General features: G+C 52.1%; 13 protein-coding genes across 23 annotated transcripts; 8 read left to right on the forward strand and 5 right to left on the reverse strand.

Moving 5' to 3' along the window:
- Positions 1–25,664: 25,664 nt before the first annotated feature.
- On the forward strand, positions 25,665–55,955 carry ZNF385C (zinc finger protein 385C). 6 transcript variants are annotated; one of them, XM_065896704.1, is made up of 8 exons: positions 25,665–25,917; positions 46,386–46,534; positions 48,573–48,683; positions 50,001–50,166; positions 53,757–54,050; positions 54,576–54,772; positions 55,076–55,186; positions 55,719–55,955. In XM_065896704.1, exons 1-8 carry the CDS (start codon positions 25,665–25,667, stop codon positions 55,953–55,955), a joined length of 1,518 nt encoding a protein of 505 aa, XP_065752776.1. The 6 variants fall into 6 exon arrangements, with proteins under 6 accessions (XP_065752776.1, XP_065752777.1, XP_065752780.1 ...); XM_065896705.1 differs by having other exon boundaries at positions 53,760–54,050; XM_065896708.1 differs by having other exon boundaries at positions 53,760–54,050; positions 55,076–55,171.
- Positions 41,421–44,739, forward strand: C19H17orf113 (chromosome 19 C17orf113 homolog). Its single transcript, XM_065896703.1, has 2 exons — positions 41,421–42,092; positions 43,255–44,739. Exons 1-2 carry the CDS (start codon positions 41,550–41,552, stop codon positions 44,737–44,739), a joined length of 2,028 nt encoding a protein of 675 aa, XP_065752775.1. The 5' UTR covers positions 41,421–41,549.
- Positions 55,956–58,675: 2,720 nt separating the features above from the next.
- Positions 58,676–60,292, reverse strand: NKIRAS2 (NFKB inhibitor interacting Ras like 2). Of its 3 annotated transcripts, XM_065896712.1 has the most exons (4): positions 60,199–60,292; positions 59,722–59,799; positions 59,558–59,624; positions 58,861–58,915 (listed from the first exon to the last, which is right to left on the reverse strand). In XM_065896712.1, the coding sequence occupies exons 1-4, from the start codon at positions 60,290–60,292 to the stop codon at positions 58,861–58,863; spliced, it is 294 nt and encodes a 97-aa protein (XP_065752784.1). The 3 variants fall into 3 exon arrangements, with proteins under 3 accessions (XP_065752783.1, XP_065752782.1, XP_065752784.1); XM_065896711.1 differs by lacking the exon at positions 59,558–59,624 and having other exon boundaries at positions 58,676–58,915; positions 59,726–59,799; XM_065896710.1 differs by having other exon boundaries at positions 58,676–58,915; positions 59,558–59,799.
- Positions 60,293–63,253: 2,961 nt separating this feature from the next.
- DNAJC7 (DnaJ heat shock protein family (Hsp40) member C7) lies at positions 63,254–90,983 on the forward strand. The gene is made up of 14 exons (XM_065896929.1): positions 63,254–63,757; positions 74,662–74,750; positions 76,470–76,594; positions 76,974–77,087; positions 77,736–77,810; positions 81,508–81,626; positions 82,327–82,480; positions 83,013–83,177; positions 84,000–84,091; positions 87,120–87,193; positions 87,573–87,719; positions 87,952–88,104; positions 90,175–90,237; positions 90,646–90,983. The coding sequence occupies exons 1-14, from the start codon at positions 63,681–63,683 to the stop codon at positions 90,681–90,683; spliced, it is 1,485 nt and encodes a 494-aa protein (XP_065753001.1). The 5' UTR covers positions 63,254–63,680; the 3' UTR covers positions 90,684–90,983.
- Positions 90,984–92,187: 1,204 nt separating this feature from the next.
- Positions 92,188–99,294, reverse strand: CNP (2',3'-cyclic nucleotide 3' phosphodiesterase). Its single transcript, XM_065896966.1, has 4 exons — positions 99,186–99,294; positions 97,237–97,906; positions 95,123–95,262; positions 92,188–93,693 (listed from the first exon to the last, which is right to left on the reverse strand). Exons 1-4 carry the CDS (start codon positions 99,186–99,188, stop codon positions 93,244–93,246), a joined length of 1,263 nt encoding a protein of 420 aa, XP_065753038.1. The 5' UTR covers positions 99,189–99,294; the 3' UTR covers positions 92,188–93,243.
- Positions 99,295–100,706: 1,412 nt separating this feature from the next.
- On the reverse strand, positions 100,707–128,164 carry ODAD4 (outer dynein arm docking complex subunit 4). Of its 2 annotated transcripts, XM_065896978.1 has the most exons (12): positions 127,986–128,164; positions 126,017–126,148; positions 125,612–125,762; positions 124,903–124,964; positions 124,254–124,419; positions 122,721–122,945; positions 122,328–122,535; positions 116,753–116,839; positions 109,303–109,499; positions 105,744–105,844; positions 104,049–104,133; positions 100,707–101,438 (listed from the first exon to the last, which is right to left on the reverse strand). In XM_065896978.1, the coding sequence occupies exons 1-12, from the start codon at positions 128,097–128,099 to the stop codon at positions 100,891–100,893; spliced, it is 2,076 nt and encodes a 691-aa protein (XP_065753050.1). In that variant the 5' UTR covers positions 128,100–128,164; the 3' UTR covers positions 100,707–100,890. The 2 variants fall into 2 exon arrangements, with proteins under 2 accessions (XP_065753050.1, XP_065753051.1); XM_065896979.1 differs by lacking the exons at positions 100,707–101,438; positions 105,744–105,844 and having other exon boundaries at positions 104,123–104,133; positions 127,986–128,099.
- A 10,711-nt stretch (positions 128,165–138,875) lies between these two features.
- On the forward strand, positions 138,876–181,091 carry ACLY (ATP citrate lyase). 2 transcript variants are annotated; one of them, XM_065896831.1, is made up of 28 exons: positions 138,876–138,907; positions 143,861–144,042; positions 145,217–145,339; positions 147,054–147,116; positions 147,572–147,762; positions 148,228–148,307; positions 149,387–149,517; positions 150,317–150,435; positions 151,031–151,167; positions 152,001–152,062; positions 153,876–153,993; positions 155,980–156,134; positions 156,585–156,675; positions 160,938–161,079; positions 161,364–161,532; positions 163,298–163,402; positions 164,587–164,783; positions 167,243–167,324; positions 168,022–168,132; positions 171,965–172,092; positions 172,690–172,783; positions 174,786–174,940; positions 176,274–176,424; positions 176,624–176,767; positions 178,808–178,921; positions 179,271–179,353; positions 179,636–179,712; positions 180,132–181,091. In XM_065896831.1, the coding sequence occupies exons 2-28, from the start codon at positions 143,884–143,886 to the stop codon at positions 180,224–180,226; spliced, it is 3,276 nt and encodes a 1,091-aa protein (XP_065752903.1). In that variant the 5' UTR covers positions 138,876–138,907; positions 143,861–143,883; the 3' UTR covers positions 180,227–181,091. The 2 variants fall into 2 exon arrangements, with proteins under 2 accessions (XP_065752903.1, XP_065752902.1); XM_065896830.1 differs by lacking the exon at positions 138,876–138,907 and adding an exon at positions 157,725–157,754 and having other exon boundaries at positions 143,884–144,042.
- Positions 181,092–182,109: 1,018 nt separating this feature from the next.
- KLHL11 (kelch like family member 11) lies at positions 182,110–188,964 on the forward strand. Its single transcript, XM_065897810.1, has 2 exons — positions 182,110–182,654; positions 187,123–188,964. Exons 1-2 carry the CDS (start codon positions 182,110–182,112, stop codon positions 188,702–188,704), a joined length of 2,127 nt encoding a protein of 708 aa, XP_065753882.1. The 3' UTR covers positions 188,705–188,964.
- A 3,994-nt stretch (positions 188,965–192,958) lies between these two features.
- On the reverse strand, positions 192,959–198,781 carry KLHL10 (kelch like family member 10). Its single transcript, XM_065896802.1, has 5 exons — positions 198,461–198,781; positions 195,517–196,006; positions 194,032–194,649; positions 193,586–193,735; positions 192,959–193,367 (listed from the first exon to the last, which is right to left on the reverse strand). The coding sequence occupies exons 1-5, from the start codon at positions 198,652–198,654 to the stop codon at positions 192,993–192,995; spliced, it is 1,827 nt and encodes a 608-aa protein (XP_065752874.1). The 5' UTR covers positions 198,655–198,781; the 3' UTR covers positions 192,959–192,992.
- A 702-nt stretch (positions 198,782–199,483) lies between these two features.
- NT5C3B (5'-nucleotidase, cytosolic IIIB) lies at positions 199,484–207,194 on the forward strand. The gene is made up of 9 exons (XM_065896803.1): positions 199,484–199,546; positions 199,770–199,868; positions 200,449–200,518; positions 200,601–200,647; positions 202,912–202,997; positions 203,564–203,653; positions 204,627–204,789; positions 205,642–205,842; positions 206,694–207,194. Exons 1-9 carry the CDS (start codon positions 199,535–199,537, stop codon positions 206,826–206,828), a joined length of 903 nt encoding a protein of 300 aa, XP_065752875.1. The 5' UTR covers positions 199,484–199,534; the 3' UTR covers positions 206,829–207,194.
- A 1,525-nt stretch (positions 207,195–208,719) lies between these two features.
- On the reverse strand, positions 208,720–216,463 carry FKBP10 (FKBP prolyl isomerase 10). Its single transcript, XM_065896449.1, has 10 exons — positions 216,171–216,463; positions 213,521–213,666; positions 213,030–213,219; positions 212,770–212,915; positions 212,101–212,290; positions 211,844–211,989; positions 211,053–211,245; positions 210,570–210,712; positions 210,179–210,342; positions 208,720–209,806 (listed from the first exon to the last, which is right to left on the reverse strand). The coding sequence occupies exons 1-10, from the start codon at positions 216,401–216,403 to the stop codon at positions 209,621–209,623; spliced, it is 1,737 nt and encodes a 578-aa protein (XP_065752521.1). The 5' UTR covers positions 216,404–216,463; the 3' UTR covers positions 208,720–209,620.
- Positions 216,464–217,116: 653 nt separating this feature from the next.
- On the forward strand, positions 217,117–223,634 carry P3H4 (prolyl 3-hydroxylase family member 4 (inactive)). Its single transcript, XM_065897051.1, has 8 exons — positions 217,117–218,046; positions 218,159–218,311; positions 218,429–218,600; positions 219,334–219,462; positions 220,350–220,495; positions 221,159–221,242; positions 222,712–222,856; positions 223,182–223,634. The coding sequence occupies exons 1-8, from the start codon at positions 217,564–217,566 to the stop codon at positions 223,202–223,204; spliced, it is 1,335 nt and encodes a 444-aa protein (XP_065753123.1). The 5' UTR covers positions 217,117–217,563; the 3' UTR covers positions 223,205–223,634.
- Positions 223,635–235,012: 11,378 nt separating this feature from the next.
- Positions 235,013–261,973, forward strand: JUP (junction plakoglobin). Of its 2 annotated transcripts, none has more exons than XM_065897834.1 (15): positions 235,013–235,147; positions 245,851–246,066; positions 249,396–249,652; positions 249,890–250,128; positions 251,230–251,431; positions 252,227–252,371; positions 252,476–252,579; positions 254,295–254,633; positions 256,254–256,409; positions 256,619–256,738; positions 259,454–259,604; positions 259,713–259,834; positions 260,379–260,418; positions 260,694–260,859; positions 261,188–261,973. In XM_065897834.1, exons 2-14 carry the CDS (start codon positions 245,859–245,861, stop codon positions 260,843–260,845), a joined length of 2,235 nt encoding a protein of 744 aa, XP_065753906.1. In that variant the 5' UTR covers positions 235,013–235,147; positions 245,851–245,858; the 3' UTR covers positions 260,846–260,859; positions 261,188–261,973. The 2 variants fall into 2 exon arrangements, with proteins under 2 accessions (XP_065753906.1, XP_065753905.1); XM_065897833.1 differs by having other exon boundaries at positions 235,019–235,128.
- Positions 261,974–277,154: the final 15,181 nt, after the last annotated feature.

The raw sequence follows: 277,154 nt of genomic DNA on the forward strand, positions 1-277,154 counted from the left end.
AGCAGGTTACGGGTGGTGACTGCGGGGCTCCGGGTAAGGAACCTCACTGACTCAGAGTGCCCCGTGCCTCATTCAGTGCATCCTACTCCCTCCTCCCACGTAGGGGGTGATGGGGTGACCCAAACGGCCTCTGAGGGAAAATGCGGTAAGAGACACTGCATACCTGAGTTGGAGCCTGGGTTTTCTGGTGTGCCCCAGGGCACCTGCATCACTTCTTTACACCCTGGAAACAGATGTGTGGGGGTGAAGGGGAAGAGGGAGCAGGGGCTGGTCCAGATGGCCTGGGGAACCCAGAGAGCCTGGGGACTGAATAGATCTTCTCTGCGTCCATGTCCCAGAGCCAGATGGGGGAGGTGATCACAGAAGTGGGCGTTATTGTAGACGCGGGTGCATTTGCACCTTCTGTGTTGGGATTTGGGCTTTAGGGAAGGGGTCCTGCCTCCTAGGACCTCAAGGAAGGCTTCCTGGAAGGGGAGGTCCTGAGTTGACAGCTCAGATGGGATGCTTAGAGCTCTGAGCCACAAAGGAGAGTCAGACTTTGGGCCTAGCTACTGTGTTAGGGTAGAGCAGAGGACCCCAGACAGTAGAATGGAGGGAGGTCAGGATGCTTCTGTCTGGATCCAGCCAGCACCCCATGGACCTTCTAGAGATCATCACAAGCCAACAGACAGACCAAGACCCAACTCAGGTGGCGGGGCTTTCTGTGTCTGTCTAGTTTCCCCATTCCATCGTCTCCTCTCACCACATACACTGTCACTGTCAGGAAGTTCTCTCTCATATCTGACCTTCATCCCTTCTGCTTCTGTGCCAGCTTCTTGCTTCTGGGAGGCAATGTGCTATGGTGGAAAGAGTGGGGACTCTGGGGTCACTTAGACTTGGGTTCTGTCACCTCTACCTACTGTGTGACCTTAGGCGAGTTAGTTCACCTATGAGTTCGCTTCCCCACCTGTAAAATGGGGATAATAATAGAACCCACCTCACAGGGTGGCTGCAAGGGTTAAATGAGAATGTGGACATAGAGTGCTTATGCTTAGCAAAGCGCCTGGCGCCTGGTGAGGGCTCCACAAGTGCAAGTGTCCCCTCCTGCGTAGGACAGCAAAGCCGATCTGCCAGGGGTAGGGGTGGGGTTGGAAATTCTTTTTGAAACTTGGCCAGAGAGAGCCGTGCCCTTCACCCCCACCCCCACCCAGCCCCTGCTGCTCCCTGGATCTTGACCGGGTCTGTCTGGGCTGCCCAGGTCCCCTCACCACCTTCTCCTTAGTCACCCTGTTTTTTGTCCCCAGGGTGAGAAGACAGGGCAGGGACCAGCAGCAACCCACTTGGGGAGGGCTGTGCCTCAGGGGAGCAAACTGGCTTAGAGACCCAACCAAAAAAAAAAAAAGCCCCGTTGTCATCACCTCTCTGCCCTCCCCACATCCAGAAATCCGCAAGTTGGGATCAAGCTGCACTAAATTTTTCCAGGAAGATAAATAATACAAGTGACTGAAAGTCCTGTTTGGGGATTGTCCAAGCTGCCCTCCAATGGAAAGACAGCTCCCGTTCCTGGCCCGAGTTCTGGAGGCTGCCAGGGAAGTCTGGGTCTAATGAGCGCCCTTAAACCTGGGCGAGGGAGGGGTGGCCCATACCCTGGCTGGGTGCTTTCAAGGTCTCTGCTCTGGCCCTGCTCTTGCCATCCCTCTCCCTGTTGGGTGAGGAGTAGTCAGCAGGGCCAAGAGGATGAGCCTGGGTATCCCCTTCAAGACCACATGCGCCGTACCTGTGACTCCGGAGGTCCCTGCCCAGAAGGTCGCCGGCTTGCTCCCAGCACATGCAAGCCTCTTCCCTGGGCCTGTTCTCCTTAGGGCAGGTCATGCCACTAGTGTGTGCACCCCTAGACCTGAAGGACACCTGAAGATGGCTAAGGGACAGCTGTTTGCAGGGCATGAAGATGGAACCAGGATGTGAGTTGAGGCTGGGTGTCGACCTCCATGCCTATGAGTCCCTTGCAGTGTAGAAAGGAGCTGGCAGTAGGAAGGGGGGCTGCTGGCGGGGCGCAGGGTGGGAGTGGAGCTGTCTCTCCCTATACAGAGTTGTTCTGCAAAACTCCCAGGAGTCAGAGGCATCTAAATTGGAAACTGGTCTTCCAGGACATTATGAAAGTGTATTTGTCAAGGTGGGAGGTTAGAACTTATTTTTTTATTTTATTTGGTTTGATTTTGGGCCGCACCACGCAGCTTGCAGGATCTTATTTCCCCAACCAGGGATCAGACCCGGGCCCTGGCAGTGAGACCACTGAGTCCTAACCATTGGACCGCCAGGGAATTCCCTGAACATATTTTAATTAGCAGTTTACTAGCTCGATTTATAACTTTTAAATATTTAGACATGGGCAGGTGGGCCCCCATTTGTCCTCCTGCTCCAGGCCCTGCAAATGTTAGAGGTGGGCCTGGCAGCATCTGTGACCGAAACCGCTATTTGGTGAATTCCCTTCCTGCTCTCTCTGTCCCCCAATAGCACCCCTGTAAAACTGGGCTTAGGACACGCCCACCTGGACCAGGAAGGAGTTGCAAGGTGAAATGAAGACTGTCAGCTGCCACCGACAAGCAGTCCCCCCTTGGGCCTGCTGACCTCATTCTCCATGCCAAAACTGGGACATTTAAAAAATGTCCTGTGATGCTTAAGAGGGAAGGGATGAGAGGGAGAGAGGTTGCTAATCTCCTGACTGTAGGGCGGGTGTGGGCACTCACTGGACCCAAGGAGCAAGCAGGGAGTTCAGTGGGGCTGCAGCAGCAGGAGGGATGGAAGTCAGACTGGAGCAACATCAGGGCTGGACCATTTCTCCAGCTGCCCTTCTCAGAGGGCGTGGGGCCCGCAGCCAAGAAGGGGGCCGTGTGTCTGGAATGTGGGTCCTCCTCTAAGTTTGGATGAGGAAGAGTGTGGGGGCTAGCTGGCCAGGCAGTGGGGGTCATCCCCAGCCGGAAGGAAGGGCACGTTGGTCTCGACTGTAGCTGAGTGCCCTGTGGCACCCGAACACACCGTCTGTTCAGAACAAGAGGCGCGCAGCCTTCTCGTGGCCGCCTCTGACTCACTCACGGATCCTGATTGGGCTGCTTGAGGATCAAACCTGCTGCCTTGGCCTCTTAGCGCTGTGAAGCGCTTGGTCGAACCGGACACACACACACACACTCGCATTCAGACACACACCCAGGCAAGCATGCCCACCTACACTAACCCACAGACGTCACTGAACGGTGGCGCACCCCTAATCACCACTGCAAGTGCAATCCGAGACACAGGTCCCCCGCGGACCCATCCTGACACGTGCATTACACCAACTCCTTTGCCTGCATTACAATTCACATTCCCTCTCCCCTATTGGTGACTTCTCTTTCACCTTGGGTGACCCACCAGCTCCAGTGGCCAGGGCTTGGCTTACTTGAGGGTGGTTGGGGGCCAGATGCCTGCAGGGGTTCGGCGTTAGGGACAGGAGGCAGCCATGCCGCCCTCCTGGGACTCCCTGCAAACCCCGCCAGGCTCAACAATCGGCCCCTCTGTTCCCCCGCGGCTCGCAGGGAGTGTCTCCAGGTCCCTGTGTAGTTCTGGAAGCCTCTCAGCCTGTACGGGTGTCTGTCCCTGTGTCCCGTGTGCTCTCTGGGCGGCCCTCCCCCTGCTCCTGTGCCTGTCATTTTCTGTCCTTCTCTGAGTCTCTCTTTTTCTGTGTGTCTTTCTTTGTTCCTCTCCCCTTTTCTCTGTACATCTGTCTCTGTCTCTCTTAGTCTCTTTCTGTGTGTGGCTCTGCCCTTCCGTCTGTCTCTCTGGCACGGACACATGTCACCTCACTCTCAATCTCCTTCCTTGTCCCTTGGCTCTGTGTCTCTGATCGTGTGGCGTCTCACTAGTTCATCTTTCTGTGTCTGTTTGTCTTTGCCTCCCCCCATCTTTGCCGCTAAGTCTAGGTCTCTGACTCTCCGGTCTCTTTTCCTCTCATGAGGCGTCCCAGGGAACAGGACAGCCAGGTGTCTCTGAGTGCAGAAAAAGGTGATAAAGCATCCAACCCCAGGCACTGCCATCGCCTCTGGCCCCTCCAACTGCCAGGAGGGGGAGGACTATCAGGTTCTGGGGAGGACGGATGTCGGCCCACCCGCCCCAGCTCCTCTGTTGAGAACTTGAGAATTTGGGGGCTTTGGCTCCAGACAGAAATGCTCTGCATCTTCTTCTGCAACAAGGCCCTGGCTCACAGGCCTGGGAGCAGGGCTGGGGGTTCAGAGTGACGAGGGAGAGAGCCCCTTGTCTGTGGCCTTGAGCCGAGGGAAAGGTCTTGGGGGCTACGAGTCTTCCTCAGAAGCGTCACTGACCAGAAGCGTCACTGACCACTGACGCTTTTCTTTTTCCTCGAAGCAGCCCAGCTCAGCGCGCCCACCCCAGGCCCCAGTGGATCCAAACCACCACTGCGCTCCCCGCCCTGTTCCAAACATTTCTGCCAACTGCCCCAGGGCCGCGGGGCCTGTTCAAACAGCCTCCCTGCCCTCTCCTCCAGCCTCCCCACTTCAGGGGGCCTCTCCTCACTGCCACGGCTTCTTGGCTTCTCTTACAGGAGCGGCTGTGTTGGCTGTTTGTTTATTTGACTAAGGTTTCCTTGGGTGGGGTGAGGACCGACTCCATAGGTGCTTTCTTCCCCCACTTCAGATGCCCAGGCCAGAGGCCAGGCCGGGCCCTGCCACGCTCCAGCCGCCCTCACTGCCCTCCCCCAGCACCCCCATCAGCCTCTCCTACCTCCCCAGGCCCCAGACATCTCTACCCTCCTGATCTCAGGTCTGTTGGTTCCTACATCTGATGCCAGCGACCCCCTTCCCACTGGCCGGGCAGGAGAGGGAGCTATGACACAGCCCTGCAACCCCCATTCCTCACCTGGGGTTGGCGGAAATACCCTGAGAAGGTGTTGGGAACTGGATCCCTTGGGTTCTCTGGGGGTTCCCAAAGAGAAACACATGGGGTGTAGTTTTCAGAATGTGGGAGAAGTCTGCCCACCTGCCTACCCACCCTCACTGGCTGAGCTTGGAGCCAGCGGTAGAACAAGACTTCAATGGAGGAATATTTCTCTAGTGGGTTTGGGGCCCTTCCCAGGATTCATCCCAGAACGATCTCCCTCGGACCCCAAGGGTTATTCTGTCCCTGGATTTTGTATGGTACTGTATTGTGTACGGAACTGCCACATCCCACCCTATGAAACCTGGAGAGGTCATGAAGTCCCCATCCAGGCAGATGTGGACTCGACGCCAGGTCTCCTCATTCCCCACAGCTAGGCCTCCTCCCCGGGCTGAGCCAGAACTGCTCTGTGGGCAAAAAGGAGCCCAGGCTGACTTGGCACTCCCTGCATCTCACCCTCACCCACGCCTCCTCCATCTTCACGGGCTGCAATGGAGACTCCCGTGTCTCCAGCTGGGAAGGGAGTGTAGGGGCACGAGTCTTGTGACCTTGTTCTGAGATCTGCTGTCCTAGTTAGCGGCTTCCTGAGCGGAGAGGGACACGAGAAGCTTTTAGAGATGGTTGCAACCATCTGGGTGCTAATTAAGAATGCGACTGTCCCTAGGTTGAGGCCGGGGACAGCTATTCCGGGGCTGTGGGATGAGGTGTGGGAGCAGAGAGGCCAGAGGGGGGATCAGGAAGTTTCCCCAAATAGCCTGGCCAACAGCCAAATGTGGGAGCCAGGCCTGGGGGGGGGCAGGGTGCCTAGCCCAGCTGGGGTGGGGGTGGGGCAGCTGGCCAGTTGGCACATGGGCTTGGACCTTGGGAGGCTGGGCAAGGGGCAGAAATGAAGCAGAACTGGTACTGTCCCCTCCTTTCTGCTGAAATGGGCTTCTCCAGAACCTGGTGTCATGAGTAAGAGGGGGTTAGAGGTGGAAGACTGTTCCCTTGCCCTGTCTCTTTACTCTCCCGGGGCTTTTGTAAGCCCTAACCCATCCCCCCGCCCCTCACCCTGGTGCTACTGATTTATTCATTCATTCAACAAATATTTATTGGGACTCCCCTGGCGGTCCAGTGGTTAAGAATCCACACTTCCATTGCCGGGGGCACGGGTTCGATCCCTGGTTGGGGAACTGAGATCTTGTAAGCCGTGTGGCACAATCAAACAAACAACTATTTATTGAGCACCTACTATGTGTTACAATTTGGTAGGCCCTGCCCTGGGAATTCAAGGAGGAATAAGACAGGGGGAATAAGAGAGCACATGAGGAGGCAGGAACGACATCTGCCTTAAAGAGGGCAGGGAAGGAAGGCCTCTCAACGGTATTTCAGCAGCAGCCATGAGAAAGAGAGGTAGGAGCCAGGGGGAAAAGAGCGCTGCAGGCAGTAAGAACAGGTTCTGAGACCCTCCGGGGTGAGGGAGAGCTTGCTGTGCTCCGGGCAGAGAAAGAGCCCAGTGTGGCTGGAGTATCATAAGAAAGGCAGGGAGGGGTACGAAAACAGATCCGAGGGGCTCAGGATATTTTGACCTGGACATTTTGACCCAAAGGATGTTTTGAATGCAAACATTTTAAATCAAAACATACCAACACTGAAGACTTTTAGAAAGTGTTTTCCAGTTTGAACCCTATTCATCCAGCTTAACTCCTTGATCAGATTTTTCCATTTTTCCCCTACAATAAACAAATTTCCTTTTTTTTTTCCATTCTATTTTAACTTTACTGAAATTATTTTCGCTGGCATCGATTCTGCGTAGATTTTGCCACCGAGATTTGATTCACTGATCAATTTCACAACGATCAAAGACCCCTAGCCCTAGTCTCTGCCATCGCGTGAGTGACTGGGTAAACTCCAATTCTGGAAGATTCAAATGTAAAAAGAGATTTGTGGTCAAGATTAGATTCCTGTGTCCACTTTAGTCAATAACCAGTCTTCCTGTATCTGGTTCCTAGCTGTCACCAGTGTTACTTCTACCAGCTGTAGCCTTAGGTGGAGAGTTGCATTTATATCTCAGTTAATCTGTGGGCAGGATGGTGGGTTGCAGAGGAGAAGGGTTTTGGGGAGACGGGTAGGGGCCAGATCTTCCAGGTGGTAAGGATTCTCTTAAAGTGAAGGAGGGACTTCCCTGGTGGTCCAGCGGTTGGGACTCTGAGCTTTCACTGCCATGGCCCAGGTTCAATCCCTGGTGGGGGAACTGAGATCCCGCAAGCCGCAGAGTGCGGCCAAAAAAAAAAAAAAAAAAAAAAAAAATATAATAAGATAAAAATCAGGGAGTTCCCTGGTGGCACAGTGGTTGAGAATCCGCCTGCCAATGCAGGGGACACAGGTTCAAGCCCTGGTCCGGGAAGATCCCACATGCCGCGGAGCAACTCAGCCCATGTGCCACAACTACTGAGCCTGCGTTCTACAGCCCGTAAGCCACAACTGCGGGGCCCTCATGCCTAGAGCCTGTGCTCCGCAGCAAAAGTAACCCCCGCTCACCGCAACTAGAGAAGCCCACGCGCAGCAAAGAAGACCCAATGCAGCCAAATAAATAAATAAGTTTTTTAAAATAAAAATCAGATTTGATATTTAAAAAATAATAATAATAAAATAAAGTGAAGCAGAAGCCTTTGGAGGTTTTAGGCAGGAGAGTAACAAGTTCAGATCTGCCTTTTTTTTTGCGGTTCGCGGGCCTCTCACTGTTGTGGCCTCTCCCGTTGCGGAGCACAGGCTCCGGACGCGCAGGCTCAGCGGCCATGGCTCATGGGCCCAGCCGCTCCGCGGCATGTGGGATCTTCCCGGACCGGGGCACGAACCCGTGTCCCCTGCATCGGCAGGCGGACTCTCAACCACTACACCACCAGGGAAGATCTGCCTTTTAAAAAGGCTCTTCTGGCCATGTGGAGAATAGACTGGGAGTGTGGGAGGTAGAGGAGTGGAGGCAGGGAGGCTGGTGAGGAGGCTATGGTGCTAATCCAGGTGGTAAAGAGAAGTGAACAGATTGAAGACAGATTAGGGAGGTAGAAAGGGCCAGGTAATCCCATCTCACTCCCCGGATCCCACCATGGCCCTCCCCACTCCCCCAGAGTGACCTCCATGTCATTCCTCACACCCTCAGCTCCTGCCCCTCCCTTCCTCTGAAGCCCCAGACACCCCAGGGTCCGACCACTTGATGTTTGCACAGGATAGAGACCGAGAACTAGGGTGTTTTCCTCGGGGCTCCCTCCCAGTCTGTCTCCTGGCTGAATGTGGCGAGGGAGGGTGAAGGATGCCCTGCTGAGGTTGGGGTGGGGGGCTGGGAGGGGTGGGGATGGCCCTCAGGCCCACCTGTCCAGAGCACATGGCTGGAGCAGCCAGAGCGACCACAGATCTGGCCGTGAAACAGACCCAGACACAAGGCGCTTGTCTGGTCCGTGGCTCCGAGCTCTGGGTGTGACCCTGGGCAGGGGTACAAAGGGGCCTCTGTCAGTGCGGGGCACAGAGCCCACCTGGGCCAGGCCAGACGCCTGAGGAGTAAGGGAGGTGGGCCTTGGGGTGCTTGAAGGGAGAAGGCTTGAAGTAACTGACCTGATCCTCAGTCTCCTCGCCTGTAAAATGGAATCTTAATCCCAGCCTCCCAGAACTAGTGCATCGTCAAGACCCACTTTGTTGACTGACTAAAGCATCACCTTCCTGGAATCGTGTATTTTTAAAAATTAATTAATTAATTTATTTATTTTTTTGACCATGTTGGGTCTTCATTGCTCCGCGTGGGCTTTCTCTAGTTGCGGCGAGTGAGGGCTACTCTTTGTTGAGGTACGCGGGCTTTCTTGTTGCAGTGGCTTCTCTTGTTGCGGAGCACGGGCTCTAGGCTTGCGGACTTCAGTAGCTGCAGCACACAGGCTCAGTAGTTGTGGCTCACGGGCTCTAGAGCACAGGCTCAGTAGTTATGGCGCACGGACTTAGTTGCTCCACAGCATGTGGGATCCTCCTGGACCAGGGCTCGAACCTGTGTCCCCTACATTGACAGGCGGATTCTTAACCACTGCACCATCAGGGAAGCCCGTGGAATCATATATTTTTAAATATCATTTAACAAACACACATAATGTACGATGTACCTGTTTGCTAAACACTGTACAAATATTGACTCATTTAATCCCCGTAGCAACTCTCTAAGAAAGATACTATTTATCCTTGTCTTACAGATGGGGAAACTATGGCACAGAGGTGGCCAAGGTCCCACAGTTGGGAAGTGGCAGGGGCAGGATTTGAACCCAGTGTGGAGATATGGCTATACTATGCTGCTTCCCTAAAGGGTGAGCATCCCTTAGGCCAGGCAGCTAAAGCATGAGGCGGGGCGGGGACCTGATTCTTCAGCAGGGCTGTAAGGGGATTCTCTCCCATCCCAGGGCCTGGCCCTTAGGGCAGGGCTAAGAGTGTAGTGGGAGGGAGAGAAGTCAGACTCCACGGGAGGAGTCCTGGGATCAGAGACCCAGGACAGGAGAAGGGGGTGGAGCAGGGATTTCCAGGAGCAGGTCACAACCCTGCCACCTTTGGCCCAGTTGTGGGAGCAGCTATGTCCAGCAGAGGCTGGGGTAGGTTTGGTACTCCTTCAACTAGGATGCGTCATACCTGTGGGGTGCCAGACTTGGAGCCACATGGTTGGACATGAAGCATGGACATGGAACAGAATGGTGTGTGGGGGCTTCGGCCAAGAGGCTGAGGCTGCTGGGGAAACAGAGTCCAAGCCCGCAGCGGTGGGGACCTTCAGTCTTCATGGTTAAGCCTAGAAGCATGCGCAGAACTTGACTGCCTGAGAAAGGAGGCGGGGCTTCCCAGGCTGAGGTCAAACAGGTGGGTCCTTTTGATCCTAAGCAGCAGGGCGTGGCTCTGGACAGGACAGTGCTGGAGCTTGGTCTTCCAGACACATCTCTAGGCCTGTCTGCTCTTCAGAGTCACCTGGGTGCTTGTTAAAAAGGCAGACGCTGAACCTCACTCCAGCCCCTGAATCTGAACCCCTGGGATTGGGGCCCAGCCCAGGATGCCCAGCAAGCTCCCAGGTAATGTTCAAGTGGCCAGCCACTTGGGAAAACTGCAGGGTGCACATGGGAATCACCTGGGCAGAATTGAAAAGTCCTGGTGCCCAGGCTGCACCCTGGACCAAGTTCATCAGAATCCCTGGAGAGGGGCCCCAGCATCATTTTCAAAGCTGCCCAGGTGATTCCAGTGAGCAGCCACAGTTGAGGGCCCTCAAGCAGGCCCGTCCCTCATATCAGCCAGCTCTGGGCTGAACTGTCCTGTCCTCAGAGAGGCCTTTCCTGGCCTCTTGTTCTCCCTGACCTTGTGTGTTTGTCTGCGTATTGACCTGACCATCTCCCTAGATTGCAAGCCCCATGAGGGACCCTTAGGACTTTTGTTCACTGCTGGATCCCCGGGGCATAGAATGGAGGGCCTGGCCTAGAGTAGGTATTCAATGAATGTTTATTGAGTGAGTTTATCGAGCCCCTACTCGATGCCAGGCCCAAAGGGAGACACTCGCCATATATATCCCTTAATTTTCCCAACAACCCTGCAAGGTAGATTCTATTGTGCCCATTTTACAGATCAGAGGGGTGAAGCGACTTGCCCAAGGTCTGATGGCTCCAGAGCCCAGGCTCTGTCCTGGGCCCCAAGCTGCCTCCCAGCGAAGGCCTTCTGGCAGCCTCTACTGTGGGAAGCAGCCTGGCAGCCTGGAGGCTGAGCGGAGGGCCTGGGGGGCATAGGGCATGTTGACACAGCCCATCCCCAGGGCGTTTCTTGGAACCTCTCTGCTGGTTTTGAAAGGCTTCCTTCATGGCCTGCAACGGCCATGTGCTTCCACCGACCCGACTGATTTGAGAGGAGGACTCCTTGTGGTCGGCAGCTGCTCCCTGGCCAGCAAGGTGGACCGCGGCCACCCCACCATCTCCCTCAGCCGGTGGGCTTGGAGTCTCTCCCCCACCTCGTGCCCCAGGTGACCCCAGATTCTCAGGGTCATCCTCAGCCTCCCCCTGCCTCCATCCTTCTGAGGTTAGGCTGCGTTAGGTTCAGTTACTTATACTGGGGAAGAGGAGAGGACCTCAGGGTCCGGTGGGGTGGGAGCTTTCTGCTGGACAAACTAACTAAATAAAAGCATCAGGAAATGAAGGGTGGGTTGGGGAAACTCAAAGATCTTAATTTCCTCAGGGTTGATCCTGGCTGGTAGTCAGGGCCTCTCCCGGCCTCTTCTGAATACAGCTCTTTAAGTAAGAGGGAAGGTAGCCAAGGTCCCAGTGAGGACCCCTGGGCCCTCAGCCTTTCCTTCTCTTCCATGGGGCAGTATGGGGAAGTCCCCCCAGTAAGCTGACTGCCTTCTAGACTGCTGCTGTTGCAATGAATATTCTGGGGAGGGGGCTACCCCTGCTGTGGACATGTCAGTTCCCAGCCTCCTCTCCTCCAGCTTCGGCCTCTCCTACACGACACAGGCAGCTTTGCCAAGCTGAGTGAGGAGGTTGAAATAATTTCCATTGCGTTGGTAACAAAAACAAGTTGGATATAGCTCTGGGCTGGGAAAGCCTGGGGACGGGCTGATAGCCTTGTGAGGCAAGATGACAGGCAGGAGGGGAGGGGTCTAGTCTGGGTATGGGGAAGGGCACCCTGTGTTGGGAAAGGGGATCATTGGTGAGGTTTTGGGGGTTCTGCCCAGGCCCGTTTGTCTTCCCTCTCTTTTGCCCCATTAGTTTCCATTGCACAGCTGTGAGGAAGTTCTTTCTGCAGTCTTACCACTGTCCCTCCTGCTTTAACTAACAATGTCATCCCCTCACATCACAATGGCTCTTTATAGCCTGCAGGGTATTTTCTAGTTGTTATCTTATTTAATCTTCTTAGCTGCCAGCCTTGGGTTAGGGGAGTTATTATTAGTTATTATTATTGTCATCCCCATTTCACAGATCAGGAAACTGAGATGTGGGGAAAAGGGCCGTGTTCCCAGTCACAGGTCAGTAAGTGGCAGAGTTGTACTTAAATGCATGTTTCCCTGATTCCAACTTACTCCGGTTCTCATGAGACTCCCCCAAATTACTTTCACAGACACACACTTATCCCCTCCCCTGGCTCCTCCCCTTTCCATCTCACCACAACTCAGAAGCAGCCCAGGCCTGGAAAGGTCATCCTGTCCATCCTACTGCCTCTAAGCCAGTGCGATGGAGCCTCCACGTGGCCCGTATTTGGAGCTCATCTGGCCGTGGTTCCGGGAGAGGGTGATGGTGGCAAAGTCGGGGGAGTCGAAGGTGTCAGCTGCTTCTGCTTCGTTTTATTGTTTGTTTGTTTTATTTTATTTATTTTTTATACAGCAGGTTCTTATTAGTTATCTATTTTATATGTATTAGTGTATACACGTCAATCCCAATCTCCCGGTTCATCACACTACTACCACCACCGCCCGCCACGTTCCCCCCTTGGTGTCCATACGTTTGTTCTCTATACCTGTGTCTCTATTTCTGCCTTGCAAACCGGTTCATCCGTACCACTTTTCTAGATTCAACATATATGCGTTAATATGTGATATTTGTTTTTCTCTCTCTGACTTCACGCTGCTGCTTCTTTTTGAGCAAAGACTTTTAAAGTTTAATGTGAGACTCTCATCCTGATTACTGAAAACTGAGGACCTCTTGCGCGTCCAAGGATCCACTACTGACCATGCGTGAGGAGCAGGGAGACTGTGCTGGGCCCTCCCCCGCTCCCCACCCCTATCCTCATGCATGTTGAGGTGGCTGAGACTTTTGGTTTTTTGTTTTGTTTTGGTTTTGGTTTTAGTGGAAAGAGGTATTTTTAGATCATGGTAGGCATGATTTGGGCCTCCCTACTTCAAGACCTGGGCCAGGGGATCCCAGTCCTTCCCTTTTACGTCTAAGAAGTTGATGTTCTAGGAAGGAACTGCTGGCGAGTCTGGGTGTGAAGCCAGTCAGAGGGCACAGAAACTCAGGGACCCAGAAGGTCATCACGTCTCCCCACCCCATCGTCCCGGCTGGGAAACCGAGGCCTGTGGCTGTTGTCTCCACATCATGCCTGCCCAGAAGTAAACCAATTAGCACCGTGTCTGGTTCTGTGTTCCCAGCGCCTGTCTCATTATTTGGGGATTTATGTCTCGGTCACCGTGAAGGACAGCTGTCCCAGCTTCCCCTGGGGGGAGCCCGGCGGCGCCAGCAGGCGGTGCCATCCTGCTTGGGGCAGGATGGGGATTTAATTTCAGAGGGATTTGCAACAAGTGGGGAGACGCCCTGGGCACATGGTGGCTCTGGGCTATTTTAGGAGGCAAAAGGCTGGTCCCCTTGGGGGGAGGGCTCTCAGCCATTAGTGATTCTGCCCTTTCAGTGGGAACGGAAAGGACCCATGATGGACAGGGCAGGCCCACCTGAGGTTGGGGCTTCCCCCGCCTTCCTGGAACACAGGGGCCTAGAATTACTCTGCACCCCCAACCCCAGGTGGGGCCATGAGCAGAACAGGAGCTGCTGTCTGGGCAGGGGTCTTTGGCTCCTCTCCTGAGCCCCTTTGCTACAGGCTTTGCCTCAGCTGGGGCCCTTGGTGTCATTAGTAAGAACGATTAGTATAACCATCTCTGTCTTTGCGATAGGGATTATATTTATTGGGCACTCAGGGGAGGCCCTGCGGTGCAGGGAAAAGGGCACAGCGTTAAGGCCAGACATACCGGGCTCCCATTCTGTATGGGCCACTTCCAAGCTGGGCATAACAGCTTGTGTGTGTTACGTAAGTCCCTTCACCTCTCTGAGCCCCGGCGCCCCGTCTCTAAAGCAGGGACCATAACACCTCATTAATGATACCCGTTTTATTAATTGGGCACATATTATGTCAGTCATTCTGCAGGGATGATCTCACATCCCCCTCTGCCATGTTATTATGTGTTCTTTTTTCCTTTCTTTAAAACAAATTTTTTTAAAAAATAAATTTATTTTTGGCCGTGTTGGGTCTTCGTTGCTGCGCGCGGGATTTCTCTAGTTGTGGCGAGCGGGGGCTACTCTTCATCGCGGTGTGCAGGCTTCTCATTGCGGTGACTTCTCTTGTTGCAGAGCACGGGCTCTAGGCGCACGGGCTTCAGTAGTTGTGGCTCGCGGGCCCTAGAGCGCAGGCTCAGTAGTTGTGGCGCACGGGCTGAGTTGTTCCGCGGCATGTGGGATCTTCCCGGACCAGGGCTTGAACGTGTGTCCCCTGCATTGGCAGGCGGATTCTAAACCACTACACCACCAGGGAAGCCCTATTATCTGTTAATTGTCCTGTTTTACAGATAAGGAAACTGAAGCTCAGAGAGGGAAAGTAACTTGCCTCAGCCCACACAGCCAGAGCAAGGAACCCGATCCATTTTTTGTGCCCACAGTGAGAGTTGGTTCATCCCTCAAATCCAGCAATGTGTGTTGGTTGCATTTGGTGTGCCACGCACTGTTCTAGGGCTGAGGATTCATCACAGATGGAACAGAGGAAGAGGAGATAATGGGATGAGACCGAGCAGCAGGGAGAACTGAGTGGCCCAACTAGAGACTCCGTAGCCTAATTTAGACTAAGCGTCATTTTCTGGCGGCATTGGAGGGGGAGGGCAATAACTAGGGGCCTGAATCCCTCCACGGATGAGTGATGGGTGGCAAAGGGAGCACCAGCCCAACCTGGCACCTCCAGCTCTCATGACGAAGAAGAGGTTTTCTTCCTCCTCACCCACCTTTATAGGAAAAATGTCTGGGTATATTGGGATAAGGCCTTTAGAGGCACCATTACATAGAGGAAAGAGGCCCTAGAGTTTAGAGCCAACCAGATGGGGTTCAACTCCAACCCTTTCTAGTGTGTGACCTCGGGCAGGTAAACTAACCTCTCAGAGCTTCCCTTTCCTCATCTTTAAAGTGAGGAGAGGAATACTGACTTTTCAAGGCTATTTGGGAGGATAAAATGGATAGATAAAGCTGTGGGAAGGGTCTGGAAGGCAGAAGGCTCACAGCTGAGAGCAATGTTGTGTGTGTGTGCAGGGTTGGAGTTCAAGGGCATGTTATCCCTGTGTATCTAGGTGAAGCCACGTCTTTGTGGTGGCACTAAGCTGGCACTTGTGGTCCTGCTGAATGATTTCCTCAGGCTGGGCAGAACGGGAGAGCCAGCAAGCCCAAACACAAGGTCTGGTGGTCATAGTTCAAGAAATCAGGCTCTGGGCAACTAGATGGGGAGGCTGAACTTGCTAACATATCACGTGAAAGTAGACATGGGAGGTCCCCTCAGCTCTATATAGAGCTGACTCAGGAGGGCAGAAAAGTTAAGGGCTGGGCAGCATTCATAGAGGACAGGATGGAGGATGGGGGGAGGTGATCATCTCCTTTGCTGTGTTCTAAGCAGGACATTGAAAGCCTAAGTAAGTTTAAGAAGGATATGAGTGGGGTCATAAAACCTCTGGAGACAAATTTTTATTGAGTTGTACAGTTCAGGTCACTGGATCACCATGCAGGGTTTGGGGGACACAGTTCAATACAGTATGATAAGTGCAGTGTTAGGGCCCATAGGAGATGCCCTAGGAGCATGTAGGAGGGGCTTCCTGGAGGAGGTGGCCATGTAAGGGAAAGAATTGTTGAGGGAAATAGGTCTATTTTGCTGGGAGAAGAGACCCCTGAGGAAGAGGCTGCCAGCCGTCTTCGGCAGGCTGTGGAAGTCGGGGTGGGCTTTTTCTGCCTTACCAGAGAGCAGCTCTAGAACCCTTGCACGAGCATTACAGGAAAGTAACTTCCAGACCCCATATTGATGAGCTTTCTATCCTCGAGAACCATCCATCAACGGAACGGGCTGTGTTGTGAGAGAGTGAGTCATCGGTATAGTCAAGCAGAGGCCAGAGGCTAACCTGTCAGGGACAAGTTACAGAAGGGACAGGATGACCGCTAAGATCCCTTCCAAGTCTGAGCACCTGCAGTTCCCCACGGACAGAAACAGGATGTGGACTGTGACGGAGAGAGATGTGACCGGATCAAGTTCGAAGGGGGGTGTGCTGGGGGATGGCGAGGTACCCGTGGTGGACCATGACCGTCAGCCCCACCCTGCACTGATTGATTTGTGAGTAACCACTTTATTGAGATATGTCACATAGCTTACAATTCGCCCATTTTAAAATAATTTTTTTTTATTTTTGGCTGCGTTGGGTCTTCGTTGCTGGGCGCAGGCTTCCTCTAGTTGCGGTGAGCGGGGGCTACTCTTTGTTGAGGTGCGCGGGCTTCTCACTGCAGTGGCTTCTCTTGTTGCGGAGCACAGGCTCTAGGCACGCGGGCTTCAGTAGTTGTGGCACATGGGCTCAGTAGTCGTGGCTCGCGGGCTCTAGAGCGCAGGCTCAGTAGTTGTGGCGCACAGGCTTCGTTGCCCTGCGGCATGTGGATCTTCCCGGACCAGGGCTCGAACCCGTGTCCCCTGTGTTGGCAGGCGGATTCTTACCCACTGTGCCACCAGGGAAGCCCAACTGGCCCATTTAAAGTGTACACTTTAACGTGGATTGACTCTTAGCGTGGAAATGAATTCATGCATTCGTTCAACAGCTCTTTACATGGAGCGTTTATTAGGTACGCATCAAGCTTTGCGCTGGTGCTTCCGATATCTGGGAAATAAAGGCCCTGCCCCCATGAGGGAGACAGGCAAAAGCATTACATCCTGGGAGGTGTGCTAAGAGGGAAGTTAACCAGGGGCTGGGGTAAAGTATAGTGGGGCTGGGGAAATGGGGTCCTGGGGAGGTGATATTGGAGTTGAGGCCTGAGTGACGAGGAAACAGCCCTGTGAAGATCAGTTCCAGGCTGAGGCAACAGCAGAGGCCTCAAGACAGGAGTGAGTTGGTGGGTGTGAGAACCAGAAGTGCTGGGAGGGAGCGGGCACGGCATCTCCGGGGCTCCCCACAGCGGGACCTCCTCTCTGGAAGGCCTCTTTCACGTGACGCCTGCCCGGAGCATGAGGTGGGGTGAGCAGCAGTGGTACATCTTCTTTAGATACATGAGCCATTCCTATCCCCTTTTGGGGGGACTCCCCAATAATGGAATGATGGCAAGTGCTGTTAGGACGTTATGCCACTGGCCCCTGTCTCCTGCCCTCCTCTGCTTGGCTTCATACCCCGGCCTTGTGCCCCGATGCAGCCCAGACCCAGTGCACTGATTCCCTGGGAAGAATCAGAAACGTCTCCCAGCAGCACACACCGGTGATATTTCCCCAGCAGGCGCACTGGCCTGGTTTGGTGCTCTGACCTCCGGGCAACCTGGAGTCTCCTTTTCGGCGCTCACTTCCTGAGTGACTTTGGACCGGTTGCTTAACATCCCCAATCTTTCATCTCCTGGTGTGTAAAATGGGAATCAAACCAATCTGGGCTGAGTTGTTATGAGGATTGAATGCCATCCTCCTGGCACCCAGGAGGTGCTCCATGAATGTCAGCTTCCTCCTTCTCCCTGAACTTCCCCCGAGAAGAGGGGCTGGTTTACAAAGGGGTAGGGAAGGTCACAGCAGGCCACTGGGAGGTGGCCACTTTGGGGTCCCCTCCCCTAAGCTCTGGGACCCCTCGGAAAGCGAAGAGCGCTCAGGACTGGCCAGCCAGGGGTAGGGAGGATACTCACCCATGGGCCCAGCCCCGCCACCAGGAGAGCCCCTGGGTCTCCCGTCCTCTCCTTCCTGGGGAGCACCATCGAGGGGAGCAGCCCCTCTCCCAGCCTGCTCGCCTGCCCTCCGTTCGGGGCGGCGCGGCTCCTGGCACCTGCTTCCCGCGGGCCGCCCAGGGGCGGGCTCCGGAGACTCCGCGGCTGCCCCGGGGCCCCGGGACTCACCCGCCGCTCTCCTCTGGGAGCCGAGAATCCAGATCGCCCCAGGTGGCCGCGGGCGGCTGGATGCGGCCCCGCTCCGGTCGGGAGCGCCCTTCAGGTAGGGGCGGGCGCGGGCCGTGGGACCGCACTCCTGGCTCCCCAACCGGGACCTACGCGCCGCTGGGGCTGAGCGCCCGAGGGGGCCCGTGCGCGGGGTGGCGGTTTTGGTGTCTCTGTAGGGCTGGTGGCAGCGGCGAGGACCCTGCCCCGCCTTGTGTTGGGGGAAGGTGGGAGACAAAAATCACGACTTAACCGGAAACAGAGGTTGGGAGCTGGAACAAGGGTGATGGCCAGAGGACTTCCAGCTCCCAGGAGGTAGGGGAAGGGAGGCTGGGGACTACGGGGCAGAGACGGTGAGACTCTTATCCTAAAAAGGAGGGGACAATTCTCTGCAGACGGGGAGCTCCACCAAATAACCTACCTTCTTCGTCTAAGTTGTTTAGAGGCTCCAAAAATCAATCCCCCCTTATCAGTCCCTGGGATAGAATAGAATGGAAGGGGTGGGGGATGGGAGATCTGTTGTCTTTTGGGGCAGGGGTGCAAAGAGTATGCTCTCCACCCCCGGGTCCCATCCCCCTCATTCACCGTCTTTGGAGGCCTTCCTGCCCGCCCTCCCCCTTCAAGCAGAATGCTTCCTCTTCTGTCAGGGTCAGGGGCAGAGGTCGGCCCTCACGGTCCAAGGGGGAGGCAGGATTCTATCTCCCACCCACAACTCTCAAACAGTCCTAGGACGTCTTCGACCCTCCTTCCTCTGGCTCTCAGGACGCATTCACTCAGCCCCAACTTGGAAGTGCTGATAGGGAGGTGCTCCCCATTGTGGGACAATCGCGATGGGGAGCACGGATTGGGGGAGCCACTGTTCAGTCTTATGGGGAGTTGTGCTGGGCGAGCAGGCGGTGTGGAGGGCCTCCTGCACAACAAGTAAGGTTCCTAGGCCTTGCCTGGCAGCAGCGGCTAGAACAGGGGATACTGAGGCTCACACCCCCTCCCCCACCCCCACCTCAGAGGCAGCTGTTCTGTGTTGCCACTGTGGACCCTGCAGGAGGGATGCAGCTTAGATCGCAAGAAGGACTTCCTTCCTGAGGGTGGCCTGAGGGTCTTTCAGGGGAGTCTCAGTGCCTAGGAGAGGCAGCCCTTATCTCTGGGGGTGTCAGGAGGGAAGGAGGCCCTCTGGGACTCCCAGCCAATAGGGGGTGAGGACAGACTGGGGGAGGAGAGGGTCGGGGGGGGGACAGTGACCTCATCTCTGGGCCATCGCTCTCCGTCACCTCCCATGCTCCCTCTCTCCCATCCTTGGAGCTGGAGTGTTGACTTTCAGCACCTCTTATCCAGCTCACCTTTGAAATCCCCAGCACCCAGTAGTCCCCAGGGAGAGGTGACCGGCTTTCTCTGTCATCACTTCGGGTGGGAAGACAGACATGGCTGTCTTGGTTTGCCTAATGGATCCCCACCCCGCCGCATCTGACACCTGGACCAGCTGTTGCCCAGCCCCAGGGCCTCCTGTTCTGGCAAAGCAGGGACACGTGGGTTGGGGGTTGCCGTGGCTGCCCCCACTCGGGCCATCCCACTCCTCTAGGTGGGGGTCTCTGACTCCTTTGGGGAGTCTTGGGTGTGAGTCTTGAGAGACCCCAGCTCTCTGGGCCATCCCATGGTGGGTGCCGCTCTATGATGGCCACACAGCTGAAGTGAGTTATTGCCCTTCCTCACCCTGCAAAGTGCCAGCCTTGGGAGAGTAGAAGTGGCAGGAAAGAGAGACCAAAATGCTTAGTGGTGGCTCCTTGGGGACACTGAGGGGGCAGCCAGGCCCAGGAGGGCTCACACTCCACTAGGACGAGAACAGATGAGGCCTCTCTTCTTCCAGGCACGATCCCACACTCATGCTCGTGACCCTGTGAGTCACGGGGATGGGGGCCACCACGGTGTGCACCCCCTGCCCCTTCATCATAGGATGGTACAGAACTGACCCTTTTCACCTGCCTCTCTTTTCGACTGTGAGCCTCAGCTTCCTCATTTGCAAAGCCTCACAGGTTTGTTATGAGGGTTAACGGAGGTGCTGTCTATACAGTGCCCAGGAGGCAATGGACACTCGCCATGGGGCAGTTCTTTCTCTATCCCCACCTGGCCTTTCTCTGGCAGCTGAAACAGACCAATACAACTTGGCTTCCCCCCTCCCACCCCAGCCTGAGAGGCAGCTGCTCTGTGTTACCAGTGCCCACCTGCTAAGGGCCTAAGAGATCAGCCCAGCCCCACCCTCTCTCTTTAAAGAAGGGGAACTGAAGCCCAGAGGGGCAGGGACTGGCCCAAGGTTGGCCGGCCAGCCAGGCTCCCTCCTCAGAGGCAGGGCCTGGGACCTGGCTCAGGGAGGCGGGAGGGTAGATGTTGAGAGACCTGGGGAAAAACACCGGAGTGTAGTTGGGCTCATTAAGGGTTTGGTGAGGGAGCCCTTCACGCCCTGCCAAAGGCTGGAGACAGGCCTAGAACCTTCCTCTCCCCTTAACCCTTTGGCAAAAGCAGCGCTTTCCCGAGGACACCCTTCCCCAGGCTGCGGCTGAAACAACTCCCCGCTCTGCACTTACGGCCTCCAGGGTTCTTTCTATCCACCCCTCTTTGGATAGTACAGTCAGAGAATCCCACGCAGTGCCCGAGGACTCCACTGAAACCCGGGGCCCTGGGACTTCCGTGGTGGTGCAGTGGTTAAGACTCCGCGCTCCTGGTGCAAGGGGCCCAGGTTCAATCCCTGGTCAGGGAACTAGATCCCACGTGCATGCCACAACTAAGAAGCCCGCGTGCTGCAATGAAGACCCGGCGCAACCAAATAAATTAAAAAGAAAAAAAGAGAGGCTTCTCTGGTGGCGCAGTGGTTGAGAATCCGCCTGCCAGTGCAGGGGGACACGGGTTGGAGCCCTGGTCCGGGAGGATCCCACATGCCGCGGAGCAACGGTGTCCGGGCGCCACAACTACTGAGCCTGTGCTCTGGGGCCTGCGAGCCACAACTACTGAAGCCCGCGTGCCTAGAGCCCATGCTGGGCAAGAAGAGAGGCCACTGCGGTGAGAAGCCCGCATACCACAACGAAGAGTAGCCCCCCGCTCGCCACAACTAGAGAAAGCCTGAGCGCAGCAGCCAAGACCCAATGCAGCCAAAACAAGAAAAAGCAAAAAAGAAACCTGGGGCCCTGAAGCCCACTGTCGCCCAGGAAGAAGGGATGGAAATGGGCCCTGGGGCCTGCCTGAGTGCTCCTTTCTGACCCCCTCTAGCTCCATATGGATGGACACACAGACAGACAGGCAGACAGCAGCCCTGGCCTCCATCAACTCTCCAGCGCTGCTTTGAGCCTGCCTTCAAGTGGTGGCTCCCTGCCTGCTACAGCCTCAGCCCACCTCTCAGGGAAGGTGAGAACAGAGGGAGCTTTACCCGCTTCCTGTGTAAATCAGACCGACAGACACCTGGGTACACGCATGCTCTTTTCCTCTGCTTTCACCTGGTCTTTTCCCAAGTCAAGTTCGATTCTCCCCCTGTCTTCACACCCCTTACTCCCAGCCTCTCTGGCTCTGGCCCCCACTCTCCCTGCCCAGGGTGTAGCAACTCCCTGCCTGCCAGGTAGGGGCTGGGCATCCCTGAGCCTCCCCAGAAGCCCTTCTCTGTATCCATAACCCCCCTTCCCACCCAGCAGTTCAGATCAGGACTTGGCAGGCTTTAAGGAGAGGTGGGACAGGGCCATGAAACCTCTCCATGCTTGTTCTCTAATCTATGAAGTGGGATAATAGGTCAATAATGGTGCCCACCTCATGGTGGTGTGAAGTTTAAAAGAGATCATGTGTGTAAAGCACCTGGCACACGGTAAGCTCTCAGTAAACAGAGGTGTAATGATAAAGAAGGGGTGGTCTGGGCAGCTGAGTGGTAGAGAGGGAAGAAGGGAAGCTTCCAGAAGCAGTTCTTGTACTGCCTGTCCATGTACTTTGAAGCAAGTCCCTTCCCCTGCTCTGGGACTCGATTTCCTCTTTTGTTAAAGACAGTGTGTCCTATCCAAATGTGGGTCCAGCGAGGGTGAGTCATGCTGGTTCTGAATAGGGGCCAGCAAGGGGTGTACTAGCCTCTTGATGCCCACAGCAGGGGCTAGACTGACCTGTGTGTGCCCTAAAAATTGCCCAGCCCCCCACATTTTCTTGCTGGGAGGCTTAGCTGAGCTGCAGTGGTGGAGCTCCTGAGAGGACAGCTGTGAAGCCCGGGTTAGGCAGGGCAGGCTGCAGCAGCCCCAGCAGCCTGGCTGGGGGGGGCACAATTAGCCCCGGAATCCAGGAGGGCTCTGTGAGCTCAGAGGCTGTTTATCACAGGGGTTTAATCAGCCCCATGGCAGATATTTTTTGTCTGCTCTCTTGGGCTATGTCCTGGGCCTGCTTGTCATAAGTTGCACTGAGATTTCAAAATACCCCTGTCCCCTTGCTGGTAGAGCAGGCAGCTCTCCTGGGCATGGCCAGGAAAATCTCATTCCCCTGAAGCCTCTTCCCCGTGGCTGGTTGGACCCACCTCCCAATACCCATACCTGGTACTTTCTTCCTGCTCCTCTTTCCTGCTGGGAGAGTGGGGGAAGACTTATAAAGGCAGGAGAATAGCTGTGATGACCTCCATCTAGAGGTGAGAGGAGGTAGAATCTCACAAGGTGATGGAGTGACTTTGCAGTGTACCCTCCGTGGGCAGAGCTGTCCCCTGGATCCCAGACATGGTGCCCAGGAGTTTGGCATGGCTCAGAGGGGCAACCTAGTTGCCTCAAGAGTGTGGAGGCGTGGGGTCCACCACCCTGCTGGGTGGGGTACCTAGTTCCACCTCTTATCTTCCCGCTAGATGCTCTCTGCGCCACCTGGAGGCTATCTCTCATACTGCAGCCCAGCCAAACCACCAGGCACAGTGCCAGGGTCCCTCAAGTCACCAGGCACCTAGGACTGCACAAGGGTCAGATCCATGGTGTATTCGTTTTCTAGGGCTGCCATAACAAAGCACTACAAACCAGGTGGCCTAAACAATAGAAATGTCTGGTCTCGCAGTTCTGGAGGCTGGAAGTCTAAAATCAGTGTCATCAGGGTTAGTTCCTTCTGAGGGCTGTAAGGAAGTCTGTTCCATGCTGTCGAGGTCCGAACGCGGGTTGGAAAAGAATTTCCAGACACAAAGCAGAATGTAAAGAAGATAGAATTTATTAGAGGGAAGGGTCACTGCCAGAACAGCGGGCCGACTTCCTAGTAGTCTGGGAGAGTCGAGCCCAAACATGTGCTATTGATCAGTTTTTATAGCCAGAAAACAAAAGAATGGTCCGAGGTGAAAATTTCCTTTACTGATTGGTCGAGGCACATATACCTTCCTTCTGTAGGGTGGGAGTGGGACAGGGCATATGCCTTTCCTTATTTGGGACAGGTCCCGTTGCCCAGGTGGGCGTCTGCAGGGCATGCCTCTGGTGGCCGCCCCCAGGAACCAGGCAGAAGTTCCGGCCCTTCCTGTGTCTCACGCTGGGCCTGGTTCATAACCTGTTTCCCCTGCCGGCCAGCAGCCTGCTGTTCCTGGTCTCTCCCATGACTCCCATGTGCTGACGTTTATAGGGCCCTGAGAGGCGTTTTATATAGATCAGCTTGTCTAATCCTCGCAGTGCCCTTATGACTTGGGAACTGTTCCTCATCACCCCCATTTTACAGATATACAGATGAGAGAACTGAGGCTCAGGTCACACAACCAGTAAGTGACAGAGCTGAGATGTGAAACCAGGTGGGGGTCAATATAGAGCTCATGCTCTTTTAATTTAATCTTTTTACGTTTTTAAATTTTTGGCTGCATTGGGTCTTCGTTGCTGTGTGCAGGCTTCCTCTAGTTGTGGTGAGCGGGAGCTACTCTTTGTCGCGGTGCGCGGACTTCTCGTTGCAGTGGCTTCTCGTTGCAGAGCACGGGCTCTAGGCGCGTGGGCTTCAGTAGCTGTGGTGCGTGGGCTCAGTAGTTGTGGCTCGCGGGCTCAGTAGTTGTGGCGTATGGGCTTAGTTGCCCCGCGGCATGTGGGATATTCCCGGACCAGGGCTCAAACCCGTGTCCCTCGCATTGGTAGGCGGATTCTTAACCACTGTGCCACCAGGGAAGTCCCAGAGCTCGTGCTCTTCATTACTGTGCCCCTCTGTTCCATTCACTCACAGTCCCCACACACGTCATGACAGCCCATTTTGTGGGAACATTGCCTGCAAAAGTGACAAGCCGCTTACTAAGAGCAGGGGGTGGGGTCCAGGGACTGCAGGCAAGGTTCTTGGCTGTGAACTTGAGAAATTAATTTTCTTTGTTCAGATGTGGGCTCCACTACTAGACGTGTGGCCTTATGGGAACGTCGTGGCATCACTTGACTTCACTGGGTCTAATTTGCAAAATGAACACAAGTCTAAAGACACAGGAAATGTCTTTTAGGAGGATGTATTGGTTCACTTAGGCTGCCGTAACAACCACAGACTGAGTGGCTTAAATACCAAAACTTTGTTTTCTCCCAATTCTGGAGGATAGAAGTTTGATAGAAGTTTGGACTCAAGGTGTAGGCAGGTTGGTTTCTTCTAAGGCCTTGTTCTTTTGCTTGCAGATGGCCATCTTCTCCCTGTGTCTTCCCGTGGTCTTCTCTCTGTAAATGTCTGTGTCCAAATTTCCTTTTCTTTCTTTTTTTTGGGGGGGCCATGCCACACGGCTTGTGGGATCTAACCCGGGCCCTTGGCAGTGAGAGCATGGAGCCCTAACCACTGGACTGCCAGGGAATTCCCCAAATTTCCTCTTCTTATAAGGACAACAGCCATATTGGATTAGGGACCACCCTAATGACCTCATCTTAACTTAATTACCTCTTTAAAGACCCTCTCTAAATACAATCACATTGTGAGATACTAGGAGTTAGGACTTCAACATATGAATTTGTGGGGAGGGGGGCAGGGTGGGGGTCACCAGATGTAATTCAGCCCATACAAGAGAAATGGGCTCTGTCACTTCTCACTCAGGCCCTAGCCTCGGGGCTCCCCCACTCTGAGCGAGAGACACAGCCCCTGACCTCAGGCATTCTCTGTCCTGGTGAGGGGGACACCAGGCCTGCCCTCGGGAAATACCCAATCTGAAGCAGAGGCAGGAAGCATGCACACAGATTCAGGAGGAAAGTGAAAATCAACCCAGTTCAGTCTGAGGAAGGTGATGGGGCAGAATAGAGCCAGTTAGAGGCAGAAAAGTCCGGTGGGTGGGAAAGGTTCCAAGAAGTGAGTCAGAAAGGAGAAGGGGAGGGGCCTGGAGGGGTGATGCACGTGTGCGCTGTGTGTGTGTGTGTGTGTGTGTGTGTAAACACCAACTGTTGCCCTAACAGCAGGGGGCATCGGGAGCCACGTGGGGCAGGGGTGGGGATGGCTTCACACACTGTCACCGTTTGTGAATGTCACGGGCACTGGGCACGAGGTGGTTGGGTTTCTGCAGTCATCCTCTGGCGGGCAGCTCCTGCATCTCCAGCAGGCACCACAGGCCTGCCTGTCCCAGCACTGTCAGCGCCTGGCCTGCCTTGGGCCAGGCTAGTGTCTCCAGTAGCCTCTCTGCTGGCTCTCCCTCCACGTCGCCTGCTTTCTGAGAGCCCCGCTCTCCCTCTGAGCGCTTTGCTCTGAGCCCTCAGGTGTCGGCCACCCAGTGTGTGGCCATTTCTGACACTCTTGCAGATACCCCTGCATTTTACTGCTGCTTTGTTTAAAACAGCTCCCCTTCTGCTCCCTTTTGCCATCCTTGGGTTGCGGCTTTCAGAAGGCCAGGGAATTTCAGCTGGGATATGGGGCACAGGCATCTCTGGGTCCCGAAGCCCTCTTGCTCCTTCTGTGTATTCATTGCACTCGCCTTTGTTTACTTGTCTCCCGATCTGCCCAGGTATGAAGCGGCCACTGAGCCCATCTCCCCCGGGTGAGAAGGAGCCCCCCGGAGGATCTGCAGCTGCTGAGTGCCCCCCTCGGCCTCCAGAACCACCTAAACCCAAGCGGGAAAGAAAACGGCCGTCGTACACCCTCTGCGACGTCTGCAACATCCAGCTGAACTCGGCAGCCCAGGCCCAGGTGCACTGTGGGGGGCGGGCCCACCAGAGGCGCCTGCGGCAGCTCAGCTTGGGAAAGACGCCCCTGGGGCCAGGTCAGTGTGGAGGGGCGCTGCTCCCACAGATTTGGTTCTGGGCCCCTGTGAGGGGCTCTGGGTCTGTGGCGTCTCTCTGTGGGGTCTTTTGGTCTGGGGTACCCTCAATGGGGTCTTAGAGTCTGAAGTTCCCCAGATGCTGTCAAGTTTTTTTGCATCTGGACAGCCCTCTATGGGGTCTCTCAGGGCCTGAGGTCTGAGGTCTCCTCTGGATCTGGGGCTCTCCCTGTGGGGTCTTTCAGGACCAGGCCCCCTAAGCAGCATTTCTCCAGCCAGGAGCCCCCTGGCAGATAGTTTTCCAGATAAGGGCCTCACCTACAGGGCGTCCCGGCCTCCTGCTCTGGTCTCTGAAGGCCAGGGTCAGCGAAGTACACGACACTCCGGCTAAGGGCTGAGAGGTGGTCAGGGGAAGAGCGGGGAGAAGCCCCTCTCTCTTTGGCCACTGGACTCCTGGCCAGGATTTCGGCCTCTCCCTGGCTGGCATGACTCTGCAGAGGTTGGGCTGCAAGAGGGCCGCTGGCTGCAAGGCAGATTTCTGGGCGAAGTGGGTGAATGGATTCGTGAATATGATTCCAGCTGACAGGCACATGGGAGTCATGGGAGAAACCAGGAGCAGCGGGCCGCTGGCCGGCAGGGGAAACAGGTTATGAACCAGACCCAGCGTGAGAGGCAGGAAGGGCCGGAACTTCTCCCTGGTTCCTGGGGGCGGCCACCAGAAGCACGCCCTGCACACATACCCTGCGGCCCAGGTTGGTAGCTTTGCCAGAGGGCTACACTCTGACCTCCTGAGGGCTGCCTGTTGTTTGGGTGAGTGTTTATGGGATGCCCTCTGTGCTCCCCACACTGTGCTGGGGCCTGGAGACGCTCCAGTCTTACTCCTCCTGCCGCGGCCCCCAAGACTGAAACTGTCTTTTAGGCTGAGACAGACACGAAATGAGATGAATGTTGTGGGTGCTACATGGGACATGACCCCAGGGGTACAAAGGAGAAAGGGCGATTCTACCTGGGGGTACCACGAAAGGCCTCCCAAAGGAGGGGGGCTGCAGTGAGCTTCGGAACAGGGGTCAGAGGAGAAGGGACCTCGCAGGCAGAGGTCACTGCGTAAGCAAAGCAGGGAATGCTCTAATGGCTGGTACCATCTTCCCCACCTGAGCCCTCAGGGCTGGACCCCAGGATGTGACTCTGAATAAGACCATATTCAACTGTATGGATGTTTCTGGAGTGTGTGTGTGTGAGTGTGTTCAAAAGTCATTCATTAATTCACCAAATACCTACAGACAGCTTACTATGTGCAAGCTGCTGATTGGGGGTATTCATATTTTTATTTTTATTGTTTTTCTATCGAAATAGAGTTGATTTACGATGTTGTGTTAGTTTCAGGGGTACAGCACAGTGATTCAGGTATATATATACATATATATATATATATATATGTTCTTTTTCAGATTCTTTTCCCTTTTAGGTTGTTACAGAATATTGAATATTGAGTATATTTCCCTGTGATATACAGTAGGACCTTGTGGTATTTTTTCTTTCGTTGTATTTTTTCTTTATTGAGATATTACTGACATATAACAAATGTAAATGTAAGGGGTACAGTGTGATGATTTGATACATGTATATATTGCAAAATGATTACCACAGTAAGGCTAGTTAACACCTCCATCCCCTCACATAATTCTGAGTGTATGTGTACAGATAACAGTTAAGATTTACTTTCTTAACAACTTTCAAGCGTATAAGGCAGTACTGCTAATTGTAGCCACTATGCTGTGCATTAGATCCCTGGATCTTATTTATCTTACAGCTGGGACTTTGTACCCTTTGACTGACATGTCCCCATTTCCCCCACCACCAGCCCCTGGCAACCACCATTCTACTCTCTTCTACGTCTATGAGTTCAGCTTTATTTAGATTCTGCATGTAAGTGAGAACATACAGCATTTGTCTGGGAATCTGTCTTTTTAAAAGGCAACAGAGCTGCCTGTTAGGAAAGAACTGTCTAGATAACTACATGCAGACAAGTTTGTCCAAGATAACAGCAGGCTTCATAGATGTGGGGATGGGCTCCTTTGAAGAGTGGGAGGGAGAGGTGAATTGACAGAAGTCAGGGAACGCTTCAGAGAAGTGACACTGAAGGTGGATCTTGTCTCCCAGGCAGGGAGACAGCTAGAGCAGTGGTCCCCAACCTTTTTGGCACCAGGGACCGGTTTCGTGGAAGACAATTTTTCCACGGACTGGGGGGGCTGGGGGATGGTTTTGGAATGATTGAAGTGCGTTACGTCGATCGTGCACTTTATTTCTATCATTATTACATGGCGATATATAGTGAGATGATAATACAACTCACCATAATACAGAATCAGTGGGATCCCTGAGCTTGTTTTCACTTGCCACTCACTGATAGGGTTTTTTGTGTGTGTGTTTTTAAAATTTATTTATTTTGGCTGTGTTGGGTCTTTGTTGCTGTGCACGGGCTTTCTCTAGTTGCGGCGAGCAGGGGCTACTCTTCGTTGCGGCGCGTGGGCTTCTCATTGTCGTGGCTTCTTTTGTTGCGGAGCACAGGCTCTAGGCGTGCAGGCTTCAGTAGCTGTGGCACGCGGGTTAAGTAGTTGTGGCTCGCGGGCTCTAGAGCTCAGGCTCAGTAGTTGTGGCACACGGGCTTAGTTGCTCCGTGGCACGTGGGATCTTCCCAGGCCAGGGCTCGAACCTGTGTCCCTTGCATTGGCAGGCAGATTCTCAACCACTGCGCCACCAGGGAAGCCCCCCACGGATAGGGTTTTGATATGAGTCTGCAGGCAGTTGATTTATTGTGGTCTCTGTGCAGTCAGACCTCTCTGCTAATGACAATCTGTATTTGCAGCCGCTCCCCAGCGCTAGCATCACCGCCTCAGCTTCCCCCCAGATCATCAGGCATTAGATTCTCATACGGAGCCCACAGCCTAGATCCCTCGCGCGTGCACTTCACAGTAGGCTTCGTGCTCCTATGAGAATCTAATGCGCTGCCGCGGATCTGACAGGAGGCGGAGCTCAGGTGGTAATGCGAGCGATGGGGAGTGGCTGTAAATATACATGAAGCTTCGTTCACTAGCCCACCGCTCACCTCCTGCTGTGCGGCCTGGTTGCTAACAGGCCACGGACTGGGGGATTGAGGACCCCTGAGCTAGAGCAAATGCACCCAGGCCTGAGGCCATGGCTTTGCAGGAACAGCAGGTAGTGCTGGGCTAGGCAAGTGGCTGGCGCGGCAGGAGGTGAGCAGGGGCTGCCTGTAAAGTCCTCAAAGCCAGGCTGGGCATCTGGCCTTTGTCCTAAAGGTGACAGGCATCACTGAAGTGTTTTGAGCGGAGTAGTTAGTGTTTTTAGAGGTCTCTGGTGAGGGGGAAGGGTGCGTCTCGCGGGCACATGAGAAGGAAGGGGGTAGGATGGTGGAACCAGATTCCGGGGTCTTTTCTGCAGGACTTGGTGACTGACGGGATGTGGGGCCAAGGGGAAGGGAGGTGCCAAGGATGACTCTGGCTTAGGGGATGCTGTGATGGACAGTTCCGTTATCGGAAAGGGGGCACTGAGAGGGAGGCAAGGGTGGGTGGGGAAGGCCATTCCTGTGACCAGAGGACTTGGTCCCACCCCTGCTCCCCTCTAACTCTGGCTTTTCAGGCCTTCCTTCTGGGCAGTGGTCCTTCCTTCTCTCCCCGACCCACCATCCCAGTGTGGAGAGAGCAGGCGGGGTGTGAGAAAAAGGACCGCAGACACTGGTGGCCACAGACAGGCTGTCCAGAGGGATGGGGTTCCCCTTCACTTGGCTTCCCTTTTCTCACAGTCCTTATCCCCCGAGTACAGAGTAGGTTTGGGGGGGGTCACCAGGAGACACGATGCCTGGTACTCCCCCCCCGAGATTGTTAAACAACACCTCGTAAGTCATTGGCCCTCCAGTCACCTGTCCTGCATCACCAGCCTTCCAGCCCTGCGCTGGCCCCATGCAGGATGCCGGGATTCTGTACTGAGCAGTGCTGGGCATTCACGGTCTGGAGGGAAAGACAGCCACGGGGCCAGACCATCCCCCACCGCCATGCTAAGAGGAGTGAGCGGCACTGTGGGAGCATGGTGGGCCGGGGGGTGATGGCTGTGACTAGAGCGAGGATGTTGCATCCTCAGATTTCTGGGAGCCCTGGAATCCCGGGGCTCCAGCGGAGAACCTGTGTTCCATTGGCCTGGTTATCTTTTTTTTTTTTTTTGGCCACACCAAGAGGCACGTGGGATCATAGTTCCCTGACCAGGGATCAAACCCACGCCCCCTGCATTGGAAGCACGGAGTCTTAACCACTGGACTGCCAGGGAAGTCCCTTGGCCTGGTTATCTTTGACTCTACTTCAGGTCATGACCCCCCCAGCAAGCCACCCCCCTCCATGGACTCTCCTGTCCCCTTGGCCCTCTGGGAGTTGGGGGTGGGAGAGGCAGCGCAATGCTAGCAACTTTCCCCAGGGGTGAGGGGGTGGGGACCTCAGTCGTGAGGAAGTCCTCTCGAGGAGGCTGGACCAGAGCAGAGAGCCCTGAGGGCACGGCTGACTGGGGCACCCTCCGGAAATGGAGAGAGTCACGAGTCACGTCTACTTTCAGGAGGCTTGAGCCAAAGTGTGAGAAGCCCTTAACCCACGGCTTTGTTCCTGGACACCTGAGATCTCAGTCCTGTGGCAGCCAGGAGGGCCGCCCGTTCCCTGGGAGGGCGCTGAAGTGGTGGGGGTGACAGCCCAGTCATGCCCCTTCGAGGCTCCCTTTCTGGGAGGCCTCCTGGAGCTGTCACTCTGATTAGGGGTCTGGGGGGCTGGCGCCTTGCACAGTGACAGGCCGTCACGGGCAGTGAGGCGGGATCCTGTCTGGAGGATCCTGTCCCTGAGGCCGTCTGTGGGAGGGAGATATGGGGGGCGGCTGTCCCCTCTCTGAGCTTCCTCACCAATGCCTGTGTCAGAGGCTTCCTTACTCAGCCTCACCCAGCTGCCCACCATGAGTCAGCCTGGAACACCTAGGAAGGGGAAACAGCACAGGATGGGGAAACAGCAGGAACCGCACCCTTCCCCAGCCCCTCCTCCAGGTCATTCCCCCACCTGCCCTCCTCCCGATCTGTCTCCCACACAGCAGACCCTTTCATCCTTCAGGAATGAGCCATCTTTCACCCTACCTGCCCCCCATGGGAGGTGTGGGCACCAGGAACCTCCGCCTCAATGTGGCTGAACTCAATGACCCTATTGACCATCACACACACACACACACACACGCGTGCACGCGCGTACCCCTAAACAATTTTAGGTAGTTCTTGAACATCTGCAGAGAGAAAGGTTTGCTGCCTCAACCCTCCTACCTCCAACCTCTAGTGTAGATGTTGGGCCAGCACCGGGCTTGGGGGACGGACACCTGGACCTGGACCTTGGGGAAAGAGCTGTGACCTACCCCCAGGGCCAATGAGCACGTGCTTAGGAGATGAACGGTTGGCAAAGCACTTCCGCAAGGAGCACAGCATTCCCTCCTCACCCAGCCATCCCCGGGCATAGCTGACTGGCATTCAGCCCTCACTTTAGACACTGAGATACTAGAACTCAGAGAGTGTAAGCGACAGGCCTAAGGCCACAGCGAGGTTCAGATCCCAGCATCTCTGACTCTAAATCCTGCCTCTCACGTGCCTTCCCCACCTTGCTGCTGAGGAGAGCAGCACACATTAAGAGAGACAGAGCCTTAATGTTTCAGGAATGGGGAGGAAGGATGGCCCAGCGCAGGCAGACCAGCTCCCGTGACAGGCGGTTCAAGTGCTCAGAACCCACGCCTTGGTGTCCTCAAGTGAACAATGGGGAGATGCCAGCCATCTCCCGCTCTGCTTAGGCTGGCTCGGGACAGGGAGGGGAGCCTTCTAAATCCAACTGGTTCCTCCCCCTATCTCTTGGCAGGACTGACCCAGCTGCCCAATTTAGGGCGCATCCCCTGTTCCCCACCATTGCAACATGACACCAGCGGGGAGAGAAGGAGATTTCAAAAATGACTTAAGCTCTGGCTTACCGAAATGGCCAGAGGGGACTTGGATGGGGAGCACAAGGTAGACACTAACGGGGACAAGAAAGCGGAGACGGAGTCAGACTATATTGGATTTCAGGGCAAAGTCGGCTGCAGCTGTACCAGACACCCTGGTGCCTTTGGGGACGGGAAGGCATCAGAGTGGCAGATGGAGGCTGTCCCCGGCCCTGTGCCCTCAGACCTCTCCTAGATCCCGTTCTAAGCAGCCCCTCCATCTCCTCTCCTAGTCTTTGACTGCAGAAGCCTCCGGCTGCATTCTGAGCCCCAGAGATCAAAGGCCTTGAGCTTGGGTCACCCCTGAGTCACTGGCTTGATGAGCTCCTCTCCCTCCACTCCCCGCAGATGGATTAATTTCAGTCCCATCAGGAGGCCCCGGAAGCCCTCCAGCCTGTCCCCCCGTGGCTTCAGTATCTCCCTGGGTTTCCAGTTCCTCCTCAGCATCCCTCCCAACCCGTCCTGAGGCCTCTGGATGCCTGTTTCACCTTGGCTCCCACAAGGCCACTAAGAAGTTCTTGGGGTCTAACCAGTGCCTCCTGCGGCGGTGCCCTCACTCTCCCTGGACAGCACCCCCTCACAGATGTGAACCTGACCATCAGCACCTCCCCCCAGGGGCCACCAGGAAAGGCAAGGCTGTCTGGGTGGAAATTAGGGGGCTTAGCTCAGATCCCTGCCCCCGCAGCAGACAAAGGTTCCGTCTGTGTCTCTGGGTGGGTTAATTAGCTCTGGGCTTGAGTTTCCTTCCTCTCCCCACACCAGCAAGTCCTTCCCCCCAGAGAGCCTCTTCCTAACAAACCTGTTTTCAGGGGCTGCTGCCGCCACCCCCTCCCCAGACCTTCTTTGCAGCTTGAGAACCGGCTGCTCCAGAGATTACGGGTTATTGTCTGGTGGAGACAGGATGCTGAGGGGGTGGGGGGCTAGCGCTGGGACCCGGGCTTGGAATGCGAGACTGGATCCAGCTGTGGCTTGGCTGTCTCCTCTCCCGCATTCCACCCCCCTCCCGGCACCAGGTGCTCAGGTGAGTTAGGAGCCCGCAGGTTTCAGGAAGAGGAGGGGGAGGAAGAAGCCAAATCAGAAGAGAAAAGATGGGGGGGAGGGAAGGGTACGGGCAGATGAGGCGCGTCAGAAGTTCTAGGTGATCAGATGAACACCCCTTCCCTGCTTCCTGGCATTGCCCAGGTAGCAGGTCCGGCAGTCCAGGTACTGAACTGCAAGCCACGTTGCGCTCGCTTCCCGCTCTCTGAGCCTCGGTTTCCCCTGCAGCAAAAGGAGGTAAATAAAAGGGGATGGGGGCAGAGGATAAGTAAGGCTAGATAGGAGAACGGGGCCCCTGTGGCAGCAAGCCCTGAGGCAGGGCTTCAAAGTTCAGAAGAAGAATTTTCTGGCAGGCAGAGAAGGGGCTGGAAGCACCTCCTGTCCTGGAGGCCTCTGTGGGCAGGGTCAACTCTTCGCTTCAGTATAAGAGGCACTAGGTCCCCGGACACCCTCCCCCTGTCCCCATACCTTCGGGGAAGAAGCGCCCTGTTCTTTCCACCGGTGGTTGGGATGGGGAAACCAGGGAACAGGCAGCGCCTTCCTGGAGTGGGGAGACAGGGCCCGGTAACCGTGGCTTCCCAGCAGAAGCAGGAGCCCCTCCCTCGCACCCTCCCCTCCTGTCCCTCCACTCCCCCACCCCTTCCCTCTGTCACTCTCCGGCTGGGTTTCATTCGCTTCTCACTCTGCGCTCAGCGGTTCCTCCAAAGGCAGAGAATGCTCTTGGGTGAGTGCTGAGGACGCCTGAGCCGGGGGGTTGGGGCGGGGGCTTCCAGCCGAGGGTGGGCCTCTCCCCTCTCCCCTGCCCTATTCTTTTCCTCCTATTGTCGGCCCCCACAGAGTCGTCTGTTTAGAGGCTACAGTAGCCAGCTGACTCTTGGTACCTTTTCCCAAGTTCAAGGATGGGGAGGGGGAGCCCCCACTCCGGCCGGGAGCAAAGGTGGGGCCGGGGTGGCAGGAAGGGTCGGGAATCTGGAGGTCCAGCCTGCAGGAATAAGGCTGCTGCACTCCGGGGCAGGTGTGCGTCATCGGAGGAGCCCGCTACAAAGGTTCCTTGTGTCAAATCATACCTTCAGCTGCCTCCGAGGGGCTGCCTGGAGGAGCAGGGGTCGGGGGTTAGAGGCAGTTGTTAATGCAGCAGAGAAGGAGAGAGCCAGGCGCCCGCTGAGGTCCAGCCACCGCGCTGGGGTCCACATCAATGCCCCCCGTGCTTCGTTCGTGGGCTCCGGGCTCACCTCCCCACACAGGGCTTGCCTGGTCCTTTTTGAGGGAAACAGCCGTTACCCTTTAAGGATTTGGGGGATCTCCTTCCACAAGGGCAAGGGCTGGAGGCCATGGGGCTGGGAGCAGAGTTCCTCTTGTGACTGGGCCCGGGGGTCTTCCTCAGGTGCAGGGAGGGCGGGAGTCTGGAACATCAACGCCTCCACAGTGCCGGCCAGCCCAGGGTGGGTTGGGGGCGCTGGAGAATGTGGGGAGGAACCCTAATCCTAGCGGGGAGTGGGCAAGCTGGGGTCTTGGTTCAGCCTCTCATTCCCTGCCTTTGGTGCTCTCTCCCTCCTGGACTCCCTTTCTTCAGAGTTTTGGTTTTATCTGTGATAGAAATGGCAACTTTACTATTTGAGGTGTGTGTGTGTGTGTGCGCGTGTGTGTGCGTGTGTGTGTGCGTGTGTGTGTGTGTGCGTGCATGCCTGCCTTGGGGAGGACCCTACCATCTGCCCCTATGACTCGAGGCGGGGGTGGGAGGGGACTCTGGGTTTGGCTACATGAGCTTGTGTGTATGTCAGGCGCATTTAATTTTGTAAGGGGTGTGTGTGCTTCTGCATATGGATCTTTATGCACGTGAACCTCTGTGTGATGTGTGCCACTGCACGCCTGTCGTTCTGTATTGTCCGTATGTGCGTCTGTAGGGGTCTGCGTGTCCTCGTGTGTCCGTCCCTCTGGGTATATATGATCCGAGTGTGTCTGTGGCTCTCGCCTGTGTGTTCATGCATGCGCATGCGTGGCCTCTGTGCCCGCCCCTTGGCCAGCAGGGGTATCTGTCTGTCTCTGCGTGGGTACCACCTCCGTATGTACACACATCAATGTGCATAGACGGTCTCACCATAGGGAGATGTGTGTGAGTGTGTGCCTTGGTGTCTGTCCCTGTCACTATCTGTGTGGATGCCTGCGGACCTCAGGGTGTGTGTCCCTGTGCTCTTTCGTGTGTATCTTTCCCAGTGATGGCGAAACAGCAGGACGTAGTTTCCCCGGATTCTCTCCCTTGGATGGCAGGCAGGGTGATGTTATTTCATGAGACACCTGCTCTGCACCCCTGCCCTAGGCTCTGTTGGACCCCTGGGGGTGGCCTTTTCTCCGTCACTCCGTCTGGTTTATTCCTGTTTGATCAGAGTAACAACCCACCCTCTTGAGGCAGCCATCCAATGAGCCCTGGGTCCTGGCTGTGGACCTCTGGCCAGGGGTGGGGAGGGACTGCTCTGAGACACTTAGCCAGGGTGGCTGTTCTGTTCCAAGATGCTACCCGAGAACACCCCCCAACACACGCCTGACCGTTTTTGGGGTGCAGAATTCTAGACCCATCAGGCTGTGTGGTGCCATCTTGGGACAGGGGTGGGGGCTGCAGTGTCTCCCTTCATCTGAGCATACCCACAAGCCAAGTGGCCACACGTACGTGTGCATGTGCCATGACTCGTGCGTCATCCCAGCGGCCCTGGGGGCCAGGACTCACAGTGAATGTCAGAGGCAGGTGGTGGGCGGCTCAGAGCAGCGCTGCGTGAAGGGGGCTGCAGGGAGCTCCCAGCAACCACTGGAGAGGCCCTGATCTCAACGTGTGCCTTAGGCCTTGAGTGGGAGAAGAGTGTACCCAGTTGTGCAGGGGCTGGAAGGCATTTCCGGGTGACTTCGTGCTGACCAGAAGGGGAGACTGGGTCACCAAGTGCCCTGCGCCCCCTGTGCAAACAGCCTCCACACCCAGCATCTTATTTGGTCCTCAGACCCATTCCTCTCCTGCCCCTTCCTCCTTATCCAGCTGTAATTTCCACTTCACAGGTGAGGAAACCGAGGTCAAGTGCTGGGCTGCCAAGGCCTCAGAGTTTGATGTCGTTACTGGAGCTCCACTGCAGGCTTCTAGGTCTAGGAGGGTGGGGTACCACCCACATTCCTCCTGCAGGGAAACCCACACAGGGGTGAGGGTCTCCTGGGCATCTGAAAGTTCTAGGAAGAGGTCACTCCTCCCACCCACCCCATTTGTCATCCCTGTTACAAATAACTCATTAGATTAAAACACTGATTTCCTGGGAATTCCCTGGTGGTCCAGCAGTTAAGACTGCGCTCTCACTGCTGAGGGCCCAGGTTCAGTCCACCTCCAGAGGTTCCCCACAAGGCCGGAAGTTCAAAATCCCCAGCATTCACTGTAGAGCTTCCATACCTCTGTTCTACCTTGAGCTTTGAGAACCTGCACTCGACCTTGAACTTCACGACGGTTCCCAATGGCTCTGCCGTTCCCACCGCTGAAATGCCCTTTGCCTGGTAAAATCTCACTGACCCTTTTGTGAAACCTAATTGGCTCTCCAGGCCGATGACCTTCAGCTGACCGCCTGCTCCTCTGTGATCCCAAAGCATTTTGTTCGTCACTCTCGCTCGGGGCACCTGCCAGAGTGTAGCCTCCCTAGCGCTCCGCCCGTTTGGCTCTCACCAGTCGGTTCTCACCTGTGAGCTCCTCTAGGAACCCACGGATACCTGTGGTGAATGAATGACCGCTGTCCCTCCCGCTGGCGGGGAGCATCCTTCCTGCGGTCTAACCTGAGTTGCTCCTGCTGCAACGCACGCGGTGGGGAGGGTGAGAGCGACGCCGGGCTAAGGGTGCGCCGAGCCAAAGCGGCGGCAGGTGGGCGCGGCCGGCCGACCCCCGGGGGCGCCGCCGCCCTGCCCGCGACCCCGGCCCGCGCCGCCGCTGGCGCCTCTTCGCCCCGGTTACCGCTAGTGGCTGCTGTCGCTCAGTGGAGCCCAAGGAGACCGCGGCCAGAGCGTCCACCGCGCAAGATGGTGGCTCCCGAGACTCAGTGAGTGCGTGCGTGCGGGGGCCGGGGAGGGGAGGGGGCCGGGCGGGGCGCCCCCTCCAGGAACCTCCAGGCAGGGGGCGGCCACGGGGGCTGGGGTCCAGCGGGAGAGGCGGCACGGCGCGGGCGGCAGCCATCGAAGAGCTCCTGCACCACGCGCCCCCCAGAGGAAGTTCCCCAGCCCTCCGCATCCAGGCCCCGGGAGGATGGGCTGCCAGGGGACGGGGCTCCTGCCCCTAGTCTGCCGGGAGCGTGGACTCCTCTTGGTGGGGTCCCGAAAGTAGGAGACCCAAAGAAGCCTGGGGAGGGAACTGGGGACCCCCATCCTGAGGCCATATAGACACTGTTTGAGGCTTAAGTGCTGGGGTGGAGTGGGGACCACCGGCCAACACACATCGCCCCAGGGGCCCCTCAAGAGTCACGTCTTACATCCCGCCCCACCCAGCCCGGTTCCCTCAGGTTGAGGTAGGAGAATGTCAATGGCTTTTGCCTGGTCTTTTAGAGCAGCGCTGTTCAGTAGAACTTTCTGGGATGCTCTATATGTTCTCTATCTGGGCCATCTAGTACAATAGCCACTAGCCACACATGGTTATTGAGAACTTGAAGTGTGGCTCGTGTGGCCGAGGAACTGAATTTTTAAAAATTTAAAATTCTGGGGAATTCCAAGGCGGTCCAGTGGTTAGGACTCTGCGCTTCCACTGCCAAGGGCGTGGGTTCGATCCCTGGTCGGGGAACTAAGATCCCTGAAAGCCACGTGGTGCGACCATAAAAAAAAAAAAATTAAAATTCTGATTAATTTTAAACAGCCACATGTGGCTGGTGGCTACCCTATCGGACAGTACAGTTTCAGAATCTCCATCTTCCCAGGCTTCCTCCCTCCCTACTCTTTTTGTTCTTTTCTCAAAAACCCAGAAGGGTGTCACCTTGACTTTGCACCTCCTCTCCATTCTAAGACCCTTTGCGTGGCGGGCTAGACAAAGTCACAGAATCACGGGACCTTAGGAGGAAAGGACGTCAAAGGCAGCTGTTCTAGCCGCCCAAAAGGTGCCCGGGTGCCCTCTCCATTGCTGTCTCTGCCTGAGAGCTTGTGCTTCCTGACTCATTTACTGCTCAAATTTTGTGGAGCACCTGCTGGGGGCCAGCCGTGGTTCCCTTCTCTGGAGTCCAGAGAGGAACAAGTAAATTACCTTACCTGCCCTCGGGGAATTTTCCAGGGGACGGGGGCGGACAGCAAGAGCGCAAGCAATACACAGAAATAAGCATATCTGTAAACTTTGGGGAGTGCGCTGGAGGGAACAAACGGGGCAGTGACAGAAAATAAGGGGACTTGCTGGGGAAGGATAATTAGAGAAGCCTCCCCTGAAGAGGTCATTATGCTAAGACCAGAGGGAAAGTGGATTAGGCAAAGTGTTGGGAGGGAGGGTGGGAACATTCTGGAAGAAGTCGCAGCATGTGCAAAGGTTCTGGGGATGGGACTCTGGCACTCTGGAGGAACTGAGAGAAGGCCAGTGTAGCTGGAAGGGGAGGGAGGCACAAGTGGCTCCCAGAGAGGTCAGCAGTGCCTGGGCATTTGGTAGATCTTGAAAGGGATTCTGGTGCTGGCCTCAGAGCAATGGGCAGTCATGGAGGGATTTTAAGCTGTATGTTTTAAAAAGCCCCCTCTGGCTACTGAGAGTCTCTGACCCCAGACAGGGGTAAGAGTGGAGACCCAGAGTGCCATCGGGAAGCAACTGCTGTAGTCTAAGCAAGAGATGATGGTGGCCTGGACAGGGATGGTGGCAGTGGCATGGAGAGAAGGGATGAGTTAGAGGTAGATCGTAGAGGTGGAATCAACAGGACCTGTGGACAGACCAGGTCCTGATGTGGAAGAGAGTGGGGGTTGGATGGGCAGTTTTCCAGCCGGAGCAGCTGGGTGGGAGAAAGGGCCATTTTCCTGAGCGGGGCAGCCTGGGAGAGGAGCATATTTTGTAGGGACAGATACAGGAGAGATCTGTTTAGAAAAGCCAGGAAGGCAGTTGGATGGAAAGGTGTGGTGCCCAGAGGAGGGTCCTGTAGAGATGGTTCTGAGCTCTTGGGACAGCTTGAGATAGGGAAGAGGAGGATGAGATGACATCAGAGGAGTGGCTGACGGGAGCAAGGAAAACCAGGGGCTGTGGTGTCCTGGAAGGCAAGAGAAAAGTGTGTTTCAGGAGGGCGTGATGAGCAGTACCAACTGCCGCTCAGAGTCCAGGGGAAGAGGACCAGCAAGGTTCACCCACTTCTGGGAACACGGAGTGCTTCTCCTTACACTGCATGGGCTGCCCGTGGAATTCTACTCATCTGCCCTTACTCTACCTACCTACTAAGCGCCAGGTTCCACACAGGGCGCTGGGTGTAACATCAGGTGGGCAAGACAGTCACTGCTTTCTCAGAGTTTAGAATCAGCTAAACCAACAGCCTCAGAAACAGGAAGTTGTTGGGACTTCCCTGGTGGTCCAGTGGTTGGAACTTCGCCTTCCAGTTCCGGGGATGCAGGTTCGATCCCTGGTCAGGGGGGCTGGGATCCCACATGCCTCCCGGCCAAAAAACCGAAACAGAAGCAATATTGTAACAAATTCAGTAAAGACTTTGAAAATAGTCCACGTCAAAAAAAATCTTAAAAAAAAAAAGAAACAGGAAGTTGTTTCATATAGCCAAAATAATCCTTTCGTTCTTTTAAACAACCAGCTTTTGCTGAGAGCCATCTGCGTGCCCAGTCCTGTACAGGGACGTAGAGGTACAAAAATGAACAAATGTGATCTTGACCCTCCAGGAACCGAGTACAGAGATACGTAGAGCATCCCTGCATTCACCATATTGTGTTACAAAGACTCATACACGGGGAATTATGGGAGAATAGAGGACAGGTACCAGCCCAGGTTGGGGGGGGGGGGGGATTAGGGTGGCAGAGGGGATGCCTGAGCTGCTCTCCAGGAATGAATGGGAAATAGCCAGGGAAAGAGGAGGGATAGGGAGTTCCAGGTACGGGGGATGGAGGCAGGAGCAGAAATAACAGTAATGTGTGTGGGGCATGGGAAGCCTTTGGAGCTGGCTGAGTAGACAGGAGTGGGAAGGCTCTGGAGGTGTCCAGAGGCTGGGGGGGGGGGGGGGTCTCACTGGCTCATGGTGAGGTATGTAGACTTAGGCAATGGGACACCACCAAAGAGGCGGAAGCAGGGCAGTGACACAGTGGGATCTGTGTGTGGCCTTGCTCTCTGGCTGTTACGTGAGGTATGAATGTGGTGGAACAAAGGCAGAGGCGGAAGCCGCTGCGTAATCCAGGTGAGACGGTGCAGGCCAGGGTCTCAGCATGGCCTGTGGAGTCAGGGGGACTTGGGTTCTAATTCCACCTCAGCCACTTACTGCTTGGCAAACCTTGGGCAAGTCACTTAAAGCTCCCGAGCTTCAGTTTCCTCCTGTCCAAAGTGAGGATGATACCATCCTCAGAGAGTACTTGCAAGAGTAATCTTGGTCTCCTGATGGAGTCACCCCAGTCCTTAGCACAGGGCCTGAGTCAGTTCGAACTCGGTAAATGGTAGTTACCGCTGTTGTTATCAGTAACCATGGAGGGGAGGGGCAGGTGTGAGAGATAATGAGGAAGCAGAGGTGGCAGGTCTTGGCCATCAACTGGACGTGGCCGTGGGGTCCTGAACTCCTCATCCTCGCCTCGCACCTGGCGTGGTGGTGGAGTGAGGGAGGTAGAGGCAACCAGCTGGCTGCCTTTAGTCTGGAACCCAGCCCCCGCTTCTGGGCTACCCTTCCCAGAACCGCACAGCTGGTGTGTGTGTGACCGTGCCCATGCGTGTGTTTAGGGAGGGGAGCTCCAGAGGAAACAAATCCCATTCCTCAGTCCTGTGGCTCTGGGAGCTCAGCTTCGTGCTAACTTCCTTCTGTTGACACAAATGACTGTGGCCTGATGGCACCAGTTATCCTCTGGGCGAGGAGCCAGGATTCAGCCCCGAGTTATTCGTGAGCCCTGAGAACCAGCGCTGTCTCGGGATTATACAGTGTGTTTGCGTTGACGGCGCTGGTCTTTCCAGCTCTGAGTTCTGACGTGCTTCGGCAGTCAAAGCTCGATGCCTTGTCCTGGATACAGGGAGACCCTTAGAGGGGGCTGCAGCCCCCGTACCTCTACCCACTTTGGATAACGCTTTATGGCCCACTCCCAGTAGCCCTTCCCCATTGGGTCCAGTCCACCCCTCGCCCGGGGAGTCCTCTGTGGGCAGTGTGAACCCCCAGTGGACGCCTAACACCTCTCCCTTGTCTCTTTCACCTCCAGTCTCCCACCAGCGGAGTGGAAATAAACTTTCCGGGCTAAGTTAGATGGATGGTCCCCATTAGCCTGGCGGGCTGCCCCCCTCCTGCCTCCCCACCGACTCCCCTTGTCAAAGGAGGTGCTTCGGTGTGCGGGGCAGGCTGGGGGGACAAGAGCATCTGGGTGGGGGTTGGAGGCGCCCTGCCCCTCGAGCAGGAATGGTGCCCCCGGGGAAGAAACCAGCCGGAGAGGCTTCCAACTCCAATAAGAAGTGCAAGCGTTACTTCAACGAGCACTGGAAAGAGGAGTTCACCTGGCTGGACTTCGACTACGAGCGGAAGTTGATGTTTTGCCTAGAGTGCCGCCAGGCCCTGGTGCGGAACAAGCACGGCAAAGCGGAGAACGCCTTCACCGTGGGCACCGACAACTTCCAGCGCCATGCCCTGATGCGCCACGTGACCTCGGGGGCCCACCGCCAGGCTCTGGCCGTCAACCGGGGCCGGCCCACTTTTGAGGGCCAGGCTGAGGGTGGAGGGACCTGTCCGGGCCTGGCGACCACCCCCAGCTTCAGGAGTGTCAAGGTGGAAGCGAACCCGGCCAAGGTGGCCGTGCTGACCACGGTGTACTGCATGGCCAAGGAGGACGTGCCTGACGACCGCTGCTCTGCCCTGCTCGAGCTACAGAGGTTCAACCTGTGTCAGGCGCTGCTGGGCATGGAGCACGGCGATTACTACAGTCCTAGGAGGGTGAGGGACATGCAGGTGGGTGGCAGCCAGGGCTGTGGGGGAGGGAGAACATCAAGCCATCTGGGCATGGCACCAGCATGCCAGGCCCCGGGGCAGCAGCCAAAGCACTTCATTCACACCTTCGCCCATCAGAGCCTTCACTGAGGGCATACTCGGTGCCAGCTCCTGGGTGCCCAACAGTGAAGAGGCCGGGCCAGGCCCTGTCCTCAAGGGCTCAGGTCCGCTCCCCTCACTACCTAGGTCAGAGGTTGCAAACTGGTGGCCTGGGAGCTCGATTGGCCCACAGATGTGTTTTGGTGGTTTTCACAGTTTTTAAGAAAACTTAAATTAGTCTCCAAGATAAACAAAAAACAACAACAACAAAAAAAAACAAGAGATTACATATAAAAATGTGGATTTGTGACTTCTACTAAGAAGCTAGGTCCTGTGCAGTCAGGGCATGAAGTTCTGGAGTTGGAGAGCAGGGCATGGGCTTCCCCATTCCCTTTGGTTTATCCCTGGCCCACTTCAAGGTCAGTATCACCCATGTGGCCCCTGGGGGCGTGCATATTGCAGCTCTGTCCCAGGCACTGGCTGTATGAGTCCTGGGGGCTGGTAAAGGGGTGGGGGAGTCGGATCTCATCGCCCAGAGAGATGACAAACAGCACACAGTTGGGGCCCTTTGTAACTGGTAGGGAGTCAACGTGTCTATCAGTTAATCCCTGAGCCGCAGAGCAGAGGGAGACCCCAGGAATAAGGCTGACAGGGGCAATGCTGTGGAAAAACACACACACACAAAACGCTGTAGAAACTTTATGGTTCCTAAAGCATTTTTACACGTATAAGTACAACACAAAATTACATTGATGGGAATTCCCTGGCGGTCCAGTGGTTAGGACTCCGCGCTTTCACTGATGAGGGCCCGGGTTCAGTCCCTGGTCAGGGCACTAAGATAGGAGTCACAACAACCTTTTGAGGAGCTTGGGGGCAGGTATCGGCCTGGTTTTAGAGCTGAGGAAACAGAGATGAACAGCGAGGTGAAATGATTTGCGCAAGGTCACACAGTCAGTAAGTGGCAAAGCTAGGGTTAGTCTGACCCCAGGCCTGTGCTCTTTCTATCACCCCACCCTGCCTGCCTCCCCTTCCCAGGACAAGCCTAACTCTGTCCTCCCTCCCTTTCTTTCCCTGGCTGTCCCAGGTGGCCATTGCCAGTGTCTTGCACACAGAGGCCTGCCAACGCCTGAAGGCATCCCCGTATGTGGGCCTGGTGTTGGACGAGACCAGGGACTGGCCTGAGTCCCACAGTCTGGCCTTGTTTGCCACTTCGGTGTCCCCCTGCGATGGCCAGCCTGCCACCACCTTCCTGGGCAGTGTGGAGCTACGGGAAGGCGAGGCCACCGCTGGCCAACTCCTGGACATTCTGCAGGCTTTCGGCGTGTCTGCATCCAAGCTGGCCTGGCTCAGCTCAAGCCTCCCCAGTGACCGCCTGGGGAGCGTGGGCCCGCAGCTCCAGGCTGCCTGCCCACTGCTCATGGAGCTACACTGCCTCCCGGGCCGGACAGATCCCAAGCCCCCTGCCTACCTAGGTGAATATGAAAGTGTGCTGGATGCCCTATTCCGCCTCCATGGTGGCCCCAGTTCCCACGTGGTCCCTGAGCTCCGGGCGGCACTGGACCTTGCAGCTATTGACTTGGCAGGACCACGGCCAGTGCCCTGGGCCTCCCTGCTGCCTGTGGTGGAAGCAGTGGCTGAGGCTTGGCCTTGCCTGGTGCCCACGCTGGAGGCCTCTGCCCCAGCCTCACCTACAACCAGGGCACTGGCCCTCGCCCTGCGCCAGTTCACCTTTGTGGCCTTCACCCACCTCCTGCTGGATGCTCTGCCGTCCGTGCAGAAGCTCGCCCTTGTCCTGCAGCCAGAAGAGCCGGACTTGGCCTTGCTGCAACCGCTGGTGACGGCAGCTGCAGCCTCCCTCCAAGCGCAGCGCAGCTCAGGTGGGGCGCGTCTCCAGGGCTTCCTGCAGGAACTGGCAACCTCCAGCCCTGACTTGGGCCGCGGCCGCTGCACCTACCGCGGTGTGGAGCTGGTGGGCTACTCCGAGGCTGCGGTCCAGGGCTTGGAGCGGCTGCGGGGGGCTTTCCTGGACTCCATGCGGAGGGGGCTGCGGGACTCCTACCCCGGGCCCTCGCTGGACGCCGTGGCCGCCTTGGCGGCGATCTTCGACCCCCGCCGCTACCCGCAGGCACCCGAGGAGCTGGGCGCGCACGGCGAGGGGGCGCTGCGCGTCCTGTTGCGCGCCTTCGCCCCCGCCGTGGTGTGCCAGCGGGCGCTGGGCGACTTCGCGCTCTTCAAGCGCGTGGTGTGCAGCCTGGGGCGGCTGGGCCCGCGGGCCCTGTGCGCCAAGCTGGCGTGCGCTCGCTCTGAACTGCATGAGCTCTTCCCTGACTTCGCCGCCCTCGCCTCCCTGGCCTTGGCGCTGCCCGCGGGCGCCGGCCTCCTGGACAAGGTCGGCCGCAGCCGGGAGCTGCGGTGGTGGGGGCCGGGCGGGGCGGGGGAAGGCCGGGGCGGCCCCGCGGTGAAGATCGCGGTGGATGGGCCGCCGCTGCACGAGTTTGACTTTGCGCTGGCGGTGGAGTTCCTAGAGAGTGGGTGGGGTGAGGGGCTCCTGGGCTCGCAGCTCACGTGAGGGCGGCCTCCTCTCCTCTGTCCAGCCAGCCCGGGGCCCTAGGCTCTCTAAGGGCCAAGCCGGAATTGACCGTGCTGCACCCAAGCTGACCTCCTAGCTGTGGCCTCCCACCCACCTTCCCCGTGCTCCCTCTGCTCCACGCTGAGTACTAACCGAGCCCCGTGGGCTGTGGAGGAGGGGCTGGATCGGGGGCGGGGCTCGGGCCAGTGGGCAGAGGTGCTGGGGTCTGGGGCACCCTAAATATCACTCCTGACCTTTCCAGAGTTTGGTGAGAGTGGCTCACCCCTTTCCCTCTGAACTCAGCCAAAGTTTTGGTCCTAGAAAAGTTGAGGGGCTCTTGGTTGGAGGGAGGAAGACAGGGTCTGCGCAATTCAAGGGTTGAAGGAGAGGAGACTGGGTCCTTGACTGTTGGCCCCCACTTCTGACAACATCTCTTCAGATGTGACTGGAGAGCAGATGACCGCCCTTGTTTTTGACACACAGCACAGCACCCTCTCTGTGCACAAGCTAACAGTTCGAGGGAAGTGGTGGCGCCCTCCTCACCAGTAGGCTGCCTGAGGCTTTTCTCTACATGGCTGTGTATATCGACATACACATCTATAAATGTAAAATAAATCTATCCTATCTTTCACAGTGTTAATACACGAAATCTAAAAGGACTTACTTTGGTTTTGCAATGACAGGGTCCAAAAAAGTCCCAGGTGGACTAAATTTATTTCTAATTTTTTTCCTCCTCAAAATCTGGTTGCTTTCTAAGTTCCTAGCCTTCCCCTGCCCTTGCCTCAGACTTTTTTTTTTTTTTTTGCCACGCCAGGATTTTAGATTTTAGTTCCTCGACCAAAGATTGAACCCGGGCCCTCGGCGCAGAGTCCTAACCACCGGACTGCCAGGGAATTCACAACAGATTTTTTTTTTTCTTGCCCACTGCTTGGCTTGTGGGATCTCAGTTGCCCGACCAGGGATTGAACCTGGGCCCCTGCCTCAGACCTTTAAGACCAAAGACTGTAAAACCACAGTGCTGGACTGGCTGACTCTGAGATGCAGCCTCAGGCCCAACACAGGGATGTCGGAGGGCTTTTTGCCTCCTGAAGGAAGCAGCTGGGGCCTCACCAGAGCTGGGGAACACATCCTTTCAGATTCTAGTGGGTTTCCTATCCCCTCTGTCAGCCCTTGCTGTGAACCATGTGGGGATCTGGACAGGGTAGGTAGTGAGAGGGGAGGGGGCTGGCCTCTCCCCAGGCCTCCTGGGTTTGGGTTTAATTTGCAATAAAGTGGAAACCCAGTGCATCGTGCAGTCTCCGTGGTGGTGTGTGTGTCAGGGGCCTGACTCCCTTGGCCTGACTCCCCTCTGGGCTTCATTTAGGTCATTACGCTGCCCCTGTGGGTGGGGTGGTGGTCATCCTTCTGGGCTGGCAGCCTGGAACTGTGGACTCCCTGATTCTGCTTCCCCAGTTGTGGAGAGGAGAGGCACAGAAACGCGCTGTCATCGCCCTGGACTCGGCCAGTGCTACTTTGTGAACAGGGAGACAGGGGCTTCTGCTCTCTCTCTACACCCAAGAAGCCCATCAGCCTCGTGTTCTGGCTGCAGAGGGAGGAGTGAGCCCCGTGGCTCCCCGTTTCAGACCCTGCCCTTCTTCCTCCTGCAGCAGGCCCGGCCTCCAGCACCCCCAGCCCCCTGCTGGCCTCCCTGCCCCTGCCCGCCAGGCCTCTGCAGCCCCCGCTGGACTTCAAGCACTTGCTCGCCTTCCACTTCAATGGCGCCACCCCGCTCAGTCTCTTCCCCAACTTCAGCACGGTACGGGCTGGGCTGGCGGGTGGGGGGCATGCAGCCGAGTGTGGGGGTGGAGGGGAAGGGGGGCTGCAAGGGCCCAGCTCTCAGAAGCTGGTCACCAGAGTGACCAAGTGCTCCTGAAATGGGGCCCAGCTCCCACTTAGGCCAGGGATCCAGGATGGTATCACCCCCTCCCCCCAGCAACTACTGCTGGGCCCCGGGGGGGCCTGTGAACTGCAGGTTTCACTTGAGTTTCTCTACAGGGCTGTCTGTGTGCACTTGGGGTGTGCCTTTCTGTTTTAGTTTGTCTCTATAGGGCTTTGTTTTTCGTGGGTGTGAGCTTGTGCATGTGTGTTTATAAACTCTTTGTGCCTGGGTAGTTGTCTGTAATTAGTGTGTGTGCCTGTGTATCTGAGAGTTTTTGTGTGTCTTGGTGTCGACTGTGTATGTGTTTGGTGTGTGTCTGGCCTCTGAGTGTGTGTTTTTTGTGGTTTGGGTGACCATAAGTGTGTGGATGCGTGCCGTTGGTGTGCATGCCAGCGTGTATCTTTCTAGTTGTCTCTGTAATTTGCAACTGCCTGTAAGCTTGTGCGCCGTGTGTCTGTCTACTAGTCTGTATACACGGAAACATGTATTTCCATGTGTGTATGTGTGTAAATATGAAATTTACTTCACTACATGAGCTATAAGGTACGTCACCTTTTTTTTTTTTTTTTTTTTTTTTGTGGCGGTATGCGGGCCTCTCACCGCTGTGGCCTCTCCCGTTGCGGAGCACAGGCTCCGGACGCGCGGGCTCAGCGGCCATGGCTCACGGACCCAGCCGCTCCGCGGCATGTGGGATCTTCCCGGACCGGGGCACGAACCCGAATCCCCTGCATCGGCAGGCGGACTCTCAACCACTGCGCCACCGGGGAAGCCCCGTCACCTTTTTTTAAAAATTTGGAAAATCAAATATAATCATTGATGAGCCCCACCCCATCCTGCCAAGATGGTAGGAAATTCCGTCTCAGTCACCCTTGGGAGCTCCTTCCTTCCCGCCCTCCAGGGTTGTGCAAACGTCCTGTGGAGCCTGAGACATTTGGGGAGGGTCCTCTGGTCTTCGGTCCCCACTGTCACTTGCTGGATGCTCACTGTTCAGGCACATAATCCCTAAGAGGGGGTCAACCTGCTGTCGTCCTCCTACTGGGGGCCCTGCAGGCCACTCTCCTCTGAAGTCCTGTCCTCTGCACGCCCCCGCCCTGGGTGCTGTGGGAGTTAGAGCCTCTTTCTCTTGTCAGGGAAGTTTCTCTCAAAGTTTCTGTTCTCCTCTCTCAGGAAGGTTTGGAAAGTTCCTCTTGACAAGCAAGCCCAGACAGCTTCTGCTTTGGGCCCAACAACCTAGCCCCTGAGAAAAGGGAACATAAAAGCTTGGTTTGATAGAAGAAAAAAAATTTATCTAAAGTAAGGAAAAGAAATTAATATGGCAAATTAATATGCCAGAGAAACGACCCTACTACTCAGGGAACCATCCTCTGGCTTCCACTTGCTGCCCCTGCCGCCCCCGCCCAGCCCCCCACCGCCCCTGGGCCGTGGCTGTCCCTCTCCCTCTCAGACCTAGTGACAGTGGCAGAGCTGATAAGATAAGCCTTATGTCCCCCAGCCCGCAGGTCCAGCGCAAGTCTGGGTTATGGGAGAGGAAATTCCAAATTCCTTTCTCTGCTTCTGCCTGCCCCCAACTCTCTGTCCCAATAGTTGTGATTCTTGCGAATGAGAAAAAAAAAGAGACCAGAGGGGCGGCAAGAGATGCCAGTGTGATCGCCAGCACGTGGTTCTGTTTCGCAAGGTCATGGAGGTCATCCTGGCCATCCCCCTGCCTCTAAGCAGAAGCCTAGGCTGACAGAGAAGGTCGGCCAGGGAAGAGGCTGTTTCTTTTTCTCTAATATCCACAGACATGGGAAATTTCTTCCTCTGGGCTGATCACTGCCCTCCTCCATAGTCTTAGTTTTTGGCATTTTGCAGTGCCCGCCCCCTGCCCTTACTGAGCTGACCCCAAAGTTATTGTGCAGTCCCACCCCCTTCACAGATGGACCCGGTCCAGAAGGCCGTCATCAGTCACACATTTGGGGTTCCCTCCCCTCTGAAGAAGAAGCTCTTCATTTCCTGTAACATCTGTCACCTGAGATTCAACTCAGCGGTGAGGAGTAGTGGAAACAGGCTGGGGAGGGGGCTGGAGACTGGGCTTCTGGGGTCTTTCCTGGAGGAATAGGGGTGGCAAAGGGACTGGGCTCCGTATTTTCTGTCCTTCGTTGCGGAAGAGCCCCCCCTGGTCCTTTATCCATCCCATCCTCTCCTCTCTCCAGATTCCTCTGCCCCGTCCCATCCCATCCCCCTGGGATTTCATTTCCCTCCCCTATGCCTCTCTCCTGTGTCCTGGACCCTTCTGCCAGAGAGAAGGCTGCCCTTCCCTACTCCGGGTCCCAGGGGTCACCATCGGCTCTCAGTCCAGAGCTGAGTTCTTAATGCACCTGAGAGTTTCCAGAATGTGTTCATGCCTGTCCTCTTAATGAGTTCTCATGATACATCTGTGAGATGGATAGAGGTGCTATCATCAGCCCCACTTTTCAGACGAGGAAACTCAGCCTCAGAGAGGTTAAGTGACTTGCATGAGGCCACACAGCTGGTAAGTAGAGCTGGGATTTGAACCCAGGCCTGGCTGACCCCATAGTCCGCATGCTTTCTACCATGGCCCGCCCCTAGAGAGCGGACCTTCCCTGCTCTGGTGAAAGTGCCCAGGGAGGGGCCACGGGGGCCTGTCTTTCCTACTTTTGGGAGCAACAAGAAGGGACCCCTAGTGGACAGGCCAGATCTGGAGGGTCCCTCCAGGCCTTCAGGCTATGTGAGTCATGCAAGTGATGGACAGAGAGACTTCACTCTGAGGGAGGAACCGTTGTCATCTTCATACCAGGCCCAGCACATTTGCCTGGCACATGGCAAATGTTCGATAACTATTTGTTGGAAAAATGTACAAAGGGTTGAATGATCTGAGGCGCACATTCCCGAAAGTGTGGGGACTGCTCTGTTTTTCCGCTTGTGCATTTATAAACCTGTTGGTAACTGACATTCACTGAGCACCTACTGCTTGGACTAGGCCCTTATCATTCATGTTCTCATTTTAATTCTCATAACTCTGTGAAATCAGTATTATCATCACAGAGCTCATGAGCGAGGAAACCGAGGCTCAGAGAGGTGATGGGACCTGCCCAAAGATGCACAGTTAATAAGCGGCTGAGGCAGAATTTGAAGCCAGGGGCTGCTTGCCTGCGAGCTCGTGTATGAGAATGCATTCTGTAAACCTCAGGGCCACACACATGCTGTGATGGTGACAAGGATGCGCCCCCTGGGTGGCCGGAGCCGTGCCTCCCTCTGACCTACCCCCTGCCCAGCGCCAGCTCATGGATGGGGCAGGTGGACTCAGCCAATGAATGGTGACCCCATGCCCTCCCCTCCCCAGAACCAGGCCGAAGCACACTACAAAGGCCACAAACACGCCAGAAAACTCAAGGCTGTCGAAGCCGCCAAGAGCAAGCAGAGGCTGCAAACCCTGGCCCAGGATGGGACGCTGGTGTCCCCATCCCCGACTCCAGCCAGTGGAGCCCCTGAAGAGCCACAGAGCAGAGGTCAGTCCTGAACTTTTCTCCCCCCTTCCCACTCCAAATCTGGCTTCTGAAAAGGGGTTGAGCGATTCCTGCCTATTATTATTCCTGCTCCTGTGGGAGTATTCTATACATACAGGGAAAGGCACACATCACATGTGTAGAGCACCACAGATTTTCCAGTCTGGATCTGCTGAGATGAAGAAATGTGTCACAAGCACCCTAGTAGCCCCTCCTTGGGTCCCCTCCCGGTCACTACCTGTTGTTAGCTTCTTAGGGCTGTGATAACAAATGACCACAAACTGGGTGGCTGAAAATAACAGAGATGTATTTTCTCACAGTTCTGGAGGTCAGCAGTTTGAAGCAAGGTGTCAGCAGGGTTGGTTCCTTCTGGGGGCACGGTTGGGTGGGGGGAATCTGTTTCATTCCGCTCTTCTAGCTTCTGGTCGTTGCCGGCAATCCTTGGCTTGTGGATGCCTCATTCCGATCTCTGCCTCCGACTTCACATCACATTTTCCCCAGTGTCTCTGTGCTTTCACACGGTCTTCTTATAAGGACACCAGTCATTGGATTAGGGCCCACCCTAGTCCAGTATGATCTCATCTTAACTAATTACATCAGCAAAGACCCTATTTCCAAATAAGATCACATTCTGAGGTTCCAGATGGACATGAGTTTGGAGGTGATGCTATCCAACCACCCACACCCCTCCCCAAGAGTAACTATGAGCCTGACCTTTCTCACCAGAGATCAATTTCACCTGGTTTTGGTTAATGATATACAGGTGGTCCCCGACTTCATGGTGGTTTGGATTATGTTTTTTTTTTTTTTTTTTTTTTTTTTTTTTGCGGTACCCGGGCCTCTCACAGCTGTGGCCTCCCCCACCGCGGAGCACAGGCCCCAGACGCTCAGGCTCAGCGGCCATGGCCCACGGGTCCAGCCACTCCGTGGGATCCTCCTGGACCGGGGCACAAACCCGCATCCCCTGCATCGGCAGGCGGACTCCCAGCCACTGCGCCACCAGGGAAGCCCTGGATTATCATTTTTTGACTTCACAACAGTGTGAAAGCCATATGCATTCGGTAGACACTGGACTTCCAATTTCGAATTTTGATCTTTTCTGGGCTAGCAACATACGGCAGTGGTCCCCAACCTTTTTGGCACCAGGGACCAGTTTCACGGAAGACAATTTTCCCACGGACCGGGGAGGGAGGGTTGGTTTCAGGATGATTCAAGGGCATTACATTTATTGAGCACTTTATTTCCATTATTATTACATTGTAATATATAATTAAATAATTATACAGCTCACCATAATGCAGAATCAGTGAGAGCCCTGAGCTTGTTTTCCTGCAAACTAGTTGGTCCCATCTGGGGATGATGGGAGACAGTGACACCCAAAGTATGTTGCTTATGTCCAGTCTACTCCGTAAGATGCAGCTTAATTGTCACTTGCCACTCACTGATAGGACTTTTTTTTTTTTTTAAGAAATTTATTTATTTATTTATTTTTGGCTGCATTGGATCTTCGTTGCTACATATGGGCTTTCTCTAGTTGCGGCTAGCGGGGGGCTACCCTTCGTTGTGGTGCGCAGGCTTCTCATTGCAGTGGCTTCTCTTGTTGCAGAGCATGGGCTCTAGGGCACTTGGGCTTCAGTAGTTGTGGTGCATGGGCTTAGTTGCTCCACAGCATGTGGTATCTTCCTGGACCAGGGCTTGAACCCGTGTCTCCTGCATTGGCAGGTGGATTCTCAACCACTGCGCCACCAGGGAAGCCCGCTGATAGGTTTTTTTTTTTAATTAATTTGTTTTTATTTTTGACTGTGTTGGGTCTTCGTTGCTGTGCATGGGCTTTCTCTAGTTGCGGCGAGCAGGGGCTACTCTTCGTTACGGTGCGCTGGCTTCTCATTGCGGTGGCTTCTCTTGTTGCAGAGCATGGGTTCTAGGGCACTTGGGCTTCAGTAATTGTGGCACATGGGCTAAGTAGTTGTGGCTCGCGGGCTCTAGAGCTCAGGCTCAGTAGTTGTGGCACACGGGCTTAGTTGCTCCGTGGCATGTGGGATCTTCCCAGGCCAGGGCTCGAACCTGTGTCCCTTGCATTGGCAGGCAGATTCTCAACCACTGCGCCACCAGGGAAGCCCCCCACGGATAGGGTTTTGATATGAGTCTGCAGGCAGTTGATTTATTGTGGTCTCTGTGCAGTCAGACCTCTCTGCTAATGACAATCTGTATTTGCAGCCGCTCCCCAGCGCTAGCATCACCGCCTCAGCTCCCACCCCCAGATCATCAGGCATTAGATTCTCATAAGGAGCCCACAGCCTAGATCCCTCGCGCGTGCACTTCACAGTAGGCTTCGCGCTCCTGTGAGAATCTAATGCGCTGCCGCGGATCTGACAGGAGGCGGAGCTCAGGTGGTAATGCGAGCGATGGGGAGTGGCTGTAAATACAGATGAAACTTCACTCGCTCACCCGCCTTTCACCTCCTGCTGTGCAGCCCGGTTCCTAACAGGCCACAGACTGGTACCGATCCGATCCGTGCCCTGGGGGGTGGGGACCCCGATATACGGTAGGTGCATACTCTTTTGTGATGCTGGTCAGCAGCAGCCGCGTGCCCAGGAGGGTAAACAACTGACACACAACCATTCTGTGCCCATGCAATCTGTTTTTCACTTTCAGCACAGTATTCAATAAATGACATGAGATATTGAACACTTTATTATAAAACAGGCTTTGTGTTAGATGACATTGCTCAACTGTAGGCTAATGTAGGTGTTCTGAGCACATTTAAGGTAGGCTGGGTCAGGCTATGATGTTCCGTAGGTTAGGTGTATTAAATGCATTTTTAAAAAAAGTTTCCTTCCTTTTTATTGATTGATTGATTTTGGCTGTGTTGTGTCTTAGTTGCGGCACACAGGATCTTTCGTTGCGGTGGGAGGGCTCTTTGTTGCAAGGCGCAGGCTTCTCTCTAGTTGTGGCATGTGGGCTCAGTTGCCCTGCAGCATGTGGGATCTTAGTTTACTGACCAGGGATCAAACCCATGTCCCCTGCATTGGAAGGCAGATTCTTAACCACTGGACCACCAGGGAAGTACCTGCATTTTCAACTTACGGTATTTTCAACTTACGACGGGTTTATCAGGATATAACCCCATCAGAAGTTGTTGCGTGTAGCTGTATTTTGTCCTTTCTCATTGCCATGTAATATTCCATTGCGTGACCCATCAACTCTTTTCACTATTCTCCTGTTGACAAATATTTGGATAGTTTCCAGTTTTCTGCTGCTATGAATAGTGCTCCATGAATATTCTAGCACATCTTTTTGGTGACTTCCACATATTTAACAGTTCCCTAATGACTGTAGATCATCATCAGGGCTGGGTGGGCTCTCTGAGACCACTGGATCCAACTTTATCATATCAGGTGGGAAAGCTGAGGCCCAAGGAGGCCCAAGTCTGCCCAGTGATTTGGTGGGGAGTCTGGGATTCAGTGCTGGTCATATCTACACCAGGGACCCTTCCAATCTGCCATGCCACCGCCAGAATATCTGTGCTTAAAATCGTGGTCTCGAGAATCATCTTGGGCCTCACTCTTACCCCACGCCTTCCATCTCCCCAGCAGTTCCTGCAGCCCCTCCTCCTGGTCCCAAAGTCCAGCCACCCCTGAGTCCGGAACCCACGCCCAGGGAGCCGGCCCACTCAGACGTCTTGGATGCTGCCTCCTCTTCCTCCTCTTCCTCTTGCCCACCCTGCTCCCCAGAGCCTGGGAGAGAGGCGCCAGGGCCTGAACCGGCGGCGGCTGCTGTGGAAAGTGGTGTGAGTGGGGAAGGCAGGAGCGAGAAGGGGCGTCTCTACTGCCCCACGTGTAAGGTGACCGTGAACTCCGCCTCCCAGCTTCAGGCTCACAACACAGGTCAGTGCGCCCCTCACCAGCTCGAGTCCTGGGGAGGAGATGGCCCTCAGCAGATGTGGGCAGGCTAGAGCTTCTGGGCACTTTGCTCCAGGGCTAGGTGACAGAGGCGCTGTGCTCAGCTGTGGCTGGGTGGGTATTTCAGGTCCTCCCGGTAATGCCTGAGGAGGGAGAGTCGGGGAGAGAAGTCAGGCAGCAAGAACTGGAGGGTCATCACTGAAGACAGGAGACACCCCCACATCTCTCCTTGCATCAGACCCGAGGGAATTGGGTTGGAATGAGAGCCAAAGGGAAGCCGACCTGTTACTCAGCAACGAGGCCTTCCTTGGGCGATGCTGGCATGAAATGAGAACAGCCGGGAGGACCTTTGGGAGGGAAAGAGAAATCTCACATGGCTGGAGGGGCTGGCAGTGCTGAGCAGCCTGGAGGCTTCAGGGGGCAGCCAAACTGACCTGGTTTGGAGGGGGTCTCCATGGCCCCTGAAGCCCCTCTTTGGTGCTAGCAAGCTGTCTTCTTTCCTCCCTCCAGGAGCCAAGCACCGGTGGATGGTGGAAGGTCAGCGGGGCGCTCCCCGCAGGGGCAGGGGCCACGCAGTGCCCCGGGGAGGAGCTGGACACAAGGCCAAGAGAGTGACGGGGGTCCGCGGGGGCCGGCAGGGGCCCAGGCCCCCTTTCCACTGTGCTCTCTGTCAGCTCCAGGTCAATTCAGAGACCCAACTCAAGCAGGTGGGGCAAGTGCGGCTGGGATTGGGGGTGGAGCAGGGGTGAGGGGGGTGGGCCCAGTGCCAGGCCCGGAGGAGGGAGCCTGCGGGGAGGAGCTGGGTAGAGCAGAGCAGGGAGCAGTGGAGGAAGAGGTGCGAGGCTCCTGGAAGGCGAAGGCCAATTCTTAACCTCCCCTTCCCAGGGCCACTCCAGGGCCGTGTGCATTAGGTGTGTGAATTGTGGGTAGAGGAAGGGTGAGCTAGCCGTAGTTTTGGGGTCCTTGGGTCTGTTCCCATCTTGTTCCCAGTCTGTCTGTCTGTCCATTAGCACCTGAGCAGCAGGAGGCACAAGGACCGCCTGGCCGGGAAGCCCCCCAAGCCCTCCGGCCAGCACAGCAGGCTGCAGAAGCACGCAGCGCTGGCTGTGAGTATCCTCAAGGTATCTGTCTCCGGGCAACAGAGCTGGGAGCCGGGTCCAGAGGGGAGAGGGTAAGGGGAGAGGGTAGGCCGGAAGGGAGGGCCAGCTGGGGGGCTGGGAGGAGGGGCAGGAAGGAAGCCACCCCCGTTGGAGGCTGCCTGGGCAGGGAAAGAGCTGGGGTTGGGTTTTTGGCTGTCTGGGGATCTGCTCAGAAACATTTCCGGGGGGGAAGGTGGGCCCAGGTAGTAACCTCAGGGGCAACAGCGAGGCGTGGGCATGCATCTCCCGGAGACCATCTCCACCCCCGCTCCCCATAGCCTCCTCCCTCGGCCCATCCTAAGATTCTCCTCCCTCCCCGCAGGAAGGCAGGTGGTGGAGAAAGCCCTTTGGAATGAATGTTTGGGGGTGGGAAGGGAGGGGATTTAGGTTTGGAATCCTGACAGTCACGTTTCCCCCCCCCACTCCACAGCAAAAAGCCCAAGGAGGGGGCCCAGGGAGGGGACAGGATTTTCCTGGGGTCAGAGACTTGAGTCCTTTCCTCTCTTCTCTGCAGTCTAAACTGGCCTTGCAGAAGCAACTCACCAAGACGCTGGCAGCCCGCTTCCTGCCCAGCCCGATCCCCACCGCGGCGGCAACCATCTGTGCCCTCCCAGGGCCCCTGGCCCTCCGGCCTGCGCCTGCGGCAGCCACCACCCTCTTCCCGCCTCCAATCCTGGGCCCAGCTCTGTTTCGCACCCCAGCAGGAGCCGTTCGCCCTGCCACGGGACCCATCGTCTTTGCTCCCTATTAGCCCTCCTGGGGAGCCCGGGGCTGATTTCCCAGCAGTTGCCCTCCCCCTCCTCCTCTCCCCAAGATGCCTCGGTTCCCCGCATCCCACAGGAGACTGCCTTTTACAGCCTAGGGGTTCCTGCCCAATCTCGGAAGAGCTGGGCTAATGCTAAGAGCCCTTCACTCAATCTGCACTGGGGATTCAACTAATGCCCCCCGGCCCAAGGACCATCCATCTGCACCCTCCCTTCCCCAGGCTTCTAGGGCTAGCCCTGGGCTCCCCTCCATTTCCCATCCTGATTTATGGGGAACAAACTGGAAAATCCAAAGATCTATGCAAAATCCTAGCCCCAGCCCCGTGGTGCTCTCATTCTCCCACTCAAGACCTATACCCGTGTGGCCCGAGGTCCGAGGAATCTTACCTTTTCCTAGCCCGACCTCTATTCCCATGCCCTGGGAGCAGGGAGGGGAGGCCCTCCCCATTCACTGGATTCTCTAGAGAATCACTGGTGTTGAGGGGGCCGTCTCAAGGGAGAAGCTAAGGGGACAGTCACAGCCATCCCAACCACAGGGTCTCAAGATGGAGTGGGTTCAAGGTTACCTGGACGAGCTGACCATTGGGGATGTGGTGGAAGACTGTGGAGGAAGGGAGCAGTGCTAAGTGGGGCAAAGCCAAGGGGTGGCTGGAACTGCAAGCCTCTGGGGCTTTCCATCTGCTCTGACAGGGTGGGCTACGACAGGGAGGCCAGGGTAATGTGCTGGCCGGGCCCAGTTTTTAACAGAGGAAGTGCTCAGTCCCACACACGTTCTCCTCTCTTAGCCTTTCATTGATTCCTCCTGAATCCCAGCTCTCGGGGCGGGGTGGGGGGAAGGGGTGGGTGACACTGGGTCTCCCTCAGACTATGGATCCAGCTAACACCGAATCCCCCCAGGGCTCCCAAACAAAGAGCTTTCCCCTTCCAGCTCTCACCCCAAACTGGCCCCTAGCGCTCAATTCAGCTTTCCCTTCCCCCACGAGCACCCCAAGGCCCCCTCACTGTGACTCACCTGAGTATTGGGATCCACTTGGAGCCACTCTCAAGACCCGTTTTCATGCTGTCAAAATTAATGTCATAACCTCCGTCCCACCCCAGCAGCACTGCCACCCTCACCCCACAATATGGGACTTTGCCAGTATCCACCTGTATCTTTTTTAAAGCTGTTTCCAATGGGAGAACAAGAAAAAGGGGGGAGGGTGGGAAACTTTTTGATAACAGTTGTGGTTTTATTGTGTCCAACGCATCAATAAATCAATTTAAGCCCAAGCCTGTACACACCCTAACTCGCCCAGCCTGGGTCACCTGACCCTGCTCGCCTCTCCTATCTTGGGGAGAAGGGGCGTGTACTGGAGGTCACCTGGCTGTAGTGTCTTCACCTATGCTAGGTGTGTACATCAGAAGCACGAAGTGGGCACGGGAAGTTGTGGGTCAGCAGCTCACTTTACAGCGTGTTGGAAGCGTAACCACCCTTCTGAGCCCCCAGAGATCTGGCAGCTCCTGGGAAGCTGCTGTTGGCCGGCTTTACTCTGTTCAGGCATCTGAGGTAAGAAGGGAGGGCTAGACGAGCACCTTGCCCGGCCTCCACCATGGCGGCAGGCATATAAACACAGGTAATCTATAAATAGAAGTCCAGCTATCAGCTGAAAACAACCACAGGAAAGGGTGACGACCAGTCCCCAGGGCTGTGAGGTCCACGGATCGGGCACTGGGCAGCCATTCTGGCAACTAGAGTGGGTAGTGCACTCCTGCCCCCTGGTGGTTGGGGGGGTGGGGAGCAGTGTCCCAGCCTCCAGGGCCACAGGCATAGCACCTTGAAACGGGAGAAGCTAAGGGAACAGTGCAGCCAGCCCAACCATGGGCAGTATACAACCCACACAGGGCTGGAGAGGATCTAGATCATCTAAGCAACTGCCGTCACCTTACAGCTGAGAAAACCGAAGCCCCTAGGGGGGAGAGGCCTCGCAGGGCCACAAAGCCAGCTGGTGACTCCCAGCCCAGTCGGCATTCCATTCCACCTCAACCAAGAAAATGCTCCCTGAGCAGGAAGGGGAAGCAGGAAGCTGGGGGAAGAGTTGAAACAAGATTATACTCCCAGGAGGCTAGCTTCTCTCAGCCCAGGAGAGCACAGGAGAGAGGTCAGGGTGTTGGATGAGGAGGCGCCCCGAACACCAGCACACACACGTGTGCACGTCTACACACACACACACACACACAAACGAGACACCTGGATGCCCTTTCTCTAGAGCCCAGGCTGGTGCCGTAAGCGTGTGAGTGTGTGTGTGTGAGATTGGCAGGAAACCCGGAGGTGTAAGACCCCTGCGATAGGAATCAGACCCTAGACTGGGCACTTCCACACACAGCTCTGCTTCCTGTCCAGGGCCGGCAGAAGGAACAGTGATCCAAAACCACCCTAGACCTGCTTAAAAGCAAAAACTGATCATATCACTTCACTGGCATAAATCCTATCAATGGCTTTCCATTGCTGTTAGGATACAGCAGGATGGGGGCTGGGGGGCTTGGGGACCGCTAACCTAGACTATTTGCATTTCCCAGAGTTGGGAGGGAGCAAAAGTGACCTGAGCCTGGGACAGCCCAGCTGCCTGGCCTAGTGGGCAGCTCCCCCCTTGACTGGGAAGGACAGCTTGCCTAAAACCCCCCCTCCCTTTCCCCTCAACCCATCTTCCAGAGCTGGCAAGGCAGCTCTTCAGCCATCCAAGGAGCCGCTGCCCTTGTTCTTGCGGCTGAGGGGGAAGGCAGACTTGCTCTGGGGCTGGGTCATCCTGCTGGCCAGGTAGACGAAGGGCTCCAGCAGTGAGCGGCGGTCAGCCACCGACACCTCCCAAAGCTTCACCTTCTCTGACTTGGCCCAGTGCTGAGCCACATCCGGGTCTACACGCCGCTGCTCCTGCAGGTCACACTTGTTGCCGAGGACCACGATGGTGACCTGGGGAAGAGGGACAGAGTAGAGGCCCGTGGCTGTAGCATGGACCTCAGGAATGGTCGTGAGGGCCAGTGACCACCTTGGGCTTGTAATGGAACGCCTGGAGGGGGTGCCAGATAGAGGCCAGAATTTGAACAGAGGGAGGAGAGGAAAAAGCAACCATTTCCACCTCGGAGTCCTAGGAGAGGGCAAGTCTCAATGGCTGATGTCTCATCTCTTCCTGTATTAGAAACGGTGGACAGGGGCCTCCATCTGGAGGAGTTCCATTACAAGCCCTGTGTCACCAATGCCTGATCATTACTGGCAGTCAGTTAGTTGTTGGCAAAGTAACCGGTGAGGAAGCGCTCCCAGAATGCCTCCAGCTTAAAGCGGGATTTGAGAACAAAAGGGCCTTCACAGGGGAGAGCACAGAACCATTATAAAGAAAGACTAGTGGGGACGTCTTAAACTGGAGAAGCCTCTTTGGTAGAGCTGCCTCAACATGCGGCCACCTCTAGGAGTGAAGACACCCTCCAGTGGCCTCCATCTCCGCCCTCCAGCTCTAAACCCACGTCCTGGCAAATCAGTGAAAAACAGAGCCTTTCCAGGCCTCCCAAAGCCAGCCCAGGGCCCACTCTCTCTCATCACCAGGGTTCCCACACACACCTCCTTCTTGTCTTTGGATTTGTCAATCTCCTTCTTGAGCAGCTCCACGCGCTGAAAGGACTCTCGGCTGTCCGTGCTGTAGACTAGGACATAGCCATCAGTGCAGGAGAAGCAGTGCCGGGGCAACTCAGCCCCATCTCGGAGCCCCCGGGTGTCGTAGAAACGCACCTGCTCCCGCACCCCCCGGTCAGTCTCAATGGAGCCCACGTAGATGTCCTCCTGCGTCTCAATCATCTCAGAACCTGGGACAAAATGAGGAGAAAACTTGTTTCTAGGGAGAAAAGAGATTGGGAACATGAGTGACTGAATATATCCTAACAGGCCAACCAGACAGGGAGACAAAGGTACAAGGGGGCTGAGGAGAGAGGGCCAAAGACTGCGAGTCTGGCCAGACTGAAATAACTTGGGGGAACAGCTCTAATCTCACGCTGATACCTTGCTGAACACAGCGTGATGCGGAAGTTTTTCCTTCCTGTCTCGGACATTGGGTTTTCTCTTTCCAGATGTCCTCAGTGTTGTAGAGTTGGGATCTTTCGGTGTAATGACCAACAGCAGCGACCTTTAGCCTTTTCGTGCTGTGATCAAATCCTCTCCTCATTCTTCCACTTCCTCCACCATGCCTCACGCCCAGCAACACTCACCCACTACGTGGTTTCCGTACAGAAGCTGCTCCAGGATTGAAGTTTTGCCCACAGAAGCCTGGCCACACACGACCACCTTGCAGCTCTTCCCCATGCTTAGCTTTCAACCTTGAAGAACCGAAGCACACTGGGTGAGGCAGGATCAAAACCAAGGGCAAACTTCCCTTGACTGAGGACACAAGTTCTGAAGTGGATGCGTGGCCTCAGGGGTTCGGCCCTGTCTGCTACCCTAGGCAGGGTGTACTAAAGTGATGTGTCTATATCCACTACTGGACAGTTAGCTGTATATTATTCACCTTATTCCCAGTACGAGGCCAGTAACTGGCACAGAGCAGGTGCTCGGTAAGCGTTGCCATAAAGGGGGAAGAGAGTCGCTGGTTTAAAGGAACCCCTAGCCATGTTCCTTTCTGTGCATAGGATGTGGAGGACCAGTTGTTGAAGGTAGCCAGATCTGGCTCAGCTCCCTCTCTTTAACTATGACCCCATGGAGAAATAAGCAGGACTATTATTTTGTGTGGATCTGTCTTATACCACTCTTCCTGGGGAGAATGAACAATTAGGAAGAACATTTTGCTTTCCCGTATGGCTCATCCAGACAATTAGTTCCCTCGAATTCCCAGTCAAGGCCATGGCTCAGATGAAAAAGACAGAAACAAAAGAGTGAAGGAATCTAAGGAAAAAAACACTTCAGAAAAAAGAAAAATTTTGTTTCTTTTGAACTGACAAACCCAGATAAGGCCTAGACACAGAAATCCCTTCTCTGTTTGGAGGTCCCAAACAGAGATCTCCTCGAAGGCATCCCAAACACAGGCTTCCCAGAAGGAGCCCCAGACGAGGAGTCCGCCCCCGCCAGAGGAGAGATACAGAGATCCCTCCCCAAAGGGATCTTAAACAGAAACCTCTCCAAAGTAAACTCTTAGTACAGATCCCCCTCCCCGCGAGGGGCCTCATATAGTGAGCCCCGAAATTAAGGGATACCCCGACTGCTAGGCGGGCCTCCGGAACAGAATTCCCCACGAGAGGGCTCCCAGAGGGAATCGGAATCCTGCCACCTAAAGAGTCCGGAAGCAGTGGTCGATCCCGGCCTCCCAGCTCCGTACCTCCTGGGGCCCTCGCAGCAGCCCGGCCGGGCCCCTCTACGCGCGCCGGGACCAGGGGTGGGGCAGCACGGCCGCAAACACTCGGATCCTCCTCCGGGTCCTTCCGGGCTCCGTCTGGCCCCGCCCCGTAGCTTCCATCCCGCAAGACCTATTTTGGCGGCGGAGAGCCGGCACCAGCCGAACAGCGCCTCCAGAGGCCGGCGGGGAAATGACGGCCGGGACCTGGGCTGAATGGTCTCCAGAGCACAGGGTTCTAGGCTCCCTAGACCGGCCGGGTGCTGTTTTGGTGCCTCAGATGCCCATATGTTCTTTCTCTAAAGGCTACTACAGTAACACTTTGTTTACTCAGTCATTTATTCATCCAATGTCTTCTGAGCTCCTACTCTGTGCCAGATACAGGACCACGTGCTGAGAAAAAGCGGAGGAATTAGACACCGTTGCCGCCCATCAGAACGTCACCATCTAGAGGAGCTAGACATCTAAACCAATAATTACAGTACAGCATGGTAAGAACTATTACAGAGGTGCTATGGGAGCACAGCTAAGGGCATTTAACTTGGGGGCAGTGGGCATTACATTCTCCGCGGAACCTTCCTAGAGGAGGTCAGGTCCGTGTTGAAGTTTGAAGGGTGTGGGAGGAAAGGGTGGAGGAAATACGGCAAGAGTCATGGCATTTACTGGAACTACAAGTATTTGGGTTCATTACTGATGGTAGAAAGGAGCCAAATAATCAAAGGCCTGTGTGCTGGCCAAAGAGATCAAACTGTATCCTAACAGCCGTGGAAAGCCATTGATACGACTTATGTCAGCGAAGTGACATGATCAGTTTTTGCTTTTAAGTGGATCACTCTGGTAAAAGAGTGAAGGTTGGAGAGAGGTGAGACTTGGGGTTAGTTAGACTATGGTAGTATTCCAAGTTTTCCAAAAAATGATGAGAATCTGAATTGGGATGGAAAGGAGATAGATTTGGGAGACATTTGGTAAGAGAATCAACAAGACTTGGTGGTAACTTGGGAGTTTTAGATGCCGAGAACACAAAGGAGGAAGGTGGTTAAAGACGGATGGGCCTCCTGCATTAGACTGTAGACCGTGAGCCATTGGCAAGCAGGTTAGATGGTCTGAGTCTGCGCTTTCCCAACCCAGCACAAAGTAGGTACTTTGGAGAGGGCTGTTGAATGACTGGCTGGCTGAATGACTTCTCTCTTCCAAACCCCTGAGCCTCTCCCATCTTCCGCTCCCCAGTGTTAGGTGTGATCTCAGCTCCCTCAGCACTGTGATAGAACCATGCAAGCGTCCTATGGACAATGGCACAGACTGTTTTACTGGAGAAGCAAGCAAGGGCGTCAGGGGTCTGGGGGGCGGGGCAAATCCTTTTAAAATTCTCTTGACCCATTCTTATTTTAGTACCCTTTAACTTTAAAATTTTAACCTCAAACTCCCCCAGTTTAACCTCAGGAAACCCCTATTTAACTCAAGTCCACAAAAATTATTGGTTTGGGTGAAGGGAAGTACTACGAAGGGCTGTGTCCTTGCCCTCCCTGAGTTCCCAATCCAGACTGCAATCGGCAAGACAAGCGTGCTGAGCACAGAGTTTATATGAGGGTTGGGAGCGCTGAGGACACTGTAGAGCAGGGACCTCACCCCGCGAGCTACCGTATAAACTCCAGGGCAGGATCTGGGGCCCTGCGCCGCCCTCCCTAGGCTTAATGCTGAGATGGCATTCCCAGGCGGCTGACATGAAAGCAGCCTCATAAAAAGGTCAGCGTCATTAGGGTGATGAACAAGTTGGTGCTTGGAGATCCGGAGGGGATGAAAGGCGCGGTTTGAAGACGCCCTGCGTTCCCCTGGCTTGGTTGGTCAGGGCTTCCAGGGGCCGATGAACGCTGGGGAAACTGGATTCAGAGTGTCTCTTCTTGCCTTTCGCGGGAGGAAGCTGTGGACATACTCCAAGGTCGGGAAGGTGGTAGTGGGGGGCACTTTCTCTCCAGGGTACAGGGTCACCGCGTCCCTACCCAACTCAGACTCCCTGAGCCTCACAGGAGGCTCTCTAGGATTGGAAGTTGTTATGGCAACGAGGCTCTCAGAATACTGAGGAAAGCCAAAGCCTAGAGAGCCGACACCCTCCTGTATTCCCCCTTCCGACCCACGGGTAAACTGGCGCCCCCTACGCACAGAAACCGTCCTTGGGCCCCCGCTCCGGCGAGGAGACCACCCTGGACCTCCGGGGGCGGGAGGCCGCTCTGGCCCCAATCAGAGCCTCTCGCTGGTAGACGGGCCCGAGGTAGCCCCTCTGGGCGCAGCGCCGCCGAGCTGCTCGATGCTCCGACCGGAAGTGCTCTTCACCGCCGACCTCCCACCCGGCTCTCTGGTCCCGGCGGTAAGATGGCGGCTGCCGCGGAGTGCGATGTGGTAATGGCGGCGACCGAGCCAGAGCTGCTAGACGACGAGGAAGCCAAGAGGTAAGCGGGTGGCAGGGTAGGGGAAGGGGCGATCTTCAGCTCCATGGCTCCGGAAACCCCGTCCTTGCCGTGGTGCAGGCCCTACGGAGGCAATGCCCCGCCCTCCGAGAATCCCCCCTCCCCCATCTGAGATCGAGTCAGGATGGACCCCCTGAAGGGGCGCTCTCGGGGGTTTGCCCTCCTCTCCTGCTTCCGCCTGGCTGAGGAGCTGAGGCATGGCGTTGTTGCCCATCAGAGAGGAAGGCTGTCCTCATTGTAGAGGCCGGGCCTCTAAGGGGGTCTCGGAGGTCTGTTGCGGGGGGGTGTGTGGCGGCGCGGCTGTGATGACGCCTTCTTACATCGCCCCCGACCCCTTCCTTCTCTTGTTAACTTCTGTATCTTGTGTCTCAGCCCTTTGCGTCTCCGAAGCTCTTGCTGTCCTCACTTCCTTTTCTCAGTAATTATACCCCAGCGAGCGCTAGTCTGGGCCCGAGGTATTGTGTGTCTCCGTTATTGACCTGGTGGTCCCACGGTTACCCCAGAAGTCTAAGGTGATAGAGAAAGAAGGGTGAGGAGTTTTGTCTCGTGCTCCACACGTCAAACCCTCTCCTTCCACCCTTTCTAAGGTCCTCATTCTTTCAGGGCTGTTTCTTAAATTAAGCAGCAAGGAGGAGGGCAGCTGCTTGGGCGCTGTTGGCTCTGCTGGGCAGCCGCAGTGGCTCGAGATTGCCAGTCCGGACTCGGCAAGGGAGCTGCAGAGTGAGTGGTTTTCGAGAACGCTCTGGATTTTGGCTACAGCTAAGGCAGGTTATTGGAAGTGGGGTTGGAAGACAGTTGTGGGTAGTCATACTTGTCCTAATTCTGGAGCAGAATTAACGAAAAGCTTCTGGAAGTTTGGAGCCCTGTCCTCGTCAACCGCAGGTTAACTGACTACAATTCTCTCAGTCTCCTTCCCACATATTTCATGTCTTTATACCAAGCCCATTATGGTTTCAGTCTGGAGGATTCGAGGTGGTGATTAGTTCATGAGATCTGAAATCAGGATTCCGAGAATTTTTACCTTTTTTAACTGTCTAGGTTTGAAACATCAGAGGTATTCAGGGAGGCAGAATGAATAGTTATCAAGCTTAAGGGTAGTTACTACGGCCAGTGTCCCAGGTTCCTGATCTGTTGCGAGCAGGAGCTGAGAGCCTTGACAAAGTGTAGTAGGTCCCTGGGATATCAGAGAAGGCAGGAAACCAGAGCCTAGTCTCTGTCTGTTCCTGGTTTTGGGGTTTCACAAACCAGTTCTTTCCAGGTGTTTAGAATTAAGCATCATTAAGGAACTGCAAAACAGGCCGCAAAACTCCCACCAATACAGGCAGAACTTAAATTAATTGTAGGGATTTACTTTACTTGTGTTTGGAAGTTCAGTGGTTCTTTGTGCTATAAATAGGGAGTTGGGCTATATGTAATTTAAAATAAACTCAGCCTACTTAGTATAAATCTCTGACGTAGGCACTGTCCTTAATTTGAGTTTCCCTTCAAAGTTCCTATGTAAAGCAAATTTTTTTCCTTGAAACAAAATCAGCCCTTTTATGATAATCTATCATAAAAAAACATAAAACAGGTGATGCCGTAATGTGACCACATCAGACACAAAAAAACGTATGGTATTTGGTAGCAGTAAACAGAATAAGGGAGGGTGTTGACTGATGTTAACTGCCTTATTTCATGGAGTTTTAAGATGTCATTGTTTGTAAAATGCACGATTGTTTTCTCTGCCACTAAGAGAAGAAAACTATAACTGAAAAACGCATTCTTATGAAATAGACTTATATGTAAAACATACATAGATCTTTTTTAGGCATAAAATGTAAATGTTTATTGTATACCACTTATGTGAAAAAATCAAAAGGAAAATACAGTGAAATAAAAATATCACCATTTGACTTTCCGCCATATAAGGCATCCTTAGGAGGGTAAATACTGGGCTCTGTTAGTAAGAAAAAGCCTTGTTTATGTGTAGCTTTCCAAGGCTGAAAATGGAGTGGTGACTTAGAAGTTTTGGAGGAAAGATTGTGTTACATTTTTCACATATCCTGGAATCCTCCTGTGTAGCCACAGCAGAGGGCAGGGGTAGGCACATCTCTTACAAATGCCCTTTACTATCTGACTTGGTTAGTTATTAGGCCAAGTTCGTGTCTCTTGTTACAGTCCTCCTCCTAGTTCACTTGGGGACACAGGAGTTGATGGGTCTCGGGTGGTTTTTGTAAAGTCCAGCAAGAAGTCCTTTGCATCGTGGCCCAACGGCATCCTGCTGCTGCTGCTGAATTGTCACAGTCCCACGCGGGGCCGGGGGGGGGGGGCACAGTGAGAGGAACTTTCAAGAAGTTGGACCTCATGGTTGTAGCATTTTAAATGGCTACATGTTTTATTTCCTTAGCATTAGAGTCTCTACAGAAAAAGAAATGGACTCCAGTTTTTTTGCCTGTCACTCTGGACAAAGTTCGTTTTCCCTTATAGCAGCTGAGAAGCTAAAATAAAAGATGTGTTATTTGGCACTCCAAAATAGATCAGGGTTCTGGACATGAAGATTATTATTTCTCTTTGCCCACCAGAATAGATAAAGCTGCTTGGGGAGCCAGAGGACTAAATTTCAGAGGTTTTACATTTCAGCTAATTTAAAAACTTACATTTTCCTGGGAAGTTGCTGATTGTTTTACCTAATACATGAATGCCTGTCTTGAGTGAAGGCTGTCTGGTCATATTTCCTGGACTGGGGAGTAGTTTGGTCTTTGTAGGTGGTCTTTATTATGGTAAAATCGAAGGATTTCAAGTTGCTAATCAATAGAGGAAGTACTTCTGTGTCTCAGCATATATCTGGCCTGACTGGGCAGTGAGGTCCAAAAGAACCAATGGGAGCCATGGACTTAGGAGCCAAGGGCATCCTTACCTGATTCCTTGGGCTGATAATCTTAACTTCTCAGTGTCTGTTTTCCTGGTGGAGGAGAGCAAGAACAGTTATTAGTAGGCCCTTTCTTAGTACCTAGGTATTGTAAACTCTTTGGGGATTTTGCCTTTTATTTTTCTATGAATATTGTTGGTGGGAAGCACTGAACCCTGAATCCGTATCCCGGGGGCTGCTGTAGTTGCTATTAACTGCAGCTTCTTGGGGTGTTTTGGAGTTTGTGGCCTTAACTGCAGAGCTTGTGGGGTTACTTTTCCCCCTTCTTCCCCACTCTGTTTCAAATTCTTAGGTTTGTGTCCCCCTAAACTTTCTCTTGAAGTTCCAAGGCAGGCAGCTAGACAAAGCCTGCAAACTGAATGGGAATTTATCTTTGACCTGGAGCCCAAATCAGTGAGAAACACTGCTTTCAGCCTTCACTTTCATTTTGGTATGCTTTAAGTGTGGGGTCAGAGATGAAGAAGTGGGACAAATAAGTCACGGTTAAGGAAGGGATAAAGCTAGGAATACAGAATCCTGAATACCAGCAAATAATTGATTGAATTGAACCCTGGTATTAACAAGTGGCAAAACTGTTAAATAGTCTTTACTGGAGCAAAGGTAGAGCACAGAGAAAGGGTCTCTCTGTTCCTTGCTGGTTTAATTCAGATTCATGTATTAACTGAAGCCAGGTAAATTGAGCGATTTTAATAAAATGTTGGGCCAAGTGAGTGGCAGTTGCTCTAGTGTCTAGTTCATTCCCAACAACCAGAACTCTGATTGGCTCAAAGATCAGCCTTATTGTACATTCCAACCAATCAGGAATTGGTTTAGTCTTTGAAGCTAGTATTTTTTAAGTTTTTAAAAGCTGCATACTGGGCACTTGCCTTTGCTTTCTTTCTCTAGGACTTTAGAAGATTGGAGAACAATGGTCAGTGGCTGCCTAGGTGCCTTGTGGTCTGCAAAGTCTCTCTGAGAGCCCATTTCTCCCTTACTCCACTAATGTTTGGTCCCCTTTCTCCAGTGCTGAGTGATGTGGAAGTTACTTAGAGGTCGTTCCAGGTATTCTTTTAAATTGTCTGGATTTCAGCAGTAAGAACAGGATTCAGCATGCAAGTTTTTCCAGTAGTTTATTCATTTTATTGGATTAACAGTTTTTTTCTTTCCCATGCAGATCCAAACAGCAGTTTCTATGTTTATCCCACCATGGCAGGGGTATGAGTGATTGAGGCTTTTGAGAATGGTAATATGATCAGGAATATTTGACTTTCAGAGTCTGATTCTGAGACCTAATACTCTGTTGGCCTATGATTTTGTGTGGGGTGGCCAGATTGTCAGATAAGCAAAGTGTTAACTGTCTTTTCTGATTCTAATATTAGGCTTTTGGGGAGGGTGTGTGAGGCAAGCAGGGCTCTCTCTCTCTTATTAGAGTTTCTCTCCTGAGAATTCTGCCTCGGGCAGTTTGCTCTGAGACAGTCAACCACCTGATGAGCTAAAGAACCACAAAAACTTGGGAAGCAAAATAACAGTTGACAGTGTAGACTTCTGACTCTAGTTCCCATCTCCATCTCCCTCCCTCTTTCCCCACCCCCACCAAAAAAAAAAAAACAACCAAAAAAACTCAGCAACCTTTTTTTCCTAATTATAGTTCCTCAGTTCTAGTTTTTTTTTTTTTTTTTTTTTGGCCGCACCACATGGCTTGTGGGATCTTAGTTCCCTGACTAGGGATCAAACCCGGGCCCTCGGGTGTGAAAGCACAGTCCTAACGACTCTACCGCCAGGGAATTCCCCAGTTCTAGATTTTTGATGAGTGCTAGTGTCCCCGTGAGGGTAGTGGGAGATGTCACAGAATGGGAAACCAAGGGATAGAAAATGGCGGGTTTGGGGAGGTATTATGAAAACAAGTCTCTGGCTAATGCCAAAAAGCCAGTGGCCTGTGTCCTCAGAGTAGCTTCTGAGAAGCTTATTTCTCAGAAGCAACTTCTTGGTTGTGTCTCCTGTCCCCAGGGGTAAATGAAGGTTAGGTAGATGCCACAGATTTTGACACCTCCCATTTAAGGAACTAGCAGAAGTTTTTAACGCAGTTGAGGCTGCTATTTCTGTGTGAATATCCTTCTGCCTGCAATGCTGGAATTTCCGTTCGGATTGATTGCTTGCTTGCTTGCTCTTTTTCCCCACTGAATAAGACAGCCACCTCCAGTGCGTTGCCTGGTGTCCTTCCCTACTTGAGCAGTAGAGAGCGCTGCTGCCTTGTGTAGGCTGTGTCTGTGACTGCACTTGGTGCCTTTTGGTCTCTTCTGGCTCTGCCCCTGTTGAGATTCCCTGAGTGTCCAGACGGAGGACAGTTTGAAGTGGTATATTTTTTTCATCTTCATCTCCTTCTCTTTTTGGGGGGAGGGTGGGTGTTTTAACTAGGCTTTTAAGTGAAAGCAGAAGCTGCCTATTCTATAGGAAATTGGGTAAAGGAAGCTGGGTAGCCCACCCTTACCAACAGGTAGAAGTTGGATAGTCCACCCTCTATTTTCTCTGGACCTTCATGAAGCCTTTATTTGCTCTCAACATCTAGCGCCTTGCGTTTTAGCAAACACTCTATCTGTGGAATTGTTCCCGCTCATATATGGCTTCCACCTATCCATGTGAAACTTAAATTGTTAGAGGATAAAAAAGAAAGAAATCGAATAATATGCATTTGGTAAGATGGAGTAAAAGGCTTCTGGGCTCCTTTTACTTTACTCTCTCATGAAGGTCAGAGAGAGTACAACATGAAACAGGCCCTGTGACATGCCTTTGGGGACAAGAGGTCTTGTACTGTGGGAAGGAGGAAGGAATTTCTACTCTGAGACTGGCCAAGATCCCATAAATTCTGAAGGGTGGAGGGCATTCCTTCATCAAGGGGCAACTAGTAAATTTGACTGAATAAAAGAAATGGGTGCAACAATCTAGAGTAAGGGTGACATTTTGGAAGTAGTAAATATAATAGGAATGCATAAAGGATATTTGACTGGTTGGCAGTATAAAGTATATTATTATTAAAGACCTGAGGGTAAAAAAAGGAAAGATATCTTTCTTTAAAGTTCTTCCTGCCAGTAAAATAGTCTCCAGGTCAGAGCCCCTAAATGCTCCTCTGCTCTCACAAGAAATCACGTTGTCCTGAGTTGTAATTTTAGTAGATTTCTCTTCCACTTCTGGAGTAGCAGACTACATCAAGAAAATGCAAAGAAAAAGAAAAAAAAAGATCTCATTCAAGCTGCCACGTCTGTTTTGATTTAAACTGGTATTAATGGCTATTGGAAGAGCGGAACTTTATTAAAAATACATTATTCTAGCCAAATACTTGAAATAAATAAGAGTACTGTGGTTCACCCCGCTTCCCCCCCCCCCCCCCCCCGGCCCTTGGTCATTCAAAAATCTAATCAGTGTTTCCTCAGTTGCAAATGTAGAATAGTGAAGCCATGTTAGTCTTTATTTTTCATGCAGTGGGGTAGAATAAATCTAAAAATGGTACATTACACATATACATGTGAAGTAATTCCAGAGAGAACCCAGAGATGTTGAGACGTTTTAAAAAAAAAATACTTGCCAGTGAATCCTGCATTAGTGAGAGTTGAGTAAAGTTTCTAAATACCTCTTTAATTTCTAGAAGATAGACTAGTTGGCCTAAGGCAAAGATATTGCTTAAGTGTTCAGCTTGGAAGTATTTAGAGAGAAAATGGAAGTTTTTATAGAGCATCTAATTTGGGGCACATTACGATTTCAACTGTGGTGTTTTAATTTGTTTTTAATTTATCTGTAAATGTGCAAAATTGGCTGGTGATCATAAGCCCAAGTTGTCTGATTTGATCACGTGATGCTGAGCCCTGCTAAGACCTGTGTGATACCAAATGATTCCCTTGGCAGTGTTTGTTGGAGTAATTAGCATCTGTGATGAATGAGTGCTAAATTGGGAGAGAGAATGGAACTGTGTGGTCAGAGGATATACAGATTTTTCACGCACATGTAGTGTTAGAAGAGCAGGTTTTCATACTGCAGTTTTCTGATTGACAAGGTTATTTCTGAAAAATAAATACATTTTAAAATAGCAAAGCAGAGCAAGAGTAGAATGTATTCTCCTTACCTACGTCTGTCAGAGAGAAGGCCGGCCTGGCCCTCTGGCACTGATCCCGTTGTGGGACACCCTCCCATCATACATCCAAAGAGGGCAGAGTTTTTGGAAAACCTTTCATGAGCTGTTTTCACAGGAATTTGTTGCTGGCTATTCAAGTGAAAGGACTGGTCTGGTAGAGGTAGTCATTCCCAGCATCTATTGGTGAATCAGAGAAGTGAAGCTTTTTCTGCTTAGAGGTGATCCAAGGATCGGGTGGGGAACTGGATAAATTAGTTTTAATCCAAAAACCTTGTCACTCACAGGATCTAGCGGGGAAAACATGGGACTCTAAGATTTAGGAAACCTGTGCAGCCACCTTGGGTGCCTCCCTAGCTCTTTGTCTGTCGGAGGACACGTGATATTATCACCATCACCACTTCAGAAGGCCGTTGTGAAGACCCTCATTGGAAATGTTTTGAAAATTTGAAAATGCACTAGAGATACAGTCTCTGTTAATAGTGTCATCGGGTCAGTTATGGCCAAGTCTATATTTTGATGTGGTGTTATATTTCAGGGTTTAGTCTGAATTTTATTTTGTGGCCACAGAAAATAATCTGTAGTTTAATGTAGTCCCTTTTGGAATCTGTTCCTTTTTTTACCTAATCCAGGTGAACTCAGTTAATCGTAATTCTTCCTTTCTTAGTACTGATGTGTTTTAGTTAGGTACATGTTGTAACCTCACTTGGTTCTCAAATGAATTGACTGGCAGTGAGTGGAGTGACAGATGCCACCGCCAGATTGCCCTCAATTCCAGTGTTAACCAGCTCTTCTCCTTCTTTTCCAGTCCTACGCCTTTGACATCTCATCCTTCAGTCCCTTTGCTGTAAGGGCAACTTGAACAAGCTTCAGCCCTTTCTCAGACTCCCAGGCAGGACTTGAATGGATTTGACCCTGGAATTGTTCCTGATGCAGCCTTGTTCAGTTCTTGCTGCTGCCATGCTGGATTCCAAAGATCCACTCTTTCCTCGGCTGGTCTCGCAGGGTCAGGCCCATTGGTTAAAGCTTGTCGTGTATTTGGTGGGGAGGTTCAAGATGACGGAGGGACTCCACTTTGGGCGTTGGACCTGGAGGCAAAAAATAAGCATTCAGTCTAAAAGCACTAAGTGCCCATTGTTCAGGCAGCTGTTAATCAACCATGTTTCTATGAAAATAAGTCCTTTTCATGAGGCAGTTGTGTGGGAATAGCTAATTCTGGCCTGATGCTGTGCAGTGTGAGGTTAAAAACATGGTAACGTGTCACAACACAATTCTTCTTGTTCTTTTCTGCTGTGGGCTGACTCTACATTACTCGCTTTGTTTGCTCTAGAATGGAATCTACTCACCATTTACTAAAATGAAATGCATTTCTTGGGGGAGGCAAAGTCCAGTTCACTAGGTCTTGCATCTTAAAGGGAAAGGAGCCTTACTCTGTGACTGATTGTTAGGAATGTCATTTGGCTTGTTTAAATCCAGGTTGCAGTTCTGGAGTTGGGTTTTATACGCTGGGCTAGTTTGTGTTGTAGTTGAAAGAAATTCATATTCATTGTTCTTAGCAGTACAGATTAATTTTTAAAGTCTTAGGCAATAGGTAGAGGTGAGTATTAGAGAGAGAGAGCTTAGCATAGTAGATAGGGCACAGCTCTGGGATCTGCAGGTCTGGGTTGACACCCTGACCCTCTGGACAGTTTTTAATCTCTAACCCTTAATTTCCTCTGTTGAAAAATGGGAATAATGAAACTCACCTGATAAGATAATATATGGAAAGTACCTGGCCTCAGTAATAATTACTGATTTTCCACAGAAGTCATCCTTTACATTTTTGCTGGAAAGCCAATGCTGAACTCATGGCCTCCACTGGAGTGAGTGTTTCAGGAAAGAAAGGGCATCTCTCTGTATTTCTACAGATTGTTCCCCCTTTGACTCACAAGCTTTATATGCTGATACAACGTCTATCCAAGTGCTCAGATGCCTTTGGTTTTCCTCAAGGATTTGTATGGTCTTAGCCACTAGCTGACTGAATAGAAGGCTAGATCTTTTCAGGTACAGTTTGGGCCTGTTGCTTTTGAATTTACTACTCCATTTCTTCGTAGTGGTTTAATTCAACTTCCGACATCCAGTGTTGGGGAAGCCCCTTCTTCAAACCTTTTGGCATGTCTGCTCTTAAAGGATAGGTTCTTCATAGTTCTTAGAGTGCCTGGCTTAATTTAGAGTTGTTCAGCATGTGGAAAGATTGTGCTTGGTCTTATAAGTCTTGCAGTTGGGGGATCCTTCTTGAGAACTTTTAATAGCAGATGGCCTCTTTACATCATTGTGACAGTTGGTGTAATAAAATTATTCAAACCCATCACAGTTCAAATCTGTCATCATTTATAGGTCATTTCCACTTTCCTTCTCCCTTTTTTTTGGTCATGCCACACAGCTTGTGGGATCTTAGTTCCCCGACCAGGGATCGAACCCAGGCCCCCTCAGTGAAAGCGCCGAGTCCTAACCACTGGACCACTAGGGAAATCCCCCATTTTCCGTCTCCTTTCTGCTAGCAGACTTTTCTTGTTAATAGGGCTTGCCAAGACAGTGATGGAGAAGAATGGAAAGGGAGATTACCTCAATAAAAGGAGGGTGGTTTTGCCCGTTTGTAGTTTAAAATACGTGAGTAAATAAAATCACAAATCTTCCCGTTGCCGATGTCCATGGGATCAAGCTGTAAACTCCTATACCATCACCAAGGTTAAGAACTGTATTTTTGTCCCCACTTCAGGCAGCCCTTGAACTGGGCTTTTAGCATGCATGGAGGACAGAAAAAGAAACAAAGATCCTTCCTTATAACAGAAATGCCAGATGTTTAGCTATGTTGCAGTAATCATTTTGGTAAAGAATTATCTTTGTCACTCAAGTTGGTCATTAGAGTGATTTTGGGTATCTCTGATAGAGGTTACAAGTTTGTTCTTTGAGACATTGTTGGTCATGTCTGATTTGATTCTAGTTCTTCGGTCAAGAATATAATTTGCAATTATATATCATTGTTTCTTTTGGAAAGTACAGTTTGTCTCATGCACAGCTTCAAAAAAATGGATCTTGGAGTAGGGCAAAATTTTTGATATTCATAACCACGCCATTGGGTGGTTATACAAGGTACTAGAGGGATGGTTGAGGAGGCAGTTAAGTATCCACATAGATGTGATGGGCAGAGAGCATCAGTAGGTGGGTACTTGTTAGAGCATGGCACTGGCAGTCTATATTTTGTATGTCCCTGTCATCGAAGTTCTTGGTCTCTGCTGTTACTCAACTCTGTCCTCCATCTTAAACACCAATATGCTGTGCTTTTAACACCTTTGCCACCTGCTTTTGCTCTGCTTGTCCTTCCAGTGACAAATGCATGAGCCAGTTTTCAAGAGAATAAATCATTAAAACTCCAAGAATATGACCCATTTCACATTGAGAAATCAGTTGCCCCTGAACGGCATTACCTATAACTGACTTTCTGTAAGTTTGCTAAAGAGGCAGAAGTTGTGACACAGTGGAAAGGAAATAAATATAAAAATTCTGTCTCTGTGAGAGAATGTCTAAATTTGCCTGTCCTAAGGGGAATGGTTACAGGTAGGAGTAGTGAGGAAAGGTCAGGCGACATCAGAGAGGTTTCTTGATTTAGTTTGAATGTATCTAAGTGACAAAAAATAGCATCTGAAGAACTTGGATTCGTTCATTAGCACCTCCTTTTGGTCCATCAGCCCATCAAACAAATCTATAAATTCCTTCAAGTATCGCATAAACTTTCAGCTCAATGTGCTGGGGGCTCTAGACCAAAAGATTGTTCCCATGAGATTACAGGGGTTATTCCCTCGGTGTAGTAACATGATTCTCTCTATCTTTCCTTTTCAGGGAAGCAGAGTCTTTCAAGGAACAAGGAAATGCATACTATGCCAAGAAAGATTACAATGAAGCTTATAACTATTATACAAAAGCCATAGGTGAGAAGGGATACGCTGGAAAATAATTTGCCAAATATTGTTGTTGTTTTAAATTTTTATTTATTTAATTTTTTGGCTGCGTTGTGTCTTCATTGCGCACGGGCTCTCTCCAGTTGTGGCAAGTGGGGGCTGCTCTTCGCTACGGTGTGCCGGCTTCTCATTGCGGTGGCTTCTCTTGTTGCGGAGCACGGGCTCTAGGTGCCCGGGCTTCAGTAGTTGCGGCACATGGGCTCAGTAATTGTGGCTCAAGGGCTCTAGAGCACAGAGTCAGTAGTAGTGGTGCACGGGTTTAGTTGCTCCGCGGCATGTGGGATCTTCCCAGACCCTTCCCGGACCAGGGATCAAACCCGCGTCCCTTGCATTGGCAGGCAGGTCCTTAACCACTGCACCAGCAGGAAAACCCCCCGCCAAATACTGTTATAAATAGCTCCTCTCTAAGAAGTAGTCTTTCTGCGTAGTGGGTTGATAACTGTTACTGTGTGAAGTCTTTTGGGTTTAATGTCCTTAGTGGCAGTGATCCCCAACCTTTTTGGCACCAGGGACCAATTTGGTGGAAGACAGTTTTTCCACGGGGCGGGGTGGGGGGGATGGTTCGGTTCAGGCGGTAACGCGGGCAATGGGGAGCTGCAGATGAAGCTTCGCTCGCTCACCCGCCGCTCACCTCCTGCTGTGCAGCCCGGTTCCTAGCAGGCCGAGGACTGGTACCGGTTGGCGGCCCGGGGCTTGGGGCCCCCTGTTATGAGGGATAACTTTTTCTAGCTCAAGCAGGTAGTTCTTCATTTGGCAAATTAAAGGCAGTTCTAGAAATTCTAGATAATATGGCAATAAGATACCCACCTAAATGCATCTCAGCCATTGCCAATTCATTTACCATCTTAGAAAATGGCCTTTGTAGATATTAACAAGTCTTAGTTACCTCCATGCTCAATTTGCCAGTATATTTTAATCCCATGCCAGCATTTTTCTCACCTAACTTGTTTACAGGCTCCCCACCCCCAACTCAACAAATGCAAATTCATTTTCATGTCTTATTACATAAAACACAAATCATTAAGAAGACAAATATGCTAATCCCTTAACCCATAAAGGATAATCAGTGGACTTTAAAGCTAAGTATAAATTATTATTATATATATATATATATTTTTTTTTTTTTTAAGTATCCTAAGCAATTCTTTTCCCAAGCTTTTTTTTTTTTAATGTTGGGGGTAGGAATTTATTAATTAATTAATTTATTTTTGCTGTGTTGCGTCTTTCGTTTCTGTGCAAGGGCTTTTTCTAGTTGTGGCAAGCAGGGGCCACTCTTCATCGCAGTGCGCGGGCCTTTCACTATCGCGGCCTCTCTTGTTGCGGAGCAGAGGCTCCAGACGTGCAGGCTCAGTAGTTGTGGCTCACGGGCCTAGTTGCTCTGCGGCATGTGGGATCTTCCTGGACCAGGGCTTGAACCCGTGTCCCCTGCATTGGCAGGCAGATTCTCAACCACTGCGCCACCAGCGAAGCCCCATATTTTTAAATAACTTGTCTTTGTAAAGTGGTTGCACCATTGCTGCTGTCCATTTGTCCAAGTAGTCAAAAATTTGGCTGTGGCCTTTTAGAGTATGTCAGCGTTCCTGTTACAGTTTGATTGCCTTGATATAGTTCTGAGGGAGACGGCCCCTGAGGTTTTGAAGCAGTGACCCATGCTAAACTTCGTTTCACATTCTTCTGCCTTTCCTGTAGATATGTGTCCTAAAAATGCTAGCTATTACGGGAATCGAGCAGCCACCTTGATGATGCTTGGAAAGTTCCGGGAAGCCCTTGGAGATGCACAGCAGTCAGTGAGGTTGGATGACAGTTTTGTTCGGGTATGTAATGGGGCTGTTTGGGGGGGTCTGAGTTGCTGTAGTTGAATTCCTCTAGCCCAGGGTTTCTCAGTTCTGACACTGTTAACATTTGGGGTCAGATCATTCTTTATTGTGGGGAGCTATCCTGTGCATTATAGGATGTTTTCAGTAGATCCCTGGCCTTTAACCACTAGATGTGAGTAGCACTCTCCTCCCTTCCCAGTTGTAACAACCAGAAATATCTCTAACGTCACTGAATGTCCCATGGAAGGCAGAATCACCCCTGGTTGAGAACCGCGCTGCTCCATCCCTTGTTGGTTTTGTGTGCATGTTGCTGCTGTTGATTTCTTTTGGCTTGGCCAGTCACGCTCCTTTTCTTCCCTCTTTGTGTTTCTTCTAGGGACATCTACGAGAGGGCAAATGCCACCTATCTCTAGGGAATGCCATGGCGGCATGTCGTAGTTTCCAGAGAGCCCTAGAACTGGATCACAGAAATGCTCAGGCACAACAGGAGGTATGGGTCTGATGCCGTCAGTATCAGAAGAAACAGCAGGGTGCTATATTTGGGAGGAACAGTGACTTGAGAATCAGAACTGAGATCTTGTCTCACTTCTGCCATCAGCCACACCTGGGTGACTGTGTGCAAGTCTCATAGTCTCTGAGCCTCAGCTTCCTTATATGTAAAAGGAATTTTGAATATGATTTACAGCTTTGAAAATCTGTGCAATTTGGAGGGTTTCTGAGATAGCTGGGAGGATGGGCAGATGCGTCAAGGAACTGATTTGAGTGAGGTTAAAAAATTTGAATTCATATCCTGATTAAATTGGTAGCAGCTAGAAGATGTTTTAGTTGCATCTTCATATGTACCTAATTTACTCCTGGATGCATTTAGTGAGAATCTCACTGAACCTCTGACAGTGCCTTTTATTTTATGTATGTGTATCATGGCTCCTTTGTTTCTGACCTTAAGTTCAAACTGAGGGTAAAGGTTGGGCCTTAACCTTTCTGTTAAGGAGTCTCGGCTACATCTTCACCAAATTGATTTGTGAAAAGTCCGTGCTTCTGATTTTCTTGAAATAAACTCATCAAGTCCTTGTTGGTTTTTCTGGTTGTTGAATCTGCAACTTCATTAAAACTCTCTTGTATGATTTTTCTGGTATAGTTCAAGAATGCTAATGCAGTCCTAGAATATGAGAAAATAGCAGAAACGGATTTTGAGAAGCGGGATTTTCGGAAGGTAAAGTACAACTGTGAGGAAGTCTCATCTACACTTTTCTCACAAAGTTCTCTGTGTGTGTGTGTGTGTGTGTGTGTGTGTGTGTGTGTGTGTGTGTGTGGTAATTAGAGAAGTAGTATGGTACAGAAGATCTAGAATAGTAAATTATCACTTTAATTTGGCATTGACCTTTTCTTTCCCTGTTTTTTTTTTAAGACTTCTATTTATTGATTTTAGAGTATTTATTGTTTTTAGAGTTTTAGGTTCACAGCCAAATTGAGAGGGAAGTACAGAGATTTCCCATATGTCCCCTGCCCCACACATGCGTAGCCTCCCCCATTATCAGTGTTCCCCAGAGGAGAATTCCAGAGGTACATTTTGTTACAACCAAGTTTTTGGCAATTATGAATAAAGCTGCTCTGGATATCTTTGTGCAGGTTTTTTTATGGATATAAGTTTCAACTCTTTTGGGTTAATACCAAGAAGCACAGTTGCTGGATCCTATGGTAAAAGTATTACAGGATTGTTTTGCAAGAAACTACCAAACTGTCTTCAGAAGTGACTGTATCATTCTGCATTCCCACCAGCAATGAATGGGCGTTTCTGTTGCTCCACATCATCAACATTAAAAAAAATTTTTTTTGTTAAGGTTCTTATTTTCTTAATTATATTTCGCTTTATTATAAAAAGCGGTATGAGTTTGTTACTTGAGTCCGTTCCTGTTTCTGATATAAGGTATGCTGGTTAGTAGAGGAAAAGCCAGTTGGAATTAAATATTAGGTTTGGATAACCCATTTTTATTAGAATAATGAGAGCTAGCTTTAACACCTGCTTTTTGTGATCTAGATGGAGCCATAAATAAAAGATAAAGGCCCTTTTTACATTTTTGAATAGTGTATGTAACCTGTCGTCATACCTTTCTGATGTTAAGCCTTTCCACAGAAGCACACTACCGTCCTTTATGGAGCTGTGTGATAGTACATGAAAAATGTACATGCCAAAGGGATTGACCTATGTGAAGTATGGGAAAGGTATCAAAGTTCCAGGTATCTTTCTAAGTCTTATTTGTAGTGGTTATCTCTCATCTGAGTAATTCCTGATTCCCTTCTTTAGATGGAACTTGGAAGTAGCTTTCACTAGAGTTTCAGAAGGGGAGGTAAGTGGCCCCCAAAAGGGTTAAAAACCACTGATCAGGATCAGTTTTCAGGATCTCTTAAGATTGTATCATCCAAGGACTGGAGTTGTCACTTCATATGTGGGAATTTGCTCAGTGCTTTCTGTAGCAGGTACTCAAATGCTTGATAAAAGGGTACAGTTAAGAATCATTCTTAAGTCACAGACTGTGACAGTCTTTTATTTGGTAATATCTGATTAGTTTATACAGAGTCCTAGCATTAACTTATTAGCGTCCCTCTTCTGTCCATTGGTTTTAATAACCACAGTGTCTTTGTAGTGCAGTTCATACTTTGTTTTGTGTGTGTGTGTGTGTGTTTGGAAAGCAATTCTGCCTCGTGTCACATTTTTAGAGCTTTGCATAGGCAAAAGCTTTGTCTCAAAAGGCGGTCTTTTGGGTTTCTTTTCTTTCTTGCCCACCCTGGAGCCAGAATCCCTAGTCTGTGACAGAATCCTCTGTTTGTGACATCCCAGCACCCCCACTGTAGTTCATGGTGATGTCACAAATGAAGAATTATGATCCTGGCAGGGGAAACAGATGAACTTGGAAGAAACAAAGATCTTCTTTGCCTGCAGCTGTCCATAGTCATGGGGAGGTGGGGGTGGGAAGTGAGGCTCCAACTGACACTCCCCACCATGAGCTAAGCCCTGTCCGTACAGAACGTCACAAGGCAGCAGGTTGTGGCTGCTTACATTTTGACTGACTGCCCTCCTCCCAATTCTTTTTCTGTTTAAGGAGGGGAAAATTAGCACCATGACTGCCCTGCTCAGTACCTGCATTTTCATATTGTTCTTAGAACATAAGCTGTGCCATTCAAGGAAAGGTGTCCCCACCACTGCTCTGTTGACACTGCGGAAAGCCTTCCCAGTGCAACAGCTCATGGTGTTTACCTACTTCCCTTTATTTTTAAATTTAAATATTTGAGTAGGTGCTATTCTTGGTTCAAAAGCTAGAAAGTATAAACAGTTACTCAGTGATAAGTGCTCCCCCCAAACTTATCTTCCATCTGCCTATTTCTCACCCTTTAGGATAACCACTGTTCTTGTTCTGTTTACTGCCACAGTTTTGTTCTACATAAACAAATACAAATACAGCATTTTCTTTGACCGCGCCTCATGCCTTGTAGGATCTTAGTTCCCCGACCAGGGATTGAACCCTGGCCCCAGCAGTGAAAGCACCAAGTCCTAACCACAGGACCGCCAGGGAATTCCCAACAAATACAAAGATAGATTCTTAATTTTCTTTCTTTCTTTCTTTCTTTCTTTTTTGCATGAAAGGTAATAACGCTCTGCAAAGTTCTGTACCTTGCTTCCCCCCCCCCCACTTAATAGACCTTGGAAGTCTTTCCATATTAGTATATGCAGAACTTCTTCATTCTATTTTAGATCCACATAGTAGTTAATGTTCTAGTATATGAGTGTCTACATTGCCTAACCAGTCTCCTGTTGATGGAATTTGAGTTATTTCTGCTTCCAGTTTTCAGACTTCATCTCTTCCTGATCCCTATGACCAGATTCTTAGAGGGAACGGGTGTCCCTTAACTCCAGATTTCTCCATTGGGTCAGTTATTCTTGGAGGAGAATATGATTCAGGAAGGATTTCCCAGGAATAACAGATCAACCAAAGTGAAAGCTCAGAGAACAAACTCAGAAAAAATAGGAATATATGGAAGTCTTTATGAAGCTGAAAGACTGAAATAATCTCAGCTCTGTGTGTGTGTGTGTGTGTGTGAGAGAGAGAGAGAGAGACAGAGAGAGAGAGAGAACCTTTTTGGTTTGTATAGCAATGTGTTAGGTATAGTTTAGGACTATTGAAAGCAAACTAATCATTAGATATTTCTGTACTAAAGTGGAAGTGGAAGAGTGGCCACCATGTGAGGCTTATGCCACAGGAAGGAGGGAACTGTGAGCAATCTCAGTAATATAGGGAGTAATGATTCTTTATCAGGTCCTCTTTGTGGTATTCCTTGTCTTACTTAGTAGGCTAAGCATGATGAATTATGCAGAGTAGCAAATAATGGTATTTCTACTAGAAGAATGTGAGTTTTGATCCCAGTCACTATAGATATGCTTCCCTGTGGAGGCACCTTAGGGTGGTGATTAAGGTTATAGGCTCTGGAGTCTTCGTGTCTAAGAGCAAATTCTGTTCCTATTTGGTCCAAGGTCCAAGCTTTGGTGACCTTGAACAAGTTACTTAATCTCTACTTCAGTTTTTTCATCAGTAAAATAAGGGTATTAATATTACCTGCTTCAGAAAATTGTTGTGGGCATTAAATGGGTTAATATATAAAGTACTCAGTAAATGTTTGCTGTCATCATTATCATCTGGATCGGCTGCTCTCCTCATTTCAGTGGTTTAATCAAATAAATTAGCGGTGTGTTTGTGTGTGTATATATATATTTGTTTGTTTGTTTGTTTAAACAGGTATATTCTTAAACTCTGGTATTACTTCCCTTTGAATCTGTTGCCTGTGATCAAACTAAAGTCAAGACATTTTCTGGAGTCCAAGATGAAGAACCTTATTTGCTTTCTTCTTCCCCATAGGTTGTTTTTTGCATGGACCGTGCCCTAGAATATGCCCCTGCCTGCCATCGCTTCAAAATCCTCAAAGCAGAATGTTTAGCAATGCTGGGTCGTTATCCAGAAGCACAGTCTGTGGCCAGGTATGAAGTCAGGCCAGTTTTGTATTAAAATGCCAGATACCACTGGACGAATGCTGTCTGGCAGTTCCCTACAACAGGAGTTAACATATTGTCCTGTAGGTAGGCCAGCCAGGGTGATCAGACCTTCCTGGGACTTAAAGCCAAAGGTTAGACCGGGTATTATACCGAAAATCCAAAGGTATTTATGTAGGAGTTCAGTAGGTACTTGAGCTATGTGTGAAAGAAGAGATGTGTGGATTTTTTGGTGTGTTTTTGTTTTTTTAAATGTCCGGTTCTTTCTACTCAAGGGGTTTTTGAACTCTAAAGGGCTGGATAGTAAATATTTTAGTCCTTGCAGGCCGTGTTGTCTCTGTTAACAATTCAACTCAGTCACTATAGTGTAAAAGCAGCCATAGATAATAGATAAACGAATGGTGTGGCTGAGTTTCAATAAAACTTTGTTTATAAAAACCAGCAGCAGATAGGATGTGGCCTGTGGTATTTACCAACCCCTGATCTAATAAAGATTGTGAGACACAAGAAGTATATAAGGATAGATACAGGTGATTTATTTGGGGACAGGTTGGGAAGAGTGCTTGGGAATCTACTTTTGGATACTTTCCATATTAGACACATGGTCAAGAAAAAAACTGGCCAAATGATAGTAATGGTGGGGGAGATCCTAACCACAGCTGAATGTGCCCCTTTCTGGCTATTGCAGTGACATTTTACGAATGGATTCCACCAATGCCGATGCTCTATATGTACGAGGTCTTTGCCTTTATTATGAAGATTGTATTGAGAAGGCGGTTCAGTTTTTTGTCCAAGCTCTCCGGATGGCTCCTGACCATGAGAAGGCCTGCATTGCTTGCAGAGTAAGTTCTAGGCACCAGATCTGGGTAGGAAAGAAAGCTTTCTTTTTGAGCCTTTTAGAGAGTTAAGGTGGAAGGTTTTAGAATCACAGGGAATGTGATAGCACTTCTTCCCTCCTTGCCAGGATGCTTGATCCTTTCATGAGAAATTATTTCAGGGCAACTTTTATTTGCCTAAAGGTAAATGTGATCTATAGGGTCAGATCCTTTTAATATCTAAGTGTGTTTTTTCTTTTTTTCTTCCTTCAGTGAAGAAAAGATAGTAATGCTTACCCTGGGGAGTGGAGGTAAACCCTGGGTAACACAGGTCTCATTGGTATTCTTTTATAAATCTTGGTTTCCCCTGACCACTCTGTAGGAAGCACCAGTGAGCAACAAATAGCCCAGGTGGTGGGGTTGCGCAGGGTGGAGGGCCATGTGATGCTAAACCGCTGGGATCTAAGCAATTGAAAATAGACTCTGGCCTCTCTGTGCAGTGGCCTCTCAGACGAGGCTTTCTGGATGTGAACTGACCTCTCCTTGCTTTTCTCTGTAGAATGCCAAAGCACTTAAAGCAAAGAAAGAAGATGGGAATAAAGCATTTAAAGAAGGAAATTACAAGCTAGCATACGAACTGTACACAGAAGCCCTGGGGATAGACCCCAATAATAGAAAAACAAATGCTAAACTCTACTGTAATCGGGGTACGGTTAATTCCAAGGTAAGCACTTGGTCTGGGTCTTGGGGCCTATGGAGATATTTTTAAGGGCCAACAAAGCAGTCTTGGGAAATTTGCCCAATGAGGGTAAGCCAGATGAGAAAAGGTTGATATTTCAGCTTGTTAGGAACTTCCTTCTGAGAGGCAAGCTTTTATTTTTTCTGTGGAATTTAGGGGCACTCGAGGGACAGTTTGGAAGGATATTCCCACCTGTTGTTCAAGTTTCTTTCTTCCAGTAAAAGAATGGCTAGAGGCTTTGGGACAGTTTTTAAAGCAAGTATTGCTTCTTTTTGCCTAAGCAAGTGATTATTTCTTTTTTAGGAGTGATTTGGAGGAAATTCGAGTATGAGGCAGGCTTAGTTTTTTTCTCCAGTATAACTGATGGTCACCATGCTCAGTTGAAAATGTCCTAAGTTCTGTCCCACACAACTGTCAGAAAGAATAGGCTCCTTGCTCTTGCAGAGTCCTAGTGGTTTAAAAATCACAGTAATTCTGATCCCTCCAGTCGGCCTCTGGAAGAATAGGAGGCAAGAACCGCGCTTACTCTTTCCGTGTCTTGGCTGGGCACTAACCTGGGTGGCAGAGGCGGTTTGTCCTTGCAGATAAGTGTGCTTTGCTTCCATCATTTAGAAAAGAAACCAATTTTGAATTTGGTGTCCTTAGCCCTCTGAGATACTGGCTTTCCAGTGACCAAGAATGAGTGTGGCGGTTAGGGGGCCAGCATGACTGATCAATCCTCTTAGAATTTTGAAGCCATGCCCACAGCTTCTGGGCTCCCTCAGTCACCCAAGATGTGAAGTATGACTGCTCCTCTTTTTCCTGAAGCTTAGGAAACTAGATGATGCAATAGAAGACTGCACAAATGCAGTGAAGCTTGATGACACTTATATAAAAGCCTACTTGAGAAGAGCTCAGTGGTAAGTTCCTCTGGTGGGTGGGGGGAAGAGGGAGTTGCTGCTGGCCTGCCAGGGGAATTGCATTATGGATGATGAAGCAGACCCAGGGATGTTGTGAGGTCATTTGGTCCTTCCCCCTGCCTCTAGGTGGGATTGTTCCAGCCCTAGACTATCTTTATAGACCTCCAGCGAAGGAGATTGCACAAGCTCCCTCAGTCTCCCATGCCAGTGTCTTACGCCCCTCACGGTCAGTAAGTTTCCTCTGATGCCTGACCCAAACTCCTTTTGTTAAAGTTTAAATCCATTTCCTTTGGAGATTTTATTTTGTGTTGTACACTTTTGCTCTAACTTGGCATAGTGCTTGGCACACAGTAGGTGCTCACTCAATTAATGTTTTGTTGAATGAATGTATGGTGCTTGGAAGAGGAGGAAAGGTATCTCTTGTGATAGTTGAGAGTTGTGCCTATCCTGTATGTTCTGGGTTAGGGAAGACAGTCTTTTGATAGGAAGGGATTTAATCTGGCTCAGCCTCCCAGCAGTATATGGAAGCCCCTTTTGAAATATCCTTGTCTGACTAGGTGATTTATGAGGCAGGATTTTCCTGCCTAGGTCTAGTGCTCAGATTTGCCTTCAGAGTCAGGTTGCTCCCCAGCATACTTGTTCATTTTATTCTTGACCCCACTAGACTCTTTTCTCCAGACAGGAACATGAGCAGGGGCTAGGAGAGACCTCTCCCCAAAATCCATCTTTTCTTTTTTCAGGTTAATTTCCCAGCTGGAGAAGAATGTCCTGTCTTTAAAGTTTCTAAAGGAAGACCTATTTGTTGTATACCAGTCCTCCAACACCCATCCCATTCCTTGTCATGAAATGGCATAGCCAAAGAACAGGTGCTGTTACTGCTACCTGATGAGCCCATAGTTCTTCAAGCTTTCCAGTCTCACCAGTTGTGCAGAGCATGGGCTACTCCCCATTTAGTTTTCTCAAAATTATCCACGTTTGTAAAAAATAGGAAAACTCCTGTGTGTAGTGCTTTTTTTTTTAAGTGAATTTCTAAGTAGATGACTAAATCTGTCCAACAAACATACACGGAATTATATTACAGATTCTGTGAGACCAACTGTCAGTCATCTCATCTTTTCAAACCACTTGCAGACACACATGGAAGACAAAAGCGTACCCTTTGACCCAGCTAAAGACTTATTTTATCAGACACAAAATGCTATATACATGTTTACTGCAGTGTTATTGTAATAGCATAAGAGGAGAATCTCACCTAGATGTCTAGTGGGAAGGGGGTGGCTGGATACATAATACTGTATCAACTCAATGGAACACTGTAGTGTTTGAACAGGGTTGGGAAGAGAACAGAAAATTCTGGATTTGTTAGGAGGGTAATGGGATGAAGGACTTTGTTTTTCATACGTGCAATAAATAAAAATCAGGAATTGCTTTGATCAGATAGCTCCTTATCTTTGTGGTAGAAACAGAACTGTTCTCTTGAGTGGCTCTGCCGTGAGATCCTGCCACAGAGGACAGCGTGCACTGTTCGGCACAGTCGGCGGAGGGCTTGGCAGCAGTCCCCTCAGGCAGCTGGGATTGACAAGAAGTACTGGAGATTAGTTCAGGCCAGAGCCTTACGAGAGCCCTGACTACTGCCCCAATCCGCCTCAGCTCACCCCTACAGGTGGGGAGAGGCCAGATCTTTGCTACATTTCCCATGATGGGCTGGAGTTTTCCATTTGCCCTAAAGCTCTACTTTTCTTCTTTTTCTTCAACTTAAAAAAAATATTTTAATGTAAGGATGTCTTTGAATTAAAAAAAAAAAAGTGAAGTAAAAATGCAAATCACTAATATAAGCTTATTTAGTACATTATGTAGGGCCTGGTAAGTCCATCAAGGTAGCTTGTTTATCACATCATTTCTATACCCAGAGCTGTCAGTTATTAATTTTCTGTTACTTCAGTCTATATTATTATACTCCATCCTGCAGATGGGTTCTCTGTACTCCTAGTAGCATTTGTGCCTTGCATCTGTGGGGCATTGGTTTTGTCACCATTTTTTAAAAGTCATTAATCAAGATGTGGCCAGAAAATTAGATGCCTAAGATGTTGGGCTTCACTTTTGCCAGCCACATCAGTAGTGCTCCCCCTGCTCTGGCCTCTGAGCCTGGTGGGGCTCTGTGATGTTTGCAGAGATGGGCTTGTGTGGCAGCAGTGTAATAAATTGAACCTCTTTGTGCAGTGGCTAGCTGCACTGCATGGTCCCTTCCCACTCCCCAGCTGATGGTGACTGTCTGGAACTGCTACCAGAGTCTGTTTAATCGGTAGGCCAGTCTTGGAGCCAGTGATATTATCAGGAAAATGCCCTTTACTTCTGTGGAAGAGACACTTAAAAGGTCTGGCGATCAGCCTGTCAAGCTTGTTTCCTCCCATCTTGGGCCAGGGGCCCTCCATTCTTCTGTGCTACTGAAATAGAAGCAAGCCTGTGTTTACAGTCTCCTTTTCTATCTCATTAACCTACATCTCTCAGATTGATTAGTCTTAATGGAAGCATTTGCCAGCAGCCACCACCTTGAACTTGATCCTTCTAGTGGCTGACGAATCCCACATCTGGGAGAGAGAGCTGGCCCTACATGTTTATGGCACTCTCTGTTTCCAAGCTCTTCCATATCCATTGACCTCACTTGATAGTTTTTCTCCGGTGTTTCAGTCCCAAGTAGGTACCTTCACATTTGTCTCTCCTGAGGTGATCCAGATGCCTCTTGGTGGCTCTGAGTGAAATCAGAAGGAACTTTCTCCTCTTGGTTGCTGGCTGCTCAGAGCAGAATATCACTTTGCTGGTTAGGTGCAAGTGGCATGAGACCTCTCTCTCTCTTTTTCTTGAGGAATTGGTAGTTCATTTTTCACATGGCTAGCTTATGGACTCCTGTTTCATGAAGCATCTCAACCAAAAGTGTGTGTCTCTTGCTTGAGCCATGCCTCTTCCCCTAGAGTGATACTGAAGGCCATTGCTATTTATGTCGCTGTACCGCCCTGTATTTCCTTCTCAGTTACATGGACACAGAACAGTATGAAGAAGCAGTACGGGACTATGAAAAAGTATATCAGACGGAGAAAACAAAAGGTAAAGGAGTTTGGGAGCATGTTTCTCAGGGAACTATGTGGTCTGACTTGTAGGTCCTAAAGCTGGACATAGGAGTAGTTTGATTCAGGGATGAATGAACCTGGAGCTTATTTGAAGAAGTGAGCAGAGACCCCGAGAGTGGGACAAGGCACCTGTTTTCTGGTCCCCAGTCCTCCCTGTCACTTTCACTTGCTTTTCTGTGTGATGAGGCCAATGTGAAGAACATACCTAGCAGTAGATTTTTTTAATCTCCAGAAGAAAACACCGTAAAAGCCCCTGGTAAGGTTAATGAGGCTTCTGACTCCAGGGCATCTGGGCGGGGCCTGGTAAGGGAAGCCAGAATCAGGCGCGTCCGTTGACGCCAGATGTCTTCCTCCAGAACACAAACAGCTCCTAAAAAATGCACAGCTGGAACTGAAGAAGAGTAAGAGGAAAGATTACTACAAGATTCTTGGAGTAGACAAGAATGCCTCTGAGGACGAGATCAAGAAAGCTTATCGGAAACGGGCCTTGATGCACCATCCAGGTAGAGCGGGTGGGGAGGGGGCTCGGTGAGGGGAGCAGGCTAGGCCGGCCGCTGCCAAGCTCAGTCCAGCACAAAAGCCTCAGAGAAGCTGCTCAGCTGGAATAAGGTGTTGCTCAGTTGCATACCCTCCAAATTCGGGAAGTACCAGATTCTAAAATCAGGGATAATGTGGTCTTTCTGTCAGACTTTGTTTTCTTCAGGCTCTGAGTTCTTCCCATACTCCTCCCTTTAGATCGGCACAGTGGAGCCAGTGCTGAAGTTCAGAAGGAGGAGGAGAAAAAGTTCAAGGAAGTCGGAGAAGCTTTTACCATTCTCTCCGACCCCAAGAAAAAGACTCGATATGACAGTGGACAAGACCTGGATGAAGAGGGCATGAATATGGGTGGTGAGTTGGCAGTTGGTTGGGGCAGCCTAGGATGAATCTGACAGCTGTGGAACGTTACCATTTTTTCTAAAGACACTCCAGAGGGAGAGTCTTAAGTAATCAGCCAGTGATGCTCCGCGATTTGTAAAGTGCACTCTGATAAGTACCTGTAATGTGTGAGGTACTCTGATGGGTGTGGAAAATAACAAAGGTGAATCAAACATTCCCTGACATCCGGGAACCCACAGTCTCTGCAAACTCTGGCCCATAGGCCAAGTCTGACCCCTGGTCTAATAGACATGGAGTCCAACGAGGGCAATAAAATACAGCAGGTGTCAAGGGTGCAAGAGTGGGTGCCAAGGAGGTCAGCACTAGCAAGGGAAGGCTTGGATGTGCAGAAAAGCATAGCACCTTGTGGGAGCTACCAGGGGCTCGGCTAGGAGGATAGAAGGTGCTCGAGGCACAGAGCGGTGAGAACTGCACAGAAGCTGGGTCAGACCTCGGCAGGCCTTAGAGGCTACAGGAAAGAATGTGGGCTTTTCCTTTTGGCTGGAAGTTCTTTCTTCCCCCACTGCAAAGTGTTTGCTGATACTTATGTGTCTCACACATTCCTGTAAGCCCTCACAGACTTCAGTTTCCCCAGAAGACCTAGAATGAAGTAAAGTGCAGCCGTGAGCATCACTGCTGACTGTGAGCTTAGGTGGAGATAAAAGCCCCGAACAATGCACAGTTGTCAGACCACTGCCTCTGACGCCAAGCCTTTCTCTTCCACGGAGAAAATGTACTGGAATTTAAAATAAGGTTGATGCTCTACAGATAGTTCTGGCCTCACCAGTTCGTGTGTGTGTGTGTGTGTGTGTGTGTGTGTGTTACAAAACCTAGCTTTGGACTTCCCTGACGGTCCAGTGTTTGGGACTCTGCGCTTCCGCTGTAGGGGGCATGGTTTTGATGCTGCGAGGTGCAGCTCCCCCCGCCCCAAAAAATAATGAACATTGCTCTGCCCAGCAGTTGAGAAGAGTTGTAAGCAGTCGAAAGCTGTTGAAGGGATACAAGTCGGGGAGCCATGGACCTCATTTAGGCTCTGGAGATGTATTTGTGATGGCAGTGAGGCGAGCTGGTTTGGAAAGGGTGAGGAGGAGGGAAGACACAACCACTAGGAGAGAATCGGAGGGTACAATCGGGGGACAGTGCGAGAATCAACGGGAGTGGCTGCAGAACATGTTGGGAGAGGCAGAGGACTGAGTCAAGAGTGGCTTTGGCACAGCTGACCTGATGGGGCTGTTCCCTGAGCTGGGGACGCAGGAACATGAGCAGATACACAGGCAAAGAAAAATCCACTTTTGGACACGATGTGCCTGTGGGAGGGACTGGCTGGTGGAGATAAATCCTGTGCAGCCTAGGGGGTTAGGCAGACCGGGGGTGCGAGACCTGCTGTGGCCTGGTGAAGAAAGCACGGCGCTAGAGGCACACAGGAGTTGGCAGTGTTGTTCTGTTGCTTTCACTGGCCGCGTGATCTTGGGCAAGTTACTTGAGCTTCTGCTTAGGTTTTGTTGAGTATAAACTGACTCAGTGATACAATGTAAGCAAAGTATCCAGCATCCTGGTTGGCACCTGGTAGGTGCTTAGTAAACTATAGCTTTTTTTCTGGCATACAGTGTAGACAGAGTATGGCATCAAACACAGGCAGTAAATCATAGGTCTCATTCTTATATACAGTCTTGGTAGCACTTAAGTGATACATTTTAGTCTTTTCGGTAGCAGCCCCAGCATTATAGGGAGACAGTGTGGAGAAGTCTTACGTCGTAAAGCGCAAATGGCATTTCCAGTTGTTGAGAAGGCCCAGTGAAGCGGGTTGAGGCAAAGAACGCTTTCCTTTGGGACCATGCTTGGAAGAAGGGAACACATCCCAGGAGTGGGATCAAGTAGTGGGATCACCTCTCGTCGGTGAAGTTTGGGGAAAGGAGGGAAGTGATATTATCTGGGAAAGCTTTGGAGACCCATTAGAGAATGGGTCTCTCTTAAGTTCCTCTTCAGACACTTATAATATTTTCACCTTTTTGTGCCTTCTCTGCTTCTCACTTTGCTCCGCAGATTTTGATGCAAACAATATCTTCAAGGCATTCTTTGGCGGTCCTGGGGGCTTCAGCTTTGAAGGTGGGTGTGCCTGAGTTCCCAGACCACAAACCGACACAAGGACTCCCCAGTTAGGCAGCACTAGGGGCCCAACAGTGGAGGCAGTAGAATTGTCGTCCAGCAGGACATCTGCACCCTCGGGTGCTGCTGAGGATGGAGGAGGGGTTTGCGGGCACACCTGCACAGGGTCAGGGAGACGTCTCTAAGCTTCCTAGTACCGGAGCTTCTCTGCAAGAGTGAAGGTGTTAGAACTACGCACGTGCAACCTGCTTGCATGCTCCCCCCTGCACCCCAAGGCCCAGCCTGTTTGATACCCTTAGAGGTTTTTCTGTTTGAAGTAGCCCTTAAAGACTCTCCATAATCAGGGCAAACTGATCTTCCCCCAGAAAACTCACAGAGCCAGCTAACAAGCTTTTCTTTTCCCTACAGCATCTGGTCCAGGGAATTTCTTTTTTCAGTTTGGCTAATGAAAGGAAACGATCCAGAACCCAGAAAATGCAGACTTGCTCAGTTTAACCTCGAATGTGTCTGGACACAGTTCACCTCCTCCCTTCATTATGATCCACGTACTTAGAGCAGTTTCGTTTTCTCAGTTGGATACCCGGTGTCTGTGTGAGTGGGGTGAAGGAAAGGGAGCCAGCGCCGAAGACTGCGGGTAGGGGAGGGAGGTGGGGGGTGGACAGGGCAGCTTGTGAATTTTTGTTTTACTGTTTAACTTTATTAAAAAAAAAAATTAAGAGAATAAAATGTTTTGACCCTTTCTGGCATTTTGCTCTGGCAGCTGCTTTGTGTCACTCCAGAGTCAGTGGGCCAGAGCTGAGCCCCCAGCACGGAGCTGATGCCCACGTGGACTTTCGGCTCCGCAAGCCACCCCACGAGGGGTGGGGGCAGGCGGGGTGCTGGCTGCCTCCAAATCGGTTTAGCACGGGAGTGCTGAGCAGGCCCTGGGGATGCTGCCGTGCCCAGCCTGATGCCAGTCATGGGGCAGCGAGTTCAGAAAACACATTTTATGGTAGGGCCACCAGAAATCACTAGAAGCTGCACGTGTCCAAAGTGGGTGCCAGGTGTCAGGCTGGGCTAACTCAGAGGTTTACACGGGCTCTCAGAGTTCTCACTGCTTGAGGGAGATGGTGACAAGGACAAAATCCTGCCTTTTTGACCCTCAGACCCTTTCCAAGTGGGACAGGCAGCTCCTGGGTGCAGGGATCTGGGCGCTGACGTCAGCTCACTTGGCTGGAAACACCACTCTTAGCAAACGCCCCTTGCCTTCTCCACTGGTGTCCCTTCCTGTATGGGAGGCAAGCAGGGGGAGGAAGCAGTGGTATATGTCATGCTGTTCAGGTCAAGCTTTTGTGTTTGTGGTGAATAATTTCAGTTCCAGGCAGACACACTTGAAGCTTTGGCTGAAGCTCTGATTTTTGGTGCTTTGGGTAAGTAGAGATGGCTGGGTAAAGACCTTGGCCCAAATAGCTATTTCTCTTCCGTCTGAGCCTCTGCCCCTTTCTTTTCAGTCTTCCCCCTTTAGTGCCAAAGCTGCGCTGAAATGCGGACTGCGTGAGGCCTGGGAAGTTCCCATGTAGCCATCCAGGCCCCTGTTGGCTTGGAAGAGTCAGCTCTTCCCTTGTGTTTGAAGTGGCACTGATCTGAAGGTGGCCTTCCCTAGAGAACCGCAGGCACACCTGTGGGCCTGTGCCCAGTTGCTGGGGGGTGGCAGCTCTGTGCTCCACGTCCCTCACACCGGCCAACTCCCACTGCCTGTGTGCATCCAAGACCAGCCTCTCTCCCTTCTGCCTCCTCATGAAAGCCAACACTGTTCCACTGCCCAGCCTCGCCACAGCTGTGCTCAGCCCGCAGAGGGGAGACAGGACCGATGGCCCCAAGCTGGGGGACAAAGGCAGTCCTAATGCACCCTGCCCTTGCCCCAGGGAAGACTGAGCTGGGCACAGAGGGTGAGAGAGACTGCACGCAGCTAGGATTAACACGATTTATTTCATTATCAGTCTTACAAGTTGCTGAGGTTGGGCAAAGCCAGGATAGTAACTAAAATCCCGGGCACTTCTGTCAAGTGACAACCCGATTAGCAAGGCCCTGTTACTGAGCAGAGGGCAGCAGAGGGCACCCCAGGAACCACAGCACCTGCAGCGATGTTAAAAGCCCCTTCCCAGAGGCACCGGGTGGGGCTTGGCACGAAACTGCTGGGGGCCACTCCATTGGCTCTTGGTACCCACTGACCCCCTTTAGTGGAGGCACCAAGGAGGCAAGATGGGCTGGGCAGACAGCAAGATTGGAGCTTTCCCACCGAGGTGCTGTCTCTGGCCCTGATCTCCCCATCCACACGACAGAGCTACGCCCCTGGGAGGATGGCAGCCCACCCGCTTCCTGGGGTGAGACCTGTAGCCAGCCTGGGGTGCGGCTGCTGCTTATTCTGTTTTCTTCCCTAGTATCAAACTGTTACCTAGTTACAGTGTGAGGAGGAGGGGACAGGCACTTAGGACCAAAGGTGGAAGGTAAAAACCCCTTTTCTACCCCGGTAAATAGCCCCAGGCTTTCTGGGGCTACACTGATTAAGAAATGGGATCAAAGCCCAGGGGTCATCCTGTCTCAAATCCACCACCAGTCTTCTGTGGCCGTGGTGACCACCCCGTGAACACGAGCAGCGCTGGGGCGTCCCTCCCCACTAGCCGGCCCTGTGTGGGGCAGTGGGCCTAGGGGTCCAGCAACTGTAAGCGGGGCTTGGGGTCGTGGCTCCGGTCCAGGCCCAACTCGGCCCAGCCTCGTCAGCTTTGGTCCAGGTTCCTGAATGGCGCCTACCCACCCGCTTGTGTTGAGAGCTTGAGCGTTAGAGGGGAAGGGGGTGGGCAGGAAAAAAGAGCAGTTATTTTACACGTTTTTAAAAAGTTACAAGAAGGTTAACTGAGTAAAAAAAAAAAAAGAAAAAAAAATCTTAAACCAAAAATCAAGCAGAGGGATGCTTCCCTCTCCTCCCCATTCCCTTGTAAAGAGCGGGGGCCTGTGGCCCGGGAACACTCAGATGATGGTGCAGGACTGAAAGGCGCCACCCTTGCGGCCGCCCCGTGTGGGCACGGCCTTGCCCTTCCCGTAGTACCCCGTGAAGATGGCCCTGACCTCCATCTTCTTGGCCAGGTTCAGCATCCAGCGCCCACTGCCCAAGGAGTAGAGCTTGCCCCGGCTAAGCTCACCCACCTCCTCGCCGCGGTTACCCCCCTTCTCCTGCTTCACAATCTCTAGCAGGTCAATACCCGTCTGCACGGCTTCCACATCACCCGCGCAGCCCAGGGTGATGTGCGCGCGGCTGCCCCGTGACAGGCTGTCAGAGGGGGACAGCTTGTCCACGTCGTTCGGCCACAAGGCCAGCTCCTGCTCACTCAGCTCTACCCGGGCTCCCGTCGTCTTGGGTGTCACAAAGAGGGCAGAGATGGTCAGCGTGAAGGCCTTGCAGTAGGATTTCTTCACCACCTACGGAGAGAGGACAGAGGACTGAGCTGGAGGTGGCGGCATCGAGAGAGGGACAGTTGAGTGCCACCGAGCAGAGCCCGCAGACATCCACATCCATGGCCATGTGCTGGGAGGATGTCTTTCCACCGACACTGTCCAGGCTGCTTGAAAAAATGAAGGTGCCAGAGAGGCAGGAGAGAGCAGGCGTGAGACGCAAGGCTTCCTGAGCTCAGGCCGGGCTCCCCACCCACTAACTTCAGGGCTCATTCACCTGTAAGAGACAGCTGAGGCTAGAACCCTCCTCACCGTGAGGACTAAAGAGCCTGGGGCTTCCCTGGTGGCGCAGTGGTTGAGAGTCCGCCTGCCGATGCAGGGGACACAGGTTCGTGCCCGGGTCCGGGAAGACCCCACGTGCTGCGGAGCGGCTGGGCCCGTGAGCCATGGTCGCTGAGCCTGCGCGTCCGGAGCCTGTGCTCCACAACGGGAGAGGCCACAACAGCGAGAGGCTCACGTACCGCAAAAAAAAAAAAAAAAAAGAGCCTGACAAGGGCTGTTGTCGTTACTACTTGACTCACCCTGTAAAAGCACCCTGGTATCCAGGCACTATCCTGGAGGATGGGGTGGAGGATGGGGTGAAGTCAGAAATAAAGGACTTTGATCAAAATCTACTCCATACACTTTGGCTTACATTATATCTGATTCTCTGAAAAAGCCCATCTCTCCGATTTTGACCATGAAATCTTCCCTATCTTGCTCATACCCCCGGTCCTAACAGTGTCTAGTGCATAACAGGTGCTTAATAAACATTGCCCAATGAGTGAACAGAGATGGGAGTGAAAGGGCCGTGTTCATTCATGCAGCTGTGGTAGGTGCTAAGGACACGAGGCGAACCACGCTGTAAACAGTGCTGCCCTCGGAGCTTCCATTCTTGTGGGAGGAGACCAATGGATAACCTAGGCAGAGAAGGGGGGGAGCTGGCAGAGGGTCACGGACGGCCTTGCTGTGAAGGCAACCTGAAGGAGGCTGGAGTCGGCCACGCCCGGTGGTTAAGGATCCCATGTCAGAGGCTGTGGGCGGGAGACCTGGGCTGTGTGGCAGGGACGGGGCTGGTACCCCTAAGCCAATAAGCCTCCCTGTCGACACTCCCCACTTCAGAGCGCAGCCAGGCTTCAGACTGGGGGTAAGGGACTTCTGGCCTTTGGAAGGGAACACAGGCTTAGAGGCCAGAGCAGGAGCTGTTGCCAACCAGCATGCTCTGCACGTCTGCGGAAGGAGCAGGTGCTGATGGGCAGGCCCTGGGGGGCACTACACGGGCTTCGGTGAGCTGGGGATGGAGCCGCCTCTTCCTGAGAGGCTGTCTGGTTCGTGGTCCCTGCCTTGAGCCGGTACCCATCTCCAGAAGACCCTGCCCTCTCCCCACCTCAGCCAGGTGTCCCCGAGGAGCACTCACATCCTGCTGGGCGTACTCGTCTGCCCCGGCGGCCTTCCCATAGTCACAGAACTTGGTTGTGCAGTGCAGTACGCCCGGGGGTCTCTTCCCAAAGTAGGTGACCAGTTCAATCTTCTCCCTGGGCTCATCCCCAGAGACAACTGAAGGGAGAGAGAGTGGGGCAGTCAGGGCGGGAGAGCAGGGGCATTGCCACATCTATCACCAAGACCATGGGAGACCCAGAGGAAAAAAAATCAGACATTAAGTATAAATTTGCAATCCACTATGATTGAGCGATCCACTACCGTTCATTAGTTGGTCAAATTAATAGCAACTTTGGAGCTATGAAAAGGTGTTGATACAAGTTCCCTGCTTTATGTTCTGCAGATTCTTACATCTCTTACCCAGATGTGAAAACTAAGGCACTTGTAACCCAGGGGTAGGTGGCATATGCCAAGGGAATCGGAACTGCACTAGCTACACATCTGAAAAGAGGGAAGCAGGTCATGAAAAATGGGGTAGAAAGAAAAAAGAGGTTGGGAACTGTGTGGTATAATGGAAGGAGCCCGAAACAGCGTAATTAACATCCAGCCCACTTCCAAGCCTGTGGACCTGGGGCAAGTGATTGACCCTAATCTGTCAATCAAATACAACTGGGGGTGACCACACATTCCAGTTTTCCCAAGACCACCAAGACCAGGTAAGTATTAGTCGTGCCCCATTTCACTCAGGGGCCACTTGAACAAGAAGTTACGTGGTCAGCCTCGTTTGGTGAAAGAAAGCCTGCAATGGGCCTGGTGCAGGAAGGGTCTTGGGAGGTAACAGGATGACATTATGTGGCTGGTGGTTTCGATGAGACTTGGGGTAGCTGTGATTTCAATTTCCAGACTCTAAGCCTTGTGGCTAGCTTCAGAGTCACTAGGCTTTTCCTGTTTACCCCCAGGGTTGAATCCCTGTGAAGGACGTCGCTCACCCTCCACAGGGGAGGGAGACCTCTACTCTGAGGGCAGGCCTTGTTTGTGGCCCGTTACATTTCTCCTACTGTGTCCTGGGCAGAAGGATCCCAGTTTTTAATGGTAAAAGCATCTTCAAGAGGCAATCTCCAGGGCAGAACCAGCTCTAACTGGGAGCCCTGCCTTGGGAGCTTCTCTGTCATGCTCTTCACAGGTAAAGGGCTCACGCCCGGCTGGTGCAGGCACCACAGTTCCCCAGTTTCCCAGCATTCGAATTTTAGGAGCCGAGATAAGAGTTCTCTGAGAACTTATACCGGCACAAATTACCTCTGACAATGCAAAGGAACACGGGTGGGGATATTTCAAGTATGAAGATAGTCTAAAATCAGGGGGAGCTAGGAATGAGTTAAAGGAAGAACAGATGATTAGTGGGAGTGGGTGACATATTCCCCAACGGGCCACTGGAGAAGGAGGGCCACCAGGGTCCTTCCCTATCCCAAACCTCCCCTCTCGATGGAGCAAACAGCCCCTGCAGGAGCGAACCCTGGTCCAACCCAGTAAGGGGAGGCCCCTCTAGAGGCAACAGAGTCGAGCTTTCACTACAGCTTTGGGCAAACCCCGCAACCCTTCTGGGCATTTTCCCATCTGCAAAAGCGAGGGGCTAGACTAGGGAGACTCTTCTCTGGAGCTGTGGGATGCCACAGGAGGTGCGCTGGATAGCTCAAGGCCTGGGAACCATCGCCAGTGGAGTCACAATAGTCCAAGTTGTCATTTTCCTGCAGCTTAGGGCTGCATGGCATATTCTATTCTAGAAAATAGTTCTGCTGCTAAAAATGAGTTTGAGAACATCGGACCAGATTCTCCCTCCAAGGTTTTACGAAATGTTGATGTAGTAAGTAATTTGTTTTTCCCACCTCTAAGACGGGGTCAGTGGCCTCGATCCAGGCTGGGAGAGCGCAGATGGGGAGCAGAGGGCAGGAGGAAGGGTGCGGTGAGAGGGAAGGTGCCTGGCAAACGCCTCTCCCATAACCCACGGAGCGTCCACCACCCAAAGCGGCCTCTGCCGGTACCAGGTGAGCCCCCTGCCTCCCCCAGTGCTTTGAGAACAATGGTCCCGTGCCCAGCAAGAGGGGCTTACGAATAAGGCTAACTGCCCCCACCCGCCCACACCCCGCCACCTACAGTGTCGCAGCTCCTTCTTGAAGGCCTTGTGGTTGCCCAGCTCCTCGAGGAAGGCCTGGCCGGCTTTGCGGAGGCCCTCGGAACTCTTCTTGGTCAGGAACCAGCCGAAGTAGAGCGGCAGGAAGTCCTTCTCCAAACCAGGCTTCAGCTTCTTCAGATCGTCGGCTGACAGCTGCCACTGGTTCTTCTCCTTGAGCTGGGCACAGTCCAGCCGCCACGCGGTCTTGGGCTCCACCAGCACCACCTGGTACTGGTACTGGTCGGCCATCTCAAAGAGTTGTTCCAGCCGCTCCCGCTCGTGGTTGGTGTCATCCAGCACGAGGACCCGGACGTCCCGGCGGCAGTAAGCAGCCAGGTCCTCATCCAGCTGCTTGTACTCCTTGGAGAAGGCCCCCCGGGCACCGGGGTTGATCTTGTAGGTGTCGGCGGACACCATCTTGGTGCCATCCCGGTACCTGTCCACGATGACCCGGGCCAGCGTGGACTTGCCGCTCCCGGGCAGGCCGCGCAGAATGAAGAGCGTTTTGCATTCCTGCAGTGCGGCCACCGTCTCCTCGTCCTGCAGGAAGGGAAACTGCAGCTCTGGCTTGTCCTTGGCTCCTGAGGATGACATTTTGCGGAAGAAGATCTTGGGCAGGAACGTTTGGCTCTTTCGGGAGAAGCCTCTATTCTGTGTGAGGAGGGGAAGACAGACATCAGCCAGGTCACTCGGGGCCACCCCGCCAGCTTCGCCTCCTTGTCTCTGGCCTCATTCTAACCGGGAACCCCAGCTGGCTCAGGTGCTACGGCCCTGATTGACAGGCACCCCTGGTGCCTTGGGCACCCTTCCAAGCCTTGGGTTGCTGGACCCTCTCTCCTAGGTCCTTGAGACCCGATGGCTTCTGGCTTTGCAGGATGGAGAGGGATGCTTGTCTGAGCGGTCCTAAACTCTTTCCTCTAGTGAGAACCGTAGCCTCAAGGATTAGCCTCAAGGATCGCCCACTGCTGCCACCTCGAAAGGAAAACGGTGCTGGAAGTGTGTGCAGGGCAGGGCCTGAAGCCTGCGTTTCTAGGAGTGGACCCCAACTTTATATTCCTAGCACTTATTAAGGATGACCTCTTTGGAGGTGGGGGGCTCTATGTCTGGGCAAAGCCACAGCGGCCGTGGCCCTGAGGGCACAGAGCAGGGTGAGGGTGGAGAAGGGTCACCCAAAGACCGCCTCCCTTCCCCCAACAATGCCAGTGACAGATAATACTCTCTTGTCTGGGATGGGGGGACAATGGTCCCACAGAAGGGCTGGCGGGGGGCAGGGCAGGAGAGCGCTAGACAAAGGGCTTCATTCAGCACGCCCGCCACCTCCTCCTCCTCTCCCTTGGACCCCCCCAAAGTCGTGGTCTTTGTGCCTGCCCCAGGACTGGGCGGTTCAGGGCACCTGCGTCCAGGGTCTAGCTCCGCTCACCCCTTGCTGTGTGTCAGCAGCACCTCTCTGAGCCACTTGTTTTCCTGCCTGCTAAAACCCACGGGTGACAATCAATAGTTTTTACTGTACAGCGTCTTCTCCTCTAAACCGGGAGGCCCCACCTCCCGCCAGCACCCTGAGTGCTCGGCTGGCGTACATTTATCTCAGACAAGGCCCTGGGCAGGGGAGGGCGCCGAACGCCAGCCCAGCGCGGGCCCAGCGCATGCTACCCCGGCCCACCCGCCAGCCGGGTCGGCTCCGGGGCAGCACCTTCTGCAGAGCGGTTCCCTTCCTCCTCCAGCTCCGTCCGCACTCCCCACTCTCCCAGCACCACCCCTATCTCAGGCCTGTACCGGAGAGCCAAGAAAGCCCCGACTCAACTCCGGAACTTCGGGTCCTCATTTGCATGCCACTTCCTCTCCCAAATTCCCCAATACTCCCGTTTTCCCCTAAGGTGCCACCCCGGCCCGGTTTGCTTGCTCCCCTCCCGGCCTTCCCGCGCCCGCTCACCATGATGAGGAGGGGGCGCCGCCGTCACAGCACCAGCTCTCCGGGGCCGCCCGCCTGCGCGGAGGGACACGGAGTGTAGCGGTGACGCGACCCCACTGGGGGCCGCCTTACATAGCCCGGGGGCGGAGCGCGCGCGGGCTGGCCCCGGGTGGGCCAAGCCCGGCCCCCTTTGCGCAGGCGCGGCGAGTCGAAACCCGAAACTGACTCGGCGCTGGGGCGTGGCGGCAGTGCTGCCGGCCGCCCTCCCGCACGCCCGCCGCATGGGGCACCTGGGCTCCGAGGCACCTGTGCGGCGACGGACGCTGGGGGGTGGGGAGCGGAGGGCTTGTGCGGCCTCTTCTTCTTGTACAAGGTAATGATGAACTCCTTGAAGAGGCAGGCAGTCACCCCTCCCGGGTCCCGCGCCGAGATTAGGTTGAGGCGAGGGAGGCAGGGTCGTGCAAGTACAAGGTCGAATCCTGTCTTTATTTTAAATTTTGATATTTTACTCATCATCGGGTTTTGCATTAATTGTTTTTTACAGTATTGCATTAAAATACTTTCTCTTCCTTATTGAGTTTTTTGGCCTTACGTTCCTTAAAAGTTGCATCTGAAATGCCTCACTTGCCTCCCCCTAGCCCGGCAGGTCTCCCAGCCTCTGCCCCAACCAACCCCAGCCGTTTGGGACTAGGATGGCAGTGGCCAAAGGAGCAGATGAATAATGTAATGAAATCCTAACTCGCGTCCTCAGCTGCTCAGCCACCCACTCTGTGAAACCACTGAAAGCTCACTGGGTGGGTATTTAAGAGCTTCCTGTGCACCAGGGGCTGTGCTAAGCACCCGTATCATCTTTACACCAGTCACTGAGGCAGGTACTCGTTACACAGAGGAGACAAGCTGGAGGAGCCTGGTTTACTTGACTGTACCGCCCGGCCCTGGGGTGGCACAGGTGGGTCCAGCCGCAGCTCCTACTCTCAGCTGCTCCCTGTTCGTGGGCAGACACCTTCCTTCTCCCTCTGGGCTCCTAGAGCCCCACGAGTGCCAGCGTGCACTTCATTCTGTTTTCAAGGCTTAGGGGTTTACAAGTAGGTCTCCCTCACTGTGTGGTGGCTGAGGCTGTCCCATCCTTATTTCTTCCAGAAAGCCTCCCACAGTGCCCTGCACACAGTAGGTACTCAGCAAGACCAATGGCCAGCAGCTGGGCAGACATACCTCTACTCCCAGGCCTTTCTCTTTCCTCCCCCCTTTAAGCTTTTTGAGCTCCTTGGAGCTCGTCCGTTTCTTCACTCTCCTGAAACCCTTTCTTCTTAGCACCTTTCTCATTTCTTCCATGAGGTCCTTGCACAGGGCCTGGGGAGGAGGACCGCATTTCACACCTCGGTCCCATTCTGGGTCAGGCCTTGTTTGGGGGTCTCCGTGTTTCTCACCTAATCAGAACATCAGAGTTCTGCCTGGAAAGTGGTACCCCATGCCCACTCATTCATTCTCTAAGGCTCTTCTGAGAATGGGTGGGGGTAAGGAGGCAAAATGACAGACTCAGGGTTTGTAAGAGTGAAAGATGCACATTTAAAGGGAACACAGTAATAGAAAGAGACAGAGGTGACCTGTGGGACCCAGTCCACGTTTTCCTATTAGAGACAAATCTCAGCTTGAAGGTCCAGTTTAATAAGATCTCCGTGGTCCCTGTGAACGCCAGCCTCCCGATTGTAATGCCTGCTCGATGGCTTCATTCGTCTTCCTTTTCATCTTTTTCCATTTTTTCAGAATTTTCTGTTATTTCTGGTTCTCTTATTTCTCCCGATTCTGTTTTCCCCAGTACTTTGGACCCTCTTCTGCCGATTTCTGAAAGTGTCTTCTCTAGTCCTTCGGACTCCCTCGTGCTTGATTCTTCTGAGAGGTTTTGGTCCAGTTCTGAAGGCCTCCTGTAAATTTCTCTTGTTTCCCCTCTGTTCACTGCTGTTAGTTTCCTGCCTGCTTCTCCAGATTGTCCCTCGGCAACATCTCCTGGACCTCCCTCCATCGCAGCTGGTTCTTTTCTCCTTGAGGGGCTGGCTTTTTCTACTTCTCCTCTCTGGCTATGTTCTTCTGGTCCACTAGCTGTGATCCCCAGGGTTTCCTTAGACAAGTCACCTTCGGTCGCTTTCTCACTCTCCATTTGCTCCCGCTCGCACTGCTTCCTCACCTTCTCAGTGACCTTCTCGGGTTCATCTCTCATTCTCATCGTTTCCTTCTCCTTTGCCATCACTGTTATACTATCCAACGTAGTGGCATCTTCTGAAAAACAAGAGAAAGGAGGGAAGAAAGGTAGAAGTTTGTCCGTCTCCGGGCCTGGGGGAACCCCAGCCTGTGGGGACCTGTGCTTCTAAGAGACAGCACCCCTTTCCAAAATGAGAAAAGGGATCATTTACTGAGCACCAGCTCTGTTCCTGGCATCATGTGAGCGGCACAGATTATACCGTTCAGTCACCAAAAAACAACATAGAGGGCTTCCCTGGTGGCGCAGTGGTTGAGAGTCCGCCTGCCGATGCAGGGGACGCGGGTTCGTGCCCCGGTCCGGGAGGATCCCACGTGCCGCCGAGCGGCTGGGCCCGTGAGCCATGGCCGCTGAGCCTGCGCGTCCGGAGCCTGTGCTCCGCAACGGGAGAGGCCACAGCGGTGAGAGGCCCGCGTACCGCAAAGAAAAAAAAAAAAAATTTCATAGTGTTACTGATTCGAGTTTGCAGTCGAGGGACCTGAGATTGATAGAGGGGAAATCACACACGATGGTTACACTGCAAATAAATAACTGGCAGAGCCAGGATTTGAACCCAGGACAGTCTGCCCCCAGACCACATTCTTTCTTTTTCCCTACGAGAACTAGCACAGGTGCTGGGAAAGGACAGAGGCTTCTCCTCCAGCATCCCCGTTCTGCATTTCCCTTCGTCCCTGGGAAGCATATTCATCACTTGTTGGGAGGTTCCCCGTAAAAATGTGAGCAGATTGTGGTGGAAGTTCGGATGGAGAGCAATTTTACAACCCAAGGGATCTTTGCTCGTTGTTTTTACCAGCTACAGAGAAAAGTTACCAATCCCTTCCTGAGTCTCCTTCCACTTCCTGGAAGTCCTGGTTTCTAAGCCGCCTATAGGGGCTCTGGGTTCAGAGCAGGAAAATGACGTGGTTTGGCCAAGACACATGCAATGCTGCCACCTGCTGTCCGGGAAGGGAAGTGCCCAGCAGCTGCCGGCCTCAGGGCCTTCCGGAGGAGTTTTCAGGATGCCTTTCCCAGCACTCCGTCGGCCAAGGGAGGAGGATGCTTGGAGCATCTGCCACTTCCCTGCTGTACCCTTCACATTATTCCTTCTGTGGCTTCTGAGCGCAGTTCCAAGGGTGTGTGGAGGCACAGGCAGATCTCTGAGGGGATCTGGCCACCACGTGGCAGGTGCTGGATAATAAAAGGCTGTCATCTGGCTGCTCAGGTGCCCAGAAACCCCATGCCCAAATTCCCGCTGCTGTACCTGGATCAGAGAGGGCTTCAGCCTCGGTGCCTGCAAGGGGCTCTGTCCCCCGAGGAGCCCGGAGCCCCAGCCCCAGCTACCCTTTACTGCGATTTGGCTGGAGGGAGGGCCCCTCAGAGGGGCAGACAGAAACTGCACAAGCGTGGGAAAAGCATGGGTTCCAGAGGTAGGCTGCTGGAGACTGGAATCCGCTGTGGGACTTTAACCCCTCTGCCTCCATGTCCACACCCGTAAAATCAAGCACGGAATACTTATTTCTTAGTGCTCTGGGATCAGATGAGTCGGTATGTATAAAGCTCAGACGAGCGCCTGGCATGCAGGAAGCACCGAGTGGAGGTCAGCTTCTCTTATCATCCCTGCCCCTCTGGGGCCCGTCCCTGGTCCCTGTCGACGGTGGGGCCTGGAGTCCCAGCCACTTCCCCTTCCCTCACTCCTTTCATGGGAGCCAGTCAGACACCTAGAGCAAGGCGGGGGATCAAAGGCCTCTCTACTCCCTGGAGCCCTCGGGAGAAAGAATGTGATAAGGGCTAGACCCTGCCACCTGTGCACCTCGGCTGGCCCTTGGGTCCCCTGCGCTGCCCACTGCTGGCCCTGAAGAGCAGCTGCCGGCAGCAGGGGAGCGTGTGGATCCGAGTCAGACTGCTGTGTGACGTGGGCAGATCACTCAGGCTCCAGTGCCCCCAAAACAGTACCTACCTCCTAGGTGGTGAGGACCGAGTGAGATCATTCTGCCTAATGCTTAACCCAGTGTCGGGCCAGCGGTAAGAGCCCCCGCAGTGTAAGCTACTGTCATTCCACCTCTGTCTTTGCTCCTGCTGTTTCCCACCGGAAATGCCCTCAACCTTCCATCTTGTATCTGGAAAATGCTTGGGCATCTTTTGGAGCCTGAAGCAGAAGATTCTCCCTCTTGGAAGCATTCCCTACCTCCCCACAGAACTGGGAGCGCCCCTGCCCGGGACCTCACAGCAGAGCACTGTCCCCCTGCACAGCAGGCTCCAGTGCAGGAGCCCTGGTCGCCGGCAACTCTAATCGCCTGGCTCTCCCACTGGGCTGTGGGCTCCTCCAGGGCAGGGACCAAGCTTCTGTCTCCTCCCAAATCTCACACCTTCCTGGCACGTGACAAGAGCTCAACAAGTAGTTGATGAATTGATTAAAGAAATACGGGAGTACTGAAGAAATAGGGCAGACAGCATGGGTTCTGACCCCAGCCCGAGGTCTCCCTCTCCTGTCCCAAGAAAGGCTGGGGTTGGTGGCGGCACTGAAATCAGAATACTTGGTGAGCAGTGCCAAGCCCCCGACCGAAGGAATGGCAGGAAAGCATGGCGAATACTGCCAGAAGGAAAGCAGAGGGAGCGTTCTGAGGTTGCCGTCTTTGGGCCCCAGAACTCACCTTTCTCTGTCTTATCTTTGAGTATCTCCCTGTAGTTGGTTTTCTTCAGCTCTTCAATGATCCCCTTGTTGACATCATCCAGGGCCTGTGGGTGGCAGAGGAGCTGGTGAGCTCTCTTAACCCCGTGTGACCTGTCCTTTCCCCACCCAAGCCCCAGCGCCAGGAGGCAGGGCTGTGCAGAACCCTGCCCCCTCCCCTTTCCCCTGGCTCCTCTGAAGACTGCCGCCCTGAGGTTAGTGGATACTATGCACTTGGAACTCCCCACACAAAGTGGTATGAGAGATAGCACGGCTTGCAGGCAACTCAAACTCATTTCCCTCGGGCTCAGGCCTGTTCTGGGGGGTTGCGTCTGTCTACTGAGTCCCACCTTTTTACCTAAAGCTTCTCTTGGCTTCAGCCAGTGTAAAAGAGACAAGGCAAGCCCTTCAGCCCTCAGCCAGGCAGCAAGCCAGGGGACTCAGCCACACACTGTGGCTGGGGGCTGGCCTGCCTTCTGAAGGGCTCCCACGGTGTCTGCAGGACCCCCGGGGACCTGGAACTCAGCCTGTGTGCATCTTGAGGGCAACTCTGCCCTCTTCGTCGCAGCCCTCCCCCGACCCACCCGGGGCAGAACACCACTAAACACTCAGGAAACGTCTGCCGGGCCTGGACTCTCTTGTGCAGCGTTGGTCTGCACCCCCCCCCCTGTATGGTTTCCTGCCTGGAGATGCCATTCCGGGGGGTGAAAGGTCAGGGGCCTGGTCCCATGAGGAGCCACTTAGGGCCGTGGGTCCATTTGGCTTGACAGGCGCTTCTCTTTGCCTCCTACTTTCAAAACCTGCCCAGCCTCCAAGGCGACCTCAAACCCTCCTGTAGGGGAAAGGCCCAGCCCTGCCTACCCGCCGAGGCTCTCACGCTGAATCCCCTAGTCCCTGTCGCACGGGTCAGGAACGAGGGCGTTGTGTTCTAAGCTTCCTGTAGACACCACACTTCCTGAGGGCCGGGACCATGGTCGTCACCTTTGGTGCAGTGATGGGAAGACTTTAGATCTGCACCGTGTGGTACCCAGAGGCCTCACGTGGCTATTGGGCCCTTGAAACATGGCTGGTGTGACTGAGGAACTGAACCGTAACTTTTACTTACTTTTAATTCCTTTTACTCTAAATGGCTGCCTGACCAAGCAGCGCAAGAGGGTGAGGCAATCACGCTGATTTCTTATCGGCTCCTGGGGGCGGGGCGGGGGATGGGGGGGGCTGGTACTTTTCAAACTGCAAGTCCCAAAACGCGCTTAGGAGGGCTCAGCCAGCATTAAAGAAAAGGAATGAAAAGAAAATAGAATAGAGTAGGAAATATCAGTGTACATAGTAAAGGTAAATATGCTTTGTAAAACTTTCTATTTTTTGTCTGTTTTTTCAAAGAAAAATATGTGTATTGAGGTGAGTTCTCTGGCAGTCCAGTGGCTGGGACTCCGAGCGTGCACTGCCGAGTGTGCGGGTTCGACCCCTGGTCTGGGAACTAAGATCCTGCAAGCTGCATTGCAGGGCGTGGCCCAAAATAAAAAGTTCACAGTATGGGTATTGGTTGGGTTGCTATATAACCTGATGGCAGTAACAAACAGTGGAGAGCCACTGCCCTACCCAGAATGCGCCCTGCGGTTGGGGGGTGGGGGGGGGGCCCACCCAGCCCCAGAGCCGGCCCTGCGGGGAAGAGGCTTACGTTGATGATGGCCTGCTGTGCCCGGCTGTTATGGATGAGCTTCGCTCTCTCCAGGGCCTTCTCAAAGTTGTTCACTGCCGACTGGAAGTCTCTCAGCTTCACTGAAGAGCACGAGGGAGACAGGTAGATTGTGACACTGTGTGCTGCATGCTACGGCTGCCCTGCAGGTGCCAGTGGCCCTCGGGAGCAGCCCCAGGCGGGCAGCATCTGGGCCTCCCAGCACCACCCTTTCCAGACATTTCCTGGGTCCTCACCGCTAAGGACCAGAACCTGAGAAGCTGAGCCTTGGATTTCAGGTGCAAAGAGTCAGTGAGGGAAGGGGGCTGTGCCCACATCATGCGTCTCCAGGGGGACAACTCCATCTTGCCCCATCTTTAGATTGTTCCAGAAAAGATCTTTTTTTTTTTTTTAATGTTCACTCAAATTTGTTAAGAACACTGTGGAGACCAAACACATCTGGATGGGCTGGCTGTGACTCGTGGGCCAGCGGCTGGGACATCAATGCCCACTGGTACAATCCGAACCCAGAGAGGAGGCAGCTCCCCCGAGCTCACTCACCAGACAGGTTAGTGCTGGGCCAGGGATGATGGCCTATGGACTGATTGACTGCCCTTGAAAAGAGGTTAATTTCAGGAAGGAAGGAGAAAAGTGCTCACCTGCCAGGGTCTGGGAACACCACACTCCACTTTCTTTACACACCACTGCTTCCTCTTATAACTGAGGACCCCAAGATCCACCCCTCCCCATGAACTGCTTTGGGATCCCCGGGGAAAGAAGGGCCTTGTGTCCATAAGTCAAACTGCAAAAGGCATTATATCTGAAAAGCAATTCTAATATAGTTCTGAAAGTCTGTAGAGTCACAGTGAATGAGGTCACTACATATTTCTTTTTCAAATACACATTTGAAAGGAAGGAAAGTCACTGTAATCCCTCAGAGACCACCCTGAATAAATGTCAATGTCATTCGGACACCGCAGGTCGGAATAGGAGTCATAACACTTACGGGAGTGACGCAGTAAAGGCCGTTCCTTTTAACTGAATCCATAACCTGAAGTTATCTTCATTCTGGGAGCCCTTTTCCTCTTCTTTTCCCCCCTCTGTGTATCCACAAATCTACATATTTATATTTACATTTTCGTTGAGCCATAAACTGACTTTTCTAAGGATTGTAATTGTTTCTCATCTGTGTTAGAAACACTTATGGGAAGCTGACGAGAGGGCAGGAAGGAAGAAATGAGTATTTCTGGAGTGCTCGCTATATGCTAGTTCTTGTTCTAAGTGCTTACACGCTTAGGTATTACCTTATTTCTTCACACCAACCCTCTAGGTACATACTATTGATATAATTATCCCTATTTACAGAGGACGAAACTGAGACACAGAGTGGCACTTGCCAGGAGGGCCCAGAGCCCAAGATCTGCCCGCTCGGCTGTGTTGCCTCTACAACCCAGTGGCTCTCGGGCTGCTGCACTCGACTGGATTTTTCCACCCTAGAGTGGGGAAACTGAGACCGGCAGTGAGTGGCCTGTTTCTCCAAAGGCCCTCAGGGCCTAATAAGACCTCCAGTGGTTAGGACTGGGTGCTTTCACAGCTGGAGCCTGGGTTCAATCCCTGGTTGCGGAACTAGGATCGTGCAAGCCCTGCTGCACAGCCAAAGAAAGAAAAGTCCTCCAGGAACAGGAAAGAGTTCTAGGAAAAGCCACAGTAGTCATGTCTTCCCCAGTTTACAGTTTTCAAGTGGTTTTCTCTATGTTTTTAGGGAAGAATCTACAAGACGTAACGAGGCCCAGGAGTCCCTGTGGGTCTGGCCCCTCACCAGCCTCCTCTCTCCAGACTTTCCTGGCCCCCAGGAGCTTGACAATGGTCTCCTTCAGTTTCTTAAATCAGCCAAACTCCTGCCCACCTCCCTAAATGCAGTCCCTTTGGCCGAAAAGTTCTGTCTTCAGATCTTGGAACAGCTGGTGCCTTTGCATTCTTAATGTTTCTGCTTAAAAGTTACTCCTCAGGCATGCGGGCAGGAGATAGTTACCAGTTTTGCTCCCTACTGTATGCCCAGCTTTGGTGCCTAGAAGGTGCCAGGTAAGCATCTGGGATGTGAATAAGTGCTAAGGCCCCTGATCAGAGCACCTATCACGCTTCCTCCTTCTCTGGGGTCAGCTGCGTGCCCGGAGCAGGGCAGCTCAGCACAGAGATTAGGAGCCCGAGCTCCACTGCTTGCTTATTACTGTAAGCTATTTGTTTTTTAAGTTCATATTAGGAAATATTTCAAATATACAGAAAAGTCGGAGGAATAGTATCATGAGCCCCCATTACTCATCACCCAGCTTCAAATACCATATGACGTCACTTATATGTGGTAGCTTAAAAAATGATACACATAGGGCTTCCCTGGTGGCACAGTGGTTGGGAGTCTGCCTGCCGATGCAGGGAACACGGGTTCGTGCCCCGGTCCGGGAAGATCCCACGTGCCGCGGAGCGGCTGGGCCCGTGAGCCACGGCCGCTGAGCCTGCGCGTCCAGAGCCTGTGCTCCGCAGCAGGAAAGGCCGCAGCAGTGAGAGGCCCGCGTACCGCAAAAAAAAAAAAAAAACCGCAGGGAAAAAAAATGATACACATAAACTGATTTACAAAACAGAAGCTAACTCACAGACTTAGAAAACAAACTTACCAAAGGGGAAAGGTTATGGGGAGAGAGAAATTAGGATAAATTAGGAGGTTGGGATTAACATATACACACTACTACATATGAAACAGATAAGCAACAAGGATCTACTGCACAGCACAGGAGACTCTACTCAGTGCTCTGTAATAACCTATATGGGAACAGAATCTGAAAAAAGAATAGACCTATGTACATGTGTAACTAAATCACTGTGCTGTACACCTGAAACTAACACAACATTGTAAATCAACTATACTCCAATATAAAATTTAAAAAATTTAAAAAATACCAAAATATCACCAATCTTGTTTCATCTGTTCCTCCTCACCCCTGCCCCTTGCTGTTTTTTACCAACTTTATTGAGATGTAATTCACTTAGTATAAAATGCACCCGTTCGTAAGTATACAGTTCAACGATCTGGGGTAAATTTATAGGCTTGTGCAATGATCAGCACAACCCGATCTTAGAACTTTTCCATCACCCTAAAAAGTTCCCTCACGTGACCTGGGGCAATCTGCTGAACCACTCGGAGTCTCCGTTTCCCCAACTATAAGGGGGCAATAATGCCTCCATCGCTGGCTTGCACGGTGATTAGGTACAAGAAGGCACATGTAAAGGCGACCGAGGCAAGAGGAGTGGCGCTGTTTTGATGACGACATGACACTGTGCTGGTCTGCAGATGAGTTCCTCAAGGGCAGGGCGGCTCTCAGGGGCCCCCAAGCCCTAACTGAGCTTAGCTTAAAGTAGGCACTACATACGCTGGTCAAAATGCAGGGGTGTATCCCCACTCTCAGAATCGGAACTCTCAACGCAGGGATACACTGGGATGGTAAGTTCAGGCCACAGGATTCCCGGCCCTGACGTGGGAAAGATAGGGTGGTCCTCATGGGGCCCATACCTTGTGCCTGTGCCACCAGAACACTGGCGTTCAGCTGCCACTCGATGTCCCCTTCTTCCTCAGCGCACTGCTGGGACTTCTCACCATAATTCTGGGCCTGCCAGGCCTGGTCCAGCTCCAAGTAGCAGCGGCCAATCTCGTGGAACAGCCAGGTCTTCTCCAGGGTGCTTTTGGCCAGAGGGATCTTCTCCTCCCATCTGGGGACACAAGAACCAGGGTCAGCTCCTTCCGCTCAGGCCCTGCACTCAGCCGTAGGAGGCTGGGCTTCCTACTGGTGGCAGAAGAAAAACTGTTCTCCAACTACCACCCCTTTTAGGGGTGGAGCTAACAAGCATTAACATATTTTTAAACTACTAAAGTTATTTTGCTGTATCTATGGGACTGGCTTTGACGATACAAGAGTTGAAAATAATGTTTGTAAAACAGGATTTGAAATAACAATAACATTGAAGAATATCATTAAGCACATGTAAGAGAAAATCAACACAGAGAAAAGACTGGAATGAAAAACAAAATACCAATAAAAGGAAGAGCGGGATTAGAATTAGTACTTGGCTTTGGGGGGTGGGCCCGAAGACTTTCTCTTTTACTTTTCTATATTTTCCAAATTAATATTTTAACATTAAGCACACTTACTATAAAACGTTTTATTATAAAAAGATACAGGGATTGGTTCAAGAGGGTGGAGTAGAAGGACGGGCTCTCACTCCCTCTTGTGAGAACACCAGAATCACAACTAGCTGCTGGACAATCATCGACAGGAAGACACTGGAACTCACCAAGGAGGACACCCCACATCCAGAGACACAGGAGAAGCCACAGTGAGACGGCAGGAGGGGCGCAATCACAGTAAAATCAAATCTCATAACTGCCGGGTGGGTGACTCACAAACTGGAGAACGCTTATACCACAGAAGTCCACCCACTGGAGTGAAGGTGGCCCCACATCAGGCTTCCCAACCCAGGGGTACAGCAATGGGAGGAGGAATTCCTAGAGAACCAGACTTTGAACGCTAGCGGGATTTGACTGCAGGACTTCGACAGGACTGGGGGAAACAGAGACTCCACTCTTGGAGGGCACACACAAAGTAGTGTGTGCGTCGGGACCCAGCGGAAGGAGCAGTGACCCCATAGGACTGAACCAGGCCTACCTGCTGGTGTTGGAGGGTCTCCCACAGAGGCAGGGGGTGGCTGTGGCTCACCAAGAGGACAAGGACACTGGCAGCAGAAGTTCTGGGAAGTACTCCTTGGCATGAGCCCTCCCAGAGTCTGCCATTAGCCCCACCAAAGAGCCGGGTAGACTCCAGTGCTGGGTTGCCTCAGGCCAAAAAACCAACAGGGAGGGGACCCAGCCCCACCCATCAGCAGACAAGTGGATTAAAGTTTTACTGAGCTCTGCCCACCAGAGCAACAGCCAGATCTACCCACCACCAGTCCCTCCCATCAGGAAACTTGCACAAGCCTCTTAGATAGCCTCATCCACCAGAGGGCAGACAGCAGAAGCAAGAACTACAATCCTGCAGCCTGTGGAACAAAAACCACATTGACAGAAAGATAGACAAGATGAAAAGGCAGAGGGCTATGTACCAGATGAAGGAACAAGATAAAACCCCAGAAAAACAACTAAATGAAGTGGAGATAGGCAACCTTCCAGAAAAAGAATTCAGAATAATGATAGTGAAGATGATCCAGGACCTTGGAAAAAGAATGGAGGCAAATATCGAGAAGATGCAAGGAATGTTTAACAAAGACCTAGAAGAATTAAAGAACAAACAAACAGAGATGAACAACACAATAACTGAAATGAAAAATACACTAGAAGGAATCAATAGCAGAATAACTCAGGCAGAAGAACAGATAAGTGACCTGGAGGACAGAATGGTGGAATTCACTGCTGTGGAACAGAATAAAGAAAAAAGAATGAAAAGAAATGAAGACAGCCTAAGAGACCTCTGGGACAACATTAAACACAACATTCACATTATAGGGGTCCCAGAAGGAGACAAGAGAGAGAAAGGACCCGAGAAAATATTTGAAGAGATTATAGTCGAAAACTTCCTTAACATAGGAAAGGAAATAGCCACCCAAGTCCAGGAAGCACACAGAGTCCCATACAGGATAAACCCAAGGAGAAACACACTGAGACACATAGTAATCAAACTGGCAAAAATTAAAGACAAAGAAAAATTATTGAAAGCAGCAAGGGAAAAACGACAAATAACATACAAGGGAACTCCCATAAGGTTAACAGCTGATTTCTCAGCAGAAACTCTACAAAGCCAGAAGGGAGTGGCATGATATACTTAAAGTGATGAAAGGGAAGAACCTACAACCAAGATTACTCTACCCAGCAAGGATCTCATTCAGATTCAACAGAGAAATTAAAAGCTTTACAGACAAGCAAAAGCTAAGAGAATTCAGCACCACCGAACCAGCTCTACAACAAATGCTAAAGGAACTTCTCTGAGTGGGAAACACAAGAGAAGAAAAGGACCTACAAAAACAAACCCAAAACAATTAAGAAAATGGTAATAGGAACATGCATATTGATAATTACCTTAAACATGAATGCATTAAATGCTCCAACCAAAAGACACAGGCTTGCTGAATGGATACAAAAACAAGACCCATATATATGCTGTCTACGAGAGAGCCACTTCAGACCTAGGGACACATACAGACTGAAAGTGAGGGGATGGAAAAAGATATTCCATGCAAATGGAAATCAGAAGAAAGCTGGAGTAGTAATACTCATATTAGATAAAATAGACTTTAAAATAAAGAATGTTACAAGAGGCAAGGAAGGAGGACACTATTTAATGATCAAGGGATCAATCCAAAAAGAACATATAACCATTATAAATACATATGCGCCCAACATAGGAACACCACAATACATAAGGCAACTGCTAACAGCTGTAAAAGAGGAAATGGACAGTAACACAATAATAGTGGGGGACTTTAACACCTCACTTACACCAATGGACAGATCATCCAAACAGAAAAGTAATAAGGAAACACAAGCATTAAATGACACAATAGACCAGATAGATTTCATTGATATTTATAGGACATTCCATCCAAAAACAGCAGATTACACTTTCTTCTCAAGTGCGCACAGAGCATTCTCCAGGATAGATCACATCTTGGGTCACAAATCAAGCCTCAGTAAATTTAAGAAAATTGAAATCATATCAAGCATATTTTCTGACCACAACGCTATGAGATTAGAAATCAATTACAGGGAAAAAAACGTAAAAAAACACAAACACATGGAGGCTAAACAATATGTTACTAAATTACCAAGAGATCACTGAAGAAGTTAAAGAGGAAATCAAAAATACCTAGAGACAAATGACAATGAAAACACGATGATCCGAAACCTATGGGATGTGGCAAAAGCAGCTCTAAGAGGGAAGTTTATAGCTGTACAAGCCTACCTCAAGAAACAAGGAAAATCTCAAATAAACAATCTAACCTTACACCTAAAGGAACTAGAGAAAGAAGAAGAAACAAAACCCAAAGTTAGCAGAAGGAAAGAAATCATAAAGATCAGAGCAGAAATAAATGAAATAGAAACAAAGAAAACAATAGCAAAGATCAATAAAACTAAAAGCTGGTTCTTTGAGAAGATAAACAAAATTGATAAACCATTAGCTAGACTCATCAAGAAAAAGAGGGAGAGGGGCTTCCCTGGTGGCGCAGTGGTTGGGAGTCCGCCTGCCGATGCAGGGGACACGGGTTCGTGTCCCGGTCCGGGGGGATCCCACATGCCGCGGGGCGGCTGCGCCCGTGAGCCATGGCCACTGGGCCTGCGCGTCCGGAGCCTGTGCTCCGCGGTGGGAGAGGTCGCAGCGGTGAGAGGCCCGCATACCGCAAAAAAAAAAAAAAAAAAGAGGGAGAGGACTCAAATCAATAAAATTAGAATTGAAAAAGTTACAACGAACACCACAGAAATACAAAGCATCCTAAGAGACTACTACAAGCAACTCTATGCCAATAAAATGGACAACCTGGAAGAAATGGACAGATTCTTAGAAAGGTATAACCTTCCAAGACTGAACCAGGAAAAAATAGAAAATATGAACAGACCAATCACAAGTAATGAAATTGAAACTGTGATTAAAAATCTTCCAACAAACAAAAGTCCAGGACCAGATGGCTTCACAGGTGAATTCTATCAAACATTTAGAGACGAGCTAAACCCACCCTTCGCAAACTCTTCCAAAAAATTGCAGAGGAAGGAACACTCCCAAACTCATTCTATGAGGCCACCATCACCCTGATACCAAAACCAGAGATACTACAAAAAAAGAAAATTACAGACCAATATCACTGATGAATATAGATGCAAAAATCCTCAACAAAATACTAGCAAACAGAATCCAACAACACATTAAAGGGATCATACACCATGATTTATCCCAGGGATGCAAGGATTCTTCAATATACGCAAATCAATCAATGTGATACACCATATTAACAAATTGAAAAATAAAAACCATATGATCATCTCAATAGATGCAGAAAAAGCTTTTGACAAAATTCAACATCCATTTATGATAAAAAGTCTCCAGAGAGTGGGCATAGAGGGAACCTACCTCAACATAATAAAGGCCATATACAACAAACCCACAGCAAACATCATTCTCAATGGTGAAAAACGGAAAGCATTTCCTCTAAGATCAGGAACAAGACAAAGATGTCCACTCTCACCACTATTATTCAGCATAGTTTTGGAAGTCCTACCCACGGCAATCAGAGAAGAAAAAGAAATAAAATGAATACAAATTGGAAAAGAAGAAGTAAAACTGTCACTGTTTGCAGATGACACGATACTATACATAGAGAATCCTAAATATGTCACCAGAAAACTACTAGAGCTAATCAATGAGTTTGGTAAAGTAGCAGGATACAAAATTAATGCACAGAAATCTCTTGCATTCCTATACACTAATGATGAAAAATCTGAAAGAGAAATAAGGAAACACTCCCATTTACCATTACAACAAAAGGAATAAAATATCTAGGAATAAACCTACCTAGGAAGACAAAAGACCTGTATGCAGAAAACTATAAGACACTGATGAAAGAAATTAAAGATGATACCAACAGATGGAGAGATATACCATGTTCTTGGATTGGAAGAATCAATATTGTGAAAATGACTACACTACCCAAAGCAATCTACAGATTCCATGCAATCCCTATCAAATTACCAATGGCATTTTTTACAGAACTAGAACAAATAATCTTAAAATTTGTATGGAGACACAAAAGACCCCGAATAGCCAAAGCAGTCTTGAGGGAAAAAAACGGAGCTGAAGGAATCAGACTCCCTGACTTCAGACTATACTACAAAGCTACAGTAATCAAGACAATATGGTACTGGCACAAAAACAGAAATATAGATCAATGGAACAAGATAGAAAGCCCAGAGATTAAACCCACGCACCTATGGTCAACGAATCTATGACAAAGGAGGCAAGGATATACAATGGAGAAAAGACAGTCTCTTCAATAAGTGGTGCTGGGAAAACTGGACAGCTACAGGTAAAAGAATGAAATTAGAAACCTCCCTAACACCATACACAAAGATAAACTCAAAATGGATTAGAGACCTAAATGTAAGACTGGACACTATAAAACTCTTAGAGGAAAACACAGGAAGAACACTCTTTGACATAAATCACAGCAAGATCTTTTTTGATCCACCTCCTGGAGTAATGGAAATAAAAACAAAAATAAACAAATGGGACCTAATGAAACTTAAAAGCTTTTGCACAGCAAAGGAAACCATAAACAAGACGAAAAGACAACCCTCAAAATGGGAGAAAATATTTGCAAACAAATCAACGGACAAAGGATTAATCTCTAAAATATTTAAACAGCTCATGCAGCTCAATATTAAAAAAACAAACAACCCAATCCAAAAATGGGCAGAAGACCTAAATAGACATTTCTCCAAAGAAGACATACAGATGGCCAAGAAGCACATGAGAAGCTGCTCAACATCACTAATTATTAGAGAAATGCAAATCAAAACTACAATGAGGTATCACCTCACACCAGTTAGAATGGGCATCATCAGAAAATGTATAAACAACAAATGCTGGAGAGGGTGTGGAGAAAAGGGAACCCCCTTGCACTGTTGGTGGGAATGTAAATTGATACAGCCACTATGGAGAACAGTACGGAGGTTCCTTAAAAATCTAAAAATAGAACTACCACATGACCCAGCAATCCCACTACTGGGCATATACCCAGAGAAAACCATAATTCAAAAAGACACATGCACCCCAACATTCATTGCTGCACTATTTTCAATAGCCAGGTCATGGAAGCAACCTAAATGCCCACTGACAGATGAATGGATAAAGAAGATGTGGTACATATATACAATGGAATATTACTCAGCCATAAAAAGGAACGAAATTGGGTCATTTGTAGAGACATGGGTGGATCTAGAGACTGTCATACAGAGAGAAGTAAGTCAGAAAGAGAAAAACAAATATCGTATATTAATGCATATATGTGGAACCTAGAAAAATGGTACAGATGAACTAGTTTGCAGGGCAGAAATTGAGTCACAGATGTAGAGAACAAACGTATGGACACCAAGGGGGGAAAGCGGCAGGGGTGGGGGGGTGATGAATTGGGAGATTGGGATTGACATGTATTAAATTTTTATTTAAAAAGAAATATATGTATTTTAATGTAAGAAAGATACAAGTAGGTAGGTAAACACTCACAGGCCTCTGTCTTTTGGCAGCTAGACACCAGGGGCCATTTGGGAAACCATATGACGTGGAACAGAAGGCTCTGGTGATCGAGTCTATTCCAGTCAAGCCACGAAGGCCTGAAGGACAACTTCTCTCTGTGCGGTCAAGCCCGCTCCCGAGTCTCCCTGGGGCTGAGTCACCCCACTGGAGCAGGTCACCAGCCCCAGGGCTGGACATGAAAAGTCCAGCAGTTAAGCCCTCTGGAGAGCTCAGACTCCATTCCCAGTGACCCGATGTGACTGCACAGAGGGACAGAATAACCGCTGAAGGGCTCCCAGAAGTCAATGGTCCACCTGGTCCTGAACTTGCCCAAAGTAAGGGTCACCTGGAGTACTTGTTAAAGTCAGATTCCTGAGCTCTAACCCAGACCTGGAGAATGAGAATTCCCAGGGGAGAGGCCCAGTAATTCATATGCCTAACAAGTGTCCTCGGTGACTCTTGTCACTGGGAAATTTGGAGAAAATAATGATTCTATTCTATTAATTAATTTAACTGATGAGCCACAGAGTTTATGAAGTGGCTTGCCCCTGGTCGCTTAGCACAGCCAGGAGCCAAACTCGGGTCTTCCGATGCCTCTTTGCCTGACATCCTGCCCCAGTCTGGGAGTCCAGTGGGAGGGTGGGATGTCCTGGCCCCAGAGTAGGGAGGGGACAGTCCCGGGTCACTCACGTGTCAATGGCTTCCTGGAATTTCCCAACTCTGGCAAAAACCCTGCCAATGTTGTCCAGGGCCCTGGACTTGGCATCAGGAAGATCGCTGTGGGGAAGAAGCAAGACAAGGCATTCTAGGCACTACGGAAACTGAAAAGAAGGCAAAGACGGGCCAGTTGGAGGGACGATGCCCAGGCTGGCAAGCCTGCGGTACCCAGGCCCTCTTGAGCCCTGTGGCCGGGAACGGACATTATCGGGACTTTTCCGGAGGGCAAACAGGCAACAGCTTGCAAAGATATCCCTTTGGTCCAGCAACTTCCCTTCTAGGAATTCACCTCCAGAATATAACGTAACAAGGACACTCAACAGAGTGTTGTTTGTAGTAATAAACAGTGGAAACAATCTGAATTCAATCAGTGCAATTTTTTGTGTACGAAAAAAGTCCCTGATATATTAAGTTAAAAAGTCAGATTATGGGAACACATACAACGTCCGTTGCCCCATTAAGTGTTAAAAGTGAATGTGCGGGCCTGAAGCAGAAGCTGTGCTCAAAGCTCTGACGATGGAGGAAGAGGCCACGAGCCCAGGAGTGCAGTAACTGCAGCTCTAGATGCTGGAAAAGGCAAGGAAACTGATTCTCCCCAGAGCCTCTGGGAGGAGTGTGGCCCTACCAACACCTTGATTATGGCCAGGGAAACTGCCTTCAGACAGCCAACCCTCAGAACTATAAGAGAATAAATGCGTTGTTTTAAACCACCAAAAAATAAGTAAATAAATTAAAAAGCGGGCATTTTAAAAAGAAATAGAAGATGTAAATCTAACTATTAACAGTGATTACCCAAGGGAAATGAGAGTACGAAGGAAACTTTTAATTTATCCACATAATCTTTTCAGTATTCACGTGTCATCAGAAAAGCGATGAATATATTTCCATAAATGGCGGGGGGGGAGGGATGGAGGGGGAGTTTGGGGTTAACAGATGGAACTATTACGTATAGAATGGATAAACAACAAGGTCCTACTGTATAGCACAGGGAACTATATTCAATATCCTATGATAAATCAAGTGGAAAATAATATGAAAAAGAATGTATATATATTTATAACTGAATCACTTTGCTGTACAGCAGAAATTAACACAACATTGTAAATCAACTATACTTCAGTAAAAAAATTTACACCTTAAAAAAAAGATATTTCCATAAAGAAAAGGCAATTGCTCCCCACTACACTGGTTCTTTACTATTACCATATTACCATATGAACATTCTGATCTGTTAAAAAATACCTCCTTCCCAACAAATAAACCAAGAAAGCCCTCCCCCAACTGCAGTCCCCTCCCCCAGCATCCCTCCCTGACTCCCTCCCTTCTCAGGCAAGCTCCCCTTCTTCCCTTCGCCCCTCAGCCCCTGGCCCACAGTGGCAGACTTCCTCGTCTTCCAGGAAACTCTGCTCTGATTTAGTCTCCCCACCGTGGCCCCGCTGCCTTTTAAATGCAAACCTGACCAAGCCATCCGTCTACCCGCAGACATACCCACATCTGTCTGCAGTCTCAGCGAAGCTCTGTGTGTGCTGGCAAAAGGGAACAGCCTCAGTGTCTGTCCGCAGGGATGCAGTTACCTACGTGCGTACTGTGGGTGCTGAAATACCTATGAAGCTATTCGAAGAATAAGACATTCCTTTCCAAGGCACGTTCTTTTTTAAGAAACCACAGAAGTGAGTCACTTCTGTTTTAAAAATCCTATGTATGTGTACATGTGCATAAGTATGTAGGTAAATACATTGAAAAGGGGCCAAGGGGACACATCTCAACGCGGCCGCAGGGAAGCGAGGGGAGTGTGGTGTTGAGGGCTGTGGGGAGACTTAGCACCACACAGTTCTGGGTCGAGCACAAGGCCGCGGACTGGTGTGAAAACAAAGCCCTCATAGGCCCTCACTACTTCCGGCTAGGTCCTCCCTCCTCCCTCCCCACAGGTCCTGGCCCCCCTGCCCAGCACACGAGCTGCCGTTCCCCCAGCCCTCCACCCCTGCCCTAGGGAGCCACCCCTCTTGTCCTATCTTTTCCTTCCCTCCTCTCTGAGGCCCCCTCAGCTCCTCTCTCTTCGGCTTCTGGGCCACGTTTGCTGCTCTGATGTCAGCCTCCCCTTCCAGAGTGGATGCTCTTTTCCGGTGTGAAGAGACAAGTTGAAATATGTTACTTTGTTCATAACAATAATGTGTACTGTTATCTTTGACAGTAGTGGGACTGAGAAAGCCTGCCATCAAGTCATCCACAGAGTAATCAGAGAAAGGAATTGAGGGCTGGAATCACTGAAGAAGATGCTCAGACAAGTTGGGATTTGAGCTGTGCCTGGAAGGATGGTGGGCTTTGGAGGTGGGGGCAGGGCTGATTCCACTGAGGACACCCGTGGGGCACACAGGTGAGACTCATGGGTGAGACCGGCGGCCCGGGGACTTCCCTGGTGGTCCAGCGGGTAAGACTCCAGCGCTCCCAATGCAGGGGACCTGGGTTCGATCCCTGGTCGGGGAACTAGATCCCGCATGCATGCCGCAACTAAGACCCAGCGCAGCCAAGGGGAAAAAAAAAAAAAAAAGACTGGAGGCCCATTTGTGGATGTTGCAAAGGAACTAAGCTTGTTTAAGGAACACCTCTGTTTGCTTAATCAGCCACTTAGCACACATGCATCACATGCCCATTACGTGGCAGATGCTGGGAAGAGAAAGGGAGTAGAAAAGTCCGAGGTCTACAGGGCAGGCGAGAAACGTATGGCGTGTGGAGAGGGAGCACGGAGCAGGGCTGCTAAGTCACTCTGGGGCACATGGTGGGCTTTCCCCAAGAAAAAAACACTTCTTTACAATTTGAAGGATGGGGAGGAGGGAGCTGATGAAGAAAGGGCTGGCAAAAGAGAAGGCTGAACAGAAGCAGAGCCGAGAGGTGCTGGCCAGGGCTCAGGGTGCCCAAGGGCCCAGAGAGAGCCTGGTCAACCGAGGTCAGGGTAAGTCAGGTCAGGAAGGACGGTCTGACCTGAGCAGACCCGGGCGCTGGAACTGTCTCCCAACCACTGGCTTTGTTTTGCACAGAAGGGCCAGCTGGGCGGCAGGAAACCCAGGTCGGAGGAAACAGGCAAGAAGTGAGGAAGGTCTGGACTGAGCTGTGGGAGGGAATGAGAGAAGGGAATTTTTTTTAAATTTATTTTTAATTAATTAGTTTATTTATTTTGGCTGTGTTGGGTCATTGCTGTATGCGGGCTTTCTCTAGTTGCGGCGAGCGGGGGCTACTCTTCGTTGTGGTGCGCGGGCTTCTCATTGCCGTGGCTTCTCTTGTTGCGGAGCACGGGCTCTAGGCACACGGGCTTCAGTAGTTGCAGCGTGTGGGCTCAGTAGTTGTGGCTCGCAGGCTCTAGAGCGCAGGCTCAGTAGTTGTGGCGCACGGGCTTAGTTGTTCCACAGCATGTGGGATCTTCCCGGACCAGGGCATGAACCCGTGGCCCCTGCATTGGCAGGCAGACCCTTAACCACTGCACCACCAGGGAAGTCCGGGGAATGTTCTCTTGATGGCAGGAGGAGGCGTGGATGGGCCATGGCGGGCTGGCGTGAGTGGTGAGGGGAGGGAGGTGTCTGGGAAGCTACCTTGGCTCCTTCCTGGGGACTGAGTGGCCAGCAGTGCCATCTTCACGGATAGGGGGCTCTGAAGCAAGAGATTTGGCAGGAAGATGAGGGGCTCCACTTTGGGGCTCCTGTGGGACATCCAAGTGGAAATGCCTTGGACTCTGGTGCATATGCAGGTCCGGAGCTCAGAAGGGAGGCAAGAAGTAAAGATTTATGTCTTTAGGGCACGGGAGAACGTTGGATCCAAAGTACTGTATATACTTATTTAATCCTCAAAATCCCCATGAGTTGGTATTATTATGTTTTCATTAAAGATGAGGAAACTGAGAGGGTCAGCAACTGAATCAAATCCACACTGCTTCTAAGTGCCAAAGGCAGGAATCAAATTCAGGTCTGTCACCAAAGCTGGTTGTTGTTTGCTTGTTTTCTACTCCTGGAATGGCCAACATGCGAGATTCCTGCTCAGCACGGTGAGGGCAGGTGAGAAATGAGCTGGGAACGGACGGACGGCTTCTAGGACTCGGATGAGCAAGGGGGAGAACACAGGTGGCGGGCGTGTTCAGGAGATCCGGTTTGGCCCACAAGGGTGGACTGACATTGGAGGGCTGTGCAGAAGTGGGTTCAGAGAGCACCCTGAGTGCCAAGCGAAAGCATTTGCTTTTAACCTGCAGGAGGTGAGGGCCCAAGGCCTGTGTGTCAGCAGCGGAAGGACAGTCGACAGGTGAAAATCAGCATGTCTCTGGAGGTGACGTGTGGGAGCAGCTCGAGGCAGGGAGAGGTGAGGGCTGACCTGAGAGGAAGTGGGAGGATGGGAGGGACTCCCCTGGCGGTCCAGTGGCTAAGACTCCGTGCTCCCAATGCAGGAGGCCCGGGTTTGATCCCTGGTCGGGGAACTAGATCCCGCATGCCACAACTAAGAAGTCTGTGTGCCACAATAAGAGATCCCGCATGCTGCAACTAAGACCCAGTGTGGCCAAAATAAGTAAATTAAAGAAGTTTTTAAAAAGTTAAAACAGAAATGGGAGGATGGGAGACTGAGAGAGGCTCAGAACTGTGGGGTGAGTAGAACCGGGCAAGAGAAGGTCACAAATGACTCCAGAGGTTAGAACCAGGGTGCCCAGAAAGTGATGGTACCCCTGAGAGGGGCCATCAAGTCTCGGGAAGAGTTGGTTCCCGAGAACCAACACAGTAGTCATCACGGACACGCAGCGCTGTTCTGAGACCTTCATGTAAACTTCTGCATGTCGCCCTCCCTGCTACCCTATTGGGTAAGGGCTACTGTTCTGTCCATTTGACAGAGGAGACCCAGGCTGCAAGAGGTTAGTTAAGTGTCTGCCTAAGGCCCCACAGCTGGGAGGTACAACTTCGAAGCCCAAGCTCTTAGTCAGTGCCATGGTTTCCGAGGCCCTGCTTGATCCAACCCCTACCTGCTTGGTCCAGTCTCCTCTCGGCCTTAAGCTCCCTCCTGCCAACCTCTGGGCCCTCCCACAAGCCAAGTGTGTCCCCAACACCCAGTCAAGTCCTCCTGGAATACACTTTTCGTAGCACCGGGTCCTGTACTTTTTCCTTATGACACTTATCACAGCTGCAATTTATTAGCTGTGTCACTTTTTGTTTTATCTCTGCAGGGAAATGAGCCTTGTGTCTGGTCACTGCTGTGTTCGCAATGCTAGCAACATCTGGCATGTCTGGAGTTGATGAATGCTTGTGGAGATGACATAAAAATAAAAATATCCCTAAGAGCCAAACCACTGGGAGCTTTTTGGAATCTGGGGCCACTACCTTCCTTTTGTGGCAAAGAAAAGCTGACAGTCTAGGTGTGCCCTTGTCCTGGATAGGTGGCTCCTCCCTCTGGGGGAATCCACCTCAGGCACGCAGGGCAGAAAGTGGGAGCTCAGCCACCAGCAGCCCTGGCAAAAGGCCGAGACGTAGCCCCCGCCCCAGGCCTCGGCCGCTTGGCCTTCCAAGCCCTTGCAGGCACTCACTATTCCTTGGCGATCTCCAGGTCCTTCCTGTGGCTCTGCAGGGCTGCCACCATCTGCCCCAGCTCCATCTGGGCATTCCCTATGCAGCTGTGCAAGTTTCCAACCAGTTCGTCCTTGTTGGGCACCTCCTCTTTGTTCCATTCCAGAACCTTCTTCAACACTTTCTCAGCTTTCTGAAGGCTGCTTTCAGCACTGCCGCTGGTCAGCACTGGGAAGGAAGAGAGGCGGAATGGAGCGGGGAGCAGCCCCCCCCCCCCCCCCGCCCCGCCGGATGACAGGGGAGCCCACTTCCCCCTCCAGATTCCATCCACAGGCCAGCGAAGCCAGGGGCTCCGGCTGCCGTGCGGCTCTGTCCCCACCTGGCCACAGGCCCGCCCTTCTGAGAACACCCACACATGTCAATGTCCTCCAGGCTCTTGAGGATGTAGCGGGCCGTCTGTGAGGGCCGGCGCTTGCGGTCCCGCAGCCACTTCTCTTGCATCAGTTTCCGGTCCCGCTCCCTGGCGTAGATGGGCTTCTGCTGTCTCCAGAAGTCACTGCGCCTGTCCAGGTAGTTGACGCCCGTCATGATGAGGTCCTCCACGGTCAGGCCGTGCTTCATGGTGCCTCTGATCAGGTCTGTGGGCAAGGGTGTGGGGAGGCGTCTAAGGGGAGTCACCTCCTCTTGGCTAAGGGTCTCCCTGTGGGGACCTGTCCCTGGAATTGGGGGACAGTAATGAAAGCAAGAGCACATGGGTGGGAGAGTGGGTCTAACTGGGTCCAGACAAGGCCAGAGCCCCCTTCTTCAGGCACTCTCATGGCACAGGGCTTCGAGCATAGGCCCCTTACGACAAGACATGAGGAGCTAGCAGAAGCAGCAGCTGGTAGATAGCTTTCTGAAAAGCTCCCAGCCCTCGGGGCTCCCTTATTTCAAGCTGTGTCCTCAGAGAAGACAAAGTCGAAATGCACAACCTGGTCCAGATTGCCAGTGACAAGCAAGTCCCCAGGTGCCAAGTGTGCCAGTGCAAGCTGGGACCTGGAGGGGCATGCCCGAGCTCTGCCCACCTGCCTGACCAGAGGTCAGAGCTGGGAGCAAAGCTGCAAGGCCACCTGGGTAATGTTCCGGCCACCTCTTGCTTCCACGGAAGCTCCTCTGCAGGGAGGGAAGCATCCAGGCCTGTGACAGAGGAGTTGTGCCAGCAGTGAAGCTGCCCCCGAGACGCAACCTGCCAGGAATCCTACACAGGACCTTGGGAAGTCAGTTCTGGAGAAAAGGCGTTGGCTTCAAGGGTGATCCCTGCTCAGGCTCAATAGCTAATGGCAACACTCCCACCACCCGTGTTTATAGGAGACAGTCATACAATGAATGTCTAATGAGGATATAGGCTCTGTCCTACTTCCTCTCCCTGCCAGCATGGTGTGGTGGGAAGAGTGCTGCACTGGAGGTTAGGAGGCCTGGGCTCTGCTGCCAACTCCACCACTAGTTTGCTCGTCACCTTGGACAAGTTACTCCCCATTCGGGGCCTCTCTGATAAAAGGAGGGATTAGAGAAGATGAGGTTTTAGGACATTATGGTTCCACGGTCCTAGGATTTCCCTTCTAGCACCTCCAAGCTGGATTCCTTTGCCCTCTGTACAGACTGAAGGCTCAGGGGATACCCCTTTGGGGACCGCAGTGGTAAATCTTCGGCGTTCCCTCCCAGGGTACCATAGCACTTAAGAGCTCTGGTTCAGAAACTGGACTTCTTGGATTCAAATCCGAGAGCCGTGTCACTGAGTTACTTAACCTCCCTACGCCTCGGTTTCCTCATCTGTAAAATGAGAATGGTTCCAGAGGAACGTGTCGGCAAATATCCTTTGAAAGGCTCTGCCTCTGGCTTATACGTTAAGCATCCACCCCAGATTTCCTTCGCCCCGAATTCCCTGTTGCAAAAAAAGTGTCTGAAACCTTCATCCAACAGGAGCTTCTCCAGATACTCCTTGTCCACGTAGAGCTCGCCCAGGAGCTGTCGGATGGTCTTCTCGCTCTTGAGCGAGCCCTTCCGCTTGGACTCTCTCTTGGGATGGTGTACCAGCTGTCTCACGGGATGAGGCTTCTGCTGGGCTTTCACGCTCTGGGAATATGGAGCAATACCCAACAGAGCCTGAGAAAGGAGCCTGGAGCACCCAGCCAAGGTCCCCTGAGCCTGTGATCCCAGACCGCTCCCTCCAGGACCTCCGTGGGCTGAGAACCATGGAGTGTGTCTGGTCCAGGAACAGCTACACTCCCAAAACCCCTCAGGAGCTGGGGCAGAATCTCATGACTGCCCGCACTGGCCAGGAGCTCATCACTCCCAGGCACGAGGGCCATTAAGACTTGTTTTTTTTTATTGGAGTATAATTGCTTTACAGTGTTGTGTTAGTTTCTGCAGTACAGTGAAGTGAATCAGCTCTATGTATACCTATATCCCCCCCTTCTTGGGCCTCCCTCCCAGCACTGCCCCCATCCCACCCCTCTAGGTCATCACAGAGCACCAAGCTGAACTTCCTGTGCTCCTCAGGCACGTGTGGCCTCTGCCTTCCGAAGGACATGATGTCAGAGCAGCCAGGGCCCTTACCTCCGCCTGCTTGCTTAAGAAGGACAGGTCCCCTTTGTTCTCCAGCTTAATAGAAGAAGGACCTGCAAGGACAAAAGCTGGGGCTCAGGTCGGCCGGGCCCCCAGGCACAATCTATCACCTATTTTATGTGGAAATAGTTGCCTTTGGCAGGAGGATGGTGGAAGCTGGCTAGCAAGCAAATGGTTCAACAGTCTCCTAGGAGCCAGGCAGCCCCCACTAGCCTAAGGCCACAGCAGGCCCTGGGCACCAGGGGTGCTCTCCACTTCCACATTGTGCCGCCCACAGTGGCAAGCTCTCCACCCACCCCCACCCCCACTAAGCTAATGGGCAGAGCCAGCCCTTGGTGCGTATGAGGTAAGGGAGGAAGCCAGGGACCGGGGAAGGCTGGGCTCAGGACCACATTCTACCCTATGACAGGAGGCCAAAAAGAGCCCTACTCGTCTGTCTTGGGGTGAGTAAAATGGTGCTTCTCATCTGCCTTTGGAGAGAACCAGACACTGCAGTGCTCGGTACAGCGGATCGGGGGACTGGTCTTCCCAGTGGACAGTTCCTAATCCTCAAGGAAATCATGAGCGGCCAGATCCACGCTTGGGACTCCCTGTAGCCCTTCCGGTGGTGGCTGCTCACCCAGTGCACCTCGGGCCTTCCCCCAAACCTAAGGATTCCAGGATCCTCCTGGATAAGGGCATAGGCCTCACGGTCACTCACTTCCCACTGAATTGTTGATGGCTTCCTGGGCTTTCTGAATTCCGACTCTGAATTCCCGATCGGGCCTCAGCTTGTAGCCTCGATGATAGAACACCAAGGCAAATTCAAAGTCTCCCATGGTGTACAGGGTCTCCGCCTTTTGTAAAATCCCCTGAAATGAGAGCAAGTCAAATCAAGGAGGGCAGACAAGGCCTTCTAGGACTCAGGTGTGGTGGAACAGAAGGGTCCCTGGCTTGAGGATAAATGTTGGGATACAGGGGCAGAGAGCCAGGCAAATAACCTATGAAGGGAAACGGCAATCAACTCCAGGCAGTCTGGCTGGTTCTTCAACCAGTACTAATCAGAGGCTGTTGCAGCCAGTGGCAGTGATGAAGAAAGAGTGAGTCCTCCCACCCTTACGGTCACCTTGCAGAAAGTCGGGTCACCCTGGAGTGAAGCCTCAGCATCTGCCAGGGATTTCTCCAGCTCTCCCATCCTGAGGAAGCACTTGGAGCGGGCAACCAAGCAGTTCTTATCTCTGTTCTGAAGGTGAAGAGCCTGAGAAAGAAACCACTCAGGTCAACGGGCACCAGGCAGGGCGAGGTAAGAAGCCGAAATGGACACAGCAGCCCAAACCCTCCTGCCAGAGTTTCAAGGGGACTCCACAGGCCAGCAAACAGGTCTTTGGATCTTTTCAGACTAAAAGCAGCACCACACTGATCTCCGCTCACTCAACTAGGCTATCTGCATCTGGCTCATCTGGAACAAGGTAAAATCACAAGCTACTGTGGAAACCACTGGTTGAGATGTGAGAACATGCTACCCCGTGGATATTCGGAATTTCTCCTAGTGTCTGGGATGCCTCCAGTCCACTCAGAATCATAGGGTGTTTGGTGCATAAAAATTCAACCATGAACCCGTAATGGCTGCACAACACATTCAAAATACTACTCGGGAGGGGTGGGATAGGGAGGGAGACGCAACAGGGAAGACATATGGGAACATATGCATATGTATAACTGATTCACTTTGTTATAAAGCAGAAACTAACACACCATTGTAAAGCAATTCTACCCCAATAAAGATGTTTAAAAAAAAAAAAAAGAAAAGAAAAAAAAATACTACTCGGAGGCTAAGCCTTCTGGAGGCTAACAAAATGGATTTTAGACAATCTGCAACTTGGTTAGCCATTCCACGTGCCCTCTCTTTTTACATAGCTTATTTGAGAATGAATCACTATTTCAGGGGATTAAGATGAAAGTGCGGGGAAAATGGAACCTGTGATTTTGGCCCTAAAGTGGCAGCAGAATGCTTCCTCTACTCCCCATGTCCTCCCTTCTCTTAAGACCATTACCATAGTCTGCAGTGTACTGTCCTTCCTGAGGCATCAGACTGTACCCGCCCCTGTCTAAGACCTTCACACTTCTCCAGGAAGAGAAAGTAGCTACTTTCTCTTCCTAGAAAAGCCCACTTCTCACCTAAAGCTATAGGCCCTCAAGATGTTCTTTTCTCACTACCTGAGCTTCTCCAGGATGAAACAGGATCCAGAAAGAGGAGAATGCGCGGGGCAGGGCCCCTGAACTTAACTGTTGGCCCATCCGATCAATTATTTTTAGTGTTAGGATGTGGTTGGTGATCCAAAGGGCCAAAAGACTCTAGGTAGCAGTTGAGAAGCTTGACTTTAGGGGGAGCCTTCGGACTGGTTACAGGGCTATCCTACCACTCCATTTGTACCAAGCGGGCTATTTGTTATAAAAGAAACAGTCATAAAAACATACGAGAGCTTATTTGGGAGACAGTACAGTAGAGTATGGTAGTTAGCACCTCAGCACTGAAGTCTGAGTGCCTGAGTTTGAATCCTTCCTCTGCCACTCGTTAGTTCAGTGATCTTGGACGTGTTACTCGACTTCTATATCAGTTTCCTCATCTACAAAATGGCGTAATAACAGCACCTCCCCCATAAGCTTGCCACTTAACAGTACGCCTGGTATCCTAAAATAGCACTCAATCCCTTAGGGTCGAGTGGAGCTATTTATACTAGAGTTTTATGATGTTATTCACTGACCACCTTCCAGAAGCAACCGTGTGCCAGACTTCACTTCTGCAAGCAGCCTCCCAGCCAATCTCCCAACCAGTTATGGGAAACTGAGGAAGGAGGCCAATCGCGAAACATTTGAGTAAAAATGTAGGAGACGAGGTCAGTGTTAACACAGAGGTTGGTTATTAACAACCAGGCAGAAAGCAAGTGGGAATTGGTAGAAAACGGCCAAACAGGGGCTTATCTGTGACAGGTGTGCATCAATCAGTAACAGTGAAATAATGGAAACAATAGGGTGGTTCAGGAATCATCAGGACCTCAGTGATGGGTGGCTGATAGGTTCGGAGCGCGACTCACGTTGCTGAAGCTATGGGCGGCTTTAGCGAACTCCCCGCACAGATAGAGCCGCTCGCCCTCCGCCATGTAAGAGGGGAAGGTGCTTCGCAGGCCTTCAGTTTCTGGGTCCGCCATGGTGACGCAATTCGGAGACGATGAAGCAGAGAAAGGGAGGAAAAGAAGCCTGAGAACGTCTGTCTGGCTTGCGGAAGCTCCGTCTCTTACCAACAGGGAGACGTAGACTTGCTTCCGGCCCCGCCCCTCGCGCGCATGGCTGAGTCCCGGGCACAACCGCTGCCAGCGTGCGCATGCGTCCAGGCAGCCGCGCGTTGAGCGGGGCGAGAGGAGTTCGTGGCCAGCGGCTGCAAGGCGCCTGCGAGGGGGGAGCGCTCTGTAATGTTGGCCGTTGCACGCTACATCGGTTCTTCTCGGCGTTGCGTGGCGTTCAGAATTTACAGTCAGGAAAACAGGAAGAAGGTCGGGGGCAGAATTCCAAATAGGGGTAAGGCATTCGTGGCAAGGATATGTGCACGTGTACCACTATTAGAGGGAGAGAGCCCTGGACTTCGGAGCCGGAGTGCTAGGTCTGTGTACACTCACTGCGTGACCCTGGGCCAGGCACCTAAGGACACTAACCTTCAATGTGACACATTTAGTGACAACCTGGCAGGCCTTTACCCCCTCCAGGCGTTTCCTGATATCCTTCCCCATACCACCACTTCCCCCCAAAAAAGGTGGACTAGGTTCTTCTAGGTTCCAATAAACACTCTGCATTTACTACATATTTTTTTTTAAGATTTATTTATTTTTGGCTGCGGGGGGGTGCTTTCTCTAGTTGCCGTGTGTGGGCTTCTCGTTTCTGTGGCTTCTCTTGTTGCGGAGCAGGGGCTTCTGGTGCGCGGGCTTCAGTAGTTGTGGCACAAAGGCTCAGTAGTTGTGGCTCGCGGGCTTAGTTGCTCCACGGCACGTGGGATCCTCCCAGACCAGGGATTGAACCTGTGTGCCCTGCATTGGCAAGCGGATTCCTAACCATTGCGCTACCAGGGAAGTCTCTACTACATTACTCTGGAACGTCAACTTCCAACACCAACGAGATTGTGAGGGCTCAGCCTTGTATTCATAGGGGGAGCTAAAAACAAACAAACAAAAATCATTGTTAAGGTTTAAATAGCAAAAAGATACCCTTAACTACGCACAACTATACACCAATGAGTACATGTAAAGGTGGCGAAACCTGAATAAGATCTGTGTCTATTTTCCAGTTGAGTTATTGTACTAAAGTTTTTCAAAATGTTACCATTCGGGGAAACTGGGTAAAGGGTACATGGGATGTCTTTGTATTATTTCTTAAAACTGCATATGAATCTGTAATTATCTCAAAATAAGTTTAATTTTTAAAAAGAATACTGTTAGTACCAATATAAAAAAATAACGTGATTTCTTTCCTGGAAGAGTTCTGTCTAACCAGGGAGAGAGTTGCATAAAACAATAATGACGGGGCTTCACTGGTGGTGCAGTGGTTGAGAATCTGCCTGCCAGTGCGGGGGACACGGGTTCGAGCCCTAGTCTGGGAAGATCCCGTATGCCGTGGATAAACTAGGCCCGTGAGCCACAACTACTGAGCCTGCGCGTCTGGAGCCTGTGCTCCACAACAAGAGAGGCCGCGACAGTGAGAGGTCCGCGCACTGCGATGAAGAGTGGCTCCTGCTCGCCGCAACCAGAGAAAGCCCTCGCACAGAAACAAAGACCCAACACAGCCAAAAATAACTAACTAAATAAATAAATTTTAAAAAATAAAACCAAAAAAAAAAATAATGACTACACAAAGTGATATTGTTATTCAAAGTTCTGTGTGCCTGTGAGGGAGATGGGGACACACGTACTTTAGAGCTACAGTAATGGCATTAGCATAAAGATCAATATATAAATCAATGGAACAGAATAGAGTCCATAAATAGATCCACACATATATGATCAATTAATGTTGCTAAGGAAACTCACTGGGGAAAGAATAATCTTTTTGACAAATGATGCTGGAACAATTGGATGACCATATGCCAAAACAAAGCAAAATAAGCAAAAATCTGACCCTTACCTCATACTACATACAAAAATTAACTTCAAAAACTTAAATATAAGAGGTCGAATTATAAAACTATAAAAAAAAGATGAAAATAATAGAGCAAAAAAACATGAAAAAAAAAATTTGATATCATCAAAATGAAAATCCTTTGCTCTTCAAAAAGACACTGTTAAGAAAATTAAAAGGCAAGCCACAGACTGGGATAAAATATTTGCAAAACATCTATCTGACAAAGAACTTGTAAGTACAATAAGTAAAGAGCTCTTACAACTCCATAATAAGACAAATAAATTAAAAAATGACCAAAAGATTTTAATAGTTATTTCATTGAAGAAGATATGTGGAAGGTCAATTAGCACATGAAAAGATGCTCGATGTCATTAGGAAAATACAAATTAAGAACCACAGGTACGGGGCTTCCCTGGTGGCGCAGTGGTTGAGAATCCGTCTGCCAAGGCAGGGGACACGGGTTTGAGCCTTGGTCCGGGAAGATCCCACATGCTGCGTGGCGACTAAGCCCGTGCACCACAGCTACTGAGCCTGTGTGCCACAACTACTGAAGTCTGTGCGCCTAGAGCCCGTGCTCCGCAACAAAAGAAACCACCGCCCGCTCACCGCAACTAGAGAAAGACTGTGCGCAGCAGTGAAGACCCAACATAGCCAAAAATAAATAAACAAACAAATAAATTAATAAATAAAAAGAACTACAGGTAGACACCACTACACACCCGCTATAATGGTTAAAGTGAAAAAGACTGATTTTACCAGGTGTTGATGAGGTCGTTAAGCAACCAGAATTCTCACACACTGCTGGTGAGAATGTAAAATGGTTTAACCACTTTAGGAAACGGTTTGGCAGCTTCTAAAAAAGTTCAACACACTTACCATATGACCCAGCCATTCTACTCCTAGAAATCTACCCAAGAGAAATCAAAGCTCTATGGGAACATTCATAGCAGCTTTAGTTGTAATAGCCCCAAACTGGAAACATATCCATCAACCGGTCAATGGATAAACAAATTGTAGTTTATCCATGTAATTGAATACTGCTCAGCTATTAAAAGGAAAGGACTTTTTTTTTTTTAAAGAAGATGTTGGGGTAGGAGTTTATTAATTTATTTTTGCAGTGTGCGTCTTTGTTTCTGTGCGAGGGCTTTCTCTAGTTGTGGCAAGCGGGGGCCACTCTTCATCTCGGTGCGCAGGCCTCTCACTATCGCAGCCTCTCTTGTTGCAGAGCACAGGCTCCAGACGCGCAGGCTCAGTAGTTGTGGCTCACGGGCCTCGTTGCTCCGCGGCATGTGGGATCCTCCCAGACCAGGGCTTGAACCCATGTCCCCTGCATTAGCAGGCAGATTCTCAACCACTGCGCCACCAGGGAAGCCCAGGAAAGAACTATTGATACATGCATAACATGGATACATCTCAAAGTAATGATGCTGAATGAAAGAATTTGTACAAAAAAGACTATATAATTCCATTTATATAAAATTCTAGGGGCTTCCCTGGTGGCGCAGTGGTTGAGAGTCTGCCTGCCGATGCAGGGGACACGGGTTCGTGCCCCGGTCCGGGAAGATCCCACATGCCGCGGAGCGGCTGGGCCCATGAGCCATGGCCGCTGGGGCTGCGCGTCCGGAGCCTGTGCTCCGCAACCGGAGAGGCCACAACAGTGAGAGGCCCGCGTACCGCAAAAAAAAAAAAAAAAAAAAAAAAAAAAAATTCTAGAAAATGCAAACTTAATCTGTATTGCCCAAAAGTAAAACGGTGTCTCCTGGGAACTTGGAGGTATAGGGCAGGGAGGGATAGATTACAAAGGAGTAGAAGGAGACTTTTGGGGGGTAAAGGATATGTGTATTATCTTGATTGTGGTAACATTTTCGTTGTATATGCAGGTGTTAAAACTCATCAAATGGTACACTTTAAATATGTACAGTTTATTGTACTTCAATTATATATCAGTAAAGATGGTTTTTTAAATTCAATAAAACAGGCTTCCCTGGTGGCACAGTGGTTGACAGTCCGCCTGTCGATGCAGGAGACGCGGGTTTGTGCCCCGGTCCGGGAAGATCCCACATGCCATGGAGCAGCTGGGCCTGTGAGCCATGGCCGCTGAGCCTGCGCGTCCGGAGCCTGTGCTCCGCAATGGGAGAGGCCACAACAGTGAGAGGCCTGTGTACCGCAAAAAAAAAAAAAAAAAAAAAAAAATCAATAAAACAGCAACAGTAAAGTGTGCTTTTTTGGCAGTTTACAAAACACTTTGTGATATTCACAGCACCCAAGGGAGGGAGGGAGCCAGGCAGTACTTTCCTGGTTTCCCAGATGAAACACTGGGCCTGAGAGAGGTGACAGGGTTTGCCCCCAGCCACAGCACCAGGATATAGGGGAACTGAGCTGGGACGCGTGTCTTGGGTTGGATTGGTAGGGTAAAAGGCACTGGAATTGGATCCCAACCTGTCCCAGCCACTTACTAGCTTGTCTCCTTATGTTACTTCTTTATTTCCTCATTTACTGTGAATTAAAACATAGGTACAGAAACATCAATGAAACGTACAGTTTAATAGATAATTATAAAATGAACACCCATGCATTCATCACACAGGTAAGTCAAGAAACATATTACCAACAGGGGGCTCCCTGTGAGGCCCCTCCACAATCACAACCCCACTCCTGCACTGCCACCCCTACCCAGGTAACCACCACCTTTCCAGTTACAGCTCTGGTCGGAGCCCCCATGGTCTCTCTCTTGGATTAATGCAAGATCCTTCCAACTAGGTCTCCACGTTCTACCCTTGCCCCCTTCTTTCTCAACACAGGAGTCAGAATATTCCTTCTAAATTATAACTCAGATCATGGCACTCTGTTTAAAACCCTGTAATCATCCCCTATTTCACTCAGAATAAAAGCTACTCTCCCCATCACACCCTGTGCTCCAGCCGCCTGGCCTCCTTACTGTTCCTCATGCAGGAAGACACCAGCTAGACTCCTTCCTTAGGGCCTTCTCTTGGCCTGTTCTCTCAGCTCCAAAGGGCCTGGGACTGGGCTGGAATACTGCCTCCCCACCACTTAACTGACACTTTCCCCTCCTTCATGCATTTGCTCAAATCTCTCCTTTGCAATGAGGTAACCCTGCCCATCCTCTATAATACTGCAACCTACTTGCCCTCAACTTCCAATGTGGGAATTGTTTATTCATTTATTTTTTTTAACTAATTAATTTTTTTATGGAAGTATGTTGATTATAAAATTGTGTTAGTTTCAGGTGTACAGCACAGCGATTCAGTTATACATACATACATATATATATATATATATTTCAGATTCTCTTCCCTTACAGGTTATTACAAAATATTGAGTAGAGTTCCCTGTGCTATGTACAGTAGGTCCTTGTTGGTTATCTGTTCTATATATATAGTAGTGTGTATATGTTAATCTCAACCTCCTAATTTATCCCTCCCTGATTTGGGAATTCTTGAGCCTCCGTGCTTTTCTTTTTTCCATAGCACCACCTTCCAATATACTATTATAACTTCCTTATTTATTTTATGAATTGTTTATTGCTGATAAAATGTGAGCTCCACAGGGTGAGAATCTTTGCTTGTTTCATTCACTGTTGTTGCTCCCGTGCCCAGAAGAGCACGTGGCACATTGCAGGAGTTCAGTAAACACATATGAAATGAAAGAACCACTGTCCTTTTCTTTTTCCAATAATCATTTCCTTGCTTTTCTATGTGGTCTTTCCACCTATGTATCCATTCCAAATAATACAATTTAGTTTTGCTTGTTTTAACTCTATGTGAGTTGAATCGTACTATAACTGTGTGGGTTTTTTTTGTTTGTTTGTTTTGCGGTACGCGGACCTCTCACTGTTGTGGCCTCTCCCGTTGCGGAGCGCAGGCTCCGGACGCGCAGGCTCCGGACTCGCAGGCTCAGCGGCCATGGCTCACGGGCCCAGCCGCTCTGCGGCATGTGGGATCTTCCCGGACCGGGACACGAACCTATGTCCCCTGGTCTACTTTCTTTTGCTCAACACTTGTTTTTTGAGACGCATTCATGTTGCTGTGGGTAGCTGCAATTCATTCATTTTCCCCTGCTGTCTGTCAAGTTTTTCCTTGTATGAATATACCACAACCCATCCATCCATCCAACTGTTGATGGACATCTGGGCTCTGTCCAGTTTTTGGACAATCTTGCATGTGTGTCCTCGCACATATGTGTGTGAGAGTCTCCGGGGTACATACCTAGGAGTGAAGCTGCAGGGTCTTAGTGTATGTGACTCTTTAATTTTATAAGATAAATGCCAAATGATTTCCAAAGTAGTTTTTTTTGTTGTTTTTTTTTTCCGCTGCGTTGGGTCTTCGTTGCTGCGTGTGGGCTTTCTCTAGTTGTGCATAGGCTTCTCATTGCGGTGGCTTCTCTTGTTGTGGAGCATGGGCTCTAGGCATGCGGGCTTCAGTAGTGTTAGCACACGAGCTCAGTAGTTGTGGCACACGGGCTCAGTAATTGTGGCGCATGGGCTTAGTTGCTCCGCGGCATGTGGGATCTTCCTGGACCAGGGATTGAACCCGTGTCCCCTGCATTGGCAGGCGGATTCTTAACCACTGCACCACCAAGGAAGTCCCCCAAAGTAGTTGCATCAATCTGCCTTCCCATCTGCAGTAAGGTCACCTCTTTGGACCTCAGTTTCCCCTGTATTTCCTTTGTAAAATTAGAGAATTGGACTAGGGTATTTCTGAGGTCTCTTTTGGTTCTGACTTTCTATGAATCTGTCATCAAGGAGCCCTGAATAAGCAGCACTAGGGGCTGTGCATCCTTGCAACAACACCTAAGTTGTGAGGGAGAGAGGAGAATGCAACCTGTGCTTGGGACGAGGCCTCCAAACATCCCAGGATGTCTCTTAACATTGGTGTCGGGAGACTTCCCTGGTGGTCCAGCAGTTAAAACTCCTCGCTTCCAGTGCAGGGGGCCCGGGTTCGATCCCTGGTCAGGGAACTAGATCCTGCATGCCTCAACTATAAGATCCCATGTTCTGCAACTAAAAGGTCCCGTGTGCTGCAAATAAGACTAGTTGCAGCTAAATAGATAAATAAATATTAAAAAAAAAAGATTGGTGTCAGGATAGCGACTTTGGCCCTGACGGAGCCTGACAGCTCTTATCTGTACACCTTCTACCTGCCCTTGAGAGAATTCCCCAAAATGGAACGCAAAGAGAGACAAGAGGCAAAAATGACAAATTCATCAGAGATAAGGTAAAACATGGCAAGTAAAGGTCAAGGCTGAGTGATCTGTTAGGGAGGAGTCATGCGGCTCTGTCTTGGAACAGAAAGTGGTAAACTGCCTTCCTAGGGGAAAGTTTCCTGAAAGAAGGGGGAATTTCACAGGAAACTATTGCAGCAGCAATTTTTAAGACAGGGTGAGGGTAAAGTTGGAGATGACTAGAGAGAGGCCAGCCAGGAATTGGTTGGTCTGGCTGGAAGATACTTCCTGAGTACAGATGCTGGCTCTGGTGGACCCTCCCTGGGGCACTTCTCCAGGGCACACAGGCCCTTGGCTCCAATTGGTGTTGGGAAAAAATTGAGTGTTGCAGGAGTGAGAACTCCCCCTGGTTCTCCACAGGGTGGAGGACGATGGGTCTCTGCTGTAAGCCCCTATCTCTGGCTGTCACAAGCGAGAGGTGGATTTAGGACTGCATACTCCCGTAGACCCTCCTCCTGGCTGCATCTCCTCCCTCCTCCCCCTACTGTCTCCCTATGATTTCTTTCTTTCATTCACACATTCATTCCAGCGTATATTCAGTCATATATACAGTGAGTGCCTAATATGTGCCTAGCCCCATGCTAGGCACTGGGGATGCCATAAGGAACAAGGCACATTCCCGTGTCTTGAGGAGCTTATCGTCCAATGGGGAGATGCACTGGATATGATTATCTTTCCCTCCTCTTCATCTGTAGCAGGTTGTAGCGGACTAGGCAACGGACCTGGTGGCAGAGGGTCAGTTGCTTATCTGCAAAATGATGATGACACTTAGCGCAAGGGGTTGCTGTGAGGAGTATGTGCTAGCACCCATGCCTTTCACGTAGTAGGTGCTCAATGAATATTAGCCAAAATGGATTAAAATCTAGGAGGGAGTCATTAGGTAGTCTAAGGCTTCTGAAACTGAGATAGAATGCCCAAAGCCTGGGCTCAGAGGTGGTACCCAGTGACATGGACCTGTCCTCTGCCCAGTCTAAAAGAGGAGGGAGGTGATTCAAAAGGGAAAATCAAAAGAGTTTAGAGCTTTTAAGTCAGAACAGAAAGATGAGAAGATGGGGCCCAGATTGATTAATTTGAAGCAGAGGAGCCTCTGTGGGGGCATGGCGAGGTAATGAGGGAGTCTTCCTGGGCGAGGTTGGGGGTAGAGGCCCGGAATGGGACTACTGAGAGAACTGAAAAACCTCAGTGATTGGCTCATGGACACTCTGGCCAGCACCTCTCCTCCCTCACTCCTTGGACAGTTACTTTCTTGTTGTCCTACCCAGGACTAGTCAGACTTGGGTCCAGCAACATCTAGATGGGGAACGTAATCACTCAGCAAATATTTATTGAGCATTTACTATGTACTGGGCCCCACTCAAAGGGCTGGAGAGACAGCAATGAAGAAAACATGTACATCTGCAAATATATCTGAAGGATAAATTTTTAGAAGTGGAATTGCTGGGGCAAATGACATGTGCATTTAAATTTTTTCTCCACATTGTCAAGTTGATATACAAAGTTTGTTATAGTTTATGTTCTACTTGGATGCCTGTTTCTGGATGAGTGTATTTTTTTTTAATTTTGTTGAAGTATAGTTGACTTACAGTGTTGTGTTAATTTCTGCTGTACAGCAAAGTGTTTTACATATATGTATTCTTTTTTATATTCTTTTCCATATGGTTGTTGTTGTTTTTTTTTGCAGTACGCAGGCCTCTCACTGTTGTGGCCTCTCCCATTGCGGAGCACAGGCTCCGGAGGCGCAGGCTCAGCGGCCATGGCTTACGGGCCCAGCCGCTCCGTGGGATCTTCCCGGACTGGGGCACGGCAGGTGGACTCTCAACCACTGCGCCACCAGGGAAGCCCTCCATATGGTTTATCACAGGATATTAAATATAGTTCCCTGTGCTATACAGTAGGGCCTTGTTGTTTGGATGAGTGTATCTTTCTAACCAGAGGGATAATTGCTACGCAGTTGATTCCCCCTCACTGAAATCTTCCCACTAGCCCACGAAGATCCTGAGTTGCTATCCACCAAGGCCAGAAAAGGAGTACCTTCATAGGAGATGCTTTCTTTAGCTGTGATGAGGTGAGCTTTCTCCAAGATTGATGCTATTTGGGGAGATTCTTGGTAGGGGTGGAGCTCACTCCATGTAGGAGTGGAAGACTCTTTATGACCAAGAGGAGAGGGGAGTTGAGGAACTGCTATTTCAAAAAGATGCCCAAGGGAAGGGGCCAGAAAGTGACATCAACAGGGATCACTTTGTTCGGGCATGGGCAGCAAGTTTAGCTGCCCCCCTCCTGGCTATGACTGGATTGTAGGGAGAAGGGTTTGGCAGAGTTTTTGTGCACAAGAATGTCAACATCGTCACAGTGTATGACCCCAGTGCTTGGCAGGGACACGGCCATGCGGATTCTCTGCACACTGGGCTGACCCCTTCACCTGAGCTGCTCAGCACATGATTCTCCTTCCTCGAGCTAGACAGCTGTCAGGGTCAGGGAGCAGCTCGGGAGACCTAGAGGACTGGGGTGGACATAGGAAAGCTCCAGAATGTCGCAGCAGTAAATATATGTCTTGGTTTCCAGGACTGTCTGATTTCAAAAATACTGCCCCACAAGTTCACCAGCACCTGTCAGGCCGGGTGTCCCAGATTTTGACTTGGAAAATATAGTCTGTCTCACAGGTAATGGAGAAGGGGGAAGGCAGCAGTTCGTTCATTCGTGTCTAAGCGTGGGATTGTGGGGGGAGGGGCGGGAGCAGGAGACCAGCAGAGATGGGCCCAGCTCTGTGCTAGAATCTCCCGTTGAATTCTCAGCTCTGCGCTGAGGTGAGCAGGTGAGTAGGACGCAAGGTGGTGTGATTGACACCTTTCTAGCCCCACCTGCTCACCCGGTCCTCCGCCCTATCCTACCCACTTTGGGAGGTCTAATCTATAAGCCTCAGCTCTCTGCCTCGCCCCACCAGCTCAACGAAGAAGGTCCACGTGCAAATGGGAAAGCAGTCTACCACGGCTGCTTAAATACCTGGTGTAAGCACCTGGGTTCGTTGTGGCCGATTTCAGGCTGCGGGGATACGGACGTCAGTTTCTCCCCCGGGGAGACAGGAAGGAGATTCCGGGTCCCCAGAGCTGCTATACAGCCCGTTCGGTTGACACCCCAGCCCCCCTCCCCAACTCCCCCATCGCAGCGGCGGTCCGCCCACCTCCTAAGCGATCAGGCCACTGCCCCTAGCCTCCTACGTTCTCCTCCCAGTGTAGCCCGGCCTATCTCCCCACCCGAGGCCCCGCCCCCGACCCCTCCCTGTCCTGGCAGGCTCCGGAGAGGCGGTGCTGGCCAGCGGTCTGGGACAGACGCACCACCGGGACTACAAGTCCCAGCAGCCACTGGGGCCCGGCCTCGGGGGCGGGGCTATACCGGGCAGCGAATTGGAAGGAGCCCTGGAGCTCAGGCTAGGGAACGCGCATGGCCAATCGCCGGGCGGCTCGGGCAGTGTGCCGTTGGGGGCGGGGAGAAGCCCGCCAGGGCCGGGACAAAAGCCGGATTCCGGGCGGCCGCGGGAGGCTGGAACGCTCCCGGTAGCGGCGGTGTTTGGGGGCCTGTAGACCGAGCGCCGCGCACAGGCTGTCGCAGAGAGGTGAGTGGCGGGCGACTGCTTTCGCGAGATGGACCTCACCTGGTCCAGAGCTTCCTGCCTCCCTCCCCCAACCCGGAACCGCCTCCCCCGACGCCGGCTTCGGGCTCACGCGCGCTCCCTGCACCTGCTTGGAAGTTTTGAGGGTCTTAAGCTTTAGGTTAGCCTTCGCCGGGATCCCGGCTGGTTGCCTCGTGTCGCCCCCTCCCCCACTCCTCCACATTCCAGTTCCTGGGAGTTTGCACAGGGCTTGCCGCCGTCCTTGGCTGTCTTCTCTCCGCCGAATTGCATTTGCCCCTAACTGGAGCCCCTCATCCCCACCCCGGGGCCAGCCATCGAGCCTCGTCGGGCTTTATCCGGCCACCTCTTGCCCCCATCTGGGTCCCTCCCACCGGATGCCGGGGACGGGAAGTAGTGGCTAGTTTCCCCACTCCTACCCCTCATAAGCCGGGCTCAGGCCCTTCCTCTTAGTTCTGTGGAGAGTCGACTGAGCCCCGCGCCGAAGTGGAGGGAGCGAGCGGGGCACGCAGCCGCTGCGGGCCACATGGGGCTGGGCCGACCCAGGCCTCGCCACGAGGACCTAGCCTTGGATCGGCGGTGCAGGAAAGACCCTCCTAGCTCTGGAGGTGCCGTCGGGCCCAGCCGCTAAGCGACAGATGGTCGGGGTACCCGTCTCCCTCCCCACCCTTGGCGTTGCTGCCGAGCTTTGTCGAGGCAAGGTCCTCATGGGGCTGGAGGATGCTGCCGCCGCCCTCCTGTTGGGCTTGGCAGAAGGCCAGTCGCGGCGCCAGCTGCCCTCTCCAACCTTGGCGGATACTGTGAGGGGCCAAGGAGTTCTGCCATTAGGTGGTCCTCCGGAGTCTGCCTGGGAAGAGGATTTTGGGGGGGGGTGGGAGGGGAGCAGTGCATAGCACAGTTTGGTCAGCCAGCCCACAGCCCGCTTCTCTCTCCTCCCTTTAACTTTGCTCTGGGTTCCAGCCAGCTCAGATCGTTGGGTTTCTGAGATTCTGAAATGTTGGGTGAAGGACAACTGGTAGCCCCAGCTGCCCAGAGGGTTGTTTTCACCTCTGAAAGAGCTCCTGCTTCTGCTGCTGCTTCTGCTTTTTTTTTTTTTTAAGTCCTCCTTAAACAGCTTGGAGGATGGTGATGGGAACAGCCCTCAGACACTGAGCTGGGTGGTTGGTGCCTCCACCCCCATTCTCCACTATGTTTGCTGCAGTAGAGGACCCTCAGAATTCTGCCCCTCCTTTTACTCCAGGGATTGTCTGTCGTTTCAAAAAAATCCCAATCCTACGGATACTAACCTTAAAATAAGTGCTCTTTGGCCTTCCCACAGAGACCATAAGTAGCGTCCCCAGTGGTTCCTCTCCACTGGCGGTGTCCCAGGGATACAGTCCTGGGGAACAGGCTCCTTTCATTCAGCCTTCTCTGTGGGCTGCTTCTGCCCTCGGTGGCTGCTATGGGTGAACTCAGTTCTGGGCCACTTATCCTGTCTGCAGAAAAGACCCCATTCTGCTCAGAAGGTCCCTCCTTTGGATAGAGAGAGAGAGAGAGAGAGAGAGAGTGTGTGTGTGTGTGTGTGTGTGTGTGTGTGTGTGTTTTCAGGTTCCTTGGCATGATATCTGCCACATTTAGCTAAGTGACAGTTTCTGGGGCCCCAGAGTGGACCCCTGGGGTCTTCGCTCTGCCCTGACCATCTCTCACCAGTTTGATAGCACGTTCAGTTATTCAGTTCCTGTGGAGGCAGCCCAAGACTCCGTAGTGGAGGGTGTGTGTGTGTGTGTGTGTGTGTGTGTGTGTGTGTGTGTGTGTGTGTTGTGTTCCCAGCCCAGATTGGTATACACGTTAAGTCCTATTGTCACTTGAGCAGATGTTCTTAGCTATTGGTCTCTGGGCTGTCAGATCATGGTCATAGGTCACCACCTTGAAATGATACGCACAGCTGGGTATGTGCACATTTTTCTGGGCTTTTTTTCTGGTGCTCAGAAGAGTCTGAGACCTCAGATAGGTTAAGAGCCACTGCCCTAGAGAGGCCGTACTGAATGATTAAACTTGCGGATTTATCTCCACCCAGTCCACTCCCTGGTTTTGTGAGCCTTCTTACCCTGTCTTGAATATGCAGAGGCCAGATTCTTTCCCTGCTTTTTTTCTATCATGTAAATTCTGTGTCTTGGCTTTGAGAGGGCCTTCGCCATCTAAGCCACAGTGCTCTAGTGGCAAATCTGTGGGTGAACTGGCAAAACTTTTCTATCCTGTATCATCCCCTGTTGTCTTCTCTCCCATCCCCTGCCGAGGACTGGTTGAAGATGAGTTCTTGGATCTGAGACTTGAACAAGGGCTCAAGAAAATTGAGATTTTTTTTCCGCTGCAGAAGGTCTCGTTTCTCATCCGTGTTCTTTCCGAAGTTGGGTCTCTGTTTGGGGAGGTGCCAGGTTTGCGGGGTTGTTGTTCTGGGAGTGCCTTCTGCTGGAGGGGCTTCGCGAGGGGCTTCCTTTCTCCTGGAATCCGTGATCAGCCGGCGGCTGATGTTTCTGAACCGCTAAGGGTGGTCAGCAGCTGCCCCCTCCTTTCTCTGCTTGATCTGCCCTGGGTGTTTGGGAGGGGGGTAGGGGCACGTGTACCCATCTGATTTCAGGACCAGTTTTTCTGGTCTGAGTCAAGGAGGTTGGGAAATGGAGCTGGAGTGGGTGGGGGGTGGAGGGCTGTGAGGCAGTGGGGCTGGTTGAGGTACCTCCTTCGGAAACTTATGTTGAGAAGGAGCCGGAAGTCATCCCAGGGGAAGGTGAGAAAAGGGAACGTCTCCTTTGAGCCCCTTCCCAGCTACCCGACTTTGGGCCAGACACCAGACTGAATGCACCCATTGTGCCGAGCTGGAGACTAGCTGGGAGGCTGAGGGAGCCAGCCAAGCCAGGGTGAGAACCTGAAGCCCAGCCTGGCTTTTGGGAGGGAGGTGCAGAGTGGCCCCTGGAACTCTGGCCTTCCCTCAGCTGGGAATGGAGACCAGCCTTCCTGAGTGTATAAACCAGCCAGCCCTCCAGTTCCACCCTCCTTTATTTACACTTGACTTTTCTCCCCCAGCAAATTCAACAACTTCAGTTCTGGGTCTTTGTTGGAGAGGCAGGAGTGACTTTTCCTGATCTGGCCAAGCTCTTGGCATGAATGACTTGGTTTCCTTTCCCTCCCTGTCTCCCCCACCCTTTCTCTCCCCAAATCGCTCCTGGCACTACCCAAGGGAGAATGGGTGTGTCAGGACAAAGCGATGGGGAGGGAATATGAAGAAATTGTCATCAGAGACTCTTCTGTGAGGTGAAGGTAGGGGAAATGGCCTGGTTCTTGGAGAACTGCTCTTTTCTCTAGGACTGAGATGTGGGTTTTCTGGGGACCAGGAGTGAGAGGGTTTGGGTTCAATCCTTGGGTCCCAGACTTCCCTGGTTTGGAAGTGGTTAAGAATCCGCCTGCCAATGCATGGGACACAGGTTCTAGCCCTGGTCCCGGAAGATCCCGCATGCCGCGGAGCAACTAAGCCCGTGCACCACAACTACTGAAGCCCACGCGCCTAGAGCCCATGCTCTGCAACAAGAGAAGCCACCACAGTGAGAAGCCCGCGCACCACAACAAAGAGTAACTCCCGTCGGCCACAACTAGAGAAAGCCTGCGTGCAGCAACGAAGACCGAACACAGCCAAAAAAATAAAAAGCCTTAGGTCCCCTGCTTTTTTTTTTTTTTTGGCTGCATTGGGTCTTCATTGCTGCGTGTGGGCTTTCTCTAGTTGTGGCCCCCGGGCTTCTCATTGCAGTGGTTTCTCATGTTGCGGAGCACGGGCTCTAGGGCTCAGGCTCGGTAGTTGTGGCTCACGGGCTCTAGAGCACAGGCTCAGTAGTTGTGGTGCGTGGGCTTAGTTGCTCTGTGGCATGTGGGATCTTCCCGGACCAGGGCTCGAACCCTTGTCCCCTGCATTAGCGGGCGGATCCTTAACCACTGCACCACCAGGGAAGTCCTCCCCGCCCAACCCGCTTATTAATTAGGCTTCTTGGACAAGTTATCTTAACCCCTCTGAGGTTTTGTTCCTCATCTAAGAAACAAGGCCATAAATCTCCATGTCCCTCCCAGGGCTCACATACATGTGACCGAGGATGGTTTCTGCCTCTTCTCCCAACTCTGGCTCAGTTAGAAGTGACCAGTATGGGTGGTCCCCAGAGAGGCCTCTGTTTTGCTCTAAATTAGTAGCTGGATGACTCAGTGGGGTGGGTGGGATGCACTGAAAGTCACAGTTCCGCCAGCCTGTTTCTGCTCTGAACTTGGGTGGGAGTCTAGCGTCCTAGGAGAAATGGGCTTTGACGTGACTCTTCCTCTTTGCTCCTTGGGGGCTTGGTCCTGCGTGAGGCTAAGTAGACTTGCTTGCCCAGCCTTCAGGCTGGTGATGTGTATGAGTGTGAAGTGGGTGAGTCTGGGTGTGGGAAAGACCAAACGTGAAGGGGGTGTAAGGCCAGCATTGACATTTGGCCGTGTTCCCCACAGGTCACAGAACCAAAGGGTGTGTTTCAGTGTCTGTATGCCCACCTCGGCTGAGACTAGCACTCAGGTGTGGGTCACATCCCTGCTATTCCTGGTCTCCCCATCCGGCTTCCTTTGTGCCAGGATGAATGTGGTCTTGGGTGAGCTAGTTTTCCTAGAGGGAGTGGAGGCCAAGAGTCCCTGGGGGAAAAAAATGCCACCTTTGTTTTTCTCCACCATCTTTCCTCATCCATCATTTCCCGATCCTCCTTCTATGATGTTAGAAGTGCTGTTTGAGATCTCCCTTCCATCCCTCCTCCTGGGGCAGCCCTCTTCTCCCTCAGAGAAGCGCTGAGATCTGGTTTTATCGTCTGGGGGCAGCTGGGCATAGGTCTGCCCTGCTGGAGAAGATAGCCCCTCCATCTCCCCACCTCCTCTGACCAGCCCCTCTCACCCCACCAGGTAGAGCAGGGCCCTCCGCAGCCATGTCGGCCAAGGCGATCTCCGAGCAGACAGGCAAAGAACTCCTCTACAAGTACATCTGCACCACCTCGGCCATCCAGAACCGGTTCAAGTATGCCCGGGTCACCCCTGACACTGACTGGGCCCACCTGCTGCAGGACCACCCGTGGCTGCTCAGCCAGGTGAGCCCACCCTCCGGCCTGAGCCCCTCCTCCAGGCCCAGAGTCCCAGGAAGAGAAAGCAGTCGGTTTGCTGGAGATGTCCCCCCGGGGCATGTGATGGCAGACGGTCTGCATGGGTGGGCAGGGTGCAGGGGCTGAGCACGTTTTGTGTTTGGCCCCGGGCCCTGCATGCTGAGGTCCCCTGGCACGGCGTACAGAGCCTGGACTGGAACTGGACAAACCCGAGTTCAGATGGCAGCTCTCTGCATATTAACCATATGGCCTGGGGCAAGCCATTTCACCCCTCTAGAGTTTTAGATTCCCCGTCTGTCAAATGGGCATAACACTCACCCTGTGAGTTTAAGGATTAGTAACAATGTCTGGAAAGTATTCAGTGTGCTGCCTGGCACTTGGTAGTTGCTCCCTGACAAACACCCGCCCTGTCAGGAATACGTCAGGGCATGAGGAAGTGTGACCTTGTACTTTGGGTAGAATGGCTGATGGGATCCACCCTGGAGTAGAGGCTCCTCTCTGTAGATCTCTGCAGGGCTATTGTTGAGATGGTGTCTGGAAGCTTAGACTTCTTTGGCAGGCCCCAGAGGGCGGGACTGGGACCAGTAGGGGGAGGCATTCAGGGATGCAGGTTTCCTCCCACCATGAGGCAGCCCAAACCACAAAGCGAGCTGCCTCCGGAGGCGGTGAACTTCCTGGTCCTAGAGGTGTGTGAGCAGTGGCTAGGGGCTGCTTGTTGGTCTTACAGACAGGGTTCAAACCCTGGGATCGGGTTGACCAGATGTCCTCAAAGGTCCTTTGTCACCCCAAGGCTCTGTCTCCGTTCTTTCTTTTGAAACACAGGTGCTAGTCGATATTCTGAGGCATTGAATGAAGCTAAGATACCACATAGGGAGGGTAGGGAATCACTTCCTCATTCAGCGCGTATTCAGTGAGCACCTGCTCTGCCAGACCCCTTCCTGGGTGATAATGGCTTTAGATTCCTTGTTGTTAAAAGAAAGATGTTGACTGGAGTAGGTGAGGGAAGCTTCTGGGAGTTGACCTTGAAGGTTGGGTGGAATTCGCTCTGGGGGTGGGGTGGATTGGAAGCCACCAGGCTACGCTGTGCTTTGGGTCCCCAAACTGTCACCTCTTACTCTACCCTATCTTTCCTTGCTGTAAATACAAACCCCTCTTATTCCAGAGCTTGGTGGTTAAGCCAGACCAGCTGATCAAACGGCGTGGAAAGCTGGGCCTAGTTGGGGTCAACCTCACTCTGGACGGAGTCAAGTCCTGGTTGAAGCCACGGCTGGGACAGGAGGCCACAGTGAGTCTGGGTGTAGGATCGGGGTGGATGTGCTGTGGTAACAGAAGCAAATGTGGTCGCCTCCAGATCAGCACTGTGGGTCACCCCCACAGCTGGTCAGATTGCAGCCTGGGGAAGGCAGGAGCCCAGCAGAGCTGCCTTAGTGCTCGTTCCCAGCTCCCCTATCAGGGAACGGCAAGATGTGCTGTACAGGTAACCCCAGTACAATTAGAGAGCCAGGTGGAAATGGTCTGTTTCTTTAACAACAGTCGTGGAGATGGGACTCTGAGAACTATTCTGGGAACTCCTTTCTTTTTAGTTTCCAGAAAGGGTAGGGTAGCTTGTCATGACCTGCGTATATAAGCGGGTGGGTAAAAAAAAAAAAAAAACTTGAAGGGAGATGCAGAATCATTTGGGCAGAAACGTTCTTGGGCCAAGAACCTAGGAGGAGGAAACAATAATACTGAAGAGTAAACTTAATTCTTGCCTTCTTCCAGCTCATTGATCCATTTCAACTCGGTAGATGAGATAGTTACAGTGAAATATGGCTTAGGAAAGCTAAGTGATGCCCAGAAATAAAACTGCATTTCATTTTCTTTTCCCAAAAGGAGCTGGAGAACTGAAGGGAGGGAGTAAGCTGAGGCTTGGCTTACGCTGGGGAGGATGTGCTGTCCATACCTGGCTTTGTCGCATCTGGGGTGACCATGGACCAGGGTTGAGCTGTTCTCTAACTTGGTTGCCCAGGAGTAGGATGAAGATGGTGATGGAGCCATCTTCCTTTTTACTGGCCTTCCTCAAATTAAGCTCTTCACGTTAATTTCCCGGTTTCTGGCTCTCCTGGGTAAAGAGGGATCCTTGAAGTTACACACAGGCCTGGGGGCAGAGGGATCTTGACCTTTGTGCCCCCAGGCCTTTGGGGAGAGGACAGCAGGGTTGGGGGCTGAGCAGTGTCCCCAGGGAGGTCCTCATGCTTCCTTCTCCTCAGCTGTCTGTTGGGAGGGGGATGTCAGGGACCTCTGAGCTGGCAGCAGCATTGACCCCAGCGGGAGCAGCTCATTACCTCTGATGGATCACTGTCTGGTCCTGACTCAGCAATGACGCACGCATGGGTGGGCGGGGGCTTCGGGACATGCTGGGAGGGATGAGGGCTGTCTCGCCTCGGCTGCTGCCAGGGACCCACTCAAACTGATTAGCTCTGCAAGCCTGTTGTCCTCAGCCGGGAAGGTCTGTGTGGAAAAGTTTTCCCTGTCAGGCTCCCCTCTCTCCCCGCTCCGAGCCATTCCCTGCGCCCTGAGCCATTCCCTGCGCCTAGACTCATGTTCTGGGGCTGGGTCTCCCTGCCTGAGCTCTGGGATAGATAGCCTTGATTTGTCTGAGCGCTTTAATTTGTGGCACAGCAGAGGGGGAGATGCTCCTGATCTCTGCTTCTGGGGGCGGGGTGTTGCTGCAGCTCATTTATCCTCCTCCAGAGGAGGCAGGGAAGAATGTGTGAGGTCAGTGTTGAAGTGTAGCTGGCACGAGGTGGTGGATGGAAGAGGAGATCTCATGAAGACTTCTTGAGCCCATTGCCCTGGTTTCTGGAAAGATCTCTTTCTGGCAGGTGTTGTGGCAGTAGTGCTAGGGCCCCGCCTCTGATGGGAGGGCGAGGTGGAGGGACCAGAGGGCGATCCTTCCTCCTGCCCTGCGAGCAAGACATGCCTTCTGGTCTAAGCTTTACCTCCCTCAATCTCTGTAGGTTGGCAAGGCCAGAGGCTTCCTCAAGAACTTCCTGATCGAACCCTTCGTCCCCCACACTCAGGTATGTGTGAAGTAGCTCCAAGCTGGGTCTTCTCCCTCTGGGAGCTTTGTGCCTGTTGACCCTAAAATGATGAAGGAGAAATCAAGCTGCTGGAGAAAAACCAAAGGGACCAGAGTCTCTGAAGCGGTGCTAAGGGTTTGAGGGTGCTACGGAGCAGGGAGTCCAGAGATGAAGGAAAAGGCTTAGTTAGCAGCAGGAAGGAATCAAGGTTGGTAACAGAGGGGACTTCCCAGTGCTAGGATGAGAAGGACTTGAAGGCAGGACCCCTTCCCTCAGAGCAGGTCACGTTGGCTCAGTCTGGACTGTCAGCCAGCAAGGCAGTGGCCTCTTGTCTCTTGTCCTCAAGGGGAAGATGGTGACCTGCTCTTACCTTGTGAGAGGTGTCTATGGGGTTTTAGAAATGATACCACCGGGGTTGGGCCCCTCACCCACGTGGTGCTCTCTTCCCCCGTAAGGAGGAGGAGTTCTATGTCTGCATCTATGCTACCCGAGAAGGGGACTACGTCCTGTTCCACCACGAAGGTGGGGTGGATGTGGGTGACGTGGACGCCAAAGCCCAGAAACTGCTCATTGGTGTGGACGAGAAACTGAATCCTGAGGGCATCAAGAAACACCTGTTGGTCCACGCCCCCGAAGACAAGAAAGAGTTGAGTGAGAGGGATGGCAGGGAGGTGGCAGCGGAGGAACGGGGAAGGCCGACAGCTCTGGACGCAGAGTGGGGAAAGCAGAGTGGTCTATCCCTGTCTGGGCGCCCACTGCGCCGCCCCAGCATCTGGCCGGAAGGTGGGGAGCAGAAGGCAGGCACCGCCACTCCCCGTCCCCAGGAGGGATGCTGCGGGTGGAGGGGAGGCCGGCTCAGACTGAAACGTGCGTCAGTGTCCCTCACCTCCGTGCCCCTTCTGTCTGGCGCGTGTCCTCCTCCTGCTGCATGCCTGACAGCTCCCTTCTGCCTCAGCGGCTGAAGAGCGATGTCTGGGGAGCGGGGTTTGGAGCGGAAAGTGAGGGGTCAGCGGGGTGGCTGTTGGCAAGTGGAGCTGTCAGAGGCAGTGAGAGATTGCTTCTGAGCCCACTCCGCCACGGATTGACAGTCCCTCTCTGCCTCCCCCTGTAGGATTCTAGCCAGCTTTATCTCCGGCCTCTTCAATTTCTATGAGGATCTGTACTTCACCTACCTCGAGATCAACCCCCTTGGTAACTATCTCTGCTGGGGTGGGACAGGGCAGAGTCTGAGTACTTATGGTAACCCTGGCCTTGACGTTCCAAGGACCAGACCCCCACTTGCAGGGGGCAGCGCAGACAGCTGTGCGTGGGCGGAGGGATCTCCGGGCTCCTGTTCCTGAGCTCTCAGGAGGCCACAGTCATTCCTCTTTTCGCCAACTCCAGTTTCTTTCTTTCTTCTGGGATGGGGAAGTCCTGGTTGTGATCTGACTCTGCCCTGTGGCTCTTGCTGCCAGCGGGTGAGGCTGTTATACCAGGAGCTGAGCCGCCCCTGCATCCGCCTGACCGGTCAGACCCTTCCTTCCTCTTGGTGCCTCGGAGACCCCCTCCCCGCCTCCCCCTCCAGGAGTTGGTCCATCATTGACCCCCAAGGCTGTAAAGACCGCCGCGAAGCCTCTCACGCTGTGAAGGAGGCAGATGGCCTGGGCTGGCTCTGGCCAGGGTTTCATGGGGCAAAGTCCTGATTCAGATTCCAACTAGGGATGTAGCCCCTCTAATGGACCAGATGGCTCTGTGCTGACTTAATTAGCTAAATGGCCCTGGGGGAAAGGGAAATGGACTCCAGTGAGGCGGCAGTAAATGAATCCTGCTGGCTGGGGGCCCAGTGCGCCCAGGGCTTCCCACTTCTCGCTGGACCCTAGGAGACCCACTTCTCGCTGGACCCTAGGAGACTGTGCCTTAGACACTTTTTTTGTAAATAGCGGGGTTGTGGTGGATGAATAGTTAAACATTTAAGGCATGGAGTATATAGCATTTTGTAAAAATGCTTGAAAATTGCCATGGCAACTGAAACAGACGTTTCTGCCCTATTACCTACAGGTCGGGGAGCTGGGACTGGTCTTGTAGAATTTGCTTTTCCTTGAATGGGGGAAAAGCTGTGTCTCCATAAGGACCAATCTGGTTTCTTGTTGAGCTGGAGAGTTGTTAGGCCTGGGTGGTCCCCCATGGGAGTGGTGTGTGGGGAAGTCTGGAGGGGGTTGGAGGTTGATGGTCACCTCGGCTAGGGCCCATGTCTGATTGCCTCTTTTTTTTTTTTTCTTCTTTTCTTAAAGTAGTGACCAAAGATGGCGTCTACGTCCTTGACTTGGCAGCCAAGGTGGACGCCACTGCCGACTACATCTGCAAAGTGAAGTGGGGTGATATAGAGTTCCCTCCCCCCTTCGGGCGGGAGGCTTATCCAGAGGTAAGTCTGGTTTGGGGAGGAGATGGAGAGTGAGGGGGACCGGCGGGGTGGGGGAGTGACTGATCTCCTATGAGGATTTGGCAACCCTTGTGGGCTATGTATTTGGCAGGAAAGGAAGGCCAGGAGCCATTTAATTTTTTAAAAACCCTGGAGGAGAAGGGTGTGGGGGTCAGGATTCTCCTCTGAATCCCGGCTGGAGATCCTTTTAGACTCCCCTCTCAATCACCCTCCCTGGGCTCGTGACGTGATTTGTTGTTTCTCAGTAATTCTGAGTGGCTCCCCGAATCCTGCCAGGAAGGTAGTTCTCTCAGCCACTTGCTGAGAATTTTAATTGCTCCTTCCCACCCCAACCTCTGAGAGGTCCTCGCCACAGCATCAGGCATGTGTGACAGAACCCAGGTCAAGGGAAGAGGCTGGGCTGGGGGGAGGGATGGGGCCTGGGGGGCACAGCACGGGATGAGCTAGGCAGGCAGATGCTGGGAGTGGGGGCCATGCTAGAAGCAGAGTGATATAGCGAGGCCTGGGACTTGGGCAGAGAGCCAAGGACTTGAAGTCTGAGAGAAAGGACTTGGGAAGTTTGTCTCCAGGTGGTGACTGGCTGTGGGTGGTTTTGGTACTTGGAGACGGCATCATGTTTTGTCCCAGGCACATGAGGCCCTGCACAACCCCTTCTCCCTGACGCTGTGAAGGCAATGGAGGACCTCTTCATACGACTCCAGGAGAAGGGGAGGGGTCCTGGGATCTGTGACCTGGTGAAGGGTGTGCCCCCAGGGCTCACCTGTTGCTGTCTGGCCCCTAGGAAGCCTACATCGCAGATCTGGATGCCAAAAGCGGGGCAAGCTTGAAGCTGACCTTGCTGAACCCCAAGGGGAGGATCTGGACCATGGTGGCCGGAGGTGGCGCCTCTGTCGTGTACAGGTGACTGAGAGGGCTGCTGAGGGGATGGCAGCCAGGTCCACCTAGGCTTCCCACATGTGGCCTGGATCAAGTCGCTTCACCTCGGGGTCTCCAGTTTCCCCCCGCTCGGTGCAGAGCAGAACTCGTGGGGCATCCCAGAGGGGCCTACACAGCGTCTCTGCAACCTTCTTCTTTGCTTCAAAATGAAGTTATTAGTTATAATTCTTATCATTAGTCATATGTGCTCCATGCAAAAGTACAACAAATACGGAAAATGAACTGGAAAGTGAATTTTGCTTGGCTGTGTCACCACCCCTACCCCTACCAGGTCACCACGTTGGGTGTCCTTCCAGGTGTTGTAGTGCCTATATGAATAGTCACACTTCTACACTTCATAGAAGTGTTGGGTAGGGCTGGGAGGGTGCCCACCCCCAGGAGAGTATGATGCAGGACAGTTAACCTTCAAGTATGACTTGTTAGGGCCTTGAGGGTCTGAGGTCCATAGGCTGCCCGGCCTCAAGGCTTCAGGGGCGTCTGCGTGGCCTCCCAGGCACCAGGCCGCCACCCTCTGCCACTCAAGCTGGAGCCAGCACTGACTTCCTTGTTTCCCTGGCAGCGATACCATCTGCGACCTAGGGGGTGTCAACGAGCTAGCGAACTACGGGGAATACTCAGGAGCCCCCAGCGAGCAGCAGACCTATGACTACGCCAAGACGATCCTCTCCCTCATGACCCGCGAGAAGCACCCCGATGGTGAGACACGCGCTCCTTCCCCAGGACAGCCCAGCGTCCTCGGTGGGAACAGCTATGGCTGGGCTGTGAGGCACCAAGGTTTTCCTGGTCCTTTGCAACCTGGGGCTAGTTATTTAACTTCTGGACCTCAGTTTCCCTGACTGCACAATGGGCAGTGACAGGGTCTGTCAGACTGGGGGCTCCGAGGGGGCGAGGAATGGATGGATGTATACAGCCCTATGAGTAGGTGCAAGCGGGGAGGCGGTGGTGGCATGCTTTTGCTGACTGCTATAACGTGGTTTTTAGCGACTCACTTACACATTTATTGTCTGGGCTGTGTTATTCCCAGCTTTCCTATATCACCTGTCCTGTGTTTTGGGACCACACATACCAATTCCCCTTCCCTTGAGCCAGATAGAGATTCCCACCAGGGGTATCCAAAAACCAAGCTGGGTTTCTAGATGCCAGCTAGGAATGATGTAGAGATTCTGTGGGTTCGAGAATTCCCTGGCCGCCCAGTGGTTGGGACTCCGCACTCTCAATGCCAAGGGCCTGGGTTTGATCCCTGGTCAGGAAGTAGGATCCCACAAGCTGCACGACGCAGCCAGAAAAAGAAGTTGAGATTTTCTGGGCTTGGATCAGCCGCTTGCTTGGTGGCATAGGTTATGGAGAGTTGAGCTGATGACGCTGAACAGGCATCAGGAGAGACCAGCTTGCTCCTCCCGCCTCTGCACTGGTATCTCCTAACAGCTGGGGGACGCTCACTCAGGAGAGAGCACTCTCTCAGTTGGATTTCTGTGATGCCCAAGTCTACCTTTCTAACCTTTTTTTGACTTCTCTCGCTCCAAACCTAGGCAAGATCCTCATTATCGGAGGCAGCATCGCCAACTTCACCAATGTGGCCGCCACATTCAAGGTAACCAGCTGCAGGGGAATGTGGGTGGGTTGGGAGCAGGGAAGGGAAGTTTCTGTGCAAGTAGGTTTGAGACAGAAGCAGGTTCCCATGAGTTACCCAGTCCGGGGGAGGGGCTTTTGACCTAGGGATGCACAAGACACTGGGATGGATCTGGATCCGAACCTGTGTGTCTCTGGCCAAGCAGCCGACCCTCGCTGGGCCATAATTCTCCCATCTGAAGTGTGGGGAGAAGGGGAATTTCTGCCTTCCCCCCTTTCAGGACCAATTCTTCTAAAACTGGCTTGACTGATCTCATTTCCAACACTCCATTGTAAGACTCTGGGTTCTCTGCACCTCCTAGCGTTTCTGTTTCCCAATCATCTGCCCCTTCTCCAAAAGGTTGGCATGAGGAAGTGTCTGATGCCCTGGGGCTCCTGCTCTTCCAGCCAGAGGCCCGTCAGCCTGGGTCCCTGTGCACAAGTCAGGGGCGTGGGCCCCAGTTTAAGGAAAGTGTGACTGCCGGTCAAGAAGGATGACAGCTAACGTGTCTCGAGACTCCTCCCCTTCAAGGGGGCCGCCTCAGGAGGCCACTTATCTCATCCTGTCAGGTGCTCACTGAAGCCCTTCAAAAGAGTGTCTTCCATCTGGTAGTTCCACATAAGCTTTGAAAATAATGCATAGGGCTTCCCTGGTGGCGCAGTGGTTGAGAGTCCGCCTGCCGACGCAGGGGACGTGGGTTCGTGTCCCGGTCCAGGAAGATCCCACGTGCCGCGGAGCAACTAAGCCCGTGTGCTATGGCCACTGAGCTTGCGCGTCCAGAGCCTGTGCTCTGCAACGGGAGAGGCCTGTGTACCGCAAAAAAAAAAAAGAAAGAAAGAAAGAAAGAAAATAATGCATAAATAGATGTCAGTCTTGAAAGTCTGAGCTCTCGAGAAGGAGGGGACCAGGCCTCGCCAGTCCTGCCTAAAACAGGTCCCTAATTGGACCTGATTCAACAAACAAATCTGACACAGGTGAATCTCGACAGCTTTGTTTTAACTTCTGAGCAGCCTGTAATAAAGGCAGTGCTGTCGATAAGGGCGGTTATGTCTGGAGCAGGAACTGTGCGCAGAGCCTCCCGTGAAATGCCATGAGCGACAGAACTTAGACTCAGTAAACTTGCCCTCCATCTGGAGAGACAAAACTGGTCCACACCTGTACATGCTCCCACGTTTCCAAAGTTGATACCCGTTGCAATGCTTTTGCCCCAAATCACTTGAAGAAGCTTTTGTAGGACTTTGACATTTAAGTAGACAATGTCCTGATCACCCTGACAACTCTTGCATAGGACCTCGGTATAGTTTCCCCCAAAATTGCAATAAGAGAACAAGAACGACTATAGATTGGGATAAGAGAGACCAGCAAAGCCCCACTGGCGTTGGAGGCCCAGCACCCCGCGCATCGAGGGGTGTCACCGCTAGGTGCCCCATGTTCTCACCTCAGCACCATTAACAGTGGTTGCTTGTCCTAGGCCTTTGGGTCGCTTGTGTGTGCAACACGTGTAAAATTCTTGAGTGCCAGGGCCTGCCGTGCTTTGTGAGAAGCCGCCCTGTTTTTTTCGTTTTGTTTTGCTTCTGGCTGTGCCGCACGGCTTGTGGAATCTCAGTTCCTCGACCAGGGATTGAGCCTGGGCCGCGGCAGTGAAGGCACTGAATCCTAACCACTGGACCACCAGGGAACTCCCAGCAGCCCTTGTAATCTACGCCCTGGGACATTTGTTTCCCATGGTTATAAACGCTTGCTTTATGGCTGCGTTCATTCTAGTCACATGTCTGTTGTCCCTTGGTGCTTCCAGGGCATCGTGAGAGCGATTCGAGATTACCAGGGCCCCCTGAAGGAGCACGAGGTCACGATCTTTGTCCGAAGAGGTGGCCCCAACTACCAGGAGGGCTTACGGGTGATGGGAGAAGTCGGTAAGATGGGGAACCTTTTCTGTCTCTCCCACCCTGAGTGTCACGCCTCCTTGGGATTCCTGCAAGAGTCAGTCTTCCAGTGCCTCCGTGCCCTCCCCTCCGCCTCTGGAGGTGTAGCTTGCTTCTGCTGCTGTTCTGTGCCCTCCTGACACAGAGCACCTGACCGAAACCTAAACCCAGAATGGGCAGGAAGGCATTTTCATTCAGCTGTTCACTTAACAAATAATTGTGGGAGGCCTGCTGTGTGCCGGGCCCTGTGCTGAACCCTGGGGTCACAGCCACGTGCGACAGATGACAGGCAGCAAGCCCTCATGCAGTTGAGAACAGTGACTGCAGCGTCAGGCGGCATGAAGGAAGACGAGCAGGGGGAAGGGGCGGGACATCTGTGCCTCTAGCATCTGTGGGAGGGGACAGGGCGGTTTTAAATGAGGCAATCGGAGAACGCTTGACCAGAAAGGTGGCATTTGAGCAGAGACCTGGAGGAAGGAGCAGTCAGTGGTGACTGTCTGCCAAGGAAAGGGCAAGTCCCAAGGCCCTGGGGTAGGACCAGCTGGGAGGGCTGAGGGACTGGGGTCGGGAGAGCGAAGGCAGGGAGTCCGGGGATGGAGGCAGAGAGGCCGAGGGAGCAGATACGCGCGGGGCTAGAACAGGTCCCGTGGGCACTTGGCTGTGACCCTGGCAGCTGCTGGAGACTGAGCAGAGGAGTGACACCATTTGACTGAGGTTTGAGAAGGTTGTTTAGGCTGCTGGGTGGAGACAAGACCAGAGGGCAGTCAGGTCGAAGCAGGGGGACCACCTAGGAGGCTGCGGCAGCCTCTAGGGCAGAGTGGTGGCCTGGACTGGGGGGCGGAGGAGGGAGACAGTGGTAAGTGTCCAGGCCCCGACTGCTGGTGACCTGGATGGCGGGAGGGGTCTGGTAATTGATAGAACCGGAGGGAGTTGCCCCTCGCTGAGCTGAGGGCAGAGAGGATGTGGGTCCGTTTTGGTTTCCTTTCTTCCTTCTGCATTTTGGGCGTCTCCTGCAGGCTCCTGAGACCTCAGACTCAGAGCCATCAAGAACTTGGGGACCATGTGACGTCAGTGAGGACTAAGACTGGGTCTCCCTGAGTTGACCTGATAGAACCAGCAGCTTTGGTCTTGAGTGCAGTGCAGCCCCGTCGCTAAGAGCAGTTATGTGTGGGGCGGGGGAGGGGGGTGAGGATATGAGACACGCCTGCTCGGTGATCATGCCCTCTAACTGGAGAGACAGAACCTTTCCACCTTCCCATTTTCCCAAACCTGATATCCATGGCAAACACTAACCCACCTAGGTCACTTGAAGTGGTACCAAGTCCTAGTTTTCACCTGAAACTGTGGACCTGCCATGGACGTAGCCCTCGGAACAGCACAGTGAATGTTACTCAGTCATGCCTGGGACGTTCAACTCACGGGACAATGAACAAGTAAACAGCGGCTGGAACAGGAGGCTGTTCGGTGGGGATCTGCAGGCGGGGCGGTGTGGAGGGGAGCGACTGTCAAGGTCAGAGAAGGCCTTTCCCAAGAGGTGGCACTTGAGCTTGAGCTGAGCGACAGCCAGGTGACAGCTCCATGCAGAGGAAGGAACAGGGCCAGAGCCCTGGGGAAAGGAGCCCGGCTGTTGAGGAACAGAGGCCGGGCCTGGGTGGCTGCAACGTGGTGGCCACGGGTGACAGATCTGGAGGGGGTCGGAGAGCCGGGGAACGTGAGGAGCGCAGGCTCTCATGCTGCCTGTGGTCACCGGAGTGTGTCTGTAAGGCTCTTTCTTGCTCTTATTGGCAGGTAACCTTTACAGAGTTTTGTTTGATGGTGAAGATAATGACCACCAACTTCTCCTGGGATAATTGGTCTTGCACAGAAAGCGCCGGACATCGGGCGGGCTCTAAAGGGGCCTTGCCAGAGTCATGTGGCCTTCCTTGCAAGGCACTTATTAGGAGACTTGAACCATGGATGCTTTTCCGTCCCTCACAGGGAAGACCACTGGGATCCCCATCCATGTGTTTGGCACTGAGACTCACATGACGGCCATTGTGGGCATGGCCCTGGGCCATCGGCCCATCCCCAATCAGCCGCCCACAGCGGCCCACACTGCAAACTTCCTCCTCAACGCCAGCGGGAGCACGTCGGTAGGTGCCAGTCTTCCTCTGCCGTAAAGCCTGCAGGGTCATCTTTGTCGCCCCTCATATCCCATCCCATCCTGGGCACGGTCCCCAGCTTTTTGGGGGCACTGGGGAGGTATGGGGAGAAGGTAGTATGTGGTTGGTTTCTGTATCTCTGCCAGTTTTTTCTGCCCTATCAAGGTAGTGTAATGGAAAGACCAGGGATTTTTAAATCAGACCTGAGTTCAAGGAAGGGACCTTGGTGGGTATCACCAGGAACCTCAGTTTGCTCACCTGTAGCTTGGGGACAATACTAATTCCTATCTCAGAGGCTTGTTAAATAGTTCTTTCGGAAGCAGCTTGTAGAGAACAGAACTGTGCATAGTTCTTGTTACCTGAGTTCTTTGGGGCCTTAGTGACCGGTAGCTTTTTTTCCAGCTGTTCCCTGCGATTGTTTCTCTCTCCTTGTCCCCCCAGACTCCAGCCCCCAGCAGGACGGCGTCTTTTTCTGAGTCCAGGGCTGATGAAGTGGCACCTGCAAAGAAGGCCAAGCCCGCCATGCCACTAGGTAACTCCCAGCAGTTTCAGGACCCTCCTGTCCCCCTTCCCTTCCTGGGCCCCGCTGGGCCAGCAGAGGTGGATGGAAAGCGGTTTGGGCTTTGCTTTTGGGCATGGTGCATGGGATGGGAACAGACACGAGGAAGTGGTGGCTGGAGCCTTCCGCGTGGGCTCTCCTGGTGCTGAGGGCCCACGCTGCGCTTGGGTCACCCCACTCCCCATTGTCTTCCCCTCTGCCCCCTTCTGTGGGGTGTGTGAGCTGGGCAGGGAGGCTGCGGAGGAGACAGGGTTACAGAAATACCAGGTGGGGGCAGGGTCCCTCAGACTCTCCTCCTGAGTGGACGGCAGGAGCCCAAAGCTCAGAACGGCAGAGAACTCCCGCGCCCACGCCCCCAACCATCCTGGGGCTCTTACCAGGACATTCCCTTCTGGTGAGCCCACCGCAAGGGCGCACATTGTCTCCCAGGCCGTCTGTGCTTTGCCTGCTCGTCTGTCCCTCCTGTGATTCATGAGAGACATGATCCCTGCCAGCCAGCCCTTGCGACCAGCGCTAGGTAACCTGTGTTCGTTACCGCTGGGCTGACATGGCCTGTGTGGCCTCTTCTTGGGACGGACGGAGCGTGCTTAAGGCATCTTGTGAAATAGCGACACTGGCTCCAGGCACTCAAGATTGGAAGCCGCCGCCCTGCAGTCCCCAAACCGGTAGCTTTGTCCACAGCACAGAATGACAGGTCCAGTCCCTCGGCCTAATCATCTCGTTGTGCTTCATGGGGACAAAACAGGTCAAGAGGGTGGGACCGGGCCTGCTGTCCCTCAGGCCTTGGTGCTTTTGCTCCTCTCTGTGCTCTGTGGTCCTTCTCCCCTTCTTGCCTCCACTCTGCTGATCGGGGGTCTCTCTTCTGTTGGCCTTGCTCCTGTCTGTTGTGAATAGACAAGAGACGGTGAGCGCAGCAGCCCTGCAAGGCTTGTCCATGGACCCCTCCCTGTTCCCACCCGCTCCCTCCAAAGCCTCCAGCCATCAGCGGGTCACTCAGTTGCCTTGGTCATTTTCTTTGACAGATTCAGTCCCAGGTCCAAGATCCCTGCAAGGTAGGATGCCCCCAGCTCCGCGTGTGGCTTGTTAGCGGGTTACAGTCTTACGGTGTGCTTTGTCTCCCCGTCCCCGGTGGGTTGCAGTGTTGTCTGGTATACTCTGTCCCTGCCTTGGTGTGGCCTGCCCCGAGTCCTAGTCTTCGCTCTCCTTTCTTTCCCACCCCTGCTTATTTCACACCCCCGCTTTCCTTGCCGGTGGGGCTGTGAGTCCATACGTGGGAGGGGGTGGAGAGCGCAGGACGGGCGAGAGCCAGGCCCACAGCCTTGGGCAGTGGGTGGAGGCGAGGAGGGAGGGTCCTCCTGGGAAAGAGGGAGCCATGGAAACTGAAGGGGGCGTGGCAGAGCCAGCGGGCCAGGAGGGGAGCCACTGACCACCTGATTTTCATCTACATCCCATGATGTCCTCGTTTTCTTTTCCCACCTCAGCCTCACCACCGCTGACTTCAGCCCAGACTCCCAGCACCAGGGACAAGTTTAGATTTCTCTGGGATTTGGGTGGAAGACAGAATGGAGAAGGAGAGAGAGAGACCCGGAAGGGTGTGCAGTAAATCTGGAGGAGGGACTGGGCTTTGTCTGGTGTGTGAGGTCACTGTTTAGCAGGGACATTTTCTGTGTGTGTTCACACAAACTTGTACACGTTCATCTGTTGACCGAGGTGAATAGGTGAATCAGTTCAAAGCGTCAGCGCCTTCATTTACCTTTTTGACATTGACAGCTGTGAGAGATCCCCCGCTCTGGGGAAGGGGAGTTTCTGGTGAAGGGGGGTTCCGTAATGATGACCTCTGACTCCTTGCTGAGAAGAGGAAAGGGGTAACTAGGCAAGGTCAAGTAGCCCTTCCTGCCTTACCTCTGGCAGCATCCGCTGTTACCTAAAAGACCAGACCTGAGGCTGAGCCCTGCGCAGAAGGACAGAAGGAACGGGGGCAGACTCTCAGTGAGAGCTCTTGGCTGTGGAGGGTGGAGGTGGGGTTTAGTCTTACTGTCCTGGGCGGTGCTGAGACGTGGGAGAGGAAGGACGGCGGTGGATCAGGAAGGGAGGGTAGATTGGGCCAGGACAGCAGAGCCAGTGGAGGAGCCTGGTGGGGGCTTAGCCCCGGAGCACAGGTTCTCTCTGGGGCCTCCATCTGTGCTGCTGCTGGGCTGAGGATTGCCACCTTCAGCTTTGCCTTCTCTGTGCTCTGAGAGCTCCAGTTCTGCCCCCCGTTCGAGCTGGAAGTGCGGGTGGGTTCGTAGTGATTCCAGGCCTTGTCCTGATTTCTGTAGCCTCTCGGGTGGACAGATGGGTGTATGTGCTCTTGCGTGCATGCTGACTCTCGGGGATGTGGGCTCCCCGAGGATGGGGAGTGGTGGGGCCGTGCTGGCTTTGTATCCCTCCTCAGTCGCACAGTTGAGCTGCATCTCAGCTTAGGACAGAATCCTGGCTCTGATGCTAGATGACCTACAATCTTCGTCATTTGGCAACTCTGGCCTTCAGTTTTCTGGGACTGGAAAGTGAGGGAACTGGATTAGGTGGCCTCCCTTGTTCTGTGATCTCACGTCTCATTGGAACCCAGATGAGTCCAGGGCACAGTAAATCCCGGGTGTTTGCACCAGCAGGAGCCTTCTGTCATGAGAAGCTTATGGCTGTGATGGAAGAGGCAAGCCTGCGTAGGGATGAGAATCTTTTTTTTTTTTTTTGGGGGGATGAGAATCTTACATGAAACTGGTCTTACAAGACCATCTTACAAGAAACTGGTCTCTTTTAGCCAAGCCTGTGCTAGTACAGTAGGTTAATTAATACCAATGCCCCTGAGCTCTCTGCGTTATTTTCCTTGGGGGAGCTGAGAACGTCCCCTGTGGGCTACTTTTCTCCAGCAGAAAGCAGGAGCGTCAGGTGACCTGCCTGTCTGGGGCGACAGCTCAGGAGGAATGCACTTCCACCAGCTCTTGTTGTTCCCCTCACCCCTTTCCTGATGCCCCTTTCTGCCCCTTTCCTGCCGGCCTGTCCAAGAGCATTGTTCTGAGCAGGAAAGAGCCACCTGGGAGGAGGCTGTGGGGAGAAGGTCAGGTGGAAGGTCAGTTAGGATCAGGCTACAGCAGACCTCTTCATTGGACCTACGCTGACCTAGAATCAAGAGGATTCAAATCCTGTCCCGAGCTGGCTTATGTCCAAATTCACAGGTGATGAGGATTGTTGGGGAGCTGTTTGAAGTCTTGTGGTAGACAACAGGGTCCTACTGTATAGCACAGGGAACTATATTCAGTGTCCTTTTATAAACCGTAGTGGAAAAGAATATGGAAAAGAATATATAGAAGTATAACTGAGCCACTTTGCTGTACAGCAGAAATTAATACAACATTGTAAATCAACTATAATTTTAAAAAGTCCAAGGGACTTCCCTGGTGGTCCAGTGGTTAAGACTCCATGCTTCCTAAGTCAGAAAGAGAAAAACAAATATTGTATGTTAACGCATATATGTGGAACCTAGAAAAATGGTATAGATGAACCTGTTTGCAGGGCAGAAATAGAGACACAGATGTAGAGAACAAACGTATGGACACCAACGGGGGAAAGCAGCGGGGGGGTGGTGGCGGGAAGAATTGGGAGATTGGGATTGACATGTATACACTAATATGTATAAAATAGATAACTAACAAGAACCTGCTGTATAACAAATAAATAAAATTAAAAATTAAAAAAAAAACGAAAAAACAAAAAGACTCTGTGCTTCCACTGCAGGGGCTACAGGTTCAGTCAATCCCTGGTTGGGGAACCAAGATCCCGCATGCCCACGCCCCCGAAAAAAAATAGTTTAAAAACAAAAAAAACTTTCGGTCACCCAAATTGGGAGAGCTTAACATTTTTTTCTGGTGACTTTAAAAATAATTGATCAAGCCCTCATTTGCATATATATACCTTTCCTGTGAAGTTGAGCAGGTCCTGTAGGAATTCTGCTGTCTGTTCCCTGCTGAGCCCTTTGCCAGCCAGGCAGGTTCCCTCAGTTCATTTTGCGCTCTCTGCCACCTCTTTCCAGAAGAAATCTAGGCGCCTCCTCCCCCACATTCTCAGAGTTCCGTCTTCTTGACATTCCTTTGCAGTTTTGACGCCTCGCCCTCGCGGGACGTGGGGCGTGGAGGGGTCTGGCAGGCAGCCCCCGGGGGGTGTGTTCTGGGTGTACTCGCTCTGTCTCTGCCCCCCAGGAAAGAGCGCCACCCTCTTCAGCTGCCATACCAAGGCCATCGTGTGGGGCATGCAGACCCGGGCCGTGCAGGGCATGCTGGACTTTGACTACGTCTGCTCCCGCGACGAGCCCTCGGTGGCTGCCATGGTCTACCCTTTCACGTGAGTTGCGCACGGCAGGGAGGCTGGACGCGGCCACCGAGCGGGATGTCCTCATCCCATCTCCTCCAGCAGCAGCACAGAGCTGGGCGAGCCCTGGATTGTCCCCTTTGCCCGAGAAGCATCTGCCCATCCCAGACGGGGCGGTCGATGTTCCTGGGGGATCTTTTTCCCCCACAGACTGAACTCTTTGAAGGCAGACCCTGCCTTTCCGCTTTCCGGGTGAAGCCCCTCCCGAGCCCTGGCAGGTTAAGAGTGTCCTGACCCCTCCTCTGCCTTCCTCACAGCGGGGACCACAAACAGAAGTTTTACTGGGGTCACAAGGAGATCCTGATCCCCGTCTTCAAGAACATGGCTGATGCCATGAAGAAACACCCGGAGGTGGATGTGCTGATCAGCTTTGCCTCCCTGCGCTCAGCCTATGACAGCACCATCGAGACCATGAATCACGCACAGGTAGCTCACTGCCCCCTGGGACGGGAGGCAGGGGCACCCTGAATGGCGTCCACTGCGACAAAGGCCTTGGGACTCGGGACTGGCCAGTGATTTGGGGGATGGTGGTTGGAGACCTGATCTTCAGGAGGCAAGGTGGTCACCAGGGGCTGGTGGGCTGCTTACCCGGGCTGGCAGAGAATCAGTCCGGGGTCGTCTGCCTCCACCAGGTCCTTTCTGTGCTGAGACTGGCTTTCAAAACAGGATCAAAAGCACTTTTTTTACTTATTGTAAAATTGTTACGTATTTATTATAGAAAAGAATTAAATGCTGATAGTAAGAAGAAGAGGGTAAATACCTCAGGTCTCATTTCCCAGAAATATGGTTGCTGACGTTTGAGTACATCCTTATTCACACCTTTTTCTGGGTTTGAACAAATGGAATAACGCTGTATCTATTTTATAATCCTTCAGTGACTCTTTCCACATCAATACTTACCAGCAACATCATTTTTGCTTTTTCAAGTCTCATGATGAGCATATATCCTTAATTGTTTCCCCAGCGTAAATGTCTCGAGGTCAAACTGCTACATCAGAATGTGCAGATTTGAAAGCCTTTGATCCATCCTGCCCAGGGGCCCTCCAGAAAAGTCCAGAACTGGGGACGTAAACTCCCATCACTAGTTTGAGAACGCCTGTTTCTCTGTACCTTTGCCAACATTGAACGCTTGGACGTAAAGAACGTATATACTTGACAAAATGATAGGCATTCTATTTAATTTGCATATCTTTGATTATTAACTAAGATGAGCTTCGAAAATATGTATTGGCCATTTGCATTCTGTGACATGGCCTCGCCTCCTTTTTCTCTGTTGAGGTGTTTATCATTTTTGTTACTGATTTGTAAGAGCCCTTAGGGATTAAGATACTGAGTTTTCTGTTCCAAATTATTGTCTGATCCCAGACTGGCTTACTTCAGTTTATGACTGGAGTAAACTTGTTTTGATATCTCGATGAAGCAAAAAAGAAAACACACCTGCTGAAAATGAGTGGCTTTTCTAGTTTAGAACAGAGGTTGGTGAACTACAGTGCAAGGGCCAAACCCAGCCCCCTGCCTGTTGTAAATAAAGTTTTATTGGAACACAGCCATGCTCGCTCATTTACATATTGTCCGTGGCTGCTTCTGTGCTGCAGAGGCAAAATTTAGTCGTTACCACAGAGACCACATGACCAACAGACCCCAAAACACTATCTGGTCCTTTATAGAAAGAGTTTGCCTTGGATATTTCCCATCCCCCCCACCCCCACCCCCTCTGGCTTCTCCCTCAGCCCACTCTCTGGTCCAAGTGTGGAAGCAGCTTGTTTCTACCCAGGTTTTGTCCTGTGGGGATGTAGAGTCAGAGCCTCAGAGGGCACAGCAGGGATAGCCCTAGATAGCTGCTTTATGATCCGGCACCTGGACAGGTGGGAGACAGGTGGGGCTGAGTCTCATGAGTTTTTGGATAGGTGAGAATATAACAGTTTTGACTACAGCAAGTTTTCAGAAACATCTGTTCCACTTGGTTACTGACTCACTGTGGTGTTAACCAATGGAGCGCAGTTTTGGGTGCCTCTCTTTGGGGGGAGGGTTGAATGAGCAGGGTAGGAACAGAGGCCTGTGGGAAGAAGGGGGTGCATATTGTTATCATTACTCCTGGAAGGGGGCCTGGGAGATGGGTTCTGGAATGGTCACTGCCTCGACATCTCAAGTGGTGAAATGATAACGGGAAGGGACTATCCTCGTGCCCTAGATCCGGACCATTGCCATCATAGCTGAAGGCATCCCCGAGGCCCTCACGAGGAAGCTGATCAAGAAGGCAGAGCAGAAGGGAGTGACCATCATTGGACCTGCCACCGTGAGCATCCCTTCCACTTCTGGGCCCATAGGAAGCTCATTGCTGACTCTACTGTCTCCCATCTAGTTTGAAAAGACTGAGAGTACCTGTTGAAAGTCAGGCTGTCCATTTCCAGTTAAATATTTTTTTCTGGCTGCGCCATGCGGCCTACAGGATCCTAGTGCCCCAACCGGGAATCGAGCCCAGGCCCTGGCAGTGGAAGTGCTGAGTCCTAACCACTGGACCGCAAGGGAATTCCCTGTCCACTTCCAGTTAATTTTTTAAAGGGCTCTCTCCACAGACCATATCACCTTTACAGTTTCGAGGGGCTAACAAGATTTTTTTAAGTGTCCACCCTCAGACAACCATAGCATGGTCTTTGATTATTCCTTCAACTGTAAACCAAAGAAAAATCTACCTAGGGACCTTACTTTTGACCCAAAGGCCTTTACATAAGAAAAAATGGCCCCGTGAATGTTTTTTTGTTTTTGTTGTTTGTTTTTATTTAGTTGTTGCCTTAAAAATTTGGCTGAAGCTAAGAATTTTTTTTAACATCTTTATTGGAGTATACTTGCTTTACAGTGGTGTGTTTCTGCTGTTTCACAAAGTGAATCAGCTGTACCTATACATATATCCCCATAACCCCTCCCTCTTGCATCTCCCTCCCACCCTCCCTATCCCACCCCTCTAGGTGGTCACAGAACACCGAGCTGATCTCCCTGTGCTATGCGGCTGCTTCCCACTAGCTGTCTGTTTTACATTTAGTAGTGTATATATGTCCATGCCAATCTCTCACTTTCGTCCCAGCTTACCCTTCCCCCTCCCCATGTCCTCAAGTGAAAGCTTTTTGAGCTAAGCAAGGGACCTTTCATCTTGGAGACAGAGGGTGATCTTGAGCAGAGGTGCACACTTGCATCAGACACTTTTACTGGGTGCTGTTGCCCTTTTGGAGCAGAAGAGGCGACCTAACCCTGAGTGTATACCTCCAAATCTGCAGTCGTAAGCCACGTTTTAGCAATAAGGCTCCCTTTTTTCTGTGTGATATCTCTTGACGGGGAGAAGAGAGTCTTCCTCAGCAGGAACCCCGACATGCAGGTGCTGGCCAGGGTGGGCTGGGCAGGTAATCCCGGGCTCTGTGACCACCCCCCGAGCTCTATGGTCAATCAGCCCGCCCTCCTCCCTGACCGCGGTTTCCGCCCCTGCAGGTCGGTGGCATCAAGCCCGGGTGCTTTAAGATTGGGAACACGGGCGGGATGCTGGACAACATCCTGGCCTCCAAGCTGTACCGCCCCGGCAGCGTGGCCTATGTCTCGCGTTCGGGCGGCATGTCCAACGAGCTCAACAATATCATCTCTCGGACCACGGATGGCGTCTACGAGGGCGTGGCCATCGGCGGGGACAGGTGATCAGCTGAGGGACAGGGCTCTAGGTCCTCTATCTCTGCTCGCCGCCCACCGCTGAGCTCCATGCACACAGGGATGTTGCTTAAGTCCATAAAGTGGGGCATCTCTTCTCTGTCTCAGGACCAACATGAGCATAAGATCAGAAAATACAGAGGAAAAACACAGGAAGGTGTTTTAAAAGGTGTTCGGGCTTTGCGGGTAGTTCCCTTTGTTGTCTGTGGCCGGAGGGTGGCAGCGGGGTGCGGTGCTTAGCAGGGCTCATTCTGAAATCAAACCCTGGGGGTTCAAACCCCAGTTTCCCTGTTTGGGGGGGCGGGGTGGGGGCAATCCTGGGCAGGTTTCCAACCCTCCCTAGACCGCCATCAGCCTTACGTAGCAAACGGGTAAGGTCATAATCTCTACCTCCTGGGGTTGTTGGAGGATTAAATGAGACTAACACAGGGCCTGGTGCTTAGTTAGTACTCAGTGCTAGTTGTAGTTAATAAGTGAAAGGAAAAACTGTTCCTTTACTCACCACCATACTCATACTTCTGGCCACAAATGTGGCCAGATTTTCCCACACCAAGCAGTTCTCTAATTCTCTGCAGATAGCAACTGGAGGCCCTACAATTCAGTTCAGTTCTGACACTCTACTTCAAGATGGCATCATAGCGCCAGGTCCCACAGGTTCAGGGCTCAGTCCCACAGGAGTGCCCCCAACTTCATATGTCAGTCACAAGTCCAGCCCTCTGGTACTTCTGACCACCGGCTATAAATCAGAGGCTCCCATGACCCCCTCCTCGAGTTCGATAATTTGCTAGAAGGGCTCACAGAACTCAGGAAAACTTTGCTCACTAGCTTACCGGCTTATTACAAAAGGATGCAACTCAGGAACAGCCAGATGGAAGAGGTGCATAGGGCAAGGCATGCTGGGTGCGAGGAGCTTCCCCGCCTTCTCTGGTGAACACACCGCAGGAGCCCTCCAAGAGTTGCCTCATGAGAACAAAAGACACTCCTATCATCCCCATGACTAAGGAAATTACAAAGTTTTTTGGAGGGCTGTGTCAGGAACCGGTGTCAAAGACCAAATATCAGAACAAACGATGCTCCTAGCACCCCTGGTCACTCAGGAGATTACAAGGGTTTTCAGAGCTCCGTGTCAGTAACTGGGAGCAGAGACATATACATATTTCTTACTATTTCACAGATAGTGTCCTCATTATTTTTGTTAGTAGGAACAGTAATCAGTAGGTCATCAGTTGAGTAATGTCTTAGAGCAAAGCCTGGTACTTATTGCCATAATAAATGTTAGCCATTACTGTTTACTGTTATTACTGCTGTCGCTACTGCAACTGCTTGGCTCAGAAAGCAAAAGCTGTTGGGAAAGTGAGTCACTTTGTCAAGTCTTTCTGGCTCCGCCAAGTCATTTCAAATGGAACAACTGCGTGAGAAGGGACTTTCACTGAGGTCTTCAGGGAGGTGGTCTTGGGACCTCTAGTCCCCAGGTGCTCCCTGACAAAAGGCTCTGGGTCAGACGAGTCCGGGCACTGCTGCCGGTTAGTTATACTGTCCTCTTGGGATTTAAATGCCCCTGAGCGTATCAGAAGCACTCGAAGATCTACAAGGACCTTGTAGATCTGAAGCCTACTTGGCCTTAAACAACTCTGTTGCAAACTCACGTGACAGTAGAAAATTTTTAAAAATATTTTGGCTTCTACATAGACCTTCTGGCAATCGCCTAGGATATAGCTTGGTACATTGTATTAATTATCTTTTGCTTTGGATTGAAAAAGTCACCCCAAAACAAAGTGGCTACAAACAACAATAAACGTGTATCCTCCTGGTTCTTGTGCGGTAGGATTCAGGGCTCGGTTGGGTCGTTCTGGCAGGTGGGCTCTCTGTTGAGGCGGTCGGATGCGGCACGCTGGAGGTGGCCCATCCACGTGGCTGGCAGGTGGTTCTTCTCTGTGGGCTTCTGCACAGGCTGCTGAGAGTCCTCAAGACTCGCCGGCTGGCTTCCCCTAGAGCGAGCGATTCAGGGGAGAGCGCTGGCCAGAAGCAATTTTTTTATGGCCCCGCCTTGGAAGTCAATGTTACAGAACGACTTCCTCCATATTTTGTTCCTTAGAAGCTAATCATTAAACTCGACCCAAATTCAGGAGGAGAGGCGTGAGTTTCCACCTTTTTCAAAGAACTTGTGGACATATTTTAAAATCACCCCACATGTGCTCTCGAGGCATCTCTTACTGCCGTATGAACTCCTCTGGGTTCACTACTTCCTCTTGCTTCCCTTCCCTTGTGCCCCATTTACTACCTCCCCCTCCCCCGTTATTCCTAAGGCATCTCTGGCCCCTCACTGGGCATCCACACCCACAAAAAACCCCACAGTGTTCTTAGTACAGGTGTGCTTCCCACACCTGTACACACACCTCACCTCACCGAGTCTCCTGATCATGAATATCCTCCCTGCTCTCACCAGGTACCCCGGCTCAACGTTCATGGATCACGTGTTACGTTACCAGGACACTCCAGGAGTCAAAATGATTGTGGTTCTTGGAGAGGTGAGTTATTTTTAAAAAATGGTTTTACAGCGGAGATTGACACAACGTCGTAAATCAGCTATACTTCAATTAAAAAAGAAAAGGTTACTTGATTATTAAAGTAAAAAAAATTTTTTTTCTGATTATAAAAGTAACGATGATTTTAGTTTTTAAAAAATTCACGCATTTTGGTTATCTGTAACTGAAAGTGACAGTCCCTGGTAATCCTACTCCCTAGACACTGGGGCTTAGAGGCTGCCACTCTTAACACTGCCGTGTTTGTTCCTAGGAGAGAAGTTCTTGCCTCTCGGTGGCACAAGATATTTCAGTGCCAGCAGAGGAGAAGCTTTCACTGGCTGGCCCCAGTCTGTCCCTGGTGGGCAGTGGATAGCTGGAGTCAAAGAGCCTCTCTTACTTGTGCCCCTGATCAGGTCTGGTCCTAAATTATCTCATACCCTTAGATCAGGAGAGGGGAGTTCCGGGGACTCTCCGAGGATACCCACTGCCCTTTGAAAATTCCTCCTTGCATCTAATCTCAATCTTCCAGGCCAAAGCCCATGTCCCCTCATTTTCTAGCCAAGTTCTAACTTGGGACACCTGATGACCTTGGCCCCTACCTGATGTGGGACAGATTTCCTGCTGCATTGCTGCTCTAGGTGCAAGTCAGAATGGGTTCCACTGACTTGGGGGCTTTTTCTTGTTCCCTGTTCTCTGGCAGATAGGAGGCACGGAGGAATATAAGATCTGCCGGGGCATCAAGGAGGGCCGCATCACCAAGCCCGTGGTCTCCTGGTGCATCGGGACCTGTGCCACCATGTTCTCCTCCGAGGTATAGCCATGACAGATACCTGCTGGGCAGGGAGGCCGAGAGAGGGGGCGTCTGCGGGGAGCCGTGTGGTCGTCTTATGAAGCAGCTGGTTCCTTCGATAAACGTTTATTACCTGCTTGGTTCCTACAAGGTCCAGCTGGGGCCCTGCTCTCTAGAAGCTAAAATCCAGTTGGAAGAGACAAACTCATAGCCAGATTAAGGCCAGAACAAGGCTCTGAGTCCTTTCTCAGAGTAGGAGCAATTTACTGCCTGGAGGAGTTGCGGTGGCTTCCTGGAGAAGATGAACCGCTCCTTAAGGAATAAGGAGGAGTTTGCTGAGCAAGAGGGAGGCCTGGGAGGGAGAGGGCACACCCTAGGCTCAGAGCTGGGGAGGGCAGCGGTGGGAAGTTCTGCACGGGGAGAAGCTGTAGAAGAAAACCTGTATGTGTTAACGTGACTGGATGCCTGTGACAGTGCCTGTGGGCAGAAGTAAGTACAGCCTGTAGTGGATGTTAGATAGAGAAGCTCTGAGCTGTCGGACTCCTGCTGGGTGGGATCGGCCAGACCTCAGCCCCTGTGGTCCAGCTTAGACAATCCTCTATCTCGAAGATGGCCCACCCGGTGAGGATGAAACCGAGGAAACCACCACCTGTCACCCATCAGTTCATCAGTAGCTGAGCAGGCTCTGAGTGTAAGGCCTTGACCTCTGCTCTGTGTATATGAAATAAAACTTGGCCATCAAGGATTCCTGCAGCAATGATAATCCCTACGCTTAAACCCTCAATTCTTCGAGTTAGCCTGTCACCCTATCCTTTCCCCCTGGATGGCTTGCCTTTCCCCTTCAGAGTCCCGCCCACCTCCAAGTGGCAGTATTTTGTCCGGTTGTAAAATGCACCTCTCTTTTGAACCAGCAGTTCCATTCCTGCAAATATACTCTGTGGGTCTGCGTGCAAAAATATTTCAAGGTATGTGTACAAGGATGCTCACTGCAGTGTTGTGATGGCAAGAAAAGGAAACACCCTAAACGCTGGTCGGGAGGGGACTGTGTCCTCATGGCACGGCCACGTAATTGGAAACCAGGCAGGAGAAGAATGAGGTGGATTTTGAGATGTCGACATAGAGTTCAAGTTATGTTGACTCTAAGAAGGGGCAGGGTGCGATAAATGCTTATCATAGGATCCATCTGGTGTAACTATGAACTGTGTACGTGTGTGTATCTGTTTTCTAAGTAAGTGAAACGGGAGGGAGCAGGCCACGGAATCCTGCCCATCGTCCAGGGCTGAGCTCCACTCTCACAGGCTTGAGAATCAGCTCTTGGTGGATCTGTGTGACTGGGGCAAGTCGTTTAGCCTCTCCGTACCTCAGTTTCCTGAGCTGTAAAAAGGGGATGATTCGGGATTGTTGCCTGACTTACATAAGAAGGTAATTGTAAAGGTCTGCCACATACAGGTCTTAGCAAATACTCATTTCCATTCTTCAACACACCTGTTCCATGAAGCTCTTCCTGATTCTCTTTCTTCACGGCTGCTCTCCCCTCCACCACGACAGCCAAAAAGAATTCCTCCCTTCCCTCCAGGGTTTCTCTTCACCAGCTCTGCTTTACAAGAGCCCCCCACCTCCCCACTCCCATTATGCTGAGGGCACCTCCTAGAGGGCAAGGACCCTGCTCTTCTGTTTCTGACCAGGTGCTCATCATCGCCCCGTGGGTAGGGCAGGTCCTCAAGGTGTTTTACTTTTGCTTTTTGATTCGTTTTTTAAACAACTTTCTTTGTGTAGTTTCAAGGATATACAAATGTAGAATAGTACCTTGACGGGCCAGCTAATAAGTGCTTTTTGATTTCTTGAACAGGTCATATGACCTTGCAGAGCTTTCTGCCCTATAGAGGAGGTGAGATAGGTAACATCCTCAGTTCAGTGCCTCGGGGAAACTGAACTGAGAACTGGGCTATGGGAGTAGAGACAAGGGGACAGTGGTAAGGTGGCATTTTCACACAACACTGGTCCTGTAGCAGTGGTCCCCAAAACAAAAACAAACAATGGGAAGATTCTGTAAATCATGAACATGCAGTATCATCTGTCTCCCTTCTCAAAGCTTTAGTGTCAGCTTTGAGAAACCTGAGTTACACTTGCTTAACTTCCTTGGACACAGTGTTCTGTAAGTTTATGTGAGTACGGAACCTCCTTCCCACCCCATCCACCCATGCAGATTAAATCCTACAAAGAAGGCGTTGGGAACCCGCTTTGAAGCATGTGTCTTCAAGCCTCTCTAACTGGAGCAGCGGCTCCTAACCTTTTCAGCACTTCAGCCCCTTTTGTTCTATGTTGTGCTAAAGAGCACAGTGAGAGGCCACATTGCCTTGTTCAAATGCTACCACGTACTACCTGTGTGACTTTGGGCAAGTGACTCTACCCCTCTGTGCTTCCATTTCCTTGTTGACAGGAAACAGTCGTAGCTACTGAATGATGACATTTGTAAAGCTCTTAGAAAAGTGCCTGGACACAGTGTTGTTTAAACGGGGAAGGTATTGTTAGGATTACCCACCACACCTGCCCTAATCAGGGTTTTATACCACGTTTCATTAGGTTAATTCCTTTTCCTTGTTGCTTAATCAGAGACAACAGGTAACACGTAGCTCTTCTGATTGGTTTTTCTCTTCCCTCTCACTCCCCATAACCAGTTACCCCTCCACGTTCTATTGAGTTTATAGTTTAATCTCAGTTCATGCTCAGGTGGAAGGGGGCAATCGCTAATTGGCTCCCCGAGATTGTTGCTAAGTAGGAATACAGTACAGGCCAAATGGTGCAAAATCTGACTCTTTTTTTTGCGGTACGCGGGCCTCTCACTGCTGCGGCCTCTCCCGTTGCAGAGCACAGGCTCCGGACGCGCAGGCTCAGCGGCCATGGCTCACGGGCCCAGCCGCTCCACGGCACGTGGGATCCTCCCGGACCGGGGCACGAACCCGCGTCCCCTGCATCGGCAGGCAGACTCTCAACCACTGCACCACCAGGGAAGCCCAAAATCTGACTTTTTAAAAGAAGCTGGAAATTTGTTGTTGTTGTTGTTGTTAATTAATTTATTTACTTGTTTTTGGCTGCGTTGGGTACTCGTTGCTGCACACAGACTTTCTCTAGTTGCGGCGAACGGGGGCTACTCTTCGTGGCGGTGCGCGGGCTTCTCATTGTGGTGGCTTCTGCTGTTGCTGGGCATGGGCACTAGGCGCGCGGGCTTCAGTAGTTGTGGCACGCAGGCTCAGTAGCTGTGGCGCACGGGCTTAGTTGTTCTGCGGCATATGGGCTCGAACCCATGTCCCCTGCATTGGCAGGCAGATTCGTAACCACTGCGCCACCAGGGAAGTCCCATTTGTATTTTTAATGATACCTTCTGGTGTTCTGTTTTGCTTAATAAGGATACATCCTTTATACAAAGTATGCGCAGGACGTCAGATCATGCCTATAAGCTCAGCTTAGCTAAGGTTGGCAGTTTGTAACTTCTCACAGTTGCTCGAAACTAATGGCTATTCTCTGTCTCCCTACCCCCACCCCAACAAGTGCCCCACGGGAAGCCAGATGAAGGTGTTTGTGGAGTTGGGCGCCAGGCTTGGTGTCCTGGCTGTAGTGCACCAGCTGTGTGACCTTGAGTAAGCCCTTGAACTGCTTGCTGCCTCAGGTTCTCATCTGTGAATGAGAGTCAGCCATCGTGCCTATTTAGTGAGCCTTCTGGAGGCTTGAAGTGATCCACATAGAGCATTGAGTGGGGTCCGGCCTATAATCAGTGCCGATGGTCCATGGAGGCTTTGTCCTCTCTTTCGGGGGATTAACAGGCCTGGTAAAGCCGTTCTCCTTTGCCTTCCAGGTACAGTTCGGCCACGCTGGAGCTTGTGCCAACCAGGCTTCTGAAACTGCAGTGGCCAAAAACCAGGCTTTGAAGGAGGCTGGAGTGTTTGTGCCCCGGAGCTTCGATGAGCTTGGAGAGATCATCCAGTACGCGGAGCTGGTGGAGCATGCCACCTCCCTGTCCCTTTCCCATTCCCTCCCGAGGACAGCACCCTCTCCCAAATATAGGTGTCTGATATTCCTGGACCCTCTCAGGTGTCTAAGGCGGCTCTACGGATGGTGCAGAATCCTTTCTTTTTGGCTTTCATTTTGTTTTGTTTCTAGAAGCAGCAGTTACGTGCTGTTCAGACTGGTGTTAAAAACATTCGGTTTCTGAGCCTACCTAGTTGGCGGGCCATAAATGAGAGAAGGGCATAGAAACATTAGAAAATGTCATCTCAAACCAATTGATAAAGAGCTGCTAGATAAGCTATTGTCTCTTCCCGTTCCTTCCCTCTGGGCTTCCGTGGCCTCCAGATTCTCAGCCTTCTCTAAAGCCCCATTCAGAGACGGTGGGGCAGGCCTTGGCTAGAACCTGTTTCCGTTTAGTTCTCGGGAATCCACCTGGTAACTGCTGACAGGAGGGGATTCAGAGCTGGGAAACTCTGGGGTAAGACGGAGGAGCGTTCGTGGGGCAGCTTAAAGAGCCCAGAAGAATAAAATCCACATGGATGTCTTTTCTTCTCGCCTTCCCCTGCCTCCCAGGTCCGTGTACGAGGATCTCGTGGCCAGAGGGGTCATCATACCTGCTCAGGAGGTGCCGCCTCCGACGGTGCCCATGGACTACTCTTGGGCCAGGGTAGGTGCCACGTGTGTCCCTGACTGTGTGGGCAAGGTGCACTGGAGCTTGTGAGGTGGCCCCTTTTGACCAGCAGGTGAAACAAATGCAGGGCCCAGGAGGGCAAGGGGCGGCGTGTATCCCCCACAGCTGTGTGGCCTGACCTGGGAACGGGGGCTGGGGACAGACGATGTCCTCTAGAGCTGTTTGCACCTGCTAAGAGATTTCAGGCTACTTGTCTAAGGCGGGGGCATAGATAAAGAGCAAATTTTCTTATATACAAGAACTCTTAGAAATCAATTTTTTAAAAAATAATTTATAAATTATTTACTTATTGTTGGCTGCGTTGGGTCTTCGTTGCTGCACGCGGGCTTTCTCTAATTGCGGCGAGCGGGGGCTACTCTTCGTTGCAGTGCGCGAGCTTCTCATTGCGGTGGCTTCTCTTGTGGAGCACAGGCTCGGCGCACGGGCTTCAGTAGTTGTGGCACACGGGCTCAGTAGTTGTGTCTCGCGGGCTCTAGAGCACAGGCTTAGTAGTTGTGGCACACGGGCTTACTTGCTCTGCAGCATGTGGGATCTTCCTGGACCAGGGATCGAACCCGTGTCCCCTGCAGTGACAGGTGGATTCTTAACCACTGTGCCACCAGGGAAGTCCCTAGAAAATCAATTTTTAAAAGAACAGTACCCATTAGAAAAACGGATAGGAGATGTCCTTTCAACATAAAGCGATGCTCAACTTCACTCTATAAAAAAACCAAAGTAGAAGCTGTGACACCAATTTTGCTCTACAGGTCAGCAAAGAGAAAAAAAAAAGCAGTTCTCTGATACGTTGTTTGTATGGGTGTGAGGAGGCTGCTACATTCATTCACTGGTGGCGAGAGTGGAATTGACGCAGCCTTTGTGAAAGGCAGTTGGGTGATGTCAATCCAATTTAACAGCACTCCTACCTTATGGCCCGGCCGTTCCAAGTCTGGAAAGCTCCTTCAAGGAAATGCTTGCGTACACACACTTGTTCAAGAATATTTTTCTAGTTGATGGTCATCAGTGGAGGAATGGCCAACCTATAGGATTGTCATACGAGGGGATACTCTACAGTAGTTAAAAGGAATGAACTAGATCTACATATGTGCTGACATGTGCAGAGCTCAGATTCATTGAGTGACCAGCACATTATAGGACAGTATTTATATTATGATTATGAAAAATGTAGGCACGCAAAACACGGTTGTCTCTTCTCCACGTGTCTATGCGTGTAAATAAAAGTGGAGAAAGAAAGGTCCAGAAAGATGTCCACTAAACTAAGAAACACGAAGGCAGAAAACCAAGATGGGGTGGAGGTCAAAGGCAACATGATTTTAGCTGTTCTAGTGTGGCTCTTTAAAAAGGAGGATGTATTCACGTTGCTTCTATTAAAACATAACTTAAAAGCATTTCTTAAGTTCACAAGGGATAATTGAAGAAATGGGCTTGGACAGAGTTAGCTGATGCTACCCCTGTTGTGCCCCAACTCTGGAAACGGAGGATTCAGGAGCTCAGTCCCCTCCCCCAGGGAAAGGGCGTGTTGAGGGGATTCCCCATTTTCCCAGCCATGCGCCTCATTGTTTTGCTGGGGGACTGGTAGCTGTGTGTAGAGTATTTTAAAAATTGTCCCTTGGGATTCATTCTTCCATTTCTTAGCCAGGCGACCTGGGGCTGGTTATTCTGTTTGTGAGGTTAAAATGAACCCCTGGATTTCAAGAGCTTAGCGAACTGCCTGGGCCCGCAAACGCTTGGTAAAGACCAGCAACAGTGCCCAGGCTGAGTGGGTGCCATGGCGTGACTGCTCCTATTTTCTTTGCCCCACATGATCTAATAAAAGGGCTTTTGCGTTTCCTTCTTGGGAGGACTTTGAGAGCCGTTGCTTGGCCGCCAGAATTTGAGACCTGCCTGGGACACTGGTTCTGGGCACAGACAGTGGGGCTGTTGTGGGAAAATCTCTGTGGTCACCACAGCCCTGCTTGCCTCTGCCCCCATCTCTGCTCAGGAGCTGGGCTTGATCCGCAAACCTGCCTCGTTCATGACCAGCATCTGTGATGAGCGAGGACAGGAGCTCATCTACGCGGGCATGCCCATCACTGAGGTCTTCAAGGAGGAGATGGGCATCGGCGGGGTCCTCGGCCTCCTCTGGTTCCAGAAAAGGTGAGGCGTGGAGGGCAGAAGATGGCAGGGCCCTGTGATTCAGAGTTAATTTTCTTCCCCTGACAAGGGAGTGGGAGTGGGCAGCCTTGGGGACCATGTCCAGGTCCACTCTTTATGGCCACAGATCAATTGAAAGGTCAGAGAAAAGAGATAAAGGCTGTTCCTAGGTCTTCCAAGGACAGAAAGGCCAGCCTTAACCAAGAGAAGTAGAAAGCAATGACCTCATCAGGGATCTTGGATCAGCCCCTTTCCCATGGGAACTTTTAAAGAAACGGGCCAGAGTTGAATGCAGGCCTCTTTGAGAGAAAGGTAGGGGTTAGCAAAGGAGGTCTAGAGGCGTCCAGTAGCTTAAGGAGTGCAGGCCTGCTGGAGTTGCTGAACCGGCACAGTTAAAGTACCTTGTATTGTGTCCTGTGTAAATTTGTGTCTCATCAGCCTGCATGGAGAAAAAAATTGGTTTTCTCTGCAGCTCCCAAGCTTAGCCCTCCCCTGGGACTGACAGTTGGGCAAGGAGGCCGATGAGTACATGTTCACAGAGCCCTGGCTTGGAGTGGCTCTGGGCAGAAAGCCAGGTGGAAGTCTTGGTTTGTGTCCTGCCCTCACCTGAAGAGAGACGGGTCTCGGTCCTGCTTTGGACCCTTCCTGGGAAAAGTTCAAGGGTTATAACACCCGAGCAGGTTTTACTGTGTGTGCTCTTGCGTCCCCACGGCTCCAGACTTTGGTTTTTGGTTTTTTGGGATTTTTTTGGCTGCTCAGCATGTGGGATCTTGTTTTTTGGGGGGTTTTTTGACTGCGCCGCACGGCTTGCGGGATCTTAGTTCCCCAACCAGGGATGGAACCCGTGCCCTCGGCAGTGAAAGCATGGAGTCCTAACCACTGGACCGCCAGGGAGTTCCCCAGACTTTGTTCTTAATCATCAGCTGGGAGGTTGATCACTGTGCACTGTGAAAGGGACAGGGATCTCACCTCCTCTCTGTCTGGCACGTGGAGAGTAGTAACCACAAAAAAGGTCACATCCTGTCACAGCAACTCAGGCTGAAAACTGCCTAAAGACGAGATTTCAAACCCTGCTTGCTGACCTCAGTTCTAAAAGCAGTATTTGATCTGGGCAGCATCCAGAGCCACTCAGGAATCAGAGGGTGCTGCCCTGGAGTTGTAAGATAGTATTAGGCCTGGATTGGGAGGTTGCTGCCTTCCTTGAGTTTGAGTGACTTGTTCAAGGAGACGGGAGACAGGAGCACCGTGGCCTTGTCAGCGTATCTCCTGTTCAGCCTCTTGCCTTTGTTCCAGCTCTCCTGTCCTCTCCCCTTTACTCCTTTACACCCCCCTCCAGGTTGCCCAAGTACTCCTGCCAGTTCATTGAGATGTGCCTGATGGTGACGGCTGATCACGGGCCAGCCGTCTCTGGGGCTCACAACACCATCATCTGTGCTCGGGCCGGGAAGGACCTGGTTTCCAGCCTCACCTCGGGACTGCTCACCATCGTGAGTACCGTCATCCTGGGAGGTGAACAGCAGGGACACCAGGCTTTAGCATCATGCCGCTTGGCTGCAGCGGGGTCGTAGAGGGAGCCGTGGAGTGTGACACCCCGTGCTGGGGGCTGTTCGGGGCACGCCGGATTGGCCTGCGAAGCTGAAAGGGACTCCGACAGCTTGGGGCGACATGGGCTGGCTTCTCCTATAGGGCGACCGGTTTGGGGGTGCCCTGGATGCAGCAGCCAAGATGTTCAGCAAGGCCTTTGACAGTGGCATCATCCCCATGGAGTTTGTGAACAAGATGAAGAAGGAAGGAAAACTCATCATGGGCATTGGTCACCGAGTGAAATCGGTAAGTTGTCGCTCTCAAGGCCCTGGATCTACAGGGTGGATGAGGATGAGAGAGCACTGATCTAGTTGGGCACAGCCGGGCTCTCGGTTCCCAACATGAAAATCTTTGTTGACAGATGCCAGCACTGAGGCAGCTGTTATTTTTGTTTGTTTGTTTGTTTTGTGGTACGCGGGCCTCTCACTGCTGTGGCCTCTCCCGTTGCGGAGCACAGGCTCCGGACGCGCAGGCTCAGCGGCCATGGCTCACGGGCCCAGCCGCTCCGCGGCATGTGTGATCTTCCCGGACCGGGGCACGAACCCGTGTCCCCTGCAATGCGGCAGGCGGACTCTCAACCACTGCGCCACCAGGGAAGCCCGAGGCAGCTGTTTTTTCCATTATAATACAGACTGCCCTTAAACAGTTTTTATCGTGTTCAGTTGTGGTGTGAAAATACGATGAGCTGGAAACTTGGTAACTTTAGCTTCCCAGGTGAATCTTAATGGGAGAAAGGACTAAGGTCAGGGTTAAGGGGACATATTGGTCACCTTAGGCTACATAATGCTGCAGGTTGCGGTAACAGACAACTCCGGAAATCTCAGTGGCTCACAGCAGCAAAGGGTTGTTTCTTACTCATCCTCCGTCCACTGTGGGTTGGCTACGGCGACGGCTCTGTCATCTCCACTGAAGAAGCAGCCCCTATCCAGGAGGTGCTGGTCTCATGTCAGAAGGAAAACAGCTACGGCAGAACCACCAGAAAGCTCTTGAAGCTTCTGCTTGGATGTTGCACAGCCCCTTTTTTTTCACTGACATTTCATCGGCCAAAGCAAGTCAGTGTGGTTAAGCCTGACACCACTGGGGCAGGAAGAGTAATAAAATCAGGGCCAGCCCGATTGGGAGAGGCCAGCGTGACTATTCTAGGTAATTAATAGAGTCTCTCACAGGGCAGGCAGTCCTCTGTGTGTCCTGTGTGAGCTGTGTTTAGAAATCAAAGGCAACGAGAGAAGGGGAGCTGCTCGGGGTCCTTGGCTCCGTAGCTCCAGAACCCTCACTCTGCTGCTCTGAGCGGGCTGTATGACTCACATTAATACAAGAGGGTCATGCGTGTGATCCAGGCATCCCCATGCTGGGCCAGCTCAGGGTAGATCCAGAGGCAGCTGGATGGCAAAGACTGAACCAGGGACAGTGGTTCCTTCTGAGGGATGTTGCATCTGGGCTCACAGAACTTGGCTCAGCCATCGCCACCTCCCAGGCAGACGGCACACGCACAGCACAGGGCATCTTCCCCAGCTAGCGGCAGGCCTGTGCTGCCAGCGCCGTCCATCCTGACCTTGCGTGTCTTGGCCAAGGGAGGAGGTCCCTGTGGTATCGGGACTTGGCGGGCGCCTAACCTGTCTCACTAACCCCCCCCCACCCCCAACAGGTGATTGCTTAGTGTGGGTCTCTGAACAGAAGGTTCATCTCCATTCATCTCAGGTCCAGACGTTTTCCTGGAATTTCAGGGATGCTTTGCTGCTCCACTGCCAACACGTGCTTGCTTAGTTAAAAACCTAGAACTTGGTTACAGCTTGACTACGTTGCCGAGCTGGTGGGCAGTGTGGCTAGCGGCTAGAACCTCAGACTTCCCATTGAGGGTAGGCGCCCCAGCCCAGCTGCCTGACCCTATGGCTGACTTACCCAACATCGCCACATCTCAGGTGGTTTTGAGGCTCAAATAAGATATGAGAGGACGTCAGAAAACCTTAAGCCCCACAGCAGTGTCGTGATTCTGTGCTACATGGAATCATACATGTGGATCAAGTCCCTGAAACACACCTCCTGGATATGACACGTACAGTTGTGTCCACCTGCGTGAGACACAAGCATGAACATATCTTTTTTTTTTTTTCCCCCCTTCGGCCGTGCCACACAGCATGCAGAATCTTAGTTCCCCAACCAGGGATCCAGGCCCCAGCAATGAAAGCGCAGAGTCCTAACCACTGGACCACCAGGGTATTCCCAGGAACGTGTCTTTCAACAGCAGTGTTAGAGTGGGTTCCTCCGTAACTTTGGGTCACTTCCTAGATAAACAACCCAGACATGCGCGTGCAGATCCTCAAAGATTACGTCAGACAGCACTTCCCTGCCACGCCCCTGCTTGACTACGCCCTGGAAGTAGAGAAAATTACCACCTCGAAGGTAAAAAAGAAAATGTCCCTAATGCCCGAATCAGAGTTTTGGCTGAATTTCTCGGGGAAAATGAGAGCCAGGTTACATTTTGACTGTGCAGCTAAAACGGAACCTGGTTTTCTGGAAACTTCTGTTTCTGTTGCTTAACTAAGTGTCAACGAGGGGTTGGGTCCCCTGCTAGACATTGGGAATTAAGTAAGACACTGTCTCTCCTCATCAACTGGGATGTTTTGGCGGGAGCCTTTCAAATGGTGGTCAGGAATTCGTAGTAATAGTTGTCATGGTAATAGTGGAACATTACGAGGAACAAAAATGAGTAATAATGATAAATACTTGGAATTTTTTTTTGCCTTCCCAGAAACCGAACCTTATCCTGAATGTAGACGGTTTAATTGGAGTTGCATTTGTAGACATGCTCAGAAACTGTGGGTCCTTCACTCGGTGAGCTTGCGGCTATTTTCTTCTTCCTAATGCCTACTGATTTTTCTTGTTTCCTCCCAACTCTAAAAGCAATGCATGCTCATTGGAGAGGATTTAGAAAATATGGAGAGGTATAAAGAAGAAAAAAAGTGCCTCCACACCTACCATCCAGAACATCCCTTTTTTCTACTTTGAGTTCAAAGAGAGCTAGCTTCTCATTCCTGGGCAGAAACTGTACTTTCTTTGGGGAGGAGGGCAGTCACGTAAGCCATTGTAAAACTACAAGTGGATTGTGTGTTGCAGGGAGGAAGCTGATGAATATATTGACATTGGAGCCCTCAATGGCATCTTTGTGCTGGGAAGGAGTATGGGCTTCATTGGTGAGTTGGCAGTAAGAGTTCTGTGTGTTTGTTTTTGTGTTTTTTGTTTCTGTTTCTGTTTTTGTTTGTTTTACCCCATGGTTCAGGTATACCACTTAACCTATGTGGCCAGTTTCTGTGAGAGAGATGACACACTGTCTTAATCATTGTTCCTAATCCTTCCTTCCTTAAACTTCTGCCTTATCTTTACCTTTGTTCCTTTGTTCTTGGAAATGAGTTTGATTGCTAGCCCAGGAAAACAGAATGAAGTCCAATAGTTCCCTTTTACCAAGACTGGCATCTGCCTGTGGGATGGATCGGGATGTCCTTCCCCATTTTTTTGGTAATAGTTAAGATTTCCCTTCCTTATCTCCTCCCCCTCACCAAAATTTTAAAAACTCACCAACTCTTAACAAAAACATGCGTTTGCTTCCTGTTAGGACACTACCTTGATCAGAAGAGGCTGAAGCAGGGGCTGTATCGTCACCCATGGGACGATATCTCCTACGTTCTTCCGGAACACATGAGCATGTAATGGAGCCAGGAGCCCTGCCACAGTAAAGTGAAGACGAGAACGCCTCCCCCCACCCCCGGGAAATAGCCACAGACAGCTGGCACTGGAGCTTGCTTAAAGGGTGGGCCTGGAATGTAAACGGCCACCAGTGTACAGGCACCGAAGACCAACACCCACAGGCTGACACTGTTCAGTCTACACAAAGAAGCTTATTATTTTTTTTATGAGCATAGAAATAAGAACCCAGCCAATACTTGTAACATTTGCTTTGCTACCTGCTGTATTTATTATATGGAAGCATCTAAGCACTGTCAGGATAGTGTTTTTCCTCATTGTAGGGTGTTACAATGTTGCTTTCTTTTTTCCATTAGTTAAAAAAATGTTTTCCCCTTGAAGGAAGGGAATGACACTTTTAAGACCTCAAGATACTCTCCACTTAAAGGACCCCTAATATGTTGTTTTTCCTTTTCGCCCTCCTCCTATAACCTGAAGAGCATTGTATTAATCTGATTTTTTTTTTTTTTTAGGATCTTTTCGTATGTTGTGTGTTAAGAGTTTGTTTGGTATCCCCCTGAAATGTTCCGTGTTGCAGACCAGTGTCGGGGGGACAGGACCATTGCATCCTTAGCCATTGTTACAGAATATGTGGAGCAGTAATTTAAAATGTAAAGTCGTAACATACATATGTTTAAAATGGAAGCGCAAAGCAAAAAGCTGTGAAATGTCTTGTGTCTTAACATTCTCTGTATTTATGCAACTGACTTGTCTGTTATCGACTTGTCCTCAGTTTGCATCTGTAATCCACAAAGATTCTGGGCAGCTGCCACCTCAGTCTCTCTGTATTATCATAGTTTGGTTTAAATAAACTATATAGTAACAATGAAAAGATACTGCTGTCTCATGTCATCCATTTCCTTTCATCTGCACTCCTTTGAAGTGTACTTTCTAATAGTTTTACTACATGTAGTTTTAAAAATGTTCATCCATCTCTTAAAAAAAAAAAGAATCAAAATACTATCTTCAAAAAACCCCCACTATCTTCTCCTGTGAATCTGTACCTTCCATTTCTCAGTGAATGGGAACCAAAGCTTTACTTAGATACTCAAGCCAAAAGCCTGCCTTCACTTCTCTGGTTGCCAAGTCCTGTCTATTTACCCCTCTGGTCTACCCATATCTGGTCTGATAACTTAGTGCCCTTAGTTCCACTTCTGTCCCCTTACAGTCCACTCTCCACACAGCCACCAGTGACATTTTAAAACAGGCATCTGATTGAGCCACTCCCTTGCTTAAAGCCCCAAAGTGGCTTTTATTTATCTTTTTAACAAGTATGTATGGAACAGTAACTGTGGACCAAGCACTATGTAAAACACCTGACAAGCATCTCATTTAATCCTCACAGCGATCTTCCAATCTAGATAGTATCCCATTTTTTAGAAAGATAAATTAGTTCAGAGATAATAAGTAACTTGCTCACCCGCATCCACTTAACTGGGGCTCAGCCTCGAGTCTTTTTTTTCTTTTTCAATTTTTACTCCAAGGCCATTCTAAACTTTTAAATAGAAATCCAGTGTTGCCACCCAAGACAACACTGGGTGAGGGTCTAAGGGGACTTTTGTTTTACAAAACGATCACGAAGAGCACGCTGCTCTCTAAGGGGATGGAAACAGCCATCCTCCCAAGGGCGTGTGGACGGGCGGCCCCCGGGGACACAGTCATAACTGGGGAGCACTACGTTTGCACCTTACCTGAGGGGGACGCGTTAGGGCGGGTGGGGGGGCGCATGCGCAGACCCAGCGGCGGCCGGCTCCGCCCCGCGCCCACTATTTATTCCCAGAATCCCTCTGTGTCGCACCAGGACTGCCGGATCCTTCGGGGACTGCGGGGACGGGGGCGGCGGCGTCAAGATGGCGGCGGCGGCGGTGGCGGCGGCAGCAGCGGCGGCTGCGGCTGCATCTCTGCAGGTGCTAGAGATGGAGAGCATGGAGACGGCCGCCGCCGGCTCGGCAGGGCTGGCCGCCGAAGTCAGAGGCAGCGGCACGGTGGACTTCGGGCCTGGGCCTGGCTTGTCTGCAATGGAGGCGAGCGGGGGCGACCCGGGCCCGGAGGCCGAGGATTTCGAGTGCAGCTCTCACTGCTCGGAGCTGTCATGGAGGCAGAACGAGCAGCGGCGCCAGGGCCTCTTCTGCGACATTACCTTGTGCTTCGGCGGTGCGGGAGGCCGCGAGTTCCGGGCCCATCGCTCGGTGCTGGCCGCCGCCACCGAGTACTTCACGCCCCTGCTCTCGGGCCAGTTCTCCGAGTCCCGCTCGGGCCGGGTGGAGATGCGCAAGTGGAGCTCCGAGCCCGGGCCCGAACCCGACACGGTGGAAGCTGTTATCGAATACATGTACACCGGGCGCATCCGCGTCAGCACGGGCAGTGTGCACGAGGTGCTGGAGTTGGCCGACAGGTAGGTGGCGAAGGCGGGATGTGCAGGGCGGCGGTGGGGATGCTCGCCGATCGAGGGCCGCATCCAGGGAGGGCGCAGGAGAAGGCGGGGAGGGCAGTGTCCAGGGTGGGCTCGAGTGAGCCCTGACGAAGTGCATTCGTTTGATACTTATTGAGCGCCTGCTGTGTGCTGTGGGGCCGCCCCTGCGCTGGGTGCTGAGGTTGCAACCTGCCAGTCCGGCGAGGGCACCCTGTCAGACTCCAGGTGAAGGGACAAAGGCAATGAAGAAGAAGGTCCCCATGTAATAAGTACTGTGTTGACATTTTAAAAGGATGGAAGGGGGCTTCCCTGGTGGCGCAGTGGTTGAGAGTCCGCCTGCCGATGCAGGGGACACGGGTTCGTGCCCCGGTCGGGGAAGATCCCACATGCCGCGGAGCAGCTAGGCCCATGAGCCATGGCCGCTGAGCCTGCGCGTCCGGAGCCTGTGCTCCGCAACGGGAGAGGCCACAACAGTGAGAGGCCCGCGTACCGCAAAAAAAATAAATTAATTAAAAAAAAATAAAAAGGATGAAAGGATAGCGATTGCGTGGAGAAAAGACCTTTCTGAGGAGGTGACATTTAAACAGACAGACCTTTAAACGGCAACGGAGTACTGGCCATGCAAACATGGGGAATGACCATTTCTGGCAGATAGCGCAAAGGCCCTCGGGCGGGATCTCATTTGGCTTAGAGAAGAAGTAAAAAAAGGAAGACTCGGTGATCTAGTGGGTGAAGGGGAGAAGGGTGTGTGAAATGCGTTGGAAAAAGGAGTTTGGATTTTACTGGGTGATGGGAAGCTGGCTAAAGAAATGATCTGATTTAAATATTTTTAAAGATGATTCTGCTGCTGGGGAAGATGGATTGTAGGGGGCCCAGATGGATATTCCAGAGACTAGGTAGGAGGCAGGTGAATGCAGTTTGGAGATGGAGAGGAGTCTTTTGGGGCAGTATTATGTTACACATTCGTTATTTGAACAAATACCTATTGAGTACCTATTATGCATCAGTTCAGACACTGGGTTCTAAGCTGCTGGGAATTCAGCAGTGAACAAAACAGACAAAAGTCCCTTTCCACATTGCACTTACATTGGTAGATGGACAATAAATAAAACAGCATGTTAGGTGATTGCTAGAGCTGTTTTGAAAAATGAAGGATGGTGGGGCATATAGAAAGTGCTGGTGTAAAGGAGCTGTTTTTAAAATTGGATGGATAGAGAAATCCTTGTGAAGAAGACATTTTGCAAAGAACCGAAGGAAGTGAGGTTAAGGGTGTTTCAGGTTGGGGACAGAGGTGCTTGTCCTGAGATGGTGCTTGTCTGGATGTTAGAGAAGAGCAGGGGGCCAGTGTGGCTGAATCAAAGGGATGCAGAGTGAGAGGAGTAGGAGAGGCCTGAAGGTGGTAAATGGGGATGGATCCGGATCCCACAGGGCCTTGTCAGCCTGTGGAAGGACTTGGGCTCTTACTCTGAATGACATGGGAAGGTTTGGGGTAGAGGAATGATGCTCTCTGATTTGGAGAATGCTGTTGTGTTGAGAAAAAGGATGAGGTGGTGGGGAAGGGGCTGCAAGGGCAGAAGCAGAGAGACTAGTTTAGGAGGTTGTGGCAATGGTGGTGGAGGTTTAGATTGAGGAGGGAGAAGGAAGAGTGATGAGAAATGCTTTGATTCTAGACATATTTTGAAGGCAGAGGAGATGAATTTGCTGATGGATTTGATGTGGGGGGTTAGGGAAAAGACTGCTAGTTTTTTGACCCACTGGAAAGATGGAGTTCGTTCATTATTTATTAAGATGTGGAAGACTGCAGGAAAGTGTTTGGGAGGAAAATCAGGAGTTTGGTTTTTGGTCCAGGAAATGTCTAGTAGGCAGTTGTATAGAAGAGCACTGGGAGCTACAGATTGGAAGGAAATTAGCACATAGGTGGTAATTAAAGCCTCGGGACTGGATGAAATTACTTAGGAAGAGAGTCTAGATAGAAAAGAGAAACAGCGGGACTGAGCCCTGGGGTTCTCCAGAACGGTAAAGAGGAACCAGCAGAGGAGACTGAGCCCATGGAAGCCTAAAGTGTGTCAAGGAGGGAGTAGCCAATCATGTCAGCTCTGTCAACTGTAAGTGATCATTGGATTTGGTGATAATAGAGGTCCCTGATGGCACTGACAAGAGCCATTTAAGTCTGACTGTCAAGAGGATCAGAGAAATGATACACATGGACATGTGTGGAGAGGAGTCCAGGAAGGTCTTCCGCCCCACCCCCAAGATAGGAGATAGTGGAGCGTGTTTGTGTGCTGATGGAAAATGAATCTGTGGAAGGGAGAAATTGATGTTATAAGACCAAAGTCCTTGAAACCAAGAAGGGGATAGAATCCATATTAAAAGTGGAGAAGTTGGACTGGGAAAGCAGAGTATAGCGTACAGCTGTTAGGCAGACAGATTGGATAGTGGGAGAGAATTCCCCGGCAGTCCAGTGGTTAGGACTAGGTGCTCTCACTGCCGGGGTCCGGGTTCCATCCCTGGTCGGGGAACTAAGATCCCACAAGCTGCGAGGTGTGGCCAAAAAAAAAAAAAGGTAGTGGGAAAATGAAGTTTTTGCCTGGCTGCTTCTGTTTTCTCAAAGCATGAGACTGGGTCATCTATTTGAGGATGGGGTTGGGTGGGTGGATGTAGGTCTGAGAGAAGAGAGGGAGGTTTGTTGAATGCAGATGGATAGAGAAGGGTCATTGCACTCATTCAAGCCACGTTTGCTTCTGTCACGTGAGCTTGTGTTCTTTCAGATTTACTGCTGCTTTACTGGAGAATTGGGGTGAGGGGAGGAGAGAACACCCCAGACAGCTGACTTAAAACTTTAACTTCTCTCCATATGTCAGCTGCTGAGAAGCTGCCTTGTGTTTGGCACTAAGCGTCCTGCAGCCATCACATCCAATCTCACCCATCAGCTCTGAGGCAGGATTCCTTTACGACCGCCCCACCTCCCCCCATATACTCTTTCTGTTGATCATACCTACCTCGCAGGCACTTACAACCTGAAGAGATAACAGGAAGTGCCCAGCATGGTGCCTATCACATGCCCAGTATACAGTAGCTATTATTTTCCTAGAGCAGTGTTTCCAAATACCTGTCCAAGGGGATACGTGTCGGCTTACCTGGAGTGCCTGCCAAAAATCAGAAGTAGGGGGTGGGGCAGCCCAGGAGTGAGTGACCCTGGCACCGACATGTTTGAGAGCCACTAGAGCTCTTACCACTCAACCTTGTCTTTGTTTTATGTCTGAGATGGTGTGTTCTCTGGAGAGGGTGAAGGGAGCCTGTCTTGAGATTCATCTTCATATCGCAGTCAGTTATTAAGTACAATAATCACAATAGCAAATGGTTACTGAAGTGAGAGAGGCCTGGACTGATGAAGTCATTCCTTTTTTTTTTTTCTTTTTTGGCCGTGCCAAGCGGCCTGTGGGATCTTGGTTCCCCAACCAGGGATGGAACCCGCGCCCCCTGCAGTGGAAGCGCGGAGTCTCAACCACTAGACCCCAGGGAAGTCCCGATGAAGTCGTTCTTACCTTATTTAATGTTCTCAGTTCTGGGGACTTACTCTTTAGCAGTGGTCTCAAATTGGCCACCCTTGGGGCTGAATTCTGCCAGATTAATTTATGTGAGCAAACAACATCTAGTCAGCTACATGCCAAACTACTTTCTTTACTTTTGTAACGTGGACCATCCCACACAGTTTTCTGTTGTTTTATTTCCTGGCTTCTTCAGATGTTTTCGTTTGCCTTGCCTCACCTGCTTTAATGAGAACCCAGCTCAGGACAAAACCCCTGAGCACCGCCCCCGCCCCCACCCCGGGGGCTACTCAAGGAGAAAGCTCTGGTGAAGAGAAGATTAAAACCTCTGACACAAAGCCTGCACCGCCATTCCCTCTGAGAGCTGACCAAACAGCCTCCCAGGAGTCACAGTTCCTGTACCATGTAGCTGATGCTAAAGAAATCCTCTTCACTGAGACCCAGCCTCATCTAAGAAGAGGCTGGTTGCTGGCAAAGGACTAGGGCGGGATGGCAGAGACAAGTTTGGATAGGGATTTGCCTTTGCCAAGGGCAAGTTAAAGTGGAAATAAAGTATGGGACTGTTGTACTTTATTGAAGGATATGTTCTGAAACACCTTACATAATCAAAAATTCTGTGTGTGTGTGTGTATTATACATACTTTGTGTAATATATAATACGATACATATAAACTATCTAATGGAAATAATTTAAACTATATCATATAAAGATGATTTTTATATATGCTTTTAAACTACTTTTCAGCACAGTCCTTTTTAGTTCGGGAGGCGATGCTTTTTTCAGGTGTTGGGCATGAAGTGAGATGAAGCTTACATTTCAGTTTATAATTCAGATGCTCTCAAAAGTACAGCCACATAAAACATGCACATTTGAAAATTCTTTCTCTTTTTCTTGATTTTAGGTTCCTATTAATTCGTTTAAAAGAATTTTGTGGAGAATTTCTCAAGAAAAAACTTCATCTGTCTAACTGTGTGGCCATTCATAGTTTAGCTCACATGTATACTCTAAGCCAACTTGCTCTGAAAGCCGCGGATATGATACGCAGAAACTTCCACAAAGTCATTCAGGATGAGGAATTTTATACTTTACCTTTCCACCTCATTCGAGACTGGCTGTCAGACTTGGAGATTACAGTTGATTCTGAAGAGGTTCTATTTGAAACAGTTTTGAAATGGGTTCAGAGAAATGCTGAAGAGAGAGAGAGATACTTTGAAGAACTTTTTAAATTGCTCAGATTGTCCCAGATGAAACCTACTTACCTTACTCGTCATGTCAAACCAGAGAGGCTGGTGGCCAATAATGAAGTTTGTGTCAAGTTAGTGGCCGATGCAGTGGAGAGGCATGCTCTTAGAGCCGAGAATATACAGTCTGGCACGTTCCAGCATCCTGCTTCTCATGTCTCATTATTACCTCGCTATGGGCAAAACATGGACGTGATCATGGTTATTGGAGGCGTGTCAGAAGGAGGGGACTATTTAAGTGAATGTGTGGGATATTTTGTCGATGAGGACAGATGGGTAAACCTACCCCATATTCATAATCACCTTGATGGACATGCTGTTGCAGTAACAGAATCCTACGTGTATGTTGCTGGGTCGATGGAACCAGGGTTTGCTAAAACTGTGGAAAGGTATAACCCAAACTTGAATACCTGGGAACACGTTTGTAGTCTGATGACAAGGAAGCATTCTTTTGGACTAACAGAAGTCAAAGGGAAGCTATACAGCATTGGAGGACATGGCAACTTCAGTCCTGGTTTTAAAGATGTGACTGTTTATAATCCCGAGCTTGATAAATGGCACAACTTGGAATCAGCACCAAAGATTCTTCGAGATGTTAAAGCACTAGCCATTGAAGACCGGTTTGTGTACATCGCTGCCCGCACTCCTGTGGACCGGGACACTGAAGATGGATTAAAGGCTGTCATCACTTGTTATGATACGGAGACTCGACAGTGGCAAGATGTGGAATCTTTGCCACTTATTGACAATTACTGCTTTTTCCAAATGTCTGTGGTCAATTCAAACTTTTATCAGACAGCCTCATGCTGTCCCAAGAGTTATTCTTTAGAAAATGAAGAGGCAGTAAGAAAAATTGCCAGCCAGGTTTCCGATGAGATCCTTGAAAGCTTACCTCCAGAAGTCCTAAGCATCGAAGGAGCGGCCATTTGCTATTACAAAGATGACGTTTTCATTATTGGAGGCTGGAAAAACAGTGATGATATTGACAAACAGTATCGGAAAGAAGCTTACAGATATTGTGCCGAGAGAAAGAGGTGGATGCTTCTTCCTCCCATGCCACAGCCTCGTTGTAGAGCCACTGCCTGCCATGTGAGAATCCCATACCGGTACTTGCATGGCACTCAGAGATATCCTATGCCTCAGAACTTAATGTGGCAGAAGGACCGGATCAGACAGATGCAAGAAATACATCGACACGCCCTAAACATGCGACGAGTGCCAAGCTCTCAGATAGAATGCTAGGTTCTCTGATACGTACAGCTCAAAACAGTTACACCTGTTCATGAGGCTGAAGATACCCAGACTGTTACTTGAAAAGTCTGTCAATAACTTATGTTCTACACGAACTGATTATCGCCCCATATAAAGGAAATATAGTCAAAAACTGAAGAATGGGAAGATCAATTCAATACATGGTAATTTTTGTTAGTTTGCAGTCTTTATCCATCTTTGGTTTGTGTGTGTATTAGCTGAATAAGATCTTACTAAAGATAAGTGGAAAAACCAGGTGTGGTTACTTGACTGTCTGCCCGCAGGTTTTAACTCCTTTGTCTTAGGGTCTTATGTTTTGAACATGCTTTAAGCACCAGTTATATTTGCACATTTACTTTGATAATCTTTTTCATTCTTTTCCCGAATGGTTGGTTTTGACAAGATCAGAATTTATGCATTGAGCCGTCATCTACAGGAGGTATGTGCAATAGTGAGATTGAAATTTGAAGGAAAAAGCACAATATTTCAGCGAGGTGATTTCAGAATGTTTGCATTGATACTTTTTTATATTTGTTTATCTACAAATGCTGTCTTGTTTATTTCTAGAAGAGATGATTGATAAGAAATTTGTGATTGGCTCATGCATTTTTTGAGTATTTTTCATTTCTTTAGCAACTGTGTTGTAAACTTCAAGTCATCGCTCTGAGACAGTGGTAGTTGGCAAGAGTACTGATCTTTAGCTGACTGATTGAATACAGAGGAAGTTATATCTGTGAAATTTATTTCTCTAAGAAGAAAAGTATTATTAGTCTAGAGTAAGAAATCAAAGGCACCGAAAAATTTAAAAACGCTTTTTTCGGAAGTTGCAAGCTTATTTGAAGATAAATTAATGAGTGTAAATAATGCCAAGGACAGTCGACACAATGCCTCCAATTTTTAATTTTGCTGTGATGCATATTGTATGGAATCCTTACCATTCCTTTCTAAAAGAAACTTTTTTCAAAATGGGAAGGCAGTAACAATTTAGAGAAATGTTGCTAAAGAGAAGCCTTATTATTTCTCAGCCTGGATTATTACAATGTTTTATCCAGTTGCCCTAGACTTTCATTGGAACTTTGCCTGAGCCTAGAATACTACATTTGGGCGCATAATTATGGCTTTTAAAAATTTATCCCTGTGGTTATCTTTTATTTATTTTTATGCATTCTTCTGATATTCTTATCTGCGCCCAGGCTTTATGCAAATTAGCACTTAGGTTGACTTTTAGCACTCAGTTAACATAAGGGACTCCTGCTCTAACGGTTTGAAGTGTGGGTCCAGTATACTTTTCTTGTTTCTTTCAGAATGTCTCTACCTTCTTAGACATTCTGGAATACCATTCTAGAAGGTGAATTCCAAGTACAGTGATTTTTTTTTTTTCCCCTAGTCCATTATAGTTAATCTTATTAGTTGGATCAAACATCAAAAGGAAAAAAAGCACAACCAGGAATTTTGGCTCTCAAGTGTGCTGTGAGACTATTGATGTTTAGCCCTCAGACTCTATACTAAGAACTTAACTGAAATTTCTGAATTGGTATCCCTGCCTAGGACAAAGTTTTTCAATAATGTGTTGGAAATCTGCTTTAAAACCATTTAATTTAGGCTGGGGTAGGGATGGGAGACTGCAAGTCTAGCGGCCATGGCTCACGGGCACAGCCGCTCCGCGGCACGTGGGACCTTCCCGGACCGGGGCACAAACCCGTGTCCCCTGCATCGGCAGGCGGACTCTCAACCACTGCGCCACCAGGGAAGCCCTGCAAGTCTATTTCTATATGAGGATGTATTATCCTACCCCACCTCTACTGGTTTCTTAATTTCCATTTATTTGTAGTTATTTTAATAAAAGCTATTTGGATTCTGAGAAGTGCTAAGTAGTTGTGAGAGGTCTATGCAAGTAAGACAGAAAAGCTTATTGAATGAAGTTCTCATTTCTCTCTGACAGACTGTGCTAGCAAACTGCCTTTTCTTGGTGCTGTTGAAATAATTCAGTAGCTCACTAAGGTGCCGGTTTCTCTCCAGAAGGGTGTAAGGTTTTTGATTGCCTTTTTTTTTTTTTGTCTCAGAGTTGTCTTCTGAGACAGTCATTACCAAGTTATTTGTAGGGTTGTCTTTTTTTCGCATGATGTGGCGGAAGTCGTAACATAAGATTTAGGTATAATCTGGTTTTGAAAACGTGATTGAAACTGTTGTTTTTTAACTCGGCAGGCAGCCTAGGCCTTGGCTGGAAAGAGAGGGTAAGTCCTTCCTTCCTTGCATGATGATGTGTGCAGGGTTCCTGACTTCTGAATTCCTAATTTTCATATTTGAATTCACATGTGTGATTTCACATCAGTAACTTGTGTTTCTGAAATATCCTAACTAACTTGTTAATAAGGAAAGAAACCAGATTTGCTTAAATCTGTTCAAGGCTGACATTCTGAAATTCTAAACTGGAAATAACTTCCTGCAGTATTTGGAAAGGTTCTGATTATGATGACCAGCCTAAAATGGCTCTTTGGGAAAGAAATTTCCTTTTTGATGAAAACTTAAAGATTGTGTTTGATAACTTAAGAAGTTAAAAATACAGCTTTAAAAAGACAGCTTAATATGTATTCAAGCAAACCTTTTTTGCTTTTGTTTTTGTTTTGTAGAAGGAAAAGAGAGGAATTGATTATACCAAAAAGTAATAAGTCTATGAGTGAGGCTGCCTCTATCTTAGAAGGGATATCCTTTAACTATACCTACCCCACCACGGTTTAAAAAAAAAAAATCAGTGTATATATTGAGAATGTCAGTCATGAGCTTAGTGTTTAAGTAACACATCTCACTTGCAGTTGTTTGCATGATTAGTCTCTTGTATCTTGATACCCAACTTTGCTTTTGCTGTGCCAATTCAAAACTACTTTGCTAAAAAAAAAAAAAACCCTCAAAATTCATTGACATCAGTTTTGTCTTGATTACTTGATTTTGTATTGTATTTCTGGGACCAAAAAAATTTTGCAGTCTTTTTTTATGTAGGACAGAAGTTTGAAGAGATAGAAAGATAGTGTTTATGGCAGATTTCTGTTCTTCTGTATATTAAACTCCTCAGGCTGCTGGTAAGGCAGTTTCTAGGGCACACTTTTTTTCCGTCTTTATGTTTCTTGCTAGTGTAGACGTGGTATGTGTAAATACTTCATTCTCTGCTTCATAATTCTAATATGAACACTATACTATTGGTAGACACATAAGCTGAATTGTATATTTTAGTTACTTGGCCTAATCGAGCATAACCAAAGGGAGGTTTTTTTGTACTTGCCTCAAACTAAGTGTATCGGCCACATTTCACATCTTTTCCAAATATGTAGAATTGTGAAGCAAGTTCTCTGCCTACACTAGAAACATAGGGTGTGTATAGGTTGTCATTTCAGTGTAGAATATTTGGAGAAACCATTCAGTCTCTCCTTTTTTAAACTGTTAAACATTCTGTCACAGTTCATCACTCCAGTTTGTTACTTTCTTGAGACTAGTGCATTTTTGTTTTTGTTATAATGCTTACTATTATAATATGTTTTGGTCATTGGAAACAAAACAGCTCAGAGTCGTGATGTAATACAATAACATAATCGTCATTTTGCTTCAAGGAATTTAATTAGATAGCCAAATAACCACTCTTTGTTGATTACCTTTGTAGGGCTTTTGTCTTACTCTCTCTCCATGACCATTACTGGAAATGTCTGACAGTGAAGCACATACAATAGAGCACTTGTTAACTTAATCCTCCTGCATAATGCACTCCTGAAAAGTAGTGCTTGCTACATGGTTGAAGATCTTATGATCCATGTGCTGGGGCTCTTTGAGTTATTTGTAAAATAAATATTTAGTTCCAGTTGATACAGTGAGTTTTCTGGGCTGACAGTATCAAGCCCCTATCTACTGCAAGTGTAATCTTGACTGCCCCCCACCTTAAGTCAGAGGAGATGTAGAATTTAGGACACTTTGAGACATTACATTGTAAAATAGCTTGTTTTCTGTTCCTAAAGCTATCTTGTTCTGTGTTATAGCTACTAATCATCTCAATGTAAGTTTTAAATAAATGTATTTCTTTAGAGCTGATTTGCACTGTGATTTTTCCTTTTGAACTCTGCACCATTGAATGTAATTGCTTTCTTCCTCCCCTCTTATTCCCTTCAGTCATGCAACCCTTGGCTCCCTTAAGTTGAACATTTTCCAGTACTCTTACAAGTTTAAACACTGCATTTATTTAAAAGAAAGAATTCTTATTGCTTGCTTAGACTTTTTATTAGCTAAATGAAGAGGCTCATACAGGTAGGGTACTTGTCGAGGCGGAATGCCTTACTTCATCGCGCAGTGCTAACCCTGTGAAGTTACCTCGTCTAGCTGCGTATTCCTCAACGTTGGCCAGCCCTGGTACCACACAGCAGCTCAGAGCGCTGCGGTATATACTCATGTCGTGAGCATCATACCACTCTTCGCTCTTTTCATCATAGCACTCAACATTAAAGGTGGTGGTAAAGCCATTAAAGCCACCCACCACAAACAAGAGGTCGTCTACCACCCCGATACCAAAATTGCTACGAGGAGTAAACATAGTGGGGATTGTGCGCCAGATGTTAGCCGCTGGGCTGTAGACTTCTGCACTCCTAAGTCGATTAGCTCCGTCAAAGCCGCCTACCTGTGGACAGCGGAGGAAACACAGCTGGCTGTTAACCATCGCTTCTGTTTGCTGGGGATGCCCTCTTCGGGGGTTGGCGGGGGACCAGTGATTTCATACCTCCCTCTTCCACTATCTTCCATGGAAAGAAGCTTTCGGATTCTTCCCAGTGGTAGTGTAAACCTATTTGCTCATAGGAAATCTAGGGCTATAATTTTTGTTGTACAAAAGGAACTCACCGCATATACGTGTTCTCCATAAGCAATTACGCCTATTCCACTCCTCCTACTTCTCATGGGTGCTATGACTGTCCACTGATTACTCTCAGCGTTGTACACTTCTGCCGTTGACAGGCATTCGTTTCCGTTAAACCCACCACATATGTAGACCTGTGTGAAGAGAGTTCCAAGATTATTAAAACTGGGGAGTAGAAAGAAAGGGTGTGTATATGCTGGTGGCTGGGGGCAGGGGACACTTCTGATGCCAGTCTTCAGTCTGAGTTTCTTTTTTCCACGTGCGCGTGCGTCGCTTTTTAATAAGTAAAATCAGAAAAGATAGTCATTTGATGAAGGAGTTAGTGTTGCAGAGTGAATACTGCCAATACTGCCACTTCTGTTTTCCATCCATTATTTCCAGGCCTGTTTGCTTTCACATCTCCTAACCCCAGCTTCCCCCGGGGTCTTACCTTTCCATGGAGTGTCGTGGCGCTCGCATCACTCCTCTGTTCATGCATGGGGGCAATGAGTGTCCATTGGTTGGTCTCTGGCTCATAACGTTCAGCAGTGTTGAGACGCACGTAGCCATCAAATCCTCCCATGGCGTAAATAAAATTACCGAGGACTGTCACGCTGACGTAGCAACGCTTGGAGTGCATCGGGGACACCTGGTGCCATGTTTTCTTGACTGGGTTAAAACGCTTGACACTATTGAAATAGTCTATACTATCGAACCCCCCAATGATATAAACATAGCCTTTCAAATAAGCTGTCCCATGGTAGGCACGAGGACTCTCTTCCTCACAAGTGACGTTCAGCCATCTATCTGCCCGAGCATCATATGCCTCAATGGTATTGGTGGGGCTCCCACCGCTCCAGCCACCAATTGCAAATAGGATGGCGTAGGGCAGGCGGGGCCTGGTGAGTGGGTTGGTGAAGTCCGAATTAGAAGATCCGTTCATGTTTAGGTCATACATGGCCTTCAGTGCGTTAATGATGACTGGCTTGCATTCCTCGCTGTCTTTGACATAGTCGTTCATCTTAACGTTGGTCATGAAGTATTCAGCATGCATCAGACCCAGGCGAACCTAAGAAGGACATAGAGAAAGTCATTCAGATGAGGTATGGTGTCTGGAAAACCCGTGTCCTTAAGCCCGCAGTTTTACAGTCTCCTCTGAACACAGTAGGATCATGTTTTGTTTCGTTTTTGTAACTTACAGCTCACAGTTTAAATATTTGTGTTTTGGAGGTGGTATACGTTGGATGCTGAGAATGAGCGAGATAGAAGCCGCCTCAGATGGTCACAGAGCTAGTCCATTCCTTGGCCCCTGGACAGGACTATTAGACCAGAAAAAGCCGTGGTCATTGTTCAGTAATTGGATATCTATGTCTCTATATGTAAAATAACATGAATTAGCACCAAATGGCTACAACTGAGGGCAATACTCATGATCTGGTTTCTTGTCCAGCTCCTGTTTTGGTTGGGGAAACTCACAGAAGGAAAGGGGTGAGAGGAAGACCCTTTAGAATTCTTTTGAAGGCCTGCCCTCTCCTTCCCCCACTACCAGGGAGAATCTTGGTCAAAGAGAATATCACTGGAGCAGAAGGAACTAGCAATGTCAAGGGCAAAGAAAATTGCAAAATTCCAGAGAATAGCAGGGGATGCCTTCTGTAGATGTACATATGTGAGTATATGTAAGTATAACTGCAGCCTCGGAATCTGTCAAACATCTGAGTATGGCTCTTGGGACAATCCCTCTGGGATAAATGAATCAAAAGTGAGCAATTAAGGGAATTCTCTGGCAGCCCAGTGGTTAGGACTCCAAGCTTCCACTGCAGGGGCATGGGTTCGATCCCTGGTTGTGGAACTAAGATCCCACAAACCATGTGGCACAGGCAAAAAAAAAAAAAAAAAAAAAGCAATTAAGCGTCCCACAAAAGAATAACTAAACGACCTTGGGAAGCAAGACTGAAATATGCTGTTTCCTATTTTGGGGGTCATAAGAAGTCCATTTTACAATGGCCTCAAATACAGCATCTTCTTGTTTGACGTTGAGCTCATCTTTCTCAATGATATCCTTAAGTTCAGTGACTGAGAGCTCTAAAAACTCTTCTGAGACTTTCACCATCTCCTCAAAGTTGTGCAGTATGAACGTGTAGGTCTTCCGCCGCAGCTCAGGGCAGTAGATGTAGTCTGTGAACTTGCAGATGCCGATACAATTATCCAAACACAGCTCCGACTCGAGGAACTCACAGCAAGCCCTGACGATACCCATGATGTTAAACTGGTCTGCAGCAACCAGCAGGTTCTCCATGTTGTCTGGTGTGATGGGGACGGTCCGGGTGTACGCATATTCGATAATTAGCTTCATCATGTCGGGGGTAATGCCAGGGATGTTGTATACCTTCTTTTCAATGTTGTTCCAGCCACTTGTAAACAAAGCTCTGGAAGAAAGAAAGAAACTAGCAGTCACTGAAATATTTCTCTCTAGTTTGCCACGTTCCCTACCCCCGCCACCTTCTCTTGTTGTGGAAAATCTGGACATTTTCCAAATAGTGTGCACGATAAGTGAATTGGAAATAAATTGGCGTGAGGAAGCGGGGGGAGGAGGGTAGGTTTTATACAGTGGTCAAGAGAACCTTTCCAAGAACTTTGGTCACTTTTATTCCTATCTTCATGATAAGTAGGCCTTTTCCCATTTGGTGGATGGAGAAACTGGTATCTACAGCTGGGAGTAAGACCCAGGTCTTTTTTTTTTTTTTTTTTTTAAACATCTTTATTGGGGTATAATTGCTTAGACCCAGGTCTTTTTCTGTCTCAGCCCATTGCCCACCAAATTCTATCTTAATTAAGGAAATTAAACTTGAGCAAATACACTTTTAAAACAAGTATTATTGGGCTTCCCTGGTGGCTCAGTGGTTGAGAGTCCGCCTGCCGACTGGGGGGACACGGGTTCGTGCCCCGGTCTGGGAAGATCCCACATGCCGCCGAGCGGCTGGGCCTGTGAGCCATGGCCACTGAGCCTGCGCGTCCGGAGCCTGTGCTCCGCAACGGGAGAGGCCGCACCAGTGAGAGGCCCGCGTACCGCAAAAAAACAAAACAAAAAAAAGCCAAGTATTGTTCAATCAACACATATCCGCATCTGATCGCTTCTCACCTCTCTCACTGCTACCTTCTTGGTGTGAGCCACCACCAGCTCTTGCCTAGATTATTGGAAGTAAACCTCCCAACTGATCTCTCTGCTTCTGCTTTTGACACCTCCAGAGTTTATAGTCTTATCCCAGACACCAGCATGATCCTTACGAGTTTATGCTCCTCTTCCGCTCGGAACCTTCCACTGACTTCCCTTGTTACTCAGAGTAAAATACAGAGTCCTTACCAAGGACTACAAAAGACCACTGAGATCTGGACCATGAATACCTCTCTAACCATATTTCCTCTCACCTTCCTCCTCACCTTGCTCCAGCCCTGCTGGCCTTGCTTTCCTTGAATACACCAGAGATGCTTCCATCTGTGCACTTTGCTTTGTACTCTGCCTGGAAGGCTCCCCCAAGATCTCCGTTATTTCCCAAGACCGCAGCCCCTTGAAGTCTTTGCTCAAATGTCACTTTGTCAGCAAAGTGATAATCCTATTTAAAATTACCACTGACCACTCTCTATCTTCCTTTTTTTCCCTAGCACTTATGACCTAATATGTATTCTATTTATTAAATGCCTGTTCCCCCTACTGGAAGGTAAACTTTACGAGAACAGGAATGTTTATACATTGTTTTATTTCCAGTACCTGTCACAAAATAGGCACTCAATAAATACTCATTGAATGAGTAAAATGACTACTATTCCACAACAACTTATTGGGTCCCTACTATGTAGCTAGGTACTTCTCTAGGTGTTGCAGAGGACAGAAGTCCCTGCCCTAATATATTTTTCCTCCCTTTTTCTAGGAAGTTTAAGGGAATGTGGGCTCAGAGGTCAAATTCTCTAGAGAAGAGGTCTGAAAACCTACAGCCTCTCGGCCAAATTCAGGCCAACTCTTGTTTTTGTACTGCACGTGAGCTAAGAATATTTTTTACATTTTTAAATGGGGAAAAAATTCTTTTCTTTTGGGGGAAAAATATTTTGTGACACCTGGAAATTAAATTCAAATTTCGGTATTCATAAATAACTTTATTGGAACACAGCCATGCCCTTTCATTTAGTATTGTCTATGGCTGCTTTCCTACTAAAAGCAGAGTGGAGTAGTTGTGACAGAGACTGTATGGCCTGCAAAGCTTAAAATAGTCACTATTTGGTCTTTTTGTATACCCTGCTCTAGGTCTAGATGAATGAGAATTTTTAGCAACGGGTGGCACGCACTTATCATATCTTCATTGGAACCGAGTACTCAAATATTTTCAGCTCATGAACAAAATAGGTCTTTTACTTCCTGGGTTCCAATAGTTTTGGCTCAAACTCCTTTTTTCTTCTGAAAAATATTTCCTTGGTTCTTTCCCCTCATCCCCCTTCCCACCCTCTCAGTCCTTGTTAATTTGTCACCCTGTTTGAGATAGTCTCAGATAGGGGCTTAAGGGGTGGCTGAAGTGGCACTGTCGTCTAGGTTTAAGTAGGAAACCCACTACAGGTGTCCAACCTTCCCAAAGTTTGGTTTGGGTGAAAATCAAAGAAAAAAAGCATCTGGCCCACCAATAGTTGGTTGAAATCTAGTTGAAAATGAGACAGAAGAGGCTCTGGCCCTAGCTGTGCCTCTTCAGAAGACAAAGGAGCCAGTCTACAGGAGCCCAGGGCTTTGACAGTGTCCCTAAACTTAAGATAATGGGGTGGGAAATATGAAATGAACCAAAATGTCTCAGAATGAGCCCCATTCCCCCTTTTGGCTTAGTCCAGCAACGCTGTTATACCTGAAGTAGGAACTGCAGCTACAGAGGATGTTCTTGTGGGCATTGAACTCAAAACCATTGACCTTGATGACCACGTCGCAGAGCTTGCCCTCTAGCCTAAGCTCGTTGAAGATCTCACAGGTCATCGCACTCATCTTCCTCTCCATGTGAGGCTGGTGGAAACCTGTGGAGGCCGCCGTGCTCTCCATCTCCATGGCACCCTGGGACAAGTGGAGCCAGGCTGCTCTCCTAGGGTGTCGGGGAGGATTGTAGGGGCTCTTTAGCCAGCTGTCACTCCTTCTTCCTACTACACCTTTCACATAGGGCCCAGCAGGCAGCCCAAGTTCCAGAATCCTGGGCCTGCTGTGACATCACTCTCAGGACTGTGATCTCAGGTTCTAGAACCCTCTCCTGTCCCTGTCCTCATTCCTCTCCCCCCCCCCACCTCCCCCATGGCATCACTCAGGCTGAAGACCACCCCACATCTTCCTCAACCAACCAGGAGCAGGACGTGACCACTAACATCACATAAGACTAGCTCCTGCTGCCCACTTCCGGTGCTCAGTTTGGCGTCTCTGTAGCAACCATCTACCTTCTTCCGCAGCTTGGCCCTTGGCTCCCGAGACACTGAGTTCAAGGAAACCGAGTCAGAGGAGGCAGAAGGGAGAAGTAAAGCTGATGGGTTTTCATTCTGGCCCAGATGTCCAGGGCCCTCCTGCCCTCTGGACTGAGTCACTGATCTCCTGTGATGAGGAGCGAGGCCCGTGAAGGAAGCACCTTCTGGATCTTCAACAGAACTCACTTATGGCTCCTTCACACCCCCTCCCATCTGCGGCCTTTTGGTCATGCAAACCTTAAGCCTGGAAACGTCCATTCCGGTTAGGGTTTTTGTTCTAAAAAGAGTGGCACCCACCCACGTAACCCCAGCCTCTTGGGACACTCCCCGTTCCCCACCCCCCACCCCCACCCCCTCGCCCCGGACCCGTTCCCAGTCCCCGCACCTCACCCCCCACCCCGCCCCGCGGAAGCGACGCCTGCGCAGTGGGGCCGCGGGGCGGTCGTTGTGCCCACGCCGCCAACAGGCCGGCGAGCGCCATGGCGGAGGAGGTGAGGCGGGAGGAGGAGACCGGCGTGGGGCGGGCCCCGAACCCCCGGGCGCTCCGAGACCCCCACCGGGCCGCCTGGGCCTCGCCGCGCCACTGCGGCCCGTAGGCGCCCAGGCCCGGCCGGAGCCCCCGCTCGTCCCCCGCGCCCCCGGCCCGGCCTCGCCGGCCTCCCCTTGGGCGCAGCGCGGTGCCGGGGTCAGCGGTTCTCTCGGGTCTCGGGACAGGTGAGCCCCCTGATGAAGGCCACGGTTCTGATGCGGCAGCCCGGGCGGGTGCAGGAGATCGTGGGCGCCCTCCGCAAGGGCGGGGGAGACCGCTTACAGGTACCGCGGGGGGGGGCTGGGGATGTGGCCTGCCCAGTGCGCCTTCCCGCTTTGCTGCGGACGCCAGCAAGCATGCCTTCAGCCCCTAGAAATGGCCGGCTGCCCGAGGGCAAGCCTGTTTTGCCTTGGGGGAGAGCCCACCTGCCCAGAAACCTAGATTTCAAATTTCTCAGTAAGGTCGTGCTGTAGACAGAACGCACCCCACACCAGGCCTCCGGGTCTTGTCCTCGCTAGCCGAGGTTGGTGGGCTCCCCAAGAAGGCGCAGACGTGTAGATGGGCCAAAAGGTGGGGGCATCTTACGAAGGACCAGGGCATTGAGATGGGTGCTATTGACAGAGTGGAAGGGGTCCTGATTCTGCAGTCCCCACCCCCATCCTCGGAGAGGCTGGGTCTTCTCTGGGTTAGCACAGGTACTAACTAGGATTAGTTGTTCTTCCTTCGGCGCTTCCTGACTCCCCCCAGGGCTTTGCCCGCAGACCGGCACTGAGCTGTTTGGACTTCCATAATCATCCTCCCTGGCTGGCACAGGGCCACCCTGGAAGGAGCCTGTCTAGGCTTCATCTCTCTTTTGCATTTTAGGTCATTTCTGATTTTGACATGACCTTGAGCAGGTTTGCATATAATGGAAAGCAATGCCCTTCTTCTTACAGTAAGTCACATACTAGCTTCATTGGGCTGCACTGGACGATGGCTTATAAGGGGCAAGTAAAAGGAGTTCTGTGTTTTTGCAGATATTCTGGATAACAGCAAGATCATCAGTGAGGAGTGCCGGAAAGAGGTGGGTTACTCCCTTCTTTGCTCAGAAATGGCTATCATATACGACTTCCGGTGATTCTTGGTTAGGACCAAAGGTTCCAGGATTGAGACCTTAGAAGATGAATTTTTTAAAAAAATTGTTGTTATGCTCAGGTGGACCTAGTCTTAATACACTGAAACAGCTTTTCCTTATTGGCCAAGACACGTGATAATAGACGGTTGGAATATGCTTACTGCTATGTGTAGAACTGAATAGGAGACTGCGATGTTTGCTGTTTAACCCTCGCACAACTCCGAGAGGTGGCTAGAATCATTACCGTCTCCATTTAGCAGATGGGAAAACAGAGGCTTGGAGAGGTTTGAGCAACTTACCCGAGGTCATACAGCAAGATGCAGAGCTTGGTTTTCCCATAGATCTGACTCTGTTCCCGGACTCTTTCCTCTATATTATGCTCTTTCCTTGATCGTATAAATTTTCTTGGTAAGGCAGCAGGTACCAAGAAAGACTTCTGAATTAATGTCTGTGTATGAAACTCCCGTTTCCATAAGATGCATACAGATACTGTAAAGCGATCCCTGTAGCCTTGGAGTTCATTTTACTTTGCTACGCGTTCTTCCCATCAGTGTCCTCTTTGCCAGAGCAGAGCTGTGCTAGCCCCTCGTTTCTCTGCAGGTTGCTGAGCTCTTTCTGCTAAATAGCTATATCATTTAGTTCCACTTGATTATGAAGTTCACCAAATTGGTTACTAGGTGGTCTGTTGGTCTGCCGTATGGGTCGGATCTTCTAATACTCTGTCATGATTACTGGTTATTAAGATGGACAGTGAATTATAGACAGCTCTTCTGTTTCTACACCTGTCTCTCTGGTGATGCCACTTGCAGCTTAAGGTAGATTCTGGCTCCACCACTGATTACCTTTGGCAGGTCACTGTTTTTGGTTCCTCACATCCCTGATCATAGCAGCTTCCAGAGAGCTGCGTCCACAAATAAGACAATAGGTTTGGATGCCCTCTCTAGGATAAAGAAGCTAGAGAACATTAAGATTTGTGGCGTTGATGGGTTCCTGAAGAAATTAACAAAACAAAATTTATGTAAGAAATCTTTTTTCTTTTTAAAAATTTATATTCTGGGGGCTTCCCTGGTGGCGCAGTGGTTCAGAATCTGCCTGCCAATGCAGGGGACACGAGTTCGAGCCCTGGTCTGGGAGGATCCCACATGCCGCGGAGCAACTAGGCCCGTGTGCCACAGCTACTGAGCCTGCGTGTCTGGAGCCTGTGCTCCGCAACGAGAGAGGCAGCGATAGTGAGAGGCCCACGCACCGCTATGAAGAGTGGCCCCTGCTTGCCGCAACTAGAGAAAGCCCTCGCACAGAAACGAAGACCCAACACAGCCAAAAATAAAATAAATAAATTAAAAAAAAAAAAAGAAATTTATATTCTGTTGAATTCTGTTATACTTTCAGAAAAATGTTCTCACACTCAAGGAAACATTGAGAATCTTAACACATTTTAGGAGCTTTCTGTCTCTGTCACTCTTTGTATTTAACCCTCTTTTGGACTGATGGTCGGGGACTCCATTTGATCTCATAATATTCCAAGACCATGCACGGTATTAAAATTTTTTACTCAGTCAATCCTCATTTTTATTGGGCACTGTTACTGACTGAGCCCATGTGACACATGGTCCCTGAAGCAGCCTCCCTAGATTGTGGAAGGTGCTGGCATGTGGAAGGTGACCTTAGCCAGAGGAGGTGCACAGAGATGCTCCCCGTGAGGTTGTCCGTCCACCTGACGTTGGTCAGGTGGAGTTATCCCCTGACATGCTGTGTCCCAAGCTCCAGTCTTCTAGTTCACTTGAATGCTTTTTGCCAGATCTGTGTAAATTACCCTGCCTTTAAAGATCTGAATGCATCTAACTTGCAAAAGAAAGGAGCAATCTTTATGAAAGCGTGAGTGTGCTATTCTAGTTTTCTTTTTTTCCGACATACATTAAAATGAATCCCAAAGCACTAAAATGAAAAGTGTTTTTATCCATGTACGCCCCCCGCCAAAGTTATCTTGCCTACCACCTGAGAAAATGTACCACATTTTGGGAAATACAGCGTTAAATCAGTTCTTACTGATTAAGCGGGAGTGCAGGGGGATGGCCGGCTCTGCAGCTCCAGGTCACTCCCTTACCTGGAGTTGCATCTTCTAGGTGACTTTTTTCTCATGCTGGACTGTAGGACTCCGCTGGGGAAAACTTGATGTGGACTAAACGGCTTTTCTCTTCATTTCGATGTCACAGCTCAAAGCGCTCCTCCACCACTATTACCCAATTGAGATTGACCCACACCGGACCATCAAAGAGAAGTTACCTGACATGGTGGAATGGTAAGTGATGGTGGTGGTGAAACGCCCCTGGCCCTCACGATGCTTGGTCTGGACGGGGGCGTATTTTTCCTGAGCTTTGGTCAGATGCAGGCTCCTTTACCTTACTGAATGCTTAACTGAAGGCCACAAGCGCAGCTGCTAGAACAAATTGTCCAGATAAAGCCAGGCTACGTGTGGCTACTGCTAGAGTAGAGGGCTCACCAAGTATCCTTGGAATGAGTTAGAAGCCCCTTAGTTTGGGGCAATAAGTGCTTTGGGGCAATAACCCTCCTAAGGAAACCCGTATCACTGGGCAAAGCCCCAGTTCTCCATAGAGTGGGGTCACAGAGAAAGGGATTCAGAAGAGCTTTGACATCAGCAGCAACTTGTCCAGCTCTTCTGTGGCTGCTGTGTTGCTGTCTCACCCTCTTCCTTTAGGGACAAGCAGGGTCCTTCAGGAAATGGCTCTGGGGAAAAGGATGAGGCCTCCGCTGTCAGTACTTCCAGAGGAGACTCGGCCCTGAGATGGGAAAGGTCACTCTACATAGTGGTTTGAATTTGGGGTCTCGTGGGGTGTCTGTTTCCAGGTGGACCAAAGCACATGAGCTCCTGTGCCAGCAGAAGATTCGGAAGTTTCAGATAGCCCAGGTGGTGAGAGAGTCCAACGCAATGCTGAGGTGAGCTACCTGCTCTGGAAAATGTTTCTGCCGGACTGTTGGCGACGGGTTTGCTCACAAAAGAGAGGCTGGGAAGAATCGAAGAGGAGTTGGTTGCCGGGAGAGTCAGAAGCGATCTAGCACCATGAGTAGATGACGTGGAGAAGGTCTTGCTTTTCCTCTCTGGGCACGGCCAGAGAATTTTCTCTCCTTGGGTGTGTCCTAGGATGCAGTCTGCTGGTAGTGGATGTGGTGTGGATATGACCAGGGCTCCATCTCCTAGAACAAACAGCGTCTAGCTCATTCTTCCCAATGATAAAAAGACTTTTGGGGTCCCCATGGTGACTGGTGTTCTTTATCCAGACGTGGGAGTTGGCTGACCTAGGGCCCTTGATCATCCGTGGCCTTCACAGTGCAGCTGTGTGCTGGAGCGTTCTTTACTGGAGGAGGGATGAGGGCACGTAGAGGAAGGAGTCAACACGGGTGCCTTCCCTCAAGGATTGTGCGTCCTGATTGGGGAGAGAGGCTAGCTCGTGGAAAGCCAGGAGAGTAGACACGTGCAGACCCAGTAAGTGCCTGGGTGGGTTGGAGGTGTTCCCCAGGGAAGCTGCCTCAGGATAGCTGCCTGGTTGTATTTTGCTCAGGCAAAATAATACAGAAACAAACAAACAAAAAATGTGGTTATATGGTGTATATGAAGTTCAGGGGCAGGGAGAGCAAATCAATGGTGATGTGAAGTCAAAATGGGGGCGGTGGCATCGACTGGGAAGGAACATGAGGGAATCTTGACCTGATTAGTAAGTACACGTGTGTGAACATATGTAAACATTAACTGAGCTGACCACTTAAGATTAGTTCACTTTAATAATTTACTGTATATATTTTATACCACAATTTAAAATGTTTTTAAAAAATGTTAAAGATGTAACCCAAATAGAAAATAAAGAGCAGTCGCAGAGGCAGTGCCATTTCAGAACCGTTCACGTCACTTCAGGGATGGATACAAGACGTTCTTCAACACCCTCTCCCAGAACAGCATTCCCCTTTTCATCTTCTCCGCGGGCGTTGGGGATATCCTGGAAGAAATCATGCGGCAGAGGAAAGTGTTCCACCCGAACATCCACATCGTCTCTAACTACATGGAGTTTGATGAAGATGTGAGCTGGGGCTGGAAGAAGGGTGGGGACCGCCAGCCAGGGTGCTTCACCCTAAATGTTAACCCTGATGGGGGAGGGGGGAGGGAAGGCATGCCAGCTTCTTTGCCCTCAGCAGTTATTTATTTATTAGTGCCAGCTAAAGACAGTCGCTTTTGAAGGACCCACTCTTGGGTGTTTGGCTGACAGTCGACTCTGCCAGGGAGGACTGAGTTTAGGGCTCAGCCAGGCCCCGTGTCACTGTCATGGCTCGTGTGCCATCCTAGGTACTCAAGGGCTTGGACTTGGACTTGTTTTTCTTGAGCCAGAGGTGGGCTGCTCTGACTCACCCGTGTTCTGACTTCTTCCCCTTAAAACCAAGGCTGGAATTTTCATCCCTTTGACCTGTGGTTAGGGTGTGGCCCACAGCTGAGGTTAGCGCACATGTAGCCAGGCAGCGCTTGCTTGTATCACGGGCTTCATGCTTTCACCAGAGTAGGTGATCAACAATATTTGATGGTTCCTGTTAATTTAAACCAGGGGTTGTAAACTTTTTCTGTGAAAGACCAGGTAGTAAGTATCTCGGGCTTTGCGGGCAATATGATCTCTGTCACAACTACTCTGTCACACTAAAAAGCACCGGTAGACAAGATGTAAACAAATGGACCTGGCTGTGTTCCAGCAAAGCAATTTACAAAAATAGGCCAAATCTAGTCCACGGGCCCTAGCTTGCTGACCCCTAGTTGGATCACAATGAAATTTTGGCATTATCTGTGGCTTTCAGGATTCCCTTTCCTCTGTGGCAGAGACAGTGGAACACTGGTCCTGAATGGGTCTTTGTAGTCCTTCTGTCTGTCTCTTGTCTTGATTATTTAGGGCTTCCTAAAGGGATTCAAGGGCCAGCTCATACACACCTACAACAAGAACAGCTCCGTGTGCGAGAACTCTGGTTACTTCGAGCAGCTTCAGGGCAAAACCAACATCCTCCTGCTGGGAGACTCCATGGGGGACCTCACTATGGCTGATGGGGTTCCTGGCGTGGAGAACATTCTCAAGATTGGCTTCCTAAATGACAAGGTAGGTAGGAGACCCGGGTTCTTCATGGCCGGCTTCTCCTTCATTCCTGTTAACGAGTGCATATTGAACACCTTCTGTGGGCTAGACCCTGTGTGAAGTATGAGAGGCACAGAGGTCAGACACAAGCCATAGTCTCATAGGAAACAAAAGAGATACCCAGTGGTTACAGCTGTGCACGAAGCACACGGCGTGACCCAGAGGTCAGAGCACGTCATCAGAGCCCACACTTACCGAGTGCCGCGCACATTAACCCAGTTCATCCGTACAGTCACACTCTGAGGTAGTGACTGTTATACCCAGTTTACAGATGAGGAAACTGAGGCAAGGGGGTTAAGTAACTTGCCCAAGGTGACATAGTTTAGAAAGTGGCTGGGCTGATTACCAGTCCTCCTAAATCCTACCCAGCAAGGCATGATTGAGATGGGAGATGTTGGTATTCAGGATGTGGGTTTATAATTTAGAGAAGGAAAGCATAGGAACAGACCAGAGGTTGACAGGGGTGAAAACATAAGGTCACAGAGGGGCACAGTATGGCCTCAGGCTAGAAGGCCTCCAGTTCTCACCTCAGCCAGCAGGTGCTGAAGCCTCGTGAGGATTCAATCCAGAGAGATTAGAGATAACGTCTGACAGTTTTCGTTTCTAATCGTTGGGATGGTCCTTTTGGCACTGACCCAAGGGTTAATTGTGGCAGCCTGCATCCGTGGTGGCCATCTGTGTCTCCAAAGGGCAGGTCCCGGTAACCTTGAACTCCTCCCGGGGAGTCGCAGCTTGAACGCCCTCTTCCCCAGCCCCAGGTGGGCAACGTGGAGGGCAGGGCGCTGGGGGACTCTCGGTCTCTGCTCCCCCGGCAGGTGGAGGAGCGGCGCGAGCGCTACATGGACTCGTATGACATCGTGCTGGAGAAGGATGAGACGCTGGACGTGGTCAACGGGCTGCTGCAGCACGTCCTGCGGCAGAGGGACTGGACGGAGGTGCAGGGCTCCTGAGGGCGGCCGGGCTCAGGCCCCGCGGGCTGTGGTGCGGACGGGCTTCCCCGGAAGGCTACTCTGCTCTGAGCACTGCTCCTGCCTGTGCTGCAGGGAAGAGTCTGGGAGGCCGGGAGCTGCTGGCCCACGCCCCTCCCTCCCCCTTTCCCTGGCTTCGTGGTTTGTGTTCTCCAGAGCCTTGAGGGAGCCCTGCCAGCCCGGAGGGCAGCGAAAGCCATTCCAGATGAACTGTGGACCTACACAGGGTTAGCACTTTAGGAATCATTTGGTCCTGGGAATCTTTTTTCCAGTATTTTTTAACATGGGAAGCTGCTCTTCAAACAAATCTAATATGTGAAACAGATCAAAATAAAAAAAGGAAAACACAGAGCTGTTCCGATTGGGGTGGGGGTGGGGCAGAGCCTGTACCTCCTGGTTCTGGAGGCTCAGGAACCTCCGAGAAGCTGCTAGAGCTCCATGGAACACGGTTTGAAAACCCCTGAATTAGCCCAGGAGACCCTGAGCACAGCGAGCACAGCCTAGCGTGTCTGTGGGCGTCACGGTGAGCAGGCAGGGTTGGAAGGGTGTGTTTCTGACCCGGAATGGTTTGACTTGATTCTCATGCAGCCGTTAAACTTGAAATTCAGCTGAATCTGGCCGGCCCTGTATGCAGAGCCCCCTCTTGATGGGTCCCTAGAGTGATCCATATGAGTGTGGATTTTCACCGGGGCCCTTGGCTCCTGTCCTTCCTCCTCCTCCACGGCCACTGAAGTGTATGACTTAGGGCGGTTGAGTCGGGACCTGAAGGGAGCCGGTGCTCAGGGTAGTCGGATTCATTCCCTCATCCGCCTGCCTGGTGGCTGGTAAGTTGTGTTTGTCTGCAGCTCAGCGGAGAAAGTGATGGGAGTGTTGACCGAGGGCCAGCTGTGTGCACCCAGGTGCTGCAGGTGCCGTTCCATCCTCACAGGGATCCTGCAGGAGGTATGGGTCCACTTAGAAAGGACCAGTCCTTTGCCCAAAGGCCAGAGCTGGGAGCTCAAGCTGGGGTTGCAGTGTTTCCGACAGAGCCAGCCTTCTCTTCTGCATCACGCTGCCTCCACACGGACTTAGTTCAGGCTGTCCTGTTAGGCTTGGGGGAGGGTGGTTATCATCTGAGGCTGTCACCTCTGTCGACCCCGAGGTGCTCTCTGTGCTTTGGGACCAGGGAGTATCAGACGCTGGCGACCGCGGGGAGCAGCTCCGTCTCTCGGGGGATCTTGGGCAAGAGCTCGGTGCTTGTGGGGGCAGTTTGGGGTGTGAATCCAGTCACTTTCTCTCCCAAGCATCCCCCCCACCCCACCTCCTTGGATGGCTTGGGTCATCTCTGTCGCACTGGCCAGAGTCCAGCCAGGCAGGTGAGGGCAGATGGCCTGATTAGTGGCTGAAGCAACTCCTTCCTCAAGACACCAGAGGTTTGAACTCCATTACCTTTCTTTCTGGCAGGAGGGAGAAGCGCCAGGCAGGTGGTGACAGCTGGCGGCCAGGAGCAGGGAGAGGTGGGAACATCGCCGTATTAGAAACGATCTGTGTGAAAGGGGAATCTGACCTGTGTGGTTTAATTTAAGCCTTGAGCTTTGCATGTTGTGTTTGAGTTCAGGGAACTTGTTTTTCCATTCAGCTGGGACCCTTAGGAGACCAGGATCATGTCTCCAGGCCTCCCCTGCAGGCCCCTCTCTGTGGACACTTACCCCCCAGCCTCCCTCCATGGTGAGGGCCCCAGCTGGGCCTCAGGGAGGCAGGAGGCTGAGACCTAGGGACACAGGGTCTTGAGCAGAAGGGCCATGGAGATGGCCTGCTTTGCTCCCCTTCCTTAGACCCAGCACTTGGGTCTAAGCTTCCCGCCCCCAATCAAGAAAGACCGCATCCCGAGGACTTTGGTTTCGGACGTGTTTTATTTGGCACAAAGGAGAAGGGGGTCTGACACCAGTTTAGCCTTTTGAGTGTGCAGAGCTCTGCCCACCCCCCCTCACCCCCTCAATAATGAGCCCCTTTTCCACATTTATCTCAGCCCCGAACCAAGGATTTCATAGCCCTAAGATCCATCCAAGTAGGTTTCCTCATACCACCCCCCTTCATTTTTCTCTTGTTCTTTGGTCCCTAGAGAAGGCAGCCTTCTTTAGGGATAAGAGGAGACACAAAGCCCAGCCCTGAAGTGCAGCACCCCAGGGGCTCTTCAGCCACCACTGGACGGCAGCGAGGGGGCGTGGGACAGGTGAAGGGAACCGGACAGGTAAGGTAGGGCTGTCCCCCCGGAACCATCCCCTTCCCTAGGAACCAGCCGGAGCCGAGGGAGGAAAGCTGGGGGTTCATGTTCCTGGGGAGCTGCCAGGACCGAGGAATGGGGGCTGTGGGCAGGGGCGGGGGTGTGTGGGTTGAGGATGGTGAGGAAAAGTACAGGTAAAGGGGAAGTTTGGGGAGAGAAGGAAATTATGAGCTTGACCTTCCTCAGTGTCTGGTGACACGGAGGGGAGGTCTGAGCAAGGGGCCAGCAATGACCCCAGCCAACCCCCAAACTCCACCAATCCCCAGATTGGCTTTGTAATTCCAAAACTTTTAAGGAAGGGGTTTGGGGCTGGGAGAGAAAAACCAAATAGAGATCTGTGCTGTGGATTTTACTCTCGGGCAGTGGGAAAACCAGAGTTGTCCCCTCTGACCACTTTCTAGAAACTTCCAGACCTCATGCCAGCAGAGGGGAGGGTGACTGTTGGGAAGTCAGCCCCACTGCCCGCTGTCCCCCTCGACGACCTTTGCAGTTGGGCCCAGGCCTCTGCCCTTCAGAGCTCCTCGTGGACCCGCTCTTGGTCTTCATCCGACTTCAGCTTGAGTTCCTCGGCGGTGATGTTGCCATCCTGGTTGCGATCCTGATTCTGGAACATGTCTCCTATGGTTTTCTCAGGGTCCTGGCCAGGCAGGAGGCGTCCTTTGCCCTCACTGACTTGAGCCTTGATGAAGGTGGAGAACTGCAGCGAGGAGAGCCAAGGGGAGGGGGAGAGAGCATCCTGCCTGAGCAGCTGTGCTCACCTTGGGACGGGTCCCCAGGCGGAGGCCTTCCAGCGAGGACTGAGGAGAGGAGCTGGTTGGTGCTGCGTCCTGAGGGGGGCGGGGGCGGAGGGCGTGCCCAGGGTCGGGCAGCCAGGGGGCAGTGGGCTGCATGTGCCAGAGGCGAAGGCGGGATGAGGGGCTTAAGGCACACGGACCCGCAGCGGGGCAGCAACACGGGTGCAGACAGGATGGTGGACACACACTGTGTTCTCGTTAGATGCCACCGTGCAGGGTGGCTCCTGCCAGGTGACAGCGTGGGAGGGATTACTAGGAGCGAACTCCTCACCCACCTCCTCCGGGGGCACCTCGCCATCCTTGTTGAGGTCCATGTCTTCAAACAGGTTGGCAGGAGGGTCTTCGTGCCAAATAAACAGGTAGCCTGTGGGCAGCCCATCCTCCCGGGACATCAGCTCCACCTCAAACAGGAGCACAGCACTTCCAGGAACCCCCCGGGCTGGAGGGAGGGGAGGAGTAGAGAGAGGAAGGGTCTGGGCCCGGCTTCACTGCCTGCCCAGTGCGCTCCCAGCCTACAGGCCTCAGCTCCTGCCTTGGGGGCTGGAGAGTGGGGCATGGAATGGGAAGCATTGGGAAGGCCTCACTCACTCCTGCCAGCAGCCATCCAGGCTCCAGGGGGCAGGGGCAGAGGGGAGGAGGAAAGCCATCAGGCCAGTCTCTGCTCACCTCCGCTCTCCCCATGTGCCAGGTGCGGGGGGACCACCAGCTGCCGCCTCTCTCCCACACACATGCCCTGCAGGCCCGTGTCCAGGCCTTCGATCACCTTGTGGGCGCCCAGAGTCGCCTCCTGAGGGGCCCCGTAGTCGTGGCTGGGGGGAGAGCAGATTCCCGGGTCAGTGCTCATCCTGGTCCCTGGCAGGCCCAGGGCAGGGTGCGGGGACCCAGCAGTGCAGAGATAGGATCAATCCCCCTATCTCGTAACTAACTGCCCTGCCGTGTGGCCGGGGGCTCATCTCTCCCTGCTCGTTTCCCTCCACTGAGTGGAACTAGCAGCTCCCCTACTGCTTACTTCACCCTCCCTCTGCTTGTGGACTTAAGAATTTCAGCTTAGATGGGAACTTAGGGAGGCAGGGTCAGGGGTGCTGCTAGGAGGACTCCCCACGCCTGGGCCCACCCACCTGCCCAGCCCTGGCCCTGCCCCGGACCCACGAGGAGAAGAGCTTGGTGCCATCCAGCAGAGAGCAGTTGTAGTGGTAGCGAACAAAGTCCCCAAGCTTGGCCGTCTCGTTGCAGGTCTCCGGGGGCCGGGACAGTGTCTTGATTTCCACTGGATCTGCAGGGTTGTGGAAGTCGATGATGTGGACGTCGAAGATCAGCACAGCAGAGCCAGGGATCTTGTCTCCTGGGGCCAGAATGGGGGCGTGGATCAGCTGGAGTCTAGGAGGGGCTGCTCTAGGTCTCCATGGAGGCCCCAGACCTTCCCCATCCTGGGGTTTTAAACAAGGATGGGATGGGATGTTTGTCCACATAGTCAACTCTTGTAATATACTCTGTGGTGGTGAGGAGGCAGGCGAGGGGAGGGGCACGCCAGCTGGAAAGCGTTTCCCATATGTATCTTGCAACCTCCCAATAACTCACCCTGCTGATCGATGTGATTAGTTCCATTTTACAGGTGAGCACACAAAGGCTTCCAGCAAAGCTGGGACTCGAATCCAGGTCTCTTTGCTTCCCAGGGCTATGCTGTTTCTGTTCTTCCATAACCGCCCTCCCTCCCCAAGCTCAGGAGTCGGCTGCCTTTCTCCAGTGTGGAAGGGGAGAAGTGGGGGACTGCCCCCTGGAGAAAAGGATGGAGTCCTTGTGGTAGGAGTTGGGTGGGGGGCCAGTTTTTTCGATGAGAGGGGCAGAGCAATGGCTGGAATCCACCCCCTTCGCCCCTGCCCATCAGGGGGAAGGTCAGGAGGAACTGAGGTGTTGGCTTGGGGAACAGGGAGCATGCCTACCAGTCCCGTTCTCCCCATAGGCAAGGTGGGGGGGGATGGTGATTCTCCGGCGCTCCCCCATGCACGAGCCCTGCAGCCCCTGGTCCATCCCTGGGATGACATAGCCCTGCCCCACATAGGTATTGTAGGTGCTGTTTCGGGAGTAGCTGCAATACATACAAGGCGGGGAGGCGGGCAAGAGAGTCACAGCGGCCCCGCCCTTCCTGCAGCACAGAGCCGCCCCCAGCCCCCACCGTCGTCCTCAGGACCCCCCGGACCTGGAGTCAAAGAGGGTGCCATCCATCAGGGAGCCGTTGTAGTGGTAACGCATGAAGTCCCCAGCCACGGCTCTCCGGACACAGCCAGGTGGCAGCTCCAGTGTCTCCAGCTGGACCGCGTCCTTTGGGTTGTGGACGTCAATCAGTAGGACTTGGAAGACCAGGGAGGCCTGCGGGGGGATCACAGTCCCTGGGGAAGGGATAGGCTTGAACCATACACGTGGAGAGCAAAGCAGGGCTCTTCTCCACTCAGGAAGGCCTATGTGAGCATCGTGCAAAAAGGTGCTAACCCTGCTTTCCAGAGCCTTTGACGCCCATCAGTAGCCCCGGTTCTTCCTCTTTGAGGCCTGAGCTGAGCTTTCCCCAGGGCCAGCACCATCCCATATGAGCCTTTGTGTGAATCAGAATAAAGCACTTTTTTTTTTTTTTGGCTGTGCTTCGAGGCTTGCGGAATCTCAGTTCCCCAACCAGGGGTTGAACCCGGACCCCAGCAGTGACAGTGCCGAGTCCTAACCACCCAAGCACCCCTTCTTAGTGAGGTGATCACCAAGGGCTAGATTTCATCACTACTTGCCTCCCTGGCTGGGTGTCCTTGTGCAGTACTCAACCTGAACAACTATATGTGGCAGCCCACTTCTAGAGAATCCCCAAGTCCCTGCTCGCCCTCACCATAGCCTTTCTCGCCATAGGCCAGGAATGGAGGGATGACGATCTTCCTTCTCTCTCCAGGACACATGCCCAGCAGCCCCTGGTCCATGCCCTTGATCAGCCAGCCAGAGCCCACGTAGGTGTCGTAAGTGCCACCTCTACTGTAGCTGCAGAGAATGAGGGAGGGGTGAGGCTGCTGTTGGTGGGAGAGGCAGGAAGGCCCCCGACTCTCCGCTGCATGCCACAGTCCCTGGCGCCCCAGGGCTCCTTCCAGCCCTTACCTGGTGTCGAAGGCAGTGCCATCCAGCAGCGTGCCGTTGTAGTGGTAGCGGACAAAGTCGCTGTCCTGGACCATGCGGGGGCAGTGGGGCGGGCGCAGCAAGGTGCTCACCTGCACCGTGTCCGCCTTGTTCCACACATCCAGCAGGACCACATCGAAGTAGAGGGTGGCATCCGGGGGAATAAGCCCCGCTGTGTTTGGTGCAGCCCCCCGGAGTGGGGGGTGGAGTGGAGGTCTGAGCATCCTGCTTGGCCTCCCGCTCCACCATCCTTAGTTCCCCTTCTCCCAGGTCAAGCTAGGATCCTACCCAGGGCCCTATTGTTGCCCTTCCTCCCGCCCCAGGGGCAGGAGACGGAAAAGTCTAGTCCCAGACCTGCAGTGTGACCTTGGAAAGCCGCTCTCCCTCTCTGAGCTTCAGTTTTCTGGCCCTGGGCCCTTGCTCCTGCCTTCTGGTCTCCTCCACCCCCACGCCTGGGCCCCAGCTCTCCTCACCCACGCCGATGCTGCCATAGCCAAGGTGTGGAGGCACAATGAGGCGTCGCCGCTCGTTGACGCACATGCCCATGAGGCCTCGGTCCATGCCGGTGATGAGGCGCCCCACGCCCACCACGATGGCCACCAAGGTGTGGCGGTCATAGCTGGGGAGGGAGGGGACAGATGGGATACAGTGGCCTCTGCCCATGGTCACATACAGGCACAGGCGCACACAAGTGCACACACACACCACCCTCCCTACACAAAGGTGTAGATCCACAGGCTTCTCAACTCTTCAAGCCTCCCTCCTAGGTGGGCCGTGACTCCCACCTTAATAGGATGGGCTGTTACAAAAGGAAGTCCTCCAGGAGGCCAGGGGCTTTTATCTACCCTGGGGTGGGGGGATGGTGCCAGCAGTCCTATCTGCTGCTGCTATCTGCTGACAGAAAAGGAGTGGGAAGTGCAGACCCAGGGCGGGGTGGGGGGAGGGGTGTGGGTAGACCAGTTATCCAGCACTTAAATGATAAGGCTGAAGAAATGCTTGGCATTTTGCATTCATTATCTCTTTTTGGCTGCGCCGCATCTTTAGTTGTGGCACTTGGGATCTTCGATGCGGCATGCAGGATCTTTTAGTTGCGGCATGTGGGCTCTTAGCTGTGGCATGCGGAATCTAGTTCCCTGACCAGGGATCGAACCCGAGCTCCCTGCATTGGGAGCGCGGAGCCTTAACCGTTGGACCACCAGGGAAGTCCCTGCATTCATTATCTTATTTAATTCTCTCCCCTGTGAGGTGGGCATTATTATTATTATTTGCCGCACCATGCAGCTTGTGAGATCTTAGTTCCCCCACCAGGGATCAAAGCCGGGCCAAGCCGGGCCACAGCAGTGAAAGCGCCGAGTCCTAACCACTGGACCACCAGGGAATTCCCGAAACGGGCATTATTGATTTCATTTTTCTTACGAGAAAAATTGAGACTTGAGAGACCAAATGATTTGGCCAAGGTCACACAGCTAATGTGTGGTCTGTTGAACTCCAAAGCCCATGTTTGGGCCACTGCACCATCAGGTCACAGAAGAAAGGAAGGGAAAGCAGAGCTGGCTGGGGATAGGGATTGGTTTTCAATTTTGAAAAAGGCTACTCTGAAATGGCCATGGCTTTTACTTGATTTAGTTAGTTTTAAGTTTTAAGAAGTTAAGGAAAGATGGGAGATTATTATTTTGATGGAAGGTGTCATGGGTTGTGAAAGTTTTCCGAGCTCAGCACTGCTTGGATCCAACCTGGATCCAAGAGTCCCCATCAGAATCCCCGATAGGGAGGTCATTCTCCAACTCCCAACCCCTCCTCCACTCCTCGGTGGCCACAGGCTCACAGCTGTACTCCTGTCTACTGCCGATGCCGCGTTTTGCCCACTGAGCTGGTTGTACGGCCTGCTTCCTCCACAGTGCCGTTGTGAGAGCCCAAGCATGGCAAGAAGCTTCTACCAGTTAAACACTACCAAAGTTCTCCCCAGAGTCAAGGCTAATTAATGTGTACTGAACCCGCTTGCAGACCGTAAGGTACTGTGTGAAGTTCACTTTCATTCATCATCTTGAGTCCTAACATCAGCCTTAGGAAGTAGGGATGCAGTTTTCCAGACTGTTTCTTAATCTCCTTTTTTTCAGATGAGGAAAGTAAAGCTTAAAGAGGCAAAACTCCTTGTCCATGATCACAGCCTGGGTTTGAGTCCAGGGTCTTGGTCTCAGGAGTTCGTGTTCTTACCCCATAAACTTCCTGCCTCCAAAGCCACTAATTTCTATAGGCCGAGTTGTGTGTGCGACCTGGACCCAAGGTTTAACTGAGGCTGGCCTGGCATACAGCCCTGCCCCCACCGAGAAAAATGGACTTGCCAGAGCAGACGGAAAGCCTGGACACAGACCAGAAACCCATCTCTCAAACCCCAAGGCTGGCAAGATGGGCGGCAGCACTGACTTGGTCGAGCTAAGATGGAGGGAGATGAGGGTGCGGGATCACGGGGAGAGGGAGGCATGAAAACCCTCGGAGGAGCCCAGGGTGGCATGTGTGACTGTGTGACATGAAGGCAGACAGGGTCCTTACACCAAGGTATGCCCTGCACTCCCTGATCCATCCTGCTGTCTTAGAGTGCCCACCTACTTTACCCCGCTGGCTGCTAACCCCCCCTCCCCCTCCCCCCCAAACTCTACTTACTTCTTCTTCTCTAAACACAAAGGCACTGAAACCTGTGGCTGGAGCCAGAAAGGGAGTCGGGGTGGATGGAAAGGTAGAGGGGGCAGCAGGGACCATGCCCTTCCCCCTAACTCTGTGGACCAGAAAACCCCCTCTATGTCTTTAAATAGAGCACTGGTAAGTAAATAGAGCAGTTCACCTTGATTCTCAAGCACTCTGAGAGACAGAGGGAGTTTGTGTGAAAGAAACAGGCGTCTTCTGAGAGGCGAAGGTTTGAAATTGAGGGCAGGGATGTCTGGGGAGATGGACGTCTAGGAGTCCCCCCACCCAGGGTGCTGTGTTTGAGGTTAGGGGCTCACGGTGTGAGTAGGGAGCATGCAGACACAGCTTAAAAGCAGCAACGAGGGAACCCCAGGACTGAGAGAGCTTGGTCCCGGGCTCCGGGAAGGGAAATGGTGAGTCTGGGGGCACCCAAGCCATTACCTCGAGTCAAACTTCTTGCCGTCCTCGAAAGTACCGTTGTAGTGGTAGCGCACAAAATCCCCCATCTGCACTTCCCGGGGACAGGCCCTGGGGATGTGGTACCTCTCGATAACCACATCTTCCAGGGGGCTCCCGGCCGGGCTGGCGCGGCCCAGCCCCCTCCCCACGGCCTGCAGCAGTAGCAGCAGCAGCGACCGGAGGACGGTGTGGCTGGGGCGCCCCGCGCGGAACATGGTGCCTGGAGCTGGGACGGCCGGCAGTGAGGGCGAGCGAGAGAGCCGCCGCCGCCGCCAGACTCCTTGGCCCCCCTCCTCCCAGAGCTGGCTCCCCCTCTTCCTGTCCTCCATCCTCACCCCCGCCCTGGCTGGTCCACGTGGAATGGGGGCTGGGGAGGCTGAGCTGGCGGGGTGGGAGTGGGGGGAAGGGGTGTGGAATTGGAGGAGGAGGGCCTGGCTGATAGCTTTAGAGTACGAGGAAAGCACAAAGCCCTCCAGATTTTCCCCCACCCGTACCCTGGGGCTGAGAGACCTGGGAGGGGTAGGGAAGTTCCGGAAAGTTGGGAAGGTCGGAGCCGACTTAAAAAAAAAGTTCAGTCTTTTTTCTGGAGCCCCCCGGGTCCTAAAGCCGGACTGAAGCATCCCTTGTTTCTTTGGCTGGCAACCCCAAATCTAGGTCTCTCCAGGTGGCTGGTGAGGCTCCAGAATCGGAGGGGTATCTCAGTGCTCCCTCCCACCCCTTCTGCCCCAGGGACGGCCTCTCCAGGGACGGGCTGCTTTGTCCTGCAAAAGCTGGACTGCCAGAGGACTTTCTGACGTGGGGATGGAGATCGAGTGGGAGGTGGTGAGAGTGGAGGATGTGCAGGGTAAAACCGGGGGTGTGCTTCCCCGTCGCGGGCTGGGGGGACACTTGCAGGAACCTTTTCGGGGCTGGGAGTGGGGAGTGAGCAGAAGGACCGCTCTGATGGAAGAGCAGGTTCCAGGGCTTGGGTAAAGTAGAGTGAGGTGGCACTTCCCTCAATTTCTCTGTATTAAGGTCTCGGGGGCGGGGGGGGGGGGGGGGGGACTGTCTTTGTGTGGGAGGGGCTTTCTGGGCTCCGCATCCCTGCGGGAACTGTTCCTCCACCCTCTCACCATCTGCCAAGGGGAGGACCCCCAAGGGCAGGAGATCGGAGACTCAGGATAGTGTTGGCTTTCTTAAAAGAGTGGAGACACAGCCCTCGGCCCCTCGGGGGATCTGACTCAAGCCACGACCCCGCCTCGCTGCCCCTGGTACCAGGCGCTAAGACCCAGCGGGCGCGCCGGCCAGTCCCGGGCCCCTGAGCCCGCCAGCCTGCCGGGCAGCTGGGCCGGGACGCCAGCTCGCGGAGGGAAGAGACAGCGGCGCGGAGGGGGCTATGGGTCGGGCGGCGTGGGGGCTGCTGTGGCTGCTGCTGGGCAGCGCCGGGGCACAGTACGAGAAGTACAGCTTCCGGGGCTTCCCGCCCGAGGACCTGATGCCCCTGGCCGCGGCCTACGGGCACGCGCTGGAGCAGTACGAGGGCGAGAGCTGGCGCGAGAGCGCGCGCTACCTCGAGGCCGCGCTGCGGCTGCACCGGCTGCTGCGGGACAGCGAGGCCTTCTGCCACGCCAACTGCAGCGGCCCCGCGCCGCCCGCCGCCGCGCCCCCCGGGCCCGCGCCCCCCGGCCCCGACGGCGGCCGCGGCGACGAGTGGGCCCGCGAGCTGCGGCTCTTCGGCCACGTCCTGGAGCGCGCCGCCTGCTTGCGGCGCTGCAAGCGTTCGCTGCCCGCCTTCCAGGTGCCCTACCCGCCGCGCCAGCTGCTGCGCGACTTCCAGAGCCGCCTGCCCTACCAGTACCTGCACTACGCGCAGTTCAAGGTGCGCGCAGCCGGCGGCGCCTCCTAGTCGGGTCTGGGGGAGTGCGGCTCCTCGCGTGTGCTCGGGGCTGCGGGCTCTGGCCCTGCTGACCGGCCCTGTCCCCACGCCGCAGGCGAACCGGCTGGAGAAAGCGGTGGCCGCGGCCTACACCTTCCTTCAGAGGAACCCGAAGCACGAGCTCACCGCCAAGTATCTCAACTACTATCGCGGGCTGCTGGACGCCGCCGACGAGCCCCTCACGGACTTGGAGGCCCAGCCCTATGAGGTGGGGTGCCAGGGTAGGGCCAGCCCTGACGCAATTCCCTGAGTCCCCCATAGGGCCCGTGGGGGAGGGGAGGTGTGGGGGTCCCCTTCACCCCTGTGCCGCGTCCCCTGCCCCTAGGCCGTGTTCCTCCGGGCTGTGAAGCTCTACAACAGCGGAGATTTCCGTAGCAGCACCGAGGACATGGAGCGGGCCCTGGCCGAGTACATGGCCGTCTTTGCCCGGTGTCTGGCTGGCTGCGAGGGGGCCCACGAGCAGGTGGACTTCAAGGACTTCTATCCAGCCATAGCAGGTATCCACCCCGGTGGGCATCCCTTTCATCCGCAGGGCCCTGCTTCCCAGAACTTCTAAGGCACCTTAACACAAATATTCATTCCATGCATATTTATGGAGCGCCTACTAAGTGCCTGGGAGGCGGACAGGCATAAGGTGTTATCCCTACCCTCAGACCCTTCAGTCGGCGTTGGCTGAGAGGGACCAACAGAACACCTGCCACTGGGTGCAGAGGGCTGCAGTAGGGAGTGTCCAAGGTGCTGGGCATCGGTGCAGAGAGGAGGTGACATCCCAAAAGGGTCTGGGGAGGTTGGGTTCATGGGCCTTCCAGGCAGAGAGCAACGCAGGTGCAAAGTTGCTGAGGTGGGAAACGACCCAGCATGTGTGTGCAGAAAGCAGTCTGTGGCCAGAAATCACACCTAGTCTGGGGGATCCCTAAGGTCGGAGTCCCTCAGCAGGGGCAGAAGGGACTGTCCTGAGCTTCTCTCTTTGGGCTTCAGTCCCACCTCCAGGCCTCACCTGCCAACCTCCCAGTGTGCCCTGGCTTCCTCTGGCTTTGGGGTGGTGGGTGAGCTGTGGGGGAGATAAGTCAGCCCAGGCCACTGTAGGCTTCCGCAGCATCCCTTGTCCCTCGACTGTCTCGTGGGATCAGCAGGCAGAGCTGGGACTGGAAGCCATCGGCCGTCATCCCCATCAGCGGGATGGAGCTCTTCAGTACACCAGCTCCTCACCGCTGCCACCCCCACCCCCAGATCTCTTTGCAGAATCCCTGCAGTGCAAGGTGGACTGTGAGGCCAACTTGACCCCCAACGTGGGCGGCTACTTCGTGGAGAAGTTCGTGGCCACCATGTATCACTACCTGCAGTTTGCCTACTACAAGTGTGAGCCTCCTGGGGGGCTTGTGGTGGGGGAGAGCACTGCACTGGGAATGAAGCCGAGCCAGAACTGAGGACCCTTGGTGATGGGAGGGAAGGCTGGGGGTGGCAAGGCAGGTGAGAAGCTTGTGGCGGGGAACAGAGAGCAGCCTCAGGGGAGAATGCCAGGGCCTCTTGGGTAAATGACTAGATAGTCAACAACTGCACAGCACCTGATAGTTTACAAAGCCCTGCCACATCTGTTTATCTCACTTGGTCCTCTCACAAGCAACCGGTAGCTGGCGTTACTGGACCCATTTTTCAGATGAGGAAGCCGAGGCTCACAGAGGGTAAGGGGCCATTAGTTAACATGGCTAATAAAAAGTAGCACCAGCACTTAAGGCTGTCCTCACTTACGGGGGGATTCCGGCATCAGCCGGGGCTAAGATGGTCAATCTCCAGGGTTTCTGCAATGCAGAGATGCCAAGATTCAGACAGGCTGGAGTTGGAGAGGAGGAGCTGAAGACCAAGGGCCAGGAGACACATGTGTTCTAGTTGGCAAACAGGTTGAGGGCTGGGCCACCGGCTTCTGGTTCCCCAGTGCCATCGTTCTCCAGCTGTGTGAGCTCAAGCAGTTTACCTGACCTCTCTGTGCCTCAGACTTCTTATCTGTAAAATGGGGACGACAGTAACAGTGAGGCTTAAATGAGTTACATGGGGCATAAGGTAAGTGCCCAATACATTCTAGCTTGTATTATTATTGGGTGGGGTGAGGCGCCCAACAGGTATTCTGGGAGGCAGCTGGGGAACCAGGGGCACTGGACTCAATTGGGAGATAGGGGTGGGTTAGTTGAGGGTTATCCCTGAAGGTGGGGAAGTGCCAGGGCCACTACTCACTCCTGTCCTGCCTGCAGTGAACGACGTGCGCCAGGCCGCCCGCAGTGCCGCCAGCTACATGCTCTTTGACCCCGAAGACAATGTCATGCAGCAAAACCTGGTGTATTATCGCTTCCACAGGGCCCGCTGGGGCCTGGAGGAGGAGGACTTCCAGCCCAGGGAGGTGGGCATTGCTGAGGCATTCTCAGGATATGCGATTTGATTAAAACAAACAAACAAACAAACAAACAAACCTGGTTTCCTCCAGAGGCAGGGTGAGAAATAAAGAGAAAGAATTTGGGTTGTAGTTGGAGTCCTAGGTTCAAACCTAGCAGCTGTGTGGTCCTGGGAATACTACTGGCCTTTTCTGAATCTGTTGCCTCACCTGCAAAATGGGGGTGGAACAGCCTACGTCTCCAGCACAGTGCCTGGCATGTGGGAGGTAAAAAATATCTGTCCCTGCCTGCTCCCTTCCCCACTCTCACCATGCTCACTGCTGGCCTTTGCCCTCCTTCCCCAGGGACCCCGTAACCTGGACCAACTGAGGAACCCCTTGGAATTCTAGGGCAAGACTGGCAAATATGGGACACGTGGTACCACTCCCGACTTCCTTGTCAGTAGCAGACATTGCGAATCGATTTAGGCACTCATTCTCACTGAGCCCTCAGAATCCTTCTTAACCCGGCGCTTCAAGCAGCTGTGACTTTTCGACCAGCATGTGAACTGATACCTGTACCCTGCTCCTCGAGCTGTGAAAGGGTCAGAGGGCCCAGATCCTAGGAGCTCTGGCTCCTCTACCATCTGGCAGCAGGGCCTGGCTCACCTCACTTTCCTTCCCTCCTCCCAGGAGGCCAGGCTCTACCACAACCAGACAGCTGAGCTTCGGGAGCTGCTGGAGTTTGCGCACATGTACCTGCAGTCAGATGACGAGGTAAGTGGCCCCTTGTCCTCCTGGCTTGGGTGGCGATGGACACCCCTTGATCCTCTTCCTGGGGCCGCCGTGCCAAATCTCAGCCTCAGCTCGTGGCAGTCAGCCATTGTGAAGCAGAGGGATTTCACCTGTCCCTTGTTTGCACCTGCCCTCTCCCCACTCCGTGTCCTCACACCCCCCTTCTCTACATGTCTGAATCTCGCTTCTCCTGGGCCCAGCTCTGGTGGCGCCTCCTCCAGAAGCCCTTGCTGTACGTCCTGGCTCTGTCTGCTGGGCTTGCAGTGCCTACTCTGACCGTCTGTGCCTCCCTGGACCGGAGTTACTTACAGCCCTGTCTGTCTCACCCCACCCCTTTCTCCAGCTAGTCTCCTAGAGGACTGGGCTCCAGGACAGGGACCAGGTTATTCCCAGCTCTCCCATAGCACCTGGCACAGAGCTGGCCCTCAGAAACTGGGCTTGAATGAACCAGTGAGTGAATGAATGAACACAGGACGCCAGGAAGGAAGGACCACAGTGTGTTATTACATTGATTCTAAATGAGGGTTTGAGAGCCTGAATTCTCTGAGGTGTTGCCGCCCAGCGTTTATTTATCCATCCCCGCCATTGTTCATGCACCCATGCCCCCCCTCATCAAACAGGGGGCCAGGTCTGCACAGTGAGCCCCCAGGCTTTGGTGCTTACCAGACTTGGCTCCACCATTTCCCAGTTGGATAGCCTCCAGGCAAGTGTTAGGTAACCCTCTAACTTCCATTTCTTCATCCATGGAATGGAGAGAATAATGGCCATCTTACACCGCTGTGGTGGGAGTTCAACGAGATCTAGTATGTAAATCACTTATTGTAGAGCTGGCGCACGTAGGTGCTCAGGGGGTGGTAGCCATTTTGATTACTGTTATTTGTTGCTTGCTGTTTGCCAGACACCGTGCTTGGGGCTGTGGTAGATTGAGGTAAGGCACAGTCCCTCGCCCAATCAGATCACCGTTAGTTCAGTGCAGTGGGAGAAGTCAGCATGGGGCACTGGACGAGGCCTCCAGACCCAGCCAGGGTCATCGGCAAGGGCCGCATCCTGGAGCTGACGCCTGATGTTGGAGGGATAAACAAAAGCTATCCAAGCACAGGGGAGTAAAGGTGTTCCTGGCCAGGAGACAGCACGAGCAGACAGTCTTCATGGACTAGCAGTGTTGCCTGTGTATTTACGCTTAAAAGGTGGGCTGTGGAGAGGAAGAACGTTACACCAACCCTGAAGCTCTGCCGGTGGAGCCCCATGCATCAGTTCATTGAGGGGGCAGTTTGGGAACTGGACTTAGGGAGAAACCCTCCAGTTATTCCTGTGTGAGGTCTTGAGTGTGACTGGGAAGGAGGGGTTTGGGACCAAGATGGGATGGGAGGGCCCCTTGGCCAGGAAGGGAGCCGATCTGGGTTTGTGCCTGCTATGACCTGGTTTATCCTCCCATCCTGGGGCTGCTCTAGATGGAGCTGAAGGAGACAGAACCGCCCGTGGAGCCTGAGGAGCCCCCGTCTGATGCCGAGTTTGAAGGGGAGGGCGACTACGAGGAAAGCATCTATGCTGACTGGTGGCAGGAGCCAGATGCCAAGGGCGACGAGGCTGAGGCCGGTCAGCGACTTGAATCCTGGTGGAGGGGCGGGGATGCAGCCTGGGCCGGACGTTAGGGACAGGAGGATCCAAGCACTGGGCTGCAGAGGCTGTGGAGTAGCTGTGCTGGGTGCTGGCACCCCTCTTCTGGGGGCTTCCGGCCTGTTAGCAACCCCTGTCCCACCTGGTAGAGGGGTGGGGGTGACATCCTTCCTGGAGCAGGGACCAGCTGAGACCTGTTCCTGGGGACCCTCACTCCTGCCTGCGCCACCTCCCCGAGGACAGCACCCAGAAACCTGTTGGGGATGGGAGGCTAACCCCAATGCTCTCTCCTTTCATTTTTCAGAGCCGGAGCCTGAACTAGCATAAGAAGAGGGCCCCTGGCACCCCTCAAGAGCTTTGGGAAGCCCGGGCCCAGTGGCACCACCCCCACCAGCTTGGGCAGCAACAACAACTATTTATTAAACATGTAAATGGACATAGCTGGCCAGGCCCCGTCCTGTCCCAGCTGTGAGCACTGCTCCCCAGACCCCTCTTGCCTCCTCTCTGGGTCTCTGGACCACCGGAAGATGGTGCCGCAGCCGCGGCCGGCCTGTCCTCCTCCCGGTGTCCTCCCCACCCAGTGGGGCAGTCTCCTGGAGGAGAAGATGCTAGCTCTTCCTAGTCGGGGTCTCAAGCTGCATTGCAGACACAGCAGCGGGGCAGCTGGCATCGCGAAGAGCACTGGACCAGGAGTCCAGCGGTTCCTGGCACATTGGCCGTTGGTGCTCAATAAACATTTCTTGTTGAATGACTCACAGCATTGGGGTCCAGACTCCCCTGGGCAGGTCCTTCCCTCCCTCCCTCTGCACCCATCTCCCCTCATCAGTAAATGTGGAGACAGGTGAGGGGTCACAGTTTGGCCTCTGTGGATGGACCCTGGGTGTTTGCAACTACGAGGAGCATCAGCCTGCCGTTGCAATCGGCCGCTAGGGGGCGTGAGGATGCAGTTCTGCCTGAGTCCTGGCAAGATGGTGGTTTCAGATTTCTAAGGTGGTATGTCCTGTATCTTCCTAGTTCAGCATCGCTTCCCTCAGGGAATGTGGGGAGGGGGGGGCCAAGGACACTTACTTCCGGTTTTTGCTTTCCAAGCGTTTACTGAGAGCAAGCATGCCCTGCGCTGCCCTCTCTGCCCATTCTCCCATTCATTCCACGGCAGGGAACAGACCCTTAGTGGCCAGAGGAACCCTAGGGATACGGCTTGATAACATGAGACTTTGTGGTGGCAGTGGGACTGCCAGACCATCTTGCCCAATCTTGCATTGGCTCTGGGGGGGGCAGAGAATTGGGAGGTGGCTACCACCCACCCTGTGATTCCCCCCCACTTCATGTTCCCGAGCAGGGAAGTAGGGGCAAAAGGGGTCTGTCTGGGGAGGGACACCGGGCTAGGGCCAGCCAGGTGACAGTTCTGGCCCACTGCCCACATTTCTGTTCTCCCAGCGGTAGGGTGGTGGAGGACCTTTCTCCTCTTACTGGAAGGTGGAGCGAAAGCTGGTAAGCCCAGTTCTCACCGTCCACACCCCTGCCCAGATGTGCCAGCTGACGTGGCCTGGGCCCTGCCCATCACTGTGTCCAGGAGGACTCCCTGCCCCACCCCATGCCCTTCTCCTGGGCCTTTGGTGAAGATGGAGAAAGGAAGGACAGAGGCGGAGTGTGGAGCACGGGCGGGGTCAAAGCTGGGGACGCCGGTGACCTCACTGCTCCCTTCCTCCCGTAGGTGGGTCTGCAGTGGCAGCGTCTCCAAAGAGCTCCCAGGTACCAGGGCGGCCCTGCCCCACCCCACCCCTCTCAAGCTGCTGTGTTGTCAGCTTCCACCGAGGCCCCGCCCCCTGTTTCTGGGAGGGGCTGCCCTCCGGGGCTGGCCCTCCGGAGGGTGAGGAGTGGGGACGCGCTCCAGCATGCCTGCATGAGTAGGAGCTCTGGAATCTGGACCGCTGGGTTTGAGTCTGAAAGCGCCTGTGTGCGGGAGCGAGAAGGCCTGTGTGCCTGTGTGTTGGTGTAGATGTGAGCGAGTGCCTGCGTGCACGTGTCTGAGAATGTCCGTGGCAGCGTCGTGGGCGAAAGTGCGGGTTTGCGCATGCGTCCCTGAGGGTGCGCGCATTCGTGACCCTAACCCTAGAATATGTGATTGTACTCAACGCTTATGTATTGGGCACCTACGAGCCGGGTACGTCGCAGGTGTTGGGCATACAATAGTGGGCAAAGCAAGCCAAGCACCCCCTGCCTTCCTGGAGCTTGCATTCCAGCGGGGAGACAGGCAATAAACAAATGTTATAATGAATGAGTTATCTGGCTATGTTAACATAAGTGCGTTGGAAAAATAGAGCAGGGTGAGAGGATCGGGAGAACAGGGCGGGAATGGGGGTACGGTTTAAGAAGTGTGTTAGGGCTTCCCTGGTGGCACAGTGGTTGAGAGTCCGCCTGCCTGCCGATGCACGGGACACGGGTTCGTGCCCCAGTCCGGGAAGATCCCACATGCCACGGAGTGGCTGGGCCCCCGGAGCCTGTGCTCCGCAACAGGAGAGGCCACAATAGTGAGAGGCCCGCGTACCAAAAAAATAATTAAAAATTTTAAAAAGTGTGTTTAAAAAAAAAAGAAGTGTGTTGATGTGTGTGTCCAAGTGTGCATCTGAGGGTGAGGGTGTGTGTGTGTATGTGTGCGCGTGCGCGCGTGTGTCCTGGGAACAGAAGGCCGCCCCTCTCTAGGTACTCACCCCGGCGTTAACCCAGGCCCTCCCCTTCCAGTGGGCCTTACTCAGCTTCTCCATCCCTGGCAGCCACCAGCCACTCCCACCTGTCTCTGATGTCAGTGTCTCCCCATTGCCCGGCCAGCTCCCCAAACCGGTGAGATCGCGTTCTAGCGAGTCCCAGCGAGTCCCAGCGTGGGCCCTCTGGGGCCCTCCAGCCCATTCTCCCAAGCCCACCCAGCCCAGACGCCTTCACCTCCTCCACGTCTCTGTCTCACTCGGTCCTCTCCTTACCCAGCTCCCAGCTACCCACCCAGCACCTCAGCAGCCCTAGCATCTGTAGCAAAATGGCTAGAAGGTTAGAGACAGCCAAAAGGGCACTGGGGATGATGACCTCACACAACAGAGCCAGACTCAGATGTCACAGAGGTATCCTGGATCCAGAAAGACCCCGTCCCAAGCAAAGCATCACTGCTACAATGTATTGAATACCTACTGTGTGCCGGGCACTTGGCAGGTGCTTTACAGCCTTCAAAACAGTCTTCCGGTTCCTGGACTTCCCTGGCGGTCCGGTGGTTAACACTCCTTGCTTCCACTGCAGGGGGCAAGGGTTTGATCCCTGGTCCAGGAACTAAGGTCCCGCATGCCACGCGGCCAAAACAAACAAAAAACAGTCTTGCAACATAGATATCAATTCCCTTCTGCCACAGGTGAGGCTGAGGAATGAGAGCAACCTGTCCAAGGTTCCTCAAGGTGGGGGGTGCCTGAGCTGGGTTTGAAACATTTCTCCTTAAATCCATGATAGTCAGAGAAGGGAGAGAGCAGAGAACACCGTGATCTCCTCTCTCTGGTCCCCGGAGCTGGCTTTGTCCCTTTATGCTGTCAGCTGGGGCTGGGGAGAGGAAGGTGAGGACCAGATGTGGAGACAAAGCCCACACATTGCCACAGCTCACCAAGGGAGGCAGAGAGTTCCAGAAGGGAGGGAGGGAAGGAGGAAGGGTAGGGAGGAAGGGGAGGAAGGGGAGGAAGGGCAGGCAGTCAAGCCTCACTCTCAGGCCTGATTCCATAGCCCAGTCCCACTTCCTGCTGTTGGCTCCCTGGGATTGGACCAGAGGTTAGAGGGCCTGGGGACAGACTCGCTGGGGTCATTTAGACCAGCCTTTTCTTGAATCCTGAGAGGTGATGGCCAATAGAGGCAGGGGAGGGAGGGTCCTATGGGATTCCCCCAAATTCTTGTAAATTCCAGAGGAAGAAATTCCCCGCTTAGGTTTGAGAACTAGTTCTTGAAGTCTCACCCTAGTGTTCTCCTCCTCAGGGAGAGTACTGTCCCCCTGACTCGCGCTCCTGTGTCAGAAAGCTGTGTCCAGTTGGCACTGGGGCCAACCTCATAAGCTTACTGGGGGAGTCCTGGCAGCCACAGGGCCCAAGCCCTGTGCAGCTTCCCCACTCAGGGGCCTTCATCCAGGCCTCCTCTTGCAGCTTCTCTCCAAGGATGGCTCCAGCAGATGGCCCCAAATTCATGGATGGGGAAACTGAGGCCCAGAGAGACTAGATTGGGCTCCCAGGGCTGCATGATAAAACTCCAAGATGACTTGGGGATTAGATGGGAGTATGCTGAGTGCTGGGGCTGCCCACTGGAGCCAGCCCGAGCCCACACTGGGGACACATCACCCCATAATCACCACCTGCCTGGGTGCCAGCTGGCGCCGGGGTGCCTGCAGAACATCTCTTCTGACCCCCAAAAAGCCCTTGCGGTGGGAGCACCTTTCCTGCCCATAACTCAGGTGGAGAAACTGAGGTAAAAGGAGGACATGGCTGCTTGTTTACCCCCCCCCCCCCGCCCCATATACTTGATCCTCTGAATCTGTGGAAGAACTCACTAAGGTATGTCCCTTGGTAAAGAAGAGGCCAAAAAAATAAATAAATAAATAAAAGAAGAGGCCAAGAGAACTTGACATTTTCTATTTGGGGTCATCTTTTCAGCTTTCCTTTAACAAAAAGAGTGCTGTGTTATGTTCCTGGAGCAAAGTAAGTGGTGGCCATTTGAGATTCTTTCCTTTTGAGCATTTGGCTAAATCCTGGTGGCTTTCCTGGAGGAGGAGGCTAGGAAGGAGTGAGGTTCAGACAATCTAACTGGGGAGTCTGGCCTCTTTTCCTGGCCCTGGGTGGGTGTGGGAAGCCGGGGGTCTTTCTGGAGGTCTCACAGCCATGAAGGAGATAACATAAATTTTTTGTTATCTCCAAGTGAGGTTATACACACAGTTACAGAGACACAGGAATGAAGTCAGAAAATGCTTGTCATGTAACTTTAACCTTTAGCATAATTATTTTGATAACCGTTTTTTTTTGGTAATACCTTGATATCCTCAAAAATGGAAATGTCCCTGGCCTTGGAGCTCCTCCCCGGCGGCCCCCAGCACATACTTTGGATGGAGCTGGCTTCACAGCCGGGTCCAGGCTTCACCCGCCCCCACTCTCCCTGCCCCTCCCCCTCACTACTTCCAGGTTCTCTGCTGGGGCCATAAATTATCCATGAGCTGTACGTTGGCTGCTTCTTCAACTGCAGGCTGAAGTGCTGATGAAATATTCAAGGATCTCAACTCTCAAATTCCCTGGTGGCCGCAGGATGGGACTAGGGAAGCTGGGATTAATGTACAAGGCTAGGGGCCTCCAAACCTTGGCCCTAGTTCCCACCGAGGTGGAGTCCAGGTCAGGGAGACCGGGAAGGCCAGTGCGCGGGAGGAGGTGGGGGAAGGGTCTCTTTGCATAATCGATGGCAGTGGGTCTGTGTAGGGCCCTCGCCGGCTTAGAGGGTTTAGAGGAAGTGAGGGAAGGTACTGATTTAGTCCCCGAGGAGGGCCGGCCGGCCCCGGGCTGCCCCACCCCTCCCCCCTGCCTTGGCTCTCTAATCCGGAGGTTTGCCTGAAGTCACACCTCCAGCTGACTTCTCCCAAGGTTGGTTCTCATCTGCCCCCCTCCCCCCAACTGCCAGCAGTTTGCTTGTGTGACCTTGGGGAAGTTCCTCTCCTAGCTCCAAATTCAGTGTCCCCAAATATACAAGGAAGGGGGCTCTTATTAGTGAGTACTCCTCCCTCTTCCCAAGGATTCTCAACAGGTGGGAGAGAAACTCCTGCCGTGTGTGCGTGTGCGCGCGCGCTGACACGCATGTACGCATGCGGGCCGGGGAGGGGTGGCCTCTCGGTGGGAAGAGTACCTGTCGGGGCAGGCGTCGCCCCTGGCTTGTTGGGGGAGGGAGGGGCAGGCAGGCAGGCTGGCAAGGCGGGTGGGGCCCCAGCTGTGTAAGCCTGTGAGTGGAGTCGCCCAGGCCAGGAACTGGAAGCGGGGTGACTCAAGCGGCAAGGCCTCGTCCCCTCCCTTCCCCCAACCCACTCAGGACGGGGAGAAGGTTGCTCAGAGACCCAGGGAGACCCAGCTCCAGAATAGAATCCTGATGCTTGGGGCCCTGCCTTTTGGGCTCCTGAAGCCCTGAAATCGTACTTTGGGACGGTTGAGGTAGGTGAGGGGGGAGGAGGGGGCCGCTCGGAGATGGACATTCTCTGGAGAGGTCCTGACCCTCCTCCAGCCTTTCCGTCCACCACCACTGGCCCCTGGTATCTCGCCCTGGCCCGTGCTATTTCTGGCCCATCCTATCTCTGTTTTCTTGTCTCCCTGTTTTCCCTTTGACATTCCATCCCCGCCCACACACCTCGCCTCGCTGGGAAGTGTGGCTGGAGCTACCTCTGCTATTAAGAGCCCTCCCCAGGCCGGCTGGGCACACACCCACTGGGCCAGGCCGTGGGCAGCCTCTGGCCTTGAGGTTCCTCCCCTTGGACAAAGGCGAGCAAAAATGGCAGGAGCACACCCACCCTCACCTCTGGGGCCTTGCACCATCCTGCCCTGTTCCCACTCCTGGCGATGCTTGGGCCCGCTCCAGCCAGAGCATTTGGGAGACTCTTCTGTAGCCAATGTCCTCTCCCCAGGCCTGAAGGGGTCACCCTGAGCAAGTCCCCTCACCCAAACGCCAGGGGCAGTGGAAAGGGGCAGCAGTGCAAACGGAGTTGCACAGACATAGATCTACGTAAGTTACAAGTCAAGCTAACTGTTCAAAGGTACACCTTATTACTAACAAGGACCTACCGTATAGCACAGGGAGCTCTACTAATTTTGTGATAACCTATATGAGAAAAGAATCTGAAGAAGAATGAATATATGTATATGTGTAACCGAATCACTATGCTGTACACCTGAACCTAACAAAACACTGTAAATCAACTGTCATCCAAAAAAAAGAAAAAATGGATACGTGAAAATGCTTAGAGAAAATGCTGGAAATATACACAACAACATATGAACAGCGAGTATTTAACTATGATGGGAATATAGCTGATTCTTTTTCATTTTTTATACTTAACATGTTTTGTAATAAGGAAGAGAAGAATAAATGTTCTTTTGTTAAAAAAAAAAAAACATACACCTTGCCAAGTATACCTCCACCGTGACCTGAAAGCCAGGCTGGAATTCAGACCTCTGACTCCTTCTCAGAACATGGAAGCCTGCAGAAAACTTCTCCCTGACCCCCAGCCCCGGGCCATCTCCCCTCCCCTTCGCAGCCTTGGCTTCCCCCACACCACAAAGGGCCTCCAGCATGTGGGTGCAGGCACTGCAGCTTGTCCCCGCTGTGTGCATCCCTTTCCCATAACTGCCCCTTGTAGCCCCTTGGCCTACTGTGCTCACACCATGCACGGTGCTGCTATGTGAACAGGAGAAAGAACCTGAGTGCGAGACCCACAGGCCCTAGAAGCACGGTCAGAGCTGGGCACGTACCCGTAGTGTGATCTCCAAGGGCCAAGGCATCAATCTGTGTACGTTCATCCCCTTGGCTCTGTGTGGAGGGACGCGACCGCAGAAGGACCAGAGCAGGGGCCTAGGTGTACGGATGGCTCTTGCCCCTTTGCCTGGGACTCTGCCACCCGGGAATGACTTCCACTTGTCCGTGCTCCTTTCCCGCTGCTGTAACGCCAGGGGAGAGCTGCCGGGTGGTGGCAAGGGACCGTCATCAGCCTGAAGTTTAGCGTCCCGTCTGTTTACCTGGTCTTCCTTTATGGAGGAGGCCATCCCTGAGGCCAGGCAGAAGAGGAGGGAAGAAGGCCGTGTGTATTTGAGTGTACTGGGGAGAGAGTGCTGACACGGCTGGGGTTTGTGTGTATGAATCTGTGCCTGTGAGTGTATATCCCTGAGGTGTGAGCATGGAAGGGTGTGTGTAACGTGTGCAGATCTAAATGTCTACTTGCTTCTGTCTGGGGAAGGGGCCTCCACAGAGAAAGGACTGATTGTGAACAGATAACAGAGACTCATGCACCTCCTTATATGGCCCAGAGGCCTCGTGGAGGTTGAGAAGAAGGGAGAGGAGCTGAGGAGGGCGGCCGGGCTGCCTCGGTCGCCTTTCTCCAGGGAAACGCCTCCCATCCTCCACCGGCTCCCCTCATCAGACGGGCCCCTCTTTGCCAGTAACTCCTGTCTCTGGGGGGACTTGGGAGGGGCCACTTGATGACCTTTCCTCCTTTACTCTGAGGCCCCACAAATCTGCAAGGTTGAATTAACTATATGTGTTCTTGGTGGCCCAAAGACTCTGCTTCCACTGAGCTCTGGGCAAGAGAAATTAGTTTAAACTGCAGGGATATGAATTAGGGCTAGACACCAGAAGGAATTTACCAGTGTTAGAATAAGGACACAAGGGTATTCATATAAGGGAGGCTGGAGAATCTCCTTTCCTGGAGATTTGTCAAACAGAGAAGTCCCTGCCTTTAAAGGCTTGGAGGCAGGGGACTGGGTAAGATGGTCTTGTGGCCTTTCCTTCAAGTTCAAGCTACAGAGGAGACTGTGGCCACAGGGACTCTCATCCCTATCCCTAGGCACCTCCTTGCCCCATGAGACCAAATCCCCTATACAGACAGCTGATTCTAGTAAACATCATTTTCTGATTCTTTTCTGTATCCTACAGATGAATCCTCAGTGCCTAGCAGGCAACAGTAGGTGCTTAATAAACGTGCAGAAACTCCCTTGATGTGGGAGATGCAGCTCTCAGCCCAGTCTTTCCTGCTGCTGTGGTGATGCCTCCACCCAGTCTCAGGCTGAGTTTTGGGGCCAGCTTGTTGCAGCATGTTCTAGGCTGACGTGCAGGGAGAATTCTGGGGACACACACACAAACACACAGGCTTTATTCTGAAGCCTTATTTCTGTCTCTCCACCCCACCCAGGCTTCTCCACCCCTTTGCAGTCAAACAACCTACTGAAGTCAGGAGAAAGGAAGGGGTTAAGCCAGGCGTAGGTCTGGACGTGTGTGTGTCGCCTTGTGTGGGTGCGTGAAGTGGGCAGGGGAAGATGGGAGGTGGGAGAGGAATGAAGGGAAACGCTGGAGGGGGCAGCAGCCTAGGATTGGGAGCTCTTTTCCTCCCAAGCTGGGGGCTGGCTGCTGCATGGCGCGGCAGGGTGGCAAGCAGGTGGATGGGGCACAGGGAAGGTAGGGAGAAAGAAGTTGGGGAGTAGGGGAAACAAAGCACAGGGCAGTGGCCAGGGCATGTGGATGGTAACTGGCTGGGGATGTTGATGTCTCCCTGGCCCCTTCCAGGAAGACTTGGTTGGCACAAGCCTCAGAAGTGAGACTGTTTTGCCATCATTCCTTTCTCTGGTGGAGAAAGTGGTCAAGGATGGACATGCCTCCATCCAGCCCAGCCTGAGGGCTAGCTTTGGGGATGTAAAGGTTTTTTGAGCGGGGGACCCTTTCCTGAACAATCACCCCTCCAACACCGACACACGTGGAGTGGCTAAGATGACCTGTTTACACTTGGCCCTCTGGAAGCCCTTTGAGGGTTGGGGTCATTTTGATTTTCCCTGTCACCAGGGTCTAACCCAGTGTCTAGTATACAGTTGGTGCTCAATACTTGTGTGTTTTTAAAAAAAATAAATTTATTTATTTTTGGCTGTGTTGGGTCTTCGTTGCTGCTCACGGGCTTTCTCTAGTTGCAGCGAGCGGGGTCTACGCTTCATTGTGGTGCACAGGCTACTCATTTCGGTGGCTTCTTTTGTTGTGGAGCACGGGCTCTAGGAGTGAGGGCTTCAGTAGTTGCAGCATGCAGGCTCAGCAGCTGTGGCTCATGGGCTCTAGAGCGCAGGCTCAGTAGTTGTGGTGCATGGGCTTAGTTGCTCCGCAGCATGCGGGTTCCTCCAGACCAGGGCTCGAACCCATGTCCCCTGCGTTGGCAGGCGGATTCTTAACCACTGCGCCACCAGGGAAGCCCAATACTTGTGTTAATAAATGAATGTCTGTAAGACCCTTGGCACACTGTACAGCAGGCATTCACTCCATCAACCACAGAAAGACCCTTGTCTTCCCAACCCGCCTACTGGGAAGTTCTTTCTTTTTTTTTTTTTTTTTGCGGTACGCGGGCCTCTCACTGTTGTGGCCTCTCCCGTTGCAGAGCACGGGCTCCGGACGCGCAGGCTCAGCGGCCATGGCTCACGGGCCCAGCCGCTCCGCGGCATGTGGGATCTTCCCGGACCGGGGCACGAACCCTTGTCCCCTGCATCGGCAGGCGGACTCTCAACCACTGCGCCACCAGGGAAGCCCTCTTTTTTTTTTTAAATTTATTTATTTTACTTATTTATTTTTGGCTGTGTTGGGTCTTCGTTGCTGCACGCGGGCTTTCTCTAGTTGTGGCGAGTGGGAGCTACTCTTCGTTGTGGTGCGCGGGCTTCTCATTGCGGTGGCTTCCCTTGTTGCGGAGCATGGACTCTAGGCATGTGGGCTTCAGTTGTGGCTCGGGGGCTCTAGAGCGCAGGCTCAGTAGTTGTGGTGCACGGGCTTAGTTGCTCCGCGGCATGTGGGATCCTCCAGACCAGGGCTCGAACCCGTGTGCCCTGCATTGGCAGGCGGATTCTTAACCATTGCGCCACCAGAGAAGCCCTGGGAAGTTCTTTCTGATAACTAACCCAGACTTCCACTACTGAGGGGCCTGCTGCCCCATTTCTTTAATGCCAGTGTTGATGTCCTTTAGATCTGTCGGGGCAGGCGTCGCCCCTGGCTTGTTGGGGGAGGGAGGGTGCTGCCTGACTTTTTCCAAACCCACCAATACTTTCTCTTTGACACACATCGTGGCTCTTCTGCCTCTCCCCAGAATATTCATTTTTGCCTTTTCCCCAGCCCCTCCCCACTGCTTTTTTTTTTTTTTTTTTTGCTGTGCGCGGGCCTCTCACTGCTGTGGCCTCTCCCGTTGTGGAGCACAGGCTCCGGACGCACAAGCTCAGCGGCCATGGCTCACGGGCCCAGCCGCTCTGCGGCATGTGGGATCCTCTCGGACCGGGGCACGAACCCGTGTCCCCTGCATCGGCAGGCGGACTCTCAACCACTGCGCCACCAGGGAAGCCCCTCCCCCCCCCACTGCTTTGACATTTTATGTCTATGCTATTATTCCACCAGGAGAGCATGTGGTTTGGTGGACCCTGAAGTTAGAAATGGGGTCTAGTTTAGGATGTGCCATTTTCTAGTTTTGTCATCTCTCTGAAGCAGTTTCCTCATCTTTGAAATGAGGACCATTTTGTTGCCCTAACAATTTTTCAGAATTGTCATGAGAATTTTTTTAAAAAAACCCATCATTAATTTAAGTTTTAGCAGTTGTCCAAGTGACTTCACAAAACTTCCTTCACCCCCATGAGAGAGAGATGTAGCTCATAAACCCATTTTACAGGTGTGGAGAAACAGGGTGAAAGACAAGTAATTTGCCTAAGATCATATAGCTACTAAGTAGCAGAACCCGAATCCAGGACTTCTAATTGTAAAGCTCATGAGCACTCCATCTTTTGGGAAAAAAAATCCCAGCCCAGAAAAAAAAGCCTATGAAATGCTATACTAATACGTTATTACCACTTTGAGGCAAGGGTGAATAAGCCCAAAGAAGCATCATGCCTGACGCTGAGTTGACTGGCCAGTGAAGTCGTCTGTCCTTTCCCATGGCCCCTCCTGACTCACCTGTTGGACAGGTAGGGGGAAGGGGAGAGTAATCATTCTTACCTGCTCGGGGGTAGGGTGGGACAAGACACACCCCATCCCTTCCATTGGTTCCTTCCTTAGTCTTACTGACAGTTCCTTGCCCAATCAGGAGGAAGTAACCCTCAATCTGCCAATAGGTGCGGAGTTAGGATGGAACCTCAAGTTGGAAAAACGTCTCTAGGGCCGAGTGGCAGTCCCTGGGGCCAATGGCCAGAGGATAAACAGAGGCGGCGGTGAAAGGGGACTGGGCGCGAGGCTCCGCCTCTCCATAGGACAGTCAGGCCAGGCAGCCAGTAAGCCCACATCAGCGAGTGGGCGTCTCCCTCAGGGGCGGAGCTTCGAGGGGGCGAGAGGCGTGGCTTGGCTGTCAGGTCCTTTCGCCTTTTGTTCGGTTACTGAGTTGCTGCCTTGGCCAGAGTCCGGAGCAGCCACCGCCCGAGTGCGCTAAGCTCAGTTCGCAGCCCGCGCCGGCTCCCATCCCGGCCCGACCCCTACCCAGCCCGGCCAGGCTCCAAACGCAGGTGCGGACGATCGGGGCAGGTATCGCTGTGGCGAGGGAAGCGGGGCGAGCGGACGAGAGGCCGATCCCCGCCGTCCCCAGGCAGGTGAGGGCGGGAGCCAGGGAGAGCCACCTTGCACGGGCGGCAGGGGGCGCGCTGGGGTCCTGGGCGCGGTGACTAAGTGGGCGCGAGGTTCGCGCGGAGCGCGACTGGGGGCTCCGAGAGCCTGTGTCTGAGAAAGGTGGGGAGGGATCAGGGCAGGTGCCTCCGGGTCGCGCCTCCCCCGGGACCCGCGGAGCTCGCTGGGCGCCGCGTCCCTGACTCTGGCCCTGCTTCTTGCGGGGGAGACTTTAACCTGCTCGGCCTGCGTCCCAGCGCTCACTCTGTAATCAGGAATTTACTGTTTGCGAAACTTGCTGCCGCTGGTCTCTTTGGGGCCACCGTCACCCCACCCCACGCGTTATCCTCCCTTTCCCTCCCTCTCTACTCCCCCAGGCCTGGGTGGGGCCCTATTGTCTACGCCTGGCTTGCCCAACTGTGAGGGCTGAGCGCACATTTTCCTAGAGACGCGGGCCCCACCTGCCGAGCAGGTGAGCACACGGAGTCCGGAGGCCCTGCCCTCCAGCTCTGCGAGCCTGGTCGGGACTGTACCTGCGGCGCCTCTCTCCGCTCCGTTCGGGTGGGTGCCGGGCTCTGGCTCCGCCAGCGGAGGCGGGATGGGATGGCAGGGGGATTGGTGCTGGGCCCGGCTCCGCGCCCAGCCGGTGTCTGGCACCCGAGGCTCAAGATAGGGGTCTGGGCGGAGGGGTCGTGCACGGGTGGAGAATTCACCGGCCCAGTTTCCAGTAGCTGCGGCTTCCAGAGTGTTGATATGGGAACAGGACTACCCTTCCTTTCTATCCTCTTCTTGGCGGAAAAATCACCCCGAACAAACTTTCCAGGAAGGAGTATTCACGGCGGCTTTCTCTGGGGGTTTTCCTGCCTCCTTGCCCGGGGATTCCCGCAGGTTTTAGGGGTCCTTCTCGGAGCAAAGCCCCCTCCCCCAGCCGGCCAGGCTGAACCTGGGCAGTGCCTGCGCTGTGACCCCGTCCTCCCAGCCCCCACCTCCATCCTGTTTGCTGGGCCCCTTGGGGCCTGAGGGGGGGCCGGGGTGGGGGGCCGGGCCAAAGGGGAAGCAGCTTCTTCCTTGTCTTCCTGTCTCCGGGGACCACCACACCCCCTCGCAGGAGGTCTGCCCTACAGGCTCTCTCCCGAGCTCTGCCCCCCTCCCCAGGAATGGGGGTGGGGCCGGGCCGGGCCAAACTGACTGAGGGTGGGGGGAGCGATTGTTCTGGTGTTTTTTTTCCTTCTATCCCATCCCCCACGTTATTTAGCTGGCTGGGGATTGAGTCCGAAGAGCGCGGAGCAATGGGGCTGGATTTCCATTTGATTTCTGGGTTTTGAAGGCGCATTCCTTCTGGAGGCTTTTGAAGTCCTTTTCCCACCCACCCCCTTTCCGGAGAGACTTCGATGGGGAAGGTGGGACTGGAGGAAGGCTTCAGTGGGGAAGGTTTCGGGCAGAGCTGCGTTAGCTGCTGCCCTCCCTACTCCCCCCCAACAATTTCCTGAGAGCCCCTTCCCTGGCCTCCTTGGGGAACAGAAAGGGGGGATGTAACAGCCAGGTTCTCCATTCCTGAGATGAAGGGAAGGTTGGGGGGATCAGGGTTGCTTGCCCTGACTCACTTGGGAAGACCCTTACCACCCTACAACTCCACCGTGGGGGGTAGATGGGAGAGTGAGGGCGGAGGTCAGACCCACCCCATGGAGTGCCCTGGGTCAGGGGGAGTCCCATACCTCTTCTGCTCCAGTGGGTGTCACAAGGGCAAGGAGTTTGGGCAAAATAACCAGTTTTCCCTCTTCTCTGTGCCAAAGTGGAGGAGGGGAAGGCATTGTTAATTACACTGGTTAAATGATTAGGTTAGCTAATCTGGTTCCTGGCTTCCATGAAAAGATAATACTGCGGAAGTATTGTTAGGAGGTGCAAACTGGCTACTTACTGGACTGGAGGGAGAGGGGAAAAAAAGGTAGGATCCAAGTGGTCATTTCTTGCTAGATCAAGCCTCAGCTTGGGTGACATGAGCCCTCTCCATGCCTCCACCCGGTCCCACCCCACACCAGTTACAACCCCATTTCCTCTGGAATCTCTGTTTGGGCTGCCAGGGATGAGGCTTTGAGAGTGCATTGCATGGGAAGGAAGGGGTACTGACTGGGCAGGTACAGGTGACGGGGGTCTCTCCCTGGCCTGGGAGGGCTTGTGGAAAAGAGCCACCTTAGAATGAGATGGGGCAGTTGACTTCTCTACAGAAGGGCTATTATTTGGACAGATGTTATAGTGGGGCAGTTCTGAGCATAGGGATTTAGGCTTGGACTGAGCTAGGTTTGATTCCCAGCTCTGTCGCTCGTTACCTGCGTGGCCTTGGTCAAGTCACTTCACCTCTCTGAGCTTCAGTGACCTCCTGGGCAAAATGGAAATAATAGTACCAACTACCGAATAAGTACTTGATAAATGGTCACTTAAAAGGTAAGGGGCTACTTACAGATTCCAAGCACTTTCATTAACTGTTCTCACTTAATCTTTATGACCATCCCTCTAGGCAAGTATCATTACTCCATTCTACAGGTGAGGAAGGGGAGTTAAGTAACTTGCCCAAGGTTGCACAGTGAGACCCAAGCAGGGCCAAGGCTGGCATTTGGGTCCTTTGGCGCCAAGCCCAGGGCCCATCTTGCTGTATCACCCCACCATGGCTCTGGGAAGAATTTTTCTGCCATCCCTTTTTTGAGAGTCTCTGCTTAGGAGTTTGGGGAGAAGAGAATTCCAAAGGGTCCAGGGTGGTGTGTGTGGTTGGTGAAGGCGGGGGCAGGTTTGCCAGCTAGGGGTGACTCACGTCCCAGCCTCCTGCCCTCTGAAACCCCTGACCCTCCCGTGGGTTGGTTTTTGGTTCCTGGTGGAGGGGGCTATCTCCCCAAGGCCAGGGGCTGTGGCGGATGTGTGGAGGAGGTTTCGGCAGGGAGAGGAGGGCAGGGGTCAAAGCTGCTGCCGCCTCCTGGCTTGAGCTGGGCCGAGCCATGGACTGTTCTGGACTTCTCCCTGTATAGGAAGTGGGAGTTGTCTGCTTTGCTGGGGGCTGGAGCTGGGCCAGGATAAAGGGGGGGCCTATTCCCTGGGGAGTGGAGAGAAACGAGAGTCAGATTTAGGACCGGACCAGTGTCCTGCTGGACTCTACCAGTCAGCACTGCCAGGCTGGTCTTGGGTGGGGAACTGGTTGTCCTCTGGAGCTGGGAGCCCTGGGGGCTGGGAGTAGGTTTTCTGCTGCTGTGGAGGCCTTTCTGGTGATTGGGGTGGAGTCAGCAGGGCCTGGGTCCTGGAGGGAGGGGCTGGTGTCACTGTCCTCAGACCTGCTGGCACGTCTGCCTACTAGGCACCTGACACCGGAACGGGCCTGGGAAATGGGGCCTCTATATGTGTCAGTACAGCCTGGGTACTGAGCCTATCGACATGGGGCTTCCAGATCCCTTGAGGTCAGGAGGGGACCCTAGGCATGGGGAGTTACTGATCCTGGAGAAGAGAAGGCTGAGGGGACTTGATGTGACAAAGAAAGAAAGAGAATGAACTCAGTCCCGGGTGATTGCTGTGAAAAGGGTGACAGGCTTGCAGTTTTCCAACAGCCCTGAGGACACAAGAGCGATTGGGACTCTTATGAAAGGAATGGAGGCTAGACAGGAGGAAGGACTCCCTGCCTGTTAGAGGTGAGATCTTGAGTTGATGAGTAAGAGGGAGATCCTGGTGGAGGCTCAGGGTTGACTCTTCTCGGAAGAGGATGAAGCAGGGTTCCATCCGTGTGAGCTGGGGGAGAGCCAGGCTGCCCCAGGAGAGAGGGCAGGTAGGAATCTACCCTTTGGGGCGAGTCTGAGGTCTGTTGGGGTCCCTGGGGAAACTCTTAGTCTTGTGTCTTTTGGGAGGAGAGACCTGGCCGTGTGAGAGGCAGGTAGCCATGAGCCGCTGGCCCAGTGACCCCTATGAAGAGAAGCAGCAGTGTGACTGGGGCAGGTCATCAGGGTTTGTGTCTCTGCAAGCGACACCTTGAGGCCTGCCTCCTGGGACGTGGTTGAATCTGGGGGAGGTCTGGGGGGCGTGGACTGTCCTGATTTCCAGCAGCTTCCTTGGCTAGGCTGAAGAGAAAGCTCACCGACCACTCCCCCTTTGCTCAGCCTTCTGGCCCCTCAGGCTTTGGGGGCCCTCAGGGCAGGAAGCTCAGCTTTCTATGACCTGCAGAGTGTGGGTTACAGGTCGACTGTCTTTCCTCCCTGCGGGGACAGAGGATTCTTGTCTCTGGTGAGTGGCAGGGACAGGGGAGAACTGGGACGGGGCTGGGCAATCAATACACTGCTTATTCTGGGGTGAGTGGAGGTTGCACTCACTACACGACTCCCGCTCCCACTTGATTGAAAAAGTAATATCTGATCATTTTACAAAACAGTTGGAAAGTTTAGGAAAGTTTCCAAGAGAAGAAAAAAAGTCACCCGTAATCCTGTTGAAGCATCTAACCATGAACATTTCTTTCCCTTCTCTTTTCTTAGCATCCTCCTATTATCTCAGCCTCGCTCTTGGCTGATCTTATGCTCTGTATACAATAACAAATTTTAACCAAATCTTTATCTGAACCCTAGTTTTCTCCAGCAAATGCTGAACAGGGAAGTAAGAGTTGGGTCTTCCCTGCTTTTCCAGGAGAGGGCCAGGCAGCGATCCTTACAGAATGAAACCCTGGGGAATCACACCCTGAGGAGTGGACATGAGCTGGGGACGGACTCCCCAAGCCCCCCTGGGTGGGGGTGGCCAGGTGGGGACACCAGGCACTTGGGTATTGAGATACGTCACCGACCCAAGTGAGTCCTTAGCTGTTGTTTCCTGAGGCTGGTAAAGTGTTTTTCCATTCCCAGGAGTCCCGGTTTAGGGTCATCTGCCGGTTTGGGATTTTTGCCCACCCAGGGTCCCCAGCAGGGAATGGCGCTCCAGTTGGAGCCCTCTCCAGGGGAGCCCGGAGTTTCCCAGGGTCCAGCCACCTGGCTAGGCATTTCCCTCTCCTCCAAGTCCCCTTCATTTTCCCACCCTGGTTTGTTTGCTTTGGGCAGGAGCCCAGAAGGAAGAAAATAAACAGCAGCTGGGTCGGCCTGACCTGAACCTCCACCCGCAGCCAGTGCTGGGCCACAGCTCAGGCTGTCCTCCAGCCTGGAAGTGAGGGGTTTCCTCCGGAAGCTCAGGATGGGCTTCTGTATCTTCTCCCGTCCCCAGGACCCTGGCCACACATGGTACCTGCTTCAGTCCCTGCCCGTTTGGAATGACCAGTCTGATGGGGGAGACCACAGTCTGCCAAGGAACATCTAGTGTGCGGGTGGTGGACATTTCTCCTGGAGCCACCCGTCTGAGGGGAGAGGCCTAGATGGGAAGCCCCAGCCTGATGGGGGAGACAGGGCTCTCAAGGGATGCAGTCCTGTCTGTCTCTGTACTTTTCTAGAGTCTGTTTCCGTCTGTGCTTGGGACCGCTCGCCAGATCTCTTCTGGAGCCAGAGGCAGAGTGGGGAAGGGTGGTGGCTGGCGACACTGTGGAGCCCAGCCTCTCCCCTGGGGCTGCTATGTGGGGAATGTCCAGGCCTGACTGGCCTGCAGGCCCCCAGCTGCAGAAGGCGGCACGTGTGACCGGGGAGAGGGGCAGCGCCATGTCTCCACCTGGCCTCCCCTCCCAGGACCTGGACATAACTCATCCTCCCCGGCCACACCTCCCCCGACCCCAGGGGCTCTGCCCTAGGGCCAGAGGCAGCTCCCCTCCTAGCCTTCATCTGAGGGGTTAGGGAAAGGAAGCCTGGGTCTTGCCCTGAGTACTGGGTCCCACAAAGCAGGCTGGCTACCGGCTACCTTGCCAGGCCCATCTCTGCTGGCTTCCTCCTCTGCCATGTCTGTGCTTCCCTAGTAGAAGGACGCTTGCCTGGGCCTTTCCTACCAACAGAGGCCTTGCACAGTCATGGCTGTGTACCATCCACACAACACACAGCCGTCTGAAGAAAGGAGTGTCTTGATTGTCTCTACTTTACAGAGGGGGAATGAAGTTTCAGGAAGTTGCGTGATTTGCCCAAGGGCATGCGGCCAGTGAGTGCCGGGGGGGGGGGGGGGGGGGGGGGGGGGGGGGGCGGCGGCTGGATGGAGCCTTCCCCTGACCCCCATGCCCTCCCGCCCTGCCCATGGCCCCCTTCGTCTGTCATTTTCTGAGCCCGTGATCCGTGTCTGCACAGGGTGCTGGCCTCTGGCCCAAGGAACTTCTGGGGGGCCCTGACTGCTCTAATGCAATGTTTCTGAGCCGGGTCTCACCTCTCAGGCAGCCCATTTCCTGTCCTGGTCTCCCTGTGTCTTATTGACACTTGGCGTCCTGCAGCCCAGCCCAGCCCGTCACTGCGGCAGGTACTGGCAGGGGGAAGAAGCCTGATGCAGCTCTGGTGGGGGTTCTTTTTATTTATTTTTAATTTTTTTTTGGCCGTGACGCATGGCATGCAGGATCTTCGTTCCCCGGCCATGGATCGAACCCGTGCCCCCTGCAGTGGAAGCACGGAGTCCTAACCACTGGACTGCCTGGGAATTCCTGGGAGTTCTTTTTAATGTCAGAGCTGGGCCACACTCCGCCAGGACAGTCTTCGATTTAGGGTGCCTGCTGCCAGCCCCCTGGGTCGGCCACGCAGAGGAGGAAGCAGGAGCGACAGGCAGGGTAGGCCCCAAAGCAGCCCCCTTGCTTTCAGATTCCTGGCCAGTGTGGACCAGTGGGGGAAGGGTCCTTCGCACACCCTCTTCAGGGCCCCTGTCTTCTCTCTTCCTGTCCCTTGCGAGGTCCCCCACCCCACCCAGTGATCTCTGAGCTGGCTCCTTCCTCCTGCAATAGAGACTGCTTGCTAAACAAAGTGCCCCCATTCAACTCAGGGCCCCGCCCTGTGTCTGGCTCTGCCCAGCTCCCGCCAGGGTGCAGGGGCAGGGCCCGTGTCTGTCTCGCCTCCTTCCACCCTGGCTCTGTCCAGGGGCATTGTGGCGGGTCTCACTCCAGGTCCAGGGCGGAGAGGGACAAGACCAAACCGGTGCGGCCTCCTCCACCCTGGGAGCTGCAAAAACAGCGCTTTTGTTTCTTGTGAAAGAATTCCCCTGGGGCTTCCCTGGTGGCGCAGTGGTTAAGAATCCGCCTGCCAGTGCAGGGGACACAGGTTCGAGCCCTGGTCCGGGAAGATCCCACACGCCACGGAGCCCATGTGCCATAACTACTGAAGCCTGTGTGCCTAGAGCCCGTGCTCTGCAACAAAGAGTAGCCCCCGCTGGCCGCAACTAGAGAAAGCCCGTGTGGGTCAACGAAGACCCAACACAGCCAAAAATAAATAAATAAATATATTAAAAAAGAAAAAAAGAATTCCCCTGGTTCTCCTGGGGAGTAGGTGGGGAGAAAGGTGGGGCTGCTTGACAGCCCTGCCTGAGGTCTGACTTACATCTTTCCTGTGGCGGGAGTGGCTTCCCACCAGCATCCTTTCTTCAAGAAGAGTTCTGGTGCGTGTCCTTTCTGGACTGCTTTCCACCTCTGACCCTGCCCACCCTCAGCCTTTTCTGGTCTGTCATGGGAATTCTGACTGTTTATTCCTAGAATCTTAGATATCAACTTTCCTCTGAGATCACCTGGGCTACCCTTTCTGAAGATGAAGCACAGAGAGGGAAAGCTGTTGCCCAAGGACACACAGCAAGTTTGCAGCAGAGGTGGGACTAGAACCTGGGACTCCTGATTGCCAAGCAGCAGGTGCTCGGCTCCACCTGTGCCCCTCCTGCCCCCTGCCCCTCACTGTCTTCTGCAGCATTCTCTCCCTGGTGGGCTGGAGGCTGGCTGGCAGTGAGGCAGATCTGGATTTGAGCAGAGCGCCACTGTTTTTCAGCCTGGAGCTTGTTTCCTCACCTAGAAACTGGGAATAATAAAATGCCGGCCAGGGTTGCTTCTAGGGAAGCATGAGATTCATTTGCTAGTTAAGGCTCCCCCCCCACCCCACCCCACCCCGCCTCCCCTCCGCCATGGATCCTTTGACCTCTGAGGGCTCTGTCGCACCCTGGGCAGCTGTCCAGCCCTCAACTTCTTTTGGCTCCAGGCCTGGGCTGGCGGGGGTTGGTGAGGGGCCTGCTGAGGAAATGCCCCTCCTATGGCCAGCCTTGACCTCGGTGGTCCCTTTGGATATGGGGCTGGTGAGGGGATTGTCCCTGAGGTTCCGGCCAAGGCCCGTATCCCTCTCACTTGGCTCAGAAGCATCAGGGTAGGTGGTGGTCTCTACTTGGGAGCAGCTTTTTCTGGCTCGGGTGGCGTGTTTTTACTGATAGGGCTGGAGATGTCCAGTTTGTCCTAAGCGAATCTGACTGAGGCTCGGCGTCCAGATGTCGGCTCAGCCCTCTGCCCGGCAAAGTGGCCTTTACAGGGTTAATGCAACTGTATTGACTGATGCAGTTTCATCTTCCTTCTCCAGTGCTTGGATGTCCAAGGCCTCCTGCCTGAATTTTCTCCCTGGGGCTTCTGCGACAGGCTTTCTCCTCCCAAACTCTCCTGTATTCTCTGTGTCCAGGGAAGGCAGGAGTGCTGGGCAGTGTGTGCTTAGGGTGGGGGTGGGGGGGAAGGGCTTCCCCTGAAATAGCCACACTTGGCCGGTGCCTGGAAAGCAGCTGGGCACGTCTGGAGGCACCGAGCCCGCTTGTTTATCAGCCTGAAACTCTGAGTCACTCGGGGTGATGGGAGGAGAGGAAGGAGTCTGCGGGGAGCTGGTCTGGCTCCTGCCTCTGCCGGTTCCAGGTGTGCCCACAGGCAGGCGAGGAACTGGGGTCGCCATAAAAGGCAGGGTGGCATGAAGGATCTTTGTCATCCTCCTGGAGGGTGGCACTGGGGCCGTCCCAGAAGACAGATCCTTGGTGAGCTTTGTTCCCGGGGTGGGACCAGGCTCACCAGCCACTCCAGCCTCGTCCTTAACTGGTCTCCCAACACAATGGGACGGTGGGTTTGAGGTGCTGGGTACTGCTGCCCAGCCTCACGGGTGGACCAGCCTGGGGTCTGCTTGCCATCTGAGGCCACACTGGGTGTGCACAGGCCACAGACTCGGGTGTCACTCACACTTGGGCCTGGGCCTGGCTCTGTCATTTCTCTGCTATGCCTCCTTAGTGGGTGGAGCCTCAGTTTCCCCATCTGTAAATGCGGGAGCAGAGCATGTGCTTCGAAACCCACTTGTGAGGATGGTGACCTTTTAAAATTTATTTATTTTATTTGTTTTTTAAATTTTTGGCTATGTTGGGCCTTCGTTGCTGCGTGCAGGCTTTCTCTAGTTACGGTGAGGGGGGGCTACTCTTTGTTGTGGTGCGCGGGCTTCTCATTGCAGTGGCTTCTCTTGTTGCGGAGCACGGGCCCTAGGTGCGCGGGCTTCAGTAGTTGCGGCACGCGGGCTCAGTAGCTGTGGCTTGGGGGCTTTAGAGCGCAGGCTCAGTAGTTGTGGCGCATGGCCCTTGTTGCTCCACGGCATGTGGGATCTTCCTGGACCAGGGCTCGAACCCGTGGCCCCTGCATGGGCAGGCGGATTCTTAACCACTGCGCCACCAGGGAAGCCTTCTTGAAGGACACCAGGAAGGCCCTCACTGGGGCACAGCCTCCCTTGCCCGTCCTCCCAGCTGCTGGACTCTGGAGGTCAGTACCGAGACAGGAGCTGGACAGACGAAGTGGGAGTCACCACCTCCCTGGTAGAGTCAGGCCCAGCTATTCATGAGCCTCAAGTGGCCCCAAGTCTCTGAATAGTAGTGACCACCCCAAGGTCTCCCCTACCCCGAGGGAGAAGCAATACTGATATCTGGCCATGGTCACCAACATTGAACACCTACTGTGTGCCAGGCACTAGGCTGGGTCCTTTACGAATCTGGTCCTCACAACAGCCTACGAGGGAGGTGGTGCTACCCCATTTTACAGATGAGGACTGAGGTTCAGCAGAGCGGTGAGTTGCCCAGTAGTATGTGGCTGAGATTTGAACTGGTTGGTGGGATTCAGAATTCTGGGAAAGGCTTCTAGAAGCTGGAGTGCTGGAGAGATGGGGTCCTTAGAGCCTGAGCCTCTGGGGTCACTCGTGATCCTGCCCCATCTGCAGGAAAGTGAGATCTTGGAGTCGCTGAGGCTTCCCAGAGAAACCTGTCTGGCTGCTTCCCTGCCCCACCCGGTTTCCCGCCCAGTGCCTGGGGTGTAGCTGCCTCACCTCTACAGTGCTTCCCAGGGGATGGGGGTAGGTCTGCGGGACCCTAGAAGCTGTTGAAGGTCCTGAATGCCTTCTCCTGTTCTGGGGGTTTGGGGCTCGGACAACAAGGTGGGTGAGCTGAGGGCTGGGTTGGGGCATCCGGCCCTTTATGCCCCTCCTGCCACTGGCTTCACCCCACCCTGGGCTGGAGGTCAGAGGTGCAAGCCCAGGACTCACAGACAGGTGTCCCATCCTGGCAGTCCCCCCCTGGGCTTGGTCTCTCCTGCCTCCCACCCTCCTCCACAGCCTGCTGACGGCCTTGCAGCTGTGGTGCGGGTTAGGGGTGATGGGCAGGGCCTGGGGAGAGGCTGAAGGTGGGTACTGGGCCTGTTGATGGGATGCCCCACTGCGGCCAGCTAATTTCCTGCCCCTCCTTTGTGTCCCCAGCAGCCACCATGGACGTGATGAACCTGATCGAACAACCCATCAAGGTGACCGAGTGGCAACAGACGTACACCTACGACTCAGGCATCCACTCGGGGGTCAATACCTGCGTGCCCTCGGTCAGCAGCAAAGGCGTCACGGAGGATGACGAGGCCTGTGAGCGCCAGTACATGCTGAAGAAGACCACCACCTACACCCAGGCCGTGCCCCAGAGCCAAGGTCAGGATCCCTGGGGACTCTTCCACGGGAATATTCCAGCCGAAAACCAGGCTGGGCACTGGAGGGAGGTCAGGGTCAGAGGAGGCAGACTTTAGGGGGCTCCCGGTCTGAGGAGGGAGGCACAGCTATGGTTGTTTTTTTTTTTTTTTTTTTTAATATATAAATTTATTTATCTATTTATTTTTGGCTGCATTGGGTCTTCGTTGCTGCGCACGGGCTTTCTCTAGTTGCGGTGCACGGGCTTCTCATTGCGGTGGCTTCTCTTGTTGCGGAGCACGGGCTCTAGGCATGCAGACTTCAGTAGTTGTGGCACGTAGGCTCAGTAGTTGTGGCACGTGGGCTTTAGAGCACAGGCTCAGTAGTTGTGGCGCACGGGCTTAGTTGCTCCGACGCATGTGGGATCTTCCCAGACTAAGGCTTGAACCCGTGTTCCCTGCACTGGCAGGTGGATTCTCAACCACTGTGCCACTAGGGAAGCCCCACAGCTCCTGTTCTTAGACTTACCAGTCTGAGGGAGGAGGCACAGCGACTTCAGAGCGCCCCCATCTGGGAGGGAGGCAGATTCCTCTTCCATGAACCTCTGGTACGGAGCGGAAGCATAGACCCTGCCCACCAGTCTGAAGGAAGAGGCACAGACTGCCTTCCGTGAACTTACAGTGTGATGAGGAGGCATCCCTGCTGCCTTCAGGGAATTCAGGGACTGTGCGGAAGACACAGTCCTCTTGCTCCAGGAGCCTCAAATATGCCGGGGAGGCAGAGCCCGGTTCTGGGGCTTAGTCAGGGGTGGGGATCCCCGCCAGCCCAGGGTGCCCTGCCTCTCTGGGGGAGAGGAGTATCTGTCTGTAGTCCACAGATGTCCACAGATGCCTCCAGGACCCTGAGTGTTGCAGCCCAGAGAGCTATGGGAGCTGGGGAGGGTGCTGGGTAGGCTTTGGCAGCCTGGGCCACGGCAGAGCTCAGCCTCTGCACCCTGGGGAGCTCCTTCCACACAGCAGGCAGAGGCCTCTCAGCTTGGCAGGGCCAGGCATTGTGTTGGTAGCTCAAGTACAGCATCCGGGTGGGAAAGTCATGTGGATGGTCTCTCCTTCCCGACTGATTGGAGGGTGGAACCTCTGCCTCCCTCTCTTTGGGGCTTTGGGACACTTGCCAGGGCAGGGCTGCCTGGGAAGCCGGGACACCTGTTTGTGGGACTCCCAGCCCCGCCAGGGGGTGGAGCCTGGACTCTGAGCTAAGAGCCCCCCTCTTGCTTGCTGAAACCCACAGTCTGGACTTTCCCTCTGATCTGCTCTATTCTACTGGGTGGCCCTCTGGGCCTCTATTTGCCTGCCCATATAATGGGAGAGTTGTCTCCTTTGGGGAGGATGAGGGTATAATTAGAACCGTGAGATTTCAGGGTTGAAAATAGACCGAGGTTGTCTCATCCTACCCCTACCTGGTGGTTAAGGGAGGGGCATAGAGTCGGGGTTGGATTCTGGAGTCAGGCTGTCTGAGTTCAGATCCCAGCTTGGGTTCTTATAACTGCTCTGTGTCTCAGTTTTCCCATCTATAAAGTGGAGATAATAATAGTCCTTACGTTCTAGGATTGTTGTAAGATTAAATGAGAAAAGTATAAAGAAAGCACTTACTTCACTGCTAAGCACATAGTAAGTACAGGCACACCTCGTTTTATTACGCTTCGCAGATACTGTCTTTTTTACAAATTGAAGTTTTGTGGTAACTCTGCATGGAGCAAGTCAATCGGTGTCATTTCTGCAACAGCGTTTGCTCACTTCATGTCTCTGTGTCACATTTTAGTAATTCTTGCAATATTTCAAACATTTTCATGACTATTCTGTTTGTCATAGTGATGTTTGATCAGTGATCTTTGATATTGCTACTATGACTTGCTGAAGACTCATGACGGTTAGCGTTTGGGGGCAGTATTTTAAAATTGGGATATGTACATTTTTTAGACATAACGCTATCGCACACTTAACACACTACATACAGTGTAAACATAACTTTTATATGCACTGGGAAACCAAAAAATTCATGACTCACTTTATTGCAATATTCACTTCATTGCAGTGGTCTGGAAATGAAACCGCAGTATCTCCAAGGTGTGCCTGTACTCAAAAGATGTCAGCTATTCCTTTTAATAATAATAATCTCTGAACTTTTTTTTAGCAATATGTGCCAGGCACATGCATCCTTTCTTTTTTTTTAATTAATTAATTAATTTATTTTTGGCTGTGTTGGGTCTTCGTTTCTGTGCGAGGGCTTCCTCTAGTTGCAGCGAGCGGGGGCCACTCTTCATCGCGGTGCGCGGACCTCTCACTGTTGTGGAGCACAAGCTCCAGACGCGCAGGGTCAGTAGTTGTGGCTCACGGGCGCAGTTGCTCCGTGGCATGTGGGATCTTCCCAGACAGGGGCTCGAACCCGTGTCTCCTGCATTGGCAGGCAGATTCTCAACCACTGCGCCACCAGGGAAGTCCCCATCCTTTTTTTTTTTGCCGTACGAGGGCCTCTCACTGTTGCGGCCTCTCCCGCTGCGGAGCACAGGCTCCGGACACGCAGGCTCAGCGGCCATGGCCCACAGGCCCAGCCGCTCCGCGGCATGTGGGATCCTCCCGGACCGGGGCACGAACCCATGTCCCCTGCATCGGCAGGCGGACTCTCAACGACTGTGCCACCAGGGAAGCACCCCCCCATCCTTTCAAGAGCAATTCACAAATTTTTTTTTAAAGATTTATTTATTCGTTATTTTATTTATTTTTAGCTGCGTCGGGTCTTAGTTGCGGCACGTGGGCTCTGGATTGTGGCGCACAGCCTTCTCTCTAGTTGTGGCGTGTGGATTTTCTGTTTTCTAGTTGTGGTGCGCAGGCTCCAGGACGTGTGGGCATTGTAGTGGCCCGTGGGTTCCAGAGCGCTAGGGCTCTGTGGTTTGTGGCACGTGGGCTCTAGTTGAGGTGCGTGAGCTCAGTAGTTGTGGCACGTGAGCTTCGTTGCCCCGCGGCATGTGAGATCTTAGTTCCCTGACCAGGGATCAAACCTGCATCCCCTGCATTGTAAGGAGGATTCTTTACCACTGGACCACCAGGGAGGTCCCAATTCACAACGATTATCTCATTTAATTCTTGTAAGAATTCCCTGCGACGGACAGAACAGGTGGTGCCCCATTTTACAGATGATGTAACTGAGGCGATGATGCCTTCCTCAAGGTCACTGGTTAAAGGTAGAACTATGAGTGGTGGTCTGGGAGGCGGTCCAGAGGACCCAGATGGGATGCCTGCTCCCCGGTGTCCCCCTGCCTGCATCCTGCAGCTCAGTCCCTGCCTGTTGGCCCCCAGGTGACCTGGATTACCAGATGTCCACGACAGGCAGAGCCAAGCGGGTGCGGGAGGCCATATGTCCTGGTGTGACAAGAGAGGACAGCTCCCTGCTGGCCACCCAGGTGGAGGGACAGGCCACCAACCTGCAGCGGCTGGCCGAGCCATCCCAGCTCCTGAAGTCGGCCATCGTGCATCTCATCAACTACCAGGACGACGCCGAGCTGGCCACCCGGGCCCTTCCTGAGCTCACCAAACTGCTCAACGATGAGGACCCGGTCTGTGAGGGGTCTGGCTGGGGTGGAGGCGGGGCAGGGAAGGGAGAGGTCAGGTGTCTGCAGGAGAGGGCCCTACCTGGGGTGGAGGGAGGTCATTGACCCAAAGCCCCATCCGTGGGAAGAGTCTGACCCGGGTCTGTCTGAGCTTTGTGGAGGGGTCTCCTGGCCCTTGCTTCTCACAGTGGCAACCAACCTGGCCCATCTGCTCAGATCCTCCTATCCTCCCCCTCCCCCCAGGTGGTGGTGACCAAGGCGGCCATGATCGTGAACCAGCTGTCGAAGAAGGAGGCGTCTCGGCGGGCGCTGATGGGCTCGCCCCAGCTGGTAGCAGCCGTCGTGCGCGCCATGCAGAACACCAGCGACCTGGACACAGCCCGCTGTACCACTAGCATCCTTCACAACCTCTCCCACCACCGCGAGGGGCTGCTTGCCATCTTCAAGTCGGGTGGCATCCCTGCCCTGGTCCGCATGCTCAGGTACTGACCCCTACCCACTGGGGGAGCCTGGGGCTTCCCCTCCCTTGGACTCCCCAACCTGCCCACGTCCCTGGGCTTCCATACATTTATTGAGCACCTACTGTGTGCCAGGTGCAGAACCACACCCAGTCTTGGTGCTCAGCTGCTCACAGCCTAGCAGGGGAGACAGGCATGTAACTCGCAGGGTTAGTTATCAGGATACAGTATAGATGAGAGCAAAGGTGTGTCCAAGATTGGTCAGCGGAGCTCCAAGAAGCTGTTCACTCTAATGGCAGGGGGTTGACGGATGAGTGGAGTTTGGCTGGTGTAGATGAAGGGAAGAGTATTACAGGCAGAGGGAACAGCATGTGCGAAGTCCTTTGCCACCTTTACCTTTCCCAGCCTTGCAGTGTTGATTGGCCTTTTTCCTTACATCATATTAGGCTGCGAGTTACCTAAGGGTGGAGACACTGATCTTATTCTCCTGAGTCCCTTGCAGGGCCTCTCTAGTATGAGGCCTTCCACATGGCAGTTACTCAGTAGGGACAGGTGTCGAGGGGACCAACCGTGCGTTTAGCACCCAGCCGGGAGCGCAAAGCAGGAGGAGTCCTGGTCCCAGTGGAGAGAGGAGAGGTGCTGTGTGCTTTGTGCATAAAAGTGGGGCTGGGGTGGGGGGGCTTTCCTGGTGGCGCAGTGGTTGAGAGTCCACCTGCCGATGCAGGGGACACGGGTTCGTGCCCCGGTCCAGGAAGATCCCACATGCCGCGGAGCGGCTGGGCCCGTGAGCCATGGCCGCTGAGCCTGCGTGTCCGGAGCCTGTGCTCCGCAACGGGAGAGGCCACAACAGTCAGAGGCCCGCGTACCGCACAAAAAAAAAGAAAAAAAAAAAATGGGGCTGGGGGACTCCCCTGGCGGTCCAGTGGTTAAGACTCCGTGCTTCCACTGCAGGGGGCGTGGGATTGATCCCTGGTCAAGGAACTAAGACCCTGCATGCCGCACGGTGTGGCCCAAAAAAAAAAAAGCGGGGCTGGACTCAAGGGACACCATTGGGGTGTCAGTACTGGGAGGTGGCCCACATTTACCTGGGACCTGACTCACGTGGACCCCCTGCCCCTCTCCCAGCTCCCCTGTGGAGTCGGTCCTTTTCTACGCCATCACCACGCTACACAACCTGCTGCTCTACCAGGAGGGCGCCAAGATGGCGGTGCGCCTGGCAGACGGGCTGCAAAAGGTCGTGCCTCTGCTCAACAAGAACAACCCCAAGTTCCTGGCCATCACCACCGACTGCCTGCAGCTCCTGGCCTACGGCAACCAGGAGAGCAAGGTGGGCCGCGCCCCGCCCCCAACCAAGACCTGCAGCCCCCACGGCACACCCTCCGTCCAGCGGCAGCTTCAGGACACTGCCTTCTTACCCTATTTAGGTTAAATACACATGTGTATACAGATGTACATGTTTCACCATATTACTGGATACTTTGAGGACAAGGGAAAGAAAAAATCCATTATCCTCATACAGCCATGTGCTTCTACAGTGCTTTCCTGTGGGCATATTTGTACACAGTTGTACTTATAGCAATTTACAACTTTGCATCTGTTTTCTGCATGAGATTAAATTTTTTTTTTTTTTGGCTAGACTGTCCTCAGAACCACCCTATAACAGCAAATAGCACCTCCTCCTTAAGTGGAGACCCCAGACTTTATTCTGAGGGAGGGCATCTAGGTTGTGCCCGATTTTCCACCTTGATGAACGAACGATACTATAATGAACATATTCAAGTACATAGCCTTTCCCAGAGAGTAGGAAAAGTTTTTCATCAGTGGGGCTGAGGATTTTTAATATCTCTAAGCTTTTACTCAGAGTTCCAGGTACTTTCCAAAAGGATTGCATTATTTGCAGTGCCATCAGTGGCAGTGTATGTTCATAGTTTCACCTCATCCTTTCCAGCACTGTGTATTACCTTGTTTTGTAACGTTTTGGCTTATTTAATAGTCACAAAAGCTATTCAGGTTTTAGATGAAGCACAGTTGTAACAGCTCTGTCACCCCCCCCCCCCCGCCTTCTTTGTTCCCTGTCATAGTCCCTATCTGTCTCACACTCATTTCCCCCCTCCCTCCACAGCTCATCATCCTGGCCAACGGAGGACCCCAGGCCCTCGTGCACATCATGCGGAACTACAGTTACGAGAAGCTGCTCTGGACCACCAGCCGTGTGCTCAAGGTGCTGTCCGTGTGTCCCAGCAATAAGCCCGCTATCGTGGAGGCTGGTGAGTACTGTGGCCGGGCAGGCGGGGGTGGGGGCTCTGACCAGTGACCAGGCTCAGTCAGCGGTGCTCCCCTGTGGCTGATGTGCCCCCATCTCCCACCCCAGGTGGGATGCAGGCCCTGGGCAAACACCTGACGAGCAGCAGCCCCCGCCTCGTGCAGAACTGCCTCTGGACCCTGCGCAACCTCTCGGACGTGGCCACCAAGCAGGTGAGGGAGGTCGTGGAGCCTGGGTCTGCCTCTTCAGCCACCTCGTCCTTCCATCTTACCATGTCCAACCTCCTGTCTGGGAGTCTGACCTTAGGAGCTGGGGGAGGCCTGAGGCCTCTGTATCTTGCTCCACTGTGGCTGGGGATGGAAGTGCCCTGTAACCCCTCATCCCTTTAGGCTCAAGGCTCTAATCCCTGTTAGGGATTCAGAAAGGGGACTAGATGAAGGAGGCTGATGTTTCTTGGCTGGGGTTCAGCTGGTGTCAGAGGAGCAGTTCTGACCTAGACCCTGGGCGGTGGCGGCAGCAGTATGCAGGAGACGGCTTGGGGGTCGCCGGTGCCTAAAAACAGCTTAAGGAAAAATGCAGTTTCAGGACAAGTCTTCTGGTCCCTCCTTCGAACCTGACTGTCACTGCTAAGAATTGCATCGATCGGCTGCTTGTTGAGCACCTGCCACGTGCTGGGCTCCACTAGGCACCGGGGACATTGGCTCCTTTACCCCTTTCAGTACTGGGAGGTAGAGTGTGGGGCCTAGATGAAGAAACAGAGGCTCAGGTGGTCCAGATACACAGTGGAATATTACTTAGCCATTAAAAAGAATGAAATAATGCCATTGGCGGCAACACAAATGGACCTGGAGATTATCACACTAAGTGAAGTAAGTCATTCAGAGAAAGACAAATATCACACGATATCGCTTATACGCGGAAGCTAAAGAAAAATGATACAAATGAACTTACTTATAAAACAGAAACAGACTCACAGACTTAAAGAACAAATTTATGGTTACCGGGGGGAAGGGACAAACTGGGAATTTGGTATTAACATGTACACACTGCTATATTTAAAATAGATAATCAGCAGGGCCTACTGTGTAGCACAGGGAACTCTACTCAGTATTCTGTAATAACCTAAATGGGAAAAGAATCTGAAAAAGAATAGATACATGTATATGTATAACTGACTTTGCTGTACACCTGAAACTAACACAACACTGTAAACCAACTATACTCCAATATTAAATAAAAAATTTAAAGAAAAAGAAAGTTTTCACAGAAAAATAGAAAAAAAAAAAAAAGAAACAGAGGCTCAGGGAGTTAAGGAATGGCCCTTGGTCACAGCTAGCAGACAGCAGAGCTGGGATTTGAACTCAGGACTGTCTGTCCCCAGATCCTGGGGTCTTCCTGTTCCATCACAGGGCCCACATGGCTCCTCTTGGGAGAATGAGGCTCCTGGGTTAGGGATGTTTCCTGAAAGCAGATTTGGCCTGGGGACCACTGAATGGGCAGCAGCTAAGGCCCAGAGAGGGGAGAAGTGTGTAAAAAGTGGGTCAGCTGGGCCATGGAAGCATGGACCTCCTCAACAATTTCTTTCTGGCCTAGGGGCCTCCCTCGGCCTGAGTAGAGCTCTGTTGGGTCTGAGGACAGGATCGGGTGGAAGGAGAGAGCGTGGAGCTTACAGACAGGCCTGAGTTCAGATCCGGCTCACTAGCTGTGGGTCTATGGGCAAGGCCCTCAACCTCTCTGGGCCTCAGCTGCCCCACGACTACCTTCTCACGGGTGTTGGCAGGATCACGGGGATGAACACACGCAGGCAGGGCCCATCGAGTATGAGCTGAGTGGGCTGGAGACCCCTGTAGGCCATCTGTTCTCCCGGGTACACTTGGGAAGACCCTGCGTTTGGGAACCTCCCTCACTCTGCCTCCCCCGACCCCAGGAGGGCCTGGAGAGTGTGTTGAAGATTCTGGTGAACCAGCTGAGCGTGGACGACGTCAATGTCCTCACCTGTGCCACGGGCACTCTGTCCAACCTGACCTGCAACAACAGCAAGAACAAGACGCTGGTGACGCAGAACAGCGGCGTGGAGGCGCTCATCCATGCCATCCTGTGTGCCGGTGACAAGGATGACATCACAGAGCCCGCCATCTGTGCCCTGCGCCACCTCACCAGCCGCCACCCCGAGGCCGAGATGGCTCAGAACTCCGTGCGCCTCAACTACGGCATCCCGGCCATCGTCAAGCTGCTCAACCAGCCCAACCAGTGGCCGCTGGTCAAGGTACCGCCCACTGCACGGTGGGGTCCAGCGAGGGGAGGAGCTCTGAAGACAAGATTAGGTGCTGTATGGGTTCAGGCAAAGCTGCGGTAACAAAGAGGCCTAAAATACAGTGGCTCCGATAAGACAGAAGTTTACTCCTCTCTCATGTTCCAGTTTAGACCTCCACAGTGGCTCTGCTCCTGAGACCCAGACTCCTATCTCGTAGCTCAGCCAGCTCCTAGAATAGAGCTTCAAAGTTTAATATGCATAGGAACACCCTGGGCAGTCTCATTCAACTGCAGGCTCTGATTCGGTGGGCCTGAGAGTCTGCATTTCTAACAAGCCCCCAGGTGATATTGGTGGTCCATGGAGCACATTCCTTATGCCAGAGGGTCTGGTCATGAGGGTGGGTTGTCCTCACATGAACAGTTGGACTATATCATCCCCATAGGTGCCTTTTAGCCCTGGAGAAGTAGGGAGGGCTAGCAGCGACCAGAAAGTGGGACACATCACTTCAGCCCATACTCTGGAACTTGGTCATTTGGCCACATCTGGATGCAAGGATGTTAGCACTGTGTTATGTGTCCTGCTCAAACTCAGGAGGGTTGCGAAAAAGACAAAGGGTAGAGAGGATTCTGGGGACACTTGGTGTCTGCTACTGGGAGCCAGGGTGGAGCCTTCTTCTCAGGAGGCTGCCTGGGTAGAGGAGAGATGTGTATCAGTTCCCTGTCACAGGCAGGGGAGGTGAGGGTGAGCCCGGGCAGAGCTACCGGTGTGTGTGACACCTGGTGCCAGAGAGTGAGGGAAGCTGCCATAGACAGCTGGGGTCTTGTCAAAGGGCGCGGGAGCCAGCTGGCGGGGGTCCTACTGCCTACATTTTCAACAGTAGAACAGTCCAGATAAGAATGACTCTTAAGTGATTATATATATTGTATTTTAAAGAAAGGGCAGCACGCGGTCCCTCCCCTCCTTGGTCTTGGTCTGCAGCACAAGCTCGAGGTGGGCGGAGGGTTTGCACCCTGACCCAGCAGATAAGTTGACAAGTGACCTTGGCAGGTCATCCACCCTGTCCTCATCTCCCCCGTGATTTTCATCCCTGCCGTCCTGGTTTCTTGTTTTGAGGATCAAGTAAGATGATAAATTGCTCCCCAAGGAGCCCTGGGAGGCCAGAATGGCTCCTGAGAGTTGGAGGACCCTGGGGCGGAGACCTCTTCCCAGAGCCGCCTGCTGGGGATTAATTACAGTGTGAGCGTCACCAAAGCAGGAGGCTTCGGGGTCACCCCTAGTGAGGACCCCCTCTCCCTGATAATCAGGGTTTGGGAGCTATCAGAAAAGCAAGACTATGTTGTCTGTGAGTGGGAGGTAAGAGAGAGGGGACGGGGGCAGTGTCAGGGCCTGGGGGCTGATGGAATATTCTGGAATGGGGTATCGTTTTAGCAGGGGCTCTAAGAGTTAGACATGAGGACCCACAGATTGTAGGGAATAAGGGACATGGGCTGGGGGTGATCTCATTCTCTGGAGATCTTCCAGCATGTCTGTGGCTGGCCTGGGCAACAGAAGAGATGAGAGGGGAAGGAGGAGATGATGCTAGAGAAGTGATGCCCAGGAAATGCCCTTGATGAGCGTCCCTTTTCTTGCCAGGCAACCATCGGCCTGATCAGGAATCTGGCCCTGTGCCCAGCCAACCATGCCCCACTGCAGGAGGCAGCGGTCATTCCCCGCCTCATCCAGCTGCTGGTCAAGGCCCACCAGGATGCCCAGCGCCACATGGCTGCAGGCACACAGCAGCCCTACACGGTAAGTGAGCTGCAGGGGCCTGTGACCCTCTACCCGGGGAGTCAGAGTGTCCTTTGTGTGAACGTGTGCGCATGCGAGTGTGTAAATAGGGAGGCGAGTTGCAATTGATGCCAACTCCAAGGACCAGTGAGGTTTGCCAGCATCCTGGGGGGGTGTGACCACTCCCAAGGGCTACCTGTTGCTATGCCCCAACGGCTCCTCTTGTACAGGACGGCGTGAGGATGGAGGAGATCGTGGAAGGCTGCACCGGAGCCCTGCACATCCTCGCCCGGGATCCCATGAACCGCATGGAGATCTTCCGACTCAACACCATCCCCCTGTTTGTGCAGGTGAGTCTGGGGCAGGTGGGCAGGAGAGGTTCCCCCAACCCCTGCTTCTGCCCACTGCTGAAAGGGGAAGGTTGCCAGCCACGGGTTTGAGGGGGTCTGGGCCAGGCATCAAGAGGTCTTTGGAGGAGTTTGGAGAGAAGTGGCCGCACCAGGAGTGACCACTTAGCAAACGCCAGCAAATGAAAATAAAAACTATGTTTTAATGTCCGGAAAAACCTAAAAGCATTGAAAAGTAAACAGCAAACTGAGAAGATATTTGCAAGCATCACAACAGATAAGAGTTTAATATCTTTCATATAAAAAGAGCTCGTTAATACTAGACCCCAGTGCTAGACCCCAGTAGTTATATAAGAAGAGGCACATGCAATTCCCAGGTGGCTCATAAACAAACGATGCTCGGGACTTCCCTGGTGGTCCAATGGCTAAGACTCCACACTCCAAATGCAGGGGGCCCGGATTCAATCCCACATGCCGCACCTAAGAGTTCACATGCCACAACTAAAGACCCCGCGTGCCGCAACTAAGACCCGGCGCAGCCAAACAAAGAAATATTAAAAAAAACAAAAAACAAAAAGCAATGCTCAACCCCAGGAGTTTAAAGAAATGAAGCTTACCCTGCAGTGAGAGCCCGTTTTCCACTATCAAATTGGCAAAGAAAAAAATGAGAGTGCTTGGGCTTCCCCGGTGGCGCAGTGGTTGAGAGTCCGCCTGCCGATGCAGGGGTCGTGGGTTCGTGCCCCGGTCCGGGAAGATCCCACATGCCGCGGAGCGGCTGGGCCCGTGAGCCATGGCTGCTGAGCCTGCGCGTCCGGAGCCTGTGCTCCGCAACGGGAGAGGCCACGACAGTGAGAGGGCCCGCGTACCGCAAAAAAAAAAAAAAAAAAAATGGGAGTGCTTTGTGCTGATGAAGATGTGATAAAATGGGCAGTCTTAGACCCCGCTGGTGGGAAGATAAGGTGGTAAAACCTTTACAGAAAGCAGTTTTGAAATATGTATAGACAGCCAAGTAGTACAGGTCTGGGACTCTGTCTTTATGAAATAGCATAATGTAATTGGAGACATGGCATAGATGTATGCACAGAGCTGACAATTGCAGTGTTACTACTAATAATTGAAAAGTAACCGACTGTCCAGTGACAAGAGAATGGTTAAAAAAGGAACGGTCCATTATATCATGTGGTCATAGACAGTGGTGTCGAAGAAGAGCTTTTAGTTTTTGAAATTTCTTTCCTTTAATTATTAATGTTCAGAGTAAGGAATTGGTGCCGGTAGCTACCTCCCCTTGCGATTGATGCGGTTTTTTACTTTTTGTTGTTGTTTTGCTTTGTAGCATTCTCTTTCTCTCTCTCTCTCTTTGTTTTTTAAATTTAATTTCATTTTTTATACAGCAGGTTCTTTTTTTAAAAATTAATTTATGTATTATTTTTGGCTGAGTTGGGTCTTTGTTGCCGCGCGCAGGCTCTCGCTAGTTGCGGCGAGCAGGGGCTGCTCTTCGTTGCGGTGCGCCTGCTTCTCATTGCAGTGGCTTCTCTTGTTGCGGAGCACGGGCTCTAGGTGCGTGGCCTTCAGTAGTTGTGGCTCGTGGGCTCTAGAGCGCAGGCTCAGTAGTTCCGGCACACGGGCTTAGTTGCTCTGCGGCATGTAGGATCTTCCCGGCCCAGGACTCGAACCCGTGTCCCCTGCATTGACAGGCGGATTCTTAACTACTGGCACCGCCAGGGAAACCCCTATACAGCAGGTTCTTATTAGTTATCTACTTTTTACACATCAGTGTATACATGTCAATCCCAATCTCCCAGTTCATCCCACCACCCCCACCCCCACTCCCCCTGCTTTCCCCCCTTGGTGTCCTAACTTTTGTTCTCTATATCTGTGTCTCTATTTCTGCCTTGCAAACCGATTCATCTGTACCATTTTTCTAGATTCCACAAATATTAATAGTTAATGTACGGTATTTGTTTTTCTCTTTCTGACTTACTTCACTCTGTATGACAGTCTCTAGGTCCATCCAAGTCTCTGTCTCTTTCTCTCTTGAGTATCAATATGTGCGCATAGATTTTTTTTTTTTTCCGGCTGCTCTGTGCTGCTTCTGATTTGTTCTCTGACCAGGGATTGAACTCACGCCCTCGGTAGTGAAAGTGCAGAGTCCTAACCACTGGACCGCCAGGGAATTCCCATGAACTCATAGATTTTTAAAGAAAAGTTATTGAATAATGTGGGAAAATGCTTTATGCTACAATGTTTGATTAAAAAAAACCGGAATCGGGCTTCCCTGGTGGTGCAGTGGTTGAGAGTCTGCCTGCCAATGCAGGGGACAAGGGTTCGTGCCCTGGTCTGGGAAGATCCCACATGCCGCGGAGCGGCTGGGCCCGTGAGCCATGGCCGCTGAGCCTGCGCGTCCGGAGCCTGTGCTCGGCAACGGGAGAGGCCACAGCAGTGAGAGGCCCGCGTACCGCAAAAAAAAAAAAAAAAAAAAAAAAAACCGGAATCAAATATATGTATATGACTCTGATAAAAATCCAATGGAAAGAAGCTGTGTCTGGGTGGGGGATTGTGTCCAGTGTGCTTTTCCATTTCTTTTTACTTTTCTTAGACTTTTCATGCTTTCTACTATGGGCTTGGGTTAAATCCAAAAAAGGGAGGCAGAGATGGGCAGGGCGGTGAGGTGCCTCATGCCCGCCTGCCTCACGCCCACCCCACGCCCCTTCCCCCCAGCTCCTGTACTCCTCAGTGGAGAACATCCAGCGTGTGGCCGCCGGGGTGCTGTGCGAGCTGGCCCAGGACAAGGAGGCGGCCGACGCCATTGATGCTGAGGGGGCCTCAGCCCCACTCATGGAGCTACTGCACTCCCACAATGAGGGCACCGGTGAGGGGCTGGGCTGGGGGCGAGGGGTCGAGGGGGGAAGCTGGGCCTTGTTCCTCCGGCCTGGGTGGAGGCAGGCACCTGACTTGGCCCGTCCTTTTCTCTGCTCAGCCACCTACGCTGCTGCTGTCTTGTTCCGCATCTCCGAGGACAAGAACCCAGATTACCGAAAGCGTGTGTCTGTGGAGCTCACCAACTCCCTCTTCAAGCACGACCCTGCGGCCTGGGAGGCTGTGAGTATCCCGGGCTGGGCTGCAGTGTCAGGTTTTGCACTGCACAAGGATTGCACTTTTAGGGAGGCCTCTACCTACCATCCTGTCCACTTCATAGATTTTTATTTTATAATTGGATCATTTATGACAATCCCCAGCAGATGGAAGTAGTAGGTTGAACCATCTACTGTTTTTGACCTACAAAATGGCAATTTTATTTTGTCCAAACTAATATGAAGTGTTGGGGCAGGGGTGCCTTTCTCTAACTTGTACAAAGGTGCTGTATAGGCTGGAGGCTGCCCTGATCCTGGGTGGGGCAGCTCCTGGCACCCATTCTCTAGTCCTCTCCCCTCCACTCCCCTCCCCGCTCTAGTTCTGAGGGTGCCTCCAAGCATGAATGGTGGGACCCTCCACCCTGGGGAGGTGCCTGAGGAGAGGAGTTCATCAGAGCTCTGTGTAACCCTATCTCATCCTCTGTTCCTTCAAGGGGTCTTTGCCCCCAGCCTGGAGCCTACATTTTCCACCCTTCCCCTCCCACAATGTTTCTCTTTGTCTCCATCCTCAGGCCCAGAGCATGATCCCCATTAATGAACCCTACGCAGATGGTAAGTGTGTGCAGAGCCCAGGGCAGAGGGGGTGCTTGTGTGGGTGTGAGCAAGGGGGCAACTTTGTGACCCCAGGGCCAGAGGACCAGTGACGGCCACTGTCGTGTCCACATGCACTTCTGTCCGGGTCCCTGATGTGAGAGTCTGGGGAAGGGGGCGGACCCACTGGGGGCGGGCAGAGGTAGAAAGTGTGCCGGCTGAGGGCTGTCCAGACCCCCCCCCCGCCCCCGCAGGGTAACCTGAGACCCTGGACGGAGCTCCCTTCTCCTCCCCAGACATGGATGCCACCTACCGCCCCATATACTCGAGTGACGTGCCCCTGGACCCCCTGGAGATGCACATGGACATGGATGGGGACTATCCCATTGACACCTACAGCGACGGCCTCAGGCCCCCCTACCCCACTGCGGACCGCATGCTGGCCTAGCTGCCTGGACCCTAGTATGGCGACCCCTCCCCGCCCTGCTGTGCAACTCTCCCTTCCCGCTATGGGCTGCTGAGGCTCGGGCTTTCCCTTCCCTTCAGAACCTCCTTCTCATGGAGGCCCTCTCAGGTTTCCCCTGAAACCGTGGCTCCTTTCTGGGGGGAACAAGTGTGGGGTCTCTTGGTGCTGAGCTCCCCCAGGGAAGGTGTGCCTCGCCTGCCTCATTCTGTTATCTTCGCTTGAGGCGAGGAGTCCTGCCCCTTCTACCATGGTGGCCCGGTTATGCACGAACTCCTACGGGCCACAGGGCTGGCCTGACCCCTCTGTGTCTGCCCCTCCCTCCAGGTGCGGTTCCCCATCTGAGAGGCTCTCCTCGCAGGCGTTGGGGCGAGATAGCCAAGTGCCTGAGCCTGGGCAGGAGGGCTGCAACTTCCTGCTGAACCCTGCGCCTTCAGAGGTCCTCTGTAGGGTCTTTCTCGCGATGGCGATCTGCTCTTGCTTTTCTGTTCTGGGCTGTGGGTCCAGGGCCCGACACCCCCTCCCACCCCCGAGGCCCTGGCGCTAAAGCTTTAGACTTGAGGCCCCCACTCTGTCCCCCCTCCTCCTGGGCTGCCCGTCTCCATAGGGCTGTGGCTCCTTCTCCGGCTGGCTCCGATTTGGTCACTGAACTCCACCAACTGTCCTGAGCCCCGGGGGTCTCCAGGCCCCAGGTTCAAGGCCCAAAGGCTCAGAATCCAAAGCTTATCGTGAAAAGTTCAGGGATCCTCTGACCAGGGGGATGGCGCGGAGATGTGGAGAGTGCCTCCCTGCTCCAGGACATGGCCTGCTCCCTCCCCAGGATGCGCAGTTGGCTTTGGCCCCTCCCAGGGTTAGCAGCTCCCTTGCACCTGTCCCGCCCATACAACTGCCCCAGCTGACCCCCTGAGAAGTGCTCTTGGCTGACCCCTCTGGTGTGCGGTGAGGGGCTTTCTCTTCCCCTTCCTGTTTCAGACTCCCCCCACCACCTCCTGCACACGGGTGTGGGGGGCTGGGGAAGGTCCCAGTAGAAAATTTTATTATTATCGCTTTATGTTTTTGGTTATCGGTTTTTTTGTATAGACCAAAGCAAAGAAAATAAAACTAAGGCACAGATCTGGAGGAGGATGTTTAGGGGAGAGGGGTGGGGGGCGGGGCTCCCTTAGCAGCCTGATGCCTTCTCGGCTGGATCCCGAGCGTCCACGGCTGCCTTGTGTGTGGAGAAGGCAAGGTGCGGGGGAGCTGGAGTTGGTTTAATTTAATACACACAACTTGGAACCTTAGGAGGCTAGGAGGGATGAAGAGATGACTGGGGGTGAGTCCCCCGTTTTGGGCACACCAGGCCGTATTTATCTCTTCAGCGGGCAGCCTCCTTGCCGGCCTCTCAACTTCCAGCCTGCTCTGCCCCCCGTCCAGCCTTAATGAACATTGGCCCACCTCTCCAGGGCAGAACACTACCCCACCCCCACCCCACCCCACCACCCCCGCCCCGCCATGGCCTGTAGCTTGGAGTCCAGGCCCCTTATTGGTCGGTGTGTGGTGGGCCCGCCCCCGCCCCTGCACCCCTCCCCTCCGTCCCTTCAGCCAACATCTTCCGCGCTGTTTCTTGCCTCCTGATCATTGTCCATGCTGTTCCCTCTGCTCTCATTTCACCCATCACGGTGCCACTGTCAGCTTATGTGACGGTCCCCCACCCACGTCCCCAAATTCTCCTTCCCGGGGAGGGCTGAGTATAACACACATGCCAAGCCTGGAACATGTGGCCCCTGCGGGCCTGCTCTCACCAGATCCGTTGCCTCATCTCTATACCTGCCTGGAGCTCCGGCCGTGGAGGGAGGTCACGGCCTTGTTCTTGGAGGAGCAGTGGCACAGGTCTGGTGTTGGGGGCAGGGCAGGGAGCCCAGTTAGACGGCAGCTGAAAGGTGCAGGGGAGAGGTGATGAGATGCTGAGCCGAGCTCTGCTGAGAGGGGCCGTGGAATGGGAGGGGAGAACAGAATCTTCAGAGATCATGAGAAGGTCTTTTTTTTTTTTTGGCTGTGCCTCGCGGCTTGTGGGACCTTAGTTCCCCGACCAGGGATTGAACCCCGGCCCTCGGCAGGGAAGGTGCACAGCCTTAACCACTGCACTGCCAGGGAATTCCCACGAGAAGGTCTCTTAACAATGCGCTTTCTGTACTCTTGTGTTCAGGGCCTGCCTTAGTCTGCTCGGGTTGCTATAACAAAACACCATAGACTGGTGGCTCAAACCCCATTTACTTCTCACAGTTCTGGAGGCAGGAAGTCCAAGATCAAGGTGCCAGTAGATTCCATGTCTGGTGAGAGCCTACTTGGCTTGCAGACAACACCTCCTTGCCATGTGCTCACATGACCTTTCCTTGGTGCTGGCTCAGAGAGAGAGAGATTTCTCTCCCTCTTCTTATAAGGGCACGAATCCCATCATGAGAGTCCCACCCTTGTGACCTCATCTAAACCAAATTATCTCCCAAAGGCCCTATCTCCAAATACCATCACACTGGGGGCTAGAACTTCAACATACGAATTCAGAGAGACACAGACATTCAGCCCATAAGAGAGTCCTGATAGGAAACAATCAATTTGGGTAATTTGAGAATTTGCTAAAGGGACAATTTTACAAAGGTGTGGGCAGGTATAGGAAGCAGGAAGGGAGAGGGTAGTACTCTGGACTAATTATGGTGGCCTCACCTTCTCTACCCTCAGGCAAGAAGGGAAGGAGTGCTTCTTGGGGACAGAGCCCTGTGGATGAGTTTCCTGACAAGGGAAGGCTGTGACCTCACTCCCTACTGGTGCTCCCTGTTGGCCAAACCCAAGCAGAAACCAGAGAGCCCATCAATGTGGTCTATCCATGTTGTATCCTGCTGCCCAGAGCAGAGTGGGGAGTAGATCTGGGGAAGCCAGTGGAATATAACTCTCTCCCACCCACCATCTTTCCAAAAGAGTATTGGAGATGTTACAAGAAAGGATTGCTCTTTCAAGTCTCAAAACAGGCAATGAGGACAAGGGAAAACAAGGGGCAGCAAAGCACCCACATTAAGGGTTCATACTAGCCATGATTGAGCTTCCTCATTGATGCTGAGCTTCCTGGCAGCCTGGTCAAAAGGGGAAACAATGCAAGTTAAACTCAATGGAGTGAGTTGACTGCTGCTTCAGTTTTCACGCAGGAGCTGTCTGAGCCCCACAACCTTGAGAAAGTCAGTTCACTTCTCTGAACTTCGATATCCTCATCTGTAAAAAGGGGGTAATGCCTGCTCCGCCTACCGAACATGAGGATGAAATGAGAAAGCACAGCGATTCCAGCAAGAAGAAGGGGAAAGGGCGAGAGGCTTTTTTCTAGAGAGGCATTGCCTTTTCATTTTCCAGAAGGGACATTCACTCCAGGGACGTATCTGGACATGGGCTGGACACGGTCACATGACCATCCCTTGCTCCAAGGGAATCTGGGAAACAGTATTTCAGCTGCAAACATTACCTCCTTGATAAAAATCAGGTTTCTGATAGAAAGAAAGGGGACATAGAGGACCTGGGGTTCGCGACTGGGAATGAGTTCCGGGACCAGCTGCTGCCTTTTTAGGTAGGTTTGTTGGGGAAGCCAGCGGAAGAGCTGAGCGGATGTCAGCAAAAGAACTGACAGGGTAGCAGACCAGAGGGAAATGCAGGCCGAGGTGAGGTGGGCAGACCTGACTGAGCCACATCCAAGGAATAGGACCCTGGCCCTGTCCGTCTAGAGGGTCTGGAGGAAGGTCTCTGCCACCCACATGATCAACAGCTCTACCTTGGTATCAACAGTACCAATGCAGACAGACACCCACCTATGACAAGCGAGGGGCACTTGCTAGATGGCCGAACCAAGCCCCCACCCGCCCAGAAATGGCGATGGGCCAGAATGAGGGGCAGAATCCAACAAGGTGGGATTAATATCAAGTTATTAAAATACGTCTTTAAAGGACTTCCCTGGCGGTCTGGTTAAGCTTCTGCGCTTCCAGTGCAGGGGCCATGGGTTTGATTCCTGGTCGGGGAACTAAGATCCCACATGCTGCATGGCGCAGCCAAAAAAAGTCTTAAAAATAAGTTCTCATCTGTGGACCTAAAATGGCTTAAAATAACGTCTGCCAATTAAAAAAATAAGTTACTAAAAATAAGTTATTAAAGGGAGTCTTGCACTAAACATTTAAAAAACGTTTCTGCGTGACCTCATCTCCAAAGCATATAAGTTGGCTTAAAAGGTACAATCGATAAGATAAAAATAACTAGGTAGGAAATAATTTGATGGAATCCTAAATCCTATACTTGAATCTAAAAACATCTATGCACATATAGGAAATATGGGGAAGTTCAGCTACACCCAGAACGTGTGGGAAAGATTAGTTGCCCCGTGGCATGTGGGATCTTTGTTCCCCAAGGAAAGAACTGTCTCTGGAGGAACTGCGTTGGCTAGATTTGTGGATCGTTCATTCATTCATTCATTCATTCATCAACTGCTTCCTAAGGGCCTGCTGTTTGCCAGGCTTTGTTCAAGGCACCGTGGGTAGAGACGCCCATGTTCTTGTCTTCCAGGGGGAAGGTGGATGGACAGTAAACCAAGATCAGCAGGACGGCATGGATGGGAGCATGTGCTTAGGAGTCTGGGTGGGTCCAGGAAGTCCGAGAGGGAGTGGGGGACAATTGAGCCTCATTGTGAATAAGGAGGAGGTATTTGCTGGGCATCACTGGGAGGCACCGGCATTCCTGGCAGTGGGAACAGCAAAGGCATGGACATGGGGATCTGGGTGGGGAGTTCAAGAAATAACAGTGGGTTGGTGTGCCCGGCCCTTAAAGAGGAGGGGGGCGGTACAGTGAGAAACAGGCTGGAAAATGGGGCAAAAGTCAGATGGCGGAAGGCCTTGTGCATCTGGCCAAAGCGTGTGAACTTGATCCTGGATAAGATGGGGTGTGTGTGTGAGGAAACCACTGAGGTTTTAACCAGAAGGCAGCAGTGACCCCACGTGGAGGGCGAGGTTCTGTCTTGAGGTCATTCTTGGAGGGCCGGTCGTAGTAACAGTCGGTGATCATACCCATCATCACTCATTTACCTTTTTCTTAGTACCAGACCCTATGCTAAGTGATTTCCTCACAACTTTGAGGGTGAGGATTATTTCCTCTCATTTCACTTTTGAGGCTAAAGACGTTCCAGTGACCTGCCTATAACTCTATAGTTTTAACTCATACTAACAACAGCAGTTATGAGCCCTCAGGTGCAAAGTACTTTACTGAATAATCTCAGTCCCCACATCCCTGTGAGGTGTATAAAATGAAGGTAAATTATACAAGGTGCAGCCCCCGAGGCTCAGAGAGGTTAGAAAATGTGCCGAAGGCAGAACAGCTGTGTGAGCACCTGGGCTGAGATCTGAATCCAGGGCACCTGACTCTTTCTTTCTTTAATTTTGTTCTATTTCTTTCCCTTTTCTTAAATATATATTTATTTATATTTTGGCTGCATCGGGTCTTCGTTGCGTCATACAGGATCTTTCTTTGTGGTGGTGCGCGGTTCTTCGCTGCGGTGCGCGGGCTTCTCTCTAGTTGTGGTGTGCAGGCTTAGTTGCCCCGCGGCACGTGGGATCTTAGTTCCCCAAGGAAGGAACTGGCGTCCCCTGCACTGCAAGATGGATCCTCAACCACTGGACCACCAGGGAAGTCCCCAGGACACCTGACTCTTAATCCCAAGGCGCTTTACCCACAACCCGTCCCCAAGGTTGGGACCCTGAGCCTGGGTCTGCGTTGATGCCATGGCCCCACTGGCAACCCCTGGCTGGCCTTGGGCGCCCCGATGAGATCAGGAGGGATGGGGTTCATGCCCGACCAAAGGATGCGGGGCCTGGAGAAGAGCACATTGGCAAAAGACCTGTCAGATGGGCCAGAGCACTGGGGGGTGCAGCCTCATTCTGGGGTTCCCCAGAGGGCGTAACTGGAACAAGAAGTGGGATTGCGTGTGGGAGTGGGATTACGAAGAAGATCTTTGCTCTAAGCAGAAGTCTTGAGGAAGACTTTTCGAGGATGAGAGCTGTCTGGAAGTGCACAGACTACTTTACTGAGCTCCGCATTACTGGAGATATCCAGGCAGAGGCTGGAGGATGACCTGGTGGGGCGGTGATGGGAGGGGTCCTGCAGCAACTGACAAAGGTCTCCATGGAAGGGCGGGAGTGGCAATGGGGTTGCCTGATAAGGGGACCTCAGGGCCTGCTCCTCCACCGGGAATCCTCACTCCTTGGTCAGAGGTGCTAAGCCCCCCTCCTCTGGGGCCAGAACACAGCCCTCTCTCTCCTCCCCACCCCAGCAGCACTGCCCCTCCCCTCTCCCTCCTTCCCTGCCCTCCAGCCCCACAAATTCCCCTGGAAGGGCACAGAGCCTGGACACAGACCCAAGGATCAGAGGGGGACAAGTCAAGGAGCAAAGGGCTCTTTGGTATCCTCCCTGGGGCTGGGGGGAGCTCAGAGAGGCGCGAGAGCAGCAGAACATCCTCCCAGGCTCGCCAGCACTGCCTGCCCGGCAGGCTAGACCCGGCTGACGGCACTGCCCTCCTCACAGTGGGTGCTGTGGCTCCCCTCACCCCTCTCCCAGCTGTTCCCCACAGAGCCTCCCAGGGCAGGGCCGGCCCTGTGACCTTCCAGCTCCATATCCCACTTAGGACCACAGCTCTCGTCCCTGGAGGAAGTGAGTGGGGGCCAGGCTGAGGGGCTCTAAGTGAGAGTTCGGGGGAGGTGACTGAGCTGGGGGTCCCCCACTGAGGGTCTGTGGCTCCCATCCTTGGATCCCCTTGCTCCCAACAGGCGCTGCCTGGAAGGTTTCCCAGTGGGGCTCACCTCTGCTGGGGATTGGGGAGCACTGGTCTGGGAGTCCAGAGCCCTGGGCTCTCACCTTGCCTGGGCAAGTCAGCCCTCTCTGAAGCCTTTGGGGGTCACTCCCCCCCACCCCCGCAACAGACAGACTCACCCAGAGAATCCATCGTGTGTTCATTCAACAAATACAGAGTGCCTACTCTAATTGGAGTCCTGAGGATACAGAAGTGAGCAAAGCAGACACTGCCCTCATTGTTTCTATTTTAATTAATTAATTAATTAATTTAGGCTGCTCCATGCGGCATGCAGGATCTTAGTTCCCTGACCAGGGATCGAAGCTGTGCCCCCTGCTTTGGAAGCGAGAAGTCCTAACCACTGGACCGCCAGGGAAGTCCCTCATTGTTTTTATTTTATTATTTTTTTTCAATAGACAGCAAACATGGTCTCCCGTACCCTGAGCTGTATTCTCCTCTTCACTCATTCTTTTTTTTTTTTTTTTTTTTGCGGTACACGGGCCTCTCACTGTTGTGGCCTCTCCCGTTGCGGAGCACGGGCTCCGGGCGCGCAGGCCCAGCGGCCATGGCTCACGGGCCCAGCCGCTCCGCGGCATGTGGGATCTTCCCGGACTGGGGCACGAACCCACGACCCCTGCATCAGCAGGTGGACTCTCAACCACTGTGCCACCAGGGAAGCCCCCTTTTTTTTTTTTAACATCTTTATTGGAGTATAACTGCTTTACAATGGTGTGTTAGTTTCTGCTTTATAACAAAGTGAATCAGTTCCTCATTGTTTTTAAAATAATCAGCTCATGGGTAACAATCTTACATGGTGAACAGTGAGAGGCAGGTGAGGATGCCAGGAGAAGGCAGATCAAGGAGACACCCTGGTCTCGGAGCAGGGAGGGCTTCTCAGAGGAGGAGGGCAACCTCAGAAGGACAGATGAGCAGGAGTGAGCCTGCAGGCTGTATGGGTGGCAGGGGTTCTACGGAACAAGGGCCCTGTGGGAGAGAGCTTGGTGGGGCTTGGAGAGGAGGAAATGGCACTCTGCCCAAGGTCCTGGCCATCCTCCCTGGAGCCCCTGCGTCCCACCCCGACCATCGCCCCAGGTACTTCCCCTCTGTCCTCTCTCCTTGCTTCGCTCTCTTCACTGTCCTGGCCAACAGCAGGGCCTAGAAACCAGAAGACAGTGGGCTGAGGTGCTCAGGACCCCAGTGCATCCCCACGTCCTCACCCCGGCTCAGGGGAGGGCTTGGAAGGCTCAGTGCCCCAGGAGTCTGGCTGGGATCCTGGGAAGCGGAGTAAGGGAAAGGGGGCGCTGAGGGGTTGAGGGACCCGGGGGATCGGGGGTTACACTGTCGTGGCCATTGCCTGGTTCTGCTGGGGAAGTGGGACCAGGAGAGGGAGGAGGGCTCCCCGGAGGCCTGCGGGAGACGAGCAGGAGTGGGGGTGGGGGTGAGAGGTCTGTGCTGTCCCACGTCCAGGGCACCCCTCCGTCCTGCCCCCAAGTCTGATGCAGAAGGTAGGCCTGGTGCCTGGCCGTACCCAGGTCCCTGCATTCAACCTCAGGGGCTCTTTCCACGGGGAACCCTGTCCCAGGTGGCTTTTTCCAGGTTCAGGCCAGGGGAGGTAGCCTGAGCTGGGTGTGTGTCACCCAAGGCTGGGAATCAGAGTGTCTGTGCCCCAAGTTCATGGCTGCGGTGAGGAGTATGCCTGGCAGACCTGGGCAGCAAGTGGCAGAAACCCAACAGCCAGACGGAAATGCTTATTGTGGACGGACTGGGGGTCTGAGCCCTGGTTTTTCCATCTGAAAAATGGAGTCACCATCCCTGCACTGCCTCTTCTGTGGGGTGATGACCCTGCAGGCGAGGGAGCTGGGGTCGGGTGGGGTGGGGGTGGGGGCATGTGGACTGGCACTGCCCTCTGGTGGTTACAGTGAGAGTTGCCAGGCACTAGTGCCTGGTCCTAGAGGGTGTTGCTACCTGGGAGCCTCTTGGGTCCCCTTCAACTCTGTCTTCTCCATCCCACTTCCTTCTTCTTTACCCCACACTTCCCAGGGGTCTCAGGGCTACTTTATCAAGGACTGGGATAATTCAGTTCAGCAAACATCTATTCAGCAAAAATTGAATGGGCCCCTACTCTATGTCCTGTTCTGTGCTTGGTGTTGGAGCTACAGAGATGTTTCTAGTAAGACTGTCCAGGAAGCTAGTGGCTAGTGGGGGAGCCACTCGACAGAGCTGCAGAGCTGCAGGCTCATGTAGTCCGGGCTGTGCTGATGCCCGGTCATGGCCACCTCCTGGTATTCTCCAACCTCCCTGTCCACAGCGAGCCCTTGGGGGTGGGTTGTGTCTTCTTAAAACTTCTTGTTGACAGACAGAGAAAGACAGATATCAAATGATATCACTTATATGTACAGTCTTATATGTAAATAAGTCCACAAATGGACTTATTTACAAAACAGAAACAGATTCACTGACATAGAAAACAAACTTATGGTTACCAAAGGGGGGGCGGAGGGATAAATTAGGAGTTTGGGATTAGCAGACACCAACTACTATATATAAAACAGATAAACAACAAGGTCCTACTGTATAGCACAGGGAAATATATTCAATATCTTGTAATAACATAATGAAAAAGGATATATATATGTATAACTGAACCATTTTGCTGTACATCAGAATCTAACGCAACATTGTAAATCAACTATACTTCAATAAAAAAAAAATAAAAAACTTTTTGCTGACAAATAAACTGTAGGAAAGACGTGCACACTTTATGCACCTCTATGTTCACAGCAGCATTATTTACAATAGCCAAGATATGGAAGCAAAGTGTCCATCAACAGATGAATGTATAAAGAAGATGTGATATATACATATATATATATATATATATATATAATGAAATATTACTCAGCCATAAAAGAGAACGAAATCTTGCCCTTTACAACAACATGGATGGACTTAGAGGGTATTATGCTAAGTGAAATAAGTCAGACAGAAAGACAAATACCTATGATTTCACCCATATGTGGAATCCTAAAAAAAAAACCAAATGAACAAACATAACAAAACAGAAACAAGATTATAGATAAGAGATACAAACAGGTGGTTGTCAGAGGGGAGGAAACAAAAAGTTGAGGGAGATTAAGAGGTACAAATTTTCAGTTGCAAAACAAATGAGTCATGGGTATGAAATGTACAGTGAGGGAGCTAGTCAATAACTATGTAATATCTTTGTATGGTGACAGATGGTGACTAGACTTATCATGGTGATATATATATATATATGTTTTTTTTGTTTTGGGGGGTGGTGCCGCATTGCGTGACTTGCAGGATCTCAGTTCCCCAACGAGGGACTGAACCTGGGCCACGGCAGTGAAAACCCGGAATCCTAACCCCTAGGCCACCAGGGAGCTCCCACGGTGACCATTTTGAAATGCATAGAGATATTGAATGACTGTATTGTGCACCAGGAATTAACACAGCGTCGTAGGTCAATTAAACTTTAAAAGCAAACACAGAAAAAGAAATCAGATTTGTGGGTAACAGAGATGGGGGGTAGGGGAAGGGGGAAGTAGGGGAAGTCAGTCAAAAGGTACAAACTCCCAGTTACAAGATAAAGAAGTTCCTGGGATGTGATGTCTAACATGATAAATAGAATTAACACTTTTTTTTTTTGAGGTACGCGGGCCTCTCACTGTGTGGCCTCTCGCGTTGCGGAGCACAGGCTCTGGACGCGCAGGCTCAGCGGCCATGGCTCACGGGCCCAGCCGCTCCGCAGCATATGGGATCTTCCCGGACCGGGGCACGAACCCGTGTCCCCTGCATCGGCAGGCGGACTCTCAACCACTGCGCCACCAGGGAAGCCCAACACTGTTTTATGCTATCTGTGAAAGTCGTTAAGAGAGTAAAGCCTAAGAGTTCTCATCACAAGAAAGAAATTTTTTTTGTTTTTTTAAAAAAAGATCAGTGGGGGACTTCCCTGGTGATGCAGTAGTTGAGAATCCGCCTGCCAATGCAGGGGACACGGGTTCGAGCCCTGGTCTGGGAAGATCCCACGTGCCACAGGGCAACTAAGCCCGTGCACCACAACTACTGGGCCTGGGCTCTAGAGCCCACGAGCCACAACTAATGAGCCTGTGTGCTGCAACTACTGAAGCCCGTGCGCCTAGAGCTCGTGCTCCGCAACAAGAGAAGCTACCGCAATGTGAAGCCCGTGCACCGCAACGAAGACCCAATGCATTCAAAAATAATAAAAATAAATAAATAAATGTATTAAAAAATAATAAAATAAAATACAGCTGCTATAAAAAAAATACGGCTGCTAGAACATTTAAAATCACATGTGTGGCAAAACAAAAACAGATGGACATAGAGAACAGACTTGTGGTTGCCAAGGAGAAGGGGGTGGGGGAGGGATGGATTGGGAGTTTGGGATTAGCAAATGCAAACTATTATATATAGAATGGATAAACAACAAGGTCCTACTGTATAGCACTATGTTCAATATCCTGTGATAAATCACAGTGGAAAAGAATATGAAAAAAATTACATCTGTGACTTGTGTTTGTGACTCCCATTCTATTCTTATTGGACAGCGTTGCTCTGGAATTCATTCTTTACCCAGGAGCCAAAGTGATCTTCTCATAAATGTAGGTTAGACCATGTTGCTCTCCGGCTGGAAAATCCTCGGGGGTGTCCCATCCCACGAGCATCCAAGCAGGCACGGGTCTCCAGGTCTTTGTACTTGCTTTTCCTCTGCCTGAACAGCTCTTCCCTCATATAGACAGGGCTCACTTGCTTAATTCACTTTGGTCTGTGCCCAAATGTCACCGCCTCAGGGAAGCCTTCCCAGAACACGCTTTCTGAAACAGTAACATCTGTTCCTCCTCCTCCTTACTTGGCTCTCTTTCTCTCCCACATTGCTTATCAGCATAGGATATTATACATGGTGTCACTATGTGACATTATAGGTGGTGTTACTGTGTCTACTTCCCCAGAGTGGAAGCTCCCGACGGTAGGGATTTGTCTTGTTCATTGCTGTATCCCCAGTTCCTAGAAGAGTACCAGGCTCTTGGAGGGGCTCAATGAAGACTTGTTGAGTGAATGAATGAAAGCGTGAGAAGTTCCAAGAGTTGGGAGAAGTCCTGCATGGCTGGAGCGGGGGGATGTCAGTGGATGGCAGAGGTGCAGGTGGGTGAGATGGGAGCCCCAAACAGGAATGAATGTGCTGCCAAAGAGTTGGACTCTTGTTGGCCTTGAAGGCAATAAAACTATGTAAGATTGGAATGTTTTGGGTGACAAAGCAGGAGAGATGCTTACAACTGATTTTCAGCCCTCTTTGTAGAGGATAGGGAGTTATCAGGGGTAATGTGTGTCTGTGTGTTACTACTTTAAAAGTAAGATTTAATTAATTAATTTATTTATTGGCTGTGCTGCATAGCTTGTGGGATATCAGTTCCCTGACCTGGGACTGAACCCCGGCCCTGGCATTGAAGGCGCCGAGTCCTAACCACTGGACCACAAGGGAATTTCCTAAAAGTAAGATTTTATTAAGACACACCCCCCCCAATGTTCATAGCAGCGCTATTTACAATAGCCAAGACATGGAAACAGCCTAAATGTCCATCGATGGATGAATGGATGAAGAAGATGTAGTTTACAAACAGAAAGGAATACTACTCAGCCATAAAAAAGAATGAAATAATGCCATTTGCAGCAACATGGATGGACCTAGAGATTATCATACTAAGTGAAGTAAGCCAGACAGAGAAAGACAAATACCATATGATATCACTTATATGTGGAATCTAAAATATGGCACAAATTAATCTATCCACAAAACAGAAACAGACTCACAGACATAGAAAACAAATTTATATTTACCAAAGGGGGGAGGGATAAATTAGGAGTTTGGGATTAGCAGATACAAACTACTATATATGAAATAGATAAACAACGATGTCCTACTGTATAGCACAGGGAACTATATTCACTATCCTGGGATAAACCATGATGGAAAAGAATATGAAGAAGAATATGTATATATATGTATAACTGAATCAATTTGCTGTACACCAGAAACTAACACATCGTATATCAGCTATACTTCAATTAAAATGTAAGATTTTATTATGGAAAACAAAAAACACATGAGAGAGAGAACAGTATTATGATCCGCCTGTGTTCATCCCATGATGACGACACTAGTTATCAACTCATGGCTGACCTTGTTTCATCTATGTCCCCATTGGCTTCCCCCTCCTGTGTTATTTTGAAGCAAATCCCAGACATTGTTTCATATACAAAAAGTTCGGTATCTATCTTTAAAAAATAAAGGCTCAGGCTTCCCTGGTGGCCCAGTGGTTGAGAGTCCGCCTGCCGATTCAGGGGACACGGGTTCGTGCCCCGGTCCGGGAAGATCCCACATGCCGTGGAGCGGCTGGGCCCATGAGCCATGGCCGCTGAGCCTGCGCGTCCGGAGCCTGTGCTCCGCAACGGGAGAGGCCACAACAGTGAGAGGCCCGCGTACCGCCAAAAAAAAAAAAAAAGGCTCTTTTCAAAAACATAAGGGGACTTCCCTGGTGGTCGAGTGGGTAAGACTCCGCGCTCCCAATGCAGGGGGCCCGGGTTTGATCCCTGGTTGTGAAACTAGATCCTGCATGCATTCCTGCAACTAAGAAGCCCACATGCCCTAACTAAGAAGTCCACATGCCTCAACTAAATATACTGCATGCCGCAACGAAGATCCTGTGTGCTGCAACTAAGATCTGGCGCAGCCAAAATACATAAATAAATAATAAATAAAACAAAAATGAAAGGACATCAGTAGGTGAATAGATTAATAAACCATGGTACATCCAGATGATAAAATATTATTCAGTGCAAAAAAAGAATGAGATATCAAGACATGAAAAGACATGGAAGAACCTTAAATACATATTAGTAAGTGAAAGAAGCCAATCCAAAAAGGCTAGATATTGTGTGATTCCGACTGTATGACATTCTGGAAGAGGCCAAACTATGAGATTGTGAAAATATCTATGGTTGCCAGGGTTGAGGTAGAGGGAGGGATGAAAAGGTGGAGCCCAGGGGATTTTTTTTAAATCGAAGCATAGTTGATTTATAATGTGTTAATCATTGCTGTACAGCAAAGTGATTCAGTTATACATATATGTATACATTCTTTTTTATATTCTTTTCCATTATGGTTTATCACAGGATTTGAATGCAATTCCCTGTGCTATACAGTAGGACCTTGTTAAACAACAAGGTTATCCAAGGTTGTTATCCATTTTATATATAATAGTTTGTGCCATCTAATCCCAAACTCCTAGTCCATCCCTCCCCCATCCTTCCTCCCCCCTTGTCAGCCACAAATCTGTTCTCTACGTCTGTGAGTCTACTTCTGTTTCGTAAATAAGTTCATGTGTGTCATCTTTTAGATTCCACGTATAAGTGATATCATATGGTATTTGTCTTTTTCTTTCTGACTTACTTCACTTGGTACGATCATCTCTAAGCCTATCCACGTTACAGAGGATTCTTAGGGCAAGGAAAATGTTCTGTATGATACCATAATGATGGTTACGTGTCATACATTTGTCCAGATCCATAGAATGTAAAACACCAAGAGTGACCCCTAATGTAAACTACAGACTTTGGGTGATTATGATGTGTCAGTTTAGGCTCATCAGTGGTAACAAATGTCCCGCTCTGGGGGGAGATGCTGATAATGCGGAAAGCTATGCATGTGTTGTGGGAGGGGATATATAGGGAACTCTTTGTACTTTCTAAGCTCAATTTTGCTGTGAACGTAAAACTGCTCTAAAATATAAACTTTATTTTTTTTGAAAGATAAAATATGGAGTGATGGATATGTTCATTATCTTGACTGTGATGATGGTTTCATGAGTATTATAAGTATATCAAAACTTACCCTATTTAAGTATGTTCAGTTAGAATTGTCAATTACACCTCAATAAGTCTGTTTACAAAAAAAGGAATGAGGTATTGATATATTCTACACCTTAGATGGACCTTAAAAACATGATGCTAAGTGAAAGAAGCCAGACACAAAGGCCACATATTATATGATTCCATTTACATGAAGTGTCCGGAATAGGCAATCCATAGAGATAGAAAGTAGATTAGTGGTTGCTGGGGCTTGTGGGGGAGGGGAATGGGGAATGACTACCAATGGGTATGGGGTTTCATTCTGGTTTGATGAAAATGTTCTGAAATTAGGTAGTGGTGTTGGTTGTACAATTCTGTGAATATACTAAAACCAGAGATTAAACATTTTTTCTCTCTTTTTTTGTTTCATCTTTTAATTTTTAAAATTATTTATTTTTAATTTTTATTTATTTATTTATTTAAAAAATTTATTTATTTACTTTTGGCTGTGTTGGGTCTTCATTGTTGCGTGCGGGCTTTCTCTAGTTGTGTCGAGCGGGGGCTGCTCTTCGGTCTGGTGTGCAGGCTTCTCACTGCGGTGGCTTCTCTTGTTGCGGAGCACGGGCTCCAGGCATGCAGGCTTCAGTAGTTGTGGCTCGTGGGCTCTAGAGCGCAGGCTCAGTAGTTGTGGCGCAGAGGCTTAGTTGCCCCGCGGCATGTGGTATCTTCCCGGACCAGGGCTTGAACCTGTGTCCCCTGCACTGGCAGCAGATTCCTAACCACTGTACCACCAGGGAAGTCCAGATTGGACACTTTTTTTTTTTTTTGCGGTACGCGGACCTCTCACTGTTGTGGCCTCTCCCGTTGCGGAGCACAGGCTCCGGACGCGCAGGCTCCGGACGCGCAGGCTCAGCGGCCATGGCTCACGGGCCCAGCCGCTCCGCGGCATGTGGGATCTTCCCGGACCGGGGCCCGAACCCGTGTCCCCTGAATCGGCAGGTGGACTCTCAACCACTGCGCCACCAGGGAAGCCCCTGACACTTTTAAATGGTGAATTTTATGGCATGTGAGTCATATCTCAAAAAAGCTTTTATTTTTTTTTAAAAGAGTGATAGGGTTGTTAGACTGTTTTGTCCTCCACCTCTCTCTGCAATTCGTAGGCTGAAACTTCAGCGCCAATGTGATAGTATTAAGAGGAGGAGGCTTTGGGGAAGTGATTATGCCATGAGAGTGGAGCCCTCCTGCATGGGAATTGCAGCCTTATAAAAGAGACCCCAGAGAGCTCCCTTACCAGGTGAGGACACAGTGAGAAGGGAAGAGGGCTGTCTACGAACAAGGAATTGGAACTCTCACCAGACACGGAACATGCTGGCATCTGGATCTTGGACTTCCAGCCTCCAGAACTCTGAGGAATAAATTTCTGTTGTTTATAAGCCATCCAGTCTATGGTATTTTGTTAGAGCAATCTGAACGGACTAAGACACCCCCTGCTGGCCGTCTATTCTCAGCCAAACAGCCAGCGCCTTCCTGTTAAAGCTTATCAGGTGACATCACTCCTCTGATGTAAAG

The sequence above is a fragment of the Phocoena phocoena genome, chromosome 19 (genome assembly GCF_963924675.1).
Source record: "Phocoena phocoena chromosome 19, mPhoPho1.1, whole genome shotgun sequence".
Taxonomy (NCBI): domain Eukaryota; kingdom Metazoa; phylum Chordata; class Mammalia; order Artiodactyla; family Phocoenidae; genus Phocoena; species Phocoena phocoena.

Coding starts and splice junctions, on each gene's coding strand:
- CNP (XM_065896966.1), bottom strand. Junction 95,263..97,236: donor CAAGAAGGAGCTGCGACACT/GTAGGTGGCGGG, acceptor CTCTCCCTTCAG/TTGTCTCTGGGGATGAGCCC. Junction 93,694..95,122: donor ACGAGTACGCCCAGCAGGAT/GTGAGTGCTCCT, acceptor CTCTCTCCGTAG/GTGGTGAAGAAATCCTACTG.
- JUP (XM_065897834.1), top strand. CDS start 245,859: ATGGACGTGATGAACCTGATCGAACAACCCATCAAGGTGACCGAGTGG. Junction 246,067..249,395: donor GGCCGTGCCCCAGAGCCAAG/GTCAGGATCCCT, acceptor GTTGGCCCCCAG/GTGACCTGGATTACCAGATG. Junction 256,410..256,618: donor GCACACAGCAGCCCTACACG/GTAAGTGAGCTG, acceptor CCTCTTGTACAG/GACGGCGTGAGGATGGAGGA.
- ACLY (XM_065896830.1), top strand. CDS start 143,884: ATGTCGGCCAAGGCGATCTCCGAGCAGACAGGCAAAGAACTCCTCTAC. Junction 152,063..153,875: donor ATGTGGCCGCCACATTCAAG/GTAACCAGCTGC, acceptor TGGTGCTTCCAG/GGCATCGTGAGAGCGATTCG. Junction 167,325..168,021: donor TGATTGTGGTTCTTGGAGAG/GTGAGTTATTTT, acceptor GTTCTCTGGCAG/ATAGGAGGCACGGAGGAATA.
- ZNF385C (XM_065896704.1), top strand. CDS start 25,665: ATGAAGCGGCCACTGAGCCCATCTCCCCCGGGTGAGAAGGAGCCCCCC. Junction 46,535..48,572: donor TCTTCCCCAACTTCAGCACG/GTACGGGCTGGG, acceptor CCCCCTTCACAG/ATGGACCCGGTCCAGAAGGC. Junction 55,187..55,718: donor TGGCTGTGAGTATCCTCAAG/GTATCTGTCTCC, acceptor TCTTCTCTGCAG/TCTAAACTGGCCTTGCAGAA.
- P3H4 (XM_065897051.1), top strand. CDS start 217,564: ATGGGTCGGGCGGCGTGGGGGCTGCTGTGGCTGCTGCTGGGCAGCGCC. Junction 219,463..220,349: donor GCAGTTTGCCTACTACAAGT/GTGAGCCTCCTG, acceptor TCCTGCCTGCAG/TGAACGACGTGCGCCAGGCC. Junction 221,243..222,711: donor ACCTGCAGTCAGATGACGAG/GTAAGTGGCCCC, acceptor GGGCTGCTCTAG/ATGGAGCTGAAGGAGACAGA.
- NKIRAS2 (XM_065896710.1), bottom strand. CDS start 60,292: ATGGGGAAGAGCTGCAAGGTGGTCGTGTGTGGCCAGGCTTCTGTGGGC. Junction 59,800..60,198: donor GTACGGAAACCACGTAGTGG/GTGAGTGTTGCT, acceptor ATTTTGTCCCAG/GTTCTGAGATGATTGAGACG. Junction 58,916..59,557: donor AATCCAAAGACAAGAAGGAG/GTGTGTGTGGGA, acceptor CCTCTTCCCCAG/GTCACCATCGTGGTCCTCGG.
- ODAD4 (XM_065896978.1), bottom strand. CDS start 128,099: ATGGCGGACCCAGAAACTGAAGGCCTGCGAAGCACCTTCCCCTCTTAC. Junction 125,763..126,016: donor GTGACCCGACTTTCTGCAAG/GTGACCGTAAGG, acceptor CTCTCATTTCAG/GGGATTTTACAAAAGGCGGA. Junction 116,840..122,327: donor CTGGAGATCGCCAAGGAATA/GTGAGTGCCTGC, acceptor TCTTCCCCACAG/CGATCTTCCTGATGCCAAGT.
- DNAJC7 (XM_065896929.1), top strand. CDS start 63,681: ATGGCGGCTGCCGCGGAGTGCGATGTGGTAATGGCGGCGACCGAGCCA. Junction 84,092..87,119: donor TACTTGAGAAGAGCTCAGTG/GTAAGTTCCTCT, acceptor TTTCCTTCTCAG/TTACATGGACACAGAACAGT. Junction 87,194..87,572: donor TCAGACGGAGAAAACAAAAG/GTAAAGGAGTTT, acceptor GTCTTCCTCCAG/AACACAAACAGCTCCTAAAA.
- NT5C3B (XM_065896803.1), top strand. Junction 199,869..200,448: donor GCGGGGGAGACCGCTTACAG/GTACCGCGGGGG, acceptor TTTGCATTTTAG/GTCATTTCTGATTTTGACAT. Junction 204,790..205,641: donor ACATGGAGTTTGATGAAGAT/GTGAGCTGGGGC, acceptor TTGATTATTTAG/GGCTTCCTAAAGGGATTCAA.
- KLHL11 (XM_065897810.1), top strand. CDS start 182,110: ATGGCGGCGGCGGCGGTGGCGGCGGCAGCAGCGGCGGCTGCGGCTGCA. Junction 182,655..187,122: donor GTGCTGGAGTTGGCCGACAG/GTAGGTGGCGAA, acceptor TCTTGATTTTAG/GTTCCTATTAATTCGTTTAA.
- KLHL10 (XM_065896802.1), bottom strand. CDS start 198,654: ATGGAGATGGAGAGCACGGCGGCCTCCACAGGTTTCCACCAGCCTCAC. Junction 194,650..195,516: donor TTTCAGTCTTGCTTCCCAAG/GTCGTTTAGTTA, acceptor TGTCCTTCTTAG/GTTCGCCTGGGTCTGATGCA. Junction 193,736..194,031: donor CCACGACACTCCATGGAAAG/GTAAGACCCCGG, acceptor CTCTTCACACAG/GTCTACATATGTGGTGGGTT.
- FKBP10 (XM_065896449.1), bottom strand. CDS start 216,403: ATGTTCCGCGCGGGGCGCCCCAGCCACACCGTCCTCCGGTCGCTGCTG. Junction 212,916..213,029: donor GGCACTGCCTTCGACACCAG/GTAAGGGCTGGA, acceptor CATTCTCTGCAG/CTACAGTAGAGGTGGCACTT. Junction 210,343..210,569: donor GGCACATGGGGAGAGCGGAG/GTGAGCAGAGAC, acceptor CCCTCCCTCCAG/CCCGGGGGGTTCCTGGAAGT.
- C19H17orf113 (XM_065896703.1), top strand. CDS start 41,550: ATGGTGCCCCCGGGGAAGAAACCAGCCGGAGAGGCTTCCAACTCCAAT. Junction 42,093..43,254: donor GGAGGGTGAGGGACATGCAG/GTGGGTGGCAGC, acceptor TGGCTGTCCCAG/GTGGCCATTGCCAGTGTCTT.